This window comes from Sceloporus occidentalis, unplaced genomic scaffold, assembly GCF_023333645.1.
Source record: "Sceloporus occidentalis isolate IW3139 unplaced genomic scaffold, rSceOcc1.0.p SCAF_155, whole genome shotgun sequence".
In the NCBI taxonomy this organism is placed as follows: Eukaryota; Metazoa; Chordata; class Lepidosauria; order Squamata; family Phrynosomatidae; genus Sceloporus; species Sceloporus occidentalis.
The window spans coordinates 475,404-717,500 of record NW_028317135.1 but is presented as its reverse complement, the minus strand read 5'-3'; the positions used below and the strand labels follow the sequence as shown (position 1 = coordinate 717,500).

Here is a 242,097-nt window from a genome sequence, read left to right as displayed (position 1 = left end):
AATGGATCTTGTGGTCTGGCTCAACACACAAAATACGCTGTACTGTTATTGTGGCGTACCATGCTTTAGAGATGTGCTCAGCTGCATGCGTTAATGTAAAGAAAATAGACAGAAAGCGTTAACATTGGAAGGAGTTATAACAGGGAGGTGTTCACGGGGGCTTTGATGGGGCAAATAAAAACTTCATTAACACGGTAAAGCAGAGAGGGTGGATGCTGGGGGGGACAATGAAGTTTCTCAGGCTGGGCAGATCCCGGCAGGCTTTGGAGCGTCACGAATGGGGTTATGGGAGAGGGTGGGAGAGTGACGGATCCCTTAAATCTCCTGTGATCTGCTTTCCTGGAGCTCAGTGTGACCCTGGCACCGTCAGAGCGCAGCAGCTGACCGCAGACACACAGATGCCAGCTGGGGCGGCCCTCGGCTGCGTAAGTGATGCCATCTCTATGGGTCTTTACTTTGTATTCGGCTTCTTTGTGTGTTTAGAGCTCCTTAAACCTCAAAGGTTTCTAATTCATGCGTATAGAGCTCCCCAAACCTCACAAGTCCCATCGTTGTATGTACAGAGCTCCCTAAACCTCAAAGGTTTCTTCTTCTTCATGCGTATAGAGCTCCCTAAACCTCACAGGTCTCTTCTTTGTGTGTTTAGAGCTCCTTAAACCTCAAAGGTTTCTAATTCATGCGTATAGAGCTCCCCAAATGTAACAGGTCTCTTAGTTGTGCGTACAGAACTCCCGAAGCCCCAGAGGTGTCCTGTCCACTTTCGTTTGTGTGCTCCATAGCGTTCCAATGCGTTTAAGCAGCAGTGGGGAACACAGATCATTAAACGCTTACTGTTCTGGAGGGACCGTGCCCCCCTAGTTGGAGCAACCCAACAAAATAGGGAGTTTAGTGGGACTGGAGCAGTCTAGGAGGCAGAGGGTTAAGCATAGCAGGGGCTGCTGGGCACGGGAGGAGTTGGTAAAGCAGCGGAGGCTGGGCCGGGATGGTATTAAGAGTGGGAGGGAGGGGGTTTATCATGGCAGGAGCTGCCTGGCAGGGAGGGGGTTAAGTGTGGCAGAAATGGACATTGTCCTCCTTGGCCTGTTAAGTATCCGGGAGGAATGCGGGGAATGAAAGTTTAAAGGATTTCCTAATAGACTCAGGAAGCTTTTTTTCTCACGGAGCTTTAGTGCCACAAACTGTACATGCGTGCAAGTGGCTGCCGAATGCCGAGTATCACTGTAAATGTAGATTTACACCGCGTTCAGGATACTCCATACTGCCTCCACTTTACGACTGCTGGGAGATAGCACAAGTGATCCACTACTCATTCACTGGGGTAATATTACCAGGCTTCGTAAAGTCAGGTTCACGGCGGGCCCAGTCCTAAAGGAAGGAGTCCTCGAGAGCCGAGGATCAGGAAGGAGATGAAATTAGTGAGGATGTTGGGACTACGGAAGCTCAAATCTAAAGACTATTGGTTTGTAGTCTCCTGTGTGAATTGAGGAGTTTGGATCTGAGAGGAAGGGGTAGCAGGCAGACAATCTGCCCAAGCCTAGAGCTGGCGTCTCAACCAGCTTTTCCTCCGTTGCGCAGGGTCCTGCATGCCTGCGTATTAACAGGCGTCCCTGCTTGAGCTAGCACGGCTTCAGTGTTAACACGAGACCCTGTGTAAGCTATAGCAATAGGCCTGCATGTTAACAGGAGTCCCTGCGTGAGCTAGTACGTCCTCCGTGTTAACAGGAGTCCCTGTGTAAGCTATAGCAATAGGCCTGCACGTTAACAGGAGTCCCTGCGTGAGCAAGCGGGGCCTGTGTGTGCTACAGCAGTTTTTGCAAGCCGGGTGGACAGGGCTGATAGGAGCCCAGGTGCAGGGGATACAAGGGGCTCCGTCTGTACCCCACGATGCATGATGGCTTGGGGTTGTTCCAGACAGGCGCAGGAAATAAACCACAGACAGAATATGCAGTTAATATCTGTATTGCAGACAATGGTAAAACACATTATATATATATATATGGAAAGTCTCTTGGCTGGAAGCCCGCTGGCGGGGCGCACAGATAGTAGCCCTCTGGATGGGGCGCACACGACAGGTAGCCCTCTGGATGGGGCGCACACGACAGGTAAGCCCACTTGCAGGGCACTCAGCTTTGGAGTCCACTTACTGGGCACTCAGCTTTGGAGTCCACTCGTGGGGTGCTAGCCACAACTCAGGAACAGATCAGGAACCAAAACAGGAACAAGAACAGATCGGGAACCAAAACTGGCAGTCCTATAACGTTAATGTCAAAGACCAGAATGAATGGCTGGGCAGGTTTATAAAGGCTGGCAATCCAGGAAATAAGGTGCAGCTGGACATGTCAATCAGGTCTGAGTGCTTGAGTGGCAAGGGCGGCCACTAGTGGTTGATAATGAAAATGAGCAGCAAACAATTCCAGACAGCAAAGGGTGGAACGTTACAGCAGTAGACCTGTGTGTTAACAGAAGTCCCTGCGTGAGCTAGAGCAGTAGGCCTGCGTGTTAACAGGAGTCTCTGCTTCAGCTAGCGCTGCCTGCGTGTTAACAGGAGTCCCTGCGTGAGCTAGCGCAGTCTGCGTGTTAACAGGAGACCCCGCGTCAGATAGCGCGACCTGCGTGTTAACAGGCCTCCCTGCGTGAGCCACCCCGGCATGCGTGTTAACGGGAGTCCCTGTGTGAGCTACAGCAGTAGGCGTGCGTGTTAACAGGAGTCCCTGCGTCAGCTAGCGCTGCCTGCGTGTTAACAGGAGTGAGCTAGTGTGGCGTGTGTGTTAACAGGAGCCCCTGCGCGAGCTAGTGTGGCGTGTGTGTTAACAGGAGCCCCTGCGCGAGCTAGTGTGGCGTGTGTGTTAACAGGAGCCCCTGCGCGAGCTAGCGCGATCTCTGCAGGGAGTCCCTGCGCACGCTGCACAGGCTGCATGTTAGTAAGAGCTGAGAGGCGCAGCGCATGTGTGTATCCTGGAGGAAGGGGCTGTGACAGATGTCATCGCTGTGTTTTCCACATGATCTTCACACACAATAGCTGGATGAGTCTCGTCCTCCTCCTCTCCGCCTAAGTCTGGGAAAGCCTTTTATCGAAACATCTGGCGTCTCCCCCCGCCCCCCCACAGCAGGGATTAAATGGTGCGAGGTAGCCATGGCAACCCCTGGATGTAGCAGCCTCCGTTAATGTGGAGTCCACCGGCTGACAATAGCAGGGTAGGAGCACCCCCACCCACCTCGCTGACGGCCAAGGGAGGCTCCCGGAGTCTGCGGGGAGAGACCCGTCAGCCAGGTGAGAGTCTTCTGCCCCCCGTGAGGTTAGTGATGGGGTATCCTCTGGGTGAAAGGGTCTGAGGGTCACACCCAATCCCAGTCTGTCCGTCCACGGCTAGGAGGAGACGGATTCCAGCTCCACTACTCCTTTACAATGTGAGTGCGTTAACATTGGCTGTTTTCACATATTTTATCGGGGGATTTGGATGAAGTGTACATTTTTGCATGAAATCGATTGTGTTGGTTTAACTGGCGGCACACGACGGTTTAATGCATGCGCAGCGCAAACTGAGAGCGTTAGGTGTGTTTTATGTGGATCCTTTATAATGACATCATCTCTTTAACCCCTCGTCTGCTGGTCATAGAGTAACCGCGCGATGATGTCAAATACCTGCAGGTTTAGTAAGACGGGTGGTCCGGTACCGAGTGAAGTACTCTTGAGTATTAGGGTAAAATCTGGAGCAAAGCACAGATATTGGAGCAATCGCCATGGAAACCATTGGAGCCATATACCGGCAGTGCATTAGTTGGGGTCTCACGAAAGAGCTGGGTTGTTGAAAGCTTTCTGTGGTGAGATGATTGACCTCGGCTGCTGTTTGGATGAATGGGATTGCCGGGAGGGGGCATCTTCCGGCCTCGGACGCCACTCACTTCACATTAACCACCTTGCGCTGAGCACTGCCCAGGGCCACTAACACCGCGCGCTGAAAGCATCGTATGGCACTGCCCAGTACCAACATCCCTGTCTGAGCCACGCAGAGGAAAACCGCGCTGACAGGATGGCCATTAACGCAGAATCCCCCGGGGGATGTGCAGGAAAAGGAAACATCATGTCATATAAGGAATTGTGTACCACAGCTGCTGGGTGTTTGAGCCAGGAATCCACTACCCACCACGTTATGGGAGATATGTATCACAGATTGTTTTGCCTGCGCCAAAATGGGGCAGTTTCCTAGCACACGCTTGTGGCCAGGATGTGTGGCTTCCTGGAGCGCCCCGTCTGAAGCCGTGTTTCATTACTGACTCTATTACTGGGTTTAATGGGTTAATTCCACGGGCAGAGACTGGGGCTCTATAAAGCAGATGTTCAGGGGTTTAAACGGCTTAATCCCCTCCACCCCCAGACCCCGGGGTATTAACCCTGCCCAAGGAGGGGGGTATCAGGGCAGCTTTGCATGTGGCTGCCACAGGGCAAGTAACGTTACCTGGGGGTCTGAAAAGGCTTTGGTGGGCAAACCCATCCAGAGTGACAGCCAGGCTGGGGCAACCACTGGCCGTTAGTGGGCTACAACTTTGATCAGTGTGACGCAGCTGTGTTTGTTCCACGTCATAGCATTTACACCGCCGGTGGCAGCTGCCAGTCACCGAGGTCACGGGGGAGGGGTGAAGGCTTTACTCCCCTCGCAGTCGCTGGCCTGGTATGCGGGGGATCAGTGAAATCTGCTTTTTAAGGCTTTTCATGAGTCCAGATTCTGCTCAGCGGTATGGGGGGGGGGGATCTGCCTCTCATCACACGCCGTGGACCGGGCGGGATCTGCCTCTCGTCACACGCCATGGACCGGGCGGGATCTGCCTCTCATCACACGCCGTGGACCGGGCGGGATCTGCCTCTCATCACACGCCGTGGACCGGGTGGGATCTGCCTCTCATCACACGCCGTGGACCGGGCGGGATCTGCCTCTCATCACACGCCGTTGACCGGGCGGGATCTGCCTCTCATCACACGGCGTGGACCGGGCAGGATCTGCCTCTCTTCACACGCCGTGGACCGGGCGGGATCTGCTTCTCGTCACACGCCGTGGACCGGGCGGGATCTGCCTCTCATCACACGCCGTGGACCGGGCGGGATCTGCCTCTCATCACACGCCGTGGACCGGGCAGGATCTGCCTCTCATCACACGCCGTGGACCGGGCGGGATCTGCCTCTCGTCACACGCCGTGGACCGGGCGGGATCTGCCTCTCGTCACACGCCGTGGACCGGGCGGGATCTGCCTCTCGTCACACGCCGTGGACCGGGCGGGATCTGCCTCTCGTCACACGCCGTGGACCGGGCGGGATCTGCCTCTCGTCACACGCCGTGGACCGGGCGGGATCTGCCTCTCGTCACACGCCGTGGACCGGGCGGGATCTGCCTCTCATCACACGCCGTGGACCGGGCGGGATCTGCCTCTCATCACACGCCGTGGACCGGGCGGGATCTGCCTCTCGTCACACGCCGTGGACCGGGCGGGATCTGCCTCTCGTCACACGCCGTGGACCGGGCGGGATCTGCCTCTCGTCACACGCCGTGGACCGGGCGGGATCTGCCTCTCGTCACACGCCGTGGACCGGGCGGGATCTGCCTCTCGTCACACGCCGTGGACCGGGCGGGATCTGCCTCTCGTCACACGCCGTGGACCGGGCGGGATCTGCCTCTCGTCACACGCCGTGGACCGGGCGGGATCTGCCTCTCGTCACACGCCGTGGACCGGGCGGGATCTGCCTCTCGTCACACGCCGTGGACCGGGCGGTATCTGCCTCTCGTCACACGCCGTGGACCGGGCGGGATCTGCCTCTCGTCACACGCCGTGGACCGGGCGGGATCTGCCTCTCGTCACACGCCGTGGACCGGGCGGGATCTGCCTCTCGTCACACGCCGTGGACCGGGCGGGATCTGCCTCTCGTCACACGCCGTAGACCGGGCGTGATCTGCCTCTCGTCACACGCCGTGGACCGGGCGGGATCTGCCTCTCGTCACACGCCGTGGACCGGGCGGGATCTGCCTCTCGTCACACGCCGTGGACCGGGCGGGATCTGCCTCTCGTCACACGCCGTGGACCGGGCGGGATCTGCCTCTCATCACACGCCGTGGACCGGGCGGTATCTGCCTCTCGTCACACGCCGTGGACCGGGCGGGATCTGCCTCTCGTCACACGCCGTGGACCGGGCGGGATCTGCCTCTCGTCACACGCCGTGGACCGGGCGGGATCTGCCTCTCGTCACACGCCGTGGACCGGGCGGGATCTGCCTCTCGTCACACGCCGTGGACCGGGCGGGATCTGCCTCTCGTCACACGCCGTGGACCGGGCGGGATCTGCCTCTCGTCACACGCCGTGGACCGGGCGGGATCTGCCTCTCGTCACACGCCGTGGACCGGGCGGGATCTGCCTCTCGTCACACGCCGTAGACCGGGCGTGATCTGCCTCTCGTCACACGCCGTGGACCGGGCGGGATCTGCCTCTCGTCACACGCCGTGGACCGGGCGGGATCTGCCTCTCGTCACACGCCGTGGACCGGGCGGGATCTGCCTCTCGTCACACGCCGTGGACCGGGCGGGATCTGCCTCTCATCACACGCCGTGGACCGGGCGGTATCTGCCTCTCGTCACACGCCGTGGACCGGGCGGGATCTGCCTCTCGTCACACGCCGTGGACCGGGCGGGATCTGCCTCTCGTCACACGCCGTGGACCGGGCGGGATCTGCCTCTCGTCACACGCCGTGGACCGGGCGGGATCTGCCTCTCGTCACACGCCGTGGACCGGGCGGGATCTGCCTCTCGTCACACGCCGTGGACCGGGCGGGATCTGCCTCTCGTCACACGCCGTGGACGGGCCGTGTCAGTGTGATAGAAGACAGCATTCCCGGCGTGAAGAGCAGATTTCTGGCAAATCTATGGAGTTGTTTCCTCTCTGCTTACAGAAGTTGTGCGCACGTGGCCCTTTATCACAAGTCACTGTGCGCACGTGGCACTTTATCACAAGTCACTGTGCGCACGTGGCACTTTATCACAAGTCACTGTGCGCACGTGGCCCTTTATCACAAGTGGTTGTGTGCCTGCGCAGAGGGCCGGCTGCCGGGGTTTCTTCTCACGCAGTAGCAGGATGGTAAATTACATTAAGTTCCTCCACTTCCTGTCGCAGACCTTTTATCCGTCACCCTGAGGTCACGGACTGCCCCGCGTGGTCTCCACTTATCTGGGCTGATGGCTGATAATCCATACTCTTTATGGAATGTCAGCTCTTGGGGTTGTGATGCTTTGTGATTAATGGGCTGGTTTTGTCGGTGGGAGAACATTCTGTGCCGTGGACGTTCTCGAGATAATACAAGCTCCCTTTCTTTGGTCCGTGGCTCGGTCCCAGAGCAGAACAATACTGGTCTGTAATCCTCCAAGCGCGGCGCTTCTCATGCAAGATGCCGGCCATCAGCTAGTCTGACGGTCTCACACAAACGCGCTTTCACTGCGCTCACTGAATCAGTCTGAAGTTACGGAATGGCCTCCCAGCAGAGGAGGTAGAAGAATCGCAGATCACATCCCAGGTGTCGGTCTGCCATCCTGCAGGTAGTGAACAGGTTAATTCTCTGAGCTCGGAGGAATGGCTTGCCATATAAATTATTGTCATGCGTGACCGAGTGCCCTCCCTGGGACCGGTTCAGTGACTAGTGACCTCCTGAGTCACACTCACCCGGGGAGTAACACGTGTTAATGTCTGTTGTGTCCATATGTGCTAGCAAACCTTAACTCTTCTGGTGGGAGGTTATCCCATGGATCCACTACACTTCAGGTAAGGGAGCACACTGACTCTGCTTCCCATATTTACCCCGTGCTGGGTAACTATAGGGCAGGCTTCTGACACAAAGTAGCCCCAGCGGCCTGTGACTGTGCCAATGGCCCCAGCCTCCTGCACTGGCAGTAACTCACAGGTCACAATACACAGAGGCCATGTGGAGTTCATTCCCATCACTCCTAGGCCGCCAGCCCAGGTGACAGATTGGGAGTTATTTTAGGGACGGGTGTAAGCGTGGGGTCTCTGGAGGCAGGTAGTGGTCCCAGTCAAGGGATTCTCTCTGGGTGCTTCTGGTGTTTGGAATGCTTTGGATACCCCCGGGGTGGGGTGGGGTGGGCTGAGTTTCTCACCCCCTGGTTATAGTCACCCCCCCCCCCCGTTACATTCCTGTCGTGCTTTTCACTGTACTCGTTACTACTAATTACAGCGTTCCTTTAAGTGGTTTCACTCCCGTCACAGGTAGAGGTCAGATCCGCCAACCAGCGTCAGAGGAATGTGTGAGCAGCAGGTTAGTCGCTCGGACAGGTATCCTGTGCATGCGGGGGAAGTGAGTCACGCAGAGCAGTCTCATTCCTCCCCGGGCAGCGGGTCACGCAGAACAGTCTCGTTCATCACCGGGCAGCGCGTGAGAATGCTGCTGTCGGCTTTCTCTGCTGTTGGGTGTGATGGGAGTTATCTGCTCTGCCAGTCCGGTCAGGAGCCTGCATCTCCAAACACCTACCACCACTGCCTGGAGCACTAGCCTTGCACACACCTCCCTCAGTACAGTGGAATGCGAGTCCGGACGTCCGGGCGCTGTCTCTTTAATGGTGTTCCTCCTCTGTATTATCGCCGAGAGGCTGGGCTTGTTAAAACTCGCTGAAGGATGATTGAGTGCCAGCCTTCTGTGGCTTCCTCATTCCACGAACCCACCCTAGAGCCCTGCAGTTCCACGAATGTGGCTATCCTGAGAGTAGCCAGGGAATTAACCCTTCAACACCCGGACTGCGCCAGTACCCAGGAGAATACCCTACAGCACCCGGACCGCGCCAGTACCCAGGAGAATACCCTACAGCACCCGGACCGCGCCAGTACCCAGGAGAATACCCTACAGCACCCGGACTGCGCCAGTACCCAGGAGAATACCCTACAGCACCCGGACTGCGCCAGTACCCAGGAGAATACCCTACAGCACCCGGACCGCGCCAGTACCCAGGAGAATACCCTACAGCACCCGGACCGCGCCAGTACCCAGGAGAATACCCTACAGCACCCGGACCGCGCCAGCTCTGTGGACCCAGGAGTTTAACCCTTAAACTTCAGGACAGTCATCTTGCTGTGCCCAGGAGTTTGTTTTTAAACCCATAAGCACCCAGACTTTGGCAGCCCTCTGTGCCCAGGAGTCGGGGTGTATAGGAGAGTAAAGCGCATACGCCGTGGTTGTGCTGCCCGTGGAAGGGGTAAGTGTCCGTCTTTATCACATCTGCCATCTGATGGTTCCAGTCTGAGCATGTGAGAGCTGAGATACTCGGTACTACTCTGTGTCTTGTGGTGACTGCTTGGGACCCAGCGTCAGGCTCACATTAACACCGAGAGAACACTCATCTGCTGAGCACTGGAAGACTCCTGCCGTGGCTCACACTGATGGGAGTTGTAGTGAGGAGGAGCATTACTATATTCACTGTTATTATTCAGTCCGAATGCATACATTGTAAAGGTAACTCAGCAGCCTGGAGTTTATTAGTACAGGGTCACAACACACAAACACGTATCTATACATATATACACCCGGGACCTGAAGAAACCTGCCTACCCCGGGGGCAAACACAATCACTATGGCTAAGAGGCACTTCTCCTCCGTATTTCCATGTGTTTATACATGCACCGGGGCTGCACCGGGCACTGTGCATTCACCCGCTCCGCCGCCTCCTGGTGACTTGGCACAGGTATGTGATATGTATGTGTTTTGATGTATATATTGTTTTAGAGTAGGGGCGTATATATAAGTATATGTGAGTCAGGAGAAAGCAGGGTCATATATCCACGGCGAGAAAGCACGATCGGCTGCTCGGTGGCGTGAAGGTATAGTTGCCTGCCTGACATACAATGGATCGCTGGTTCGAATCCTCATGGTGACTTCGACACGTAAGTGCGCAGTGTGGCTCTGCTTGTGTGTGCCGGTGGATGGTGTTAAAGTGGCTCTGTGGCACTCTAACATCGGACGCTTACGTACACATCCACAGCCTCACCTGCATACACATAGCCGGTTGCGGACAAGGTTGCCGATAACACCTGAAGGTTGCGGTAAGTCGTGTGTCCTCGCACACAGTGACCGAAAACACTGGTTTCGGAATGTGTGCACATCCGCTTGACCCGTTCCTGTGCGTGCACAGTAGCCCACACAGCGACTTACATGGAGAGTCATCATGGCGGATACAAAACCGGAGATCCGGAGTATGATTGGGCATCACTGAGCAGCCACCCCTAAAGTAACATGAATAGAGTATAAAGAAAAACACTTAATTAACTAATTAAAACACTTAACTAATTAAAACACTTAATTAAACTAACAGTGTTTTAATTAGTTAATTAAGTGTTTTTCTTTATACTCCATTCATGTTATACTTTATGGATGGTGGAGTAAAACCCCCTCAGGGGGTCTTTGTCTCCCAATATACAAAGAGTATATTGCGTTTGTTTCTGTACCGAAGGAAGCAGAGAGAAGGAAAGGGGTGGCTGCTCAGTGATGCCCCATCATACTCCGGATCTCCGGTATCGTATCCGCCATGATGATTCTCCATGTAAGTCGCTGTGTGGGCTACTGTGCACGCACAGGAACGGGTCAAGCGGACGCGCACACATTCCGAAACCTTTTCCGCAACCAGTGTTTTCGGTCACTGCGTGCGAGGACACACGGCTTACCGCAACCTTCAGGTGTTATCAGCAACCTTGTCCGCAACCGGCTATGTGTATGCAGGTGAGGCTGTAGATGTGTACGTAAGCGTCTGATGTTAGAGTGCTACAGAGCCACTTTAACACCATCCACCGGCACACACAAGCAGAGCCACACTGCGCACTTACGTGTCGAAGTCATCATGAGGATTCGAACCAGCGATCCATTGTATGTCAGGCAGGCAACTATACCTTCACGCCACCGAGCAGCCGATCGTGCTTTCTCGCCGTGGATATATGACCCTGTTTTCTCCTGACTCACATATACTTATATATACGCCCCTACTCTAAAACAATATATACATCAGGATTCGAACCAGCGATCCTTGGCACGGTAGGCAGGTTACTTTACCTTTACACCACCAGGCAGTTGGGGTTGTGCTCTCGGCGTGGATATATGTCCCTGCTTTGCCCTGACTCACATGTACTTATATATACGCCCCTACTCTAAAACAATATATACACTTTATACGGTTTAACTCCACAGTGGAGACTTTGGGAATCGAGCCAGCAATCTATTAGTACATCAGGCAGGTTACTTTACCTTTACGCCACTGAGCAGCCGGTTGAGCTCTCGAGCCGTGGATATATGTCCCTGCTTTCTCCCGACTCACATATACATATATGCATCCACTCTAAAACATTAGCTACAACCACTGTGACACCATAGATATATATACACATATATATACACCAACTATAAAAATATTTACTTTCATTTCAACACCCTACAGGATCTAGCAGGATTTGAACCAACACAACCCATACGATATACAGGTAGGACAGCTAACCTTTACACCACAAGAGAGGTAGGCTCTGTTACTTGCCACAAATATATGATGCGTGCCTGCCTCCTCCTCACATATACACACGCGCTCTAAAACATTATAAACATATATACAGCAAACTACAACAAAATATACTTACTCTTGAACATTATACAGCCCTCACCGACATGTGAACCAGCCCCGCTTACAGCACACAGGTAGGACGTCTTAACTTTACACCACCAGGGAGATGCACCCGGTGTCTGCCCATGGATATATGATGCCTGCCTTCTCCTGACTCACGTATAGGCACCCACTCAATGCTGTATTTCCCCCAATGCCCCTTCCTGCTGCTTTTACCGAGGCTGGGATTACTGCCCCTGCTACGTGAGTGCAAGTCGCGGCACAGTGCCCATTATCCTGCATGCCGGCAACACCCAGACGCGTTGGGAATCTACGGAGGCGCCGTGTGCAGACTCCAGGGCACGGGTTCACTAAATGCCGCTAACGCTGCACTTTCTTATCGCTCTGTGTCCTCGAAGGAAAATAATAAATAGATTTCCTGCCCGCGCGGGGCTCCTCGCGGATATCCACACACAGCATGGGAGGAGGGCCGCAGATTACACGGCAGGATGTTTTGAAATGTGAGCTGCGCAGGCGATCAGACAGCGAGTCAGAGTTATTACAGTGTCCTTCAGTGTAGGCAAGGACCTGCCTGTCTGGGGAGGTGGTAGCAACAACCACCAAAAGTACTGTACTTAACATCACACAAACCTTTGCTGCGGCTGGCGGGGGCTGCAAACAGGACCCCCAAGCTGAGTCACAAATCCGCTCTCAATTCCTCCAGCTAACCACACACCTTAAAATAAGACCTATTTGCCACTTACACTCAGCACTGAGGCTGCCCTTACTGTGTCTTTAGTGGCAAAGGAGTGAGGTTAGACTAATAACAAAACGTGGATTCCCGAGAGATTCAGCGCTGCAGCCCAATGCCAGTCTGCAGTAGGAAAGCAGTTCTTGGTATCAATGAGGAGGCAAACATATTTTCCATCGGCTCTTGTGTTATTGGCATCGTTTGGACTTTACCTAAGAGGGGTGATATAGCACCGTACCCCCATGCTAGGCAGACACAGATTAGCCGCATATTGCCTGAGCACGATAGAGGAAGTTGGCAGCAGGAAGGCACACTTCCTCTCTTTCACACCCCAGCCTCAGACTGTAACTGACAATGTTCAGAGCCACAAGAGACTACCCCTTCATCTTAAAGGTTCTGTTCCACTTAGACAAGACAATAAACTGAGAAGATCTGTAAGATCAGTGGCAGCTTTTGTGTCACATGACAAGTGTTTTACGTGATTTATAAAAATATTTCTGGGAAGGGTTTGTGCTTTCAGCCGGGATGCGAGTGATGTTTCTACTACATCATTTAGTTACAAACCCACACTACTGATTTTAACATAACGCACGCAGATCCGTGATTTTCACCTTTTCTCTGCTTTAGTATGAAAATGCAGTCTTACAACAAGAATACATTGCGTGCTGGTTTCGCTTCCACTCACCTTGTATATATGAACAGTGAGGGGTAGGAAGAGTTGTGGATCAGAGCGCAATATGAGTGTCTCAGAACCCGGCGATACGTGTCAGCCTGTAAACGTGAACATTTAGGGGCAAATTACAACCTTCAGTGCTGCCTCTCCCTGATGGAAATGACACGTTACAGCTCTGCATGTATGTATCACGTGAGGACACAGTCTTTTGCTTTAAAGAGGACTGTCCTAGTAGTCGTAAAATCAAATGGCTGATAGGGAATTTAATCCTTTAAATGCCGGTACTCAAGGGGTTAATCAGCTCCCCCCCATTTAGGTGTAATGAAATCGATTCCGCTGACTCCCTTCTGAATACACAACACGACGTTGAGATTTACTAATCAAATACGAGCCGTGCAAATAGCGCGGGTGGTGAGGAGGTCGGCGTCCCGGGATTATCCCCTAACAACCCGCAGCCTCAGCCTCAAAATCTACCTTTAACTTTCCTTGCAAAGGACCCCAAAGTGACCCCTCCCAGAGCCCAACTGGGAATGAAGTCCTGGAAGTAACGGAATAGCGGCCCCCTTTTTTCCTGGTGCCATTTTGGCCACACTGCACACGGCGGGTTCTGGCCACGATCATTTCTGTATTTAAAAAACATATCCGTTATAAATGAAATAAATATGAAAATACATGGTTCATAATATTGTAGGCCATGACATCATGTAGTGGATTAGGAGCAGCTGAGAGAGGTTTACTTTACATAACGTGGAAAAGCATTTTAAGTATGAAAGTAACTATTTTCCACATGAAATAAGTAACGTGATACGCTGTGAAAGCTATTTCTTTGTTTAAAAAAACTTTGCTTTCCGTTGGAGTGGATGTATGTAAGTGTGAGTGCATAGTGTCATAGTTACTGTGTGTATACATCTATGGTGTTAGCATGGCTGTATGTATGTTTTAGAGTAGGTATGTATAAGTATTTGTGAGTCAGGAGGAAGCAGGGTCTTATATCCACGTCAGAAGCCACGCCCTGTTCCCTGCTGGCATGGCGGTAAGGAAACCTGCCTGGTGTTTAAAGGATGGTTGGTTCAACTCCCGCTGGGTACATTATGGTGTTAAATTGTAAGTATATGTAGTTATAGTGTTTCTATGTGTATATGTCTTTGGTGTCAGAACGGCTATATATAGCTTTAGCGTAGGTAGGGAGAAAGCAGGCATCATATTTCCATGGCAAGGAGACAGCAGCAGTTGCCTGGCGGCGTAAGGGTAAAGTACTCCTACTATGCTCCGAAGAATGGCTGGTTCAACTCCAACCAGCTCTTTTATGGTGTTAAAGGGTAAGTATATACTGTTATAGTTGTTCTGTGTTTGTATATATCTCTTTAGTGTTAGAGTGGCTGTATGTAACGTTTTAGAGTGCGTAGAGAAAAAACAGGCATCATATTCCCATGACAAAGTGTCCAGCTGGCTGCCTGGTGGTGTAAAGGTAAGTTGACCAACCTGCTGTACCAAGGATCGCTGGTTCAAATCCCATCATTTCCTCTATGTTTTTAATGCATATAGAGTGTAAATATTGTTTTAAGTATGTTTCTGTGTTTGTATATATACCAAACCAACTGCCTGGTGGTGTGAAGGTAAAGTAACCTGGATACCATACCAAGGATCGCTGGTTCGAATCCTGATGTATATATTGTTTTAGAGTAGGGGCGTATATATAAGTATATGTGAGTCGGGAGAAAGCAGGGTCATATATCCACAGCGCTAAAGCAAAGCCAACTGCTTGGTGGTGTAAAGGTAAAGTAACCTGCCTACCGTGCCAAGGATCGCTGGTTCGAATCCTGATGTATATATTGTTTTAGAGTAGGGGCGTATATATAAGTATATGTGAGTCGGGAGAAAGCAGGGTCATGTATCCACGGCGAGAAAGCGTGATCGGCTGCTCGGTGGCGTGAAGGTATAGTTGCCTGCCTGACATACAATGGATCGCTGGTTCGAATCCTCATGATGACTTCGACACGTAAGTGCGCAGTGTGGCTCTGCTTGTGTGTGCCAGTGGATGGTGTTAAAGTGGCTCTGTGGCACTCTAACATCGGACGCTTATGTACACATCCACAGCCTCACCTGCATACACATAGCCGGTTGCGGACAAGGTTGCCGATAACACCTGAAGGTTGCGGTAAGCCGTGTGTCCTCACACGCAGTGACCGAAAACACTGGTTGCGGAAAAGGTTTCGGAATGTGTGCGCATCCGCTTGACCCGTTCCTGTGCGTGCACAGTAGCCCACACAGCGACTTACATGGAGAATCATCATGGCGGATACAAAACCGCGGATACGAAACCGGAGATCCGGAGTATGATGGGGCATCACTGAGCAGCCACCCCTTTCCTTCTCTCTGCTTCCTTCGGTACAGAAACAAACGCAATATACTCTTTGTATATTGGGAGACAAAGACCCCCTGAGGGGGTTTTACTCCACCATCCATAAAGTATAACATGTATAAAGTATAACATGTATAAAGTATAACATGTATAAAGTATAACATGTATAAAGTATAACATGTATAAAGTATGACTAAAGTAACATGAATAGAGTATAAGTAACATGAATAGAGTATAAAGAAAAACACTTAACTAATTAAAACACTTAACTAATTAAAACACTTAACTAATTAAAACACTAAACTAACTAATAGTGTTTTAATTAGTTAAGTGTTTTAATTAGTTAAGTGTTTTAATTAGTTAAGTGTTTTAATTAGTTAATTAAGTGTTTTAATTAGTTAATTAAGTGTTTTAATTAGTTAAGTGTTTTAATTAGTTAATTAAGTGTTTTTCTTTATACTCTATTCATGTTACTTTAGTCATACTTTATACATGTTATACATGTTATACTTTATGGATGGTGGAGTAAAACCCCCTCAGGGGGTCTTTGTCTCCCAATATACAAAGAGTATATTGCGTTTGTTTCTGTACCGAAGGAAGCAGAGAGAAGGAAAGGGGTGGCTGCTCAGTGATGCCCCATCATATTCCGGATCTCCGGTATCGTATCCGCGGTTTTGTATCCGCCATGATGATTCTCCATGTAAGTCGCTGTGTGGGCTACTGTGCACGCACAGGAACGGGTCAAGCGGATGCGCACACATTCCGAAACCTTTTCCGCAACCAGTGTTTTCGGTCACTGCGTGTGAGGACACACGGCTTACCGCAACCTTCAGGTGTTATCGGCAACCTTGTCCGCAACCGGCTATGTGTATGCAGGTGAGGCTGTAGATGTGTACGTAAGCGTCCGATGTTAGAGTGCCACAGAGCCACTTTAACACCATCCACTGGCACACACAAGCAGAGCCACACTGCGCACTTACGTGTCGAAGTCATCATGAGGATTCGAACCAGCGATCCATTGTATGTCAGGCAGGCAACTATACCTTCACGCCACCGAGCAGCCGATCGTGCTTTCTCGCCGTGGATATATGACCCTGCTTTCTCCCGACTCACATATACTTATATATACGCCCCTACTCTAAAACAATATATACATCAGGATTCGAACCAGCGATCCTTGGCATGGTAGGCAGGTTACTTTACCTTTACACCACCAGGCAGCTGGTTTTGATTTAGCGCTGTGGATATATGACCCTGCTTTCTCCCGACTCACATATACTTATATATACGCCCCTATTCTAAAACAATATATACATCAGGATTCGAACCAGCGAACCTTGGTATGGTATCCAGGTTACTTTACCTTCACACCACCAGGCAGTTGGTTTGGGTTCCTCTACACTATATATACAAACACAGAAACATACTTAAAACAATATTTACACTCTATATGCATTAAAACCATAGAAGAAATGATGGGATTTGAACCAGCGATCCTTGGTACAGCAGGTTGGTTAATTTACCTTTACACCACCAGGCAGCCAGCTAGATTCTTTGTCATGGGAATATGATGCCTGTTTTTTCTCTACGCACTCTAAAACGTTACATACAGCCACTCTAACACTAAAGAGATATATACAAACACAGAACAACTATAACAGTATATACTTACCCTTTAACACCATAAAACAGCCGGTTGGAGTTGAACCAGCCATTCTTCAGAGCATAGTAGGAGTACTTTACCCTTACGCCGCCAGGCAACCACTGCTGTCTCCTTGCCGTGGAAATATGATGCCTGCTTTCTCCCTACGCTAAAACTATATATAGCCATTCTGACACCAAAGACATATACACACTATAACTACATATACTTACAATTTAACACCATAATGTACCCAGCGGGAGTTGAACCAACCATCCTTTAAACACCAGGCAGGTTTCCTTACCGCCATGCCAGCAGGGAACAGGGCGTGGCTTCTGACGTGGATATAAGACCCTGCTTCCTCCTGACTCACAAATACTTATACATACCTACTCTAAAACATACATACAGCCATGCTAACACCATAGATGTATACACACAGTAACTATGACACTATGCACTCACACTTACATACATCCACTCCAACGGAAAGCAAAGTTTTTTTAAACAAAGAAATAGCTTTCACAGCGTATCACGTTACTTATTTCATGTGGAAAATAATTACTTTCATACTTAAAATGCTTTTCCACGTTATGTAAAGTAAACCTCTCTCAGCTGCTCCTAATCCACTACATGATGTCATGGCCCACAATATTATGAACTATGTATTTTCATATGTATTTCATTTATAACGGATATGTTTTTTAAATACAGAAATGATCGTGGCCAGAACCCGCCGTGTGCAGTGTGGCCAAAATGGCACCAGGAAAAAAGGGGGCCGCTATTCCGTTACTTCCAGGACTTCATTCCCAGTTGGGCTCTGGGAGGGGTCACTTTGGGGTCCTTTGCAAGGAAAGTTAAAGGTAGATTTTGAGGCTGAGGCTGCGGGTTGTTAGGGGATAATCCCGGGACGCCGACCTCCTCACCACCCGCGCTATTTGCACGGCTCGTATTTGATTAGTAAATCTCAACGTCGTGTTGTGTATTCAGAAGGGAGTCAGCGGATTCCATTTCATTACACCTAAATGGGGGGGAGCTGATTAACCCCTTGAGTACCGGCATTTAAAGGATTAAATTCCCTATCAGCCATTTGATTTTACGACTACTAGGACAGTCCTCTTTAAAGCAAAAGACTGTGTCCTCACGTGATACATACATGCAGAGCTGTAACGTGTCATTTCCATCAGGGAGAGGCAGCACTGAAGGTTGTAATTTGCCCCCAAATGTTCACGTTTTACAGGCTGACACGTATCCCCGGGTTCTGAGACACTCATATTGCGCTCTGATCCGCACCTCTTCCTACCCCTCACTGTTCATATATACAAGGTGAGTGGAAGCGAAACCAGCACGCAATGTATTCTTGTTGTAAGACTGCATTTTCATACTAAAGCAGAGAAAAGGTGAAAATCACGGATCTGCGTGCGTTATGTTAAAATCAGTAGTGTGGGTTTGTAACTAAATGATGTAGTAGAAACATCACTCGCATCCCGGCTGAAAGCACAAACCCTTCCCAGAAATATTTTTATAAATCACGTAAAACACTTGTCATGTGACACAAAAGCTGCCACTGATCTTACAGATCTTCTCAGTTTATTGTCTTGTCTAAGTGGAACAGAACCTTTAAGATGAAGGGGTAGTCTCTTGTGGCTCTGAACATTGTCAGTTACAGTCTGAGGCTGGGGTGTGAAAGAGAGGAAGTGTGCCTTCCTGCTGCCAACTTCCTCTATCGTGCTCAGGCAATATGCGGCTAATCTGTGTCTGCCTAGCATGGGGGTACGGTGCTATATCACCCCTCTTGGGTAAAGTCCAAACGATGCCAATAACACAAGAGCCGATGGAAAATATGTTTGCCTCCTCATTGATACCAAGAACTGCTTTCCTACTGCAGACTGGCATTGGGCTGCAGCGCTGAATCTCTCGGGAATCCACGTTTTGTTATTAGTCTAACCTCACTCCTTTGCCACTAAAGACACAGTAAGGGCAGCCTCAGTGCTGAGTGTAAGTGGCAAATAGGTCGTATTTTAAGGTGTGTGGTTAGCTGGAGGAATTGAGAGCGGATTTGTGACTCAGCTTGGGGGTCCTGTTTGCAGCCCCCGCCAGCCGCAGCAGAGGTTTCTGTAATTCCGGACACTGCTGGCGTCATATTGAGACCGAGCCTTCTGCATTTAACAGGTTTCCTGTGGGTTTGGTGACGGGTGCAACAGCTACATCTGTCATTACAGCTCAGCTGGCTTAACCACGCAGGTCCCACGATCAGCACCCAGGTAATTTGCCGGTTAGGGGGGACAGGCCACGTACCCAGGTAATGGCCAGTTAGCAGCAGGTAAAGCCACGCACCCAGGTAATAGCTGAGGGAGAGTCTGCGCACCCAGGTAATAGCTGCGGGGAGAGGCCCAGCACCCAGGTAATAGCCGGGGCAGGGTATAGGCTGTGCACCCAGGTAACAGCTGGGGGGGGGGGTAGGCTGCGCACCCCGGTAATAGCCAGGGCAGGGAGAGGCAGTACAGGGCCGGGTAAGTGCAGGGACTGCGAGTGGCCTCTGTGTGTAAATTCACCTCCCTAGGGCTCAGTGTGAGGTGGGCAGCACGTGGCAGACTTTTGAGTGTTAATGATTACAGGGTGTAAGACATCTTCAGACTCCACTCTTTCCCGTGATGCTGTTACAGATATGTCACAGTAAACGTGTTACATGGAACACACAGATCAATGCACTTAAGGAAATGTGCCGGTACCACGCTGTTGTTTTTTTGTTTTAGGCTTGTACAAAGTCAGTGGCTGCATTTAGCACATGGGGTTAAAAAGACCTTTGTATATTTGCTTATGCGTAACACTATTTTACATACAGTCTGTGTCAGACCGTCACACCGACTCACCATGTCACTGAGCATTTGGACACGGATTCGGCTGTTTGGGGGGTGAGCAGGCGAGCTCCGGTCATGTAACATGATGTTTTGAAGCGTGATCTCTGTAACATGTTCCGCTCCTTGTCTCTGCAGTGCTGGACGTGCAGCGTGTTTCGGGAGCTGTAAGTTCGGTCTCCTCACCATGGCCACCTGGCTCGTGGGCCTTTGGCTGCTATTGGCCAGGCTGAGCTGTGTCCCTGCCGAGCAGGTCCCTCGCATCACCTTCCAGCGAGGTAAGTGACAGCAGGGTGAGGGGTACGACCCCACAGGGGGCCGGGAGGCTCTAATCTCACAACACTGGCGTATTAACCTTTTAAGCGTATCCTTTCTCATCCGCTACCTAATTCAGCTCGCCCTGCGATGACATCACCACACAGTGTCTGACGGTGTGCTGGTAGAGTGATGTCACACATAACCCCCTAAATTTGTTAGCGTGGGGCAGTGGGGACAGCTATAAAGTAAAAGACTTTGTAGTAATTCTGGTAAAAACAACATTCCTACAAAACCAGCACATTTCAGGCAAATCAAGCGGGGTTAAACACACCATGTAACACGTCAAACAAGAAAATCCACTTGTACAACCGCAGGCTGGTAACAGGAAGTGAAGGCACAGACACTTGACTTCCTGTGTAACAAAACAGAGACAGACCGGTCCCCCTCCCCCCCCGTCATGGCTTCAGTTTTACATGCGTGTATCAGTTACATGTAACACATACATCAGATCCCCCACATTCATTTAGCTCCACACGTATATTCCTGTGCACACGTCACTGCCTTTAGGTAGAAAAGTTCCATATGGTATAGCTGTAGGTAGCTTCCTTTGGATTGTTAGCTCTTCTGGTCAGAGCGAGTCTCACTGTTCCAGCATGTGTAATATTTTGTCCACTCAACTTGTTATAGGTCCGAGCTGTGTGAATAATAATGATGTCACTGTAAATATAACGCCCTCTTGATTACCATTCATACGAGGACACGAAATATGCTGATTCTGGAACGATAATCTAGGAAGAAAAAAAATCATTGTGATAATTAACAGTGTGAATTTTAACCCACACCCACGCTCCTCACCACGTCTCTTGGCCTGGTAGATGTGAATTTGTGTCCATGGTGTTTCAGGAGACCCCGCCAGACCTGTGAGCACCTTCAGCCTGGAGAATGTGCGCAACTATAACCAGTTCCACCTCAGCAACGACCAGGAGAAGCTGTATGTGGGCGCCAGGGACAATGTCCTCTCCTTCAGCATCAAGGAGTCGGGGAGCATCCAGCTACTGAAGCAGGTGAGATCTCCGTGGACCAGCGATCTTACCTGTCGCTCCGGCAACCTTTTAAAATTCACAGGCTAGATGTGGTTTTAGCGTTTTCAGCAGGTTTGGGTAACTTTGGCTGTCATTTCTCTCTCAGATCCTCTGGCCGTCCAGCCCAGCACACATCTTTAACTGCGTACAAAAGGCAAAGAGCAACGAGGTAAGGGATTAATTAGCCTTTTCTAAAAATAATAATCAGGTATCTTATCCCAGGACTGTCCAGATTCAGCCGCCAGTCTAAAGACAGGGTAGACACTGGATACGAGCTCGCCCACTCCATGGCATGGAGTAGCGAGTGTGCAATGAAGACCCTCTAGGGATAAGCCCCCAATGGGGTGTTGTATGGGGGGGGGGGGGATCTTTTTAGGTTAGTCAGCTGATTGTCTGTTTTCCCGCAGACCGACTGCTTTAACTTTATCCGGATATTGCTTCCTGTGAACGACACTCACCTGTATACCTGCGGCACCAACTCCTTCAGCCCCATCTGCTCCTACATCGTAAGTGGGAACACTCCTGTGTCTAGTGCCTGGTCCATACACACACAGACAGACAGACAGACAGACCGGGGCAGACACTGCATGACATCTAGAAGATGTGGGGGAAGGGGTTTCATTGGCATAGGTATTCACGGCCAGGTCCCTGCTAATCACTGCCGATATGCCTGATGTGTGATTAAGGCGGGTAGTGTAAGTGTATATGTGTGTAAGGGCTGTGTATCTGTATAAGTGTGTGTGTGTGGGTAGGAGTGAGTAAGGACAGTGTATGTCAGGTGTATGTGTGTTATGTTTAAGGGTAGTGTATGTGTGTACGGGTAGTATGTACTGAGAACTGTATGTACAGTAGTATGTAAGGGTAGTGTATGTGTATATATACACCTAAGGGCAATGTGTGGTTAGGTGTAACAGCAGTGTTGCATTAGGAAGTGTGTATATTTATGGGAAGTAGTATGTAAAGGGTAGCGTATGTGTTTATGTATTGGCATGGGCAGTATGATGCAATGGAAGTGTATATGTACGTATGATAAGTATGTAAGGGCATTGTATGTATGTGTAGTAGTATGTAAGGGCATTGTGTGTATGGGCATCAGTATGCTAGGGCAGTGTGTATGTGTAGGGCGTGTATGTGTGTTTATAAGGTGTGTGTAAGGCCAGTGTATGTATGCGTGGACAATATTTGTGTAAGGGCAGTGTATTTGTATGGGTAGTAGTATATAAGAGTAGTGTATGTGTGTGTATGGGCAGTTGTATGCAAGGGCAGAATTATATAAGGGCAGTGTATGAGTGTGTATGGGCAGTAGTATGCAAGGGCAGAGTGTGTATATGGGCAGTATTATGTAAGGGCAGTGTATGTGTGTGTATGGGCAGCAGTAAGCAAGGGCAGTGTGTGTATATGGGCAGTATTATGTAAGGGCAGTGTATGTGTGTGTATGGGCAGTAGTATGCAAGGGCAGAGTGTGTATATGGGCAGTATTCTGTAAGGGCAGTGTATGTGTGTGTATGGGCAGTAGTATGCAAAGGCAGAGTGTGTATATGGGCAGTATTATGTAAGGGCAGTGTATGAGTGTGTATGGGCAGTAGTATGTAAGGGCAGTGTATGTGTGTGTGAATGGGCAGTAGTATGCAAAGGCAGAGTGTGTATATGGGCAGTATTATGTAAGGGCAGTGTATGTGTGTGTATGGGCAGTGTATGCAAGGGCAGAGTGTGTATATGGGCAGTATTATGTAAGGGCAGTGTATGAGTGTATATGGGCAGTATTATGTAAGGGCAGTGTATGTGTGTGTATGGGCAGTAGTATGCAAACGCAGAGTGTGTATATGGGCAGTATTATGTAAGGGCAGTGTATGAGTGTGTATAGGCAGTAGTATGTAAGGGCAGAGTGCGTATTTGGGTAGTATTATGTAAGGGCAGTATATGTGTATGTATGGGCAGTAGTATGTAAGGGCAGAGTGTGTATATGGGCAGTATTATGTAAGGGCAGTGTATGAGTGTGTATGGGCAGTAGTATGTAAGGGCAGTGTATGTGTGCGTGAATGGGCAGTAGTATGCAAAGGCAGAGTGTGTATATGGGCAGTATTATGTAAGGGCAGTGTATGTGTGTGTATGGGCAGTGTATGCAAGGGCAGAGTGTGTATATGGGCAGTATTATGTAAGGGCAGTGTATGTGTGTGTATGGGCAGTAGTATGTAAGGGCAGAGTGTGTATATGGGCAGTATTATGTAAGGGCAGTGTATGAGTGTGTATGGGCAGTAGTATGCAGAGTGTGTATATGGGCAGTATTATGTAAGGGCAGTGTATGAGTGTATATGGGCAGTATTATGTAAGGGCAGTGTATGTGTGTGTATGGGCAGTAGTATGCAAACGCAGAGTGTGTGTATAGGCAGTATTATGTAAGGGCAGTGTATGAGTGTGTATAGGCAGTAGTATGTAAGGGCAGAGTGCGTATTTGGGCAGTATTATGTAAGGGCAGTATATGTGTATGTATGGGCAGTAGTATGTAAGGGCAGAGTGTGTATATGGGCAGTATTATGTAAGGGTATTGTATGAGTGTGTATGGGCAGTAGTATGTAAGGGCAGTGTATGTGTGTGTGAATGGGCAGTAGTATGCAAAGGCAGAGTGTGTATATGGGCAGTATTATGTAAGGGCAGTGTATGTGTGTGTATGGGCAGTGTATGTATATGGGCAGTATTATGTAAGGGCAGTGTATGAGTGTATATGAGCAGTATTATGTAAGGGCAGTGTATGTGTGTGTATGGGCAGTAGTATGCAAACGCAGAATGTGTATATGGGCAGTATTATGTAAGGGCAGTGTATGAGTGTGTATAGGCAGTAGTATGTAAGGGCAGAGTGCGTATTTGGGCAGTATTATGTAAGGGCAGTATATGTGTATGTATGGGCAGAGTGTGTATATGGGCAGTATTATGTAAGGGCAGTGTATGTGTGTGTGTGAATGGGCAGTAGTATGCAAAGGCAGAGTGTGTATATGGGCAGTATTATGTAAGGGCAGTGTATGTGTGTGTATGGGCAGTGTATGCAAGGGCAGAGTGTGTATATGGGCAGTATTATGTAAGGGCAGTGTATGAGTGTATATGGGCAGTATTATGTAAGGGCAGTGTATGTGTGTGTATGGGCAGTAGTATGCAAAGGCAGAGTGTGTATATGGGCAGTATTATGTAAGGGCAGTGTATGAGTGTGTATAGGCAGTAGTATGTAAGGGCAGAGTGCGTATATGGGCAGTATTATGTAAGGCCAGTGTATGTGCATGTATGGGCAGTAGTATGTAAGGGCAGTGTATGTGTGTGTATGGACAGTATTATGTAAGGGCAGTGTATGTGTGTGTATGGGCAGTAGTATGCAAACGCAGAGTGTGTATATGGGCAGTATTATGTAAGGGCAGTGTATGAGTGTGTATAGGCAGTAGTATGTAAGGGCAGAGTGCGTATTTGGGCAGTATTATGTAAGGGCAGTATATGCGTATGTATGGGCAGTAGTATGTAAGGGCAGAGTGTGTATATGGGCAGTATTATGTAAGGGCAGTGTATGAGTGTGAATGGGCAGTAGTATGTAAGGGCAGTGTATGTGTGTGTGAATGGGCAGTAGTATGCAAAGGCAGAGTGTGTATATGGGCAGTATTATGTAAGGGCAGTGTATGCAAGGGCAGAGTGTGTATATGGGCAGTATTATGTAAGGGCAGTGTATGAGTGTGTATGGGCAGTAGTATGTAAGGGCAGTGTATGTGTGTGTGAATGGGCAGTAGTGTGTAAGGGCAGAGTGCGTATTTGGGCAGTATTATGTAAGGGCAGTATATGTGTATGTATGGGCAGTAGTATGTAAGGGCAGAGTGTGTATATGGGCAGTATTATGTAAGGGCAGTGTATGTGTGTGTATGGGCAGTGTATGCAAGGGCAGAGTGTGTATATGGGCAGTATTATGTAAGGGCAGTGTATGAGTGTATATGGGCAGTATTATGTAAGGGCAGTGTATGTGTGTGTATGGGCAGTGTATGCAAGGGCAGAGTGTGTATATGGGCAGTATTATGTAAGGGCAGTGTATGAGTGTATATGGGCAGTATTATGTAAGGGCAGTGTATGTGTGTGTATGGGCAGTAGTATGCAAAGGCAGAGTGTGTATATGGGCAGTATTATGTAAGGGCAGTGTATGAGTGTGTATAGGCAGTAGTATGTAAGGGCAGAGTGTGTATATGGGCAGTATTATGTAAGGGTATTGTATGAGTGTGTATGGGCAGTAGTATGTAAGGGCAGTGTATGTGTGTGTGAATGGGCAGTAGTATGCAAAGGCAGAGTGTGTATATGGGCAGTATTATGTAAGGGCAGTGTATGTGTGTGTGTATGGGCAGTGTATGTATTTGGGCAGTATTATGTAAGGGCAGTGTATGAGTGTATATGGGCAGTATTATGTAAGGGCAGTGTATGTGTGTGTATGGGCAGTAGTATGCAAACGCAGAATGTGTATATGGGCAGTATTATGTAAGGGCAGTGTATGAGTGTGTATAGGCAGTAGTATGTAAGGGCAGAGTGCGTATTTGGGCAGTATTATGTAAGGGCAGTATATGTGTATGTATGGGCAGAGTGTGTATATGGGCAGTATTATGTAAGGGCAGTGTATGTGTGTGTGTGAATGGGCAGTAGTATGCAAAGGCAGAGTGTGTATATGGGCAGTATTATGTAAGGGCAGTGTATGTGTGTGTATGGGCAGTGTATGCAAGGGCAGAGTGTGTATATGGGCAGTATTATGTAAGGGCAGTGTATGAGTGTATATGGGCAGTATTATGTAAGGGCAGTGTATGTGTGTGTATGGGCAGTAGTATGCAAAGGCAGAGTGTGTATATGGGCAGTATTATGTAAGGGCAGTGTATGAGTGTGTATAGGCAGTAGTATGTAAGGGCAGAGTGCGTATATGGGCAGTATTATGTAAGGGCAGTGTATGTGCATGTATGGGCAGTAGTATGTAAGGGCAGTGTATGTGTGTGTATGGATAGTATTATGTAAGGGCAGTGTATGTGTGTGTATGGGCAGTAGTATGCAAACGCAGAGTGTGTATATGGGCAGTATTATGTAAGGGCAGTGTATGAGTGTGTATAGGCAGTAGTATGTAAGGGCAGAGTGCGTATTTGGGCAGTATTATGTAAGGGCAGTATATGCGTATGTATGGGCAGTAGTATGTAAGGGCAGAGTGTGTATATGGGCAGTATTATGTAAGGGCAGTGTATGAGTGTGAATGGGCAGTAGTATGTAAGGGCAGTGTATGTGTGTGTGAATGGGCAGTAGTATGCAAAGGCAGAGTGTGTATATGGGCAGTATTATGTAAGGGCAGTGTATGCAAGGGCAGAGTGTGTATATGGGCAGTATTATGTAAGGGCAGTGTATGAGTGTGTATGGGCAGTAGTATGTAAGGGCAGTGTATGTGTGTGTGAATGGGCAGTAGTGTGTAAGGGCAGAGTGCGTATTTGGGCAGTATTATGTAAGGGCAGTATATGTGTATGTATGGGCAGTAGTATGTAAGGGCAGAGTGTGTATATGGGCAGTATTATGTAAGGGCAGTGTGTGTATGGGCAGTGTATGCAAGGGCAGAGTGTGTATATGGGCAGTATTATGTAAGGGCAGTGTATGAGTGTATATGGGCAGTATTATGTAAGGGCAGTGTATGTGTGTGTATGGGCAGTATTATGTAAGGGCAGAGTGTGTATATGGGCAGTATTATGTAAGGGCAGTGTATGTGTGTGTATGGGCAGTAGTATGCAAAGGCAGAGTGTGTATATGGGCAGTATTATGTAAGGGCAGTGTATGAGTGTGTATAGGCAGTAGTATGTAAGGGCAGAGTGTGTATATGGGCAGTATTATGTAAGGGTATTGTATGAGTGTGTATGGGCAGTAGTATGTAAGGGCAGTGTATGTGTGTGTGAATGGGCAGTAGTATGCAAAGGCAGAGTGTGTATATGGGCAGTATTATGTAAGGGCAGTGTATGTGTGTGTGTATGGGCAGTGTATGTATATGGGCAGTATTATGTAAGGGCAGTGTATGAGTGTATATGGGCAGTATTATGTAAGGGCAGTGTATGTGTGTGTATGGGCAGTAGTATGCAAACGCAGAATGTGTATATGGGCAGTATTATGTAAGGGCAGTGTATGAGTGTGTATAGGCAGTAGTATCTAAGGGCAGAGTGCGTATTTGGGCAGTATTATGTAAGGGCAGTATATGTGTATGTATGGGCAGAGTGTGTATATGGGCAGTATTATGTAAGGGCAGTGTATGTGTGTGTGTGAATGGGCAGTAGTATGCAAAGGCAGAGTGTGTATATGGGCAGTATTATGTAAGGGCAGTGTATGTGTGTGTATGGGCAGTGTATGCAAGGGCAGAGTGTGTATATGGGCAGTATTATGTAAGGGCAGTGTATGAGTGTATATGGGCAGTATTATGTAAGGGCAGTGTATGTGTGTGTATGGGCAGTAGTATGCAAAGGCAGAGTGTGTATATGGGCAGTATTATGTAAGGGCAGTGTATGAGTGTGTGTATAGGCAGTAGTATGTAAGGGCAGAGTGCGTATATGGGCAGTATTATGTAAGGGCAGTATATGTGTATGTATGGGCAGAGTGTGTATATGGGCAGTATTATGTAAGGGCAGTGTATGTGTGTGTGTGAATGGGCAGTAGTATGCAAAGGCAGAGTGTGTATATGGGCAGTATTATGTAAGGGCAGTGTATGTGTGTGTATGGGCAGTAGTATGTAAGGGCAGAGTGTGTATATGGGCAGTATTATGTAAGGGCAGTGTATGAGTGTGTATGGGCAGTAGTATGCAGAGTGTGTATATGGGCAGTATTATGTAAGGGCAGTGTATGTGTGTGTATGGGCAGTGTATGCAAGGGCAGAGTGTGTATATGGGCAGTATTATGTAAGGGCAGTGTATGAGTGTGTATGGGCAGTAGTATGTAAGGGCAGTGTATGTGTGTGTGAATGGGCAGTAGTGTGTAAGGGCAGAGTGCGTATTTGGGCAGTATTATGTAAGGGCAGTATATGTGTATGTATGGGCAGTAGTATGTAAGGGCAGAGTGTGTATATGGGCAGTATTATGTAAGGGCAGTGTATGAGTGTATATGGGCAGTATTATGTAAGGGCAGTGTATGTGTGTGTATGGGCAGTATTATGTAAGGGCAGTGTATGAGTGTATATGAGCAGTATTATGTAAGGGCAGTGTATGTGTGTGTATGGGCAGTAGTATGCAAAGGCAGAGTGTGTATATGGGCAGTATTATGTAAGGGCAGTGTATGAGTGTGTATAGGCAGTAGTATGTAAGGGCAGAGTGCGTATATGGGCAGTATTATGTAAGGGCAGTGTATGAGTGTGTATGGGCAGTAGTATGTAAGGGCAGTGTATGTGTGTGTGAAGGGGCAGTAGTATGCAAAGGCAGAGTGTGTATATGGGCAGTATTATGTAAGGGCAGTGTATGTGTGTGTATGGGCAGTGTATGCAAGGGCAGAGTGTGTATATGGGCAGTATTATGTAAGGGCAGTGTATGTGTGTGTATGGGCAGTAGTATGTAAGGGCAGAGTGTGTATATGGGCAGTATTATGTATGGGCAGTAGTATGTAAGGGCAGTGTATGTGTGTGTGAATGGGCAGTAGTATGCAAAGGCAGAGTGTGTATATGGGCAGTATTATGTAAGGGCAGTGTATGTGTGTGTATGGGCAGTGTATGCAAGGGCAGAGTGTGTATATGGGCAGTATTATGTAAGGGCAATGTATGTGTGTGTATGGGCAGTGTATGCAAGGGCAGAGTGTGTATATGGGCAGTATTATGTAAGGGCAGTGTATGAGTGTATATGGGCAGTATTATGTAAGGGCAGTGTATGTGTGTGTATGGGCAGTAGTATGCAAACGCAGAGTGTGTATATGGGCAGTATTATGTAAGGGCAGTGTATGAGTGTGTATAGGCAGTAGTATGTAAGGGCAGAGTGCGTATTTGAGCAGTATTATGTAAGGGCAGTATATGTGTATGTATGGGCAGTAGTATGTAAGGGCAGAGTGTGTATATGGGCAGTATTATGTAAGGGCAGTGTATGAGTGTGTATGGGCAGTAGTATGTAAGGGCAGTGTATGGGCAGTAGTATGTAAGGGCAGTGTATGTGTGTGTGAATGGGCAGTAGTGTGTAAGGGCAGAGTGCGTATTTGGGCAGTATTATGTAAGGGCAGTATATGTGTATGTATGGGCAGTAGTATGTAAGGGCAGAGTGTGTATATGGGCAGTATTATGTAAGGGCAGTGTATGTGTGTGTATGGGCAGTGTATGCAAGGGCAGAGTGTGTATATGGGCAGTATTATGTAAGGGCGGTGTATGAGTGTATATGGGCAGTATTATGTAAGGGCAGTGTATGTGTGTGTATGGGCAGTAGTATGTAAGGGCAGAGTGTGTATATGGGCAGTATTATGTAAGGGCAGTGTATGAGTGTATATGGGCAGTATTATGTAAGGGCAGTGTATGTGTGTGTATGGGCAGTAGTATGCAAAGGCAGAGTGTGTATATGGGCAGTATTATGTAAGGGCAGTGTATGAGTGTGTATAGGCAGTAGTATGTAAGGGCAGAGTGCGTATATGGGCAGTATTATGTAAGGCCAGTGTATGTGCATGTATGGGCAGTAGTATGTAAGGGCAGTGTATGTGTGTGTATGGACAGTATTATGTAAGGGCAGTGTATGTGTGTGTATGGGCAGTAGTATGCAAACGCAGAGTGTGTATATGGGCAGTATTATGTAAGGGCAGTGTATGAGTGTGTATAGGCAGTAGTATGTAAGGGCAGAGTGCGTATTTGGGCAGTATTATGTAAGGGCAGTATATGCGTATGTATGGGCAGTAGTATGTAAGGGCAGAGTGTGTATATGGGCAGTATTATGTAAGGGCAATGTATGAGTGTGAATGGGCAGTAGTATGTAAGGGCAGTGTATGTGTGTGTGAATGGGCAGTAGTATGCAAAGGCAGAGTGTGTATATGGGCAGTATTATGTAAGGGCAGTGTATGCAAGGGCAGAGTGTGTATATGGGCAGTATTATGTAAGGGCAGTGTATGAGTGTGTATGGGCAGTAGTATGTAAGGGCAGTGTATGTGTGTGTGAATGGGCAGTAGTGTGTAAGGGCAGAGTGCGTATTTGGGCAGTATTATGTAAGGGCAGTATATGTGTATGTATGGGCAGTAGTATGTAAGGGCAGAGTGTGTATATGGGCAGTATTATGTAAGGGCAGTGTATGTGTGTGTATGGGCAGTGTATGCAAGGGCAGAGTGTGTATATGGGCAGTATTATGTAAGGGCAGTGTATGAGTGTATATGGGCAGTATTATGTAAGGGCAGTGTATGTGTGTGTATGGGCAGTGTATGCAAGGGCAGAGTGTGTATATGGGCAGTATTATGTAAGGGCAGTGTATGAGTGTATATGGGCAGTATTATGTAAGGGCAGTGTATGTGTGTGTATGGGCAGTAGTATGCAAAGGCAGAGTGTGTATATGGGCAGTATTATGTAAGGGCAGTGTATGAGTGTGTATAGGCAGTAGTATGTAAGGGCAGAGTGTGTATATGGGCAGTATTATGTAAGGGTATTGTATGAGTGTGTATGGGCAGTAGTATGTAAGGGCAGTGTATGTGTGTGTGAATGGGCAGTAGTATGCAAAGGCAGAGTGTGTATATGGGCAGTATTATGTAAGGGCAGTGTATGTGTGTGTGTATGGGCAGTGTATGTATATGGGCAGTATTATGTAAGGGCAGTGTATGAGTGTATATGGGCAGTATTATGTAAGGGCAGTGTATGTGTGTGTATGGGCAGTAGTATGCAAACGCAGAATGTGTATATGGGCAGTATTATGTAAGGGCAGTGTATGAGTGTGTATAGGCAGTAGTATGTAAGGGCAGAGTGCGTATTTGGGCAGTATTATGTAAGGGCAGTATATGTGTATGTATGGGCAGAGTGTGTATATGGGCAGTATTATGTAAGGGCAGTGTATGTGTGTGTGTGAATGGGCAGTAGTATGCAAAGGCAGAGTGTGTATATGGGCAGTATTATGTAAGGGCAGTGTATGTGTGTGTATGGGCAGTGTATGCAAGGGCAGAGTGTGTATATGGGCAGTATTATGTAAGGGCAGTGTATGAGTGTATATGGGCAGTATTATGTAAGGGCAGTGTATGTGTGTGTATGGGCAGTAGTATGCAAAGGCAGAGTGTGTATATGGGCAGTATTATGTAAGGGCAGTGTATGAGTGTGTATAGGCAGTAGTATGTAAGGGCAGAGTGCGTATATGGGCAGTATTATGTAAGGGCAGTGTATGTGCATGTATGGGCAGTAGTATGTAAGGGCAGTGTATGTGTGTGTATGGATAGTATTATGTAAGGGCAGTGTATGTGTGTGTATGGGCAGTAGTATGCAAACGCAGAGTGTGTATATGGGCAGTATTATGTAAGGGCAATGTATGAGTGTGAATGGGCAGTAGTATGTAAGGGCAGTGTATGTGTGTGTGAATGGGCAGTAGTATGCAAAGGCAGAGTGTGTATATGGGCAGTATTATGTAAGGGCAGTGTATGCAAGGGCAGAGTGTGTATATGGGCAGTATTATGTAAGGGCAGTGTATGAGTGTGTATGGGCAGTAGTATGTAAGGGCAGTGTATGTGTGTGTGAATGGGCAGTAGTGTGTAAGGGCAGAGTGCGTATTTGGGCAGTATTATGTAAGGGCAGTATATGTGTATGTATGGGCAGTAGTATGTAAGGGCAGAGTGTGTATATGGGCAGTATTATGTAAGGGCAGTGTATGTGTGTGTATGGGCAGTGTATGCAAGGGCAGAGTGTGTATATGGGCAGTATTATGTAAGGGCAGTGTATGAGTGTATATGGGCAGTATTATGTAAGGGCAGTGTATGTGTGTGTATGGGCAGTGTATGCAAGGGCAGAGTGTGTATATGGGCAGTATTATGTAAGGGCAGTGTATGAGTGTATATGGGCAGTATTATGTAAGGGCAGTGTATGTGTGTGTATGGGCAGTAGTATGCAAAGGCAGAGTGTGTATATGGGCAGTATTATGTAAGGGCAGTGTATGAGTGTGTATAGGCAGTAGTATGTAAGGGCAGAGTGTGTATATGGGCAGTATTATGTAAGGGTATTGTATGAGTGTGTATGGGCAGTAGTATGTAAGGGCAGTGTATGTGTGTGTGAATGGGCAGTAGTATGCAAAGGCAGAGTGTGTATATGGGCAGTATTATGTAAGGGCAGTGTATGTGTGTGTGTATGGGCAGTGTATGTATATGGGCAGTATTATGTAAGGGCAGTGTATGAGTGTATATGGGCAGTATTATGTAAGGGCAGTGTATGTGTGTGTATGGGCAGTAGTATGCAAACGCAGAATGTGTATATGGGCAGTATTATGTAAGGGCAGTGTATGAGTGTGTATAGGCAGTAGTATGTAAGGGCAGAGTGCGTATTTGGGCAGTATTATGTAAGGGCAGTATATGTGTATGTATGGGCAGAGTGTGTATATGGGCAGTATTATGTAAGGGCAGTGTATGTGTGTGTGTGAATGGGCAGTAGTATGCAAAGGCAGAGTGTGTATATGGGCAGTATTATGTAAGGGCAGTGTATGTGTGTGTATGGGCAGTGTATGCAAGGGCAGAGTGTGTATATGGGCAGTATTATGTAAGGGCAGTGTATGAGTGTATATGGGCAGTATTATGTAAGGGCAGTGTATGTGTGTGTATGGGCAGTAGTATGCAAAGGCAGAGTGTGTATATGGGCAGTATTATGTAAGGGCAGTGTATGAGTGTGTATAGGCAGTAGTATGTAAGGGCAGAGTGCGTATATGGGCAGTATTATGTAAGGGCAGTGTATGTGCATGTATGGGCAGTAGTATGTAAGGGCAGTGTATGTGTGTGTATGGATAGTATTATGTAAGGGCAGTGTATGTGTGTGTATGGGCAGTAGTATGCAAACGCAGAGTGTGTATATGGGCAGTATTATGTAAGGGCAGTGTATGAGTGTGTATAGGCAGTAGTATGTAAGGGCAGAGTGCGTATTTGGGCAGTATTATGTAAGGGCAGTATATGCGTATGTATGGGCAGTAGTATGTAAGGGCAGAGTGTGTATATGGGCAGTATTATGTAAGGGCAGTGTATGAGTGTGAATGGGCAGTAGTATGTAAGGGCAGTGTATGTGTGTGTGAATGGGCAGTAGTATGCAAAGGCAGAGTGTGTATATGGGCAGTATTATGTAAGGGCAGTGTATGCAAGGGCAGAGTGTTATATGGGCAGTATTATGTAAGGGCAGTGTATGAGTGTGTATGGGCAGTAGTATGTAAGGGCAGTGTATGTGTGTGTGAATGGGCAGTAGTGTGTAAGGGCAGAGTGCGTATTTGGGCAGTATTATGTAAGGGCAGTATATGTGTATGTATGGGCAGTAGTATGTAAGGGCAGAGTGTGTATATGGGCAGTATTATGTAAGGGCAGTGTGTGTATGGGCAGTGTATGCAAGGGCAGAGTGTGTATATGGGCAGTATTATGTAAGGGCAGTGTATGAGTGTATATGGGCAGTATTATGTAAGGGCAGTGTATGTGTGTGTATGGGCAGTATTATGTAAGGGCAGAGTGTGTATATGGGCAGTATTATGTAAGGGCAGTGTATGTGTGTGTATGGGCAGTAGTATGCAAAGGCAGAGTGTGTATATGGGCAGTATTATGTAAGGGCAGTGTATGAGTGTGTATAGGCAGTAGTATGTAAGGGCAGAGTGTGTATATGGGCAGTATTATGTAAGGGTATTGTATGAGTGTGTATGGGCAGTAGTATGTAAGGGCAGTGTATGTGTGTGTGAATGGGCAGTAGTATGCAAAGGCAGAGTGTGTATATGGGCAGTATTATGTAAGGGCAGTGTATGTGTGTGTGTATGGGCAGTGTATGTATATGGGCAGTATTATGTAAGGGCAGTGTATGAGTGTATATGGGCAGTATTATGTAAGGGCAGTGTATGTGTGTGTATGGGCAGTAGTATGCAAACGCAGAATGTGTATATGGGCAGTATTATGTAAGGGCAGTGTATGAGTGTGTATAGGCAGTAGTATCTAAGGGCAGAGTGCGTATTTGGGCAGTATTATGTAAGGGCAGTATATGTGTATGTATGGGCAGAGTGTGTATATGGGCAGTATTATGTAAGGGCAGTGTATGTGTGTGTGTGAATGGGCAGTAGTATGCAAAGGCAGAGTGTGTATATGGGCAGTATTATGTAAGGGCAGTGTATGTGTGTGTATGGGCAGTGTATGCAAGGGCAGAGTGTGTATATGGGCAGTATTATGTAAGGGCAGTGTATGAGTGTATATGGGCAGTATTATGTAAGGGCAGTGTATGTGTGTGTATGGGCAGTAGTATGCAAAGGCAGAGTGTGTATATGGGCAGTATTATGTAAGGGCAGTGTATGAGTGTGTGTATAGGCAGTAGTATGTAAGGGCAGAGTGCGTATATGGGCAGTATTATGTAAGGGCAGTATATGTGTATGTATGGGCAGAGTGTGTATATGGGCAGTATTATGTAAGGGCAGTGTATGTGTGTGTGTGAATGGGCAGTAGTATGCAAAGGCAGAGTGTGTATATGGGCAGTATTATGTAAGGGCAGTGTATGTGTGTGTATGGGCAGTAGTATGTAAGGGCAGAGTGTGTATATGGGCAGTATTATGTAAGGGCAGTGTATGAGTGTGTATGGGCAGTAGTATGCAGAGTGTGTATATGGGCAGTATTATGTAAGGGCAGTGTATGTGTGTGTATGGGCAGTGTATGCAAGGGCAGAGTGTGTATATGGGCAGTATTATGTAAGGGCAGTGTATGAGTGTGTATGGGCAGTAGTATGTAAGGGCAGTGTATGTGTGTGTGAATGGGCAGTAGTGTGTAAGGGCAGAGTGCGTATTTGGGCAGTATTATGTAAGGGCAGTATATGTGTATGTATGGGCAGTAGTATGTAAGGGCAGAGTGTGTATATGGGCAGTATTATGTAAGGGCAGTGTATGAGTGTATATGGGCAGTATTATGTAAGGGCAGTGTATGTGTGTGTATGGGCAGTATTATGTAAGGGCAGTGTATGAGTGTATATGGGCAGTATTATGTAAGGGCAGTGTATGTGTGTGTATGGGCAGTAGTATGCAAAGGCAGAGTGTGTATATGGGCAGTATTATGTAAGGGCAGTGTATGAGTGTGTATAGGCAGTAGTATGTAAGGGCAGAGTGCGTATATGGGCAGTATTATGTAAGGGCAGTGTATGAGTGTGTATGGGCAGTAGTATGTAAGGGCAGTGTATGTGTGTGTGAATGGGCAGTAGTATGCAAAGGCAGAGTGTGTATATGGGCAGTATTATGTAAGGGCAGTGTATGTGTGTGTATGGGCAGTGTATGCAAGGGCAGAGTGTGTATATGGGCAGTATTATGTAAGGGCAGTGTATGTGTGTGTATGGGCAGTAGTATGTAAGGGCAGAGTGTGTATATGGGCAGTATTATGTATGGGCAGTAGTATGTAAGGGCAGTGTATGTGTGTGTGAATGGGCAGTAGTATGCAGAGTGTGTATATGGGCAGTATTATGTAAGGGCAATGTATGTGTGTGTATGGGCAGTGTATGCAAGGGCAGAGTGTGTATATGGGCAGTATTATGTAAGGGCAGTGTATGAGTGTATATGGGCAGTATTATGTAAGGGCAGTGTATGTGTGTGTATGGGCAGTAGTATGCAAAGGCAGAGTGTGTATATGGGCAGTATTATGTAAGGGCAGTGTATGAGTGTGTGTATAGGCAGTAGTATGTAAGGGCAGAGTGCGTATATGGGCAGTATTATGTAAGGGCAGTGTATGAGTGTGTATGGGCAGTAGTATGTAAGGGCAGTGTATGTGTGTGTGAATGGGCAGTAGTATGCAAAGGCAGAGTGTGTATATGGGCAGTATTATGTAAGGGCAGTGTATGTGTGTGTATGGGCAGTAGTATGTAAGGGCAGAGTGTGTATATGGGCAGTATTATGTAAGGGCAGTGTATGAGTGTGTATGGGCAGTAGTATGCAGAGTGTGTATATGGGCAGTATTATGTAAGGGCAGTGTATGTGTGTGTATGGGCAGTGTATGCAAGGGCAGAGTGTGTATATGGGCAGTATTATGTAAGGGCAGTGTATGAGTGTATATGGGCAGTATTATGTAAGGGCAGTGTATGTGTGTGTATGGGCAGTATTATGTAAGGGCAGAGTGTGTATATGGGCAGTATTATGTAAGGGCAGTGTATGTGTGTGTATGGGCAGTAGTATGCAAAGGCAGAGTGTGTATATGGGCAGTATTATGTAAGGGCAGTGTATGAGTGTGTATAGGCAGTAGTATGTAAGGGCAGAGTGTGTATATGGGCAGTATTATGTAAGGGTATTGTATGAGTGTGTATGGGCAGTAGTATGTAAGGGCAGTGTATGAGTGTGTGTATAGGCAGTAGTATGTAAGGGCAGAGTGCGTATATGGGCAGTATTATGTAAGGGCAGTATATGTGTATGTATGGGCAGAGTGTGTATATGGGCAGTATTATGTAAGGGCAGTGTATGTGTGTGTGTGAATGGGCAGTAGTATGCAAAGGCAGAGTGTGTATATGGGCAGTATTATGTAAGGGCAGTGTATGTGTGTGTATGGGCAGTAGTATGTAAGGGCAGAGTGTGTATATGGGCAGTATTATGTAAGGGCAGTGTATGAGTGTGTATGGGCAGTAGTATGCAGAGTGTGTATATGGGCAGTATTATGTAAGGGCAGTGTATGTGTGTGTATGGGCAGTGTATGCAAGGGCAGAGTGTGTATATGGGCAGTATTATGTAAGGGCAGTGTATGAGTGTGTATGGGCAGTAGTATGTAAGGGCAGTGTATGTGTGTGTGAATGGGCAGTAGTGTGTAAGGGCAGAGTGCGTATTTGGGCAGTATTATGTAAGGGCAGTATATGTGTATGTATGGGCAGTAGTATGTAAGGGCAGAGTGTGTATATGGGCAGTATTATGTAAGGGCAGTGTATGAGTGTATATGGGCAGTATTATGTAAGGGCAGTGTATGTGTGTGTATGGGCAGTATTATGTAAGGGCAGTGTATGAGTGTATATGGGCAGTATTATGTAAGGGCAGTGTATGTGTGTGTATGGGCAGTAGTATGCAAAGGCAGTGTGTATATGGGCAGTATTATGTAAGGGCAGTGTATGAGTGTGTATAGGCAGTAGTATGTAAGGGGAGAGTGCGTATATGGGCAGTATTATGTAAGGGCAGTGTATGAGTGTGTATGGGCAGTAGTATGTAAGGGCAGTGTATGTGTGTGTGAATGGGCAGTAGTATGCAAAGGCAGAGTGTGTATATGGGCAGTATTATGTAAGGGCAGTGTATGTGTGTGTATGGGCAGTGTATGCAAGGGCAGAGTGTGTATATGGGCAGTATTATGTAAGGGCAGTGTATGTGTGTGTATGGGCAGTAGTATGTAAGGGCAGAGTGTGTATATGGGCAGTATTATGTATGGGCAGTAGTATGTAAGGGCAGTGTATGTGTGTGTGAATGGGCAGTAGTATGCAGAGTGTGTATATGGGCAGTATTATGTAAGGGCAATGTATGTGTGTGTATGGGCAGTGTATGCAAGGGCAGAGTGTGTATATGGGCAGTATTATGTAAGGGCAGTGTATGAGTGTATATGGGCAGTATTATGTAAGGGCAGTGTATGTGTGTGTATGGGCAGTAGTATGCAAACGCAGAGTGTGTATATGGGCAGTATTATGTAAGGGCAGTGTATGAGTGTGTATAGGCAGTAGTATGTAAGGGCAGAGTGCGTATTTGAGCAGTATTATGTAAGGGCAGTATATGTGTATGTATGGGCAGTAGTATGTAAGGGCAGAGTGTGTATATGGGCAGTATTATGTAAGGGCAGTGTATGAGTGTGTATGGGCAGTAGTATGTAAGGGCAGTGTATGGGCAGTAGTATGTAAGGGCAGTGTATGTGTGTGTGAATGGGCAGTAGTGTGTAAGGGCAGAGTGCGTATTTGGGCAGTATTATGTAAGGGCAGTATATGTGTATGTATGGGCAGTAGTATGTAAGGGCAGAGTGTGTATATGGGCAGTATTATGTAAGGGCAGTGTATGTGTGTGTATGCAAGGGCAGAGTGTGTATATGGGCAGTATTATGTAAGGGCGGTGTATGAGTGTATATGGGCAGTATTATGTAAGGGCAGTGTATGTGTGTGTATGGGCAGTAGTATGCAAAGGCAGAGTGTGTATATGGGCAGTATTATGTAAGGGCAGTGTATGAGTGTGTATAGGCAGTAGTATGTAAGGGCAGTGTATGTGTGTGTATGGACAGTAGTGTGTAAGGGCAGTGTGTTTGTATGATTGCTAAGGGTGTATGTGTAAATGTGTCAGTGTATATGTGTGCATGGACAGGCGTGTGTATGGGCAATGCTCTTAAGAGGCCCGTCATTAAGGCTTTCATATAGGAGCTGACAGTCTGGTGGCAGAACATGGCATCCTGTGCCAAGGGGCTTACCGTGTAGTTTGTAAGCAGAGAGTTAGCTCTCTGTAGCAGTACGTTGTATCCGCTTTGACGGCGTTTCGTTTTTTCCCAGGATCTTCAATCCTTTTCGTTTGTCACGAACATCAAAGGAGAAATTGTCACTGTCGACGGCAAAGGCCAGTCACCCTTTGACCCCCAGCACAAACACACTGCTGTGGTAGTAGGTAAGCATAGAGCGGCCACCAGGCAGGAGAAATAAAGAGAAGGCTTGTGTGGGAACTGCCTTTCACACAGAGCTTACAGTCTAATGGCCAGCTTATTGTCAGTGACATCATCCATGAGATGATTGGAAAGACAGGGGTCACCAGCCTCTGCCGTGGGGTATCCATTGTTAACGCTTTAATTCCTGGGCATGTAGAGAGATGAACTTGTCCCTCTCCGTGCAGATGGGGAGCTCTACACCGGGACCACAAACAACTTCCAAGGGAACGAACCAATTATCTTCCGGAACCTGGGAAGCAGAACCTACCTGAAGACAGACGCGTCCCTCGGCTGGCTGCACTGTGAGTAACCTGTGCTTACCTCATAGCGCATCATGCATTTGGGCACTAGGTGGCCAAAGGGAGATGAGCCGGGAAGAGATGCCATTGGCTGGGTATACCTGTCAGTCTGTGCAGATTGTATTGTGATGCATTGACTTGTACATTAAACACTTACGCATACTGCCCCCCGCTGGCAGGAAATTTCCACAAAGTGTATAGTGTGTTCTGGGACATAGTAATGGGGAAGTGGGGAGATTGTTAGAAGGCAAATAACCTGTCAGTCAAGGTGGTGGGTACCTGGAGCAACCACCTGGCAGAAAATGTAAATTAGTTCTCTTTCTCTGCAGCCGATGCTTCGTTCGTGGGATCGTTTAATTTGCCCGGCCACGCAGTGGACAGTAAGGTGTATTTCTTCTTCGAAGAGACCGCCAGAGAGTTTGACTTCTTTGAAAAGCTAACGGTGTCGCGGGTCGCGCGGGTCTGCAAGGTGTGTAGAGCGGGGAGCGGTGTCTGGGTACGGGATCATCGGGGGGATTCTCAACACGGAGGGCGTTTGATGCCCCCTAGGAGGGGTAGTAGTTGAAGTCTAAAGCTGTCTGCTGTGATGGCCAACATTCGTTATAGGTCAGGAGAGTACTGACGTGGCTTTGAGCGCCGGGAAGATGGCTGCCCCCAGGAGCTGCAAGAGTGCTGAGTGCGGATGCAGCCCGCTCTGCATGTTCTGGGAGCAGCTCTAGAGCCCAAAGCCATGCAAGCCCTGTGGTTAGGGATCGCTTACACTTACCTCCGTCTTACAGAATGATGTTGGAGGGGACAAGGTTCTCCAGAAGAAGTGGACGACATTCCTCAAGGCCCAGCTGATCTGCTCCCATCCCGACGGCTTCCCTTTCAACGTCCTCCATCACGTGGCTGTACTGCGTCCGGACGATCCCGAGCTCAGCACGTTCTTTGGTGTGTTCAGTGCCCAATGGTGAGTCCTGGCCAAAGAGCGAGGAGACGGTTAGCAGCGGCCCGGAAGCCACCACATGCCCCCAGAGTAATGACGACAAACTAAACGGCAGCAAAAACTCCAGCTAGCATGCAACCTGAGGTGGGATTATTCAGGATCTTTTGGCGAGTGAAGATATTGATCTTGGAAGTCTGCAGGGGTTATGTACGTTATGTAAATGGAGAGCAAACAGGGGGAACATTCTATTGGTTGTTATGAGGATTGCTTCACATTTACATCTGCACAAGAAATTGCTTTTCCCAATAGCTATTCTATTAATATGGGCAGTATATAGATCTACAAAACCCTCTACAGAGCTATCAGGGGCCCCGTGTGGTGTTGGTGTGCCCCATCTACCACGACACTTGGTGGACAGGCCTCTCATCATCCTCTGGCTGCTCGCCCCGTTACTTGATCTTCTCTCTCGTCCTAACAGGCAAGTTGGAGGCTCCAGCAGCTCCGCGGTCTGCTCCTATAGGCTGAAGGACATAGAAAGAGTGTTCAATGGAAACTATAAGGAACAGAACAAGGAGAGCTCAAGGTGGACGACGTACACGGGAATTGTGTCAAACCCGCGTCCTGGCAGTGTGAGTACCCGTCAGGCCCCAAACGCTGCCACAGGAACACTTAAGGAGGAGGAAGGTGGCCGATAGTAGCACAAGGCAGAACCCTGAGTGGGGGTCCTGTCAAGGAGGCAAAGTGAATAAATAATAGGGAGCCCCTCCTACACGGGTGCAGAAATATCCGTAGGTGACATCAGAAGCAGCGAGGCATGAGGAGCCCCAATGACCCGTTCAACGCACACAAGAATCAGAGCCCCTTCCACGTTGTGGCTTTGCCCAACAGATAGAATCCATAATGGTGACCCCCAAATATTTCGGGAACCAGGCAGGCCACAGAAATACTAACGGTGAATAGCTGTAGGCAGACATTGGCCCAGGGAAGCCCCACAGAAACAGCTTCCTGACCCTCTTCTGTGTCCTCTCACCTGCAGTGCATCTCGGGGAAGTTCTCCGACACGGACCTGAACTTCATGAAAGACCATTTCCTGATGGACGAAAAGGTCTCTCCGCCTGGACGGGTCCCTCTGCTCATCAAACAGAGCGTGCAATACACGCAGATCGCCATCGATTCGGTGCAGGGCATCTCCAGACACAACTACACCGTCATGTTCCTGGGCACAGGTACCGTCCTGAACACACGCACACACACACATCACCCGAGCCGCCGCTTTGTGCTACGTGGGATTTACCCTATATAAACAAAAACACAGTTAGTCAAGTAATAACATGAAATTCACCATCCTGCCCCAAGTATACCAAAAAGCGACCCCCCCCCCCCCCCCGGGTGGTGATCGGGGTGAATTATCTAACTAATTTATCTAATTATACACTAATATCTGTCTCTATTTATCCCCTAATATCTATCTAATTATCTCCAAATATATATAATTCTGCCAACCCGTCCTGGGGCACTTTGTGTTACCCCAGTGCAGACAAACCTTTATTAAGGACTCAATCAGGAGGGGGTCCAGCAGCACCAAGAGGGTGAGAGATACAGCCGGGGGGTGACGGATCAAAGGCACGTGCGATACTAATACAGTGGGAACAATGCGTATGGATCGTATGTACATTCTTCATACATGTACGTGTTCTGGATGATGATGGTACCGCCACACGTTTAGTTACACCCGTCTCTGTGTTTGCCCTTGTCACACTTTGATAAATCATCCCAATTTATATGAAATACAACAGGAGACACGCTGGGCACTAGATTCAGAAACAGTCCTGCTGATTGGACCCATTCTCTGGTTGCCATGGCGATAAGAGCAATTTGCAACCAAATTTCTTTTGACACAACGCACAATGTGTAATAATATACAGAACACGCCTTCGGCCCACCCACCCCATAGTGCGTCCCCTATAAGCTGGAACTGCAGCTGCTCCTGGCTGTACGATGGTGCGACAGCAATACACAATCAGTACGTTGCCGTGGTAACCCAAAGCTGATAGAGCTACACTGCATGCAGCCGTATGTGCATTCGACGTAAGGTGGGTTCCTCACAATGGAACCCCGTTGTAAGTGGAGAGAGAGCTTATGTAATGATTCGCGGCTGTGAGTAGTCGACAGATATCGAGCCTGGCTGAGCCTGTTAAAGCTGCTGTTCCACTTAGCGAAAGCATTAACTGTATGTTACCCAAATAAGTTCCTCAAAGCTCTCTGTTGTTCCTCACACAATGCGCACACTGTATCACGTCTCTTCCAGATAAAGGCTTCTTGCACAAGGTTGTCCTGGTGAACGGCAGAGAGTCGCATATCATTGAGGAACTGGAGGTACTCGCCAACCAGGAGCCCGTCCAGAGCCTCCTCCTGGTCCCCGGCAAGGTAACCAAACCACAAACACACTGATAGCGCATCGGCCCAGAGCCATTACGCTATACGACGACTTTTAGGAAGCCAAAACTATTCCATGGTGCAGGAGGGTTTCAAAATAAATGTCTGCCGAGATACACCACGCCTTGTACGAGCGACAGCTTCTTCCCAGCAGTCACCTGGCAGACGGGACCATGGGCAGTAGCCGTCTTCTCCCACTGCTCCTGCAACAACAAAGCACCAGTTACCAACCAAAATCATGCTTCCTGTCGGTCATGTGACCAGTCCAGCAGTAACAGGCTCCTCTTCTATGTTTGTGACAGAGGGTCCTGTACATCGGTTACTCCTCCGGCATCGCCCAGGTGCCCCTCGCCAACTGCAGTGTGTACACCAGCTGTTTTGACTGTATTTTGGCCAGAGACCCTTACTGCGCATGGGACGGAGAGAGCCACAAGTGCCGAGGGGTCCAGAATAAGCCCAGCACAAAGTAAGTAATAAACGTGAAGAGCAGCGGAGAATGCAGATTTCCCGGTTATTAACCCCAGAAACGTCCTTATCCCAGCAGCGAGCAATGGTTACAGGACGTGGAGTCCGGAAACCCCAACAGCACCTGCCTGAGCCCTGAGCCAAAAGGCAGAGCTTCCAGACCGGCGCAGGACTCGGACACCAAACTGGTGCGAGGTAAGACACAGGCCTTTCGACAGAGACATCCTGCTGAGATGTACGATGTTTCATGGCGGTGAGACGGTCCATCCAGTCTTCTCCACCAGTAGGTCCTGTCCATACCACCGCGCAGAGATACCGGGACAAAAATGGCGATCCACCAAACTAATCACTTAACGGCATCGCATCCCAATAATTGGATTTATGATATATATATGAAACCCAGGAATCTGCTTTTATATAAAGTGGCTATCGACCATCAGTGTGTGAGTCTCTACTGACTTCTTTCCTTTCTGTCCCCTCAGTTGCAAGCTACACAGTCTCCTATAACACCATACTGAAGCTGCACTGCCCCCAACTGTCTGCCCTGGCCACCTACAGCTGGAGGCATCCAATGCTCAAACCCTCCAACAAGCAGATGATCACTTCCAAGGACACGCTGGTGATCATCGTTAAGAGCGACACCTTGGGGCTGTACGAGTGCTGGGCATCGGAGAACGGATTCACCTACCTGGTGGCCAAGTATTGGGTCAAAGACCCCAGCGGGGTGGACGTGAGACATAAGAATTCCCCCAACATGGATGACAGCAACAAGGCCCTACAGGACAATGACGTGGAGATGTCACCGAGCAGCGACAACCGCAGTTACTACACCCAGTTTGTGGTGGTCACCGTCTTGCTGGTTTCGACCATCTGCGTGATCTTAGGCTTTGCCCTGTATGGCTGGCGAGACAAGCTAAAGGCCAAGACTAAAATTCAGGGGTGCAGCACCCCGGAGACAGAAAAACTGTCTGCCGCCAAAGCCCAGGGGAACCCAGGACAAAATGGGGTCTACCAGAGCGACAGGGACGTTGCCAAGGTGTGCTGCGTGCCTCTGAGTGGGGCAGACGGCAAGATGGACCTGGATAACAACAGCGTGAAACTCCGGTCGTCCCATGGCGGGGCCGCGGCCGAGGATGCGTCGGATGTCTAAGTGTCGTTGGTCGCCATCGCTTGTGTCTTCGGTTTGTTGATGTCTCTTGTTACATTCCACGTGGCAGGAGTTTGAGGTCACCCTGCCCTTCCTTTGCTGATCGCAACCAACGCGGGATCTCCAAAGGGATCTACGATTCAGACGTCAACATGCGCGCAGCACCCCGGAGCAGCGCGCTCTGCCACGGACTTCTGCTTTTATTCTGTACGGTGTTTTATAATGTGAACAGCAGCACAAGTTCCGCCAGACCCAAGATGTTTAGTAAATGCCCAAGACTGCGCAAAAAAAAACCCCCTCGGCCTGGACTGTTCCCAGGACTGGTGGGGTGGACTGGGGCCAGCGTCATTCTGTATGAGATAACCGGTGCTTTGGGTGATAGGAGTTGTACTGTAAAGGCTGGCTTCTGTTTGGGTCCCTCACTTACATAAATGTGAAGCGCCGGTGAAGAGCAGGTACCGGACTCCGTATCAGGGCATCCTGTATGATTAACCCTGTCTTCTCCTGTCACAGAGTAGCCTGCATCTATGGCAGGGGTCATCGTTTTTCGGGGGATACCCTGAATTCCACACCCTATCAGTATTATGGGGGGGGCCATGTCCAATTCCATGTGCCGCCACCCATGCTTTGTGTATATTTTGGTTTTATTTATGTACAATTAAAATGACATTTTTAATGTTTCTCTGTAAACAGGTACGTGTGTCAGTGTATTCAGGGCCTATACGGAAACAGACGGGCAGGAGGAACACGCGTGTAGCAGACGCGACACAGTATGCACACGCAGTAGAGGATGGCATACGTATATATACACAGTACATGCACAGTATGCGCGACAGGGAGAACGGAGTATGAGCGACAGGGAGAACGGAGTATGCGCGGCAGGGAGAACGGAGTATGCGCGGCAGGGAGAACGGAGTATGCGCGGCAGGGAGAACAGAGTATGCGAGGCAGGGAGAACGGAGTATGCGAGGCAGGGAGAACGGAGTATGCGCGGCAGGGAGAACGGAGTATGCGAGGCAGGGAGAACGGAGTATGCGAGGCAGGGAGAACGGAGTATGCGCGGCAGGGAGAACGGAGTATGCGCGGCAGGGAGAACGGAGTATGCGCGAGAGGGAGAACGGAGTATGCGCGGCAGGGAGAACGGAGTATGCGAGGCAGGGAGAACGGAGTATGCGAGGCAGGGAGAACGGAGTATGCGCGGCAGGGAGAACGGAGTATGCGCGGCAGGGAGAACGGAGTATGCGCGAGAGGGAGAACGGAGTATGCGCGAGAGCGAGAACGGAGTATGAGCGAGAGGGAGAACGGAGTATGAGCGAGAGGGAGAACGGAGTGTTTGCATGCATGTGTGTGAGAGGGGAGCGAGAGAGTGTAGGAGAGGGAGGGAAACGTGTAGGAGAGGGAGGGAAACGTGTAGGAGAGGGAGGGAAACGTGTAGGAGAGGGAGGGAAACGTGTGCGAGAGGGAGGGAAACGTGTAGGAGAGGGAGGGAAACGTGTAGGAGAGGGAGGGAAACGTGTGCGAGAGGGAGGGAAACGTGTGCGAGAGGGAGGGAAACGTGTGCGAGAGGGAGGGAAACGTGTGCGAGAGGGAGGGAAACGTGTGCGAGAGGAGAGGGCATGAGGAAGGTGCAGACCAGCTTTGTGTGTGTGAGAGGAGAGAGTGTATGGGAGAATATGTGTCTAGAACCCATACTGGAGGGCAGATCCACGAATCCACCTCCCTCTGTCCCCACACGGGAGACATATTGGCCGCTGGAGCCCGGCTGAGCAGGCCACTTAACACAAACAACTAATGAAGCAATCTGAAAAAACACTTGTAGTCACCATAGCAACATCTCCAGGAATGCCCCTGTATTAAAGCCATTACTGCATCCTAAAGCTAAGCGAGCCGCAGCCCCGTGGAGGGGCCTTAGGCCTGTCTGCGTGTGACTCCACTCACTCGGGGCTCATACTAACCCTGCTCTGCGCATGTTGTGTAACCTGCATGAACACGTCTCGGCTCTTTGCCTCAACATTTTGTAAAGTAAACAAGGAAATTGTACAAGAATGGTGATGTCATCATCTGCGGTGATGTCAGTATGAAACAGAACGACTGAAACATACAGTAACGAGCAGGCGTCAGGGTGTTAGCGCAAACTAAAAGCAGAGTCTATAAACAGCTCCTGCGCGGCGTGGCGGTTCACGGCTCCCTTTGCACCTCGCGGCTGCTAATTTATGTGAAATGAAAGCTTCCTCCCCGCGTACTTCCTGCGATACCTCGGCGCTCACCATCATCTCCAGGGAATCCGCCGGGTGCCCATTAGACGGGGAGCTCCAGTGAAACTCGTATCCCGGGACCTGGCGGGCCGAGCAGCAGCCTCCGTCCTTTCGCTGGATGAGGGCTATTCACTAAACTGGTCGCAGGAAGAAAGCACCGTCTGTCTCCGCGACCGGCCGCGCTCACACCGATAAACACCAAAAGCAAGGGGTATGCACTGCCCCCTTAGTGAACCCTCTGGATGCCTGAGATACAGCTAATACATCCCTGGCATTTGAAAGGTTAAACAGTCCTTCCTATATCACGTACGTTAGCTGCGCCTGTGGTCGGGGCCGTAGGGTGGTAACTGGGTAAGCTCCCAGGAACGTCATATCGCCGTCTACGATGCAAGCTGGTAAGATAGGAAGAGCCTGCCGAGGTCTCAATAATTTCCTCGAAGACATCCAAGCCCAGTCTGTCGGGGGGGGGGGGGCTGGTTGTTGCATTACTGTGTGTACATGTCTTAGTGTGTTACTGTGTGTATGTTTTATGACCCCCCCCCCCCCCGTTCCACCACTACAGACATTTACCCCGGCCAAACCCTCTGTTTCTCTGAGTTGGGGCTCATTGTGTTATTAATCCCTTTACTGTCAATGGGAGCCCAAATGAACCAGAAGAGAACCGCGCTGCGTGACCCCTACGGCGCGACGGAACAAGGCCTCGAACCCCGAAGCGCACAACCGCCCCACGTTGTCCTATGCTGCCTTTAAATGGTTCGTCGTGACGGAGAAGGACATCGCACGATACCTACAAGACTTCGAGCGGCAATGTTTGTTACTGCAAGTGGGGACTGAGAACAGAGGGGCAATTTTAGCCGGCAAACTCACCGGCAGAGCGGCTGAAGCCTGCACCAGCTACTAAAAACGTATTATGTGTATGTGCGTGTCTGTGTTACTGTGTGCATGCGTGTAAGTATGTTATAGCGTGTATGTATGTTACTGTGGGTGTTATATAAATATGCTACTGTGTGTATGTATAATGCAGCGTGTATGCATGTATTTTAGTATGTTACTGTGGGTATATAAGTATGCGACTGTGTGTAAGTATGTTGGTGTGTGTAAATATAGCACTGTGCATGTGCAGGGGGGCTGGATTTTTTAATGCCACTGTACAAAACTCATCACTACAGCCAGTCAACTACAGTGGCAGAAAATCTCCAGTTGTGAATGGCACATCATCTGTACTAATTTAACCCGCCCAGTCCAAAGGGCACAGTTTTGGGCCATTTAAACAAGATCTGTCTTTGATGAATGACCCAACCGGTCACGTATCACGGTCCATGGAGGGGTAATAACAGGCACCGCAGTGTATGGGGAGGACTAATATTTGCAGCACATACCGGCCGAGCTCCGGCCCCTGCTGTTCCCGGTCATCCTTCATCCAAGGACTTTCACTAGCCACATCTGCTTGGGAGCCCGACCTTGAAAAGGGATCAGCTCCACAATCCTCCCTGCGCAGCCCTGGCCTGCTGTTCCACAAAATTCATAGGAATGGAAGGGGAATCAGCTTATGGAGCCGCGCCACTGGGGGAGATCTGCTCCTCAAGCTGCCCAGTCACCACAGGGTTAACTTCTTGGAAAGAACTCTTGGGACGCGTGAGAATCGTGTTGAGCGCCATCTGTCTGCTGAGCATCTGGCTCATTGGACCAAACATTGGACCCTGCTGGACCCTAAGTAAGGAGGCTTATTGAGGCTACACATAATTAGATTGAAAGCTCTTGGGATCAATGATTTGTACATACATTTCCTCAGCTCTGAAACTCCTTTCCGGTAATTGCCACGTGCTCCCTCAAGCTAAGAAGCAAACGCATAGGGGTTTTCATATACACCTCGGGCAAAGAGCTAGCACTTATTAAATGAGGGATGCCCCAATTACAAAGACTGTTAGAAGCCCCGAAGCTTACATAACACATCCAGTTTGTGAATGCATGGGGTGGCCTTCCAGCAGAGTTGATGGGGGCTGAGACAGATGTGATTTGGGAGGATGAGCAGCCATAAGGGCTCATCTGCCTTACAATCTACAACAATGAGCCATTTTCTGCCACTCAAAAGCTCTAAACCCTACAGCCTCTGCCACTCCAGCCAGCGAGCCACCACTCCCAAGATGCTCAGCAGGCGAGAGTCCAAACCGGTGGCAGTGGGAATGCTGGACAGCGCCTCTCCCCTCACCCAGTCCTGTGCCCGGCATTTAGCCTGATTACTCTGCCAAGTGGCCACTCCATGTACCCACTGCCGTTCGCTCCATCCCCTTTAACCTGCAGATTTGCAGGGTCCGTTTGCGTGAGCGCTTTACACTTTTACTTGTGGCTGCGCATCGTTCGGTTTATGTAAGAAAACTCAAATTTTTGCTTCTATAAATAAAAGCTCGGCTAGAAGCCTTCCCTGGAATATCACCCGGAACAAACGGCGCGAACGCGGCAGACGGCGCTTTAAATGGAGCCCGAGAGCGCGTGCGGGGGGGGGGCTCCTCGTGTGGTTGCACCTCTGCTATTCTTCTCACCTCTCGGTACGCGTGCGATGTGTGACACGGGGGTCACCGGCAAGCTATGACACCTTGCGGGAGAATCCCCCCTCGGGTGACAGCTCCATTAACGGCTGAACTACCACTCCCATGATCCTCAGAAAACTCTGTCTTGCCAAAGGGCAGCTTGGAATTAGAGGCGCTGAGCGGATTGGATACCGGTGGCCCTGGGGCGGGATGGTGCATTTGTTTCTTTAATGTATTTAAAGGTGCAGTTCCACTTTCCCTTCTTGTTGAAACACAAATCCCTTCCCAAAAATCATTTCAGATTCATGCTAATTTAATTATTTTTGCCGGGAACCCATAACTGTCATGTGACACAAAAGCACGCACTGAATGCGGCCCCAGCGGTTTTCACCCTGACCCCCCCATCTGGTGCAAGCGATTAAAATCTGTAATAATTTATGTTTTTAACCCTTCAAAGAGTGCAGTGCTTTAAATAAAGTGTGCGGGATGCCCAAGATGACTAATTAGCCAAAGTGACACGGCACGGCCACCTATTATAACAGCTGCCAAAGACAGACGTGTGACTCCCCTCCCCACAAATAACATCTCGGGGAGAAAAAAAAGAAATTAAAAAAACAGCTGTGTCCATGGCAACCCTTCCCGGCAGAGACACGGAGGACATGCAACGCAAACTTTAGATTTCCATCTGTGGAATTGGGGTGTCGCTCGTCAGATTGTGAGGTTCAGGCGACATCGGCAGCTAAATAAGTGAAAGCAGCGCTCAGCCATGCGCCGCCCTGCATTCGGGCGCTCCGGTCTGCCCCACTTCTAACCACAAAGCATGGCTTAGCTGTCTGGAAGCGCAAGGGTTAAGGAGTGTTTACTGTGATTTCATGTCGTTCCCAGACGTCTGTCCCATCAGCCTGCAAAGTAATGCGAGCTCCCGCCGGCCGGTCCCTTTAACTCTTACGGGGGCATTTAGTAAAGCGTGAGCTCTTATGGTTAACGTCCTCTCTTTCTGTCACCCGTCCTGCGCACACTGGCAAATAACAGGTTAACATCTCCCGACTTTGGGGTGAAAAGTATGAATAATAAGAATGCTTTCCTTTTTACGGGGTTTAGCGTGCGGGCGACACGTGGACGAAGGACATTAATGAATAAACTTCTCCGGCACCCAATCCATTACTGGATTTCCAATCAATAGCCCCTTAACACTTTCAGTGCCAGCGCCGTAACGGCGCATTCCCTGATGCCTCTGCTTGTGGAGTGTTTGAATGAACCCTTTCAGTGCCAGGGCACAAAATCCAAGCTACATAAAACAGACACGGCCAAGGGCTCCGCTTCTTATTAATGTACGGCTCTGAGCTCTCCTGTGTAGTCGGTTTTAGTAGCCGCCCAACATGCCTTCACATTCTTGGTGTAAGAGACGGCTGGGTGAAGCCGCTTGGGAGATACTCACGAGGGTTTCGTGCTCACCAGGAACCTTCCCCAGGGGCAGTTATTGCCACAGTCCCCAGGGGTGGCAGACATGCACATGTCACGGTTACCTGGGGGGGGGGGGCGCGTTTACCTCTGTAGATGTGGAAAGGTTAAAGCGACGGTGCTGGGCCGGGCTGTCACAATCGCCAGCTGAGCCAATGAGAGGCGGCTGCTGAGTGGTGGGCTTGGCTTGGTAACCGGGAGGCGAGAGGGCTGTTGAAGGAAGAGGCAGACACTCTCACATCTCCCTCCTAGTCACAGGCACCTTGTCTCATAATGATGTCCGGGAGCTGCCTCTAGGAGACGGCAGGGGGTCCGACAGCACTCTGGAGACCCTCATTATCCTTTTTCCTTCTCAATTTGGATCCCCATTCAGAACGCCAGGATTGGGGGGCTGAAGGTACCCAGTCATCTCCACACCATGGACACGTCTGGTCACTTCCATGATTCGGGAGTCGGGGATATGGAAGAGGACCCCAAGTGTCAGTGTCCCGTACCCGGGGACGAGGGCCAGCACCCCGCTCTGAACCAGCTCCACGGCCAGACTTATAACCACAGCCTGTTGCACTCCTCACCAACTGTTTTTAGGGCTCCTCCTTCCACCAACACCACGGCTCTCCACCCTTCCTCCAGGCAGGGCAGCCAGCACAATTTAAATGACCACTTGGTTGGACACTCTCCAACTTCAGCATCTACAAGTGGAGCTGGCGGAGGATGCAAGCACAGACAAGCCAGCCCTCTCGTGCACAGAAGGGACAGCAACCCATTCACCGAGATAGCCATGAGCTCCTGTAAGTACACGGGGGGAGTGATGAAGCCCCTCAGCCGACTAAGTGCCTCCAGAAGGAATCTGATAGAGTCGGAGCCGGAAAGCCAACCTCTACAGATCTTCAACTCCAGCGTCCCACCGGAGATCGTCATCTCGTCCAAGGATGAACACCGCTCCAACCAGACTTTGCACCATCACCCCAACGCCACTCACAACCACCAAAACTCAGGCAATAACAGCGCCAACAACTACCCGAAAGCCAACAAGAGGAAAAATCAAAATATCGGATACAAGCTGGGGCACAGGAGGGCGCTTTTCGAGAAGAGGAAGCGGCTCAGTGACTACGCTCTGATTTTCGGGATGTTTGGAATAGTTATAATGGTCATTGAGACCGAACTGTCGTGGGGTTTGTACGAAAAGGTAGGGTTTTTCTCTCCGCGCTACGGGGGATGTGCGACGAGAGGGGGTGACATTAACGTCTGAGCGTGCCAGATGCGATCTTACAGTTAAAGAAATAAAATGGCTTCTATGCTTGCTTAGCCCGTCTGCTCCGAAGAGCGGGTGCAAGTGAATGCCGGCAGTGTCGCGCCATCGCATCTGCCTTGGGCGCCGACTAACTCTTTCCGTGCCAATCTCCGTGTACCGACAAGAGTTAAATGCCAGCACGGATACATAATCAGTGCTTCCTACCCAGCACGGTGTCAGGGAAATGAATGACATTCCCAAGGCACCATGTGTGATGTGTGTTTGTGTGATGTGGTATGTGTGATGTGTGGTGTGTTATGTGTGATGTGTGTTTGTGTGATGTGTTATGTGTGTTTGTGTGTATGTGTTGCGTGTGTTGTGTGTGCGCGCTCGAATGCCGGGAGTAAAATGGCTACAGGTGTCAGGGAATGGCAGGCAGGAGGTGTGCGTCTGAGAGCCCCCTCATCGCAGTGATCAGCGAGGGCTCTCGTATCTGCCCCGCTCCGGGGAGGCAGCCGGCCGGGCTCTCCAATCTGTTTTGTTTTCCTCCTTTGGTGGTGACTGAGAATCTGCTTTGATTTTTAAGCACCTTCCGTGGGGAGCGAGCAGAATGAGCAATAAGATGCATTCCTCGGCGTGCAGCGGGGTCCGTGCCTTCCTGTGCTCTGCCCAGACCCATCCTGCTCCTTGCCGTTGCTGAGGAACGTTCAGTCTTTCCCTGTAATTTATGTGATGAGGTTATTGCCGGCTCTCGGCAACCACCAGGGGCAGCCAACAGGTAGATCTCCACCTGGTGTGGAGACATAACTCCCATTATGCTTGGTCAGCGATAGGAAACACTTTCTTTGACTGGCTGCCCATTATTGACTGTTGCTGGATTTAAGGCTGGCCTAAGCATATCTCAGTGGCTGGGGGGGGGGTGAGAGTGACCCATAAGTGGCATCTTGTGGCGATCACGTAAGGAGACTTTCCAAGCTGGCTTTTAGAGATGATTCTCCACCGGAAGCGGGTGCATAAAGTGAATTACTGTATATCCAACCACTGGTAGCCGGATTGTGCGGCACATTGTGTATGAGAGTCCTGAGCAGGTTGGGCTCGGGGGCTGATGGCCACCAGCTGGCTGCTCAGCACGGGGACCACCGTGGCCTCTCCGGGTTGGGAAGTCATGTTTCTCCAGAGAAAGGGGACGTTCGCCTAATAAGAGACACCTGCAGCTGTCACATTACGGTGTACATTCCTCCTATGGCTAGCAGGGGGACGCAGAGTCTTCTCCGAGGGTCTTCACCCGCCTGGGCTACTACCCTTACAGAGTAACTAAATCGCAGATACAGCCCCCGAACTGTGAAGCCAGATAACGTGGCCCTAAGCGTGGCAGCGGATTCTATGAGTGGTCCGTTTCCTTCCCACATCTTTGGCGTCTTCCTTAAGATTTAAGGTCATGTTTCTGCTACATGGTTTGGGGCCGTATCCGAGCGGGGGGGCATTTACAGGCCTCTGGTAATAGATTGCTGTTTTCCCTGCTTCATGGCTTAATTGTACCTAATTCCAGGAAATGTGAAATGCTAATCTGATTTGCTGCACATCAGCGCATCTTTCCGCTTGGGCCAGCCAGCCGAGGGTTAAAGGTGCTGCCGGGGATGTGGGACTCACGGGTATCCTCCCATATTTCCCATTCTAATGACGTTGCTAATGGGTTAAAAACCCCCAACCTGTCTTTAGTCCCTGTATAGAAAGAGAACTTGGCAGACTAAGGGTTAATATCCCAACGCTTGCCATTAGTACGAAGAGGAAGACGCACTAAGGGTTAATGACGCTAGTATTTCACTACTCCCGGCACATAGAAAGGATACAGTACACTAAGGGTTAAAGGCTATTAACCCATGAACAGTTATCTATCCCATCACTGTAACAAGACACCTGCAGTGTAAAGAAGTACTGAGTACCGCTGTGGTCTGTATTCAGCAGCGCAACATACAGGAGTACCAAGTATCCCCTGTCTATACACACGGGAAACCCTCACACACACCAGCCCTCGGCCGCAGCACGGACCCGGGTGCAGTGGGCTCGGCGCGGCCCCTCCATGCGGTCCCAGAGTCCGAGCTGTTACTAGCCGGGGAAGGGCCGGAGCTGTTCCTACTCAGATAAATCCCTTCCATCCCTGAGAATTCCCGGGGTCCGAGCCACACTCCCCGGGGCCCGAGCCACACTCCCCGGGGTCCGAGCCACACTCCCCGGGGTCCGAGCCACACTACCCGGGGTCCGAGCCACACTACCCGGGGTCCGAGCCACACTACCCGGGGTCCGAGCCACACTACCCGGGGTCCGAGCCACACTACCCGGGGTCCGAGCCACACTATCCGGGGTCCGAGCCACACTACCCGGGGTCCGAGCCACACTACCCGGGGTCCGAGCCACACTACCCGGGGTCCGAGCCACACTACCCGGGGTCCGAGCCACACTATCCGGGGTCCGAGCCACACTACCCGGGGTCCGAGTCACACTACCCAGGGGGTTTTGCATTTGTTTTGGCCGGAGGCTGACCCTGGGCACAGCCTCCTCCGAATTGCCCTGAATCACCAGTCAGATTTCAGTTTTTCCTCCCCCTTCCTCTGGGGCATTAGATATGGGGATCTCCTGTTTCTTCCTGGGACGATGGTGTGTGAGATTAGTGCGGGGGGCCCGGGGGGCCGAGACCGATCCATACTGGGGTGTACTGGACGAGACACTGACGTCAGTGTGACTTGAGATGGGAACGCGATGGACTGCAGGTCATCTCACCGCGAGGGTGGCTGCTTCTGGAGGAACATCAGACGCCGGAGTAATGGCCGTTACTTTATTCTGTATTCAGGCCGACATGATCTCCTCCCAAGCTTCCTGGAATTCCCTTTCCCTGCTTATTACTCCGGGACAGGTGAGGGAACGCTCCCAAGATCACCTGTATTTTCTGCCGCCTGACTATTGCCGGACCGTAGAACAGTAGAACCTATGGCTATTTTGTGCAGGCCCCGGACCATGTATAGGGGGCAAAGCGCAGCCCCTTTGCGCACAGCCTGTTCTGGAACCAGACTCAGGCGATCGCGTTGTTAGCGTGTGCTTCTGTTCAGTGCAACTATAAATATCTTCCCCTCCATCAGCACTGTAATTATTTCTGTTTTTCTGTATCGCGAGGTTCATGGAGAACTCATTCATGCAAAGAGTATGACGCATTTTACCCACAATGCCACACTGTAATTATAATGCACCTTTCATACCCCAGAGACAATCCATCGCATCCTTTATGCTTCACGAACAAAGAATTTCATACAGATTCCAGTAATGAGTGAAAGGGTGGTAGATATGCGGAACAGTCTCCCAGCAGAGGTGGTAGAATTTAAACACAAACTGGATAGGCACACGGCTCCTGAACCTAAGACGAGGGCTTTGTGAACGCAGAACTTTGTTTTTGATACAGGTCACAGCAGGTGCACGGTCTCTGCCTGGCAAAGCATCATGGGAGATGCAGTCCTCAGTTTGTGAGATCCGGAACGTACCTCTCTCTGAACTGGGCATTTCTGAGGAAAGGAAGGGGGGCACAGGGTGGGTGGCAGAAGCGAGATGCCCAACAGCCCCCCTGGGGCAAATAAAACAGACACACTGGCTGGTGAGACCATGCGCATCCGAGGGGAAGCCTCGCCGGGGCCGTGTTGAAGTATTTAAAAATCTTCGTGTCCATAACAGTGAAAGACGTCCACAAAACCCCAAAGCCACGTTACTGGCCCCCGCTGGGGCGTCATCACATCGCCGGCCCGATGACTCCTTCTGCCTACAGTCAGAGGAGAGCTCGGGGGGTACCTGCGCTTCCAGCCACGAGCGCCCCCGTGAGTCCGGGGTATACCAGAGCGCCGCACACCAAAGGGCATCAACACGAGGAAGGTGCTCTCCACACCCTGTCTGGAGCGTCAGCGTTTGTCCCAGTCCAGAGAGAAGCCGGAGGTCCTGGCCACAGAGCCGGGGAGAGTCCCACCGATCACCCTCAGCCAGCCAGACAAGGAAGCCACGGCGAAGCAGCAGCTCGTTGCTTATTGGCAGATGGAGCGATCCCTGGATACGTATGTACGGGAACACGGCGGATCAATCTGCTACGCAAACATAAAAGCATCACTCCCAGCCACCTCCCGCGCGCTCCCATGTTCTGTTAGCTGCGGCCGCATGGTAGCGTTTGGAGCGCGTGCTGCTCGGGCTTTTCCCGGCGCGCATTTATCAGCTCGGAAACTCGTTTATATGTAATTAACGGAACAAAGCCTCGGGGCTTATCCGACAGCGAGAGAGAGAAGGAGCCGGAGCCGCGCAGGACCGAGATAACAAATCAAATGCCAAATCGATTCTAAATAATCAGCTTCTCTGCACGGCGGCAGCGAGGGGATTCATCAAAAGCTGCCGGCCGACGGGGACCTGATAAGGGCCAGAAAAACTGGAAGTGCCACTCCTGCCACCCCGCCTGCGGGTTCAAGGGCAGTCTGATAGAGGAGGGCGGTCAAGAAGACTTCTGACATCACTCAACTGGGAAAGGGGGCCAGCAAGGAGTAGACTGGGCGTGCTGGGAGTTGTAATGTTATCAGCAGCACGCTGTCCAGCCCTGCCCTATGCATTAAGGGTTCTGCATTTAATTATACAACGAGCAATTCACTACGTGCGGCAACAAATCTCACAACCCTCAGCCAGCCTTTGCAGTTGAAGAATACTTGGAGCCCGAGGTGTTTACTATCGCGAACAGGCTGACGGGGTGCGGTGACCGGTTTCATTTTAGGCTCTCCCCGTAAACACCCGGTAAACCTTCCTGCCCCGGCCTGTCAATGGAAGAAAAACACGGCGCTGAGTAATGGGGCCCCCGGCCGTCTGCAGATATTATTAGCCTTTGGATAATGGGGGCATCTGAGGCAAATATCCAGAAACAGAGGAAGCGCGTGCGATCACTGGGCTCATCTCCATGTATAGACTACGGAACAAGAAACGAGCGGGGGGTCCCTGGCCGGAGAAGTCACTGAGGAGACCCCGTCCTGGCATAGCTGCTCTTACGATAACCTAGTGAGCTTTCACTCAGCCAAAGTAATGACTCCCAACTCCTTTTTCCTCTGTCCTCAACGACATGTAACGGCCTGCATTCAGGAAGGAGGAGGAAAAACACTTTTGTTTTAAGGGCTTTTAGAAGAATAGATTTTACCTACGCAGATTCATTTATAAAGACATTTTCTAGCGTTCCGCGAAATAGAAACACAAGAGATTCAAATATGACAAGTTTACCCATACCTGGGCCGCGAAGCGTTAACTCGCTGAGGATCCTAAATAACGAGCGGGGTAATTGGGATTAATTATTGCCATTTTTTCTGCCTTGACACTCAGACAGAGAGTGCCGGCTCCTAATGGCTGTGTTGGCAGAGCCCCACGGCAGCGGGCACCGGAAAACATTCTGCTCCTCTGAATGACAATAAGGGCATTCAAACGAAACGCACGATCCCAGAGACACCCCCATCCCACCCAAACCCGATGCCCAGAGGTACCCCCATCCCACCCAAACCCGATGCCCAGAGGTACCCCCATCCCACCCAAACCCGATGCCCAGAGGTACCCCCATCCCACCCAACCCCAACCCCCAGAGGTACCCCCATCCCACCCAAACCCGATGCCCAGAGGTACCCCCATCCCACCCAAACCCGATGCCCAGAGGTACCCCCATCCCACCCAAACCCGATGCCCAGAGGTACCCCCATCCCACCCAAACCCAACCCCCAGAGGTACCCCCATCCCACCCAAACCCGATGCCCAGAGGTACCCCCATCCCACCCAAACCCGATGCCCAGAGGTACCCCCATCCCACCCAAACCCGATGCCCAGAGGTACCCCCATCCCACCCAAACCCAACCCCCAGAGGTACCCCCATCCCACCCAAACCCGATGCCCAGAGGTACCCCCATCCACCCAAACCCAACCCCCAGAGGTACCCCATCCCACCCAAACCCGATGCCCAGAGGTACCCCCATCCAACCCAAACCCAACCCCCAGAGGTACCCCCATCCCACCCAAACCCGATGCCCAGAGGTACCCCCATCCACCCAAACCCAACCCCCAGAGGTACCCCATCCCACCCAAACCCAACCCCCAGAGGTACCCCCATCCACCCAAACCCGATGCCCAGAGGTACCCCATCCACCCAAACCCAACCCCCAGAGGTACCCCATCCACCCAAACCCAACCCCCAGAGGTACCCCATCCCACCCAAACCCAAACCCCAGAGGTACCCCCATCCACCCAAACCCGATGCCCAGAGGTACCCCATCCACCCAAACCCAACCCCCAGAGGTACCCCATCCACCCAAACCCAACCCCCAGAGGTACCCCATCCCACCCAAACCCAACCCCCAGAGGTACCCCATCCCACCCAAACCCAACCCCCAGAGGTACCCCATCCACCCAAACCCAACCCCCAGAGGTACCCCATCCACCCAAACCCAACCCCCAGAGGTACCCCATCCACCCAAACCCAACCCCCAGAGGTACCCCATCCACCCAAACCCAACCCCCAGAGGTACCCCCATCCCACCCAAACCCAACCCCCAGAGGTACCCCATCCCACCCAAACCCAACCCCCAGAGGTACCCCCATCCACCCAAACCCGATGCCCAGAGGTACCCCATCCACCCAAACCCGATGCCCAGAGGTACCCCATCCACCCAAACCCAACCCCCAGAGGTACCCCATCCCACCCAAACCCAACCCCCAGAGGTACCCCATCCCACCCAAACCCAACCCCCAGAGGTACCCCCATCCACCCAAACCCGATGCCCAGAGGTACCCCATCCACCCAAACCCAACCCCCAGAGGTACCCCATCCACCCAAACCCAACCCCCAGAGGTACCCCATCCACCCAAACCCGATGCCCAGAGGTACCCCATCCACCCAAACCCAACCCCCAGAGGTACCCCATCCACCCAAACCCGATGCCCAGAGGTACCCCATCCACCCAAACCCAACCCCCAGAGGTACCCCATCCACCCAAACCCAACCCCCAGAGGTACCCCCATCCACCCAAACCCAACCCCCAGAGGTACCCCCATCCCACCCAAACCCAACCCCCAGAGGTACCCCCATCCCACCCAAACCCAACCCCCAGAGGTACCCCCATCCCACCCAAACCCGATGCCCAGAGGTACCCCCATCCACCCAAACCCGATGCCCAGAGGTACCCCCATCCACCCAAACCCAACCCCCAGAGGTACCCCATCCACCCAAACCCTGAGGTGCACTCATCTCACCAAAACACCTGATGCCCCCGGGTACCCCTTTTCGACCCAAGGAGCTCAGAATGTTTGCTGGGTATGAAGGTACCACAGGGTAGTGCACACGTGTGTTCTGTGTACAGCACCATGCCGTGTGAGTGCCATTTTTAGGTCTAATAAATCATGGCTAACTTAGTTTGGCGTGTCTGATCCATGCACACGTGTCAGTGTACATATAAATAAAAAAGTATGTGTGTAAAAATCATGTATCTGTATGAATTAGTGCCTTAGTAAAGAAGCATTACTATATATATAACACATATACATACACATGTTTTTTCCACCCCACATTATACAGGGTCAGCAGGAGAAACGCGCGGGAGCTCCTCATAACGCTCAGGGAGATCAGGGAGTGAAATGCCCCGCTCTCCTTCTATCACGTGGTTTAGCGGATTCATCTATCAGAAAGAAATACTTTAGTAAAACGGTTATGGGTTCAGGGAACAGCAGCCCGGCAGGGTTGGCAGAGCCGGCAGGGCCTGGGATTTTGCACTGTATACCCCCTCCTGACACTCTGTTCTTCTCTTGCAGGACTCCATGTTTTCCTTGGCCCTGAAATGCCTTATAAGTTTCTCCTCCATTATCCTCTTGGGTCTGATCATTGCCTATCATGCGCGGGAGGTACAGGTAGGTGACGGCTTACAGGGGTGGGTCAGATTCTGATACAACTACCCCGTGCACGCTCCCCTGCCTAATGTCCTGTAACGGGATAACAGAGCCCCCCGCCATAACACGCCCTTACCACTCACCCTCAAGTAATCACACCCGACGTATCGGATTCTGTGCGTTAACAGGAATCCCCCCGCGCAGGTGCTTCTCGTGACGCCCGGCGCATGAGTAATCTCACACAGCGGCGACCTGTACCAAAACCGGGCCTGTCACGTCCGTCTACTGCCAACCAGCTCAGCGCGACCACCCGTCTCCTCGCGCCAACCAGCGGGACCCTGAGCCGAGTCTCCTGCCTACCGCTGTACAATGATGTCACCATTCACGACATGGAGGAGGACGGCTCAGTCACTTGGGCCCAGTGCTTCGGGCCCCTGTGTTCCGGTGCCATAAGCGATGAAGCTGCCCCTCTCTCTCTGGGGGTTAAAGAAAGCAGCGAGAAGACGCTGGAAGCCCCAGTGACTCCTACCGAGCACTGAACTTGGCGGGGTCCAAGCCGCCGAGGGATCCCACCCAGCTGCTCAGAGTTTGCTACATTGAACCCCCTGCGTCATACGAGAGCCGGAGTCAGCCGGAGTCAGCCTGACACGCAATCACCCGATCGGCTGCCCCCCCCCCCACGGATCTTATTGCTTTCCCAAAACACCGGGTCTGCCACAAAGTGAAGCTTTGGGTGATGCATAAATCACCTCGCCGCGCAGAACTTTCCTCCGGCCAAGAACATCTGAACACAAAATGATACAAATAAAAAAAAATAACGCCTTTCAGAAGATGGAGACGCAGTAGAGGACGTTTGGGGAATTTGGCAAGGCGTCAGAGAGTACACTGCAATCTGACACAATCGTAAAACATCAGCCGCTTAACTCCGCGCGCGCCGGCGCTCAGACGGGTAACGCACCCCCACCGCCGGCACATGACCCGGCAAACGACAGCCTTACGGGTTAGACCCCCAGAGTGTCCTCCCAAGCAGCCCCCTGCAAATCCCACCGTTCTAAGAATAGCGCGGGCGGCGGGCCATCACATCTCCGGCGCGGCTGGCCGGCAACAGCTGACGAATCAAGGCTTTATCCGGCGTACCCCAAACCGCTGCGGCGTGGAGAGGACCTCATCCCCCCACCACCTGCTCCGTAACAACTTTTGTTTTGCACCCAAATTCTAGGCCATACCTTAAAAAAAAAAAATAATTTAACAAATCCATACGCAGAAAACTACATCGCAGCGGGCAGGCGGGGAACCGGTTTGGATTTTATCTGCACAGCCTCCGTGTCCCCCGGCTGTTTCTGCCGCCCCGCGGTTCTCCCTTTTTATAAAAAGCGGCGGCGTGAACCGCGCTCGCCCACCTTCCCGCACAGAGCCAGCGATATATAAAAGGCTTCCGAACAAACGCCTCTGCCTAATTCCGCTATTAGATTGTTCTGAAAGAGAGCCTGCGGCCCCAATACCGTACAGCCGGGGAACGGGTTTCTTGGGACCCCCCCACCGGCACCCTCTGTACCGGCGCGTAGGAGAGGAATCACTAACGATCCGCGTTTCTGCGGCTCGAAGGCAAACGTTCCGGAGTCAGAAGCCGGGAGAATCCCCCCTTCCGGAGACGTTTAATGCATGGGGGGGCCCTCGCCAAGTTATGGAAAGAGACCACAGGGTGTCGACCCGTTCAATCCGAAACTATCCACAATCATCCGCAAACTCCTTTCTAGATGCCATATTCCATGAGCATAGAGTATCACTGAGCTTCATACCGTATACTGTCCGTCAGGGGCCAGAATCCAACCGTCTCTGAAGCGCTATCCGTATAAAGAGGTGCGCAGGTATCGCTCACGGGGGTGACACCCAAAACCCCTCCTAATGCAATTACAAGTGAAACATAACCTGGAGGGTCCAAGACGGCCATCATGTGTTGTCCGGCAGCCAACCTGAACACGTTTGGGCCTCACAGGCACCCAGACTGTCCACGGCAAGGGTTTTCTAGCCCTGCGTTTCCCAAATAACCAGAGAAGGGGGGATCCATGGCAGACATCTCCGGCAAAACCATATGATACAAACTCTGACCACGATGGGTCTCGATGCTCCTGTCTCTGAAAGCGGCTTCCTGCTATCAGCGAGTACAGAAGGAACATCTCGGAAAGGATTTAATAAAATGTCACGGCCTCTTCCTAAGCCACTGGAAGTCACCGATCCCGTCAAGCTCCTTTTCCGCTGTGATCGCGCGGGTAAGAGTGCGGTTAAAGCGATGCTTCAGGCTCCCAGAGATAAGCCCATTTAATGCTCTGATAATGTTACCTGCACCACTCGGGCGGCGATTCCATGTTCTGCCCCAAACACTCTAAAATCATGATGAAAGCCTCAAAAAGCATCAACAAGAACGTTATTAATACATTTTTAAAGGTGCCGGCCCACGCGGAATTTAATAACTAAATGTGGAGTTAAAAACATAATTTCTGACCCAAAATAATCATGTAAAATTTTGCTCCTTTCATCATTTTTGCCGGGGACACTTGATAGGTCATTGCCAGAGAAGCGGAGATGAAATCTTTAGAAAAGAATTAAAAGACAGATTCCCGGGAAAAGGTTTGTTTGGATGTTAGAACCCCGGTGGATGGGGCAGTGATACCCCACGTCCCACAGCACTTACACCTTCTGTCCACATGTTACAGTTTTTCCTCCCACTAAAGATGAGACTCCACGTTTCATTTGCCTTCAGATAATTCGGCAGAAATTATTTTACAGCCTTTTTTTGTCTTTGAAAAGTTGACTAAGCTGGGAAAAGGAAAAAAAACATAAATAATAATAAGCCGCGCAAGCAGCTGGGTACAAGCAATTTCTTAAATGGTTTGTTTAATGGTTAGAGAGCAGAACAGCTTCTCCCCGTCAGGGCTTCAGGCCAAGCGTACAGATCACAGCCTACACCAGGCTTCATGTACTGGAAACCAACACCCACTGGTTTGTACGCACCAGTGCCAACTGGGATTGTGTCCAACTGGGACCAGTTAAGGGAGGGTGATATCTCCAGTTAGGATCAGTCAAGAAAGGATATCTCAATTTAGGACCAGTCATGAAGCAAAGGTATTTCCAGCTAGAATCAGTCAGGAGTGGGCAGTATCTCTGGTTAGGACAAGTCAGGAGTGGGCAGTATCTCTGGTTAGGACAAGTCAGGAGTGGGCAGTATCTCTGGTTAGGACAAGTCAGGAGTGGGCAGTATCTCTGGTTAGGACAAGTCAGGAGTGGGCAGTATCTCTGGTTAGGACAAGTCAGGAGTGGGCAGTATCTCTGGTTAGAGCAAGTCAGGAGTGGGCAGTTTCTCTGGTTAGGACGAGTCAGGAGTGGGCAGTATCTCTGGTTAGGACGAGTCAGGAGTGGGCAGTATCTATGGTTAGAGCGAGTCAGTAGAGGGCAGTATCTGTGGTTAGAGTGAGTCAGGAGGGGCAGTAACTCTGGTTAGAGCGAGTCAGTAGAGGGCAGTATCTGTAGTTAGAGTGAGTCAGGAGGTGCAGTATCTCTGGTTAGGATGAGTCAGTAGGGGGCAGTGTCTCTGGTTAGGATGAATCAGTAGGGGGCAGTATATCTGGTTAGAGCGAGTCAGGAGTGGGCAGTATCTCTGGTTAGAGCGAGTCAGGAGTGGGCAGTATCTCTGGTTAGGACGAGTCAGGAGGGGCAGTATCTCTGGTTAGGATGAGTCAGTAGGGGGCAGTGTCTCTGGTTAGGATGAGTCAGTAGGGGGCAGTGTCTCTGGTTAAGATGAATCAGTAGGGGGCAGTATATCTGGTTAGAGCGAGTCAGGAGTGGGCAGTATCTCTGGTAAGAGCGAGTCAGGAGTGGGCAGTATCTCTGGTTAGAGCGAGTCAGGAGTAGGCAGTATCTCTGGTTAGAGCGAGTCAGGAGTAGGCAGTATCTCTGGTTAGAGCGAGTCAGGAGTGGCCAGTATCTCTGGTAAGGACATCAGAACAAAGTGTGGAAAAGTTGAAATAGTTTAACTAAACCAATAAATTACAACGCTGCCGGTATAGGATGCTGCCTATGGAGCCAGACCACAATCCAGCAGGAACCAAGACGCAGATGTCCACCTGCAAATACATAGATTTAAATATATACACAAGTGTAGGCACGCTACATCGGTGGCTGTAAACTACCTGACCGTACCATGAGCCGTGTCTGATCCCTTCTCTGGGGAATCCTAATTAGATAAATCTTAGACTTTGATGCAGTTCCCATGGTTACCCAAATAGCCGATTCTGCCTCCCCAAGGAGCCTGTTCACGTTGCGGTCATTTAATCCCAAACCTGCCTGCTCTTTGGAACTATCTCCTCTGTCACAGCCATGACCATTCCAACCCCGACGCGGAAACAGAAGCTTGGCAAAACCAGGCAGCCGTCAGGTAGCTGCTTTCTAACTGAAACCCCCATAACACTTAGTCATGTTTTGACAGCTCAGTGGTTAGCCGGGATTACAGACTACAGGTTTCCATTTCCTATAGTCCCCCAACTACAACTAATCCCTAAAGGACCTATAGAATTTCACATCATTACAGAGCTTGTCCTTCTCCTTCAATAAACCTGCCTGAGTGGAACCCTTGAGTGCCTGGAGCCTTTTTCTATTATCATTACAGAGCTGGCAGCATGCACGGCCAAGCATTAAGATCCTACCCCCTTCAGTGTCTCATAGATCCCCTGCTCAGGACTTTATTTCCAGTGCACTGGAAAACTGCTTCCCCCACTACCTTCCGCAAAGCCCTGTCCCCTTTCTATACCCTGTTGGCACCAAAGATACAGGTGGTACTCTTGTGCCTGTGCCCTACCTATAGATTAAGGTGGCGCGCGTTATCTGTGCAAGGGCAAGTATGTTTATGTCTTCAGTCTCCTTTACATCATTATATTCTGCAATTCATCTTTCCCGCCCCTGGCCATGAAAGCTGTTAATAGATTTATCCAGAGTGCTAGGAAATCCCAAATTAGCCTTACAGGCGGAGGAGGACCCCAGCATTAGAAAATCGATAGATCTATGTGCTCTGTAGGGGTCGGCGGAGCTATATTCCGAGGGCGTTTTCATTTGCCATAAAGGTAGACTCCAATTCCCATCATCCTAAGGCAGCTACAAAGTCACACAGCCCAGGACCTGGGAGCCTGGCCAGAGATCTGTAAATCCCGGAAGCCAAGCCAAGAGGGGAGAGCCTGCCAGGACTGCGGTACATTGTAAATGGTGCACTGGAGAAGCGGCCGGTGCTCCTGTCACTCTGATACAGTTTAATATCAGGCCTGGAAAATTCTAACAGGGGCACGCCTGCCCGTCCCTGCAGGTCTGACCTTTTCATTTCCCAGCACGCGGCCTCTTACAGCATCCCCAGATTAACCAAAACCCCCAACAATTCAGGGGTCATACACTCCTCTAAATCAAGCCCCTTCCCCATCCTTCGCATTGTGCATCCAGTAAAAAACCAAGTTGCCATATCCACATTTAAAATGGGCAATCAGGAAGAGGTGGTTAGATGCATACTGGGAATCGTTGGCCCTTTCATTTCTCATGACGACTCTTTCTTGCAGCTCTTCATCATAGACAATGGTGCAGACGACTGGAGGATAGCCATGACCTACGAGAGGATCTTCTACATCAGCCTTGAGCTGCTGATCTGTGCCATCCACCCCATCCCCGGGGAGTACAAGTTCTTCTGGAACGCCCGCCTGGCCTTCTCCTACACGCCGTCCCAGGCAGAGGCAGACGTGGACATTATCCTGTCCATCCCCATGTTCCTGAGGCTCTATCTTATCGCTCGGGTCATGCTCTTGCACAGTAAGCTTTTCACAGATGCTTCTTCTCGAAGTATCGGGGCACTCAACAAGATTAACTTCAACACTCGATTTGTGATGAAGACCTTGATGACCATCTGCCCGGGGACAGTCCTACTGGTCTTCAGCATCTCCCTGTGGATCATAGCAGCCTGGACCGTCCGCGTGTGCGAGAGGTGAGGCGATCTTGCGAGTCAGGGGATACAATGATGGCCTCTGAAGTGGGACAACCACGACGGGCTCTTTCTGACTCTGTGCACCTACTGTCTCACTACTTGTAAGGGCATTTCTGATAATGACACACCATAGAGGTTCGATAAGTAAATTATTGCAACCACATGTAAAGTTACAACATAAAGCGCATGCAAATAAAAGGACTGCATCATGGGCCAGACTAATAAACTTTAGGGTTTAGGGAGCACGAGTATGTGAAAGAACAATCAGAACGGAAGACTTGGCCTTCAGAGAGCCCAAGGTCTTATTTCAGGGATTTGAGGCATCCGGAGGTAACGGGGCTCCCGCCGTGTTGTCCCACCGTAGAGGTCAGTGTCCCAAGGCTGTGGACTCCATACGCACTCGTGTTTAACGTGTGGATATGAAGCCAGCCTCGCAAGGCCTACAATGCAGACGGCTTTCTTTAATTAACTGTGATCCATCAGCCAAGGCAGAGTAACATTATTACTTGACATATTTGATTTGCGGCATGTTAATTAAGGAAACCTTAACAGTCGGTGAGACGGGGCAGGCCTTGTGGTTTGGACAGCTCTGCTATGGGAACGCTCTATCAAACAAGCGCTTTATTAACCCCTTTCCTTGCGGGAAATGTCCTGGACCTTTTGTTTTTGTTTTTTGTCCTTTTTGATTTTTGTCTGTGCCCCAAGAGACGGACTAATCCCTCGCTGACGTATTTCTTCCCAGATACCATGACCAGCAGGACGTGACCAGTAACTTCCTGGGGGCTATGTGGCTCATATCGATCACTTTTCTGTCCATCGGCTACGGGGATATGGTGCCGAACACTTACTGCGGGAAGGGAGTCTGTCTGCTCACCGGAATTATGGTAAGAGAGGCAGCCTTCACTATAACAAAATAATAGCCCGGGATGCGGGAAGATTTGGACCTCATCACAGCGCACATACTCTTTTTGTTTCTAGGTTGGTGGGCATCCAGAAATACCTTCTGCTCTTCTTGATTTCATTTTTATTCCGGACGGAGGGGCTTTCTCTCACGGCCGTCTTGCCTCGCTTTAATTAGATGTTATTGTTTTGTCGGAGGATTGTTCTCGAGGTGGGAAGACGAGCGGCAGAGGCTGGGGAGGGCGCGGAGCAGCTGAACGCTGTTCCCATACAATATGTGTGAGCGTCTGCTTCTAAACGTACAATGTGGCTCTGAATGCAGTACCCCCCCCTCCACACCGTCACCGCCGCGACTATTTGCGATCTCAGCAGAGCTCGCCGCGTATAATCAGCCTCCCGGTGATTAAAAATATCTCGTTCTAATTCAGGGCTCCCAATTATCTTCTCTCTGGATTCCAGCAGTAATTATTCTGCAAGCTTTTCTTTTTTGGAATTCATATGCTCCCTGTCACCCTACCCCAGCGCCCCCCACCCCTGCCACTGCCAATCGCGGGCAAAGAAATGCCCCACGTCTTTTCACCCCTCCCCGCCTTTCCCTTTTTATTGTATAATTAATGCCATTTTTGTAGCTGAGTCATTTCATGCGAGGGCTTTCCCTTCATTTAAACCAGCTTGTCTCTGGTGGCCCACTCCCCCCATTTAATATTACCGTTAGGACGGTAATGAGCTCTTAGCGGTAGGCATTACAGCTGTGTTTCCACGGCAACGGGGTAGGCCGCAGCTCTGCCGGCGATATGCAACAGAAAAAAGGTATTTTTCGAGGTGTTTTTTTTTTTTTATTGTAAATAGGTTTAATCACTGTTTACTTTCCAGATTCTCACGAGCGATGCCATTAGCTTCGCCGGATTACCCGGACGCCCACCGCGCCGCTTGCTACCCGCGGGGTAACTCTTACAAGAACCAACACGAGATTCGCAATCTGAGTAGTTCCCCGATAAATGAAAGGCTTTAAGCTGGGAGTTTTAGGAGGAGCTGAAAGCAGCTCGAGCGTGAATCACAATGGTTTGTGTAAACATGCGCAACCCGCGTCACAACCCCGCCAAATTGTGATATGCACAATATATTTAGTCATTCCACAGATCATGAATAACATACAATTGAGTTAGCGTCAGACGTGCCAGGAAGACGGGCAGCTGGGGGCCAAGACTGCATTGCGTTACGTCACATTGGCCAATTTTACGACGGTCGCAGTACAGGCCGCTGGGGCCGGGAACTAGCACAGCTCTCGTACACGAACGGCCCAGTGGCAAGAAGTGGCATTACAGTCTGCCGCACGCTTCCCACGCGGCCTACAGCTTTGGGTCCTGACCCCGGAGCCCTTGCGCAGCTCCGCTCCCGCGCGGCTCTTTCTTGCGTTCTGCTCCGGCCGTGGATCTCACTGATTGCAGATCACATGAATGATGAATGAATTGTCACCTAAATGATTCTTGACCTACTTAGAAGTCACTTCAAGAAATTTCCAGCAGAAGGAAGCGTAAGAAGGGAACGGTATTCTGCAGAGAAGGGTATACAGAGACAGCAGTCGGGGGGGTACAGCATATGCAGCGACAGCAGTCAGGGGGTACGGTACACACGGTGACGGCAGTCAGGGGGTACGGTACACACAGTGACGGCAGTCAGGGGGTACGGTACACACGGTGACGGCAGTCAGGGGGTACGGTACATACGGTGACGGCAGTCAGGGGGTACGGACACACAGTGACGGCAGTCAGGGGGTAACGTACACACGGTGACGGCAGTCGGGGTAACGTACACACGGTGACAGCAGTCAGGGGGTAACGTACACACGGTGACAGCTGTCAGGGGGTAACGTACACACGGTGACAGCAGTCAGGGGGTTACGTACATACGGTGACAGCAGTCAGGGGGTAACGTACACACGGTGACAGCAGTCGGGGGTAATGTACACACAGTGACAGCAGTCAGGGGGTAATGTACACACGGTGACAGCAGTCAGGTGGTAATGTACACACGGTGACAGCAGTCAGGGGGTAACGTACACACAGTGACAGCAGTCAGGGGGTAACGTACACACAGCGACAGCAGTCAGGGGGTAACGTACACACGGCGACGGCAGTCAGAAGGGTAACGTACACACGGTGACAGCAGTCAGGGGGTACGGTACACACGGTGACGGCAGTCAGGGGGTAATGTACACACGGTGACAGCAGTCAGGGGGTACGGTACACACGGTGACGGCAGTCAGGGGGTAACGTACACACGGTGACAGCAGTCAGGGGGTACGGTACACACGGTGACGGCAGTCGGGGTAACGTACACACGGTGACGGCAGTCGGGGTAATGTACACACGGTGACGGTAGTCAGGGGGTAATGTACACACGGTGACAGCAGTCAGGGGGTAATGTACACACGGTGACAGTAGTCAGGGGGTAATGTACACACGGCGACAGCAGTCAGGGGGTAACGTACACACGGTGACAGTAGTCAGGGGGTAACGTACACACGGCGACAGCAGTCGGGGTAATGTACACAAGGTGACAGTAGTCAGGGGGTAACGTACACACGGTGACAGCTGTCAGGGGGTAACGTACACACGGTGACAGCAGTCAGGGGGTTACGTACACACACTGACAGCAGTCAGGGGGTAACGTACACACGGTGACAGCAGTCGGGGGTAATGTACACACAGTGACAGCAGTCAGGGGGTAATGTACACACGGTGACAGCAGTCAGGTGGTAATGTACACACGGTGACAGCAGTCAGGGGGTAACGTACACACAGTGACAGCAGTCAGGGGGTAACGTACACACAGTGACAGCAGTCAGGGGGTAACGTACACACGGCGACGGCAGTCAGAAGGGTAACGTACACACGGTGACAGCAGTCAGGGGGTACGGTACACACGGTGACGGCAGTCAGGGGGTAATGTACACACGGTGACAGCAGTCAGGGGGTACGGTACACACGGTGACGGCAGTCAGGGGGTAACGTACACACGGTGACAGCAGTCAGGGGGTACGGTACACACGGTGACGGCAGTCGGGGTAACGTACACACGGTGACGGCAGTCGGGGTAATGTACACACGGTGACGGTAGTCAGGGGGTAATGTACACACGGTGACAGCAGTCAGGGGGTAATGTACACACGGTGACAGTAGTCAGGGGGTAATGTACACACGGCGACAGCAGTCAGGGGGTAACGTACACACGGTGACAGTAGTCAGGGGGTAACGTACACACGGCGACAGCAGTCGGGGTAATGTACACAAGGTGACAGTAGTCAGGGGGTAACGTACACACGGTGACAGCTGTCAGGGGGTAACGTACACACGGTGACAGCAGTCAGGGGGTTACGTACACACACTGACAGCAGTCAGGGGGTAACGTACACACGGTGACAGCAGTCGGGGGTAATGTACACACAGTGACAGCAGTCAGGGGGTAATGTACACACGGTGACAGCAGTCAGGTGGTAATGTACACACGGTGACAGCAGTCAGGGGGTAACGTACACACAGTGACAGCAGTCAGGGGGTAACGTACACACGGTGACGGCAGTCGGGGTAACGTACACACAGTGACGGCAGTCGGGGTAATGTACACACGGTGACAGCAGTCAGGGGGTAATGTACACACGGTGACAGCAGTCAGGGGGTAACGTACACACGGTGACAGCAGTCAGGGGGTAATGTACACACGGTGACAGCAGTCAGGGGGTAATGTACACATGGTGACAGCAGTCAGGGGGTAATGTACACACGGTGACAGCAGTCAGGGGGTAATGTACACACGGTGACAGCAGTCAGGGGGTAATGTACACACGGTGACAGCAGTCAGGTGGTAATGTACACACGGTGACAGCAGTCAGGGGGCACAGTACACACGGTGACAGCAGTCAGGGGGCACAGTACACACGGTGACAGCAGTCAGGGGGTAATGTACACACGGTGACAGCAGTCAGGGGGTAATGTACACACGGTGACAGCAGTCAGGGGGTAATGTACACACGGTGACAGCAGTCAGGGGGCACAGTACACACGGTGACAGCAGTCAGGGGGTAATGTACACACGGTGACAGCAGTCAGGGGGTAATGTACACACAGTGACAGCAGTCAGGGGGCACAGTACACACGGTGACAGCAGTCAGGGGGTAACGTACACATGGTGACAGCAGTCAGGGGGTAATGTACACACGGTGACAGCAGTCAGGGGGTAATGTACACACGGTGACAGCAGTCAGGTGGTAATGTACACACGGTGACAGCAGTCAGGGGGCACAGTACACACGGTGACAGCAGTCAGGGGGCACAGTACACACGGTGACAGCAGTCAGGGGGTAATGTACACACGGTGACAGCAGTCAGGGGGTAATGTACACACGGTGACAGCAGTCAGGGGGCACAGTACACACGGTGACAGCAATCAGGGGGTAATGTACACACGGCGACAGCAGTCAGGGGGTACAGTACACACGGCGACAGCAGTCAGGGGGTACAGTACACACGGCGACAGCAGTCAGGGGGTACAGTACACACGGTGACAGCAGTCAGGGGGTAACGTACACACGGTGACAGCAGTCAGGGGGTAACGTACACACGGTGACAGCAGTCAGGGGGTAATGTACACACGGTGACAGCAGTCAGGGGGTAATGTACACACGGTGACAGCAGTCAGGGGGCACAGTACACACGGTGACAGCAGTCAGGGGGTAATGTACACACGGCGACAGCAGTCAGGGGGTAATGTACACACGGCGACAGCAGTCAGGGGGTACAGTACACACGGTGACAGCAGTCAGGGGGTAACGTACACACGGTGACAGCAGTCAGGGGGTAACGTACACACGGTGACAGCAGTCAGGGGGTAACGTACACACGGTGACAGCAGTCAGGGGGTAACATACACACGGTGACAGCAGTCAGGGGGTAACGTACACACGGTGACAGCAGTCAGGGGGTAACGTACACACGGTGACAGCAGTCAGGGGGTAACGTACACACGGTGACAGCAGTCAGGGGGTACGGTAAACACGGTGACGGCAGTCAGGGGGTAACGTACACACAGTGACAGCAGTCAAGGGGTACGGTACACATGGTGACGGCAGTCAGGGGGTAATGTACACACGGTGACGGCAGTCAGCGGGTTCGGTACACACGGTGACCGCAGTCAGGGGGTAATGTACACACGGTGACAGTAGTCAGGGGGTAATGTACACACGGTGACAGCAGTCAGGTGGTAATGTACACACGGTGACAGCTGTCAGGGGGTAACGTACACACGGTGACAGCAGTCAGGTGGTAATGTACACACGGTGACAGCAGTCAGGTGGTAATGTACACACGGTGACAGCAGTCGGGGGTAACGTACACACGGCGACAGCAGTCAGGGGGTACAGTACACACGGTGACAGCAGTCAGGGGGTAACGTACACACGGCGACAGCAGTCAGGGGGTAACGTACACACGGTGACAGCAGTCAGGGGGTAACGTACATACGGTGACAGCATTTCTTTAATTAGGATAAGAGAGAAGAAACCGAGCTTAATTACTGGAAATGTGGAAATGGCAGAAAACCAAGAAGATAACTTGGCAACCGCAGAAAAAAGCCAGAGTCGAGCGATCGGACTGAATGGATTTATTTCGGGGAAGACATAATGAGCTGCTTTCAGGCTAGAATGCTTTCTATTGAGTCAACCAGCCAAGATCTTCCATAAGCGTCTTTTCGCCAATCATTTCAGATTATCTTCCTCCCTCTTCCTCCATCTAGTGCAGTCTGGGCAGTTTAAGGGGCTCTCCATTCACAGATTACCACGAGGATTTTGCCCCAACAGACAAAATTTCCAATGGAAAAAGGATTAAAGCACAGAAGGGAAGTTTACCGCGGCCAGAATAGTAAACTGGCTGCATCACGTGGCCCATGTTGCCAGTCCCAGGTGAAACAACCCCGAGCGCTTCATTATCCGAAATGATTGCTGATAATCCGGAAGACGTGTGCCATGTACAGTCTCAAACGTATCCAGAAACAGATACCCCTCTCCCATACTATGTCTTCCTGGGAGTGCTTTATAATGTATAGAGTATAGTTGATATTCCTTGTGTTCTTATTTGGGAAGGCTGGTTGCCAGGCAGCATACCCCAAAACCGCGACAGCAAGCGCTATTTACTTACAAACCTATGTGGCTGCAGTAAATACGAACAGATGAAGTTCGGAACAACTAGATACAGCTGGTAGAAATTTACGGGGTTTGGAGTATCAAATGAAAATCAGCTCAAAATGTCCAAGTTTCCCACAGTCTTGTTTTTTCCTCCCCTTGAAGGGTGCCGGGTGCACAGCCTTGGTTGTAGCTGTGGTCGCCAGGAAACTCGAGCTCACAAAAGCAGAAAAACATGTCCACAATTTCATGATGGATACGCAACTGACCAAACGGGTAAGCAAAACGTTCACAATCCAAAGGACAGACACGCAGCTGCTGCGACCGTCTCTATAGAGCTATAAGGGGTACAGTGGTATAGAGCTATAAGGGCTACAGTGGTATAGAGCTATAAGGGGTACAGTGGTATAGAGCTATAAGGGGTACAGTGGTATAGAGCTATAAGGGGTACAGTGGTGTAGAGCTATAAGGGGTACAGTGGTATAGAGCTATAAGGGGTACAGTGGTGTAGAGCTATAAGGGGTACACAGTGCATGGATGTTGACGATTAAACATTTCAATCCAAGTTGCAGGGTTGTGTTGTTTTACAGCCTTATAACAGCACCGTTACTAGTCTTATACATGACCTAGAACAGTGAGATCACCAGCCAGATGTATATGGTCTACAGGCTGTCACCATCTTGGCCATTCTTCTGTGACTCCAGCGTTACTCTCCTGCTGGATCTCTGCGTATTGCCACCTATTTCTCGTGTTCTCTCCCAACGGCTGACTCTCTGTCGCCCTCTAGCTCCCCGAGACGCCATTACAGCTACACCAAGAAAGTGAATAAGAGAGACAGCTGCAAGGGTCATGATGAGAAAGCACTCGTCATTATTCTTAATTTGAGATTTAAATGATTAACTGCAAAACTCTTTGAATCAGGACTGGCTGCCTATTCTCTGACTACCAGGCCTGAGAGTGATAATTCAGAGGCCAGGCCAGCTGGAACAGAAACACACGTACCCCTTCATATGACTTGTGTTATAACACCCGTGATTTGGTTCCAGGCAATGCTGATCTTTAAAACCTTCAAAATACATTGCAGATAAAGAACGCGGCAGCCAACGTCCTACGAGAAACATGGCTGATATACAAGCACACCAAGCTTCTGAAGAAAGTAGACCACGCCAAAGTCCGCAAGCACCAGAGGAAGTTTCTTCAGGCAATTCACCAGTAAGTCCACAAGCCCCCCATGCTGCAGCGCATTCCACCTCCACCCCTGCTCTCTGAAACCCTCCGCCGCCATCCTCCCACGGCCGGGCAATGAGCCATCGCTGATCAGCTTCTCTTCTTCTTGCAGACTAAGGAACGTGAAGATGGAGCAGAGGAAGCTGAGTGACCAAGCTAACTCCCTGGTGGATCTCTCCAAAGTAAGAGATGTTGTCCTCATTTTGTCATCAACAACAAGGTCCATCCAAACGATGTTATAGACACGCACACGTTATAGAGTGGGTACGCTGACAGATTGTCTCCCCCAGATGCAGAGCGTCATGTATGACCTCATCACGGAGCTCAACGATCGGAGTGAGGATTTGGAGAAGCAGATTGGCAGCTTGGAAACCAAGTTGGATCAGATCACCTCCACGTTTAACACCCTTCCGGCTCTGATTGTGGACGCGCTCAGACAGCAGCAGCAGCATATCCTCTCTGTGGTCCTGGAGTCTCAGGGTCTCGGAGTTGCTGTGGGGACTCCCCAGACCCCTCTTTCGGACAGCCCCATGGGGATCAGTTCAGCCTCCTTCCCGACGCCCCACACCAGTTCTAGCAGCTGTTGAGCGGGCAGAGGAAGCCGCCAGTCGTTAGCCTTCCAAACGTGAGATTTAACAACTTAAAATTAGGAGGGATTTAGCTCCGTAATCAGTTCGCTGGCCTCCAGACCATCGTGTAATCTCAGCTAACCAGAGGAGCCCCTCGCCGCGGGAAGCCTGTCAAGCTGTCGCCAGGTGGGGCGCAAAACAAACGCATCCTAAATGATGGAAACATGGCCACCCATTCACTGCCAAGTAGCCTGCTAAGTAAGACAAGGCATCCCTCAAACCTCCTGTCTGAATGCTCACTGTTCTTCCCTAGACGCCTTGTTCAGGCGCAGACCTCCGACGTGCAGGCAAATTATTGGGCGTAGAAAACCCCCCCCCACCAAAAAAAGCTTTATTGGTGAAGTCTGATGCCTGCACGCCAAAGGTCATTGATCTCTGAGACAGGCAAGAGCGCTCGTAGCGGGGGGCTCCACCTTACAGAAGAACATCAATGGGGTCTGTGTGGGTTTTATTCTTCATTTTTTAAGTTTGGCAACAACCTTTTTGGCATTATACCGATGCAAAGACCACATTCTCCGTGCATGTGCCATTTTTTGCAACCGCGTTCGTAAAAAAGAGCGCGTGGTCACAGAAGTCTTTTATTCAGCACAGGTTTGCGCTCTGACTAAACATGCACCACGAACCATAAACGATGAACCTGATGGCGTTCGACTGTCAGGAAGCACCCGCTCCATATTCTGCTCGCCTCTGTCCTGCGCTCCATGTTATACTCTGCCTTAGTATATTATGAACACTTTTACTTTTTTTTTTACTTGCTTGGGGCAAATAGTTTTGCACCAAAAACCTAGCCAAAAGCGCTCTTCCTCCGGTGCGTGGAGAGCTGTACAAATCACTGTGTATCCGAGGCAATGTCCGGGCTGCAAGTACCAACCCTCAAAATACTACTCGGCTGCTTCGATGACCCCGTCAAGAAGGACCACTGCGATCTTCTAACGACCCCCCCCCCGACGACAATCCTACCCCTACCTGGGTTATAAAAAAACAAAAAAAAAACACCTTCCAATTAATGCTTCATACAATCACATATTTAGCCGTCTGCGCTGGTGCAGAGTAACGTCCCTGAACTAAAGATCCGGGCAGGAGTGAGTGTGACAAGTAACCGGAACGTGTGCTGCAGGGGTAAACCGGGATGAACTGGATGTGAAGAACTACAACTCCCATCATGCTCTGCCGGTACATACTTGGCAGAAGATCACAGCTGTAATTCAATCGCCGCAGGAGAAATAGAAAGACAGCAAGGTTGAAACGGAGCAGCATGCGAATACTCAGTACTGCTCTACAATTCCACTTGGCTTATTATCAGGGATTTAAAAAGGAAAACTCTGCCCCGGAACAGGTGCCAGGAGAGGACCGTTACCGTGTGGCGGAGATTAGTGGGAGTCTGCAGCCCCCAGGCGAAAATATATCGTTAAACATCAACAGCGAACCCTCCAGTCTAACAACGAAGAGCGTCCCGTTACCCCCGAGGCCCCAGTTTTACAGACCGCCGGCATCCTGAATATCTACGTCCAGGGTCTTCTGGTGGTTACGATCGTAGCCATTATTCAAAGCCTTTTTAGCACATTTAAAGACATCAAGTTAGATTTATATTAAAAAAAAAAATATATATATATATGTAGAAATTTCAAAGAAAAAAAGCATTTTGCGCACTTTTAAATATACTCTCCTGGTCGGAGCGACGGGCTCCAGGGTAAGCGCTAGTATACAGTACTGTTTTCTATGTAACCGCCAGCGCTCTGTGGGTCAGACCCTGCCGCTATGCTAAATCTGACAAAACTGCCCCTCGTCCTGAACCAGGCAGCGAGACAATAAGGGTAACGATGGAAAAGTAACCAAAAAAAATGAGATAATAGGACACAAATGGCCAATGGGCGCCATCAGATGGCATCGGAATGTCAATTTTCCATGAAAATGTAGAAGACTAGCTTTGGTGTGCATATTAATTAGGGTTTACTGTCACGTGTCTTACCGTATAGGTCACAGGGAAGAAAAACGCTAGATTTAGTAGATGAGAATCGTACCCATGTCGTGACCAATAGTGACAAAGGTGTAAGCGACGGACATGTGGCGGGTGCGTGTCATGTGGCGGGTGCGTGTCATGTGCCTGGGAGAATGGATTTAAACCCAACGTCCTCCTCTCTCCAGAGGTGGGTATATAGACGTGTCAGCGAGTCGGACGCAGGCCTGCATTATCAGACGTCAGCTTGTTGTACCTTGTTAAAGGGACCAGGGCACCCAAACAGTAATTGTCTATAATATCATCAGACATCCCAGTATGTTAATATGATTTGCACATGAGGTCTTATGCCGAGACGCAGTCATACACTTTATAAGGAACGGCCATATTTGTTTCAAAGAATGAAGCCTCCCTGTGCCCTACAGAGGGTTTCCACGTGAAATATTCCGCGAGCGGCCCCATGTTCTCCCGAGTCCCCACCATTCACAATCTTGCCTGGTGGGGTAACTTGCCAAAGGCACAATGCCTCGACGCTGTCTAAAGCACCTCGAGCCCATAACAGCACCTAGTACGCATGCGCGCCTTCAACAATGACCTCAATTTAAGCGCTGCGTAAACTGTTGGCGCTATATAAATAAAAGATAATAATAAATAATAATAATTTACATTCCTGGAACGGCTAGGTACGGATGGTCAGTTATACCTAATGGCAAAACCCAGCCCTGAAAAGCTGCCACCAGACTACAGCCACCAAAATGTCAATTGCTTCCATTCTGGGAGTTGTAGTCCAGCTGTCGCTGTAACCCTGATCCCCCTCTAGAATGTGAACTTGATGCATAAACGCAGTAGAGGTGTTTTATTTACCAAAGTGTGAGTTCTCCGGGTCAGACCCCGGTACGTCATTTACCAGTGCAACCGTTAACATGACACGTAACAGGTCACATGACTGCGGATAAAACCCGTCCTGTCTGTTGCTCATCTGACGACATCCTGGCGTGACGACGTTGTGTGTGATTCACAGTAATATATAATAACCATGTAGCGTGCTCAGAGCTGTCTCCGTTGTCGATGGCAACCTGCTCATCTCTTATTACCTTATGAAATATGTATCTTCCGATGACGTATTTTTTTATATTTTATAAAAGATATAGTTAACCACGCAAGCTATTTTTTACTCTTTCTATATAGACAGAATGCTAGTGTTGTATCCTGCCTCAGCCAGGTATGGTAAAGAAATATTGTAATAAATTTGCAATTTAACATAGCCGTCTAAGGTCTTTTTATTGGCGATGAAACAAGAATGCATAATGCGTTCCTTTACCTGGGGGTGTCTTCGGCCCGATCAGAAGAGAGGCCTTCCTTACATATGAGATTTCAGACTGAGCTGCAATAGAAACCCATAAACATAACTCAATACCTTACTCAAACCGGTTTCGCTGTTTGTGAGGTAATTACGGTAAGCGGTTTGGACCTACCTGACACGTTCCGCATTATGTTACCCCACTCGGGGGGGGGGGGATTCGCTCCATCGCTTACGGTACGATCACCTGGGATTTAAAAAGCAGCAATTAGTACCGTAGGTTTTTTCCCCCCGGGCTCTACGGGCTTATTTTCAGACCCCTGTCATTTTTTTTATTATCGGTGCCCTTTATGGCGCATGATGTGTATTTGCGGCCGTATAGCGCTGCGTTTAATGCGTGCACACGGGTCGCCCCGTGCTCTCCTGGGGGATACACGCGCCTGCAAGCTGCAAGGGGGTCTCACGTAACTGGGAATTTAATGAAGGAGCGGACCCCAAGAACCGAATTATTAAGCCTTTAATAAAAGATTCTATATGTGTGGCTGTAATACCAGTCGTCATGGAACTGACTTATCATTAAACATTTGAGTCACCTGTATTCAAGCAGGGATACCAATAGGTATCGGCCACAGACTGTGAGACCCTGAGAAACTCTGAGGCCTCCCAGGTAGAGATTCGAAGACCATACAATGAGAAATTCCGACGTAAATTACACTGAAATGTAAAGTAAAGAACCGCCCTGGAGCACTACAATATATACTTAGGTGTCATTGGTACAGCACTACCGAATATGTTGTCGCTATATAAACCAATAAGTAATAAAAGTGTAAGGAAATTAATATTAGAAGGAAGTGAGACATTTAGTAATGAGGTATTAAAATTCTGTCAAAGGACCCGACCACCCCCGGGACCCATGAGGTGTGAGTCATAAGGAGACAGATGGAATGTTACGTTTGGTAGAGTGCAAGCTCCGTGGGCCAGAGTTTGTGCAAGTCGTTCACACACCAATGCCAGACCGTGGGACACGGAGTGCAGCACACCGCACTCACACACCCGCACCTACCCGGCTGCCGCCCGCCTCACAAGACTCAGGAGACTGCTCTGGCAAAGGCGCGAAGCAGTTCCCTAGTCTATTGCGCGTGGCATTCTGGGGCTTGTAGTTCAGCGGCGTTAACCTGATACGGTGAAATCCGCAGACTGGACTACAAGTCCCAACTCTCCTCGGAAAGCAGAGGTCGCGTGACGCTAACAGGCCAAACCGCACCCAGGAGGTGCCTCATTTGTCCTCTTACTGCCCAATAATCTCTCCCAAATGCCCCACGACACCCCTCAGCGATCTCTACAGGTCTCTGTGCCCACCCATTCAGTTTAGGGCCCATAGTTTCTATTATTATTATTTTTATTTATACTAGTTTGTACACTGTGTTTGTGACACATGAAGTGTGTGTATGTGTGTATTGTATGTGTGAGTGTGTACCCATGTGTATGTGTGTGTACCTGTATCCTTGTGCGTGTGTACCCGGGCATGCGTGTACCATTGTGTGTGTACCCATGCGTGTATACGTGTGTACACGTGCTGTGTACGTGTGTACCTATACACGTGTATGTGTGTGTACACGTGTGTGTACCTGTGCATGTGTACCCGTGCGTGTGTGTACCCGTGTGTGTATGTATACACACACAAGTCATACTGACAGCTAATGATAGTGCCCAGTTTCACCAAAGAGAAAAGGATTGCTACCGAAAACTTAATTATTAACTTAATATAGCAGCCATGGCAAGAACAATGCCATAAATGAAGCACATACAGGATCCAGCTGAGGGTGTAACTGCTGACTAAACACAGATGTCTGTATGATGCATTACAAATAAAACAGGAAAAAGAGGCATGCATGCGCTGACAGCTGCCTGAACACTGTCATCGGGGCAGCCCCATGCATAATGCCCTTCTGCCCCCCTTGCCAGTCTCCATGCAGTAAGCAGTCTCTGTCGCTAGGTGTCCTCGGAGCCCCTCCGCTCGCTGCGCATGCGTGTTTGGGAGCGCTCCCTCCGCTCCGACGTCCAATGTGTTTGACGTCAATAGGCACAAACCGAGAGTTCGCCGGGGGGGGTAGCTTGGGTTCCCCCGGAAGCGGAAGCCCACCGACCGGAAGTAACATCCTGTCGGGACAAAGGGAGAGGAGCAGCCAGTCGCCGCCACCACGGGGTCGGTAAGAGACGGGGAGTGAGTCTGCGGAGGGCATCTCATTCATCAGTACCGGGAGGCTCTGTTTGGTGGGTGGGGGAGCAGCCTGCCCCGGTGGGAAGGGGCAAATGAGGGCTATTGGGAAAAGCCATGTACTTGTCACCAAGAGGCGGCCCCTTAGCCTTGTGCAGCGGCCTGTAAGCCAGCCTGCCCGGGTTTGGAGGAGGGGGGGTGCACCTGCTCTTTGCCCCCGGAGGGGGGTGTTCTCTAAATGTGTTTCCAAACTGCTGTTAGTTGTTTGCTAGTGGAGTGTCGGGGCAATGATCGTGCTAATGCTTTGCTAATACCCCGTGCAGTGGCAGTGGGGCAGGTTCAAGCGTGGATCGGATGGTCTCCCTGGGGTATCTCGGGGGGCGTAAACTTTACTGAATAAATACGGTATTAAAAACATTAAATGGTATAAAGCCCACAAAATCGTCGGGAGAATACAGTCTGCCTACTGTGTGTGTGTGTGGCGGTCCCGTGTTCGTACTGTCCGCTTGATGTGTGTGGTGGTCCCGTGTTCGTACTGTCCGCTTGATGTGTGTGGCGGTCCCGTGTTCGTACTGTCCGCTTGATGTGTGTGGCGGTCCCGTGTTCGTACCATCCGCCTGAGAGATGGTTCTGTAATTAACCCCGCGTTACCCTAATACAGCTGTCTCACTATGATAATATAGACAATTAAAATGACTGACGGCGAACCTTTACTATCCGTAGAGAAGTCGTCAGAGTAGCCAGGAGTCTGCGGCCGTCTCCTCGCGACCTCCACGCGTCTCTGATCGCCTTGTAATGAAAGCGTGAGCGGGGCGCTGAGAGGCCGCTGTAGGCGTCCAGCAGAACCTTTAGATTTATTGTCTCTGAGAATAAGGCTTCATCGGGGAAAGCAGGAGCAGAAACGTTTGCACCGCGCAATGCCTTAACATACCCCGCCAGCAGCTGACTTACCGCCTTCTTGCCCCAGATGTGGGGGGGGCTCCCCTTCGAGGAGTTCTCCATGCTGTTATCTGGTGCTTTGAATCAGAATCAGAGTTTCCAAGCTGCCGCCGCGTTTCACAGTCGTGTTTCCTTGAGTGTCTCGCCTGCTGGGAAAGAAACACGTAATTTGCCGGCAGATCGGCCCCATTCGGCCCCCGTTTCTCCTGCTGTAAAGACTCAAACCTTAATCGGTGGTTGTTGTCGATTAAAGCGCATGTCCGGTTATTTGTACGTTTAACGGGTGGTATCTGGGTCCGTTATACTTGGTTAAGAGCTTGAGGTTTATACCCTAGGAGCCCCGTCCAATGAAAGTATAAATAGGGGAGTGCCGGGATTTATCGCTGCCAGCGGGGTTACGGCAGAGCTGGCCGGTAAACGCTATCCCGATGTTACCGGTGTATTCCGGTTCTGTTTGATCCGTACAGGACCTTTTTCCGTATGTAGTTAAGCTTTTCATAACCTGAGGCGCGGTGTTATTAGTCACAAACCACGCCGCTATTATTTTGGGGCAGGTCACCCGTCTTGTATGAATTTAGTTATGAAAGAAATAGGCAAATCATGCCATGAAGATGCATTTTTATTTGTTGCTGAATGGAATAGTCTTCCAGCAGAGGTGGTAGCAGGAGAGTTAGGGACTGTCTGGACTAGACAGGTTGGCTTTGGATGCTGTAAGTCATGTACTGGCAGCAGGAGCGTGACTGAGGTCCGATCTACTTAATGCTGAGTCCTCGTGTGTGGCTGATGTCCGTGGGCCGAGGTCTGGCTCTGTCGGCTGCTGTGAGTACATCGCTTGTGGCATTTCATCAGAGTGCCTGCCATTCATACATTCCTCCGTTCGGTTTGTTTATGGTGCGGCTCAGCCCTCTGGGCCGTCTGATTGGCTGTTGCGTAATCTGAAACTAACCGAGGCCAGAGGGAGGGAGCTTGGCGAGGAATGGAAAGCGAAACCTAGCAGAGCTCTTCCCCAGGAGACGGTCTGCGATCAGCACTAATCCCCCGCGGCCCTGAATGCCGCCCCCTCTCCCCGGCCTTTAAATCCTTTCCGTGCTCAGCCGCTGCATGGTGCGTCTCGTGCCCTCCCGTAGCCCCCCTGACCGCCCCCGAGATTGCTTTCCATGCCGTACGGTGCAGATCCGGCAGTCCTTTTTAACAAGGTAAGGGCCGCTCCGGCGAAACGTTTACTTTTCATTACGTGTAAAAGTTTCGTTCTGCCCCGGGGTGGATGCGGGGGTCGGGATACACGCAGGGAGACGCATCGCGGGGTTCCTGCTGTAAACAGAGAAAAGATTCAGCGGCTCCTTTAACGCTGTTTACAAGGTTTTACTAAAATCCTGAAAGTCAACTATTTTGAGGAACCGCCATTTAACCCTAAAGGTGCCAGTGCCAGCACGGACTTCCTCATTGGTTGCTTTTTTTCTATTAAAATTATAAAAAAAAATTTAATATCTGGATTAACTTGGCATTCGTTTTTCTCTCTTCTGGCCGCAGCGTTCGTTTTAACGCTTTTCCTCCCGTTTTAACGCTTTTCCTCCCGTTTTAACGCTTTTCCTCCCGTTTTAACGCTTTTCCTCCCGTTTTAACGCTTTTCCTCCCGTTTTAACGCTTTTCCTCCCGTTTTAACGCTTTTCCTCCCGTTGTAACTGATCGAGGTATTTTTTGGTTATTGCATTAAGTATGTTTTCTGTGATTATCTTCATTTTCTTCTCTCTAAATTGCAGTAAGGTATTTAATAACGAGGGTCTGGCCATCCACATCCCACACGGCGTTACTTCTGGCACTCTGCGGCCCCTGCATTTTACCACCAGAGTAAGGGCCAACTACCCCCTGCGAAAGGAGCCCTGTATCGGGTTAAACGTGTGTATATATATATATATATGTATATATATATATATGGGCTCCCTCTTTTCTCTGCTTACAGCAAAGCGCGTCTGTGTTCTGAGCCGCTTGACGTGGCTCGGTGCCTTTGTTGTGGGTCGGTTTCGCGGGGCGAGCTGTCGTTGTCCCGCGGCTGTTGTGCTTGTGAGCTGTGTGGTTATTGTGTATTCTCCTTTTGGCAGGGACCATCGGTGGAGAGCGTCCCGCAGCTCCCTCCTTATTTCTTGCCGTGCGTTAAGGTTTACGGGCTTGCACTTGGTGTCAAGTAATGAACAGAAGAGCATATGAAGGGCAGGGGCGCTTTCCCAAGTACAAATCCTATCACTCCAGCCACAATCCTAATACTGCTTCTTTCATTAACCCTTTGCCTATACAGGAATATCAGCCAGACACCCTACGAGCCCAGCAAAGAGAGTTTCTCCAAGGAAGGACTGCCGGATTTAATGCGAACCCTCAGAGTTTTAACGCATACCGAGCGCCGCAAAAACATTACCCACCCCAAAAGAACGTACCGCGCCCCCCACGGTATCCATACTACCCTCAGCCAAGCACCCGGGGACCCCCCGAAAGAAACGTTACCAATCTGTCACAAGGTTTCCAAGCCCTACATGTGTCTTCTAACCCGCTCGAGGAAGACATAGTTTGTTTCTTCGGAGAGCTAAATGACGGAGAGACCCGCATCGCGAAAGATTTATCCAGATATTTCCGCGTAGAGAAGAAAGTTGTCAATCGTATCCTCTACAAATTACTAAAAAAAGGTTTTCTGCAGAAGGACTGGGAAACGCCGCCACGCTGGAGGATTCGTTCCGCCTGCACGCCTCCCGTGGCCTCTTCGGTCGGTGAAAGTCAAGAGGAAGGCGATTCGGAAGAGGGGGACGACTCTACATCTTCGCTGTCCCGCTCCTTCTCCGCCACGTGGTGTCCGCAAATTATGGCCGAGAACAAGGAAAAGGTCTTTAAGTATTTGTTCCACAACCCGCTATCGACGTCGCTCAGCGTACGGAAGAATGTGGGAATAGCTAAACCCCACGAAATCAGTCAACTTTTGAATGCTTTGGAGAAACAAGGAGATGTCTGCAGGAATGGATCGAACCCAATAAAATGGTCGCTCAGCGCGAAGAAACATGAAAGAATGCTGCTCAAAGAGCGAGCAAGTGAAATCCAGGAGTCTTTGATCCAGGAAGAACCAGTGCAGATGGATGATGGTGAGCAGGTAGCCTCCAACGTAGAGCAGGTAGCCTCCAACGTAGAGCAGGTAGCCTCCAACGTAGAGCAGGTAGCCTCCAACGTAGAGCAGGTAGTCTCCAACGTTGAGAATGGGCAACAGGCCTTGGCAAAAGACAACACGGGTGGAGAACCGGTATCCACAGTACCTAGCCCCGTGGTTCCTTCGGAGGAGCCACCCAAGAAGCGTTCCAGGCGCAGGGCGTTCGACGACTATGAAAATGGAAAGTGGGCTCTTGACGACCTACCCGAAAGCCTCAACGTAATGAACAGGGCATCCGATATCTTCTCGGGTGATGCAGCAGGGGACACTATGGCGATCACGCAATATTACGAACACACCAGGGAATGCTCGCGTCTGGAGAAGCTGCAGGCCTGCCAGGAGAAGAATCCGGTCAGTGGCCTCTTGGAGTTCGCACACTTCTGCTCGGAGCAATGTGACTTTGTCCTTCTCGAGCAGAGCGGGCCTTCGCACGACCCCAGGTAGGAATCAGACGGCAGACTGCTTGCTGAGTAAACCCCCTCAGATTGTACTTAAAAAGTGTCGCATAGCCGTGTTTGGCGCATAGCCGTGTTTGCGACATCACATAATAAGCCTTCATACTGAATCTTGATGTCATTTTCAATGATCCGATCATTACTTTAAATAGCCTAATAAATCCTTTCTATGGCAATGTCCCATTTTATCTGTGAAGACGCACCGTTTAGAAGAATTTCCGCACAGACGGCAAGCTGGGAATCGTCAAACTCCTGCGACGCTTGTATGCCGACCCTTAATAACGCCTCTCGCTTGCTCCCATAGGTTTAAAATCCAAGCTGTGATTAATGGCCGTCGTTTCCCACCAGCTGAGGCTAGTAGCAAGAAGAACGCCAAGAAGGAAGCTGCTTCTCTCACCCTTCGCATCCTCCTGCGCGAGGAGCAGGGTGGAACGGAAGAGCAGGTTCTGGCGGAGAAGATGGAGGTCCAGCCGGTACAGGAGGAGGTGGTAGGTTCTTCTTGGTAGATCCAGCTTTCGCTGTTTGAGCCGCTTGACCACTTCTGTTCCTTGAATATGCCCCTGTCTGACCTGACCTTTAAAGTGGGGGTCCTCTTCTGCTCTGCTTTCGTTGAAATCCGCATTATCTTTTGTCTTGTAGAAGCCTGTACTGCAGTCGTTCCCCTCAAGCGGTAAAAATCCGATTAGTGTCCTCATGGAGCACGGACAGAAGTCCGGGAACATGTGCGAGTTTGTGCTGGTATCCCAGGAGGGACCCCCTCACGACCCAAGGTGAGTCACGTGATCCTCCAGCAGGACTGGGCATCGTGTTCTAAGTTTTTTGGAGTGTTTCTTTTTGATTATTAATAGCCCAAGAAAAAACATTTTGTGTTAAATCTTTCACTACCGTGCATCCAGATTAAATACTGCGTAGTAAAGTAAGCTTGTGTCGAAAGACGTTTTCGGACCTTAGCGTGATTTAAAAATAGATACAGAGTTCCATCCAAAATAAATTATTTGCGTAATGATGCTATTAGGTCGGGTTAGTGAGAGAGGGATCTGCTCTGCTGCCTGCCACATATGAACAACAATATTGCAGGTTCACGTACATGGTGAAGATCGGCAAGCAGACATTCCCGTCGGTGGTAGCGAACAACAAGAAGATGGCCAAGCAACTAGCCGCCGAAGCTGCCGTCAGACTCCTCCTGGGGGAATCGGTCTTACAGACAGAGAAGGTAATGGTCGGGCGTTTGCACTCGGTGTGTAGTCTTAAACCTTAATCCACTCGAGCTCTGCTATACGGTTCATCGGAAGTGAGTAAGGCTTGGATCAAATTGTTCCGGCTAAGCCCTTGAGCCAGTCATCGATGGATGGATTGCTCATAGAATGTGCCATTTCTGAAGTTCGTTCCCAAGAGAATTGGAGAAACCAGACGTCAACAAGTTCGAGAAGCTGCTCTTTATACTGTTAGATGACATAGGATCTGTTTGGGGGCTTTTTTTGCTTGTTTTTGCTTACCGTGTGGCAACTAAATCCCTCGTCTCAGTTTGAACCAGTCTCCGATACCAACACTTCAGAATTTCCTGCGGTCCCAGAGCTTTCGGCGGACGACCTAAAGATGGCTCAGGGTTCCGGAGTGCGAGATTTCATCAAGTATCTGAACGCCAACCCAGTGAGCGGCCTTCTGGAGTACTCCCGGGCCAAGGGCTTCGCGGCTGAGTTCAGGATGGTCAACCAAACCGGGCCTCCTCACGATCCCAAGTACGTGTGCATCTTCCTAATGTCCTCGTGCTGTACGCCTTCTATGTCATCTACGCCGTGTTAGGTTCTGTTAAAAGCGGTGACAGGTCTTGATCTTGGCAGCGCCGCGGTGTGCAGGATGAAATAACGTCATCATGGGCCCTTGAATCACCCCTGTCTCTCAACCCCCCAGGTTTGTTTTCCAAGCAAAGGTCGGGGGCCGATGGTTCCCAGCAGTCACGGCATCCAGTAAGAAACAGGCCAAGGCGGAAGCCGCAGACGCTGCCCTGCGGGTGCTGATTGGGGAGAGCGAGAAAGCAGTTCGCGAAGGTGACATTGTCTCCGAGGTGAGAGAACCGATCCAAATTGGGTCTGTTACATTATGGCTTTCTGCGCACGCACCCACATGTCGGCTCCTTAATGCCGGTAAATATTGCCGCCTCCGGCTGAGTGATTCCCGAAAACCCTCTGGGAGCAACCGTTTCTTAATGCAACTTGTAGAGGTCTCTTTGATGACCGCCTTACTTCTGCGGCTGTCACTCCCATCGATATCCCGCTGATCTTACCGATTTCACAGCTCCCGGTGGGTGGCAGCACTATCCACGACCAAATCGCCATGCTCAGCCACCAGAAATTCAACAGCCTGACGGCGCGCATCCAGAACAGCCTCCTCGGCCGCAAGATCCTGGCCGCCATTATCATGAAGAAAAGCAGCGACGACCTGGGGACCGTAGTCAGCATTGGAACGGGTAATTGTGAGCTGTCTTCCTCCGTGTCGTTACATGTCGTGGCCCCCAGAGTGTAATCAGAGTGTAATCACTGAGTATGTCTTGTAAGGAAACCGCTGCGTGAAGGGCGAGGAGCTCAGTTTAAGCGGAGAGACCGTCAACGACTGCCATGCGGAGGTTATTTCTCGGAGAGGGTTTATAAGGTGAGTGTTTGGGGTCGCCTGCCTGTATATATATTTTCTTAACAGAACTAGTCGACCTATGGAAATTAAACACACTTCTAACCCATCAGCCTGATTCCTGCACCAGTTATTGGGCGGCACACGTAATAGAAACCCCCAAAAATAAAAATCAGATCACGTAATAGAAACCCCCAAAAATAAAAATCAGATAGGGGGAGATCACGGCGTGTCTGCTGAGAGAGATGATACAATCGTATGTCTCGTGCCCAGGAATGTAATTACTATTTAAAGTCCAATCTTTGCCACGCTTTTTAAATGAGTCAGGGCATGTGCGTGGATTAACAAATTCTTCTCAGATAAGGCTTATTTGTTAAAAGGCTTTACTGCAGCTTAAACCTGCAGCTTCTCAGACCCGGTAAATCTTCCTGTCATCTTAGATTGCCCATGGAACAAATTTGCGTCTTAAAATCTGCTCCTCCCTTGCGTTCTTGTGCCAGATGCGTGGGATCCGCACCCTGTCCGCAGAGAATAATTTAGTTAATTCATTTAATTCTCTCTCTCTCCAGGTTTCTGTACAGCCAGCTCATGAAATACAACCCAGAGTTTCCAGAAGACACCATCTTCGAGGAGGCGGAAGGGGATCTGCTGAGGGTCAAGCCTAACGTGACCTTTCACTTGTACATCAGGTGAGTGTGCGCTCACAAGATCATTGGCGAACCCATCCGGGTACGGTATTAGCGGAAGCAATCTCTAACGCACGTTGGCCGATGTGTTGCAGTACCGCTCCCTGTGGAGATGGGGCGCTCTTTGACAAGTCGTGCAGCGAGCAACCCAGCGCCAACGGAGACAACAAGCACTACCCGCTTTTTGAGAACCCTAAACAGGGCAAGTTACGGACCAAGGTGGAAAATGGTTAGTGGCGTCTGCGTTATGAATGACTGCTGTAGCCTCCGGTTCGTCCCGTCGTTGGGCCCGGGCACAATGCTGCACGTGTTCCCTGCGCGACTGGGATTCAGGTGCCGCGTTCTCCCTAATCTATTTCATGTTCTTTCCAGGAGAAGGCACGATACCGGTGGAGTCGAGCGATATTGTTCCCACCTGGGACGGGATCCAGCACGGCGAGCGGCTGCGCACCATGTCCTGCAGCGACAAGATCTTACGCTGGAATGTGCTGGGCCTGCAGGGCGCCATCCTCACTCACTTCCTCGAGCCAGTGTACCTCAGCTCACTCACACTCGGTACGCTTGCATATAACTCCCCGACATTACAAAGCTGGAAGCACATGTTCCCGGGCTCAGTCTTTACTGCCCGCCGGGCATTTGAAGGACACACGATCACCCCTTTAGGTGCACTTACCCCAGTTGCTGTTGCTGTGCGTGTCACTTGTTTATCTTCTGCGTTTTCCTCAGGCTACCTGTTCAGCCAGGGCCACCTGACTCGAGCCATCTGCTGCCGGATGACTCGGGACGGCGATTCTTTCCAGCAGCAGCTGCCCGACATGTTCATTGTCAATCATCCAGAGGTACGCAAGCGTCATTTGTGTGCAGCTTGTCCTGCTCCTTGCATTACGTTCTACTATTTTACGAAGAAGTCCTAAAGACCTGAAACTCGACAAAGCATTTATTAGTGTAGTATCCGGTTAGCTCCGGGACGGTTGTAGTATTTTGTGTTCCCAGGGATGTTTTAGGGATGGGCGCACACTAGAGTTTTAACACGGATCAAAGCAATAGAGCCTTTACCTAAAACGTACGCCACTACGTAGAGGTTCCTGACACAATGCAGAATTGCCTCTCTCATCAAGGCAGTCCAGGGTCGTCGTCCATGAGCTTATAGAATGTGAGATCCTGCACCTGGGGGGCTCAGTATGGAGAAGCCATCCTTGGAACGTAAGGTTTGTATCCACGTGTAACTCCCTTGTGTGCTTCAGGTCGGGCGCGTCAGCGTGTATGACTCTCACCGGCAGACTGGGAAGACAAAGGAGTCCAGCGTGAACTGGTGCATGGCGGACGAAGAAGTAGAAGTACTGGATGGAACAAAGGGGAAAGTGGAGGGGTAAGCCAGAGCGGGAAACTCACCCCAAAAGTAAAGGGACATCAGCTTATCTAAAGCTTTTCTTTAGAGTGCCGCGGCTCTTACTTAACGGCCCCCTAAAATGTTGAGAAAACGGCTTGTCCTTTAGACATTGCAGGCTGCTTTCTCCAGCAGAGCGCCTCACTTTCCTTCTGCTGTAAAAAGATCCTGGACGATTTTTCCAGCTCCTTTAGTCATGCGTGTCGGACGACGGGCACGCTTTTAATAAAAGTTCCTTTAATATATATCTTCCTGCCGTTGTTTCGCCACCACACGCTCCCCGGCGGATCGCTTGGCTGGTTTTGGCTGCGACGTGAAATTGGTTCTCTCTCTCCTTTTTATCCAACAGATCCAAGCTGGAAGTGTCCCGCGTAACGAAGCTCCGGATGTTCTCCATGTTCCAAGAACTTTGCCGACAGCACAAGCGCGAAGACCTTTTACATTTCAGCACCTACGGTGACATCAAAGCAGCGGCCACCTCGTATCAGAAGGCCAAAGGACTTTTCTTCAAAGCTCTGGAGAGCATGGGTTACGGGAACTGGATAGGCAAGCCACAGGAAGAAAAGAGCTTTACCGTGGCCAGCAAATAAAAAAAAAAAAATAAGTCCCCGTGAATTTTTGTACGAGAAAGTTACCAGGTTTGCACTGAGTGTCAGTTCATGGTTGTTGCCCGCAAATCCCGTGTTCTGCTTGTTGCTGGGACATCCCTCTGTTCTGTCCAAACGACGCTTTAATTTACACTCTCCGGTCACGAACTTGGGGGTAATAGATTACTCTGTATGGGTGGAACTTCCGGCCTGCCCCGGATTTTATTTTATTTTATTTTTACTGGCGGTCCAAATTTTCCTTTTACTCCTGTTAACCCCCCCTCTCCCTTCTGCAGCAATACTTTGAGAATTAATAGATATATATATAGAGATATATATATATAGAGTGGAGGGGTTGACACGGCCACAAGACAAATTTAGAATTTGTTTTTAATTTTAGACTTTTACATAATTCAATGAATCTTAGCAATAGACCGGACCTTTATTTTTTTAGCTCCTCTCCTGTTTTGTGTCCGGAATGAAAAAATATTGTGTAAGTAGAAAGCACGCCAAAGGCTGTCATTCGTTTGCTGTTCTAAAATTATCCCCAAATCCCCCATTTTTACAGCATTTGAATGGCGGAGAACTGCGAGCCAGATGCCCGTTGTGTTTAAAGAGGATTCTCCAGCTTGGTTTTAGGAGTAAAAATCCCTTTTTCTGTGCAGTTGCACAGGCGTTACGCATCCTAAGGTTTACACGCAGCGTTTAGACGGGACCCAGCGTGCCTTACGTCACGGGGATCAGCTTCTCTCTCATCGCCGACATCCAGTGACTTTTTAGAGACGGCACCTTCGAGACCATTTCTTGGTTGTGTGAATTTTGCGATGTCTTTAATTTAATGCCTTTCATTTTTCGGGGGCTGTAGCTGTGTTGTAGCCGACACGGCGCGCTGGCGCATGTCTCATGGTTACTATAGCTGTAAACGATTACTTTGTTTAGAAGTTTGTTTAGAACTATCCAGTAATTGAAACTTTGAGCTAGACGCGGTTTTCCATAACATTCCATATTAAAACCCGAGTCCTTTCCGATTATGGGGGGGAAAACTATATATATATTTTTATTTTATTTTTTCCACATTGCTTGGGGTTGCCAATCACCTGTGCCGCTTATTTAAAATACTGTTCTATAGGCATTGGGCGCGCATGTTTTTTTTGTTGTTTTTTTTTGTGAACAGCGATCTAATAGGACAGCTGTCAACAAAAAAACGGCAGTCTTTGCGTTCAAAGTTTCCTTGTCCTGACGCACTGGAAATACACCCTGTGTATGTTAAATAAACAATTTAAGATGCGTTATAATAAACCTTTTACGCTTTAAGTTGTTTTTTGTTTTTTTCCTCGTTGGACACTGTACACCTTAATCAGGACACCGCCGAACGTTCAGCGATTTTATAACGTATCATTGAGGTGATACACAGCGAGCACCCAGAGCATGAATTATATATAATATATATAGTATATATATTTCTGGCACAATACATGGCCTGTTTTCTGCTCGGTTGATTAATGAAGGTTTCTTTTTATTTTGGGCGGTGAGTCTGTTTTATATGTTTTAAATATAAGCCTAAGATGGGGCGAGCTGCGAAGAATAACCGTTCAAACAGAGCAGTTTAATATAAATCTGTTTTAAGAGAACCTGCAGGGAGCGGAGTACATCTGAACCCCCGTGCGGTCACACGCGAGGAAGGCGCAGATAACTAAGGAGTGGAGAGGGCCGTTAGCGCACAGGTCGTGTTTCCCAGTTGTGTTGGGAACGTTTTAAAAACCATCGGGGAGTCCTCGGTTTCCACCTCGCGTCTGTCATTCCCGGGTTAGAGCGAAACATGCCGACATGAAAACGAAGCGTTTGCACGGGGTGCTGGAGAAGACCGTTCTTTGGTCCGGTATAGAAAACTTGCACCTACCTTTAACCAAGTACTTTCTCTAACATGCAAGGCAGGTTCCTGAACTTCTCTAACTCTTATCCACGAGACTCTCTCCCTAACGTCGCACCTGCAAAGGAACTGAACAAGAACATCAGAGGACGACGCGGAAGATCTGTCCCGAGGTGATCTGTCCCAGGGCCTCGTGTGCGTGAAAGGTGGCCGGTCATACAGAATGAGGCTCGATGCCACCGGCCCCCTTTTAAATATGAATTCCTTTAGGGGATTAAAAGCTACATGGCCCTAGGGCCAGCTGTTCTTTGTAACTTTATTGCTTGAACTGAAAGCGGGTCGTACATTCAAATGTAATCCCCTCCTACCAAAATCTCAAAAAAGTGCACAGGGATTTCTGCGGTGAACCCTAAAGCCGCCGACCGCGTCGGAAGAAACCGAACGCGGAAGATTCTGTTCTTGGCATCTTGGCGTTAGACTAATTCTTTAAGTGAAGGGGAGAAGGGCCCAGTTCCCTAAGCATGACTTAGCTGGAGAGTCCGGGGTATTTCCTACTGGTACCAAACTTTTGCCGAGCGCACGTTTCCGTCCCGTGACCGCGCCGCCCCAGCAGTCAATTGGGAGCCGCGTGGTTCAGCTGAAGCAGGGTATTTGTCGTGTAATTCTGGAAAAGTGGCTGCAGAAACATGCCGACTGTCCCAAACACGCAGACGAACACAAAGATCCATAAGAAGAGTCGATCGATCACCATGGCAACATATTTCCAGTCCTCGCTCACCTGCAAATAGAGGAGGCGAAAACATTAAGCCCTCTGTGAGTGATCCCGATGCTCAGTGAAGGAAGGCGACCGTTCTGCCGAGCGTCCTTCAACGTTTGCTTCGCTTCAATAAAGGTTCTAAAAGGAATCGGCCGCCGGCAGCCGGCATAAAACTACCCTGAACCCTTCATGTGTTTAAGTTTACTTTTTAGATACAATGTTTACCCAATAAAAAAAACTAAACAATCGTTTTTTTGTTTTTTTTATCCACGCCGCCGTGGTCTGAATCTAAGAAATAGGAAACAGCAGAGGGGGTGCGCCTCTCGCGAAAGGAAACTCCAAAGACTAACGTGATCATGTATCGTGTGACTGTATGTACGGGGACCAGACTCTCGCAAGTAGGGAATAAAACCTTTTTACTCACGCTCTGGTCGTCGTCTTCGCTTTTCATGTGATCGGCTATGAAGCGGACCCCCTCCACAGCTTCCTCTAAGCCACACAGACACTGGCGGACTTTGCCCTGCCGGTCCCGGAATCCGTTCACCCCCTCCGGTAGTTCGGGAAGCTGCCCCCCGTACTTTGTCACCGTGGCCTGGTTGACGTAGCAGGTGCAGGATTTGGCGCTGTCTCGTAGGAAAAAGCTGCCGCTCGCCCGCTCCTGATTCTGTCTCTGTTGCCGAAGCCGCTGGCGGGCGCAATTCTGCCTCGGCTGCTTCATAAAAAGGAAAGTTGGCAGCTTTTCCAGGAAGACCACTTTGACCCACGGGGGCATGGTGTGTGTGGTGGGGGATCGGTGGTGCACGTTTAACACGCAGACACTGGTCACGATGGAAAAAGTCACCAGAACCATGGTGAACATCAGGTATTTGCCCACCAGCGGGACGTCGAGAGAAGTCGGAGGTACGATCTTGGATATGAGCAGCAGGAAGACGGTCAGCGCAAGCAGCACCGAGATGCAGAGCGTCATCTTCTCTCCGCAGTCGGAAGGCAGGTAAAAGACCAAGATGGCCAACGACGTGATGAGAATACAGGGTATAATTAGGTTGATGGTGTAGAACAGAGGTTTACGTCGAATGATGAAGTCATAGGTTATGTCTACGTAGGTCGAGTCCTCCGGGTTCTCGTTTCTCCTGCCTGGTAAAGCGATGATGTCCCACTCGCCGCTGGGCGTGAAGTCATCGAGGCTGGCCACGTCGCTCTTCAGAACAAGATCGATCTCGGTGCGATCATAAGTCCAAGAGCGGAATTTCATGGTACAGTTCTGCTGGTCGAAAGGGAAATGCTTAACCTCAATTTTGCAGGCGCTCTTGTATATGGCAGGAGGCAGCCAGAAGATACTTCCATCGTAGGAGACCACAGCGTTGGAGTAAAATGACACCTCATACATGCCATCGGCACTAGCGGGAAAAACAGAGAGGGCAGATAAATCACGAAGGCCACAAACAAAAACTTAGGTAGATTCCCTACCCGAGAACCCTCCGTGACATTGACTGTGCTAAGTTTGGAGGGACTGACCAGGGCGTTACGGTATTCTTATCACTTGACAAATAATTTGCCCTGGTTTTGTCTCTCCCCTTCACTTCCTCTGCCAGGAGATCCTGAAAGCCCGCCGCCGCTTGGTGATGCCAAAGATCGTAAAAGGGGGTCTCGGATCTTACGTAAGGTTCAGTGCGTTGAGATACGTTGACGCGTCTCCATGTTTCTAATGTCCGCACTTACTTGTTGTAGAGCACCACGTCAGGAAGCCAGATGTGTTTGGAGGGAAGTCTCACTTTCTTCATGTTGTCAAACTCTGCTGGGTTCCAAGTCAGCCTATAATCCTCCCATTCCTGCGAGGAGCAATCAATCCAAGGTTAACACGGAGACAGCCAGGCTACGAAGTCAGGCTTTATTCTTAGGGTGTTTCAGATTTGGTCCCTTTAACAACCTGTGTCTTTCTAGGTGCCGGGCCAAACTCGATTGAAACAATAACGCATTGTAACGATCTAGTAATCAGAAAATACCGGTGACCAGCGACATGCCGCGGAGGGCCACGTCTTGCGGGTTAGAAAATCAGCTGCAGGGCTCTGATGTGGAAGGGTATACAGAAATCATTACATACCCGGAACACCCGTATAGAGGGAAAGCATTGATTTGGTTCTTGAACTGAAAGGAAGGGGATTTAGGAAACATTCCCTTGAGTCTAGATAAGGAGAGGTGATGAGGTCACAGTCACCTTGAAAGGGCGATGATGCAGGGACTGAACAACACACTCTGGATTAATACAAAAACATAGAATTTGCCGGCAGAGCGGCCCCCTACGGCCCGTCTAGTCTCCCCGTTTTTCCTGCTGTAACATTAACGTCGTTGGCCTTGTCTTAGATTCGGGGTGTCTTATGGGGGGGGACTGGTAGAGATATCTGCAGAAACCTGGGACAATATAACAACGCAACATAAACAGTTATATGATTATATCTCAGATAGACCATATACACGGACACTATAAAGTTGCTATAAAGCCTTTACCTGAGTCAGCCACACATTGGTCGTCATTATCTGCTCCCGCTCATGCTGCAATTAAAACATTGGGAAGTCAGACTATATCCACGTGATAACATATATCTCGTGTACATCACCCAGATCCCGCTCTGAGAACCTCTATGAATGTTCCATTCCATTTAGGTTACACTATAACAGATCAAGTTCACAAAAAGTGTCTGCGTCCACAAAGCTAAACCACTCTGAGTGATAATAATATAACAATCATATAATAATACTAATATAATAATAACAATCATATAATAATACTAATATAATAATAACAATCATATAATAATACTAATATAATAATAACAATCATATAATAATACTAATATAATAATAACAATCAATCATATAATAATACTAATATAATAATAACAATCATATAATAATACTAATATAATAATAGCAATATTATAATAATACTAATATAATAATAACAATCATATAATAATACTAATAATAATAATAATAATCATAATCATATAATAATACTAATATAATAATAACAATCATATAATAATACTAATATAATAATAGCAATATTATAATAATACTAATATAATAATAACAATCATATAATAATACTAATATAATAATAGCAATATTATAATAATACTAATATAATAATAACAATCATATAATAATACTAATAATAATAATAATAATCATATAATAATACTAATATAATAATAACAATCATATAATAATACTAATATAATAATAATAATAATCATATAATAACAATCATATAATAATACTAATATAATAATAATAATCATATAATAATACTAATATAATAATAACAATCATATAATAATCCAAATATAATATTATAATAACAATGTGATAAAGCATGAAAGTATTGTGTAAGTGCGGCTGGACTTACGACGCTGATGAGCTGTGCCAAGGACACCATCAACTGCACGGTGACCTGCTCGGAGCCGTTGGTTGCTGGACGGATGAGTTTGTTGTATCGAGAAGGATCTAAAAGGTATTCCACCAGCCGTTCCTCTGTGTCTGTGCCCACGCTCCCTGCAAAAGGACGATACAAAGTGATCCACGGCCACCGAAAACTAAATACGCCTTAGGAGGAAGAGAAAAGGAAGATACGTTCAGCCAAGACCGGATATCCCAAATAAAAAAAGTGACCATGGCTGGTGTGCCGGAGGCTGCCAACATGACGATGGGTTTTACAAATGAGGAATGCAAGCTGGAAGTGGATAAGTGGACCAGCCATCCAGAAGTGGTAGAGGTTAACGCAATAAGCATAAGGTTATCCCTGGCCAAGGACCAAGTACAGTTCCAGCATTGAGATCAATGGGCAGCACAGATGGAAGGAAAGATTTATCTGCCGGCAGGTTCTAGGTTCCTACAAGTTCTAGGTTCCTACATCCAAAAGCCATTGTAAATACAGGCATTTCCTGCTCGCTGCCCCCGTTAGTATAATAAAGGGAAATACGGCCTTGACAGACATGGATGAAAGGGGCATGAACACCTAAATTGGCTACCAAGAGGCACCAATGGGAAAAGTACGGCTAATCCAGACACTCGCTTCCCGTTACTCCCAGGCATAGCACGACAGACCTTGTGTATTGACGTCCTCATTAGTAACACCCAGGAAGAACGGTTAACGAGCCTCAGATCTCCTAAACGCTGATCCCCAATTCTGTGAGCGGTCGAGTGAAAAGACTCGCGGACAGGTGGGGAGAAAAAAATGGAAAAGCGTGTATTCAGGTTCTGAAAGCATTTGCATTTCTAAAGCAAGGTTCTTCGGCTCGTCCCGGTAGCCGAAGGGTTACTTCTGATGGCCAATCGCTGGTCCCCCGGGGACTCACAGATTACGCCTTATGGATGAACACTTTACAGCTTTAAGCGCTGACACGGCACCCGTAATGGTGTCTTCTCCCCTGTGAGTAGCGGGGCCTGCAATCAGCCCTCTGTGTAAAGAGTATTGGGAACGCACACGGGCGATATATATATATATATATATGTACAAATCCTCCCAAAGTCATCACGCGACACTTTGACACGCGTGACGTCACGCAGTAACACGCTACTGCCAGAGCGAGTAGGAGAACTATCATACGAGGAGATAATGCACACGATACAGAGAGTCTATGAATTATACAGAGCGCCCTGCTCCTCCGCGCGCATGGCTGAGCTGAGCCGCCCTGACAGTCCGACACAATCTCGGGTTTAGAGTGATTCAGGAAAGCAGAAAAATTGCCAGAAAACATCTCCTTCGCGGTCCTTCCCCATCCCTGCTCTAGAACCGGCCCTCATTCCTGACGCCGTTCCCTGCCTTCCAACCCACGCAATGATATCATCACCCATCAATGACATCATTGCCCGCCTCCTTTTACCCCTGCTTCACCGTAGTGGTCAGAATGCCACCTTTTCGAGAAGCACGAAGGCTTGGTTCGTCTAGAGGAATCGTAACATTGTTACAGGTTAACAGATCTTATAACAAGCAGTTTCAGCGAGTTTCAGCATGCGCAAGCATTTACATTCTGCTGGGGTCATCAATGTACCACTAATCGTAAATGTAATATGTAAATGTGCTGTATAAAAGATTAAACAGGCCTCGGCTTAAAGGCACAGTGATTTTAATACATAAAGCTTGTATTTATAGTAGTAACGGGAGCCCGAGTCTAAACCACAGCTGGAAAAGTAAAGTTTAACATTTATAAATATAAGGCTGCGCATTTATTTAATGACATCACTATCAGGTGCTAGGCCCAAGGTTTTAGAGGATAAAAAACGAGCTCTATGTCATAGAGTTGCCTGAATTATACCAATTAGGTAGTCGCAAGTTTCTCTAGACATTACGAGGCCTGGCCATGGGGCCGCAGGATCAAAGAAAGAGAGATGATTAAAGTGACAGGAGAAGACCTACCCCGTCTACAGCAGTCTGGCTGACCTAATGGTAAAGTTAATAGAAAAAGTGAATTTCTACGGATTGTAGTGGCTTTAGGGGTCAAAATGTGAACCATAAAGCCGCCAACCCCTGACCGGGGATAAGATACACTGTGACCCTCTCTGCCTGTACCTTACAAGTGTAATGTTACCCCATCACCTACCCCCTGCCCATGGAATATACCCAGAACTAATACAGCCCCCCGGCCAACAATACAGAAAATATACACACAGTACGGAAATAATGTGACCCCCCAGAACTATACACAGAATATATGATGTGACGACACCTCCTGCCTGTAACCAGAACGCACCCGCAGCACACAGATATAATGGATCTACCCCCCCCCCCCCCCCTATGAAGATCCCCTTTCCGTGTTCTGCCGTACGGAGAGGTGTCGGAGGCTGTGCTGCCATCTGACCACACATGAGATGCGGCCCGGCGCTGCGTTTAGGCCCTGCCTTCTCCCCCGGGCAGTACTTACGTCTCAGGAACCCAAGCAGGCAGAGCTGCATGAAGAGAAGGCCCATCATCCTGCCTCATAACCTCATGTCCTCCAGTATGGCCGCTGTCCCGGGTGCTGAACCCAAGTACTGTGCTCCGCAGCCGCTATCCGTGGTCCTGAACCCAAGTACTGTGCTCCGCAGCTGCTGTCCGTTGTCTTGAGCCCAAGTACTGTGCTCCGCAGCCGCTGTCCGTGGCCCTGAACCCAAGCACTGTGCTCCGCAGCCGCTGTCCGTGGCCCTGAACCCAAGTACTGTGCTCCGCAGCCGCTGTCCGTGGCCCTGAACCCAAGTACTGTGCTCCGCAGCCGCTGTCCGTGGTGCTGAACCCCTAGAGTTGGGCTCCACAGTTACTGTCCTTGGTCCTGACCCGCTGGCCGGGTTCACAGTTGCTGTTTGTAGTGCGGGACCCTCGTACAGAGCTCTGCAGTTTTTCCGGCAGAATTGGTGGTTTACGCTCTGCAGATGGTTTTCTTAGTGCTGGACCCCGCACAGTGCATGGAGATCCTTCTGTGATGCTCAAGACTCTGGCCCCAGGTCTCAGGCAGGACTCCCCAGTAACAAAGCACGGCTCCCCAGTAATCAGGCAGGGCTCCTCAGTAATCAGGCAGGGCTCCCCAGTATTCAGGCAGGGCTCCCCAGTATTCAGGCAGGACTCCCCAGTAATCAGGCAGGACTCCCCAGTAATCAGGCAGGGCTCCTCAGTAATCAGGCAGGGCTCCCCAGTATTCAGGCAGGGCTCCCCAGTAATCAGACAGGGCTCCCCAGTAATCAGGCAGGGCTCCTCAGTAATCAGGCAGGGCTCCCCAGTATTCAGGCAGGGCTCCCCAGTAATTAGGCAGGGCTCCCCAGTATTCAGGCAGGGCTCCCCAGTAATCAGGCAGGGCTCCCCAGTATTCAGGCAGGGCTCCCCAGTATTCAGGCAGGGCTCCCCAGTAATCAGGCAGGGCTCCCCAGTATTCAGGCAGGGCTCCCCAGTAATCAGGCAGGGCTCCCCAGTATTCAGGCAGGGCTCCCCAGTAATCAGGCAGGGCTCCCCAGTATTCAGGCAGGGCTCCCCAGTAATCAGGCAGGGCTCCCCAGTAATCAGGCAGGGCTCCCCAGTAATCAGGCAGAGTGCCGAGTGTTTCCCTCCGCGATGCTCTCTGGGGGCAGCTTTGCGGCTAGATATGCAGGGACTCGGTGCTGCCGCCGAGATACGCAGTGCTGCTCTCCCTGCTCGGTGTCATACTCGGCGCTGCTGTACGGCAAGGCTTCCCTGCGAACTACTCCCCCCGGCTGTCAGTGCGCAGGCGCAAGGAGCGGGAGAGGCGGGTCTGTCCCAGGACTGCCCCCACAGCAATTACAGGCGAGGAACAGCCACCCTCCAGGGGGCAAAGCCCGGCTGTAAGTAAACGTAGCACAATCCGTAAAGAAACATTCTGTCTACATCAAAGGTAAACATTCCATGTAAACATTCCATTAACACTCCTTATAAACATTCCATGTAAACATTCCATTAACACTCCTCATAAACATTCCATCAACACCCCGTGTAAACATTCCATGTAAACAGTCCATTAACACTCCTTATAAACATTCCATGTAAACATTCCATCAACACCTCGTGTAAACATTCCATGTATACATTCTACCAACACCCCGTGTAAACATTCCATGTAAACATTCCATTAAGACTCCTTATAAACATTCCATCAACACCTCGTGTAAACATTCCATGTATACATTTTACCAACACCCCGTGTAAACATTCCATGTATACATTCTATGGACAACCCGTGTACACATTCCATCAACTTTTCATGTAATCAATAACCCCCCCGTAAACATTCCATCCACCTTCCATTTATTATACCATCAACACCCAGTGTAAAGGGGGTCCTTTAATGTGAATATTACATTTCCAGCAACACATCTGCCCCAGTTGCAAATACCAGATCAATACATAATCCTACAAATGCATTTAACCCCTTAAACCACCCCCCTAGTTTCTATCTCTACTTGAATTATCATCCTTAACCCATATTTGGCTTTAAATGCATTTTTCATTTTAAAATCTTTGAAACCCCTCAGCTGCCCCCAACCTCCCTCCCCATTGAGTTCAGCCAAACCTTAGATTTTTATTTTCCCCACATATCCCCAAAATCTCCTACTTTTCAGCAAAAACCTGAAGCCACAAAAATAGGTTTGAAACCCCATGTTTTATAGATGCATTTTCCCTGCCCCAATAGGAAATTGAATATCAGCTCTCATATTACCCACCCTATGTTCAAAGCCCTGTATAAAGCAGGTGGTTTAGGAGCAGATAGATGTGGATATAATTCAGAGGCAGACAAGCCCCCCCCCAAGAAAATAAATCAGGATCCGCTTGGTCGAGTTTACCAATAATCCTTTAAATTTACGGCGCTAGAACGCGGTGTGGAAAGGATGCGATTCGCACTCCAGTTCCCCGTCAAACAAAACATTAATGTCAGCAGAACACGGCGGGTATTCCTGAAACTCCACGACGCCATACAATGCAGTCAGTATACCCCGCACCCGGTCCTATCGCTTCCAAAATCGGATCCACTTTTACGTAAATCAACCCCAGCCATTGCCAACTGGCGGAGAAACGGGATTCCTCCTGACAAAGAGACCTCTGAGGTCCCGGACCCTTCTGTGATTTGACATCCTTTTCCGCAGCGACATATCCGCGAATAGAAGGCAGTGCCGCTTCACGTTAATAAAATGCCTCACCTGTTTACTTTTGCACTGGTTTATTGCTGCCCAACACCAGCATAAAAACAAAAATCCATAAAAATCAAAGCAGGCATATCGGGCTTTTATCAAATTTCTGCGTTTAATTAAGCGGATTTTTAGCGCGAGGGCATCCGGCGGTCCGGCTGTTCCCCGCGTGTGGATCTTGTAACAGATTGCGCGTCTGGTGTGAACTTCCTCTTAGATAATAGGGTACGGTTGGCGGCCATGCGTGCCGAGGGCACTGATCATTAAACAGCGGTTATAACTCATGTACTGGAATGTCTGGGTAACAAGCGCCAGGAGGTCTTCCCCTCGTTAATCAGTCCCGGTCTAGGGGGGATGGCTTGATCGCTAAAGGCATATCTCCCCCCCCCCAACTTCCAAACCTCATTCTTTATGCCTCGGATATGAAGGGACAGACTGGAGAGAGAGCATGTATTGTGACTGTACTAGTCCAAATTGGCTTCCCATTCCATTATCTGCCCCGCCGTTCGGAACTCTAATGGTATTAAAAGATGTGAGCGACGGTGCTGAGATATAATGAGAATATAAATAGGTTCCTTAGATCCGCCGTCTCTGTAAATCATTTTAAAGCGTTATCATAATTGGCATGAATCGCTCTCGCCGTATCAGCTTCCACCAAGAAGAGATTTGCCGTCCTTTCAAGTTGTATGTAATTTAATCTCCCCCCCCCCCCCCGGTATATTAATTGTATCTACAATCTTAACATCAACAGTCGTGTTTGCTTGTGCTGTCAGAGCGCTGGACACGGCACAGGCTCTCAGATTTGGACTGTACACAAGGGAAAAGCAATGGCGGACAGCCTCCAAAAACAGGGTAGGCTGGTGGCCATTGGACATCATCCTGTGCCAGATTAGGGTGCACAGGATAGGGTCCTATCATTTATAATGGTGGGCTAGACATATGTAAAGACACACAAAGGTAAAGAGTCTACAGGCTGGACAGACACAGTAGCCTGGAGTTCGTCTATTAAGCATATCCACAATATAATATAAATATAAATATATAGTATAAATGTTTAATTGTTCTGAACGCAGCCTGTTTAAAGGAAGTCATTGGTCGGTCAGGTCCTGTTGGATGCACGTATGGTAACCGTCTGGCTTTGGAGACAAAAGGGCACGGTGAGTAAACCCATAGGCTCCAAAACCACGGGTAACAAAAAGTCAAGTATAACAAACTGATAACGGGTCGGCCTCGCAGAATCCTCCACCGGTCCCGTCTAACATCCAACATTATTTATTTCCGTTCAGCTTCTGAGAATCACAGAGAAACCGATGGATCGGACGTCCCTGCACAGCTCATCGGGATGTGAGGCCGTGAATCAGTACAGAACATTAAAGGGTTACTGTATTCCAGTTTTGTAAATACATAATTCTTGGAGAAATTCTTAACACAGTATACAGACAGAGCGATAGACAAACGGGGCGCAGAGCTCACAATTCTTTATATATATTCAGTTCATCTCTTAAGAACGAGAGTAAAAGGAGCCCAAAAGATATAGTTTTTCATAAAAAAAAAATCAATGGTCAATATCATCAGGTCCAGCCCCAAAATGTATCAGCTCGTTTAGTGACGGCAGCTGGGGGTAGGATGCAGTGGGCTCGCTATGGTTCTAAATATCATTATTATTACATATGATAATGTTCCTTATCCCGCGTGCCAGCGGTCGCCAAGTGGCGCTAAGCTGCCGTAAACCCGCGGCTTCATGGTGTCCCTGGCGTGACGTTTGTCAGCTCTGCATATAACCCGCCGGATAATACTAAATTTATAGCAAGAAATGGCACCTGCCTGGGGTTTCGTTATCATTGCCGAGACTCATGTGTCCTCGGAGCCACAGCTGTCCTCTTCACACAGTCCTTTCGCAGCCTCCTTCGAGGGCCAGGGTATCCCTAGGGGCCCCGGCTGAAGAGCTGCGAGTGGCAGATGCTCTGATTGCGTTAGACTATCCTTCCAACGTTTGCCGTCCTCGGGAAGCTGCTAATGGCCGGACGCGGCTTAGCGGAGGATCAGAGGCTGACACCGGTCACCTTGACACAAAGTGTTGGAGGTCAGACATCCGCGACACCAAAACACACGAAAAGAATTATTTTCACCCCAAAGAACTGCGTAGGTAAGGCAAAAATCCAGAATATTTTATTTCCATGCCAGTCACAAAGAATAAGATGGGCAGAAACCAACGTGGCGCCTTTCACACAAACTTCTGAATGTTAAATGCCATATATATATATATATCTATCTATATTTATAATTTACAAACGCACGGGGTTAAGGTCCGAGTCTTTATAGCCTATGAAATATCACGCGTGTGAAAGTCATCAATACGGTGACAGAAACCCGGCCGATTTGGTTTATAATACCCTGAACAACGCTAATTAAACTCATATTCCACGCCTGGTCCGCGGGGCTCGTGAACGCGTTTGAGTGACTCTTCTGAAACACGAACGAGTTGGCCAGAGAGGGGAGAAGGAGGGCTAGCTTTCTTTACACATAAAAGCGATGAAGCAAACAACGCGACGTAAAATGCAAGTTTTGAATCCGTGTTTTTGTCGCGGGATTAGGCGGCGCGGTCCTTCTTTAGTAGGGGATACGGGGATACGGTCCAGATCTGCCGTCTGCGGAGAGAAGCGTTGGATATGCAGGGTCTTTAACGACACACTAGACCAAGGTAGGTGACCCGTTCTACGCACAAGAGAAAGAGGTATCCGGCCGAAAACAGCCAAGGGACGTCCTCCGAGACCCTTCCCCCGCTCCCTAAAAGAGGCCAATGGTGCCATGTCGGCCGTTGCTAGGTAACTGTGCCTGCATCTCCGGATCATTCACAGCCATTGACTTTCATAGTTAAATCGTTAAGACGCTTTCTAGAAAATACAATTAGGGCATCTATTCGCAAAGTACTCGCCGCTTTTCTTTGTTGGCCACAAAGGCTCGCCGGGTCCCGGCCGGCGACGGACTCTTTAAGCCTAAAACCACTCGATTACAAAGAGTAATTAGTAGCGTCCCGCTCGCCGCCGATCAGCGCGTAACCCACGGCTGACACTCGCCGGATGAAAATCACCGTGATTAACGTCCTGCCGGTCGCTCGGCCGCCCCTCGGCTGTAAATCAAATTTAAACACCTGCGCGGTCTGGTGTTTGCCGAGTCCCCGCTCGCTAACGAGACAAAGACGACGGGTCCGGCGCGCGGCGGTTCAACCAGATGATAAACGATAACAGAGCACAGGGCCGACGGCGGCCAGCCTGTTAGCATTCACATAAACGAGCGCGATCTGCAACGGCGGTAAAGTTTGGTGAACGGTAACAATGTGACGGCAACCTGACCACGAAGCCCTCGTTATTCGATCGGTAAAGACGCATACGTTCCGTGCCAGAACTCTGGCTCCATGGGGACAAGACGGTGCGAAAAGCACGGAAAGGACCTCCCGCGGCCAATACGCTCCTGTCGCCTCCCGATCGATGTCGAAACGCTTCACGGGCGGCACGAGCAGCTTTCCCACGAAGCGCTAGATCCTTCCGGGAATCGCGCCAGCGGTACACAAGGGGGCTTTAGAAGTTTGCACAGAACCAGCACCCCTTTAAGGACACTCCAGTCCCCTAAAATGCACGTTGGCGTTTATTTTGCATGGACGCTCACGTATTTTGCCGTCGTAGGCTCCTCCTCCCTCGCGTCTTTGCTGAAAGCAGGAAGCATACTGGAGTTCACTTCCTGCCTGCCCTGTGACACGCCCACTTAAATTAAAGGGACCATCATCAGCCCATTGCGCATACACTAATGCTGACGTGGCAGCCGCTGTGTAAGACACAAAATTACTTATTAAAATATGATGGGAATGCTCCTTTAAGACGGTTTCCAGATCTTTCCGTGGTAGACGAGGCTTCTGTTGATATGACTCACGCCTGACAGATCGCTGAACCTGCACAAGCATCTCCAGAGTACGGGGCTAAGAGGCTTCTCTCGTCGGCAGAGCCTTAGCCAGTCACTCGTACAACTCGCGTGAGAAGTCATTGTTCGTACAACGGATACAAAGATCTCTCCGATGCCTCGTCCACATAGCCGGCTATTATCGGCTAGAAGAACGTCCCAGAAAAGATTTTTGGGTCAGATTGTGGACTCTCGTTATAAAGTAAATGTGATGCCAGAAAGTAGCGGGCTTGTCTTTGGACATACATCTAAACCTGTGTTACGTATGTAAGAAATGTTTACGGGGAGGAGTGGATGCATGGGACAGCATCCCAGCAGAAGTTAATGCAGTGTGGGAATATAAAAGCAGCATTGAACAGGTATTCACCACTCCTTGGTAATTGTCAGCTGTGTTGCCAATGCTAATATGAAGGGACAGTGTTTGTGTGGCATGTGTGATATGTGCTGGCCATACACTGTGTAAGAAGGTAAAAGGCACAGGCTGCGACACACCGCACATCAACACTTTAATTTCAACAACGGAAACCATACAATATTCACGTTCCTGCGCAAACCAGCACCCTCCAGTTTGCTCTATATATCTTTTGAAAGGTTTGCTTAATCATTAATAGCAACACCTATACGAAAAAAACATGAACAACTACAAACACAAACATTTCTCAACACAACTTAACAAATCTGTAACACAGATCTGAAGGCGAAACTATTGGTCTGGAATACAGGCCCGACCTTCAAAGTCCACGGGGGGCAAAAATCGGACGCTGAATTCCAGGGGGGGGGGGCACAAAATTCAGATACCACAATCACAGTCATTTACGAGAAAACAGAAACATGAAGAAAAAACAAGAAAATGTAAATAAACTCATCCAGTGTCCTGGACATGGGGGCTTCCACGGTTATTCCTTGTGGGCATGTTTAGTGAACATCAGGACGTGACGCTGGGTGGAGAAGGATAAAGAAAAGGGGATAGAGGCTTATAATCGATAAGATATTTTATATATTATATATATATATATATACACACACACACACACACAAATATGTTTTTGGTTATCCCTCTCGCGTATCTCATTAGACTCCATTTCATTTTTGGTGAAGAATAATTACCTCATTCAGGCAAGATCCGCTGATTTCTCCGTCAATGAACGTCCCCAGAAAGTCAATGCATTTGAAGCCTTTAAAATAAAATACAAGAAAAATAAATAAACCGTACAATCACCGTTCTAAATGGAACTATTAAAAAATTAGAAAAACGATCGCCTTACCGTCCCGTGAAAAGAACGGCTGAGCCAGCGGAGGGGTCATCCAGAAAGTGTCGCTATCCAGCGGACGCAGGCACTGAATGGGGACGGTGGCAGTGATGCCGTAGTCCAGCATGTAGACTATAGCATAATTAACAACGACATCAACCACCCAGCACCTGCGAATGGAGCGGAGACATTGGTCAGACACACCCTACATATATATACAGTACGTACAGTATATAATATAAATATATACACACACACTGTTTTTAACTTATGGAAGCTTAGGCAGAACCAGGAAACGTATTTTCTAACCTGTTCCAGGTCATATCTTCTCCGTGGAAAAGGATACACTGTGCTAGGCATCTCAACCCCCTGTGAACCTCCCTTTTTGAGAGGTAAGGCAGATGGTCCACCACCTTTGATAAGGCAATAAATAAGTTGGTCATACTGGCATAAACGTCCTGTAAGAAATCGAAGGATATGTTACCAGGCGGCACGCGGTTATGGAAGCCATGGTTCCGGTATCTCGGCCTCACCTCTTGCACGAGAACTGCCCAGAAGTAGGGTGAATTCGGGAAGACGTTGGTCACCAGAAGAGAAACCTCTCCGCTCATGTTCATGATGGCTGGGAGCCAGGTCAGGTCCTTGGTGCAATCTCTCAGCACGCAGCAGAGGAACCCCCCCCTGCCAGTGAAACGGGACAACGTGAGCGTCCTACACCGAAAAAACCCTCTGCAAACAGTCAGGATTCACTGCAGAGGGTTTCACTGGGAAGCGACATTTATTTCCCTGTCCCCATAGAAGAAGCCTCTTCAGAGACTAGATGAAACGTCACCCTTAGGCTATAATCTTCTGCTGGACGCTCAATTCTCACAGTCTAGGCCATCAAACCCATCAAGAGGAAGCAGATCCTAGAAGCCGCAGTTAAAAAGTCGACTCCATTTTTACAGTCGGGGTAAAGACTTTTTTCCAGTAGGAAGGGCAACGTAAACACTGCCGTAAATACCGCATTCGCTATCTTTAATATTCCTAGAAAATGCGTTTTACGTAAGAATATAGAAAAAGAATATATAGTAACGGTAATAATGGTTTATTGGAGGAGACGATACAAACGAGATGCTTAAGTATGCTTTTGGGGAAACTCAGTACACAATTTGTATCTCCTCACTTCATTTCACCATTAAAATACCCCCCCCCCCCCCCAGTACCTCATCTCCATAGGCATGATATAGATGGCCTCCTTAAAGAAAGGCACCAGGGGGCTCAGACATTTGCCAAAATAAGCTGTAGGAGGAAAAGATAAATCTAAATAATGGAAAATTGCCATTATCACGTTAAATCACGCCGGTCCGGCTGATTGAAACCAATACTCAACACAAGGGCAGGTATTTTCACTTTAGCCTAAACACCCTTTGATCTTATGGATGCCTACGCTGGCGGCTGGATACACTGTGTAAATTAGTAACTAAACAAATGGTTAAATTAAAAATAAATTAAAAAACACACACTAAAAACCCGTACTCACTTTTAAAGACTTCTTTGAAACCGGGAGGAGATATGTACTCAAGCTCCTGTAAAGAGATTGGTTTAAACAGTGATCCAACATGGTGCGTTCGGTACCAGAAAGCGCCGGGTTACAATAGACGGCGAAGCACTGGAAGCGGCGACACAAGTGTTTACCGGCATCTGCGAGTCCGGCTGCTCGCTGCGGTCGTCGGAGCTCACGGAGCGCACGCTCAGCCGCTGTCCCCTGAACATTGTACCATTGAGCTGCTGCACGGCTTCTTCCTGGCAAGAAATAAAACAAACACCAGTGTTAAGAGAGCTCATAGATAATTATCGTTAAAATCCCGGAGTCCCAGTAACTTTCCCTTGGCATTAAGAACCCCACAGCGAATGTCGCTCTCTACTGATGAGGCCAGGTCTACCCGGGATTCACCTCAGGGAACGAGTTACCTCAGTTACTGTATCCGGCAAGTTAGCCACATAAACGGCTTTCTCGGCTGAAGCTGTGGGAGAAGAAAATAAAACTTTATAATAACTTTATAATGGGACATAAAGAGCGAGTCAGGCCTGACGCAGCTTCTCTTATAATTACATCCGTGCGCTCACCTTGTGTAAGAACTTCTGTGTCAATATTTTCAAGGTCCTACAAGACAAGACAAAGCGATACAGGAAAGCTACAGGGAATATCGAGCACATTCTCTCCAAGGATTTATAGAATTAAACATGTCGCTAACGAAACAAAAACTCATTCCAGTGCGTTTTTTCGGACCGATAGACGTCTAATGTTCAGCCGTTTCTCACGCAGGGCTCTGCCTTGCAATTTTGAACCAGTTTGTCGGTCGCTTAACATGTGTCAGTCACACACGTTTGCTGCTTAACATAAGAAAATCTGCTTACCAGCAACGACCCATTTGTCAAATCAACCAATGTTCTTTATAAAAACACATCCATTGATCTCACTTACGGCTGACCGGGTGTCCTCGGCAGATCGCAACGCGACGTGCGTAAAGCTTAAAAGCAAAGAAAAGCTCTTTAAAGTCACATCCGTGGGATTGAAGCATAGAGGTAGTCGTATATTTCGAAGAATATCTTACTATTTTCTGTAATGCTGGAACTTTATTACATGCTCAGGCTCATGGTCTTTAACAGGATTGTGTAAATCCACCTGACAAAAAAACAAAAAGACATACAAATGCGCCGGACAATAAAAAGGTGCGACTACAGGATCGCTATAATTAAAATAAAAATAACAAGGGTTACCTTAGACGATCCACATGGGGTATTTCCAATCAAAATGCGTTTGCCACTTGTACAGCCTGTAACAAAACCACAATCCCAGTACAGCCACTATATAAATAATCAGTTACTGGAGACTAACAGACAATTATATACGCATAAACTGCTTCTAGTAATCCAGAACCCCGCTAATCTAGAATCACGTTGTGCATTAACAGGAGGAACGTAACAGATCTCTCGGGAAATATACTTCTGGAAAACTTGGCAGCAGATTTACATGCTTAAAATGCTGCTCCTATATTATACTAAGATATATCGAGAGCAGACCCTCCAGTATGAGAAAGCACTCGATTTCCAGCGATAGTCTGTATCCTGTGTGCGTTATTAACGCAGGCACAGGAGAGGATTCTCTGACTGGATAGACACATCTGATCTCTGAATACCAGCTTTAAAACATCATTATTCTTTTTACAAGGACGACACATCGCAATATACCACGAAAGGAGATTTATATCTCATACCATCGCTGTCAGGACTCTGTGTGTGTTCTGTAGCTTGCTTATCCTGTAACGAGATACAAAGTTTCTTGACTATATATTTTTTAAATAAATATTTACATATAGATATTAATTAGTGATGTCATGCAGGAATTATACAGATGCATCACATGTTACCATTTCACATTCTCCAAGAAACCAATGATGTTTGATTCCACCGTTTATAATCACTTTACCCAAGGACAGGCTAATCGTACCATCTCTTTAATTGGGGCTTATTAGAAAAATATTTCACAGCAGCCCCCGGGAAGTACTTAGTTATGATTTATCGAGATACGATTGTCTAAAAAAAATGTAATTACCTCGGCTACAAGGTCTGGAAGGTTTGCCTGGCAAACACCTTTGTCCATTAAATCTGCAGAAGAAAAGGACAGGGTCAGAAACCTCACAGGGCATGAGCGTTACCATGGCAAAAGGAGAGCGTATTACAGGGCTATGTTACAAAAACTCACTTTTAAATAACCTACCAGCTGCCTAAATAGGATGTCGATATGTTAACTTTCAGCGGATTTTACAATAATGATGCGAAGAATGAATCCGTTTGGAATTGATCTGCAGAGCAGTTCACACCTTAAGGTCACCCCTCCAGTTTGAGGTCAGGCGAGTCCAAACGTAACATTTTTAATTCATTTAACAATTTTAAGAAAATATTTTTAAAAAGAGCCTCCACTAATCCTTTCTTACCGGCTGTGTTGCAGCGGACCCCATTTTTATCTTTCTCAAGAATATTTTCCATCTCCTGCAAGAAAAAAAAATTATATATGGTATAGAAAATACATAAAGTCTTTAAAGTGTGACAAAAACACCCGAGATCCTGTTTAAAAGGAGAAAGCGAGTTACCTCCAGCGGGATCTCGTCCTGAACATGTGGCTTTTTGGCGCCCGTATTGACTTTACATATTAACCGGCGTCCTTTGTAAACCATTCCGTTGATGGCGTCGATGGCGGATTGGCCCTTCTCAGGGGAGCGCAACGTCACAAACGCGAAACTTAAAATCACAAAGAAATGGTTTAAACGATCGACCCGAGACGTAACGTCTGAAGAGTACGTATTTGGTAAGAAAAGTAAAAAACGCTACCACTTAATATCACGCTGGAATCTTCTTATATTCACAGGTTCGTAATCTTTAAAAAGATTGTACAGATCCAGCTAACAAAAACACACACAAATCGGGTTAAATATTATTAGTTCTTTTTGACGGAAAGGTACAAGGACTTTACGCATGGCAAAGCTAAACAAATACCTCAGTCATTCCGCACGGGAAATTTCCAATAAATAAGTGCGTGTCCGCTGCGTCTGCAAGAAAAAAAAACCTATGAAAACTTACAGCTGTAAGTGCCACCTCCTGTGAGTTTAGTATTCCTTTCAAAAAGGTCTAAATCTCCATAAAATGCAACAATTCTTCCCTCCAGCATAGCCAGGAGGTATTTGGGGTGTCCTTGTAGATCTTGCATCACCGTTTAACTTTTGGTCCAAATAACGTATATATTTTAGAGCGCAGTATTCTCGAGGGCATCCAGACAGTTCATTGACGTTAGTTGTGATGAGATTTAAACAGCTATCCTGTTAATGATGAATTACACAAGGCCGGCCCTTCATAGAGTATAGTGAAGACAGTTTACAGCGATTGTTTAGTGAATAAATGCCATGGTTTACACCCTAGTGCCCCCTACAAAGGCGCATTAAGGCTACGTTCTGGACATGGCCCTTTTACCTTTACTGCCGTCACTCTCTGTGCTTTCCGGAGCCTGTTAACAAGGAAACATTCAATAAAAGACAATTCCGTAGCCGTTTGTGGAGAGATTATACTCTACACTCTGTATATTCTGGTTACCCGGAACTCCGGGAGCTTCGCTGCAGACGTTAGAGGCTTCTGGGGATTCTTTAGAACGGTGTGGACTCTGCAGATCAATTTCCGCCCTCTGTAGAAACTTCCGCTGATCTTGCTGAAGGCGAAGGCGACGTTATACGAGGTTCTCAACGTCACAAGCGCCGCGCTTTAAACACAGAAAGAGAAATGTGATGCAGGGACAGTGCCAGGGGGGACAAAAGTGACCAAAAATGTCAACTGGTTTACGTTGTGTACCATTTGCTGCCACTCTGGTGTATTCTTATGTCCCCCGGGTCACAGCCTTCTAGCAGATATTGCAGATCCTCCTAAAGGAATGAAGGAATAAAGCGCTTATGTGACGCGTCTCATTAACACTTTAAATACACTTTCTTTGGTTTTAGACGTACGCAAAGCTAATACCTCGGTTACATTGAGCGGAAGGTTTGTAATGTAAATAGCTCCTTCACTCATGGAATCTAAAACGGGGAGGAAGAAAAATGTGTAACCTTTGAGAAAACATTTATAGTATTTTTGCGCCGACGTAACATCCCAATAATCATATTTTATATCTTTAATTCTTCCAGGGAGATGCATGCGTTGGCGGGTCACGGTTTGTCTTACCTTATAACGCGGCAGACCTTATTGGAGCAAGACACATTACTAAAATGCATTCATGTTCTTACATCCGGCATAAGGGTTACGATCTTTCCCTTTAACCCAATACAGGGATATCTTTGGGGTCTTTTCACCGATTAAATATTATTCTACGTTCACCACATACCGTACCTTCATCGCCAACCGTTTCGCCAGTCTCTGTGGCAGGTACGATGTCCTTTAAGTAAATAGAAAATGAACAGGAATGTAATAATTTAAACTTTTCTACCCCCACTGTCCGGAGGGCATGTATGTTATGCAGGCGTGTTAATCACTGTACAATGCGTCTTGTGATTTTTGATATACCGGTACTAAAAAACGAGCATTAGGGGTCAGTAATGGCTTAAGTAAAAAGGTTGGGTTTAAGGGAATGGGGTTCTCGGCTCACCTGCCTGGCTCCTTGTGTTTGGGGAACATCTGGTATTTTTTGGGCACCTTCTTTCTCACAATACGGTCTGAGGATTAACCTGCGTCCGTTGAACACAGTCTGATCGAGTTTGCCAATCGCTTGCAACGCATCTTCGGGAGAAGAGAGCTGAACGAAGGCAAAGCTAAAGCAAAACAAAAGGAACACATCTGAGTGGGATGTGGGGGACATGGCACCCATCGCCCTACCCTACATGCACACAAACAACAGGAGGAGAGCCTCAGTGCCTGGCATCTGCAGCTACGCAGCGCAGCCACTGGGGGGCAGCACACAGCACGCCTCTGCAAAACAAAAACGCAAAATAAAGTTTAGATGTCGCTAATTTACTCTATTATCGGGTGCTTTGTGCAGAGCTACTCTCGTGCAAAGTGGTAGAAGAAGAGCAGTCGCCGACGCAACCAGCAGAATGTTCCTGCCGAAAACCTTTCATACACTCGCACAGTAACTTCTCCTTACAGATAACCCCCGAAGTGTCACGACGTGACGTATACACATCTCACATATCTCAATCCCATGAGCAAAGGAACAAAAACCTCTACGGTAAGGGAGCGGGAAGGAATAAATCCATACAGATATATACAGGGAGAAGAGATATACGTGCAGCGAGCGCTACACGTAAGGCTGGAAAAGACACGCTACCATCTGAGGTCACGCTGATGCTTCTTGACATATTCAGGATTAAATTCTTTGAAAACAGAGATGATTTCTTCCTAAAGAAGAAAAAAAAAATATTACACAGGTGAAAAATCTCCATACAATCCAAAAAGGCCACAAACGCCACACCCTGCGGCTTTTATACCACATAAAGTTATTTTCCAGGCTAAATCCCTCACATTCCTAACTTCCTTCCCCTAGCAAATTCATCAATCATCTAAAGCATAAAATACCCCAAATACATGGCTATCCTTACTGTAAGGACCCTGAAACATGCCTATCCACCACAGCCAGGGCTCTCAGATATCCCTGCTTAGCCTCAGGTTAGAGGGATCGGCGCCGGACACTCAACCAGGTTCTAGGTACAGGCCATTTAAATGAATACAGGAACAAAAGACTCTGACGTATTATTATTATTATTACGTTACTAAATAACATTGTTATTCCTGACAGAATGCTCAGTCACTTTACTGTAACGGAATATTAAAGCCCAAAATGCGCATTTAACGTCTACATTTATTTTGGGGGCAGAGCCGTTATCACCCGACACGGGGGCGCAAGTACGCGGCGCCTCAATAATCTTTTTATTCATCGCCTGGAACGCCCGCCATCCCCAGTACGGCATTTTACATACATGATTACCTCCGTGACACTGCTTTCCAGATTCCCAACATACAGCGTCTTTTTATACCTCGCCGTAACTGCAGAATAACGTACCAAACAATTAGATTGTATTCATACTTTTTATACATAGAAGGGGTAACAGGGCATCCGATGTCTGCGTATATATATATATATATATATATATATATATATATATATATATATATCACACGTATCACGTCCTCACTAACGTCTCTGACACTCAGCGGAAGTATTAATTATTAGTATGAAAGTCGTTAATTAGCCTCCTATTAAGAATCTGCGAAAAGTCGTTGCTCTCGTCTTAGATTCAGGAGCCGTATGCCTATCCCACGCATGTTTAATACCCTCACTGTATTACCCTCTACCCCTTCTGCTGGGAGGCGGTTCCACTTATCCACTACCTTCCCACAGGCTGGACAAATTCTCCCACCTCTCTATACTACAACTTTCTTTCCGGCAACGTCTTTACCTCTGTTCGTATTCTCGGTCATCTTGCGATTTCGTTTTCCGCTTTAGCAACGTCCGGTCCCGCTGCCCGCTCTGAAATTTTAGAAGAAAAAAAGCATCAAAATCACGATTCCTCAGTTGTTATTTTTTTGTCTCCAGAAAAAACGATTATGAAAAAATGTTTGGAAAATCGGTGATTGGGGCAAAAAATCACCAATTTTTCATGATTCTTAAATTAGCGACGTTCCCGCAGCCTGTATCGATCTGGATTAGTACAATCTTACTTTTATGAAATAAATAAGCAATAAAGACTGTGGAAAAAATACCTAAGGGCTTTCCGAGGACAGAGATGGGAAAATCAGTACTTTAAAGGCGTATAATGAGTGCGTAAATTGGATCGGGATCCGCCCTGCAAATCCAAATACAGGGCGCAGGAAGGAACAAATCTACACAGATTTATACGGAATGAAAGTATTGCCGGCCGGGGTTAACCCCGGGGCCAGCATTGGCCGTTGTGCTATAATGCCCAAAGATACTATAAAGCTATTAGCGGGCCATAGACAGACTCTGTGAGGATGCTGGCCGAGGATCATGGGAGTTGCTGACTTAACCCATTCACGGAGACACCAAGCTGCAGAATTTCTTGGATATTGTACAATCTGGGCAAAAACAGCAATAATGCAATTACTTCCAATTATAAGTGAACTTCAAGGAATTATTGGTGAGGCATAGCTCCCAAGTGTCTCAGTTCGATATAAATCAGTCCCTCATCCCTCTCTATCCTCCCCTGATGCCCCTCTTTTCTAGGAGGTCAGAATGTTTGCTGGGTATGAGGGGATCGCAGGGTTCTACAGCCCTAAAAACCCTGATAATGTGTATAGAAACAGCAGGAAACGGCTTTATAAATTAAACGGGGTAAATAAACCCCATTGTTCTAATAAATGTCCCACCAGTTACACAAATACCCAGTGACAGGGCATAAAGGCAGAGTCTGCGTCTCCCCCGCGTTACACAATATAATATTAATATACAGATAATATAAAATGGAAATAGCGCCATATTAATATTGGGGGATAATGCATTCCCCTCATAGTTTAGTGAGGGTCCCAATAAATTAGATATTTCCCTAGAAATGCTTTAATTTTACCAATATTTCATGAGTTTGTCACAGGAGCCCCAGTAAAATTGGCTGCCCGCTGCCCTGTTCCCTCATGAGGTAATAAATAGTACTTTGGGGTAAATTGGCTCACATGAGGGTGAGGCAGCAGCCAGTCGCTGGTCACCGCGCACCTGTCTCTTCCCGCCCAACCTGCGCGACGTCAGCCGGGAGAACAGCGCAGCCGTCAGTGGCCGGAGTGCCATTCGCAACATGGCGGCGCCCTCCCGGCACACGTGACCCGGTGAGGGAGCCGCGTGTTTGCACTGCAGCCCGGAGCTGCGGAACGCTGGACGGGGAGACTTCTGTGTCCTGTAGGAGCAGAGGGACCGGACAGGCACTGGGCACAACTGGACACTAGGAGTAGTCTGGTGAGTGGCATAGGGGGCATCATTAACTAGTGGCTGGCAAGTTCTTAAGGCTGGAGGAGTTGCCACATCAGATGACTTACTGGTGCTGGCAATGGGGGCAGATACTACTTTATAGACGATCCTGCCATGTAGAGTGAGGCTGAAGTGGAGAGATCTGCCCCAGGAGCTGGCTGAGAGTGATACTGTGAGTGCCCTTCGGTCTGGGAGAGGATCAGGCAGTGGGGGTGACATTGTCTTATAGTCTAGCCTCAGGGGAGTGTGAGTGACACAAAAGGGTATAAGAGTGCACTCACTGACCAGTGACACAGCAGCAGCTCCCCACTGGTTACTTTTGGAGTGTGTTAAAACATTTACATCATATGAGGGTCCCGCGTCCTTTGGTTTGAGCGCGCGGTTAAGGGTCCCGCGTCCTTTGGTTTGAGCGCGCGGTTAAGAGTCCCGCATCCTTTGGTTTGAGCGCGCGGTTAGGGGTCCCGCGTCCTTTGGTTTGAGCGCGCGGTTAGGGGTCCCGTGTCCTTTGGTTTGAGCGCGCGGTTAAGGGTCCCGCGTCCTTTGGTTTGAGCGCGCGGTTAGGGGTCCCGCGTCCTTTGGTTTGAGCGCGCGGTTAGGGGTCCCGTGTCCTTTGGTTTGAGCGCGCGGTTAAGGGTCCCGCGTCCTTTGGTTTGAGCGCGCGGTTAGGGGTCCCGCGTCCTTTGGTTTGAGCGCGCGGTTAGGGGTCCCGCGTCCTTTGGTTTGAGCGCGCGGTTAAGGGTCCCGCGTCCTTTGGTTTGAGCGCGCGGTTAAGGGTCCCGCGTCCTTTGGTTTGCGCGCGGTTAAGGGTCCCGCGTCCTTTGGTTTGAGCGCGCGGTTAAGGGTCCCGCATCCTTTGAGCGTGCGCGGTTAAGGGTCCCGCGTCCTTTGGTTTGAGCGCGCGGTTAAGGGTCCCGCGTCCTTTGGTTTGAGCGCGCGGTTAAGGGTCCCGCGTCCTTTGGTTTGAGCGCGCGGTTAATGGTCTCGCGTCCTTTGGTTTGAGCGCGGTTAAGGGTCCCGCGTCCTTTGGTTTGAGCGTGCGCGGTTAAGGGTCCCGCGTCCTTTGAGCGTGCGCGGTTAAGGGTCCCGCGTCCTTTGAGCGTGCGCGGTTAAGGGTCCCGCGTCCTTTGAGCGTGCGCGGTTAAGGCTCCCTGTGTATCGGGTTCAGACGGGAGCCGCGTTCTATTGTATGTTAAACGGGGGGGGGTTGTGATTGCCTTTCATTGTACAATCAGCGCAGACTTCCTTCCTGAGGGGGAGACGCGTTGTCCGCCGGACCTCCTCTTATTACTGGGAACCGGTCTGTTTGTTTTGCAGAGCTGCCGTGACGTTGTGCCGGATACTGCTGGATACTCCTGGAAAACCCCGCAGATATCCAGTCCCTGCGCGCTGCCTCGTCTCCCGGCCCCTACACGTCTCATTGAGACACCCCGGAGCGCCGTGCGGAGCAGAGACCGCGCCGACCCGGAGACTGCTGGATGTCCCGGGGTCTCTGGCTTTAGGAAAACCGTACCTTCCGGGCGAGCAGCCATCGGATTAGATTTACGGGTCGGACACCCCTCAGCTTGCGCAGGTGGCAGCGGTGACCCTAAAGCGGGTGAGCGGTCAGGGCAGGACGCAAGCGACAAGCAAAATATTCCGCAATAGAAACAACCTGTTTTCAGATATACAGCGCGGGGCCAGGCTGGGACGGCCGCGCACCAAGAAAGGACCTGACCCCTTCTCCAAAATAAATCTAGAGACCCTGGCAGCGGTGGGGACCAGAAAGGCGGCTATCAGTCATTGGATACTGGGGACCCCTGGATAGTGTTGGCCGAGGACTTGGGGCCCCCGTGGCCCTTGGCCTTTAAAAACCCCTTAATTCTTGCTGGCGCCCCCCACCCTCGGTCATGGCTAAATGGTTCAAAGACCTGCCGCTGACTCTGAAAAATGTTTCGGACAGAGCCAAGCCTGGGCTCCCGGGGACCAAAACCCTGCCCAAAGTGGGAGCCTCTCGCAAAAACTCGTGCGACCCAGCGGGCCCCACGACGAAGAACCGGAAGAATTCCTCCTCCGACGGCCACGCCAAGGGCCTCAAGGACAGCCGGTTATCCCGGGAGAGTCTGCAAAGCCTCCTGCCTGGTAAGAGTCGGAAAAACTCCAAGGATGAAACTGGTGGGCTCCGGGCCCCTAAGGGCCACAGCGTGTACATAAACCGCCTTATCAGAGTGGACCCGAGCCTACTGGAGAAGAATGGGCGCAACTTCCAAGGGGCGGAAGAGCAGCAGGTGGGACACGGTCAGGACCAGGAGCGGAGCCCCAAGGAGGAGACCGTGAGTAAACCCTGGGGGGGGGCGATAGGGGTAAATTCACTCACCTTATAAGAGGGGTCCCGGCTATGGTGGGGGCTTAACTCGCACATGTCTCCAGGGGGTAACTCTGTGGGTGCCATTAGCCCCAGCCCTTTTCATATATATATATATATATATATATATATATATATATATATATATTACAGTATAAGTGATGCCCCGTGGTGGGGCTGTTGTGGGGTAAGTCGTCCTCCATTGTCTGTCTGAACTCCGTGCAGATCATTATCCTGGATGATTACGCCGACCCTTTCGATGCCAAGCGCACCAAGGGACAGCGTGACGCCGAGCGCGTTGGCGAGAATGATGGCTACATGGAACCGTACGATGCCCAGCAGATTATAACGGGTGAGTGTCAGCACACGTGTACCGGCGCGTGTACAGCAGGCTTGGATGCCCTTTCTCTGACCCACTGAGGCTTCTGCCGCTACTACCTCTGCTGGAAGCCTGTGCCATGGATAGCCTACTCTTTAGGTAAACGCATTTCCCTAGCTGCCTGAACTTATCGCTCTCATCACGATATTAACCCCTTGGTAGCTGTGGCGTCCCATGCATAGTGCCATATGCCCAGTGATTTTAGTACTTAAAAGGTTAAGGTGAAATCCTGTCCCCTGGGGTCAGAGTTCATGACCCTTTAATTTGCTGCTGCTATATACCCCCCTGTGCCTTATCTTTACCCCCCAGCAGGAAACACTGCCTCCCGGTTTCCTGCACATTGCCCCCCGGAGGGCAGCTCTGTGACTTCTCATGCATTTTGGGAAAGATGATACCTTTAACGGCAAACTAAAGTGTAATAGATTGTAAGCTTTAGAGACCACGTAGGTCTCTTCTCCATGTATTGTATTTGTAATATGCCTGCAGAAGGGACCTGCATAGTCTTAAAAGCTTGCAATCTATTCAGTCAGCCAATAAAAGGATCACTTTTACCAAATGTGCCCTTTTTTTCTCTACAGCCAACAGGGCAGATCTCTATACTAAAAGCCCAGAGTGGTCCGCACCCTGTCTGGCCACCAGGTATAGGGGGTCGGTACCACCTTTCCACGAGCCCAGCCTGGGGACTGTATAAATGTCCGGCAGAGGTCTCACGAGTCTCTTATTGATATGTAAATGGGAGGTATTGGCTTTGAGTTATATATACTTTGGACGTTGCGCGTTATTATTGGGAATTACATGTTTGCGGGCCCTTTTCTCTGTTTTTGGACCCGTTTCTCTGTTTTTGGACCCGTTTCTGTGCCTGGGTGTGACTTCCTCTGTCTGCATCCTGACTCTCGGGCCGGCTTCCTTTTCGTGGACGGCTCGTTGGATCGGCAGGAAGGATGCAGTGGGGGGCTTACCGGATAGGCCTTGTTGCCATGGCGCCAGGAGAATGGGGTAGCCAGGTGTCCTGGCTCCACTAGTGGCATGAGATGGGGGGGGGGGTCTGCGGGGGGGGGGGGATTCCTGGAAGTATTAAAGGGATTTAAATCCCCGCAATCAGCAACGTCTTGGGTTCCAGCCCTACGGCTTCCCGGCCAAATCTCCAAGTCCTTTCTTATTATATAGGGTGTCAGCAGCTCCTGTCCCACCCAGTACACCCAGTACACCCAGTACACCCAGTACATTAATTGATACGCGGTCTGATTTGCTCAACTTATCTCCTTTTTTCGTGTTATCCGCAGAGATTCGCCGCCGAGGGTCCAAGGATCAGCTGACCGCAGACCTTCACCTACTCGAGTTGAGCTCCTTAGGCGAGGTCAAGGCCGACCCCAAAAAGTCAGGGTCCCAAGAAACTCAGGCGAAGCCTCCGCAGCTGTACGACACGCCGTACGAGCCCCCGGAGGCAGGAGAGGGGGAAGAGCAGGAGAAGAAACAGAGGGCGGTGGAAGGAGCGCGTCCCGAGAACGACGAGAGGCCGGCCGGGGAGTACGAGCAGCCCTGGGAATGGAAGAAGGAACACATCGTCAGGGCGCTGTCAGGTGAGAGGTCCAGGAGGAGCGAGACGAGAATCGCAAGAGCTGGTTGGGGAGAGTGTAAAAACTGTCGGGGAGGAAAAAGGTGAACGGAGATGGGGCGGAGAGCTCAGGCAAGGGTTCGTTGTGTGGAGACAATGTTTTTTTCTGATGTCTTCCGTTGGCCGACAGTTCAGTTTGAGAGCAGCGAGAGGTCGTCCAGTAAGGAGGACGTGGTCCGAATCCACCAGCGACAGAAGAGCTGGACGCCAAAGGTTCTGAAGCAGCAGGAGCAATGTGACAAGGTGGACCCCGCGCTGCCGCTGGAGAAGCAGAGGTCTGTGGGCAAAATCTCACTGGCTAAGGAGGGAGGGAGGGTGTGAAACGTGGGGTAGATTCTGTGTCCTCCGTGTGAAGCTTGGGGCAGTTGCGTGCCCTCCGTGTGAAGCTTGGGGCAGTTGCGTGTCTTCCGTGTGAAGCTTGGGGCAGTTGCGTGTCTTCCGTGTGAAGCTTGGGGCAGTTGCGGGTCTTTCTGGTCACGCCGGTACCTGTTTCTCCGTGGGTTTTTGTGCCACCGTTTGTGTGACTTTAGCTCCCTCTCTTGGCCGCAGCTGGTACCACGGATCGGTGACGCGCGCCGAGGCAGAGAGCCGGCTGCAGTCCTGTCGAGAAGCCAGTTACTTGCTGCGCAACAGCGAGTCCGGGAACAGCAAGTACTCCATCGCCCTCAAGTGAGTGAAACGGGGGCATGCCGTCCGTCTCGCTAACACCAAATACCCCACAGCGGGCGGGGGACGGATCACCGTGCTGCATGACTAGAGGGATCCGGTGTCTCTGTGTCCAAATTAGACAAGCAGGGCAGAGATTTAGTTTCCTATTGGCCGGAGACAGCTTTGCTGTACGCACACACGTGTTATATGCGCATGAATGTAAGATATGAAATGTTTATGCTTGATCGGTGACTAGACGGTAGGGTAGATGTGGCGTCACGTCACGCGTCTTATAACGGCCTCTCTGTGCTCCAGGACCAGCCAGGGCTGCGTTCACATCATCGTCGCCCAAACCAAGGACAACAAGTTCACGCTGAATCAGACGGGCGGCGTGTTCGGCAGCATCCCGGAGCTCGTTCACCACTACTCCAGCCAACAGCTTCCCTTCAAAGACGCCGAACACATGAGTCTCCTGTACCCGGTGCACAGCAGGCTGCACTGAGTCGCTCGGGGCCAGGACGACTCGGATCTAATGGTCCCGTCGCCAACACGGAGTCCGCCTCCCTCTGGCTCCGGCTTGCCCAGTACGGGTTTGCCAAGCAGCATATAATAGTTTGTCTTATTGCCTCGCGACCTCCCGGATGCCCTTTTATTGTCGTGCTTTTCAGACGTAAATTCCATTTTTTTTGTGTTTGTTTTTTTTTACTTAGAAGGCCGGTGACTATCCACGCCACCCTTCAGCCGACCAATAGAATGTTTCCGTGTCATTAGCACAATATGGCCACCCCAAGCGACGCTACCATATTTGGTAAGAGAAAAAAAAATGGCTGCCGGGCTGAACGGCGAAGAAGCATGGAGAAAGGAATGAGACCGCCAGAGCCTGTTGTGGTTGAAACGGGGTCAGGTTAAACGGCTCGGTGGGTTAAGTTAAGCGAATGACGCGAAACCCGGGGAAGCCATGAGACTGAATCCATTCTGTATAGACACTACTGGGGCGGACATCGTCATCGTTACCAGATGGGATGCATTGACCGCCATACTGGTGGATGACATCATCAGTATGACACAGTATCAGCGACCGTTACATGGTTCTGTATAGTGGTGACATCCCTGGTGAGACTGAATACATTCTGCATAGACATTATAAGACAGAACTCATTGATGTGGATGACATCATAAGTATGAGTAGGGACTGACCTATCGATGACATAATTTGAATAATGCAAAGAAAAAACTATTGTATACTTGCTTGAATAAATACCCCCCCCCCCACCGATACCACTTTTCAGCACTACAGCCAGCAGGGGGCAGCGTGGTGCTGGTGCAGTGTCTTAAAACCCGTCTATATTCGCTTGTATTATAAATGTATACACGCCAATAAAGGGTTTGTAAATCTGGACAGACCACCTCGTGCTTTTACTCCGCAGCTTGGACCGTACCCCCGAAAATCTCACATTTCACACAAAACAGTTATACCACCCTTCCTTCCACAAGAAACAGGACCTCAGATGGTAACGTTACTGATTTTATGAGTAGTGGATACATGGCGCAGACACTTGCAAAGGTTTAACATACACCAACTTTAAAACCTTCAGAAATACAGATTGCTATACATTTGACACTAACCTGTGTTAAAGCAGGAGAGCCTCAGGCTTACACTGTGCAGAGGGGTGATTATTGCCTTAGCGGGTGTAAATTGTGCTCCCGGGTATATCTTGGACCCTGGTCCCTATGTGGGTGGCAATTAATGGGGGTCCAGCTGATCTGCCCCGCAGCCTGTGTGGATTTGCCCCGGTGCCATTTTCACTTCTCCTTTTATCGGTATACGTTTTCGGGTCATATGGAGATTCTGGAACATGTTTTTTTTCTGTCGCTATAAATATATTTAGAAGATCAGTTCCTCTTCGTGACTTCTGCTTGCGCAGGCGGGGTGTGAGGGGAAGCGGGGGGGGACGGAGCCGAATACACGGCTTTATTCAAAAGGAACCCGGCGGACTCCGGAATTCCCCCCGCTGCCGAGGGCATCGTGAACTAAATACGGGGTTTAAATGATAACGCGTTATTGTGTTTGGTGAAAGGGGAACCATCGGGAATTCCTTTAACCCCGTAGGGAGCCTGCGTGGGCGACCGTGGGGCCGCTTCCAGCCAATGGGACCCTTTCTGCACCGGCCACTGCTCTCAGTAAAGAACAGAAGATATCGGAGGCCGCGCGGTTTTCCGATATGAGTATATCACCAGCAAAAGGTACCGCCTTTCCATACATATTATTCACACATGTTCCCGGTGTGGGACACGGACTCCAGGTGGCTCTGTTTGATCTGATTATAAAGTGTTCTTGGTAACAGAATCTGAGATCACTAACTCTCTGCTCTATGGAACGGATCACAATACTCTAAGGGAGATCTTACCAGGGATCTATAAAGTGGGATCACTAGATCTCCGTGTCCTGGAGATCTGCTCTTTAGAACCGATCACAGTACTCTCGGGGAGATCTTTCCGGGGATCTATTAAGTGGGATCACTAGATCTCTGTGTCCTGGAGATCTGCTCTATAGAACCGATCACAGTACTCTCGGGGAGATCTTTCCGGGGATCTATTAAGTGGGATCACTAGATCTCTGTGTCCTGGAGATCTGCTCTATAGAACCGATCACAGTACTCTCGGGGATCTATAAAGTGACTTCTTCCTCGGGGTTCCTCTTGTTGCAGCCTGTAAAGTATTGAGGGTTTGAGGAGGACGGCACAGGAGACGCGCGGGGGGGCGACGCTGACCTAAATCCACGTCCCCCAAACACAGGCCAACCTAAACATACAATTTACAGATGGAACAGACACGCAACACGTGACGGGAGCGCGCGGGAGAGCACCTGCATCCTGCATGGCCTGTGGTTTTCTGTTAGTAAACGTCGAGGGAGTAAAAATACGGAATCATGGAACACACTAACCGCCTTTGGTTGTCTTTACTTATTTTTCTTTCTCCATGTTGTCTTCACCAACAAAACCACGCTAGTCATTACCACCTCTGCTGTATGTCAAAGCCATGCACCCTGCGTTCAACAAAGGACTTCTTTGCTGTTCTCATGAATATCTAACAAAAACAGCATCCTTTACACCGCGTGTTACAGGATTTACATGATCTGGCCATCATTTGTGAAGTGGTCAGGGCTACCACGGGACTCTTTCCGGCCCGTTAATATATTTCCCAGCTGTGCGGCAGCACTAACAAGGAGCGCCCGGGCTGAGTTCATATGTTTGTACGGGGTCTGTGCAGTCCAAAATACTGGAGAGTCAATTCTCCCACGTGTACTCCGCACGTGATCCACGTATGGGCCAAGGTTTTTGTTCATCCATTAGTGGCGTCTACAAACGTACTGGTTTTATCTGCGGTTGTCGACCCAGAAGCTTTCATAAGAAGGGAGTCAACGGGCACCGGATCGGTTCTGGACCCATCAAGAAACGGTAGGAACAGATCCTTCAACCTGCCCCCGTTTAGTTTCCATTGCATCCTAAAAATCACCACAGAGCCGGTTAGAACAGACGGCGTCCCTCCCCAACTCCCCACCTTCCTACAGAACCCAGAGAGCATCAAAATAGCACCTGGCACTCTTTAGCTGGACGGGGGAAGCCGTTTGCAGTCGCACACCGTACTTCCTGTTGTCTCATGTCAGCCTTCCAATATGCTGGTAACAAAGTGCGCTGGGAAATGACTTCCCCCGCCCGCTGAAAATTACCATCCTAGAAATAACGCGTTGGATTCTCACCTCAGTATTATTCCAAGGAACAGCAGAGTAAATAATCCCAAATTCACTCCGACCACAAGGAGTGTGTACCGCCGGACGGCAGACGGAGGGTCTTCAGTATCTGCGGGCACACAGGCAGGCCGGGGTTAATGTTTAGCAGCTCCGACATGCATATTAACATGTATATTGGGGTATCTTACCCTCCTCGAGCTCCTCGGAAGTCCATTCTTCAGATGAAGTGTAGAAAGTCATTTCCGATTGACTGGGATCCTGTCGCAGATATATATATAGGGTTATGGATTTTTCTGCCCCCGGCTATCATTTTTTGTTTATTGCCCCCCAGCCCCCCATTATCTTACCTGTGTTGAAAAAGACATCACAGAACCTGCATAAATAACAGAGAGCCGGGGGTTAAGAAACATTTGGGGCAATTTATCAGTAAGGACGACGGGGTTATTACACCGCACGGGGGTCACAAGCTTGCCCTAGAGAAATTGAGGACAGATCAGGACATATTGGCTCATTTACTGTAACTGATATAAAAAACATTTTTTTCCCCCATTTTTATGTAAAGGTCGGCCATGTGCCTGTCTTGGGCATTCTGAAAAGTCTGTGCCATCTCTGCTGAGAGACATTTCCCCGCGGGCACAACAGCAATTATAAAACCCAAACTGGAAGATATGGAATTATAGTTGAGAAAGCAGGTGGTTTTCAGCCCCGCGGGAGACAAACTTCTCCCCCACGCAGGAAGTGGCCCCGGGAACCTGAGGCGATGCAAGATTCTCGAGGGAAATTCTGTCTTTCAGTTCAAAAGGAAGAAAGTCTGCGCATGAAACCTCATTATAGGAAGTTAGAACGCCATCCGCAGATTCCTTTTTCTTTCAAAAGACAAAAAATATTACATAAATATTGGAAAGAAAAAATCCCCTCAAAAAAATACCGGTAATAATTTAAATATTTGTCAGATTTGGGAAAACGAGATGGCGTCCGTCCGCCTCCTCCCAGAAGAAAGAAGAGCCCACAGTGAGGGCCCCAGGGGCCGCTGTACCTGTCCACGGGGTGCCCGTCGCCTCCTCGCTCCACACGCTCCACACGTCGCGCCCAAACTGCTCCTGGGCCCGCACCTTCACACCGTGCTTCCTCCCCGCCATGGCGTCCTCGATCAAAAAGTGGGTTTGGGAGGTCGTCACCTGCGGGAGGCAGAGTGTGAGTCAGTGAGGCGGATAATCACCGATAGTTACCCCCGCGTGAACAAGTTACCTGCACCCCAACGCGCTTCTTCATACTGCACCCCAACGCGCTTCTTCATACTGCACCCCAACGCGCTTCTTCATACACCCCTATACACCCCAATGCGCTTCTTCATACTGCACCCCAACGCGCTTCATACTGCACCCCAACGCGCTTCATACTGCACCCCAACGCGCTTCATAATGCACCCCAACGCGCTTCTTCATACTGCACCCCAATGGGCTTCTTCATACTGCACCCCAACGCGCTTCTTCATACTGCACCCCAATGAGCTTCTTCATACTGCACCCCAACGCGCTTCTTCATACTGCACCCCAACGCGCTTCATAATACACCCCTATACACCCCAATGCGGTTCTTCATACTGTACCCCAACACGCTTCATAATACACCCCTATACACCCCAACGCGCTTCTTCATACTGCACCCCAACGCGCTTCTTCATACTGCACCCCAATGCGCTTCTTCATACTGCACCCCAACGCGCTTCATAATACACCCCTATACACCCCAACGCGCTTCTTCATATTGTACCCCAACGCGCTTCTTCATACTGCACCCCAACGTGCTTCTTCATACTGCACCCCAATGCGGTTCTTCATACTGCACCCCAACACGCTTCATACTGCACCCCAACACGCTTCTTCATAATGCACCCCCAACGCGCCTCTTCATACTGCACCCCAATGCGCTTCTTCATACTGCACCCCAACGCGCTTCTTCATACTGCACCACAACGCGCTTCTTCATACTGCACCCCAACGCGCTTCTTCATACTGCACCCCCATGCAACGCTCTGCAACACACTGCGCTTTCTCATACTGCCCCGTAACGCAGCCCAGTTCATCGCAATGCCCCGCTGGCTGCCCCCAAAAGCAGTAAAGCAGATCACGTGCTTTTGATCTATACATTCAGCCAACACATTGTGTTTAAATGCGTCCCGAAGCCGCCATCTTCTGATGACCATGTTTGTTTGAGTGACGTCGCCGTCACCTCTCCGTGTCCCCACGGCACACACAGCTTCCAATTTCAGCTTATATGCAAAAAAACCCAAAACAGCGAGCAGAGGCGGCGATGAACGCGAAACGCGCGGGGCGAGTCGCTTACACATCAAAGCCGTTTCCGGGCGACGGGGATTTTTATTATTGTAAAAACAGAAAGTGGTGGAGTTTTGTGAATGAGTGTGGCGTGGGCGCCCCGACTCACACTCACGTTGGAGGGGTAGTGGGAGTTCTCCAGCCGGTACTGCACCTCAAAGCGTAAGAGGTAGAACCCGGATTCCCAGGGCCTCGGCAATGCCCAGGACACGTTCAGCTTTCGGGGGGCGCCTTCCACGGGGGACACGGTCACGTTGGGCGGGGGGTCCGGCTGCACTAAAAGAAAATAAGAGCCGTCAACCGTCTCCGAAGCCGACAGACGGCATCCAGGCGATGACATCACACGGACATACGCAGCTTCTTGGAGGTGGTGACGAGGAACTTGCTGCCCGCGCTGGTGGTCCGGCTCGTCGCACACATGGACAGGAAGAGCTTGGTGGTGAGAAGCTCCTCTCCGTGGCTCACGCGGCACGTCACCTTCATGGCGGAGTCCGTGTACCCGCAGGGCCACCTCTCGGGGGGGTTGTTTAATCTGCGGGGGGGGAAGGAGAGACCCCTTAACTCCAAATCCCCCGTGAGCTGCACTGACCTCTTCACACTGCGCCGCGGAATATGTTGGTGCTATGGGGTGATGATTCGTTATCTCCCTGTACATGCGCGCACAGCTCCCATCCCCAACTTACCCCTGCTGGATGATGAGCACGGTGTGAGTGGACGGGGGATGCCTCTTCCTCAGTGCCCACTCACAGATGATGTCTCGGGTGGGGTGCCGGCGGTAACACTGAAATTCTGGGGTCTCCAGATCCTCTGAGGAGACACATTACAGGTTTGAGTGCCCACTCCTGTCTCCACTCGATGCTAAAGGGACTAAACTAATCTAAGGGTGACCATCTTACTCACGGAGGCCGGCCTCATTCACACTCAAACTCATTTGAGGCCAGACTCCCTCACTTAGACATCACACTTATTCACTGAAGGCCAGCTTCTCACACAGACCCATACTCACTGGAGAGCAGACTCATACTCACTGGAGGCCAGTTTGGAGAAGCTTTACTTGGCCCCTATGAGGATTCATACTCGGCGTTGGCCAGTCCTCGCTATGTCCGAGTGCCCCTCAGATCTCACCTGTCACCAGCAGTTGCACGGAGCAGAGCGGCTGCCCATGCGCGAAGCAGGTGTAATTGTCCTCATCCTCGTAGCGGAGTAGTCTCAGCGCGTCAGGCTGTAGGGTGCTATTACCCCTCCTCCAGGACACGGAGCCCTCGCAGCCGGGGCAGCTCAGAGAGGCATTAGAGAGTAAAGGGACCACCAGGCTGTTCGGTGAGACCCCTGAGAACGGGAAGAGACGGGGGGGAGAGACGTTACAACAAGAGGCTCAGGGGGCAGAGATGGAATGGAAGTGGGTTTTACTGTACTAAGAGGGTAGTAGATACGTGGAACAGCCTCCCAGCAGCAGTGAGGGGTATTAAACATGCATGGGATAGGAATATGGCTCCTGAATCTAAGACGAGACCAGTGACTGATTAAGGTCTGATTTTGAAGCTAAGAATGCAGGAATATGAGAAACACGACATTAGACACCAACAAACGCATCAGCGAAGCGCAGTGTGACATCACGCGGCCCGGATGAGACCCAGCTGCATGGATCTGCAGATCAGTACCTGGTGGTTTCACCGCAGGACGGTCTGATGCCCCGGGGCAGGCGCAGGAAGCACCTCAAGAAAGCACTCGCTATGCAAATGATTTACATGCTAGGAACCTGACACATCTGCTCGGGGAGGAAAAAGGGCCGCTGCACGCATCGCCTTTCGTTTCTGTGCCCTGAACACTCATTTCTGTAGTAAGGAAGCCGAGACAAATGATAAAGGGCCGACCCCGCGGGAAGGGCTGAGCCAGCCCTGTATAATGTATAGTTATATAACTGAGCCAGCCCTGTATAATGTATGGTTATATAAATGAGATGCCACGTATAATGTATAGATAAATCAGTGAGCCGGTCCCCTTTATAATGTATAGTTAAATCAGTGAGCCGGTCCCTGTATAATGTATAGTTAAATCAGTGAGCCCGCCCCTGTATAATGTATAGTTAAATCAGTGAGCCGGCCCCCTGTATAATGTATAGTTAAATCAGTGAGCCGGCCCCCTGTATAATGTATAATGTATAGTTAAATCAGCGAGCTGGCCCCCTATAATGTGTGGTTAAATCAGCGAGACATTAGGTATGCATTATATGGGGTCGGCTCTTCATAATGCAAAGTAAAGACAGCCATACTTTATAACTCGCCTGCAAACTCCCAGGTTAGTGAATAGACCTAACATTGGTGGTAGATTCATGGCACAGCCTTCCAGAGGCAGTGGTCTGATATTGAAACATTTACTTGCAGAAGGAGTAGTAGATTAAGAGCAATGATACAGGAGGAGACGGTATAGTCTAAACAGCCCAGGCAGAGCCCCGGCCACTAAAAGGCAGGAGGACCTGCGCGGCTCGTGGAAGCCCAGGGGCTCGGTGACATGTGATAGGTTAACAGTACCTGCCGTGTTGTGATTGCCCCGGATTTGCTGACCTTTGGAACATTGTACCGAGTACAGAGTGTCCTCTCCGCAGACAAACAACCCCTTCTCCGTTACTACGCTGCCATCCCTGCCCCCTCACTGCGCATGTCCCGGGGGCAAAACACAAACCCTCCACTAACTCCCAGCTGCACCACAGGGGTCCGGCGTCTTGAAATGGCCAGTCGGGAAACCTCTCATTGATGTCTATATCAGTAGATTGCAAGCTCCTAGGGACAGGAAAACCTTCCGTGTAACGGAATATCCGAGGTACTTATCACATTAGCAAGAGGGCAGCGAATGGGCGAGAAGGGGTAAAATCACTACATTTACCAACAAGATGGGGCAGAAGCAGGCACTTGTCCAAAGAGCTTACAATCTAATCAGCGCTACGGGAAGTGCGGTGCGTTCCAGGAATGGGTTGGGGTAGGTGCCAGGTGTTAGAGGTTGGGGAAGGAGTCAGGGAAGGAGGGGTGGGGTAGGTGTCAGGGGTTAGAGGTTGGGGAAGGAGTCAGGGAAGGAGGGGTGGGGTAGGTGTCAGGGGTTAGAGGTTGGGGAAGGAGTCAGGGAAGGAGGGGTGGGGTAGGTGTCAGGGGTTAGAGGTTGGGGAAGGAGTCAGGGAAGGAGGGGTGGGGTAGGTGTCAGGGGTTAGAGGTTGGGGAAGGAGTCAGGGAAGGAGGGGTGGGTGTCAGGGGTTAGAGGTTGGGGAAGGAGTCAGGGAAGGAGGGGTGGGGTAGGTGTCAGGGGTTAGAGGTTGGGGAAGGAGTCAGGGAAGGAGGGGTGGGTGTCAGGGGTTAGAGATTGGGGAAGGAGTCAGGGAAGGAGGGGTGGGGTAGGTGTCAGGGGTTAGAGGTTGGGGAAGGAGTCAGGGAAGGAGGGGTGGGGTAGGTGTCAGGGGTTAGAGGTTGGGGAAGGAGTCAGGGGAGAAGGGGTGGGGTAGGTGTCAGGGGTTAGAGGTTGGGGAAGGAGTCAGGGAAGGAGGGGTGGGGTAGGTGTCAGGGGTTAGAGGTTGGGGAAGGAGTCAGGGAAGGAGGGGTGGGGTAGGTGTCAGGGGTTAGAGGTTGGGGAAGGAGTAAGGGGAGGAGGGGTGGGGTAGGTGTCAGGGGGTAAAGGTTGGGGCATTTACCTGGCTTGGGACACAGGGATTCCTCGGTGTTAACCAATGACAGGAGCCCAGCGCAGAGGAGCACCAGGTGGGGGTAACTGCAGCTTGTTGCCCCCGGCATCCTAACGCGGTGCTGCTGGGACTGACCCCTCCGCCTCCAGCCGTCTCCCTCGCTCTCGCTGCAGTATGTCTAATTCACTGTGCTCTCTGGAGCTGTCTCCGGACGCTCGGCGCTCTCTTTCATGCTCCTCGTCGCCACCTTTTCTCGCCTTAGAGTTTATTCTCTCGTGCTGTCTCTGTGGTCTGTCTCGCTCTATCTCTCCTCTTCACCGTATCTTTCTAAAGCTGTCTCTTTATTTGTCTTGTCCTCGTGAGATGTCTCTTTTGGTAGCACCCCATCCCCTTTCGTCTGTCTCGGGCTCCTCGCTTGGCACTGTCTGCCTGTCTCTGTCATACGCACTTTATGCCTGTCTCTCGGCTCAAGCACAGCCCACACTCTCTGATTAAACATCAGGCTGACAGGAAAACATTTGAGGAACAAAATACAAGTTAAACTAAAGCTTCTGCTCTGTTTACTCAGAGATCACAGGGGTTCGTTACCAGAGCGCACAGCGGATCAGGCATTAGAGCAGCACAAGATCCCTTCACAGATCCCTGTGAGATCTCCTCTAGAGTACTGTGATCAGTTCTAGAGCAGATCTCCAGGAGAATACAGAGATCTAGTGATCCCACTTTATAAATCCCTGGTAAGATCCCCCCCCTAGAGTATTGTGATCGGTTCTATAGAGCGGATCTCCAGGAGAACACAGAGATCTAGTGATCCCACTTTATAAATCCCTGGTAAAATCCCCCCCTAGAGTATTGTGATCGGTTCTATAGAGCGGATCTCCAGGAGAACACAGAGATCTAGTGATCCCACTTTATAAATCCCTGGTAAGATCCCCCCCCTAGAGTATTGTGATCGGTTCTATAGAGCGGATCTCCAGGAGAACACAGAGATCTAGTGATCCCACTTTATAAATCCCTGGTAAGATCCCCCCCCCTAGAGTATTGTGATCGGTTCTATAGAGCGGATCTCCAGGAGAACACAGAGATCTAGTGATCCCACGTTATAAATCCCTGGTAAGATCCCCCCCCTAGAGTATTGTGATCGGTTCTATTGAGCTTTGTACATAAAATCATTTTTTGCTAAATAAATATTGTGAAATCATAATGTTTTTAACATCAATTTGTTTTAGGAAGACAATAAATAACGCCGGATTATTTGGGCCGGGGGGTGCAGAGAAGGATGCGGTTTGGTTACAATATATCTCTCCGGGTGTCACCGGGCTTCGTGACGTCAGCTTGACCTGGTGATCAGGCCAAAGATCACCAAAGGAATGGCTTCCTGCTTATGGCTACCCATTCATTTATTAAACGCCCTTCATTTCCCGGGATCTGGAGTGTGTGACGGACGGCTCCAAACAAGGACGTTCAGAGGTCCACGGAAACTCTGAGAGCGTCTCCAAGATGTGATGGACGTCGTGCAAACTGCTGGAGGAGTCACGGCTTAGATTTTACGTCTGGAAGGAGAGAGGGGTCATAGAGACACTTACAGAAGGCGAGCGAGACACAGGGAGACGCTACTACACAGCCGCCAAGTGCGGGAAGCTGCCCGCTGAGAGACATGATCCCGGTCAACAGATTCAGGGAATGGCCCCTGGGGGGGAGGATTTCCGAGGCCAGTTTAATAGGGAAACGCATAATTTCCTGTTATTGACATAAAATTGGAACTAAAGTACAAATACACAGCAGGTGGAGGCAGGTTGCCCCACACAAGACCTGTGTGTGGTCTGGGATGAGGTCCACTGCATGGTTTTTAGTGCCTCCTCAGTGGTCCAGGCATGTTTTATCCTACAAGGGTGACGGTCCTTAGTCCTTGGCTCACAGGCGATGGGAAAGTGAGTTATCCAAGTTTATGGTGAACACTGGGATCTCCTTCTTGTTCTCTGGAAGATCATCCTTCCTTGAGGGCTCTTCTTCACTCTCAGGCCCCAGATGGTGGAATTCCACAAATATCTGGTATAAAAAAGACCCTAAAAGACCTCCAACGCATGGCGCCACCACTGGAACCCACCACCAGCAGTTACCAGCTCTAAGGAGAGATAGAGTAAGAAGGTCACCCTTTAAGCCGTATCCCTTCTGTCCAGGTCTCTCCTCGACAGATACGGGAAAAGGTTGAAGATGTTCATGAGACTAAGCAATCCACTCCCCCAAAAAAATGACCCCACCCCACCAGTTTCATACTGATGTAAGAAAGCAATCATTTGTCTCAACACATGGTCATAAGGGTTGACGTTGGGACGTCACTGACCTGAACACCTCTGGACCCCATCCGGCTACATAGGTGAATAGTCTTGGTCCCAGGTCACGGGTAGGGTTGATGGGGTACCCACAGTTGGATCCCATCGATAACCCAATGGAAAACACCAGCATTCCAACAACCACCGGTTCTAGTCCCTGCGGGACGGGCTTATTCCGTGAATCCACGATGGCCAGAATTCCCATCATGAGCATGGACGTCCCCATTACCTGCCAAACACAATGGACATTTCCATCTGGCCTGGTGAACTACAAATAGCATCAGCCTCCCACAGCCTTTGGCTTGATATGGGTACAGTCAACCTGATATTGACCTAAGAACGTGCAGTTTTTCTTACCTGGTCTAAAAATCCATTGGCAACGCTTAGATACGGAGCTGGATACGAGCAAAAAATGGACGCAGTCTCTCTAGGTCCGTACACAGTTAGGTTTCCGTTGGTGTAATTCTGTATGGCATCTAAAATGGAGATAGGGGAGTTATGGTTATAGGGAAGAAGGGAACAGGGGTTATAAAATAGAAAGGGCGATAATGTGATATGCAGGAGTGTTACTCGGGTTTTATCTCACCGTGATAAAGTGCAAACGCCGCTGCCGCCCCGGTGAATGAGCCCACCAGCTGGATGAGAAAGTAGAGGGGCAGCTTTCTCCAGGGGAAACGACCCAGGGCACACAGGCTAAGGGAGTAGGCTGGGTTCAGGTGGCCTCCTACACAAGAGAAATCCAGGCGGCAGGCGTGAAGACACCATAAAACAGCCCCTTCCATTAAACATGTGGCAGAGAAGGCCACAGGAGAACCAACATTTCTGATTCATAGGGAGGTAAGAATTTGCCTAGGTGGTTCTCACACACACATTAACCAGGTACCTGATACTCCCCCCGACACATAAATTGCCATTACGACTGCGATTGCCCCCGCTAGGTACATGCAGAAGAAGTTTCCTTTAGTGCTCTGGCTGGTGACTCCTTGAGCGGTGGCTCCGACGGTGATCAGCTGGGGACATGGAGCAGAAGACCATGAGATATTAGACGATGGTGGTGACGCAGAAGATCTCAGGGAGCAGACCTGGTGGAAGTGTCAGGAACTGGGCAAGGAATAAGGATTTAGAAGAACCCGTTCTCATGCCTCAGTCTGAATGTTTGGACCTCTGACCACCGTGAGGGTCATCAAAACACCAACAGTGTGAGGGCCAGAAGGGTTCAGAAACCTAGGAACCTGGCCAAACCTTCCTGAGTCTTCTACGAAATACATTACATTTATTTTCTGCTTTCTTTAAAAAAAAACTATGAGGTTTTGGGCGATACCTTGAAATGATATTTCAACTTCTGGGTTGTTTTGGGAAATGAAGATTAAACAAACTCTCCAAAAACAGGATCTGAAAGCAGGAGTTTCTTCAAAACACCCGAAAGCGGCTCTCAGCTCGTTTCGGGAAGCAGAGATTTGTGTTTTTAAGAACAAGGTTCATCTCAAATAATTTCCAATTACGTAACGCTCCGTACGTAGAAGATCACTGCACTTGCCCCTTTATGCTGCCCCACAGACCCTGGTTCTGCTATTCCTGTGCTGACCCCACATACAGCTCTGTTACTGCCCCTCCATCCTGCCCCTCTGCTATTCCCATGCCCCTGTTCTTGTCAATGCCACATATGTAAGAAGCAGTAACTTACAAGCAGCACAAATACCCCAAGGAATTCAGCCAGACACTCCCGGGCCACGGAATTCCTCACCCTCAGCCAGATCCGCACCGTCTTCAGGAAATGCCCCCGTGCCATGCCAGAGACGAGCCCGTCGCGGGAGACAGAAAGGAGTAAAGGAGCGCTGGGTCCTCATATATACCCTGCAGCTCCCTATCACTCAGAGATAAACGGCACTCATTATATCAGCCACTGATAATAATATCATTAATTGGCACAAACACGGAAAACACGTTACAGAATCAGAGCCCACGCAGGGACACGGGGTCATCGCACACGCACCATATACCCCCAGCACCAACCTGCAATGGAACTCAGGACCCGTCAAAGACCACCATGGAAAACTTTGTTTACTGTGTCCCCTGACCCCAGTTGACTCTATGGGATCACATTGAACTTAGTCTTACCCCAGTCCTATGATTTAGGGGGTTATTCCATTGCTCTGCCCCCCTTCATGCCCCGCAGCCCTCTCTGCTATTCCTATACTAACCCCGCACACACAGAGCTCTGTCACTGCCCCTCCATCCTGCCCCGCAGCCCTCTCTGCTATTCCTATAGTAACCCTGCACACACAGCTCTGTCACTGCCCCTCCATCCTGCCCCGCAGCCCTCTCTGCTATTCCTATAGTAACCCTGCACACACAGCTCTGTCACTGCCCCTCCATCCTGCCCCGCAGCCCTCTCTGCTATTCCTATAGTAACCCTGCACACACAGCTCTGTCACTGCCCCTCCATCCTGCCCCGCAGCCCTCTCTGCTATTCCTATACTAACCCTGCACACACAGCTCTGTCACTGCCCCTCCATCCTGCCCCGCAGCCCTCTCTGCTATTCCTATACTAACCCTGCACACACAGCTCTGTCACTGCCCCTCCATCCTGCCCCGCAGCCCTCTCTGCTATTCCTGCACTGACCCCACACACAGCTCTGTTGCTGCCCCTCCATCTTTCACGGAATGGGGTAAATATTCGTAGCAGGTAAATAACATTGATTTGTTTACCACCTGGGACCTCATTTTTCCCATCTGATCTATGACCTCTTGTATAAGCTGTTCCGAGTTACTTTCCACCCACTGATATAACGTGTGCATTATCTCGGGCACATTACTAACAAAACTTAATAATTATTGACCTCTGAAATCTAATGAAAATAACCAAGGAACTTATCAGATGAGCTGTCTCCGCCGTGTCTGGAACTTCACAGCATCGAACAACGAAATTAAGATGACAAAGAATCTGAGGCTATTCTGGATCCGGTTCCAATTTCAGGGCCACGAGATCCAAGAACGTGCATCCGAACCACGGAGATCCATCTTCACGGAACCAGCATGGAAAGCTCAGAGCCATCACCTAACCCTAGGAAGAACTGGGATATCCGTGTCGGTCTTCTACGGCGTGGAATTGTCTTCTCCCGTGACAAGTCTTCACCCTTAAAGCCATGTCCATGGACCGCGTGTGATCCACAGAACTGGTTACTTTTCACGTCTTCGGTCTCCTTAAGTCCCCGGGTCAAACGTCTGTCCTCAGGGTCAACTCTCTCTGCTTGGTCGGGGAACGATTCTAATTCCTGGGGACGAGGGAAGGTGAGAGGTCCTCCTCGGGGAAGTTATCATATTCTGCAATGGCCGAAACCAAAGATTTCTCCCAAATTCCACTTTGGGAGATAAAACTCTACAAGCCAACTCAACCTGGAGAGCTTTGGTGGAGGACAGGAGATGGTGTGTCCAGTTGAGTCCTCGTCGACGACGATTGGATTTTTGTGGCCAGTAATTCTCGATACAAAGTACCAACCCAGCCGGCCGGCAATCCAGGAAAAAGCCATTGAACGTTGCAGAGTGAGCTCCCAGCACATCGGTATCTGGAGGGTAACACGCCAAGCATCACGTGATGTCACAATATCTTCAGAGGTGACGGTTCTTGGAGACACGATGCAAAGTTTGCAGAATCTGTCCAAAAACACTCCAGATTTTTAGTAAGTCACATCGTTTAAAGATGTTGCTGCTGTGAAAGAATTTGCGGATCCTGGAGAGCGGCTCATTATTTTTTGTTGTTTCAATGATTCTGCCCGGGGGAATTAGAGGGAAAATGAAAAGGGGAGGAATAACGGAGCGAAACCAGTAAACCAGTATGAAAGAAGCCACACACCAGTGTCCTGAAATTGGAGATCTATTATGGGTCTCGATATCGAACCACCAAATAATTAATAGAATAAAGAGTTTAATGAATGTGTTTCCGCCCGGATCTCGCAGGAACAAAAGGTTTTACCAACCACGCCACTGTCGTGGAAGCGCCATGATTTAAAAGGTTACAATTCCCCACCAATAGCCTCTCTACTGACAGATAAGAACGCTACCACTTCTGCTTGAAGGCTATTCCTGGCATATACAACTTCTTAAAGAGCAACTCTGAGCTGCATACAGAGTGAACAAAAATAGCGAATTGCCTTTTTTTTTAAATAAAACAAAAAGCCCCGAGCCGGGCAAGGCGCCCCAGCGTGAGAGCGCGTTCCTGAAATCCGGAACGTGGATCGGGTCCATCTGCGCTGCCCCGAAAGCGGACCCATGAAACCAAAACGATCGTTCAGCAGAAACCGCGTGCCAAGTTTTATGTGGAACGCTGTTTAATTAGCTGGGAGAAAGCAATTAGAAACCCATTAAGCGTTTTATTGGTGTGCGGTTATCGCGGACGTGGAGCCTTAACGTGTGCTCAGGAGATGCTACCAGCAGACAGTGGTGTGTTTTTTATGGGTTATCGAGTCATATAAAGTCAGGTTCATTCCGGCTCCTGGGACAGGGTCGTACTTAGGCACTGATTTTCAGAGAGCTTACCGGAGGGGTCTTCCATACCCCGTGTATTAGGGTCCGTCTGCACGGCCCCCTGAAAGCCTCAAGGAACAGCAGCGTGAGAAGCCTGATGCAAAGCAATAGGAATATCGTGAGAACTTGGCTATGTGTGGATAACGTGACAAAGAGTTGCGCAATACTGTTAAGTGTCACATGGGCTCCAGGGAGGGACTGACCATATTAAATAGGGACCCTTTGTAGGTATGCCATTAAAATGTCGGCTTCCTCCATGCTGACACTGCAGCTTACATCTCACTCTAGAGCAAACGTTCCTATAATGGCCTCAAAGATTACAATTTGGGCAAATAAATCGATATTCAGACAGTAACATGTTTCACAACAGCGTCCGCTCAAAATTATGTATTTATTTCAGATTTTACAAGAACTGGGACATATATTTATACTGGTAACAGCAGAGTCCGGCTCCCAGTAACTGGGACATATATATATATATACTGGAAACAGCAGAGTCCGGCTCCCAGTAACTGGGACATATATATATATATACACTGGAAACAGCAGAGTCCGGCTCCCAGTAACTGGGACATATATATATATATATACTGGTAACAGCAGAGTCCGGCTCCCAGTAACTGGGACATATATATATATACTGGTAACAGCAGAGTCCGGCTCCCAGTAACTGGGACATATATATATATATATATATATATATACTGGAAACAGCAGAGTCCGGCTCCCAGTAACTGGGACATATATATATATTGGAAACAGCAGAGTCCGGCTCCCAGTAACTGGGACATATATATATATATATATATACTGGAAACAGCAGAGTCCGGCTCCCAGTAACTGGGACATATATATATATATATATACTGGTAAAGGCAGAGTCCGGCTCCCAGTAACTGGGACATATATATATATATATATATATATATATATATATATATACTGGTAAAGGCAGAGTCCGGCTCCCAGTAACTGGGACATATATACTGGTAAAGGCACATTCTGGTTCCCAGTAACTGGGACATATATATACTCGCAAAGGCAGAGAAACTGGGACACATATACTGGGACATATATAAATATATACATGTGTCAATAGAAAGGATCCACTCACATTAAATCTAAGGCTACTTTTACCCTTTAAGGCCCACGGGGGGCATTAAAGAGGGTAAACCCCCTGTCTCCGGCCAAGTCATTGAGTCTGAGCCAGTTTCCGGGTGGAAGTGAGAATTTATTTCATTGTATCCGTTAAACAGAGCGCCAGGTCCACTGAGGAGGAGGAATCGGGAAAAGGCTGGGAGGGCGCGTTATCACGATCACTGGGAGAACCACCTCTGCAGAATCCTGCGCAGGATCGTCTGGGAATCGGACAGATCTAAGGGATCTTGCGTTGGGCCCCGGCTGGCATCTGGCTGGACTCCTTGGCACATAGCGAAACAAATGTGCAAAGGTCAGAGGCAACCCTACGTCAATCATGAAGACACAAATATCGATAGTATGATGTATTTCTAACACTTTATTTAAGGACACGTCCATTAAAAATCTCTTTCCATGGGAAGGTGTCTCGTGGCAGGAGGCTCTGTATCTCTTTTCATACTAAGGTTTGATGGCCCAGCGTGGCCGTGTACACGTGCGACTGGAACACGTGCGGATTCAAATAAAAATACTTTTCATGTTTAACTCGTTAAACTGTTTTTATGTTAAAGACCCCCGTTGCCCCGGGGTCACGTACCAGTGATAGTTCCATGCGTAGGATCCTCTGTAGAGCTACTGATGATCTGGTCCCCTCTCCGGACCGCCACTGTGGTGGTTGCGTTACCGCGGCCGTCCCTCACCGTCCTTCTCTCTTCTATGGTCTGTGACGGTATAAAAACAGGCGAGTTGCAGTTTCGTAAGCCAGGTAGATAATACTATTGTGTGCGGTGCCCGCTAGTGATACACACAGCCATGCGGTGACAAGGGACCTGGGGCACTCCGGCTGTGTGAACGTGCAACACGGGACCCGCATTGTCCGAGTAGCACACAGCCACACGATGGTCTCCATCACATACTCACCTACCATAGAGGCAACAAACACTGTTACCAAGACATCTGAACCCACTTAGGACCCGCACGGAGGATTAACACCTAGGATTGGGGTAGTAAGACTGAAAAATGTATGCTCACCAGCCAAATGCCCAGGGGGTGGTGGGATAAACCCTAGACAGACTCCAACTTACCCCATCTGGCCTTGTCACTCTGGAGACAGACACACTCTGGAAGAAGGAGGAAACCCTTGGTTCTGCTGGGGTAAGGATGGCATCGAGGCCCTTGGAGGACACTTCTGAATCCAGATCTAAATAGATGGAAGTGACGTGAGACGTGGGCCAGGAGTATCAATACCTGATACAGTATCAGTTACAGTGGATACCGTAAGTGGCGGGCGGGCGCATGTGCACCTCAATAAATAAATGGGGTCACAATTATCCTCCCTCACAGCATGGTGAAATGAATAGGCTATCCGTTATTGTCTGTGGCGTGTGAAATGAATAGGCTATATGTTATTGTCTGGCGTGTGAAATGAATAGGCTATATGTTATTGTCTGGCGTGTGAAATGAATAGGCTATATGTTATTGTCTGTGGCTGGTGAAATGAATAGGCTATATGTTATTGTCTGGCGTGTGAAATGAACAGGCTATATGTCATTGTCTGGCGTGTGAAATGAATAGGCTATATGTTATTGTCTGTGGCGTGTGAAATGAACAGGCTATATGTTATTGTCTGTGGCGTGTGAAATGAACAGGCTATATGTTGAGCAATTATCTGATTATATATTGTGACGGCATGGTGAAACAAATAGGTAATTGATTACTTACGGCCTGATAGGTAATTGATTACATATATATGTGTCTAGGTACATACCTCTGTCTTGTCTGGGGTCACCTTGCGGGATTCTAATGGCCTCATCTTGCTGCTGTTAACATGAGAGGAGACTCAGTCTTCACAGAGTATCTGCATGATGACTAACGCTAACCCCACACCAGAAACACATAAAGCCTGCCCATAGTGCCCGGCAGCCTCAGGACGAATCTCTCCAGTGTCTGGATCCCAATACCCAGCTGGCGTCACTGCCATTGTAAATCATCCCAGGGCGAAAACTGAAACTGGGCCCCTACCCCTAAAACACCTGAGCGTCCCCACACAAAGCTGTGCATGCGCACCGTACTGCGCGGGTTCTCACTGCATGACTGCAGAGCGTCCCGTAGGCTGACCACACGAGAGAAGGTGCTATTTATCCATACCCACGGTATCCTTGGCTGCCTGGGGCTTTCTGGAGAAGTCGGGTCCCAAGAGTACAGATGCCGGCCTCTCGGCAGGTGAGAGTCGGGGGATTTCAGCATGAAGTCCCTTAGTGTACTTGCCCCCCTCGGAGGCGGCGGATCAATGCCAGGTAGCTCTGGGGGGGTAAAAAGGCAATAGTGGTTTATTTTCTTATTGTACGGTCAACTTTAACTCCTATTCGTTTATCAGGAAATAGAACAAAATGGCCAATAATATGTGGCCCGGTGGCCCCCTCGTGCGGCCCCAGAACAACCCCCCCAAAAATAAAAACATACCGGGAATTTGTCGGTTTATTGAGCCAAAATCTGCAAAGAGTTCGTCGAAATCCCTGAAAAATTCATCCAAACCAAACATGCGCTGGAAGGGGCTCTGACCAAAAGAGAAGACGAAATCAAATGCAGGGGGCCGGCCAAAGGGGTACCCCGAGTTCTCTTCATCATCATCATCGTCGTCCTCGTCAAGAGTCATTCCCCCCAAAAATGGGTCCCTGGAATAGTTGATAATAGTTAATAAGACGCTAATGGATAAGAGCGAGCAGGTACAGTAAGTGTGCAAACAGCCGCACAATGGGGAATGAGCGTGCAAACAGCCGCACGATGGGGAATGAGCGTGCAAACAGCCGCACGATGGGGAATGAGCGTGCAAACAGCCGCACGATGGGGAATGAGCGTGCAAACAGCCGCACGATAACGGAATGAACGTGCAAACAGCCGCACGATGACGGAATGAACGTGCAAACAGCCGCACGATGGGGAATGAGCGTGCAAACAGCCACACGATGGGGAATGAGCGTGCAAACAGCCGCACGATAACGGAATGAACGTGCAAACAGCCGCACGATGACGGAATGAACGTGCAAACAGCCGCACGATGTGTTATGGGTGTACTGCGCAGTAAAATGCAGTCTAATATTTATATATATACATACATATATATATTATGCTCCATTGTACTGCGCTGCAGAATATGATGGCGTTATATATATATATATATTAGGCTCCATTGTACTGCGCTGCGGAATATGACGGCGTTATATATATTTTAGGCTCAATTGTACTGCACTGCGGAATATGACGGCGTTATATATACAGCAGGTAATATGTTCTTTAATTACACATTTGGTTTAGTCACCGATTGTGTACACATCATATACTGTGTACTGAACACACAACTACTGGAGTTACTGCACACGTTGTGTATATACACAGTTATTCTTCAGTGATGCTGACACACACATGTTGTGTAGAGGTTATATTGTTGTTGTGCTGACACACACACACATGTTGTGTAGAGGTTATATTGTTGTTGTGCTGACACACACACATGTTGTGTAGAGGTTATATTGTTGTTGTGCTGCCACGCACATGTTGTGTAGAGGTTATATTGTTGTTGTGCTGACACACATGTTGTGTAGAGGTTATATCGTTGTTGTGCTGACAAACACGCTGTGTAGGGGTTATTTTGTTGTTGTGCTGCCACACACACGTTGTGTACAGATTATACTGTTGTTGTGCTGACACACAAGCAGTGCTGTTGTCACACTATTGTGCTGAGAGACACACACACCCCTCACCTCCTGCCCCCGGGTTCAAAGAACCTCCTGAACAAGTCGAACAGACTCATGTCCCCGCGCGCCGCAGTCTGACTGACACAGCAGCTGGTCCACACAGCAACCACTTCCGCCGGCCACGACGTCATCTCCGCCAACCGCACCGAACGTCTCTTCGCGCTTCCGCCAAGCGCACCGAACTTCCGTTCAGCACTTCCGCCAACCACATATAACTGTAGGTCCTCATGAAGGCACCTGGGTTCTTATGTATCGGCCTAGTATGTGAGCCGCTTTTAACTGGGTGCAAATGCCACCTCGGACCGGGTGTGGGTGTGGGTGTGGGTGTGGGTGTGGGTGGGTGTGTGTGTGTGTGTGTGTGTGTGTGTGTGTGTGTGTGTGTGTGTGTGTGTGTGTGTGTGTGTGTGTGTGTGTGTGTGTGTGTGTGTGTGTGTGTGTGTGTGTGTTCATTCCACTAGTCTACACTGCAACTTGCACATAAACCAGAGTCAGCTCTACCTGTAATGACTTAAGGACAGAAAGAAGCTCCCAAGTCTCCCGTATTTACATACAAATCCTGCTAATTTTTTTAAATTATAACGTATTATGCCAAAATTGCCGCCATCAAAATTTGTCTACGGCCACCTGTTTTTACTTTGGTTTTGTCTGTCCACAAAAAGTCCTGAAAACGCGATAAATTATGTTAAAATATGCTCTAAAGTCACCAACGCTATGATAACCCCCTAGCGTTCTTAACGAGCGTTGGCGTCTTGGCCTGGATAAAAGGAGAGCGGCGAAGACTCCACGCAAGAAGAAATGTGAGAATGTTCAGAAATTCAGCTGTGTTTTCCGTTTATATACAAGACACGTTTATCCATTAAATTTAGAACACAGTACAAAAAGAAACACATCAACTAATCATAGAATGCAGGTTTCATAGCGATCCATCCTACGTATACAGAAACTGCGCACAGGATGGGGCCTCTTCCTCCCCCCTTTTGGTTACCTCCACAAAAAAGGTAAAAAAGGGGGAGAAAAATAAAACAAAAACAGAGGAAAATAAAACAAAAAGGCCAACCCTCCCCTAAAATAGCCAACATTTCAGAACCTGACTGCAGAAAACAGGGAGAAAAAATACAAACTCTATATTACATATAACGAGAAGAATGGAGAGGGTGAAGAGGGCCCTGTATGGGGGGGCAAGGGAGAGGGGGTTTCTCTATCATTTTGCTGCTCCGGTCAACACTTCGCCGTCACGCAATTTTCTTTGGGGCCTGGAGGGGGAGCTGTTCCTCAGGCTAGTTGGTCCCCCAGCTGTAACTGCTGTACGCAGACTTGTTGGCCTGAGATTTCTGTGCCATAGACGCTCCCTGGGTCCGTTGTCCAGCGCCACCCTGTGGAAGGACCAAGGCAGTGCGATCAGTAATTATATGGTGGCCATACAGTCAAAGGGTCTCGCAAAAGTAGAACTTGAAAAGACAGACATCAGGTAAAGAGGGTCCGGCTCGCAAGCTTACAATTATTGAATATAATGTTAATTCTGTAGTTCAAAGAACGTTCATTTTTTTAAACTACCAAAAACTGCACCAATGCTCAGATCCGTTTTGCCAGGGGGCAACTCCACAGCGTGGGACAGGAAAACCTTACACCCAGCTCAACATCACCGAGTACATGTGATATAAGGGTGCTCTGTATATCGTGATAGGTGACACCCAAGTTACATATGCCATTCACCAAGCTGCGGCACAGGAGGGAGGGTGTGAAGGTGATGTTGGGGCATCTGTGAGGGGAACATCGTGTGGCCTCTCCCCAGGTGGCGGGGTGCAGCGTGAGGTTTTACCTGCTCGCCCTGCAGCAAATGCCAGCACAAGATCTGCAAGGCAACCGGACAAGCAAAATAAAGGGACAGATGTATAGCCCCACAAAGACCTGGGTCATGCCAGGGTGGATGGGGCACAACATGAACTGGGCAAAAGTAGCCTAGAACAGTGTGAACTTTTACTGTCTAGAGGCAGGCAAATAAAAGCCATGCTGAATAAACTTAGCACTACTGGTTAAATGGAAAAGTTTGTATCTGTGCTTTTTATAGCAATAATCAGTTTTTAAGTTATTTTTGGCCAGGCTGGCAAACTAATGCACTTCTAACAGTTCTGGAGCTCGTAACTTCTGGGGCCACGCATGGCCCCGGGCATTCACTGACGGCGGGGTCGGCAGTTACCTGAGCTTCCTGTTGGAGGTGATGGTGGAGGATCTGGGAGTGAGGCTGCTGATGAGGAGGAGCTAGGATGTGCATGAACGGAGCTGGGGGGTAGGCGGCTGCCGTAGCTGGGTTGATAGGGCCACCGCTTCCTAGGGCCGAGGGCAGGTTGAAAGATGTGGCTGGGGTGAATCCCTGCTTCTCGAAAGATTGCTGAGGAATTAAATGGGAAAATAAAAAAAAAATTAGTTTAGCAAATCGAAAGCGCACGCATATCACACGAAGCCACAAAGTAGTTTCCCGTATCCCGGGGTGCGCGGCTTTGCTCTGTAATGGTGCTAGTGACGTGTACCCACTCAGACCCTACACAATGTTCAGCCACTGGCTGGGCGTCCTGAAAGGCCCCACATGCGGAATGGCGTGCTAAAATAACCAATGGCACTGACACGGCATCCTCGATTCACACAAGCAGCCGTATACTCCCCCCGCAAACATACCTGTGTCTTAGAATAAACAGAGCCAGAGATGTCAGGCACTCCCGTGTTGCTAGAGGTGACCGACACACCTGCAGGGAAAGGTGACAGCGAGGGGCTTAATAGCGTAAATCGGGGTCCATATACTCGAGGAGCTGAGGTTGAGAACCCTTTACTGCTGGGAGACTACACCGGTCCATACCCCACGTACAGAGAGTATAGGGGGGCTGAGCTTGCACGAAAAAGTCTCGATGACCTCGTGGTGCTTTAAGATTGATGGACTTTAGCGGTCACCACAACAGCCATCTTTACACCGTTCACGCTATCCGCGGTCCTTTATACATATACACTAACCTGCCCCTGATCAGCACTTAGACCCCCTCGCCTGCAGACATTCAACTACCGCGAACATGCGATTAAGTCACATACGTGATGGGTTCTGGCGAAAATCTCTTCTAAACAGGGCTGAAGGAATGTGTAGGGTTTGAGCAGGTGATACGGGGGGGCAAGAGGTGCCGGGAAGCAGAGCATTTTGTTAGGGAGGCCAACAAACCAAATGCAAGCTGAAAGCAGAGCGAGCGAGACAGAGCGTGAGAGAGCGAGACAGACAGAGAGCACTTACCAGCGCCTGGTCCATTGGTGGAAGCAGCAGCAGGTTTAGTCTGAGCAGCAGAAGCCCCAATAAATGCACCCTTACAGAAATCCCCCACGCTGGACACCTGGCACAAGTCATCAAAGCCTGTGAACAGACACAGCCCTAAACATCTGAAGCGACACTCGCAGAACCAGGGGGGCCACGGACTCCTGCCTGGCCGACCGACTGCCGCCTCTCCCCACAGCCATACGCACGCCCTAAACGTGGTCACTGCCGCACGCAAAACGCACGCGGAGCTCCGTTACTACTACCCTTGGGGCAGACTAGGGCTGAGACACCCCCAAGGTTTTAACAGCCAGGGCTCCCGGTTCATCAGCTTCTGCTCTAAACGACAGAGCGAGACCCACCCCAAAGGGGAACAGGATGGGGACACACAGAGGACCCCCACCTGCTGCTGCTCAGACCACCATTAGGGACAGACGCTTTGCTGTGGGGAGACTTTAGAAAAGAGGCAAAAAAATAAATAAAAGGGGGTGCGGGAGAAGAGAAACCAAAGTGTTCAGCCACAAGGAAGATACACAGGGATCTTTGCACTGGCAGGAGACACGGGGAAGACCACACAGCGGCCCTTTAAAGGAAGCACGTGAGTAGCACCAAGCCATCAGAGCTCATCAGCATCAAGCTAAAAGGCGGCATGTCCCGCGTGCGACCCTCACACCTTGTTAAGGCTGTCCTAGCCGTCCATACCGAGCCAAAGGCGTCCGCGGCGTTTGCCTTACCTGTGCTGTATCCGTGGGACCCGTAGCTCGGGGCTTGCTGGAACGCCGCCGCTGATGTGTTCACCCCGACATTCACCCCGTGCTGCTTGGAAGAGGTAGGAGCCACCTAGGGGGAGAAAGGAAAACCCGTTGGGGTGAAGCCCACAAAGGCAAGAGCGTGCCGGATCTCGCCAGAATACCCCAGGAGCGAGGGCACAAAATAAAACATCAGCGGACGCACAAAAAAAAATATTCCACGTAGATACGACTCCTCGAACTAGAGATACATACAGGGCCAGCATCAACAGGCGACCCGTTAAACAGTTTCCAGCTTAAAGGAATCCCTCCAAACCGAGCAGTGAACACGATAGCCACGCTTCGCGACACATTGCGGCTTCCAGGACATGGGTACTGTAAAGCACCCCTAACCTTCCTCATTTTACATCCATGATCTCCAGCGGAGGCCGCGGTTTCTCTCTATTACTGGACCCAAATAGCGGTTTGTGAGACGAGACGCGGGGACGTTGCAGAGAAGGATTGCGATGGTCACAATACAATGCGTGGGGTAAAAACATCAGCCCCCCGACCCCAAACCGAAGGCAGACGAGTAATCTCACCTCACGGGGGAGAACGCGCCTCGCTAAACACATCCGTAGAGGGTGCCGCCGCTGGGACAGCGAGGACCAAAGAGGGCTAACCGCGCCGACATTAAACGAGGGTCCCGAGCGACCACAATCCTCACCATTTACCACCAAACTCAAGCCAACCTTGTGGCCAACACCCTGCCTCAAAAAAAACTTTGAAATAATTCTGATATAAAACCAGACTCTTCTGACAGCCGAGGGGAACAGCTCGAGAAGAGGACATCAGGCAACTGTTATCAAAAAACGCTTTTATTTAAGAAGTTTTTTTACAATCCGGCAAAAAAGATATTTATAAAGGAACGTTACAAAAACAGGAGACGGAACAAAAGGGATTCCCGGGTTATCCCGAACACGCGGGCATATCAAAAGGCGGCTCTTTATCGACCCCAGGTAGCCGGTGAGCAGCGCTTCAGGGCCCACTGGCTATTTATGGAAATTGACACTCACTGGGAATACGGCAGGCGTGTACTGGAAAGTGCTGGGCAGACCCGGTACCCCGGTGTAGTAGGGCAGGCTGGTGTAGCTGTAACCGGGTGGCAGGGCCGGATTGAGGAATGTTTGCTGCGTCGTATGATGGCCTTGCGTCTGGCTCTGCTGCGGTTGCGCTAGGGTTGTGGCCGGAGCCGGGGAAGACGCGTCTCCGCGGCTGAACTTGGCTAGGTCACCTGTAGAAGAAGAGATGGCGGCGGTGTTAGCATCAGACCAGAAGAAACACACAGGTTACACACACCTTATTCAGAACCCCTTACACGTGGCCGACGGCCGACGCTACCTGAATAAGGGTTACTCGTCAGGCTGGCATCTCTCCCGGTTAGTGGAGTGTTGGGCGTCGGGAACGGGATGCTATAATAATCCTGGAGGGAGAAGATTCCATACATTAACCAGGATTTACACTAAACGCCGGATGAACACAGTGTCTCGCAACAGCAGCAAGGGTGCGCGCGCATGATCAACACTTACTAAAGGAAACCTAGTCTGCAGCATTTGGAGGTCGTCGTAACCATAAACCTGTGGCTGGGAAAAGAGTGAATGTTAGAAAATACTGTAATGTTAAGGTAGAAACAATTACATTCAGGGGTCAGATTTAAAAATGGCGTGGATGCACGGCACCACGCTGGAGCAGATAAGAGTAAAATGAAACATGGGGGAGACAGGCATAAGAATATTTTGTATCAAGAGCCGAGTAAGGTTTGAAGGAATCAGTAGTCGGCTCAAATCACAGGTAACCCAAGCCCCCTAATGTTCTAGCCTAGGCTGCGCCGTGGTAGCCATGGGAAGGAGCCAGGAAGGGTTGGCTGGCATGCACACCATTAAAAATGCACCATCGCTACAGGCACTTACGGGATAGGCGTGTAACAGACCAGGAGCCATGATGTATGGGTTTGGTAACAGTGGGGGAACACCAGGAGGCAGGTTCGGGGGAGCTTTACCTGTAGGACATGAACAAAGTGAGGACATAAGCAGCGGTTTAAGTCTAAACGAGTCGCATACGGTAATAAAGCGACGCGCGTGAATCCAGAGTAAGGTGCGTTACCAGACGTGGAAGCGATAGAGTTCCTCGTGGATGGGGCGATGGTGGAACTGCCGCCCACCTCCAGCCGCAAACCGCCGACATTCAAGCTGGAGGAGGCAGGTGGGGCGGAAGAGACGCTGCCGGAGGCGGTCGAGAAGGTGGCGACGGTCGGGTGCAAGCCGGTATCGCTCTCCACGCTGGTGTGCTGCAAGCCAGAACACAAACGGTTAACGGACGAGAATCCCTCATTTATACAACGCCAGGCCGAATAAAGGACGCCTCAGAGATCCTTATGGATGGCAATTATGTGTAACGCTTAACGACCGACGAGAATCCGACAGCATGAAGTGCCGCAACATCCTCTGCTATTGGGATTATTCAGAAACCGCCTTTATACAAAGCAGGGAACATGGAAACCATCAGTTGTACGGACGCCGCACCACATTCAGCCAGTAGACGGGTGAAAAGCATGCAGGCAAATCCATGTTGCTGTAGCATGCGCTGTCCCCCCTTCATGGCCACGTTAAGAGCCAAGAAGGGTCTACTGACATGCACAAGGAGACACGATATAAGACGCCGAACGAGGCCTCCGCGGCACGGACTTACCAGGGGTGTAGACACCGATGTCCTCACCGTCGATGGCACAGAAGCCTGATGCTGAGACGATAACGTACTGCGGGAGAAAGGACACGGTTACAATATTTACCCCATAAGCGGAGGGTGATCAGCACCAGATTCCCGCAGAACCCGCTAAACGATTTCATCTGAGCGTGAAGGTAAAGGTCCAAGTGTGATTGGAATTCACCAGCCGATGAATATTATATATATCTATATATATATATATATATATATATATATATCTATATATATATATATATCTATATCTATATATATATATATATATATATATATCTATATCTATATATATATATATATATATATATATATATATATCTCTTAAAATACTCCAAAAATCCCAAAACAGTCCCAAATACCTGCTGAGCTGCGAGGGGGTAGGGGTGGTTTGCAGATCCTCTGCGTGGCCCGAGCTGCTCATTTGTGAAGCGTGCGGGGCGGCTGGGGCCGGCACAGACGGTGCAGACACGGAGTCAGCGAAGAGAAAGATGCTGCCAGCAGACGGCGAATCCGCTTTTATGGAGGCTGCAGAGGGAGCTGGAAAGAAAGAGAACCACGTTGGATATCTCACTCTCTCCAGGACTGGCTCCAAGTTCAGTTAAATAGCCAGAGTGAATTTTAAAATGCGACTGTGTGGGTTGTGCGAGATCATCCGGCAACAGACAGCCGTCTTTTCCAGGCAAACCCCGGTTGCTGTGGCACGCGCTGTCCCCCCTTTAAGTCTACATGAAGTCAGAAAGGGTCTACTGGCGTGCACGGTCCCTGGCAGCCAATGCAGAAAGCCAACAGTCCACCAACCGTGTCCCAGACTGCCGTATCCCTTGTAATAGACACCGTATGACACAAGCGTACGGGACCTTACATCACAATCCATTGCTTTTGGAATATCGTCTGGGGTGCGCTTACCTTCCGCTGATACAGGAGCCTGCAAGGCCGGAGCCGGCACCGAACCGAAGCCATTCTGCAGGGAGAGGCAACGAATGTCAACTCGCAGAATAACATTTTTTTTTTTTATATATAACGAAGACAGATTGTATTCTGCCAGGACGTAGACAGCAAAGTCTGCCATCTGCACACCTAGCCAACCGGGTCACCAGGGGTAAATAAATGCGCAGTGCGTGCACCCACCTTGGCCTGGCTGACATCCTTCTGTGGAGAGGATGAGATGGGGTTAGGGTAGCGCCGGGTCTGCGTGGCCCGCTGCTCATATAGAGGGCCCTGGGTGCTGCTCTGCGAGGTAAACGTTCCCGTCTGTATACCGCTGCTCTGATACGCAGACTCCGGGGTCTGGCTGCTCACCACAGAGCTGGCCGTCTCACTGTGGAAGTAAATGAAGCTTAAACGGCGCCAGCGCGAAGGTTAATTTTTACAGAGAGAAGACACAACGTCCATGTCTGCACAGCTGACAATCCAAAAGACCGAGGCAGTTCTGATGGGTCTTTCAGCACAAGCCATTGCTGTCGCACAAGCTGTCCCCCCTTAATGGCTACGGAGAGAGCTAGAAAGGGTCTACTGTCGTGCGCAGAGAATCTGTGACCTTGTCGGGAGAATGCGAGGACCAGCTGTCACTTAGAAAACGGAAGAGCTTACAGGTTACGTACAGTGCCCCGGCAGCCTAAGGGTTACGGGGAGCAGGTGTCCGGAAGGGGAACGTGGATCACATATACATGGAAAAGGTATTTATAGTAATAGTCACATAATGTTGGACTGCATTAGACGACACATCCCCAGTGCCATTCATTATTCTTAAACAGTAACATTTCAAGTGCATCATTCAAAAGGATCAAATATGACAATATTAAGGGAAAGCAGGCAATTCTAACACGTCTGGTTACATGTTGGAATCGCTACCTCGTGGGGCTGGTGTACAAGCTATCCTGCGTCTGGCTCACGGTCACGTTCGTAGTGGGGGACTCATACTCTGGTAAGACCGGCTCGGAGCCAAATTGCAGGGCCCCAAACTGCAGGTTGAGCCCAGAGATGTCAGCTGTCCCAGGCATTTCCACAGCGAGAGCTGGAATCTGCAAACAAGAAATCCATTGCTAATTATACCAATATATAACCCCAAAATCAATGAGATTCTGGAATGGTGAGCACAGTGTAGGAACAGTGCCTGCAGCACCCCAAAGAAATACCCCAAAAGCCCCCGTGTGTACCTTGGATGTAAGCGAAGCCTTCTTCTTCTGCGGTTTCATCTTGTGGTGCGCAGGCTGGGGGCTGCTGGACTGGTTGTCTGAGGATCCCGGGGACATTTGGGGAGCAGTGTTGGGTTTTGTAGGCAGAGGAGAGGATGGGCACACCGGCACCGCTGACGGAGCACCGACAGCGGGCGTCTTCTCCTGCAGGTACACGTCCATCATGGCAGACGCCGGGGGGAAGCTCTGGCGCTTGCTGAACGGATCCGACGAATTTTTCAGATCTGTGCAGACACGAAAACAACGATAACCTAATTTCTTGAATTTTGTTGGTACCTGCGATCACCCATAAGTTCTAGTAACAGGAGCCACCTTACCAAACTGCCCCAGCGACGGGGGTTGTGCTGCTGACCCGAGGTCCCATGAAGTGGCGCTGCTACCGTCAGACTGTGAATGCTGGGCTGCCAGCTGCGCCAGGGCCTGCGCCGTCTTAAACTGCTCCAGGAACTGCGAGCCGGTGCTGCTGCCGCCTTTGGGCTCGCCTTCGCCGAAGCTCTTACTGAGCATGCTGACCTGCAAGCGTGGGGAGGCACATGCGTTAAGCACCATCATTGCAGCCATCGCACCCAAGTCCTCCATCATCAGGATGGCGGACAACCTGTAGTTTCCACAATGACCCATCAGCCAAGTAGATGCGCTGACCGTTACTGCAGGAAACCTTTTCGTTACTATGGCATGCATTGTCCCCCCTTAATGTCTACGGAGAAGCCAGAAAGGGTCTACTAGCATGCTTTTAGAAACTCAGCAGTCCAACGGTGAGACCTTAACACCGAGATCTCGCTCATGGGATTCTTGAGACAGACTCAATGATACAACATGACGCTGTAAGTGTGGGGTGCAGGACTCACAGGTCTTCTTACCATGCTGTGATGCGAGAAGCCACCCCCAGGGCTAGCCTGGGAGATGGGGTTCTGCTTGGAGCTGCTGAATACGAGGGGCTGAGACAAGGCTGCGTTTTGAGAAGACTCCAGACCCGATGGCTCGTTTTCTGCGGATGAAGGACTCTTTCCCAGCAGCACGGCCAGGTCGATCCTAGAGCAGATCACACGGTTTTAAGATGACGGCGTACGCAGAGGCGGCTAAGACGTGAAATGCACCGACAAATCGCTTACCTCTGCCCAGCGGTGATTGTGACACTTTCAGACGGAATGGGCGCAGATGACACGCTGGAAGCTGTGAATATCTTGGTCTCAGAAAGCTGAAGGAACAAAAACACACAATTAAAGCTTTACAGCCTTCAGCGACCGATACAAGGGGTGAGGAGAAACTGTTAAGGGCTACATCCTGATCCAGTCCTAACAAATCCCACTAGCAACTGCGGCATAAGAAAACGGAAAGGAGTGCAGCGAATTTGGACTAGGATCTTTAACCCAGCGGACACAGCTATTATCTGGATCGGAGACGCCAAAAAACAGGTTTTCCACCTGCGTGGTGCAAATCGAGCTTACTCATCACAGGAAAGGCTTTGTATTATTCAGAAATGCTGAATGAAGGCTATACTCACATCTTCATTCCAATCGTCTGTCCCCCACTCCTCGCTAGCTGTCCTCCAAGCGCCTAATAGGGACACAGAGCGCAAGGGGTTAACACCAGCTCGGCCAAGTGACACGAGCTCCTATTTTACACCATTACCAGCGACAGCCGAGTGTGGTAACACCCACCCGGCACAAAGCGCCCACCGGCTTCGTTGGAAACGCACATTAACCGTCAGCCCCCCAGCTGATGAAAAGCATGTCGGGTTTGTGGTTTAACCCCTTGAAAAGCCTCGAGCTGAGCAAGGCTTATCCGATCTGGGTCTGGATGAGGTTTAAAGCAAACTCATTGCCATTTCTACAAATTTTACAATCGGTGATCGTTTCAGGACGTGGGGGCCGCTGCAGTGTATATCGTGAAATGTATGTAGCGCACCCGGTATAGAGGTTTTAGGGGCTGGGAGACGCTTAACTATAGAGAGCAAATCATACATGAAGCAGCAGAGAACTGATTTGCTTCCCTTTGTGTAACGGGATACAAAGCCCCTCTCCGTCAGTGCCGCTTTAAAACACACAAGAGTTTGGGACTCCGCAGACCAGTCCTAGAGGCTTATTCACTTAGCAGGACTAAAGCCAGAGGCGAGCTGCGTACCGCGCAGCCTGGACTTCGGGCTTAACTCTGCTACTGATTGAAACACAGCAGACACCAGCAAAACCCTGAATATTCATTTCCAAATAAACATTGTAATAAAAAAATATTAACTTCAAACATCGCCAGATAATTTTGCCATTCATATTTTTTTTTTCCCTTTTCCACCTCTGACAAGGAAGTGAAAATACAAGCTTCAGTTTCCCGATAAGATTAAAGTTCAGTTCTTTATGAGCGACAAGTCCCCCTTTACCTTACTTACACCGCTATATAGATGTACAATCTATATACCCCCAAAGGCCGGGGGTCTACAAGTTGGAGAAGGCTGAAGGAACGGGTCACTGGTTGCTATGGTTATTACTCAACATGCAAACCGCACCAGAAGAGCTTTATACAGTTTAAAGTCTGAATGTATATACGGTGTTTAAGCCTGGGGGGATCCTCCTGCATATTATCACTTTTAAGTTACTGCCACTCGTCAGCGGACCAAAATATTCCCAAGTAAACTGTTCTCGTCTACCACCTTGGCTGGCAGTCCATGGCATGCTTCTACAAGTAGGTAGACAGGACTTCCTCCTCTGTTACATTTCCTGAACAGCGCAGGAAGAGTGCTACACGATACACACGATAGAAATTAATTCAGGAGAAATCAAATAAAAATGGTTAATCAAGGGGCAGTTTGGGCACCTGGATTTTTCATACCAGGAGCAGTGGAAAATTTTCGGGGATAAGCTGACCCCTCACCCCCAATGTAATCAAGTCCTGAAACAAAAAGGGAAAAAAAAAACACAATCAGATTGAGGTGAACTGCTGGGGGTCTTCCCATACCTTCCTCTCATATATACCCCGGGGACACCGGTCAAAGAACTGCCCCCATAAACACCGAAGAATAAAGGGCAACTTACAGAGCGCACACAGATGGCGCGAACAAAAAGGTAACGTGACTGGCGGCTGCACGCTTAAAACAAGCCAGGATCTAATATACTGGCAGAAAAAGAGACCACCATTAACTCACTGGTCACCAGTTACAGGCAAATCCCATTAAGTAAAACCCCAGGATGCGGATGGTGGCCAAGAACGCAAGGGTCACTCTGTCCCATTTAGTAAGGAAAGCCCTAAATGTATTACGAAAGCCAATTCTTTTTAACAATTAGCTTCTCGTGGGGTCTGCCCAACAGACAATCTGGGCTCGAACTACGTCATGCAGCAGCCAGTCAGCTCTAACCTAGTGTGTTTCTAGCTACAGGGAACACGGTTTGTACGTGCAAAGGAGCAGAAACATTAAGACGCATGGCGCAGCTCGGTGGGGAAGAAAGTAACCTACTTGTCCCATCATCCGGTTCAAAGGCGTTGTTCCATGTGTTGCTGTTCCCATAACTGTCCTCGGCACTGGAGGGCTCTGCATAGTCTGCAGGGTTAAAGGTCCTGAAAAAAAAAAAAGCTGTCTGAGAAAAGCACATCATATTTCCTTGGTTACATTAATCGGAAGCTGGGACGGTACCGGCCACTTACCCCATACCCTGCGCAGAAAAACGGCCGCCTCTCCTTCCAGATCCTCCTGTGCAGGAAAATAAAACTAGACTGTAAGCTCCTTGGGACAGGGTCTGCCATTATACCGCTAGACTGTAAGCTCCTTGGGACAGGGTCTGCCCTTATACCGCTAGACTGTAAGCTCCTTGGGACAGGCTCTGCCATTATACCGCTAGACTGTAAGCTCCTTGGGACAGGGTCTCCCATTATACCGCTAGACTGTAGGCTCCTTGGGACAGGGTCTCCCATTATACCGCTAGGCTGTAAGCTCCTTGGGACAGGGTCTGCCATTATACCGCTAGACTGTAAGCTTCTTGGGACAGGGTCTGCCATTATACCGCTAGACTGTAAGCTCCTTGGGACAGGGTCTCCCATTATACCGCTAGACTGTAAGCTCCTTGGGACAGGGTCTCCCATTATACCGCTAGACTGTAAGCTCCTTGGCACAGGGTCTGCCATTATACCGCTAGACTGTAAGCTCCTTGGGACAGGGTCTCCCATTATACCGCTAGACTGTAAGCTCCTTGGGACAGGGTCTGCCATTATACCGCTAGACTGTAAGCTCCTTGGGACAGGGTCTGCCATTATACCGCTAGACTGTAAGCTCCTTGGGACAGGGTCTCCCATTATACCGCTAGACTAAGCTCTTTGGGACAGCGTCTGCCATTATACCGCTAGACTGTAAGCTCCTTGGGACAGGGTCTCCCATTATACCGCTAGACTGTAAGCTCCTTGGGACAGGGTCTGCCATTATACCGCTAGACTGTAAGCTCCTTGGGACAGGGTCTGCCATTATACCGCTAGACTGTAAGCTCCTTGGGACAGGGTCTGCCATTATACCGCTAGACTGTAAGCTCCTTGGGACAGGCTCTGCCATTATACCGCTAGACTGTAAGCTCCTTGGGACAGGGTCTCCCATTATACCGCTAGACTGTAAGCTCCTTGGCACAGGGTCTGCCATTATACCGCTAGACTGTAAGCTCCTTGGGACAGGGTCTCCCATTATACCGCTAGACTGTAAGCTCCTTGGGACAGGGTCTGCCATTATACCGCTAGACTGTAAGCTCCTTGGGACAGGGTCTGCCATTATACCGCTAGACTGTAAGCTCCTTGGGACAGGGTCTCCCATTATACCGCTAGACTAAGCTCTTTGGGACAGCGTCTGCCATTATACCGCTAGACTGTAAGCTCCTTGGGACAGGGTCTCCCATTATACCGCTAGACTGTAAGCTCCTTGGGACAGGGTCTGCCATTATACCGCTAGACTGTAAGCTCCTTGGGACAGGGTCTGCCATTATACCGCTAGACTGTAAGCTCCTTGGGACAGGGTCTGCCATTATACCGCTAGACTGTAAGCTCCTTGGGACAGGCTCTGCCATTATACCGCTAGACTGTAAGCTCCTTGGGACAGGGTCTCCCATTATACCGCTAGACTGTAAGCTCCTTGGGACAGGGTCTCCCATTATACCGCTAGACTGTAAGCTCCTTGGGACAGGCTCTGCCATTATACCACTAAGTCACTTGGGATGGGGTCTCCCATTATACTTTGAAACTTTTGTTGGCTCTTTTTGTATACTCTGTTCCATTTAAGCAGCAGTACCTCTGCCTCTTCCGCGTCCTCGACGCCCCCTATCTGTGCCTCTGCCAGATGAGCCCCCAGTTTTGCCGCCTTCCAATCCATTCTCCTGCGCCCGAACTGAAAGACAGAACATGCGTTTCATACATACTGTCACAGGTAGATCCCATCGCAAGCGTGTCATGCTCGTAACATGGAAAGAATCACAAATAATATCAAGGCTCTGAAAGCAGGGACTACAGTTAAAAATCAACCTCAACTCTGAATTTACTCATTCATCAGACAGCAGGCGTGTTTTATACATTGAAAATAAAGGTGACTTCAAAGGTGAACCGAGTCAGAGATAACGCAGAAGTGCGAGACGAGTGTGTGGGTTTACTAATTGTGTTCATATTTGGGCCCCAGTGAGACAGCGACTTACACTCTCTGCCACGGCTGCTTCCCCGGCCTCTCCTAGGTGCTCCTCCGCGCCTCCGGCTGGCATCCCGCTCTCTGTCTCTGTTCTCCCTGCCCTCCTCGTTGGATTCTGTCTGACCCGTCTCTTTCTGGACAGAAACCCCCTTCTTCTTTCCCACCATTTCCCACGAATCCTATGGAAAAATGTTGCACAGAAACAATCGTTCAGCATCCTGGTGAAACCTACCCATGAACACAACTTAACGTGAAACAATCACACTTTAAATGTGCTTCCTGCGGCTAAATGGCACGTGGCTCATGGTAGAAAGGACACGGGCTAACACAGTAAGTACATACAAGCTTTGTACTGCAGATCAGGCCCAACATTATAGCGGGCACACAGGTCTCCAAGTCACAAAGACCTCTGGGATGACACGATGTAAAACTACAACTCCCATGATGCTCTGAGAATCATAAGAGCTGGGGGGCTACCTATGAGCAGCCTCAGTGGTCTCATTTTTGGTGTATTAGGAAGAACATTTATTTTAAATAAAGTATCATAATTACAGTGTCTGGGTTGCCTTCCAGCAAAACATTGATGGCTCGGGTGACGTCCCCATTGCAGTCGTGCAGCGCGATCACACACTCGTCCTGATTCTTCCCTGTGATGTCGATTAACTGCAAGGAGAAAAAAAATATACCCTTTTAATCCAAGATCCACTAATCTGACATAAATGACTAACGCGCAGCGCTCTCCAGACTGCAGAAACTTATTAAGAGCCACGATAACATCCAACAGGCAAGTTGGCATACTTCAGACGAGGATCGAGAGAAAAGGGCACGATTCGCCGGTGACGCTAACTGTCCCGGAGCAGCCTTACCTTTCTGACATTTTCCTCGAAATCTGCATCGCTCTGGTCTGAAATCATCTGTGCGAGTCTGATCTGCTCAGCGGTGGCCTTAAAACAAATGGCAGATAGCTAAGCAGGCATTCGGCGGGTAATAAAGACGCTGGCGGCCCGGCGCTCGTCACTTCTTACCTGTGGCCTTGGCTTGTGCTGCGTCTGATTCTGTGTCTGTTCCCAGTTGCCCCGGGTGCGGTTTGTGGCCACCGAGGTCATCATTTACAGTATATACAAATAACAGTATTTACAAGTTACTCTGCAACGACAGAACGGAGGATTAAAGGCCGAGCAGAAGAGGCATTCTGTTCGCTGTCGGTATACGCTGTGATGCAATAGCCAAGAATCCCATTCCCAATTTCTACCACCCATTCACCTTCATTCCAACACAGTCCGATTGGCCAAGAACCCCTCCCACAGAGAAGGATCCGGCCCAACCCATCACCAGACCAGCGGACCTGAGCAATGGCTAATATACGGGTCAGTGGGGCTGCCATAGATGCCAAGAGCCTCGTAGATCCCAGAAACAGGATTCTTAAAAGGCACAGCTGGGGTTTCTTAAAATAGCCCCGAGCCGCACACGGCTTAAGGAGCAGAGAGGCTCCATGTAAAAAGCAAATCCCCCACTCCCATCACTGCAAGGAAGCTGCATCTGCGCAGTGAAAGGGCACAAGACCCCCGCTCGTCACCCCCCACACTGCTGGAAATGGGGTCACCTCACGGGTCCATTTAGTGCAGTGGCCACCAAAACACAGCACCCACGACATCATGTTTAATGCCACTTTCTCTCCCGAGGCATCAGTAAAGCCGCTCAGCAACCCAGAACCTGCCGGCAGATCAGATCCGTACGGACCGCCTAGGCTGTAAAGACTCTCCTATGCTGATCTTGCGCATGTTAATGTTCCCTCACTGTATTAGCCAATACCACTTCAGCTGGGAGGCCGTTCCACTTACCTACCTCCCTGTCAGTAAAGTAAAATGTCCCTGCACTACATGTAAGAAAGATACGTTAACGTTCTCGTGCGTTAGGCACGAGTGATCGCCTGAAAATATTGCAGGAGAGATTTAAACACGGAATATATATAAAGTACAGAGAGGGAGCGAGACAACGCGCCTACCGATACCTTCAACCCGGCGTGAGGACGGTACGGAGACAGACTGCCCTAATTAACTCCCTTCTAGACAGTCTTGGGCTCCCACTGATATAGTGTAAGTGTGGTGTAAAATAATCCTCACCCCGTTCTATAGAGCACCGGGCATTGAGCGCATTATTATGACGGCAGGCAAAGCCCGCACTGATACACCCATGAAGAGGAATCACTGCCTTGCCTTCCACCAGATTTAAAAAAAAAAAAAATGGTTTTCGTATCGGTGTCTGGAATACAGACCGGGGACTGGCGGAGTCGATATCCGCAATGAGGCCACCTTGTGCGGCAATCCCTCTCACTGCAACCCGCGGCTCAAACCCGGCCTAGTAGGCCGCATGGTGGTCAGAGAACGCGCGACTGCGGGGAATCTTCACTTCTCTCCCAGGGGTCACTCTCACCCCAAGAGCCCGGTATAGTCTTTTTCCCTCTCCCCGGTTCCGGTCTCTCAGCCGAACAAGAACAGAGCCCCGTCCTTACCTGCGGCTCCTCCGCTCTGACACCACGTGACCTCTTTACGCGCCACCCCGCTCACGTTCTGCCGCTGGCTGACGTCACCCCGCGCGCCTGCTTTCCACGGCTCTTGCGCTTCAAAACTCCTTTGACTGCTGGTTGGTTGATCTGAATGATCACGTGCTTGAAGGGAAATCTATGCTTAGGCACTAGGCAGTGTCACGTGACGTTGACTAACGCGGAAGTGTTTCGGACTCGCAGCGGCGACGGGGAGAAATGGCGTCTAACAGTAACTGGCTGTCTGGGGTGAACGTGGTGCTGGTTATGGCTTACGGGAGTCTGGTGAGAGGGGCATTTGGTTTAGAATGGGGGGTTCTTGGGGTGACAGCTCCTTTTTTGGGTTAGGGTGGAATTGTCTTCTCCGTGAATGATCGTCTTAACACAGGGGGCTTGGGTTGATTGGTCCTCTAAGTGTGGGGTTCTGATCCCCTAATGTAGTTTGGGGGGCATCTTTTAAGGGAAGTGGGGGCATTTTGTAAGTGTAAATCTCCTCGTAGGGTCATTTCTCCTGTGATCCGTCTTTTTGCTTCAGGAGAGGCAGGTTTTGTATAGTTGTTTGAAACATACACTTGATCTTTTGTTTTTTCACCCCGGTACAGGTATTCGTCCTGCTCTTCATCTTCGTGAAGCGGCAAATAATGCGGTTCGCCATGAAGTCTCGCAGGGGGCCTCATGTGCCGGTCGGACACAACGCACCGAAGGTAGTTATCCGAGTCCCGGTTGCCAGGCTGCAGGCAGGGTGTTCGCCCGAGTAACGTACCTTCTGCCTTCCAGGAACTCAGGGAGGAAATCGACATTCGCCTCTCCAAAGTGCAGGACATCCGGTTCGAACCCCGACTCCTGGCAGAGGACGACGCTCGCTTGCTACAGCTGGATAAGCCGGAGCAGGAAGGTACCGGCACGCGCTCTTACGTTTTTGCTTGCACGCTTTGGGTATTGCGACCGCGCGCCAACGGCTTCCTCTGTCTTCTAGGCTGTTACAATTACCTGTATCGGATGAAGACATTGGATGCGGTGAAAGATTCCGGTGAGTTTCTGTTTAAGAGCAGTGTCAGCGGATCAGGGGGTCTTTGCGGTGAACGGCAGGCACCGTCCCCTGTGATGTATAACGTGCTGTTATTGTTTTTTTTTTTTCCCGCAGACATCCCCTTCCGGGACAACGTAAAGTACCCCCGGACCCTCGTGGGAAAGAACTTCCGTTGCTTCCTCCTAGAGCTGCAAAACTCCAGCTCGCCGTACAAAGGGATCCGCAAGAGTTTATTAGATGCGCTGATGGCAGGCTATGACAGTGCGCGATACGGCACTGGGGTAAGGGGGGGATTTTGGGGGTCGCCCAAGCATTGCTCCCTCATCTCACTGTCCACGAGTTCTCATCAGCAAAGCCTTGGCTTAGTCCTTGTGTAATATCCCTGGATCACGTGACTGTACGTTACTAAAGCACACGGTCTGGAGGTTTCAAGGCAATACTCTTACGTGGTCGGGGTATATAAGGGATGAGAAGGGGGTGGACGGTGGCAACTACCTACAACATATACATGTTTTGTGTTATAGTGATTCTGCACGGTAGATTATTTCTCCGCGCTGTCGGCGTCGTTAACCCTCTGGATTACCCCGCAGTCCCGTAAACGCAGATCCGTTGGTATTCCCCTGCCTGACACCTTAGAGCGATTATTAATTACCTGTGTGATTATACTGAGATTCTGCTGCCACATCATTAAGGAGGATAATCATTTTTCTTTTGCAGTCGTATGGAAAAAACCAACACCTGAAGTTCATGGATTCCCTCAGGGAGCTTTCGACAATGTAAGAACAGAGGAAAGATTTTGTTAGATTGCTGTAATTAGTAACCCGAGGTGGGCAATGTCTGTAACTGATGGTGGGCAGCGTCGGTTATGGTAACACTGCAGTCTGGCACCCAAACCTTCAGAACTCTCAGCCTCCTTTATTTTGTGTTTTTACGCAGTGTGCAAGCCAGAGAGGCTGGCAGTCAGAGGCAGCGCCAGTCTGCGGCCCGGGACCTCAGCGCTTCCCTAGAGCCCTCCGGGACGCCCACCATCCAGGTGACCTACCTGCCCTCGAACCAGAAGAGCAAGCGGCCAAAACACTTCCTTGAGCTCAAGAGCTTTAAGGACAATTACAACACCCTTGAAAGCACCCTGTGAGCCGAGATGCCGGGAAGAGGAATTCTGCCGTGAGCCACCAGCATCCAATCGGCGACCCGAGCCTTAACGCTTCGCTGGCTTTCATAACGGAATCCGGAAGAGTATTATTGCCGGTGTCTCTGTGACTTCAGAGCCGTTCGTCCGATTCCGTTAATCCGCCAGCCGGAAGGAGAGGGATGCTGACTTCTTGTAACTACCAGCTTCTCGAATCTCCCTGGAGTTACCGTTATGAACGTGCGCCACCGACCGAACATTGCGCTCTTCTGCGGAGCAAAGACTTAATTCAGAAAGTCGATTGATCTGCGGGGCCGAGGAGCCAGGAAGCCTGTTTTTGTTTACAGTTTGTGATTTTTCTGAATGTCTGGGAGTTTTTTGTAAGATAAGCGCTGTTTGGTGCAGCCCGTTGGAAGCGTATGTGTCGTGCCCGATCGTACGTAGGCTCGCTTCTTGTTACATGGCTGCTGCGTTTGCGTTGATGGGGTCTGGAAGAGGGTCGTCTGCGCCTTGTTGTTGTTTTTGTAACGTGCGGTGTTACATAGGACCAGGAACGTGTCCCGAATCGGCACCCTCGCGTATCGCTTTCTTTCATTGTATAAACCGCCGGGTCGGACACAGTGCCCGGCCCTTGCGCTCGTTGCCAGAATGGCTTTTGGGCACAATATGAAACTGTTTAGAAAGCAAAGTTAAAACTTACAGACAAAAAGTAAACGTGTTTTTTGTTACCTTTAAAAAATAAACTTGTATGAAGAGCCATTAGCCTCTGTTTAACGGCGTCCATCCGCCTGTCTTCCATCTGCCACGCTGTCTGTAAGTCTGTAATATTCACTTATTTCTTTTTTTTTTTTTTATATATTATTTGGGTTATTTCTAGAAGCTCAGATTTCACTCTTAGTTGTCCCTTGCGGATTACAGGCTGATATGATGACACGGATCACCCTATACAAAGTGCACATACACGGTTATAGATTCATTTTAAGCGGATGTACTTTTATCATTTGCTATTTTCCATACGTGCCTATGTTTAATTCATGGGTCGAGTGGTTTGACTCATAGACCACAGACCATGAGGATCTTATTGACAAACACACCGTCCTCACCGTCGCGTCTAAGCCTTCCTCTTACTCTACCGATACTTTAGGCCTGTAATGACATCCAGATATCCTCCTTGTCTGCCCTCTCCCCTGCTGCGGAGGGACTCCATAACACCGACACAAAGCAAATAAAAGAGAAATAATCTTCATCTTCTCAACTGCTAAATGGTTTTGTGTATATCCTTGGTTTAAATAAAGTTGTGTTAAGAAGAAAACAGACAGGGCAGGTGTTGACAGTTTCCATGGTAACAGGTGCAGTGGAGGCACATGTAGGTTATTCCCGGTTCCTTGTATTCTTTTTAGTCCGCCGGAAGCAGCTGCCCTGTCTCAGCTGACGGCGGCCCCCCTCGGCCCGTGTCTTCATAACGGGTTTCTAGATTCTGGAGATGCTGCCCTCACGAATACGGCAAGCGCTCGACCGAACTCGCCAGGTGAGTATGCTGGCAGCATGAGACCCCTAACGAGGGGTGGCCCCCGGGGGGCTCTCTCACCCCGCCGGCCCGGGGGGCTCTCTCATCCCGTCTTTCTTTCCGTTTCAGGAGGATGAACGTCTCCAGAGGTTAGAGAAGGAGCGATCCAGGTAGGGCCATTTCTCTTCCGGTCCGATACGTTTCCAATGCATTAATTGGCATAATGACTAAACCTACCTTCCCCTTTCTCTCAATCCACCTCTCCCTCCCCGTCCATTACCCTCCCTGTCCCCTCTCCTACCTCCATATGGACCCGTGTCCTGCGTGGGATAACCGGCACCCGCGTCTTACTATAAAACCTGACCTATGTAGCTACTTCTCAATTAATGGGTTACTAGTAAGCGGACGTGAATAATTCCGCTTATGGATAAAATACGTTCCGGTCCCATAATGCATTGCGTCAGAGACCCCAGCTCCCGCTACGCACAAAGAACGGGAGAGCAAAACACCCCTCAGAGGGCAGCTACAGGGCACGGGGGGTTCCTTTCGGGGCACTTGGTGTATTGCTTAGTGTTAGTATGCGGTGTTCGTGTGAGTGTTAGTATGCGGTGTTAGTGTGAGTATGTGGTGTTAGTGTTAATATGCGGTGAGATTTACACGGAGCGGCCTCACCTTACCTCTCGTGGCAGGGAGCAGACAGATGCCTTACGGTGCGAGTGGATGGAGGGCCACGGAGCGGCAAACGCGGCCAGGACCCAGAAACGGCAATGGGGGCAGATGGCACAGGAGTTACAGATGGCGAACAGGCAGCTGGTGATGGTAAGTGGGGCAGAACCTATTAAGCGCGCACACACACTTGTTTACTGGAGAGCTGTAAAGCGTAAGCTCTTTGGAACAGGGCCCTCCTCGCCCCCAGACTGCTATGCGATGCACTGCTTGCTACATACACCACCGCAGTGTATAACGGAGCTATATTAGTCAATAATAAAGCGCTCCTGCTGTTTTAGGACATCACTCCACCCCGCCTGGGCATTTTTAATAATAAAATGGATTATATAACGTTTGCCTCTTCTATAGGTGCGTCGAGCGGCTTTACAGCATCTCCTACAGCGGGAGAAATGTCGGCACCAAGAGGAGCTTCTCCGGCTGGGAAAGAGCCTCCAGACCCAAAGGCTGTGAGAGCCCGAGACCCCCGCATCAACGAGTACCCCCGCATAAGCGAGTACCACCGTCTCACCCCGCACAAACCTGCCAAAGTAAGCAGCGGGACCAGAAATATTGGATCCACACAGTAACCTCTTCTCCGGCCATTAAACACTCCTGTTCTTCAATCATATTATTAAATAAAAACAATAAAATGTATTCGAAAAAAACACCAGCGGCGGCCTCACTTTTGGTGCCTACCCCATGCATGTTTAATACCCTCACTGGATTAGCCTCTACCAGTTCTGCTGGGAGGCTGTTCAACTTATCCACCACCCTCTCTGTATATCGCATATATATAAATAACCTGACCATAAATGGCTCCTTTATGGTCTACTCAACACGGCTATTAGTGGGTTAACGCAGACGGGGGCTTTTGAGTAAATCAATGCTGTGTTATTGGGTTGGGACAAAGGAGCCGCTGTCTGGGACTGGATTTCTAAGCGCAGAGAGCAGCCTGAGACAGCAGGGGGCAGCGTATCTCACTAACAGCCCATACCTTCAAATATTAACCCCTTCAGTATAGTCCCCATTCTTGCATACTGCGCTATTTACCCCAAATGCACATCATCCTGGGGGGCAACAGGACATGACAGACATAGAGCTAAACAATTAATAGTTAGAAGCAGGCTGGGGGATCGGCCCCTGGATTTAATCCGTGAGCAGCTGCTAAACCTTCTCTAGAGCCCCCCGCGGGGACTCAACGAGCGAGGCTTAGAGGGGATCCGGCTTCCAAATCCCCGCTGCCTGGGATTCCTGCTCGGAGGCGGCCGGGAAATGATGACAGCTTCGGTGGCATGCCGCTGACACCCCGTGACACTCGGGAGCCTTTATTTTACATCATAAAGACGTTACTAGGTCTTCAGCTTCCTATCGGTTTTACCATCCTGTACGAGCCACTGTGTGGTGTCTTTACCACCCCTACTGGAAGTCCATTCCATGGGCCTACTCACTGGGAGTTAAACAGAATTCTGTTGGTTGCTATGGTGATAAGACCACGTCTTTATGGGAACTCAGATTTCAGCTGAAACTTTTTTCCTCTTGTTTGAGCTGAAATCTAGAATTTGATCTCCGGAAACTCTCCGCGGATCTCTTCCTGCTGCCGTGTTTTACCGCATTCCGGGAGAGCGAGACATGGGGGCAAAGTTAAAGCGTGTCTTCTAACGTGGAGAAGCTGAATTCCTGGGGAGGGTGCAGTGCGCGCTCCCCCTCCATCTACGCCCTAAACAGCACACTTATTCAGCCTATTGTTCCACTTCGCTGTTAACTCTCCCCGTCTCGACTACTCCTTAACACACAGGAGACCGGTGACGTCCCCCGCCATGCCCACCTCTCACCTTGAACTCTTTTACGTGATGTAATCCTGTCTCTCTGACATACATCATATGACCTGCAGGAGTGACGCAGACACGAGCCCACCTCTGGGGTATTTGGGGTAACAGCGCTGACCCACTGGGCAGTAGTGGCCGCTTGGGCTTATACTAACTGGCTTTGGCTGTGACGGTGGCAAGGAGGGAGATCGTGGGGGGGCTCATAAGTGAGAAATGTAACTGCCCTCAGGCGCTTACTCATGGGTTACAGCCCTATATTTATATACATATGTGTGTGTGGATTACAGTCCCTATATATATATATATGTGAGTTACAGTCGCTATATATATATATGTGAGTTACAGTCCCTATATGTATATATATATATGTGAGTTACAGTCCCTATATATATATATATATGTGAGTTACAGTCCCTATATATATATATATGTGAGTTACAGTCCCTATATATATATATATGTGAGTTACAGTCCCTATATATATATATATATGTGAGTTACAGTCCCTATATATATATATATATATATGTGAGTTACAGTCCCTATATGTATATATATATGTGAATTACAGTCCCTATATATATATATATATATATGTGAGTTACAGTCCCTATATATATATATATATGTGAGTTACAGTCCCTATATGTATATATATATGTGAATTACAGTCCCTATATATATATATATATATGTGAGTTACAGTCCCTATATATATATATATATATGTGAGTTACAGTCCCTATATGTATATATATATGTGAATTACAGTCCCTATATATATATATATATGTGAGTTACAGTCCCTATATATATATATATATATATGTGAGTTACAGTCCCTATATGTATATATATATGTGAATTACAGTCCCTATATATATATATATATATGTGAGTTACAGTCCCTATATATATATATATGTGAGTTACAGTCCCTATATATATATATATGTGAATTACAGTCCCTATATATATATATATATGTGAGTTACAGTCCCTATATATATATATATATATGTGAGTTACAGTCCCTATATATATATATATATATATGTGAGTTACAGTCAGGGCCGGCCTTTGGGGTGTGCGACCTGTGCGACCGCACAGGGCGCCACACCTCAGGGGGCGCCGCCGTCCCGATGATCCACCGCCGCCTCAATGTCCGCCGCCGCGGTGTACGCCGCCGCGGCGATCCACAGAAGCTGCGGCGATCCACCGCTGCCGCGCAGGGCGCCACACCTCAGGGGGCGCCGACGCCTCGTTGATCCACCGCCGCCGCTGCGGTGTACGCCGCCGCGGCAATCCATCCCCTCCGCGGTGTACGCCGGTGTATGGCGGCGCTGCGGCGATGATGTACGCAGATCAGAGTACGCCACCACCGCCGCGGTGTCAGACGCCGCCCCCTCTGCAGCTGACAATCGTGCGCGCACAGAAATTGACATACAGCGTGGATGGTCATGTGACCTTCCGCAATTTAGCATTGGCAGGTGTCAGGAGCGTTAGACAGCCAGAGTAAGAGGATCCAGGGTACCCTGCTTGGAAAACAGAAAAAATTAATTAAAGATTAAAGAAAACATTAAGTAAGTGCAAGTTTGTTGTATAGTGTATGTCATCTAATGAAAGGTCAAAAAAGATTCACCCCTTGTCACCCCTTACATATGGAAAAATAGTGCTCAGTTTAACTGTTACTCCATAACACGTTTTTATTCAAGGATACGCCATTTTATGCCAGTAAAAATACCAAATAAATACAAAAAAACGTAATTAGTGCTGCTGCATATTAAAAAAACCTTAGCAGTCATTAAAAAAAGACAATGGACATAGGTCTCCTTTTAGGAGTATTGACTTTTGAAAAGCCTGATTTAATCAAGTTAACAGTATCTTAGATAAAAAAGAGCATTAGCTGCTATACATGCTCAGTATTGTGGAATGTTTGATTATAATGTGCTGATTATTGCTCCTGTTTTTAAACTGGCTTATGGTTGTCAAATTCACATTTTTAAGTCAATACACAAATGTGATTTTGACTACCAAATGCCAGTTTATGTATGCCTGCCATTATCTCGTCAATTAGAGTATGGAGCTTACTTGTTATTGCCAGTGTTCAGTTGGTTTTTGCAAAGATACCTATTTATAGATTTTGTTTTTATATTAAAGGGTTTTTACCTCCTAAAAGTGCAGTAACTGGTTTAATTATTTTCTTAATTAACTAATATATATTTTAAGAAGTGATAGGGGTTGTTTGTTGTGGTTGTTCAAACATACATGCGACCTGTGATCTATGCCTGTTATTTAAGGTTTCCATGCATTATTTATTTGATCTGTAACGTCACTGCTGAGTTTGCATGTGATTTGTATGTTATTCAGTTGCTCTATTCCTGAAATGCAATGTGTTGTTTATTTGATTTTTACCTGAACTAGAGGGTTTCTGTGGATTATGCAGTTGATCTACATTGCTATACCGGTTTTCTTTATTTAATCTATACCTGCAAATAAAAGGCTTGTATGTCTTATTCAGTGGATCACTATGTTATCATGTGGTATTTAGTTAAGCAGCTTAACCTTCAATGCCAGAAGGTGTACATTTCTATTACCAGTCTTCCCAGTTATTATTGCACTTGCACATAAATTATCTTTAATTAAAAATTATTTGTTACAAAGATCTTTTTTCCTCTCTTCTTGTGTCAATGTTTAGGGGGGGGGGCATGATGGGGGGGGGCATGATGGGGGGGGGGGGCGCCATGACAGTTGCCCGCACAGGGCGCCTGAACACCTAAGGCCGGCTCTGGTTACAGTCCCTATATATATATATATATATATATATATATATATGGATTACACGTGGGTTACAGTCCCAGTATATATAATTATATGTGTGTGTGTGTGTGGATTACATGCGTGTCCTTCACACTCCCCGGGCACGAAGCTCCGACCTTGCTGTGTACAGCCCCCGGGACACAACCCAGGCAGCTGAAGCAAGACTGTCTATTACAATCCCATCACACGGGGTAATTACTGGGGCAGAACAGGGGCAAAGCCTGCGCATGGTCACGTCTTTTAACGTACAGGGAGTCTGCGAGATCCCGAAAACTGCACACGTTAAGAGGAGACCCCTATTGGGGTCCGGGGATGACAGTCTCTTAACTTAAGAGTTTATGACCTGCGCCGCTGTAACTCTCCCTGATTGGATGTTTCATCTTCTTAAAAGTGCTTTTATAACTGGCGCAGGACTCAGCGTGGCATTAACTATGATTAGCACATGATAAAACAGATTTAAAACGGGCATTATCTGAGGGTGAGATCAGCGCGCAGGCAGCTGCCGCTCGCAGGGAGGGGGCACGGCTCCCAGGCTTCGGAGATTTCGCGCTGGGCACATGTGCTCCATTCCCAAGGTCGTCCGACCCCTGGGGGCAAACGTCCGGAGATCAATAAGAGATAGTGATAATGTCACATCGGCTCCCATCACCGGGGCGCATTAACCCTTATCAACCCACTGCCATCCATGCCATCAGGCGTCTCCCATACTGAACGTCTCAGGGTTGCGCCTGCGCTTGGGGTTACCCTGGCACATACCGCACGCCTTAGTGAACCAGGGCCATTTAGTTAATGCGATCTTATCCAAGCAGTTCAGATGTCTAGAGATGTGTAACTCGCCCAAACAACACAGACGTGTCCCAGCGATGTATATAGCGCCCGCAGATTCCGTAGCGCTGACACAAACACCGTGCTCCCGGCAGAGAGGGTTACACAGCCCACCGGGAAGTTACGGGGGGTATTCGTCTTTTAAAACCTCCCCAAAGTGAGTCACTGTGCGAGCGCTCAGGTCCTCTCCTTGTCCCTGGATATTGATTTAAAGAGCAAACACAGATACGAGGCCTTGAGACTGACTCCATTCCCCAGGGCTCCGAGAAAGCTGGCAGCTATGCACCTACCCACGCAAGACCGTGAAACACTTTCCACCCCCGGACACAGAGCCGGCGGGGCCGGTCAGCATTTTTAGGACGCGTGGAACGAGGCCGATTAATAAGCATTATTAATTGAAGCTCAAGCCCTCGGGGGCCGCTGACAAGCCCACGCGGCACGGTGCAGAGAGGGCATTATTGATCGGATAATTGGCGGTGAGGAGGGTGTCAGATCGATGGCTTGTAATTAATGGGATAAAGGGGAACGGGCCGCGGAACGGCGGATGGAAGAGGGTGGGGTTTGTACCCCAGAGCGGGGCAGTTATAAGCCTTGGCTCCCTCTCAGCCCTACAGTGACCGATCCAGGCGGCCAGCTGGGCTACTTGCAGGTAGGTGGCACATAGAGGGGGCAGAGAGCAATCGGGAGGTCTGCAGTCTGATAGATGGGGGGAAGCGCTTTGCTATATACCTACAAGAAAGTACAGAGAGGCTCAATGCAGAATGACGAGACGGGGCAGGAAGTATCACTTTCAAGGGAGGGTAGTGGGTTTAAGGCACAGCTTCCCTGCAGAGGTGGGATGAACCTGTAGAGTAAATGAACGTGTGAGTTCAGACAAGGGTAAGCCGGCCGAGGGAGGTGGCAGGAGGGCAGACGAGTGATTACAAGTCATGGAGATCCTCACCGTAACCGGGCTGCGCAGGATCAGACCGACTGGTCACTTGCATCGGCCACCTCTCCTAATCATTACTCCAAACTGTCTCAAACGGCGTGACTGCTGTACGTGTGCGCCTGCTCTGTCTCTGTCTGTGTGTGAGCCGTCTCTCTCTGTCACTCTGTAAATGTCTCCCCCCCCCCCCCCCCCGTTGTCTTCCTGCACCTCCCTGTCTCCTCTTTAATTACTTTCTCCTCCAACCCTTAATCCCCCCCCCAGCTGCCTCTGTCTTCTTGCCCCGTCTGTCCATGCCCTCCTTGCCTCTCCCGTCAGTCTCGGAGTAACCCCTTGTCGCCCGTGGAATCACGCCGAGGGACACGGGAAGGGTGGCGGAGGAGTCCCCCGGGGGTCTGCGCCCTGCACTCACTCTCACGCCTTTCCCAACATTACAAAACCCACACTGTACCCCTACATGCTAATGACCCCCGAAGCCGGGTGTGTGCTGAACTTAAAGAGTTAACTTTAGGGTCACTGCTCTATGATGTCCTCTCCGCACACAATGAAGGCTAAAGAGCTTACACTCTACATGCGGTAACATGCCAAATGAAAGCCCATGGGCGTGTAAAGTATGTTAAAGGCTGTGTCTCAGGGTGGGGAGATTGTACAGACGTGTGCGCCGCATGGCTGAGTGCTTCCTCTTGCCTCGGTTCTGTCTGATATGTTTGATATTAGGTTGTTTCACTAAAATCAACTAAATATCATACATATTGCTACGGTGCCCGGGCCACTCCACGCAAAGCACTGCCATGGCATCTTAGTATATATAATGTATATCGCGGGGGGATTTACTGGTCATCGCGGTATACGGAGAGGGCCAAGCGTGTCTCATTCTGTATGTTACATGTCATAGATTGCAGGCACGCCGACACAAACATGCACATGCGTGTGTCTACTATGGATATCGAGATACAGACCTTCCTATACTGAGCTTACATCATGTATGTGTATTTGTATATATGTGTGTGTGTATATATAAATACTGTATATATATGTAACCGCAGGCATCTCCTCCCCCCGTCCATCTGTAACAACAGCAGAGCATGTATATGTGTGAGTATATGTATGTATGTGTGTATATGTATGTATGTGTGTATATATGTGTGTATATGTATGTATGTGTGTATATATGTGTGTATATGTATATATGTATGTGTGTATATATATGTGTGTGTGTATATGTATGTGTATATATATGTATATATATATGTGTGTGTATATGTATGTGTGTATATATATGTATGTGTGTATATATATGTATGTGTGTATATGTATATATATATATGTGTGTGTATATGTATGTGTGTATATATATGTATGTGTGTATATATATGTGTATGTGCATATGTGTATATATATATGTGTGTGTATATGTATATATATGTGTATGTGTATATGTATATATATATATGTGTGTGTGTATATATGTGTGTATATGTATATATATGTGTGTGTGTATATGTATGTGTGTATATGTATGTATATGTATATATATGTGTGTGTGTATATGTATGTGTGTATATGTATGTATGTGTGTATATGTATATATATGTGTATGTGTATATGTATATATATATATATATATGTGTGTGTGTATATGTATGTATATGTATATATATGTGTGTGTGTATATGTATGTGTGTATATGTATGTATGTGTGTATATGTATATATATGTGTATGTGTATATATATATATATATATGTGTGTGTGTATATGTATGTATATGTATATATATGTGTGTGTGTATATGTATGTGTGTATATGTATGTATGTGTGTATATGTATATATATGTGTATGTGTATATGTATATATATATATATATGTGTGTGTGTATATGTATATATATGTGTATGTGTATCTATATATACTGCAGATGGCCTCCCCCCCGTCCATCTGTAACAATAGCAGAGACAACAAGGGGACGCTTTGGGACATGATAATCCCTTTCTTAAAACCAACAGCCAGCAGGTGCGGGGTGACCCCAGAACCATCCCAAATATTCCGGCCCCAGGGACACCAGAATCCAGCGGCTGATCCGGGAAGCGATATCACACCAGCTGCGGGGCAGCAGAAAGAAGAGCCCCCCGCTCAGTATAATGGGTGAGGAGAGACACGTATTGGGGTGTAACAAGGTTCATGGGGGCTCCGGCAACGAGGTCCACCTTCAGTACATACAATAATAATAAATAAATAATAATAAATATGTCTTTTGTGCGGGATCCCCAAAAACAATCTATTGGCCTACAAGGTGACTTTATGCAGCCTATTGCGACGTGGGGATCACGGAAAGAGAGAGCGTGGTCCAGAACGTACGGATTCCAGAACGTACGGATTCCAGTTAAATCCAAAAGAGGGACATTTCTGGATCAGTGATCCAAGAGATTTCAAGAGCCACAGGCAAGAAGTAATCTAATTTAAAGCTGCAGTTCCAGCTATTCTGAATTTCTGCATTAGTAGTACAGGCTTTTCTAGAAATAAACATTGAATTACGTAGAATTTTGCCACGTTTATCATTTTTGCCGGGAACACTTTATTGCCATGTGACACAAACGTCGTACAATGTTTTTTTGCTTTATTTGTATTTTATTAAACTTTCGGAGGAATAAATATGACGGCGGGTCTGGTAACAGAGAAAATATCGCACATAAATAATGCTTTTAAAGCTTTGATATATTTAGTAGGGCCGTACAAATGTTCTGCTCGGGCTTTTCGGGGGCAGCGGGTTGTATTTAGTTCAAGGTCGTCTGCCAGGCATATTTATTCATTTTCTTCTAGTTAATTAATTAAGTAGATCACTGGATCACTGGTGGGAAATCTCTCTATGTGTTAACTCGCAAAGTACGGGACAGAAGATTTTTAACCACTACAGTACCCAAGGACAACTTTCCAGCAACTATTTCTCCGTTAAATCCGTACAAAACGAATACTGTGCTTGACAGTGCCTTGTCTGAGAGTCAGTTCCATGCATCAACTGCCATCGCCAAGAAGCAAGATTGACCGGCGGCTGAAGATTTATCTTTGTTACGGGAAATGGATGTGTTTCCTTTGTATTGACTGCCCCACCTGGAAAAGAAAATAGGATCTCAAGAGCTGATCTCAAACTTTAACCTGTAAAAATGTATCTGCTGATATTTATTGCCCTAATCCCACCCAAACCGTCAAACTACTGCCTCGTACACCCAACACTGCATTGACCGGCTGTCGGGGCGACGCACAACTGTCTGACGCTCACTCCCGGGCCTTAAAACAGACATCATCATCTATATCCTTATCGCACAATACCAATGGTATCTACTAAGGTCTGAATCTGCCCTCCAAAGACCCCCCTACTGCACGTATAGGGTCAATGCGTAGAACACATCATTGCACCCAGATAGCACGCTAGCTCCTTACTTCTACCCAGAACTGGCGTTATTTAATGGCACGTTATGAGCCAGACTCCTGGTGAAGCCATCGGAGGGCCAGCACGCTCCTCTAATGTCTGTATTTCATTACAGGGACACCCTGTTTTTTCCTAATGAAATGATTTGCATATAAGTAAAGTTATTTGCATACAGGGGCTGCATTCTAAACGTATATCTGTTTATGCATTAAACCGTATTCGGTTTTTACTCCAATTTTACCAAATAAACAACTCCGTCGGAATGGATGTCTCCGGTCCGTATCTCGGTGGCTCGTTTGAAGTCCAGAGAACAATGGCCATTCTTTTTATATTCCATGTGACATTAAGGCAAACATAGGTATTACCAGATGGGGATATATTTAGGGAGAGGAGGGGTCTCTCAAACACTCGATGACAATGACCCAACTGGTTGTAACTAAATAATCACCAACCTCATACCAGCCTTTTATATTCAGGAGCCAGTTGTCCGTAGGATTCCAAATATGGATTCTTCTCCACTATTCCAAGCCTCCTCTGACCAGCATAACAATGCAGCGAGCACGGGCTTGGAGAGATAAGAGGGAGGGCCACCGCATCGTCCAAGGACAGGCGCCCGCACCCTCGCACAGGGCAGGAGGCAGAGAACCGAGCACCAGGACACGAGGAGAAGAGCCGACGTCTCTCAAGCAGCTGTACGCACCACCTATACAACATGGAGGCAATCAAGAAGAAGATGCAGATGCTGAAATTGGACAAGGAGAACGCCCTGGACCGTGCCGAGCAGGCCGAGGCAGAGCAGAAACAAGTGGAAGAGAAGTGCAAGCAGGTATTGGGGGGACGGGTCTCTTGGAGGTCCCGGGAGCTCTAGAGAAGCTCGCCAAATACCTACCTCCGAGTGTTAGCCAACTAGAATCTTCAGGAGCCAACGGCCAAGGCTGTGGGAAAGGTGAAAAAAGATTAGAACACGTTGGTATTTAAGTGGATCATACCAACCGTTAGACCAAGCACATGCTTATTTTAAATAGGTTGACACAGGGGCCACTTGGCCAACAAAATCAGAATCTGTTTCTTGTTACTATACTCTCATTCGGAACGCCAGCCCTCATCGTTTATTAACCCAGCACTACGAGTACAGCTATAATGGGGCTAACGGCATACCCCGATACAAAGTGTGTGTCCAGGAACATTCTACAGCCAATGTACACAGAACTGCCACACCTTATAATACATTCCACAGACCTGAGAGCGACGCGGCAGGATAATACCCTGAACACAAATACATTGTTAGAGCAAGCTTCTCAAAATCTATTTACATTCCCCCGACACCTCATCCCTTCTCCTCCCCACCATCCCTCCTGAGACCTTCTCCTCCCCACCATCCCTCCTGAGACCTTCTCCTCCCCCCATCCCTCCTGAGACCTTCTCCTCCCCACCATCCCTCCTGAGACCTTCTCCTCCCCCCATCCCTCCTGAGACCTTCTCCTCCCCACCATCCCTCCTGAGACCTTCTCCAGATGAACCCTGGCTGCCCTCTGCAAGTCCATCACACCTCCCTCCAAAGACCCACCATGCCTCTCCCCATTTGCCCACCACTCCTCTCTATCTGCCTAACCCATGACCTTGATTGTCATTCCATCATAACTCAATGTTCCTTCTGACCTGCAAATGAGCCTCATTCTGACTTCTGCCCCTACCTCTCTCTCATTCAATGTTGCCCCTGACCCATCCATCACCCTGACCTGACAATCATACACTGCTTTATTCTGTAGAGGACAATGTCTTACCACGTGCTCCATACCTGGGTACCTCTTCACCTATCTTTTTCTTGGATGTCCCGTAGCTGGAGGATGAGCTGGTCTCCATGCAGAAGAAGCTGAAGGGGACAGAGGATGAGCTGGATAAATACTCAGAAGCCTTAAAGGATGCCCAGGAGAAGCTAGAAGTGGCAGAGAAGAAAGCTGCTGATGTAAGTAACACCAAGGAGACTGGTGTCGATACATGGATAGATAAATGGATGGACAGAAGGATACATAGATAGATGATAGATGGATAGACAGAGAGATAGAAAGAGAGATAGATAGATAGATTTGTCGATGGATGATACATACATAGATAGATGGATAGATAGATGGGTGGATGGATAGAGGGGTGGATGGATAGATGGGTGGATGGATGGATGGATGGCTAGATAGATGGGTGGATGGATGGATGGCTAGATAGATGGGTGGATGGATAGATGGGTGGATGGATGGATGGCTAGATAGATGGGTGGATGGATAGATGGGTGGATAGATGGGTGGATGGATGGGTGGATGGATGGATGGATGGATGGGTGGATAGATGGGTGGATGGATAGAGGGGTGGATAGATGGATGGCTAGATAGATGGGTGGATAGAGGGGTGGATAGATGGGTGGATGGATAGATGGGTGGATAGATGGGTAGATGGATGGATGGCTAGATAGATGGGTGGATGGATAGAGGGGTGGATAGATGGGTGGATGGATAGAGGGGTGGATAGATGGATGGATAGATGGGTGGATGGATGGATGATAGATAGATGGATGGCTAGATAGAAGGGTGGATAGATAAATGGATGCATCGATACATAGGCCATTCAGGTAATCCCTGCTTCCTGGCTTCCATCCTCAAATTACTAAAATTACCTCAACCCAGAGAGAATGGATCCGATAATCCTCAAATCACATAACCAGCCCCCAAATGAACAAGGAGATCGTTAAATAGAGAGACCCCCTATTAGATTGCGTTTTGTCCACCACGCTAATCAGCCCCCAATTATTGGAGGGCATGACCACCACATTACGGAGTATCTCTCTCATGACACAAGATGCCCCAGGGTAAAGATGGTTGCCTCAACGTCACATGAAATTACCCACAGATTAAATAGGGGCAAATATCACACAAAATGACTCTGGGGTATTTAGAGGACCCCCAAATCCCAATGCATAGCCCTCAACACATAAACTCACTCAGTTACTGAGGGGAAACCCAGGCTGCAGTAAATACCCCCATCATGCATGAAGGATACCCCACATGCCAGAAAATGACCCCTCTGATCACTGATACCCCTCCACACCTTGTCAGTGGGATGAAAAGCCCCGCCCCCTGTCCGGCTGATTGGTTGCAGTACCGCGCGCTGTCCATGGGTGGCAGTCGTTTGCGGGCGCTCCCCGCTTCCTGAATGTAAGGGAGTGGTCAGCGGAAGTGAGGGGCGCGCGCGGACCGGAAGAGAGGTTCAGTCAGGCAGTCACACACAGAGAGAGAGAGGGAGAGAGAGATGTCCTGCGGGGGAATGACCAGCATCGAGGCCGTCAAGAGAAAGATCCAAGTCCTGCAGCAGCAGGCGGACGATGCAGAGGAGAGAGCCGAGAGACTCGGCCGGGAGGTGGAGGGAGAGAAGAGGGCGAGAGAACAGGTGAGAAACCGGCGGGGCAGGAGCGAGCGAGCGAAGGAGAGAGAGAGAAGGAGAGAGACTGGGCAGAGGGGGGGGGCGAGAGAGAGACTGGGCAGAGGGGGGGGGGCGAGAGAGAGAGACTGGGCAGAGGGGGGGGGGCGAGAGAGAGACTGGGCAGAGGGGGGGGGCGAGAGAGAGACTGGGCAGAGGGGGGGGGGGCGAGAGAGAGAGACTGGGCAGAGGGGGGGGGGGGCGAGAGAGAGACTGGGCAGAGGGGGGGGGGGCGAGAGAGAGAGACTGGGCAGAGGGGGGGGCGAGAGAGAGACTGGGCAGAGGGGGGGGGCGAGAGAGAGACTGGGCAGAGGGGGGGGCGAGAGAGAGACTGGGCAGAGGGGGGGGCGAGAGAGAGACTTGGCAGAGGGGGGGCGAGAGAGAGACTGGGCAGAGGGGGGGGCGCGAGAGAGACTGGGCAGAGGGGGGCGAGAGAGACTGGGCAGAGGGGGGGCGCGAGAGAGACTGGGCAGAGGGGGGGGGCGCGAGAGAGACTGGGCAGAGGGGGGGCGCGAGAGAGACTGGGCAGAGGGGGGGCGAGAGAGAGAGACTGGGCAGAGGGGGGGGCGAGAGAGAGAGTCTGGGCAAAGGGGGGGGCGAGAGAGAGAGAGACTGGGCAAAGGGGGGGCGAGAGAGAGAGAGACTGGGCACAGGGGGGCGAGAGAGAGACTGGGCACAGGGGGGGGCGAGAGAGAGACTGGGCACAGGGGGGGCGAGAGAGAGAGACTGGGCAGAGGGGGGGCGAGAGAGAGAGACTGGGCAGAGGGGGGGGAGAGAGACTAGGCAGAGGAGGCTGAAAGAGAGAGAGAGACTGGGCAGAGGAGGCTGAAAGAGAGAGAGAGAGAATGGGCAGAGGAGGGTGAGAGAGAGAGAATGGGCAGAGGAGGGTGAGGGAGAGAGAATGGGCAGAGGAGGGTGAGGGAGAGAGAATGGGCAGAGGAGGGTGAGGGAGAGAGAATGGGCAGAGGAGGGTGAGGGAGAGAGACAATGGGCAGAGGAGGGTGAGGGAGAGAGAGAATGGGCAGAGGAGGGTGAGGGAGAGAGAGAATGGGCAGAGGAGGGTGAGGGAGAGAGAATGGGCAGAGGAGGGTGAGAGAGAGAATGGGCAGAGGAGGGTGAGGGAGAGAGAATGGGCAGAGGAGGGTGAGAGAGAGAATGGGCAGAGGAGGGTGAGGGAGCAGGTAAGAAGGGGCTGGAGGGTGGGTTAGAGATCTGGGAATACTGGGGGACGGGAACAGAAGGGTAGGCGAGAAAGCGGGGAGGGGAGTGCTAGAGAGCAGATAGAGAAGTGAGGGAGAGGAGGGCTGGGGAGAGCAAAGCAACGTGTCTCAATGTAGCTATTGAAAAAACTGTTCGAAAATCTAATTGCAATTTTGTGAAACCCAACAAATCTCATTCATCAAACATCCCCAACGCAGGATGAGCAGGGAGGGGGGAAGCTGGGCGGGCGAGGGGGGTCTACAGTCAGCCGACCAACGGTGGCCCCTTTAACATGTCTCTGGTGTAAGTCAAGATGTCATTCTTTGTTCTCTGGCCAAAGTTCCTCCACCTGCAGCGTTGGGGGCAAAGCATTCACGTCTGGGAGACCTTCCACGCCTAGACGTCCTGCTCTGAAGTACCAGGGATCCTGGCTCGGCCAATTGGACAAGGTTTTGGGGTGAAAAAATAACCTGGAAGCAGAGTTGGCTGTGCTGTGATTGGGTGTACAGCGGCATTAAGCGTGGGTTAATCTGATAATGTATTGTAGGGAGAGGCCGATCCCGCGTCTTCACACACCCCTTGTGTAATCTTCTCTAAGCGCTGATCTGGCAGGACCTTCTCCCGAGATTCCTGTAGTCTGTAAAGTGAGCAGTTAAAGCGTTTCAGCCGTCTGGGACTTGGTTACTATGGATACGTAGATTAAAGGTGCAGTTCCGCCCTTCCTAGAAAAGAAGCGTTACTCATGGCACACTTTACCTTTAAATTTACTTTTTTGGAGAGTCAAAAGCAGGCACTGATTGTCGTCATAGAAAAGGAACAAACTTTGAAAGATCCGCTAAGGTTTATTGGCTTTGCGCTCCGGAGCCGTTTGTGGCCGGCCGTGTGCTTCCCAGGCAGCGTTTAGTCTCGAGGTGTGTGGGGATTACGTTGTGTGCACTCTGGGCGTCTGCTGCTCCCGCGCTGGGTTGGGTCGTTGTGTCATCGCTCCCTGCCAAGATTGTGGCTCGCCCCGGCATCCTCACGCCGCTGTCGGCTGTCACAGACACAATGGATTCAGTGACGGCTTCTCAGACGTCGGCCGCGGGCTGTCGCCTCTGGCTTGGCTTCTGACACGCTCTAAAAATGATTTAATAGGCTTTTTTTCTGCGTGAAAGGGGTTTAACCCTTTTGAGTGCGTTAATTAGAGCCCGGAGGGTTACATTTGCATTTGAGGGGCAGTGCCAGTTATTACTTCCTTTGCTTACATGATTGATTGGTCTGGGGAGTTTAGCAGTGAGGGGGTTAATAGGATCAAGCAAGTGTCTGTCGGGACCCGAAGTTCCTCGCCAGATACTTTAAATTGGGGATTCCGGTAGCTTTAGGCCTCCCTGCTCGTCCGCAGCATGAAACATCCCTCTGTGCCAACCAAACCACCCTCCCGGCTGCCACGTGCACCCCTTCTACAGAAGCCAACGCGCCTCACCCCTTCCCAGCTTCACTGACCAAAAAATAACTGCTGTAAGAGCGGCGCCAGCCAGTAACCGCGTATAGCTATATCTCTGTGCGCCTCGTTACAGGTCTCGGGTATCCAGGTTCGATGTAATACTAAACAGAGCGCCGTGATATTTTCCCAGGGCTGGTTAATGGTTCTGCGCTATAATTTTTACGGCGTAAATGTCGCGTGGGGTGTCTTTCCTCCATCTGTCTCCTTCCTTCATTCCGAAGATAATCCACAAACACCATGGCAACCGGCATACGGCTCCCCGTGCTGTAACAAGCCGGCGGATGGATCGCTGCCTTATGACTGAATAATTTTAATGTATAGCGCCTGTCCTCGGGATTTATTTTCCGAACCTCAAAACACATCTTAAGTCGTCCGTAATGGGATTTCCTTGGAAAAGACTCAGTGATTTTACGGCCCCTGTGTTACTCCGGCAGACGTTGCCCCCCTTCCCCGACGCAGCTTCCCTTTGGTTTCCATAGAGATAATTAGAGGGTATGTGGGGGGGTGACTTGGGCTTGACATGATCATTTTGCGTTGTGGTTTTTGGGTTAATTATGGAGTTAATGGTGTGCGATGTGTTCCTCCTCAGGCCGAGGCAGAAGTGGCCTCTCTGAACCGCCGAATCCAGCTGGTGGAGGAAGAGCTCGACCGCGCGCAGGAGCGCCTCGCCACGGCCTTACAGAAACTGGAAGAGGCCGAGAAAGCAGCGGACGAGAGCGAGCGGTGAGTGGGTCGGGAAGCCCCCGACCATACCCTGAACGGGCGTTACTTCGCTGCGACCCTTAAACCTGTCGCTGGCGGTAATGTCTCGTGGCCCTGGGCGCGGCCGGCTGTTTAAATGGCGCTGTTCGTTTATGGAGCCTCGGTAGTTCTGAAGCGAAGCGCGTCGCTGGCGTTGGCTCTCTTTGGCCCTTTATGGAACGGCTCCTCGCACGTTGCCCGCTTCTAGTTCCGTTGCGTCCTGTATCTGCAGGATGTAACCCGTTTAGTGTTTTCCTGTTTTTCAGGAAGCGTTTTGGGGTGGTCGGGATGCTGTGTTTATTCTGTGTTATCAGCTTCTGTTTGATCCCAGAGCCCGTTACCAGCCGGCTGTGTAAACGTCAGCTTATTGACAAATTCACACCCAACAGCCATTTTCAAGCCTCTTAATCGAATTGGTTTTCAAAATAGTTCCAGATCCTCCCGCTTTACGACTGAGAACATCCCGGGGATTGGTGCGGGGAGAGATCCGGTACTGTGTGTGGGGTTATTGCGCATGTTTAAGGAATTCAGGACTGGTTCTTAATTGAGAAGAATATCCAAAGTAAACTTAGTGGGGTGGGGGGGGATTTTCGGGGTGGTCCTCGTTTGTTTCTTTTTTAAGTTTATTATACATACATTGCACCCACCATACATGGGCTGCAAGAGTTGGTAACATCTGTATCAAAATAGACGTAACACAAGTAACATTGTTTATCAATAAAGTTATATTAAGTGTTTTTTTTGTACACGGTTGATGGTGGCCTCAGACTTTTGGGCTATCAATCAGGAAGAGCGGCCCTTTCTCCCGAATGCCTGAAGATATGATGTAAATGTTGCGTTCCTTGTTGCCTCTCGCAGGGGGATGAAGGTTATAGAGAACAGAGCTTTGAAAGACGAGGAGAAGATGGAGCTGCAGGAAATCCAGTTGAAGGAAGCCAAACACATAGCAGAAGAGGCCGACCGGAAGTACGAGGAGGTGAGAGGCCAACGCGAGCCGCCATCACTACCGGCTTCCCGGGGTTAGAGATCTGCCCCAGCAGGGCTTCTCTCTGGTTTCACATCTGTTTGAACGATAGGGTTGTTAGCGTTCTGCCTTTGGTCGTAAGAACCGGGTGTGACGTTTATTGCTTTCACATAGTACAGGGGGGTGATCACAAGTATTGATTTAAATGCACACGATTTCCAGTGTTAACTTTCTCGCGTTCCCTGCCCGGTACGTCATTTTTTACGCGTTCTGTCTCCTCAGGTGGCCCGCAAACTGGTCATCATTGAGGGTGACCTGGAACGTACGGAGGAGAGAGCAGAGCTGGCTGAATCGTGAGTGTCCCCTTCTAGCTACACCTGCCCGTAATGTTACACAAGGCCTGAAAGCAAAGCAACGGGGGGTACTTTAACTGCCCTGCTGGATAGGGGACTGCCTATTGATTGTGAGCGCTGGTTAGGGACACATGGATCGGGCATGCTGATCGCTTCTGCTCCTTTAGATAGCACCTAGTGGTGCTGACGCAGTTATTGGTGGATGCTGTCCTTGTGTGTTTCAGGCCTTGTTTAACCTCCCTCTTTCCAGTGCATGACTTGATTTTGATGGTTTTTTTGCCCTCCCCACCCTTTCCTGTTTGCCCTGGTTGTGTTGTGTTACCGGCTCCTTCCTCCATTTCGACTCCCCTACCCTCCGTCTGCCACCGTCTTGTCGCCATTAACTCAGCCGAGCCCGCGAGCTGGAGGAGCAGATCCGACATTTGGACCAGAACCTGAAGTGTTTAAATGCCTCTGACGAGAAGGTACTGTTTCCTCGGTGTCGAGCTCCCACGTCCCCTCTGTTCTAGCCGTATGCTTTCCTGCTCGCTCCTTCTCCTGCTCCAGATGATCTCACCGCTGCGACTGTCGCCTCTCTCCGAGGAACCTCGCTTGTGGCGGCTTCCTTAGCAGTTCTTAGCGGAGACAGATATGTACGCCTGCTTTCTGTATTACATAGCAGCAGCCGGTGCGTTTCAGAATAACTAAATGTACTCCGAAGGGATAAAGTCCATTTTAAAAGTGTAGCTGTAGGATGGACAGCGCAGGAGGTCAGATCACCTGGAGCGACCCCGGGCACTCGGTGTGTCCTGTCTCTATGGGGTTAGAGATCTCACTTTTCTGCTCTGCTCTCTTTCTTTTTATCTCCTTTCCAACTCATCTCTCCTCCACTTTGGCCTCCGTCCCTCTTCAGCAAATGTGCTGAGCTGGAGGAGGAACTGAAAAATGTCACCAACAACTTGAAATCCCTGGAAGCCCAGGCAGAGAAGGTAAGGCTGCCAGGCCCACGGGGGCCTCCTGTTCTGTCTCTCTCTGTCTTTCTCTCTCTCTCTCTCTCTTTCTCGCTGAGTGTTGGTACAGCGGGAGACATAGTATTTGATAAGAACCGGTCGGCCCATCTATTGTGTGACACGGGATATAATATGTTGGCAGAACGCCTGTAATCCAGGGCCCTGCAGACAGATCGTGGGGTGATATTCCCTTCGCTAGTCCCTGCTGTTTTGCATCTTCTGACGTTCCTCCCTCGCTTTGTGTCCTGCAGTACTCTCAGAAAGAAGATAAGTATGAGGAGGAGATCAAGATCCTGACAGATAAGCTAAAGGAGGTGAGTGGGTGGTCTCTGGGGTAACATCCATGCCGGGTGGGTTAGTATCACACTGACTATTTAATACTTTTCAGAAAGGCTGTTGTGTTTGGTGAGGTGCAGTAGGTCACCCCTAAAAATAAGTATATATATGTGTATGTATATATAATATATCACACACACACACATACGTTCTGGGGAGGAAGCATGGTTTCTGAATGTTCCTTTCCTGTTTTCTAGGCTGAAACTCGGGCAGAGTTTTCTGAACGGTCAGTGGCCAAACTGGAAAAGACCATCGATGATTTGGAAGGTAAGGTCTGGACTGCACCAGATGGACCCATTGAGTCTGACTGCCCTGGTAACCACATGGTTAGGTCACCTGCATCCCCCCTATTAAGTACCCTCCAAGTACCCACATAAATAGGGAGAGGCTTTCTACATAACGTGAGCTGGGGGCTTTCAGGTCTGCAGCAGGGCAAAGGCTTTTACGATGTAGGGTAGCGGGTAGTATTATTTACCCCTCTGCTTCCTTCATTAGCTTGCAAGCCCCTGTAAGGGGAAGGGAGAAACCTCTATTAGACATTTTAAGGGACTCTGCTAACATGTAGAACTCCATGATGCCTGTGATATTCAGACTGCCTGTGAGGGACAAACTTGTTTAAATCTCTCTTACTTTCCTCTGCGTTTAATGTAGCTCTATTAAAATAGTGAATTTGCGAGTAGCGCAGAGAGGTTGTTGGGACGGCCATTGCCCCAGTTTTCGGCCTATTTATTGTATGATAACTCAATGCCCTGGCTGTGAGTGTATGAAGGGCCAGGTACTTAGAGCCCGGCGTCAAGCTGTCTTCTCACCCGCTCCCCTCTCCCTACCCAGACGAGCTCTACGCACAGAAGCTCAAGTACAAGGCTATTAGCGAGGAGCTGGACCACGCTCTCAATGATATGACTTCCATGTAAATACCGCGTGTGTTTGCAGGGGTGGGGGTGGCTGCCTGGGGTTTGCTGTGTCCAGATACAGCCTTCTACTAACTGCACTGAGTGTGAGTCTGTCCGTCGGGGTGACTTCCCCAGCCACTGGGAGTGATGATCCAAAAGGCCAGGTCCTGCCTGCTTCCCACTGCTTGCTTGCAGTAAACATACCCCTGGGGTTATTGGGTGGGCGCAGGGCACGATTCCCCCACCTTTTGTTGGGTGAGTGTGATACTGATGTCTTGTTACCCAGCTTGTGTCTGCACATTTTATGTGGCCGTATAACTGGAAATAGTTGTGCGGTTTGTCTTTTGGGAGGGCCGCTGTTCCCTGGGGTCATTGGAACTTCTTGCTAACCCGCGTGCGCCCCTTCCCGTTGTGTTCTTTTGTTGCATGGATTGTTCCTTTACCAGGCAGTCACGCTCTGTACCAACTTCTTTCTTTTCCATTCTGTTTCATACAGATAAGTCCTGCAACTCTCAGCCGACACATCTCCTGCTGCCATCTCCTCGCTCCATCTCTCTCTCTCTCTCTCTCTCTCTCGTTTTATACCAACATCAAAGACAGCGCTCTGAACTTTATAAACCAAAAAAAGTGTCTCTCTATTTGTCTAGATTGTTGTGGTTTCACACGTGACATGCGCCGCTCTGTCTCTTGCACCTCACAAGCTGCCATCTGTCATTCACTAAACCTTGAGCTGAAGGATTGATCTCTCTCCAGCCTCTCCATGCATTATTAGTGGCCAAACCTAGCAAGTCCCGCTTGTGTTAAGAAACTCTGTAACGTATACCCCTTAAATATTATTTGAGTCTCCGATCTCCCCCCGGCCCCCCCCCCCCCGGAAGACTAAGCAGAAACAAAGATTCCTCCCCACGCTAAGGGTGCCCATGCGGCCCAAACTTGTTCACGTGTTAAGCCGTTCCATGTGTCTACTGTCTCTTTAAAGCAGCTTGTGCGTTATTGCTCCTAAGTGGCAGCGACGGTTTAGTAGTTATTGACCTTTTTGATGCGTGACCTTCCCTTTTTTTTTTTTCTCTTCTCATCGTCTTATTTGCCTTTTACTGTCTTCAATATCGGCTCAAAAGAAAGCTTTGCCAGGACAGGGTGCCCTCCATGTCTACCACTCGCTCTCTACATCTGCCTTTAAAGTCTCCTGTTAGGAGGGTCTCTATACCCGTAGCAGAGGCATCATTCTAAACAGATTTTAGATTTGTTCCTTTACCGCAGGGGTTCTCAAACTGCGGCCCTCCAGCTGCTGCAGGACTACATCTCCCATAATGCTCCTTCAGCTAAGGGGCTGGCTGAGGAGTATGGGAGATGTAGTCCTGCAGCAGCTGGAGGGCCGCAGTTTGAGAACCCCTGCTTTACCGGTATTTCAGGTTTTATAAGTCTCCTCTAATCACAGACGCCAATCGTGTGACACTAGAGCTGCTCGCGACGTAAATCTACTGCTCGAGATTACCCCGATGTTTCGGTTTATGTCGGGTGGGGCGGGTATCACTGGAATTGGTATGCAATGTAAACTGGTACAAAATAAGCCTATTAATCTATAATAATATTTATTTGTGTGAAGCTAATGGCAGCGCTGATGATCTCAGTGGCAGGGGGTACTGTGGGGTCACTACATGCCCCACTTCCTGGGAATAGTCCTGTGGTTTGGGTTGTGGGGGTCCCTGTGCAGTACATGGTTAGTATACTGATGGATTCCTCCATGATGGTACAAAATATAACAATAAATAATAATGCATAAGGGGGTTTGCAGATGCTGTTGGACCCCCTCATTGCTGCATTTGCTAAATACTTTGTGGTCCCGCTTGGGCTGCTGAATAAACTCTGAGCCGCCAGGAAGCTCGTGGCGAGATGCCGCCTGTGTTATATGGCCTTTCTATTTGGCGGCTTATGGCTGGCATAATGTGGAAATGCTTGGAGCCACATAGTGATCTTCTCCACCCCGCGTGCCGCTCCTATACCTCCAGTGAAAAGCAGAAATGGGACCGTGAGGCTGGTGGGCGTGTCTTAAAGAGACAAAATGGCTCCTTACACATTCTAACTCGGCTTCACTTTTAACAAGAAAAATAATCTCCTTTATCTGTTAACTACAAGGCAGAAACCCGCTCCCAGATTGGACAAAGATATTCCATGGCGAGTTCTGTTTACACGCATATTTGACTTTTTTTTGTCCCCTTAGAACATTTGTTTAAAATGTGCCGGGTTTTGTGATGCCCCATCAAAAAGTTTTGGTTGTGGCAGACTCACTATGTATCCGCATCTCCTAAACGCAGCGTGTGCGATGCCGCAGGGCAGGGTAGCGTGTAGGCCCCGTCTCCCTTTCTGTATGGTCTTATCCTCTGATATCCTCTTATTCCCACGCGGTAGCCTCAGGGGGCAATAACCCACCTCCTTGTCATTCACGCTGTAACGTCCCCTTTCATTAACACGTTCTTCCTTTTCCTCCGCTTGTAATCTAATCTGTCGTTCTTTCTCTCTTTCTTCCTCTCCTCCTTTCCTCTGTCCCGATCCCTTTCACCCTCACCCCGCAGAGCGCCTCTACTGCCAAATGGAGAAAAACCGGCTTCTTTCTTGCGAGTTGAAGGTCACCCTTCACGACCTCTGCGACTGAGGTCCTGCAATACATTGACACCTCGCCCCCCCCATACACCCATCAGGGTCTAAAGAGAGCATTCCTGGGGGGAGGAAGGGTTTTTTTTGTTAGTCTTGGCTTTGCTTCTTATTCCCAAATAGTGTAAAATGTCCCTGCACGGTCAGAAGCCCCCAATAAAACTAGAAGGATCCCTTTGTGTGCTCGGCAACCGGATTGCAATGCCCCCCTCCCCCTTCTGTGCTGCGTCTGGTTTGGGGGGGAACTGTAGACGTCCAAGAGCAGCCAATGACGTGAGCGAGAACCAACCCCAAATATGGCGGAAGCCAGAAGGTTCCGGCACTCTGGTGTGCGCTAGTATTCACGTAACCTGATTCTCGCCTCTCCGGAGGACCATCGGTGGTAAGGAGGAGACATACAGGACGTATAAAATTGGTGCAGTTTTGCCCTCCGTGTATGGAAAGAGTTATAACTCTATATATAGATTAGGGCTTATAGAAAAGTTATATTTATAGTCATGTGATGAAGATTCCATTACCAATGGCACTAAAGGAACGGATGGGCACTTACCATGTTCTGTTACATACGTGTAAATGGAGGGTATGTTACTGCTGCTCCTGGTCATCCAAGGCCGCAGGTGGAGAGAGCGTGTAAGTTATCTCCCCGTCAAATGTATAGACCCGGAAGGTCTAGCTCCTCCCCCTTTGAAGGTATTACCCTCCCTCATATGCAAATTGTCAGCGTGGAGCACTTGATTTGCATATGAGGTTAGTCGCATGGCATCGGTCCAGTTTAATGAATTAGGGATCTGTATGTAAGCTCTCCTCACCTCTGGCTGAATGGGTTAGTCGGCAGATCCCCACACACACCCCACCGTCGCTCGCCCTCACCCCCGGGTAGGTGGAGCATATTGCACGTTACGGCGGCTCGGTTTCACGGTGTAGTCTGAACCCCTGTTTCCGATTCGTCGCTGAATGGCGTGACTGTAGTCTGTAACCTGAAATAAAGTGCCGTCCTGTGAAGCTGTGTGAGCTGCTGCTTTTATTTTACTGCCTGGGTATTAATCTCCGGGGGGCTCTCTATGGACGGGTGGAGGAGGATGGGTGCTGCGGCGGTCCGTGCTGAGAACCGCTAACATGACGTATTTTGTTTACCTCGACGTCTTGTGGCTCCACTGCCACCGCAGAAGCACATTGTATAGTGCTGTATACTCCACGCCCCAGCTCAGTGCTTGTACATCATTTCGTGTTTTAAAAGGGGGTAGGATGAGTCTTCAGGGGTCTAAACAAAAAAAAATATATATTTTATATACATGGGAATTTCCCCAAAACAACATAATCTCAACAGCGTTTTCTCTTGTGATTGCGAGGCTCTCCGTGACATACAGGGATGGGTGCGTGGCAGCACGTGTTCTGGGGTATTCGATACTGTATGCGTGGGTTTCGCTGAACGTGGGCTACACATGTTTGCTTGCGTGTGTCTGAGCTTACACGGCTCCTGGCCAGCCCCTCCGCTCACGGCTCCTGGCCGGCCCCTGGCATTGCTATCCCCTCCGTGTTCCTCACCCAGCCGTCCTTCAACCTTGTCCCTCTTTTGTTTGCTTCCCGTCAGATAAGCTACGAAGCACCAAGGAAGAGAACGCCAAGATGCACAAGATGTTGGACGACACTATGCAGGAACTCCACTGCTTGTAGACGGTGGTGGGGGGTACGACGCCGCCAGCTGCCTCCACCGCTCCCGCGCCTCCACCGCACCCCTTTCCACCGACCGGCCGAGTCTCACGTGCCACCATTTCTGCCGTTCGATTGTCCAAGCCAGCCGTTGGCGCTGTCCGCGCAAGTGTCATTATTATTATTTTTACCGTTTAAGTCTGTAACCGACCTGTATCGCCCTCCTCGCCCCAGCGAGCCACCCCTCTCGGGAACCTTTAGGACATTATTTTTGATCTTTGGACACGGCCCAGTCGGCACGCCTGCCGCAACGCAGCCAAAAACCTCATTTTATGGACCAAATTATGTTGCTGCTCCGCTCCTGGCATCTTAAGGTGCTGCGTGGTGCCATACCGGACTCTGATTGGATGACCTATTTGTGCGATAATAGTTTCTATTGGGTATTACTGGGATCGCCGGGGTGGGGAGGGTTGTGGCTGCTGTTAATGGGGGGTATCTTTCCCAGCATTCCTCAGTAGAACGAGGAGGCCGGTTACACGCGCATGTCATGCTCCCAGATCTTACGGCCGTGTGCCCCCCCCTGATGACGGATAGCAAGCTTTTTACTGTATGTGAACCCCTTATTGCCGTTCAGCGATCTGGGGGGGCGCTCTCCCCAAATCCGTGTCTCGAAATAAACTGTTCCTTCAGCAAACTGCACTTGATTTATTTTTTTTGCAGATAAATCCTGTGCGGTTTGAGCGTCACGGCGGCCCCCGCCTCGCTAAGACCACTGCCTATGCTTTGTCCCACGTGCGCGCCACAATGCCCACTTACAGGATGTGAGGGAGGAAGGAGGGTGCCGGTGGCCGCGCGGCATCCGCTTCCGTGCAGTTCCAGCAAATAAATATTTTTTGTGCCACTTTTCAACAGAAATTGAGAACTGTCTCTGTGTCCTATCTGTGAAGCCAAGGGCCGGGGGGGAGACACGGGGCGAGAGAGCACATGGTGTCCTATTATTACTACTGCAATGCAATTGCCCCAACTCTCCCTTTTTAATGTCGAGGGGGCAGGTGACAGGATGGCGTTGGGGGGGTGGGGGGAGTCTTTCCCTCCAACTGTTTTTTTAAAAAAAATTTAAGGCTTCCATTTACACCAATAAAGTAAGGCTGCTATGTGAATACAGAGTCCGGGGTTTTTATTTTTGTAAGAACGGTGTGTTTTTTATGTTTACCACCCCCTCATTGAGTCGGAGGGGCCGTGAGGGTAAGGAGCTATGTAGGGGTATATCAGGTTAACGGTGCATAGCGTTCTAGAACCTCGCTTCTTGGACCAAGCTGGTACTGGGACTCTGCAGCCTTGTTCGAACCCCGGGTCTAAACCTTGCTGGCCTTTTCGTGTTCTTTCTAGCTGATGGGTGGCCACCTTGAGACCCCAAATTACCGCCTGTTCCTTGGACCCACAGATCCTCGACTTATCCTTATTTTTTTGTGCCTAGCGTAGATTTAGCACAAAGCCCTGATTAGTCGTCTCCGTTCTGCAGAGCGTTACAAAAACATAAGAAAGGTGACGTTTTATTTGCATTCTTTGCTTCTGGACAGGAAGTTTCTGTAAATCTCAGGAAGTGAAGCATTTATAGAATAACAGCTACCGCCAAGTTACAAAAACGGACGGAAAAAAAACTCTGGGTTAAAAAGGGGGCTTTTTGTCTGGAGCCTGGAGTGGCTTGTAACGTCTGCTTGTCTAGAAGGGAATTCTAAGTTGTAGAAAGAAGCGGTTATAGGACGGAGCCAGCTGGACACAGGGCAGTTTAATCCGCTGTACCCCTCCTCGTACTTTGAGTGATAGTTGTGTTTAGCAGCATTGCCACTGGGGGCGCTAGAGTCCTGTTATCAGTTCAGTAATAGCGCGACTCTTCAAAGACTCAAACCGCCGTCAGTCATTGGTCTCAAATTCAAAAGCTGTATCCCTATTCCACACACGTTTATGTCTGTATTAGCCTCTACCACTTCTCCTGGAAGGCTTTTCTACATATCTACCACCCTCTCTTTTTGCACATTACCTCTGCGCATGGCCCAGCCTGTATTTAAATTTCTTTATTCCCTTTTGAAAAAAGATGAACCCCCTTCTCGTATTGGTTTATTCCAAAATTGGCAATACTTCCTATTATAAAAGAACTGTGCTGGAAAGATTTTGCTGCATAGGAGGCCATTTCTTTAGGTCCCTGCTTTAAAGAGCTCTTAGTAAAATGTAATTTTTCTCCAGCATCTAACACACCGATTTGTTCTAAATTTACTAGATTTAATTCAACCCCATGAAAACAGAGTGGCGTTTGTTTCTGTGCATTTTGTTACCATTCCTGCAAGGTTCATTTAGATGCTCAGTTTCTCAGTTCCGTCTCATAAATTTTTTTCAGGATATTAACAGCTTCCTTTAGATACCCCTTTTTCCCTAGTCTTGTTGCGTTAGGTGGGTATCCAAGTTACCCAATCCAGCCATATGGTTATAAAACTAGATACCCCAGGGTAAGGTACTTGGGGTGTTCAGAAGTGACTAGTACCAGAAGCTGTAAATTCACAACGGAATGTGTGAAAAACTGGAAAAAATAGGACGACCCCAAAGCTGACGAAAAATGTTTGATGGGGTAGAATGAATTGTCCAGCTGCAAAGGGGTCCCGAACAGGACATAGATGCAGGATGGCCAAATGTCAAAATTCCAACTTGGAAAACTGAAATCCCTCACACCCTGAGCCACCGCTGATAACTTGTGAAGCTCTTGCCCGATAGCGCTTATTGTTAAATCACCGACAACCAAAAAACAGTTATTCAAATTATATTTAATGCAAACAGTGAGGTTTTACATCAGCAACGCTTTACAAAATCCCAACTCAAAACGTTTTAAGCTCGGTGGAGAAGAGAATCTCCCCACACGAAAAAACATTTAACCAAACGAGCTTTTGTATCCAAAATGTGTCATCAGACATCCTTCGTGATGTTCAAGCTTGACCCCCCACATGCAGCGTTCTCTCCTCCAGTCCATGTCTGGGGCGTCTAATGCTGCTTCCGCCGGAAAGAGCATCCTGGGGACAAAAGAAATCAGATTCAGTAGGATGTCAAAAAACAAAACACGGCTCGATGTCTGTGGGGGTCTTAATGAGTAGCACACGTCTTGCTATAGACCCAACAGATTGAGACAAAGGGCACGCAGGGCTAGTAGTAATGCTATTTAAAACCCTTAGATACACTCGGTTTGTGGATATACCTGGGCTCGGCAAACATAAGATCTTAAGGCATGGCAGCATTATGCCGGCTAGGAGTACAACGGGACAAATACCCCAGACACCCATTGCACTCACCCTCTGTGAGCCGTGCCTTGCCACCGGTGGGTTGGCACAGGACGGTGGAGCAGCCCACACACAGGACCACAGTCTGAGCGTGGCTGAAAACCGTGGTGATCTTGTAACAACCTGGAGGCAAAACAGGAAAAGGAAGTTAGAGCGGGTGCGTCGAAAAGAGGCGCGCAAACGCGTTACCGGCCAGCCGGCTCACCTGGGCATTTCACGTCCATGAAGTAGGAGTTGGGACTCTGTACCAAGCGCTTCTTCTTGTGTCGGCGCTTTTCCTCTTCAGGAGTGGGGTGCAGGAGATCCTTAGCGAGCTGCCGGGGCAAAAGCATTGTTAATACCGGCATATGACAAATATAATGGCTGCCACAGCATTCAATAGCCCCATATAGCAGCAGGAGACCATCAGCCCCAGCTTACAGCAGAGATTATGCGGGCAGCCCGTATCCGGACCACAAAGAGTTAATTAGGGGGCTGACAGTCTCTCAGCTCCAGAGCACAGCAGGCCCGGGCACAGTCACTGCACGGCGACCCACTGGCAGCCTGACACCGGCCCCTATAGCAAACCCTGCGACCCCCCAAACACAAGGCCAGCCCGCTCGCCCACATATGTGACCGCCAGGACCATATCTGCCTCGCTGCCAGCACCGCCATCTTGCCCAGGCTGCGGCCTCTACCTCACGGGCTAGACCTCCCTTCCCGCCGGCCGCTCAGCTTTCCCTGCCCCGGTGCAGTTCTCTAGGCGGCCTCCCAGCCTATTTCTCCCGTCCCCTGCTGCCTCTCCAAGCCGCGGCCAGGCCCTACTCCCCGCTCTCCTCTCCACGCACTTACAGGCATGTTCACGGTGCGCGGCCGCTGCAGAAAAGGAGGGAGACCGGAAGCTGTAGGATGGATATAAGGGAGCTCGCAAAACAGCTCGGAAGTGACGACACGGCACTTCGTGACTGCCATATTGAGAAGGTCGGACCAAAATTTTAAGACCGCTTTAAATATGACTTAGTTCGAGGATCACAGGGGGGAGAGCAGCCAGGACATAGCAGGAGGGCCCCGCTAACCAACGAGACCATGCACGGCTGAGTGTGAGTTCTGTGGGCAATTATGCGCCTTTTTTAAGCTGGGCCAATGTAATGTGGAACAGCAGGCAAGTCCTGACATGTCCAGAGCATGAAATATATTTATATAAATACACAAAGAATACACCCAGTGACTCTCTGCTTTTCCACTGCACACACTTAGTAAGGACCCTGTCCCAAGAACTTACAGTCTAGCGGAATAATGGGAAGACCCTGTCCCAAGAACTTACAGTCTAGCGGAATAATGGGAAGACCCTGTCCCAAGAGCTTACAGTCTAGCGGTATAATGGGAGACCCTGTCCCAAGGAGCTTACAGTCTAGCGGTATAATGGGAGACCCTGTCCCAAGGAGCTTACAGTCTAGCGGTATAACGGCAGACCCTGTCCCAAGGAGCTTACAGTCTAGCGGTATAATGGGAGACCCTGTCCCAAGGAGCTTACAGTCTAGTTATAAAACGGCAGACCCTGTCCCAAGGAGCTTACGGTCTAGCGGTATAATGGGAGACCCTGACCCAAGGAGCTTACAGTCTAGCGGTATAATGAGAGACCCTGTCCCAAGGAGCTTACAGTCTAGCGGTATAATGGCAGACCCTGTCCCAGGAGCTTACAGTCTAGCGGTATAATGGCAGACCCTGTCCCAAGGAGCTTACAGTCTAGCGGTATAATGGCAGACCCTGTCCCAAGGAGCTTACAGTCTAGCTGTATAATGGCAGACCCTGTCCCAAGGAGCTTACAGTCTAGCGGTATAATGGGAGACCCTGTCCCAAAGAGCTTACAGTCTACTGGCATTTCCAGACACTGTCCCATGAAGCTTGCACTCTAGCTTTATGTTTGTGTTACAATAAATGTGTATTGACTGTCCCTGCTGAGAGCGCTGTGCACGGGCATCGCTGGCACCCCTCTTGTGTCAGTAATTGCCCCGGCTGCGGGAGTCGGAGTGATTTGTGCTTCCATCCCACTCTCTTTGCTTTTGTTCCCCACATCTTCCTCTCGCCTCTCTCTCCTTTATCCCAGGAAACTTCCCACCAATCCCATCCATCCCTGTCCCTCTCTGATTCATAGGAAGGCATTTCCCTCCTCCCAGACTCTCCTCCTCCCTCCCCCTTGTCCACCTTCTCTCATTCTGCCCTCTCTTTCCTCCCTCCTCTTCCCCTCTTTGTATTCTGCCTCTTCCCCCCTCCCTTTTTCCTCCTCACTCTCCCTCCCTACCCTCTATCTCAATATGGCGAAATCTTATGATCACCTCTTTAAACTTCTTCTCATCGGGGACAGCGGCGTGGGGAAGACCTGTCTGATCGTGAGGTTCTCCGAAGATAGTTTCAACAACACCTACATCTCCACCATAGGTGAGTGAGCCTCCAGAAAGTTTGGGATGATGTCACAACCCATCAGAGCTATACTTCCTCCCCTCTCCTCTCTATCCGATATGGGGTCCTCCTCTCTATCCGATAAGGGCTCTATCCTCCACTCATACGAATCATACGTTCCGGAATGTATATTGGAATTCCCTTCCTGCTTTACCTCTGCCGGGAGACTGTGCCATGTCCCCACCCTCCTATCACGAAGCTGCTCCAGCTTTCAGCGGGGTCCCTAATAGGGAAACTCCAAGGAATTACCAAAAGAAAATGTTTCATTAACCGCACGAGTCAGGACTCCGTCATTCTGTTGTCACTTAGATTGCTAGCTCTTTGGAACGGTTACAATTTAACGTGATGAAACCTGTGTACATAATATTTATTAGTTATTTCTGATGCGGCTGATGGATACATTTCTTTATTCCCGGAACACGATGTATCTTTCCTGCTGTTTTATATAGAATGTGTAACGAATCCGATCAATAAAGCTTTGAAAAAATGCCCCCAATATACGGTATTCTAAAGAAGCGGTCGGCTCTGTATAGCGTGAGGACAATGCCTGTGCTTCTGGGAGTCCGGGCCATGTATCCACCTCTGTTGTGTTACACATATCCTGATGACGCACGTCTTATTCTTCCTCCAGGGATTGACTTTAAAATCAGAACCACGGAGATCCAGGGGAAGAAAATAAAGCTCCAGGTCTGGTGAGTGATTGAGTAGATCGTGCCCAGCGGCGATAGAACGCTAGCCCAGCCGATCCACGACATTAATGAGTAACCAGGTAATAAGTCACGGATCGGCAGGAGCTGGGAGTCCGCTGGGACAGATGGTTAGCTCTTGCGTCAGTATGTCTGTGTACATAACATGTCCGTGTGCACCGCATGTTTATTTATCATTTCTCCATTCAGGGACACAGCAGGACAGGAGAGGTTCAAGACCATCACCACGGCCTACTACAGGGGAGCCATGGTACGTAAAAAACGGGAAAGCTGCACGCATCCTGAGCGATGTGGGGAGGAAAAAGCCTGTGTCTTATGCGTGTTGGGGGGGGGGGGGCGGTCTGCATATCCGCTAACGTAATCTAAGGGTTTTCTTTTTAGGGGATCATACTGGTTTATGACATCACAGATGAACGATCCTTTGAAAATATCCAGAACTGGATGAAAAGTATTAAAGAGGTAAGAGAAGATTCCGGAGCGACTGCTCAGACCCGGAGGGCGACTGCTTGGGGTCTGGACTTACTGGCAAGGCCCAAGGGGGTGTCTGGTATGGGTAAGGGGGTGCAGAGTTACTGGTCTTAGGGGTGTCTGGTATGGGTAAGGGGGTGCAGAGTTACTGGTATTACTTAGGGGTGTCTGGGTAAGGGGGTACAGAGTTACTGGTATTACTTAGGGGTGTCTGGGTAAGGGGGTGCAGAGTTACTTGTATTACTTAGGGGTGTCTGGGTAAGGGGGTACAGAGTTACTGGTATTACTTAGGGGTGTCTGGTATGGGTAAGGGGGTGCAGAGTTACTGGTATTACTTAGGGGTGTCTGGGTAAGGGGGTGCAGAGTTACTTGTATTACTTAGGGGTGTCTGGGTAAGGGGGTGCAGAGTTACTTGTATTACTTAGGGGTGTCTGGTATGGGTAAGGGGGTACAGAGTTACTGGTATTACTTAGGGGTGTCTGGGTAAGGGGGGTACAGAGTTACTGGTATTACTTAGGGGTGTCTGGCGTGAGTCTGGAGTCACTGGGGGTCTCACTCATGCTTTTGGGGTATCTTGCAGAATGCATCAGCGGGTGTCGAGAGGATGCTTCTGGGTAATAAATGTGACATGGAACATAAACGGAAAGTGCCGAAGGAGCGAGGGGAGAAGGTCGGTTTCACGCACAAGTTGCGGCTCTCATGTCTGAGATTAATGGGAGTTGGTACCCCAGCCTATGACCCGGTCTAACAGACCTGTTAAGCGTCCCTCTTCTTTCTCTCCAGCTCGCCAAGGAGCACAATATCCGATTCTTTGAGACGAGTGCCAAATCCAGCCAGAATGTGGACGAGGTGAGTGGCCCCGCCACCTGTATTTATTAATCGGTATACATGTGATGTCACCAAGCTGGCACCCGTCTGTTACTTTATATCTTTCTAAATAACTGGAATGCTGAAGACTGGTGCAAGACTCTTAAGACGGCCGACGGGCAGGGAAGTCTTCGTATGATCTCTTATGTTACGACTCTGCTGGGAAGTTGATGCATGTGGCCACCACTCCTGTACAAAAACTTTTTTTTTTCTTTCTTTGCAGGCTTTTAATACACTGGCGAGCGACATCTTAATGAAAATCTCTAAGAAATCGGTACGTGGTTGGGGGGGGGCTCTTGTCCTAAATCTTCCCTCTGTATCAGTTCGCCGGCTCGGTTTCTAATGCCGAGTCCTTGTGTCTCTCACAGGGTCCGGGGAGGAAAGAGGTTGACTTGAAAAGCTCCTCCAAAAAGACCAGCAACAAATGTTCGGTGGTTTAACAGTTTTGGTGCGACTGCGCGGACCACCCTTCATCCAGCCTCATGCGTTAGATGGGAAGGAGTTGGGGTGAGGGTCACCGCCGCACCACCCAGAAGGTCCAACCCTTCCAAGAACTTAATTACGAGATATTAGTCCATGTGTCATTCCCTTCTTCCTAAAGTCCAACTGGAGCCTTATCTGGACCCACCCAGCAGTTAGAAGTCCCGAACATTGTAAAGCATGTAGAAGTGTCATTGATACACAGGAATTCATTAGCCGTCCATTGGATGAGGGAGTCATGGGCCAGGTGGAAAGACACATGGACAAACGAGGACCCTCGGGACACAAAACATATAAAATCGGAAACTGGCTTTGGTCCCTTTGATGGTATTTTGAAGACGCATGAGATCTAGTAAAGGTCATGTATGTTATGGTGTAAGACCACAGAAGTGTCCGAGACTCTAGAAGTTCTTGAGATGTTAGCGTCTTGTGTGGAAGACCGTCCTGTCCTCGCCCCCCTGAAATATCGAGGCGTGTGTAATTGGCGGCATTCTCCTGGGGGGGGGGGTTCTGTCGGTGAGGCAGCCGCCATGTGGTTAGAAGGAGCTGTAGGAGAGCTCATTGAAAGATGAAGAGGTGTCATGGAAGTCGGCGTACAATGTGTCTCTTTTGGCTTCATACGTGTTCGTGAGAGAGCAGGCAGTCTGCACACCTGAGTATTATTACACGGAAAAGACACGGGATGTTTTAGGAAAATTATATGTTACACGCGGGGGGGGCTATTGACGGAAGGAAGGGAATCTCTTCAATACATTAAAAAAAAGGAAACTAACCCCATAACCCCGACATTCAGTGGGGGGGAATTATAAAAACACTAAGCACACCGCTAATTGCCCCTTGCTGGGGCAAACCTCACTGGACCTTGTCCGTCCACACGGCCATTGGGCAAAACCAGCCGGGTGGGATTATTGGATCTGCCGCCGGCCCCTTGTCTCGGCGTAGCCTCGCTGCTTGTATTAGATCGAACACTGGGACGTTACAAGGTTCCGGAAATGCCTTTTTTTCAGGGAATTTTGTATTCCGCAGGTGGAAAGAGAGTCTGTGATCTCTGTCTGAGCCAATCCAGATACTTCTTACGAAGAAAAAAAAAAGAGGTGTCAAACTCTGCAATATGCATCTTTCTGGTTGGTCGACGGCAGACCAATGGTATGGGTGCGCGCCTGTATCGGTTATAGCGCTAATAATGTGCCTTGTTCTATTAAATAATGTTTTCTAACATTTCTACGCTCCATTTTCTTCATTTATGTCTCGTACTAATAACTGAAAGTGAATGTCGCGCTGATCACATGTATTAGAGAATAATGGGGCTTGGGGATTCATTTAACACGCTCCATTGGCCATTTCCCATTGGCTACTGGGAGACTGCCAATCAATGGCTTCCTATATATATATTTTTTTATTTTTTTTTTATTTTTAATTGTTAAAAGTAAATGTAATTCCACAATAAATCCACAGGATGGCGCCATCAGTTGCCTAAATGCCATTTAATGATTAGAAGTAAATGTAATTCCACAATAAATCCACAGGAGGGCGCCATCAGTTGCCTAAATGCCATTTAATGATAGGAAGTAAATGTAATTCCACAATATTTCCACAGGATGGCGCCATCAGCTATGTAAATATAGATGAAAGGAATTTTTGTAATTACACGAGATGTCAGATATCTCGAGGCCGTTGAGTGTCTTCGTGAAATTTTATTATATATTAAATTTACATTAAATGGCGAGTCGGGCTGCAGCTTGTCATGCTGTTGGTGTGGATTGTGGACAGTTAGCAGCTGCAGCGTGACATTGCTCCCGCGAGGGGGCGCTCACACTGCCATAGATGCACAAGCTGGTAGTGGAGGCCAGAGCGGCCGGAAGTAGATCACCAGACCGGATGAAGGATAAATTACCTCAGACTGAAACTTCCTATCCGGACCAGAGGTTTTTCTTCAGTGTGTGAGGGACTGAGGAGGGAATGGAGCCGGCACTGTGGGTCGTGGGAGTGCTGGTAGTGCTGAGCGGCCCCCGGTCAGTGAATTCAAAGGCTGGGAGCAATTACTGACTATATTATATATTTATAGATATATATATATATATATATGTACACACTATGTAGTTATATACCTACCGTCTGTATAACCTGTCGCAGGCTGTCTCGCCTCTCGGGATACACTGCCTGAGGGTACTGGGTAATGTGTAAAAATGTGTTTAAAGAGAAAACAAATAAAGATTATATTATATTATTCGGCTTCCTCCAAAGCTGCGTGTAAGAAGTCGTGTATGTGCTCGTTGTGTAAGCAGATGGTGGCTCTGCCAGTACCCACATATACATATATACACATATATAATCTTTATATACACACACGCATACATACACTATATATAACATAAACAGTATGTTCTGGCTGGATTACTCGCGGCTGGAGAGCGAAACTCCTCAGTGCAGTGATTTAATGACAAAAGGAGGTGGTTATAATACGCATAGGGGACACCTCCATGCACATAAGTATTCCACAGCAGAACACAGTGTTTAAGATGCGCTTTAAACGTCTGCAATAGAGAGACGTATATCCTATGATGCCTGTCAACTAAGCCATCTGCAGCGTGATTTTGAGACTTTGGTTATGTTACCAGATTGCATTTAACCCCCCCGATCCTAATTCGGTTTCTATGTTCTCATTCCAGGTTGTCCGAGTCTGCATTGCCTCAGGAGCAGAAGACCCCAGGTATTTTCCATCTTCCCACAAACAGTCTCACGGCTTAACAGGGAGATCACAAACTTTCCTGGTCCCCGCTGTCACTGTATAGCAGCTGTAGAATATTTAATCGCTTGTGTCTGCACCAGGCATTATATATTTCTACTGGGGTCACGCATATAAGTTACAAATTAACACAGGAGGTAGGCGGATGTTCTTACCAAAGGAAACGCACAGAGAATATTCATTTCTTCAAAAATACATCCCTTGATCAGTAGAACGTTTCTAAGGAGATATCCCCCAAAGAAGAAATACAAAATTGGAGGGGGGGTTGAAAAGCCAGACGTGTTTCGCACTCAACAGTGCTTAATGATTGGATCGTATCTCACTCATATAGGGGGGCTCTGTCTATTTAGCTTCATTTGGTGTGAATAAAGTCTCTGTTTTGCCTGTTACAGATAACGTTGCAGGCAGCTCCATGTGCTGGATGACAGAAGAATTTGGAATATCCAAACAATGCTCCATCTGTAACGAGTTTGAGGCAGTAAGTTTTATATATCCTAAGAATGGTATCCTCCTTACATGTAAACACTAAATATACAACCACATGCTCGCAAGACAACTGAAAATGACATGGTAGGACTGGGTTCGCCCACCTCAAAGCACGATGATTAGAGGGAGTGATGCAATAAAAATATTCATTGCAGAAAGAGAGAGTAGAGTTTCGCTCATCGCTAGGATGTTGGTTTGAATCTTTCAGAATACTGTCTGTGGGGTGGTTCCTGTAGAAAGTGGTGGGATAAGGAGGTATTTACTTCTCTACAGAAAGTGCAGGGCGTGAAGTAATGGTAAAGCTTGTGAAAATGATATGAAGTTGCTCTCAGTCTTACAGTTATTAATCTCTTCTCTGCAGAAAAGGATTGCTGAATGCAGCGTCACTGGGTTTATAGAACAAGTGCAGTGCACTTCATCAAGGAAGGCAGAATACAAGAGGTGAGCAGCCCGTGGATCTCTATTAAACCTGCCCCCTTGGGAGGTAACATGCGCAGGAAAGGATGTATATAAGTGTGAGACATGCGGTGTCTTTACTTATACGTGAAATGGGTACCACCAGAATACAGCACCCATGGATGTGAATTAAGTAGAAAATAATCTTAAAATTCACCTCTACTTCCAACCTGCTGTAATCTGTAATGTGTGCACGAGAGGTTATATATATATATATATATATATATATATATATATATATATAGCCTGTTCAGACGGCTACAGCAAGGGATCATGCTTTGGGTTACAAATAACACCATTAATTTTAAATCACGCAGAGGCTTTCAGAAAACTGAAGTGCACCACAACACAAACGGGGTTTTGGGGAGATCACGCAGTCACTTTGTAACGCGTTCAAATAGATTTATATCAACCATAATAACCCTTTTATTTTGGGACATCCTGAGGGTGTGTAACGAGATGCTTTCTCCTCCACCAGCTGTCGTTCTGTTATGATGGAGAAGCAGGTCTTCTGGCAGTTTGTGGCTGGCATGGTGGCTGCCGCTGTAGCCCTGTCCCTCCTTGTTGTGTTCCGCCAGCGGACCTTGGACAGGCGGGCGCTAGAAAAGGTGCGCAAGCAAATAGAGTCCATTTAATCGACAGCTTCCCCGCGACAAGGACATCAGAGGATACGCAGGCGAATCCGTTGGCTGCGAGAGGAGACTTCTCTCTGTGGACGGGGTATTGGGCAGGAAGATGTAAAAACACATATTGTCCCTCAGACTGCAAATTCACACGGGGCTGCGGTCCAATGCAATGACCAGTGCTTGTTATACATTATACAGACCTCTGCCTACCAACAGGAAGCTACATTCCTCCCCTAGAGACTATAGATCATGTACCCTGGTATCCAAGGACCTGCCTCTGCGTGGATTATACCTTCCCTATTTATTATGCAGCCTTTTGCTGTCTTATTTTGTGTGAAACGTGATTTAAAATGTACAGTGTCCTGGTTTATAAAATAAATATAAATGATGTTTACGTTACATTAATGTTGCTTTATCCGCAGGACATTATGGGTAATTATTTGATAAAGTGGTGCCGCCACCTGCTTCCGGACAATACTGGGCTGATTTAGAGAGGAGAGTTAAAATGACTTAAATGACTGGGCAAGCATTAGCCCTGAACATGGAAGCCTGCAAATGGGCAATGGGGCAGAGTAGAAGTGAGGCCACAGAATGTGGTGTTTCTCATTAAAGCAATATACTTTGGTGCTGGAACGACTATGGGGCGGGGGGGCTTCAGTTTTTCCTGTTTAATAATAAATATTTGACTGTTTCTTTAATAGCGTTTGTTTCATTCTTTCTCCAGAGAATCACCTCATTTATCACCTGGTTAGATGGAGACTAGAGACACAAGCAGTTAATGTACCACAGCGTAGCAAGATACTGGTAGGTTTATTATGTATCGAATAGTACTATGAATACTGTCAAAAAATGATTTTATAAAAGAAAAGATTCAGGTAGATTTTAGAAAGAGCAAAAAAATTATAAAGGGCCAGCAAGATTTTAATGGAAAGGTAGTATTTGGCAGGACTGGTGCTCCAGCAGGGTTTTTAAGGTACAAGAGCTGAAAATTATTTGAAACATTGCAACACAAAGCTATTTCATGGGTTAAAGAATAAAGATTTTTATATAGATTGTATGCCGACATGATGATCCCTCTACATCTGCCCCCAGGTAAGGAAACCAGACAGAATATAATATATTTTATTTGTAAAAAAATTTGTGATCCAGATATTGCTATTTCCACTTATCGGTTTCATCAGTGGCTTTGACTGTGTGGGCTGCTCCGAGTCTAGGGATTCAGAAAGTAAACAAGGTGATCCGCGGGTTAATCCCGTAGAGCCGGAGATTGCTTCACAGCCTGAGGGCTCGCACTGATGCTAATCCGCGCCGGGCCAGTCAGGTGTATTTCCAGTAAGCCTCTGACTCGAAGCACTTATGTGGCTTGTTCTGACTTTGGGCTGAAAGTGCAATTCCTTAAGGTCCGATATGTTAGCTGCCCCTGCTCTCTGTGCCGCGATATATTATATTGTTTGTTATATACAAAGGATAACTGTCTTAGCTATAAAACATATAATTGTTTATAATGAAACATGGGATCAGAGATGCAGAGGTAGGGAGGTGAGAATGGGAGGGCACAATATATTATAAGCATTTCAGGTGTATCGGCAGCTGGTACTTCTGGGGCAGTCACACAGCTTGCCAATACGAGCCCCTCGCCTCACCGCGCATGGATCCCCAATGGTGCACTGTGGAATAAGAAGAAGAAAATTAAGCCTCTGCCATTACTCACTAAACGCAGATCTCTAGCATTAGTCTCCCTTCCCATCCCACATCGCTTACTTTGAGGACTTGGTTGAGTTTGGACTCCCACGTGGAGATCTTTTTACTCTGGAGTTTTTCTAGAACATCTTGAAGCTCTAACAACTTTTTAAAGAAGAGAACACATCCATTACTTAGGTAAAATCGTATTTAATAACTAAAACTGTACAATTTTTCCATGGCCTCCTTGAGATCTGCCCCAGAGAACTGAACACAATACTCTGGGGGGATTTCACCTGGGATCACTAGATCTCTGTGTCCTCCTGGAGACCCGCTCTATAGGACGGATCACAACACTCGGGGAGATCTCACCAGGGATCTATAAAGTGGTATAGCTATCTCTATCTGTCCTAGAGATCTGCTGTAGATAGAGCATAGCCCAGTTCCCTGAGGTAGCTGCACCTCTCCTAATATGCAGATTAATCAACGAAGAGTAAAAACTCTTTTACGCTTTGGTTCTCAGGGAATATAACGTCCCTGGATTCCGCTTCCAGAAATGCAGAGATTGCCAGGAAATACATAATAAGAGACATGCAGGAGGTGGTGACGGCTCGTGTAAGGCTCATCCTAAGGGTAGTAGCCATAACCTTCATTAAGGAAGCCGTCCCAATTCAAACGACTTGTCTGATGTACGGGCTCCGGAAGACTGATGCTTATAACTGGAACCTTATTGTCTTTGGGGCGTGGATCGGGCGCCAAACCAGGGGAGAGTTTATTCTGCTTTCCCTGAATAGCCGTTATCTGTCTTTCCCTGTCAGGACTAATTTGATAATGAGAGTAGAGGTTTAAAAGATCTGTTTGATTTTGGTGACAATCCTGCACTGACTACTCTTCGTTTGTCGATAATGGAACAGTTTTTGGGGGGGACCCCGTGTTCGACCATTTCTGTAACCACCCGTTGACTAACACTCATTAACCTCTGATGTACAGGGGAGCTCTTGTCAAATCACAGCTGCACACTCTGTAACCATTATTGGCTAACCAACTGTTCAACCAACATCAAAATAATGTTACGCACTTTACAATCGAGAGGCAGAGTGTTTTCCACATAATTACCAAAATCACCAACACCCTCCAAATTGAAATGGAGATTATCAGCGCCTTTTCCAATGCTTACCGGAGGAATACCCGGGATCTCTTCTGAAGACGAGACCTCTGAGATCCTCAAAGCTTAGGTAACTTTACATCTTTGTCTATGTCGGCCCAATAAGAGTCTCCAGAATATCTCTATAATAATGGGAAACTGCATGATTATTTCTGGCCCTGGTCTGCAGAGTGACAGCTTGGCAATCTGTGCCCCGGCGGCCGGCTCATCATTCACCATCACCGCTGACGGGCGGATGGCGTGCGCTCTGGATCAGGACTTAGTTAATGTATTATCTTTTAGTTCAGCTATCATTGTCCTCACTTCTCATTTCCCTCAACTTCTCATCCACGAGCACAAGATTAGATCTCCAGAAGATATGGCCCTTACACAAACCCTTACGACTGCCGGATAAGAGTATAATAGAATTGTGTCTCTCCGCTTGCGCAACCTGAGGAGTGATTACTCCCCGAAATGGATTGGTGGAGGGAGGAATACATCCTGATTAGTGTCCCTTTGCCTGGCAGCAGCGGGCTCCGAGTGATGAGTTCTCAGAAAATCTTTCAAATGAGCTCTTGAAAAGTTATTTGTACAGATGCAAGAAACCGAGTCTGACATCGGTACAATAAGAGACACAGAGGTTATTTACTGCTCTGGTGGAAGTAGCTCTTGTGCGACTGTATAGCAGGAGGACCTGTGCCAAGGAGCTAACAGTCTAATGGGGACCATGTATCATGGCGCTTACAACCTAGCGGTGTAATGGCAGACTCTGTCCCAAGGAGCTTACAGTCTAGCGGTATAATGGCAGACCCTGTCCCAAGGAGCTTACAGTCTAGCGGTATAATGGCAGACCCTGTCCCAAGGAGCTTATAGTCTAGCGGTATAATGGCAGACCCTGTCCCAAGGAGCTTACAGTCTAGCGGTATAATGGCAGACCCTGTCCCAAGGAGCTTACAGTCTAGCGGTATAATGGCAGACCCTGTCCCAAGGAGCTTACAGTCTAGCGGTATAATGGGAGACCCTGTCCCAAGGAGCTTACAGTCTAGCGGTATAATGGCAGACTCTGTCCCAAGGAGCTTACAGTCTAGTGGTATAATGGCAGACTCTGTCCCAAGGAGCTTACAGTCTAGTGGTATAATGGCAGACTCTGTCCCAAGGAGCTTGCAATCTGGTTAGCACACACTTGACAAGGGGACCTTTTTTGATTTTAACCATTTGAGTGTCGGAAGGGTGTAAACGATGCTGGTTAGCATTACTTTTTTGCGTGGCGTAGACTGACACGTGAAAGCGTTTTATATCTGCTGGATTTTTCCTGGATTTGCCAACGTTGTTATGTAAGCGGCTGTACAGGAGCAGCTCGTATCTGTGCCCGCTAATAATGCCTCCCCCTCGAAGTAGTCCTGAGATTGTTCCATTAACGAGGCATTAATTGTTGGCAGTGCTGCCCACGTGATCTCTGGGTTTATTATCTTATTCTGCAGCGTGAAAGGGGTGTCCTTGGTCCCTCATCTCGTAGAAGAGACAGACAGTGCTGGGACTTAGTGGGAGTCATTTGAGAAAGGGTGGTAGATTCCTGGACTAGCTGTCCAGCAGAGGTAGCGCGAGAGGCCGATAGAGAGAGGCTAGCCTCTCCGTTTACTTTGAAAAGATGGCAAGCCCGTCAAGGCAGAGTAAAGGGACAAGTTCCCGTATACTCCAATGCGGACGTCAGACTCTCGTGTAAGTGCCTAGTAGGGAGCAGCACTTACTGTTTGTCTCCCTTTTACACACAAATCCCGACACGCACACTCGTTCCAAAAATCAGACACTTTTTATTCAAAGAAAAAGCCACAACATACTTTACAAACTATTATAAAACATCTCAGACCATCTGATGAGCGGAGAATTGTGCCGGGTGGATGCGGAGCGGGAGAGGCTGTGGGCACGGCTTACTAAACGACAATCTGTTAAATGAACGGGAAACGGTGACCCTTCCTGTGGGCAGAAAGTATTTATGGAGTCTGAGGCCGGGGATCATGCGCAGAAGATCCGATTATACGGGTATAGAGCAGATCTAGGTCTGTGCACCGAGGCAGGGGGTAAATAGGGGTGGCAGAGTGTGCATCATGAGCTGTATAATAATATAATCGGGAAGCGGGGGGCACATTCAGACGGCAGGCCATGTGCGGGGTACAGATGGAGCTCTGCTGGACGATGGATCCTCCCTGCTAGTAGCAGCGCAGCAGGAAAGAATTACAGGACGTCCCGCGCAGGCAGTCACATAACTTCCCAATCCGGGGGCCGTGCTTGATGGCGCATCTCTCCCCTACATCACACTAGGGGGATACAGAGATGGGGTATCATTGGGGGGCAAACAACACATAATGCTTCACACATCACATGACAAGAGGATTTCTGCTGGTAATGCTGTCATATCATGGCCTCAGAGGAGTGAGGCTCAGGTCCCAGCTGGTCTGAGGTTTAGAGAACCAACTCTCTAGTGACTGAAGGCTTTTAACCTCCATATTTTGTTTCCTTAGTCTCTCACCCTTTACCCCCCCTTTGCCCCTGTTTCTCACCCGGGGCACCTGGCTGGCTTTCTTCTGCAGACTGAGTCCCTTATCCCGGTTATATTTCAGCATCTCTTCAAGTGCCATCGCCTGAAACAAGATTATGAGACGGGGTATTTGATCATCACACTTGGCGATTACTCAATAAAAGAGGAAAACGAGCAAATTGGGAAACATTTAATAAACACTTAATGAATAGTTAATATTTACTAATATATATTTATTAATATAAATACAATGATCGCCTGGGCTAACGGTCATAGAGGTCTTACGAGAACACCGGCAACTTAATACAATTTTACTTACCAAAGGCTGTCAAGAGTAAAAAGCACAATAAGGATATAGGATGAATTTATTATGCGGACGTCCCGTTAAGCCACAAAAATTCTATACGTCTAAATACCCGGGCATTTACATGGTTTGTGAATGAAATACATATATAAATGGTCGCGATATAGACGGACGGGGGTAAGCTCACCAGGCTGTCAGATGGGTAGCCGTTGTCCTCCTGGTCTTGTACCTGCGCTGAGTCCTCTCCGTTGCTGGTCAGTATCAGGGTAGAAAGGCAGAGAGCCAGAAGCAGAACACAATGTCTGGGGGGTAACCGACCCCCAGGGGGGCTTCTCCGCACCTTATCCATGGCTGTATAACTGGAATCACTCGGTTACTGTCTGTCTGGGCTGCTGCTTCTCTCCAAATACTTGGGGAACCTCCTTATATTGTGGAGGGAAGGACTCCACCTCTGAGCACAGCACCCCCCTCGTACGCCATAACCCACCCCACACTCCCCGCTTATTCTCTGTATATAATTATTCCCAACCCATAGGTCATTTCAATAGCTATTTGCCCCAGGCATGCTCCGACAGTGCAGTATTGGAATAAATGACGTAGTGGGCGAAGCACCCACCAGAAGGGCGTACGTCCCCGTTTAACCCCCCGCATTATATATTTGTGATTATTTTTTGGGTCTGTGTATCTGAGGCCAGCCCAACACAGTTGACTTTGTTCTTCAAGTCAACCCAACAGCATTTCATGTCGACTCCACTCATAATAAGTCGTGTTGGTAACTGAGCCGTTCATAGTAGAACTTGGTCGACAAAATCAACCCAGACCCTCAGTTACCAAATTGGTTGAGTTTGGTTTGTGGATGTCAGTTGCGTTCGATCGGGTGACCTGCAGTGCTTGGAGCCCCCGATAACAGATAAATGGAGGGTGGGTCTCTATTCTTTTACCCTGCTGTGGGGCATATGGAGCCTTTTATCTGCATAAGATGCTGAATAAGGAGAGACGGAAGGATTCACGCTGTGCTCTTGTTTGTTGGGAGTGAAAGTTTAACACTTGCAAGGCCAACGCACCTGGGCAGCAGGTTAAAGTCCATAGAGCCGGCCGAACTCGCCTACCTCGTAACACAATGGAGGGTGTGTGAAATCCAGGCGCACCCGTGTTTCCTTAAACCCGACACTGCTCCAGGAAACAGTAAGATAAGAAATTCTCCAGGGGCCGGGGGAATGTGACACCCGGCTCAGCCTTACTACAGACCACGGGGCCCGAAAGGGTTAAGAGTCAGCGGCTGCTCCTCGGGCGCCCTCTGTCTTTATCATGAGTTATGAGTTATGTTAAGCTTCACCCCAAGTAGACGTCCTCTGTCTGTAACAGCTTGAGACTAACCCACGAAGGAGCAAAACTAAATGCATTTTTTATTTAAACATCGTACAAATCTGCTTGTTTCTTACGAGATATAACCCCCCCAAAAAAAATAAACAAGAAGAAAATCATTATTTCTATAAATATTATAAAATATTTCTCTGAATATCAGGGAATATCAGTAAGGGTAGTTACAGAGAGTGGTGGGAGTGGGTGATATGTGTGGCCTTTCTACACGGCGGGGTGGCCTATTTAAATGTATTGATCACAAATAGGGGGTTAATGGCTGCCTTGGAACAAAAACTCCAAAGATGCCTACCTTAGCATGTCATATGTGCTGTCGGACACGGCGTGTTGTGTACCCTTCAGTGTATTTGCTCATTCTATGTGTGTTCATGTCATACGGCTGGTGTTTGTACCCTGGGTAAGGTGTGCGTGTGTACAGGTGTGCGGCGGTGTTATGGTGTTTTTATTGCCTATCTGTGTGTGTTTTTAGGGTGTACAGGAGACACCTGTGACCTGGCCGTTTGTTGATTTAGTAGCCTCCTCCTCCCCATCAGTTCTTCTGGTGCGTCAGCGTTACATCATTTGGAAAACTCTTTGCGTTGGGCGATTCCTGTGTCTAGAAGCTTGAAAGTCACTTCTTCCCCAGTCCTTTGAGTCCTTTGGTCTCTCTAGACGTTTAAGACTCACATCTCGTCTCCTCGCGCAGTCTTTGAGAGCTCCTTACTGTCTGCATTTTCTGGCACTTCCACTTTCTTTGATGGGACCCCGGCTGTGGACTCGGGTGGCACCTTCTCCTCCCAGGCTTGCCGCTCCCGAAACAGTCCCTTTATTTCAGGACCTGTCTCTTCCTGGCCAAGGTTAGACTTAGGAAGAAAGCGCCGGTCTTGTATCTTCTGCTCAGGCTGAGGTTCTGGGAGGACGCTGTCCACTCCGGGAGCCTCGGGGACCTCGGAGAACCCCACTTTGTTCAGGATATTCCGAGAGATGACTGCAGTAAACAGAGAACGGGCGTCAGCTTTGATATTACAGGGAACCCCAAAAAGAGCACATGGTTTCCCGCAGCTTTCACATCGAGCTTGGTCGGTGTTATAGAGGGAATGGTTTCTACAATGGAGAAAATGCCTAGAAGAATGGCGATATCAGCAGTTTATTATGTACAATAAAGGTTAATGTGTCTAAATGTAATACATGCTTATATGCGGTGGTAGGGAACCACGTTATAAAGTATTTAATGGCCAGTTTATACGTTGGGGGGCGATGTTACCTCCCGTGGGTCTGTAACTGGTCACATCGTTCGGAGAGGCTCTAGAGCGCAGCGGGCTGTAGCTGGGGAAGATGAGCAGCGCCAGAGAGAAGAGCAGGATCTGCAGTGCGACAGGGATATATGTCGGCTGTATGTTATGTACACTTGGTCACGGATATCACATGAGACATACCATGACACAGGTGCCGGTCTGTGCTGCTTTATTGGAAGTTTGTTTGATGAGGGTCTGAAGTTTGCGGAGCTGAGTGATCAGGGATCTGTAGAGACCAGGAGGCAGATGTTATCATGTGCTGAGGATGCCTAGTGTCCTCTCGGTTTGCCACTTGTTTGCTCCTAGACATGGCATGTAGCTTCTACCTCCACTGCCCGCGTCCTGCATTAACACGTAACCATGGTGTGCAGCTTCTACTTCACTCCACTTGCGTACGTTAGCAACTAAACATGGCATGCGGTTTCTGCGGCCACTCGCCCAGAAACCTACTTAGTCTGTGCTCATTAGCCCCCTAGACACGGCTTGCAGCCCCTGTTTCCGTTCCTGATACTCCCATCACACAGCCCTCTCCCAGACCCATCTGCCGGCTTCCCGGCTGCACGTTCCACTTACATGTTGTGTTTTTCCAGCTCGACAACTTTTTTGTGCAGTTCCTGATTCTGAGCAGAACAGGCAGCAACTCTAAAATAGACAGAGAGAGACGGTGTGAGTTATTCAAGAGTATGTGTTCCCGATAGATAGAGCGCTGGCCCTGTACCCTATACCATAGAGCGCTAGCCCTGTGTGCCATACCATAGAGTGCTATCTCTGTACCAACAGTGCACCCTGCCATAGAGTACCGAGCAGTAGTAATAAAAAAAGTTGGCACTGTAGTGTATATATATATATGTATACATGTCCAACCCTAATGTAGATAACACTATACTGTCCAGGGGGATTTATCAGGTACCTTTACTAATCACCAGATAGTACCCCAAGACCTGTTCTCGGTATTGATACTATTGTTTCTCAGACCTGCTTTCCAGTCCGTCGATATATTCTTTTTTGCGCCTGCGGCTGTCCTGCGCCGACTGCTTATTCCGGATCTTTCTCCGCACCCTCTTCAGGATGCGCTCCTCTGCCTGAGTGAGGATCACAGCGTTAGAGGATGGAGAGAGGAAGGAACACATCGTGGTGCTTAGCTCAGCGTTAAACCTGCGGAGCATTGTCGGCTGCAAATGGACGGGGGGGGGGGGGACTGAGAGTTCAGCTAAAAACACACAAGTCCTCCTAAAAATCTATGGGGATTCTGCCTTGATGGCAGCTCGACGTGGAATTAAACACAAAATCTTGATAGATGGTGGCTAAAATTTAAACACTTTGGGGAAAAAAGAAGAGAAAAAGAAGATAAACCCCATTCTTGGGAGGCCATACCTTGGTGAGCGGGAGGTTACTGGGCAGTGCCACCCCTTCCTGAGAAAGAAGCCTCTTCTCTTCATCGGTCAGATGGAGCTCTGGGTACTAAGGACAAAAACAATGGTCATTGAAAGACAGCCAGCGGTCGAATTCTATGTGGAGATTACTCTATCTCAGACTGTAGCTCGTACCAAGGCATCCACTGACAGCAGATCCGGTGTGGCGACCCGGATGGGTAATGCTGCCGGCTTGCAGAGCGCTGGCGTGTGAAGCGTTGGCAGTTCATTCACTATACAGCCGTCTGGAATTAGTACCGGAGAATGCCAGTCCTCTGTGCAGGGGAGAGACAAAAGTAATGGTCTGTTAAAGCTATTGACCGTCTTGAGGCAGATGGTACAGAGTTTTTGTTGGCGACTCGCACGTCAGCTTTGATAAGTATCTAATGTCTTATGACCACTCTGGAGACCGGTCTACCCTACGGCTCCCCAGACACATCCAAAACAATGTCAAATGAATTGGGTTGATATGTTCGTTACCCAGTTGTATTGATATGACTCTGTTCATTTCACGCTGACTGTTCCTCTCCTCCAAAGAAGAAACATCGTACACCAATTCATACACCGCCGCAGCCTTGGTTAACGGAGTACTGGGCTCGCACTGAACGGGGGTGTCCGGCTGAGGGTCGTCGGAGAACCCACTGTCGCTCTCTGGAGATTCAATGGCGATCGCTTCAGTGCTGTATACCTCGTTAGGGTCGATCATCATCTGCAGGAAATCATCAGGGTCTTCACGCTCCCTCATCCCCTGAAATCCAAAACCACCGGTCGCTGAATAACAAGCCAACATTACTCATACGGTAACAGATAAGAAGTGCGGAAGAACATGTCACGGACCCCATCTTCCCAAATAAAGTGATATTGGTGCTTGGTCTTACCGCCTGTCCGCTCACTGGCCATTCCTCATACAGCCTCTCGGCAGGGAACCCTTGGGAATCAGGCAGGCTGAAAGTGCCGGGTTCAGACCCTGAGAACCCCTCCGACGGAAACAAATCTTCTTGTTGCTCAAAGAGTGAACCCAGTAGCAGGTCCGATCTGGAGGGCTCCATGTTCCTGGGTGTGAGGAGATCAGACGGCACTGCAGGGGCAACAGAGGCATACGTATAACCATAGATGAAACATCCCTATGCAAGGGGCATCAGGCTTGCTTGTAAGGACCCTCATTTGCTACAGTGACAGTCTGGAATAGGAAGATTGAGGTGGAAATAGACCCCAAGCCCTTTGGGCACAACTAATATATTTAATGGATCCTGGATTCGGTTCCAAAGAGCTGGTTCCAAAATCAGTGATTTTCAATAGAAGGTTGGGCAGGGTCCTTTTGGTATTAAAGACAATCCTGTGTACAGTTTCGTCCTTTCTTTCTTCTAAAAACCATAGGAAGGAAGCAAATGTTTTGGACACGTACTGTGTACACACGAGGTCCTGTTGGATGGCCGTGGAACACACCCCACAGTTTTAATATCCCAATTGTAAACACAAAAGCACAGTAGGTGAGGACAGATGAGATCCGCTTCCCCCTCTGACTTCTCACCTGCTCTATAAGTTACTTTTATTGTAACGATACATTCTATTTTCGATTAGGATACCTTGCCCCAAACAGCTAACTGGGGGTTCCAGAAGCTCCTCTCCAAAGTGTCCCAGGCGGGCCACATGCCCCCCACATGTGCGTATTCTGGAAAATGAGGTTACTTGCTGGAGACATGCCCCCCTATCCTCTCCCTGTGGAATAGAGCTCAGAGCTAGAACTACCTCTTTGACTGCAAGCTCTTTTACTCTGACCTGCTAATTTCTAATGAGACTGAGCTTCAGGCGGCTATGATGTTCAGTAAACAAACTGTTTAATGGGCGAAATGCATCGGACGCGTTCTGGAATGTTAACAAGAAATGAAGAGGATATTTACAAACTCATATCTGGTCTGGAAAAAAAGTCCCAGCCATGCATATCGACCCCTAAATAACAGGGGATATAGCTGCGCCGTACCAAGGAAGCAATGTTTATGCATTGTACGCGTGAACCTCCAGTAATAAACATAGAATGTTTTCTTTGTCTTTCTTCGAGGTAATAGGGCGAATTGCATCAACACCCACAGTAACATAATTAAAACAACTTGTATACAGACATTGTGATTTGCTTGTAGTTTTTATCATGTTGTAATACTGGATGGACACCCCCCCTATCTCTCCCCGATCTCTCCTGTACTGATGTGTTTCTAAAATATTTACAGAACCCCCAATCTGCCAGCTTTTACCCTAAATTTATTTAGAAAAGTACCCAGGAAACGGTCAGAGTACTTACCCCCGGCCAGGCAGACAGGAGACCAGCGCACACCGGCAGCAGATAGGATCTCAGGTCTCCAGGATCTACATCCTGTATGGGAGAGGCAGTTGCCACCCTCTTCTTTTAGAAGGGGGACCGGGGCTGTTGTTTGGCTGGTTCCTCGGGCGTGAGCCTCCCCCTTTATTCCTTCACGGCTGCACCTGTCACGCAGGTTGGCTTCGGTTCTGTGCGAACGAGATTACAGAGGTGTGTCTGTTCCAGGGGAATGGCCGGGTGACACAGGAGGAGGAAGAAATATTGCTTTACTGAATGGGTGGCAGATACCGGGAACCGCTCCAACCCCTCCTGCGCTGCCCCTTGCTTTGCGATCATTTGCAACCCTAAAGGACTTTGGATGATGATACAAAAAAAGGGGTTATAAACAGAGTATGTAAGGGGTTTATTCACTAAATCATGAGCAGGCAGGTGGCGGTGTACTATACCCAAACTGGATGAGTTTCTACTGTATAACTCAATTTACCTGCAGGCTCATAGAATAGAGAATAAACCCCAAAGAGGAAACTGGCTGGGGAAGTGGCAGTCACGTCTGACCTGTGTCTGACACGGAACTGGGATCATGACAATGGCAGATCTCACCAGGAGGTCACAGTGATTGTCAAACTCTGCCCGGTCTCTGAATCAAAACTAACTTCTGAATTGTAGTGCCAAAGTAAATTCCTCATGTTCTCATCATTTGGTCACACACTCCCTGTGTAGATTGTAAGCTCTGCAGTACCTCAGGTTAATTTCTCTTGTCATATCACAGCTTGTTGAAGTTCTTCTAACCACACCTTGAATTACAGACTTTTGGTAATCTTTACAGCTCTCCTTCAGGGTTAGTATTCAGGGTAAAAGCGGGATTAGGATGTGGTTGATGGGCGTAAGGTCTCTCTTACGTATAAACCGCAAGATGGCCCGCATCTGGACCCACCCCTACACTTGATATGAAACCCAAGACGTCCCAGAAGGGACCAAATACACAACCAAAAGAGCAAGAGATCCTTACCAAGGACAGACAGCCACATCTCCAAAAATAACTTTCCTGTGCCATTACTAATAAAACATCGCTAACTGGATATCAGTCTGCTGTTGCTCAAAAAGGCATTTTTGAATAAGGAAACCAACCACAGACATACAAGGTTTGCCTTCATTAGCATCTTGAGTGAGTGTTTGAAATACCTCTTTGGTCAAAAGAGCAAGAAGGTCCACGTCTGGACTCACCTTTACATTTGTGGTGAATCCCACGTGATCTCCAAAAAGTGAAAAACCAAAGAAAAGAGTAAAAGATCTTCACCAAGAACTGACAGCAACTTCTTAGACTGTCCTATGGGGCATTCACACTTGAGAGCATCTCAAATTTTAGCTCTCATTTGCCATTATAGATGAAACATCTACATCTGCATATGAGATCCCACCCAAAACCAAATTTCCTCTGCACAATGGAAGCAACAACTTGTTTTTTTTAACCTATGTTTGCATGTTAGCCTCATCAAAAGAACAAAGTTGATGTCTCTCTTGACACAATAACAGGAAGAGATCCATATCAGGACACTACACTAAGAACAAACAATTGTTTCATTTTCTGTCCTATGGCATGTCTCCATCACAAAATTTATCTTTTATGTCACATGTGGGGTAAATCCCACATGACCCCCCCCAAAGGAAGAAATGTTAATAAAAAAGATTATAAGATAAGAATTGGTAGCAGCAACAAGCATTACACACAAAATCCATCCAGCTTGCAGGCACTTCAAATTTGCACTCACTTCAGCCTTTACTGACAAATCATCCACACTCTTGAGCTGTGAGAACACAGCCACACCCCACCAGAAGGCAAGGGCCCAGCGATCCCTTTTAAACTTGGAGAGCACAAGCACACAAGCCAGAGCCCAACAAGCACTCTTTGCACATGAATTCTTTATAACAAACCCATGCATAAAGGACAGCCAGTAAACTTTATTGCCCCAGAGAGCAAGGTGGTCTATGCCAGGTCTCACCTTTACACTTGGGGTGAACACCCAAACGATCACAGAAGGTGAAACGCCAAACAGAAATCGTATGACATGCTCTCGAAGAACATGCAGCAGCTTCATGGCCTGTGCTTCGACCCATCACGCTTGGGAGTGTCTCAAATTTTAGCTCTCTTCTGCCATTAGAGAAACATCTCTATCTACATATCAGTCTCATCCTGCCAAAAGGGGCAGTGCAGAACCCACATGAGGCAAATTTTCTTCTACACAAGAAAACCGACAACCCCAGACGTACGTTTCACCCTTTTTTGGCTTAGTCAGTAGGGTTCGGTCGGTGACTCTCTACGAACAAAACAGCAACGAGATCCCTTACCACAAAACCACTACTCCTCTGAAAATGTTAAATAAGTAATTACCAATGCTTTTCTGTATTTGAAATTATTGGCTACATCACTAAAAAAGTGATCTGTGAACAAAACACCAAAAAGAAAGAGATTATGTGACACACCTATAAATCTTTCCTATACTGCAATACACTTGGAAGCATCTCTTTTCCCACAACATAACAGGCAGACTACCCACAAAAAGAGTATAGCAAACCACACATAAACCTCAAACTTTCAAGAGAGCAAGAAGGTCCACATCTGGACTCACCTCTGCACTTGGGGTGAATCCCAAGAGATTACCCCAACGGTTAAAATGCCAAACAAAAGGAATATGAGATCCTTACCAATAACAGACAGTCGCTTCATAGCCTGTCCTACGTGGCATCCTGCTTGTTATCGTCTCAATTTTTTCTCAAATTTTAGCTCTCTTCTGCCTTGACAGATGAAACATCTTCATCTACATATCGCTCTGATCCCACCCAAAAGGGCAGTCCAGAACCAAAAATGCCAAGCGCATTTCCTCTGTCCAGGAAAACCAACAAACTGAGATCCTCGCCAAGAAGAGATTTTTATTTTTAATGGCAGGAAATATAAAATTTGAGATGCTCCCAAGCGTGACGCCCCGTAGGACAGTTTATGAAGCGGATGTCTGTCCTTGGAGAGCATCTCATACTCTATTTGTTTGGCTTTTAACTTTTTGGGGATCACTTGAGATTCACCCCAAGTGTGAAGGTGAGTCCAGATGTGGACCTCCTTGATCTTTTTACACTTTTAGTAATTGTGGTTGTGCTTTGTTGATGAAGTCAATGGAGACTATGCCTAGGGTTGTTGGTTCCTCTTGTGGAGGAGTTGTACCCTTTTGGGTAACAGCAGATTGAAAGGTTGAGTTTTTCATTTTGGATAATGAAAAGTTAGCTGTGTGTTTGTTCTGTGGTCTCCTGGAGAAAGATCGTAAGCCCTGTGTGCAAGGGGCCCCAGGGCAGTCATAAGTGATTATGTAGATGGGGTAGACACATTATACATTGAACAGGCACATCTTCTTCTTTAAGAAGATAGGTTGTGGACCTTATGTCATAAATAAGCTTTACTGTGGCTAGATAACTGTCATGTGAGTCATAGTGCTGCAAATGGTTGCGACCCATGAGCAGACCCACTGGGTCTGAGATAACACCACCACCATGTGCCAGGTTACCAGGGTATGTCTTACATCCCGGAAGCTGAATAATATGTAAGGCTTTCCCCGACCATAGAGTCTATAAAGCTGACAGTCATCTTATAAAGATCACCTATCATACCAGGCTCTGCGCCATTATCTCTGCTGCTAATCCCTAAATATTTGAAATTAAATCTGTTAGCAGTCAGTCTATTTTTTTAAGCAGATAAGAATCACCCCTTACCTGGCAAGTTTCGCTTTAGTTGTGGAGAGTCATATGGAATACCCCAGCCTCTTAGTAGCCCATGAGACTCCCCTCTAAACACCTCAAATCTAACCACCTCCACTGTGTGGGTACACTAGACGCTTTCACTACCGCCTGCTAACCCCTCGGGAGGGGATAATGGCAAGGGTCCTGGAGCATTCATGGAAATGCCTCTTGCATGAAATTTGCATAGACCATCCACTGTACTTCTGTTTGTCTTAAACACACCGAAAATAGCTCCCCTATGTAAAAACAAATAATTTCCATTAAAGGGAGCCAGAGACCTGCAGATGGCATAAACATTAAATTTAAAAACATTAAATTTAAAACTGCAGGTAAAATATCAGCTTCGGGGGCTTATCAGATCCCAAAATTATTTAAACAATATGTAAGTTACTTTTGACTCTGTAACAAGGACCTAATAGGATTTTTTATTTTTTGTTTTTAATATTTTGTTATATAGAAAAAAAATAAACAAGAAGTATATTTAACATTTACCATACACAGATACAGAGAGGAACGGTAACAGGGACCGAGAGGGGCGTTCATACAACAAAGTGTGCATCCCCCATGATATGAAGGCTACCTGGCAGGCTTTGTGCACAGACAGTTCCAGCCTGATGGTGGCCCCTGGTGCAGCCATACAAACTATTGGCAGGGTGACGCAAATATCTGCGGAACTGCATTAAAATCATTGATACCTTGAAATTTGTCACAGGCTTAAAGGGTAAGTTGGCCCCCCCCTTCATACATAGCTTCAACAAGTGACCTTCTAAGCTTGAAGGCCACACATGCAGATGGTTGTGTAGACTAGTTTTGGGCTAAGCCAGAACATTAATACGTTTCACTAGTTAGATCATTCAGATGAGCTTCATGGTGAACTTATTGTCTTCTGTGTTGGATGTTCCTCGGGATGTCCGTGGGACAAAGTCAATGTTCGCTGTGTGTTTGATGTTCCCTCGGCCGCGACTCCAGAGGAACATGAAGATGAAGCACAGTGCTACGGAGCTGATGAAAGGTAGGACACCACCAGCAGTGATGACGGCGAGGAGATGGCTGTGTAGCAGAGAGGGCTGCACCGCACTGCTGCCATTAAAAGCAGTCACCTCTAGGTGCACCCAGGCTGAGTCATTGCCCGCCACATTGCTGGCCAGGCAGAGGTATGCTCCAGCATCGTTCGCCTGTACTGGGTGGAACTGGAGATATCCTTCGGGGAGAATGGTTACCCTTTTCATCACTGGTGAAGCTGTTGTTATAGGCAGTCCAGAATTTGGTATCCCCTGAATCTCAAATGTATCTACTGGCCATTCTGTCTCTGATGGTTCCTTGGAACTCAGATGGTAATGGGACATCCTGGGTGTTGATCTGGATGTTCCCGATTTTGGAGATTCTGTACCACCAGAGTAAGGATTGTGTGGCAACACCCATTGAATGGAGGGTTCAGGGACACCCTGGCTGTGGCAGGTGATAGTCACCTGGTCACCTTCTTGCACGGTCATCTTCCATGGTCTTGATTCTGTTATTCTGGGAGGATGACAAGTAAAACGTTCTGGGCAAAGCAGCTCTGAGTGGTCAGGGATCACCATCCCATGTAGCTCATCAGGGGCTGCACAGACAGGAGGACTTTCCCCAAAATGGAAATTGTAACGAAGGAGCCAACAGAGGCGACAGTCGCTGCTATCCATTTCAGTGGGTTTTCTAATGGATCTAGTATTAGTAGATGGTCTAGACCGGAAAAGGAGCCTGATGGTATAGAGTTGAGCTTTCCTCCTGACAATCGAAGCTCCTCCAGCCTCCTCAGTGCCCATAGACCCCCAAATTTAGGGTCAGAGATTGGGTTTCTCGAAAGATCCAGTCTTCGTAGGTAAACCTGCATGCTCAAGGCTTCTGGAACCGAGCTCAGGTTACATCTGGTTATTGACAGGGAGGTGAGATTTAATCCAGACAGACTGAGTGGCTTGACAGTACCAAGAGAGGGCCAGTGGTCCATGTCCAGGACTCGCAATAATGGTAACCCAGAGAAAGACAGATCCTGCAGGAATGGACTGGTCACTCCTCCCAAACGAAGGTCAGAGAGACGAGGTAAGGCAGAGAGAGCCCGGGTAGGGACACTTCCTAGCTTGGTTTCCTCCAGACCCAATCTTTGCAACTGTGGCAATCCCAGGAAGGCACCAGGAGATATGAAGAGCAGAGGGTTATCCCCGGCCTCAAGGTGTCTGAGCTCCCGCAGTCCCTGGAAAGTCTGGTCCAGCAGTATGACTAGCTGATTCCCCCGGACATCCAGCCATGTTAGGTCTGGTATCCCTGAGAAGACTCCTGGAGGCAGAAGCTTGAGTTGATTATGGTGGACTAGGAGGATCCGAAGCTTGAGCAATCCGCTAAAGACCCCCGGCTCCATCCGAGATAGCTGATTGTGGCTCAGGTCTAGTTCCTCGAGACTGTGAAGGTGGGAGAAGAGCTTGGGCTGTACTGAACGGTTACGGTTATAACTCAGATCCAAGACATGAGAAGACAGAGGGATCTCTGGGGGAACTAAGTTCAGGAGACGGTGTCTGCAAAAAGTGGAATTGTCCTGAGCAGGGCATTCACAGGATGGTGGGCAGCAGAAGCACAATGAACTCATCAAAATTCCCACATACATGAAGAACATTGGAGAATGCAGGTGGAAATTCAACTTTGTTCTAAATTTTACCATCTTCACACAACAGAACAATTTTCTTCTACACAAGAAAACCGACAACCCCAGACCTATGTTTCACCCTTTTTTGGCTTAGTCAGTAGGGTTCGGTTGGTGACTCTCTACGAACAAAACAGCAACGAGATCCCTTGCCACAAAACCACTACCGCTACTCCTCTGAAAATGATAAATAAGTGATTACCAATGCTTTTCTGTATTTGAAATTCTTGGCTACACCACTGAAAAAGTAATCTGTGAATAAAACACCAAAAAGAAAGAGAATATGTGATACGCCTATTAGTCTCTCCTATACTGCAGTACACTTGGAACCATCTCTTTTACCACAACATAACAGACAGACTGCCCACAAAAAGAGTACAGCAAACCACACATAAACCTCAAACTTTCAAGAGAGCAAGAAGGTCCACATCTGGACTCACCTCTACACTTGGGGTGAATCCCAAGAGATTACCCCAACGGTTAAAATGCCAAACAAAAGGAGTATGAGATCCTTACCAATAACAGACAGTCGCTTCATAGCCTGTCCTACGTGGCATCCTGCTTGGGATCGTCTCAATGTTTTCTCAAATTTTAGCTCTCTTCTGCCTTGACAGATGAAACATCTTCATCTACATATCGCTCTGATCCCACCCAAAAGGGCAGTCCAGAACCAAAAATGCCAAGCGCATTTCCTCTGTCCAGGAAAACCAACAAACAGATCCTCGCCAAGAAGAGATTTTTATTTTTAATGGCAGGAAATATAAAATTTGAGATGCTCCCAAGCGTCACGCCCCGTAGGACAGTTTATGAAGCGGATGTCTGTCCTTGGAGAGCATCTCATACTCTATTTGTTTGGCTTTTAACTTTTTGGGGATCACTTGAGATTCACCCCAAGTGTGAAGGTGAGTCCAGATGTGGACCTCCTTGATCTTTTTTACACTTTTAGTAATTGTGGTTGTGCTTTGTTGATGAAGTCAATGGAGATTATGCCTAGGGTTGTTGGTTTCTCTTTTGGAGGAGTTGTACCCTTTTGGGTAACATCAGATTGAAAGGTTGAATTTTTCATTTTGCATAATCAAAAATTAGCTGTGTGTCTGTTCTTGTTATGGGGTCTCCTGGAGAAAGATTGTAAGCCCTGTGTGCAAGGGGCCCCAGGGCAGTCATAAGTGTTTATGTAACTGGGGTAGACACATTATACATTGAACAGGCACATCTTTTTGTTTAAGAAGAATAGGTTGTGGACCTTATGTCATAAATAAGCTTTACTTTGGCTAGATAAGTGTCATGTGAGTCATAGTGCTGCAAATGGTTGTGACCCATGAGCAGACCCACTGGGTCTGAGATAACCACCACCACCACCATGTGCCAGGTTACCAGGGTATGTCCTACATCCAGGAAGCTGAATAATACGTAAAGCTTTCCCCACCCATAGAGTCTATAAAGCTGACAGTCATCTTATAAAGATCACCTATCATACCAGGCTCTGCGCCACTATCTCTGCTGCTAATCCCTAAATATTTGAAATTAAATCTGTTAGCAGTCAGTCTGTTTTTTAAGCAGATAAGAATCACCCCTTACCTGGCAAGTTTCGCTTTAGTTGTGGAGAGTCATATGGAATACCCCAGCCTCTTAGTAGCCCATGAGACTCCCCTCTAAACACCTCAAATCTAACCACCTCCACTGTGTGGGTTCACTAGACGCTTTCACTACCGCCTGCTAACCCCTCGGGAGGGGATAATGGCAAGGGTCCTGGAGCATTCATGGAAATGCCTCTTGCATGAAATTTGCATAGACCATCCACTGTACTTCTGTTTGTCTTAAACACACCGAAAATAGCTCCCCTATGTAAAAACAAATAATTTCCATTAGAGGGAGCCAGAGACCTGCAGATGGCATAAACATTAAATTTAAAAACATTACATTTAAAACTGCAGGTAAAATATCAGCTTCGGGGGCTTATCAGATCCCAAAATTATTTAAACAATATGTAAGTTACTTTTGACTCTGTAACAAGGACCTAATAGGATTTTTTATTTTTTGTTTTTAATATTTTGTTATATAGAAAAAAAATAAACAAGAAGTATATTTAACATTTACCATACACAGATACAGAGAGGAACGGTAACAGGGACCGAGAGGGGCGTTCATATAACAAAGTGTGCATCCCCCATGATATGAAGGCTACCTGGCAGGCTTTGTGCACAGACAGTTCCAGCCTGATGGTGGCCCCTGGTGCAGCCATACAAGCTATTGGCAGGGTGACGCAAATATCTGCGGAACTGCATTAAAATCATTGATGCCTTGAAATTTGTCACAGGCTTAAAGGGTAAGTTGGTCCCCCCTTCATACATAGCTTCAACAAGTGACCTTCTAAGCTTGAAGGCCACACATGCAGATGGTTGTGTAGACTAGTTTTGGGCTAAGCCAGAACATTAATACGTTTCACTAGTTAGATCATTCAGATGAGTTTCATGGTGAACTTATTGTCTTCTGTGTTGGATGTTCCTCGGGATGTCCGTGGGACAAAGTCAATGTTCGCTGTGTGTTTGATGTTCCCTCGGCCGCGACTCCAGAGGAACATGAAGATGAAGCACAGTGCTACGGAGCTGATGAAAGGTAGGACACCACCAGCAGTGATGACGGCGAGGAGATGGCTGTGTAGCAGAGAGGGCTGCACCGCACTGCTGCCATTAAAAGCAGTCACCTCTAGGTGCACCCAGGCTGAGTCATTGCCCGCCACATTGCTGGCCAGGCAGAGGTATGCTCCAGCATCGTTCGCCTGTACTGGGTGGAACTGGAGATATCCTTCGGGGAGAATGGTTACCCTTTTCATCACTGGTGAAGCTGTTGTTATAGGCAGTCCAGAATTTGGTATCCCCTGAATCTCAAATTTATCTCCTGGCCATTCTGTCTCTGACGGTTCCTTGGAACTCAGATGGTAATGGGACATCCTGGGTGTTGATCTGGATGTTCCCGATTTTGGAGATTCTGTACCACCAGAGTAAGGATTGTGTGGCAACACCCATTGAATGGAGGGTTCAGGGACACCCTGGCTGTGGCAGGTGATAGTCACCTGGTCACCTTCTTGCACGGTCATCTTCCATGGTCTTGATTCTGTTATTCTGGGAGGATGACAAGTAAAACGTTCTGGGCAAAGCAGCTCTGAGTGGTCAGGGATCACCATCCCATGTAGCTCATCAGGGGCTGCACAGACAGGAGGACTTTCCCCAAAATGGAAATTGTAACGAAGGAGCCAACAGAGGCGACAGTCGCAGGACAGTTTGGTCCCAGAGAGCAGCATGGTCTCCAGAATAGCAGAAGAAGATGGTAGGGCATCCTCTGCTATCCATTTCAGTGGGTTTTCTGATAGATCTAGTATTAGTAGATGGTCTAGACCGGAAAAGGAGCCTGATGGTATAGAGTTGAGCTTTCCTCCTGACAATCGAAGCTCCTCCAGCCTCCTCAGTGCCCGTAGACCCCCAAATTTAGGGTCAGAGATTGGGTTTCTCGAAAGATCCAGTCTTCGTAGGTAAACCTGCATGCTCAAGGCTTCTGGAACCGAGCTCAGGTTACATCTGGTTATTGACAGGGAGGTGAGATTTAATCCAGACAGACTGAGTGGCTTGACAGTACCAAGAGAGGGCCAGTGGTCCATGTCCAGGACTCGCAATAATGGTAACCCAGAGAAAGACAGATCCTGCAGGAATGGACTGGTCACTCCTCCCAAACGAAGGTCAGAGAGACGAGGTAAGGCAGAGAGAGCCCGGGTAGGGACGCTTCCTAGCTTGGTTTCCTCCAGACCCAATCTTTGCAACTGTGGCAATCCCAGGAAGGCACCAGGAGATATGAAGAGCAGAGGGTTGTCCCCGGCCTCAAGGTGTCTGAGCTCCCGCAGTCCCTGGAAAGTCTGGTCCAGCAGTATGACTAGCTGATTCCCCCGGACATCCAGCCATGTTAGGTCTGGTATCCCTGAGAAGACTCCTGGAGGCAGAAGCTTGAGTTGATTATGGTGGACTAGGAGGATCCGAAGCTTGAGCAATCCGCTAAAGACCCCCGGCTCCATCCGAGATAGCTGATTGTGGCTCAGGTCTAGTTCCTCGAGACTGTGAAGGTGGGAGAAGAGCTTGGGCTGTACTGAACGGATACGGTTATAACTCAGATCCAAGACATGAGAAGACAGAGGGATCTCTGGGGGAACTAAGTTCAGGAGACGGTGTCTGCAAAAAGTGGAATTGTCCTGAGCAGGGCATTCACAGGACGGTGGGCAGCAGAAGCACAATGAACTCATCAAAATTCCCACACACATGAAGAACATTGGAGAATCCAGGTGGAAATTCAACTTTGTTCTAAACTTTACCATCTTCATACAACACACAGTGGGCCACATGCCAAACTAGTCATTTTGTTGCCACCGAGACATATACCAGGACTCCTTAGTGGTATGAAGCTCCTTTAGCCCATGGACCTGCAGAAGAACAGACACTTATAAATAACACAGACAGACTAGGACCTCTCTACAGAGCTAAGACTGTACATTGTATGTAAACATTCAGAGCTGAAGCACATACTTGTCATCAACTTGGTTATGACTTTTTGCACATGTGTGCAAGATACCCATGTATTGTAAAAGGGTTTGGAGCCTCCAAACCGCACCTATTCACACCTTGCACACAGTTCTACTAAACCACACACTGTAACTGTTAACCACACACTGTACAGGGACGTGTCCCACGCAGCGCACTCATATACCCCAAATCCTAAGATCTCTCAAGCATGGTGGTCGCCTAACCACAGAGGGCACAAAACATCTATTTTACAAGGTTCCATCAGTTGATGATCTCTTTGTACTGCATAGAACCACAATTAGAACCACGGAATTTCTTTAATGTATGTGAACGTTCCGACCCATTTCCTTTCCGCCTGTGAGTTCCGAGCTGCAGAAGGTTAAAGCCTGTGGTTTGGAGAAAGTCCACCACACTCTGAAGTTTCGGTTGCTGGACAAGTGAAATCTTAGCAGTGCTGGTGCTGAATTTTTAATCTGCTCATTTCCCCGTACGGCGTCCGCCGGGGGGGCCCTGGCGCTCGCACCATACAATCAGGGAAATATGCAAAGAGGAGATGGGGTTACGGGCTCGCCGGAGTGAGCTGTAAACACGGCTCAGCCACCTGGAGCACAGGGAGCCCTTAGATGGGAACGTAGCTGTGCGATTAAAGACATAGGAAGGGCAACCGGGGCGTTTTAGGCTATTTATAACTAGTCATAATGTAGCACTGCTTCAGACCACGTAGCTCAGCGGAAACACGCTAATCATTCACAGCCTGGATTCGGGAGTCTTCTGCTCGATACGCTTCATTTTTTAAATTCCGTCGTTTTCTTTAGTGTCGGAGTTGGGTGCGGGAGTCACGCGGCGAGCACCCTAGAAAGCAGAGTCCTCCCTCGAAAGGCTCTGCCGAGTCAGAAGGACGTCTGGTGTAGCATTTCATCAATCTGCTCACACGCCGACACCCGAGCTGTGTTGATTTCCTCCGATGCAACAGGTCAGCGCAGCCAAGAATGGCAGACCCTGCTTTACCGGGGCACGGAGCCGCATCCCGACGTACCTGTCCCAGGTATTCCCCCCTGTACTTGCCCATACCTTCTCACAGACCACCACTCACACCATTATCAGGCAGCCAGAGCGGCAGCACTTCCAATAAGGGGAATTATTTAAGTGAAATGTCTTTCATTTGGAGTCGTAGTGTGACCTCCAGAAGGATTACCCCTAACAACGACCAACGGACAATAGGGAAATGTGGTCCATCTTCTGTGAGCTGCGAGGGCATCTTCAGATCTCTGCCCCCCAGCCTGGTACTTACCTCCTGCCCTGGACCTTTAACGGCCCATTCCTGAGGGGTCTTCTCCAGCTCAGTAAATTAACTTAGCGTTAGTGCACAACGCAGGCGATCTCATCTTTAAGCGTTCCAAGAAAAGCTGAAGACTGAACATAAAGTCCAAGCCATGAGTTAACATGGGGAATAGTTTGCAGGATAAAAAATATGTCCGGCTTGGGGGAGAGAAGAGAGAGGGGATGGAAGAGAGACGGACGGGGGAGAGAGGAAGAGAGAAAAGAGAGGAGAAAGAGAGATAGGACGGGAGAGACTTTTAAATACATAAAGAGGTCAGGAAGGAAATTTATTTCAAAGGAGGAGAAAAGTTACAACAAGAGACCAGAATCTAACACTAGAGGGTCAGAGGCTGAGATGGAATAGAAGGAAATTTTACTTTACTGAGAGGGTGGTAGATAAGTGGAACAGCCTCCCAGCAGATAGGATGGGATAGGCATATGCTCCTGAATCTAAGATGAGACCAACAACTGATTAAGAGTCTTTATAGCAGGAAAAACTGGCAACTAGACGGGGGCCGATCTGCCGACGGTTTTTGATTCTGGTTTTATGGATAAACGTTCCTTCTCAGTACTCAGACCAGGATGCAGCCTTTGGAATTATGGACCTTGGATAGCAGGGCTTGATGAGTAAAACGGACAGAAGTATGGAGACAGACAGACAGACGCTCTACGTCTGAAGATTGTATGAAATCTATTTCCTAAAGTGAGCTTTTAGGGTGTTGTGTCAGTAAAAGCGACGACCTTCTGCCAACGGCACGGGGTAAAGCTGAATACATGGAACTGTCTTATAAATCAACTTGGCATTTTTACACAGAAATAAACTAGACTTAGGGGTCAAACAGAACAATTAGTCATTATAGTCAAGGATTGGGGCCATACTGTATATATACACATATGCACACACAGATACACATGTATATTCTGTATATTAATATTTCCGTTTCCCTACACACTCTTAGGGACTTACCTGCTCTGGGGGATCCTGACGCCGTCTCTGTCATCTCCCCAACTGAGGGTTGGCTTTTTATGCTTAGTGAATGGTGGCCGGTGCCAGAGAGACAGCTTAACAGACATCTGCAAAGCTGAGACAGTCACGCTACACCTATAATCATTTAATATTTAATGTACTGAAAGGAGGAGAAGTGCATAGGGACTGCGCTGAGATTCACTGAAGTGCAACCTCTCCGCTATACGAACCGATTATCTGCCCTCCTCCCTGACCTGGTCAGCCTATGCCGCCTCCGCTGGGAGCCTGCTCCATGCACCTTGATGCAAACAGTGCACCCAGGAGTGAAGCAGCTAGAACTAATATTAATATGGAAATACAGATTTAATAAGGTTTTTTTTGTTGAATGAGTGCTTTGGTCCGATCCGCCGTACCTGGGGGGGGGGGCGCAGTTAAAGGTAAATTTCTTTTCTTTCTCTACAGAGAACCGCAAGTAGTTGATCGTTTTTATCGATGTAGGGTCCATCAGCATACTCTCTCCTATGTTAGGAATCAAATGCACAGCGTGAATATTGACTACTCTCTGCGTCTGTGCTGATGATGGTAGACCTGATTATAATAATATATTAGACCCCCTACAGCTTCCTTTGTGAAAAGCACAACCTCTTGTTGCATGTCATTAAATACCCTCATCTCCCTCTGTCCAGTCTCCCCCATGGAGATGCACTGGTGTGACCGGTTCCCTGCCCAGTCCGATCCGTTCCCACTCTCCAGTTTATCGCCCTCCGCGTATCCAGAGCTCCTTATCAGATCCCAGACAGTCAGAGTTGAATGGGTTTCTGCACTTTTTTCCCGTGCGTGACCCCCCCAAAGCCGGCAGCTGAGCACATTAAACATTCATAGGGCCGGCAGCAGGATTGCGGGGCCCGCTCTATCACTGCATTAAACATTTCCTTAGATTCGGCTGAGTGGATAGATTACACGTAAAAAAAAAAATAAAAAAAATGCAAAACACGCCACAGGTGGCTTTTAGGATTTAAGGTAATCTGGGACACAGCAGTAATACAACTCCCATCACACACAGGTCTGTGAGCCTCCATACACCAAGCCTTTACGCTGCTTCTCTAAGCTATATGGGCAATGCTAAGTATCTGAAACAAATCGCCTTTATTTACAAAAAAATACTTTATTATTTTAAGAAAATAACAAAAGCCGGAGTATTTGCTCAAAAAGCTGCACCTGCGCGGCCTCCTTTGACAGAGAGGGTTTAAAACACAATGCCCAGCAACATGGATTCTGCAAGAAAATGCGAGGCAGCTCAGTGTTAATAAGATTGCAAGCTCTTCTGCACAGGGAAACAAGCCCTCACATCGCAGTGTTCAGCGCAAAGTGTACAGCGCTACAGTGTTTGTTGACGCAATAAATAAATCATTAGAATAATATTTCTGAGACTTTGTGAGTTGTTCCCCTCCGGTGCACTGCATGCTTCCTAGGGACAGGGCAATTTTCTGATATTCATTATCCCAGTACCCCTAAATTTAGGAAGGTTACTGCCCTAGGGCAGGGATAGTCTGGATTCTGGGGCGTCATTCATGAGGTTTCGGGCTCGGACAGGAACAGCTCTTTGTAGAGAGGGGGTAATCTCTCGCAGGCGGCTCCTGGGTACATCTGCAGGAAGATGTTTAATTTCTCCAGGTGCAGGTGGCAAATGCTGAGGATTTTTCCCTTCTGGGGGAGCTGAAACAAGAAAGATATATAAAAAACAAGCATTATCCTACGTGTGGAGAGCGATGGGGGTAACGTAACTGTCTGATATAAAGTCTGACGGTCCTTTACATAACCCATGACCTTCCGTCTGCTGTCGTCACATCACGTATCTCTGACCGGTTTGATTGTCTCATGCAGAGACTGTCTGACCTTGGGAATGATGCTCTCCCGTTGACTCCTGCGCAGCAGGTGCCAGAAGCACAGCTCTAGCCTCTTATGCATCGTCTCCACTTTCTGTCTGTCCTGCAGCCACTGCCGACCTGTAGACAGAAAGACGGATTAGGAGAAAGGAGGGACACATAGCATGTCGCGATATGTGTCACAACATGTCACACGCTCTAGAAGAAACCAGGACATGTCACAAACTCTATCCCATATCAAGTCACGTCACATCATATCACATTCTATGTCACGGCATGTCACACACCCTGTCTCGGATATCTATATGACATAATGATGCTGTCACACCTCCTACTGTGTCATATCACACAACCCAAAGCCTCCCTTGACCCTATGAGTCTCTCTACCTGGGTCGATGAGGATGATAGCACTGATGAGCGCCATTTCCTGCTCTGTCAGATTGAGGGCGCACAGGGAATGGCAAAGGTCAAACATTGAGCCAATCAAATCACTGCATCCTGCGGAGGAAAGATGGGTTAATGAAGGGCCGTATCTTGAGGCCATGTGAATGATGCCCTTGTGGATAATCCTATAGATTGTAATCCAGGATTACCCAGAGTCAGAGAGCCCTTGGAGAGCCCATTTCCTCTGTTTACACTTAACTGAGGACACTGTAGTCCTCAGTAACCCACATGTGCTCACCCAGGGACTGGAAGATCTCAGGCTTGGCGTACTTGCCCTCAAAAAAGATGGTGCTGTTGTAGCAGTTAAAGGCGCGGCTCATTCTGATTAAAAGGATCTCCATGACACCTACAAAAAAAAGAAACGTTTTGGGAGCTCTGGACACACAAAGAAGAGATGTGAGGTTTTGGAATCTCCGGAGAGACTATTGAGTTTTGGGAAAGACCATGATAGAGTAAAAGGAGGGCATACAAAGGGTAAGAGTTCACGTTACCAGCTTTCAGCAGGACAATCTGGTCATTGGGATTGAGCTCCATGAAACCGCTCAGCCGCTTGGCGAATTCCACAATGTACTGGATGGCATTGGTGATATGACAGACACATCGTTCCCACATCTGGTCCATGGGCTAAATATAGATACAAACACCAATGACCCCTGAGCTGTGCTGTGACTTTTGCAAACCCTTTTACCGTTTGACATCGCTACCTCTGTACAGAGCATTACCTGCAGCTGGAAGCCTTTCACTTCCTCTGTGGAGAATATCTCCCACCTGAGAACCTGTAGACTCTCCAGGTGAAACTGGCAGGTTTCTTGGTGGGCACATACCACGCTTTGCATCAGCATCTCTGGGGATGAGAGAGAGTCAACGGGTGAGACACAAAATGAGGAGAGAATTAGGATGATGGAACAGAGAACAAGAGAGTCAGGAGCTATGTACAGTTAGAATGAGAGAGTCAGGAGCTATGTACAGTTAGAACAAGAGAGTCAGGAGCTAGGAACAGTCAGTGAAGGAGAGTCAGGAGCTAGGAATAGTCAGAGAACAAGAGAGTCAGGAGCTAGGAACAGTCAGTGAAGAAGAGTCAGGAGCTAGGAATAGTCAGAGAACGATAGAGTCAGGAGCTATGTACAGTTAGAATGAGAGAGTCAAGGACTAGGAACAATGAGAGAACAAGAGAGTCAGGACCTAGAAATAGTCAGTGAAGGAGAGTCAGGAGCTAGGAATAGTCAGATAATAAGAGAGTCAAGAGCTAGAAACAGTCAGTGAAGGAGAGTCAGGAGCTAGAAACAGTCAGAGAACGATAGAGTCAGGAGCTATGTACAGTTAGAATGAGAGAGTCAGGAACTAGGAACAGTCAGTGAAGAAGAGTCGGGAGCTAGGAGCAGTCAGAGAACAAGAGTCAGGAGCTAGAAACAGTTAAAGAACAAGACAGTCAGGAGCTAGGAACAGACAGAGAATGAGAGAGTCAGGAGCTAGGAACAGTCAGAGAACAAGAGAGTCATAAGCTAGGAACATTCAGAGAAGGAGAGTCAGGAGCTAGGAACAGTCAGTAAACAAGAGAGTCAGGAGCTAGGAACAGACAGAGAACACGACAGACAAGCAAATCAGTGAAAGATTATAGATTCATTTTGTTGGTTAATTTTCAAATTTCTTTTTGTAGATGGCTCCAAGTGACATTAATTCTCCATGATCTATCTGTTAGTTGTTATGGGCCGACCCCAGGGGCTTCTATTGCAGAATGGGCTGAGCCGGATCTTTAATATGTGTAGTTAATGTTGGGAGATATTTTTTTTCACCTCAACTAATCTGCAAACCCAGATGCATTAAAGCCTAGCATCCCAGCCTTTTCTCTCGTGAGGAGAACTTACCCATGTCTGGAGCAGACATCATGCATTCAGGAGGCAGCAAGCTCCCCACGTTTAGGTTACAGTAAGGTTCTGGATTCTGAGTGGGAGGCAGTCTTTGGAACAAACTCGGTCGGAAGTTCTCCACAAGAAGCTGTGGGTCTCTGGAGTAGGACTTTCTAAGGGTGGACTCTGTCGAAGGCTTCTCAGCAGCCGGTGGATGGTGGTGCAGAGGATGGTTTCTTGTGACCAAGCACGGGGACTCCCATCTACCCTGGCTGCTCCATGTTGTTGGTGGGAACATCTGGGTTGGTTTTGTTGGGTTGTTTAGTGGCTCCAGATTCTGAGGATCTGAGGTGCATGATGGGGTTGGAGCTTCTGATCTCTGTTCCCTCAGACGCTGCTTCTGAACCTCGGCTTGTAAAATATCTCTCTGCTTCTTAGACATTCTGCCAAACTTCACAGCTGCAAGGAACAAACATGAGGCATTGTAGAGACGGACATGGTATTGGATCCCTGCCTCAGACTCCTTCCTCCATGTCAGCCTCGCTCCATCTCCTTCTATCCCAACCTCACACCTAGTATCCTCCAATTAGACCACCCCAGCCTCACTCTTTTAGTATATCCCTAGCCTCCCTCTGCCATACTCTCCCCAAAAACTCAGGCACTCCTTGAAACCCCAATAAATTAAGGACTTCTGATCATATCCTAGCAATCCCAGTTGACTAATCATCTGTAGATCGTATCATCCCCCTATGCCTCTATATCTCTACGGACTGTAAACTCATTTCAGCACGAACTGGATAACATGTATTTGATAGTTGTTAGAAGGAATGTTCTGCTTCTTCCAATCTAAGTAACTGTAAATTACTACATACAGTGGACTGTTCAAGAACTGACAATTTAACTAACAAACAAGGTCTGTCTCCTAGTGGATCTCCACAGTCTTCCAGCAATGCACCCAAGAGCGCTATGGGAATAAAATTATCATTGTGTCTGGTGGTCTGGTACCTTGTCTCTGTTCTCTGATACAACATGTTCCGTTATCACTTTCCTGTTTCTACATATCATGTGGTCAAATGGAGATGCTTAGGTGGGGCATGTGGTCTACACTTGGACAAGTGGGTCACCCACATCCCCGAGCACCCACCCACCCGAGAAAAATGACAGAAACCCAACACAACTTCTGATTCCTTGGTGGGGATAAATGAGAGGTGTGTGTTTGAAAAGAAAGGTAAGTGTCCGTGTATTAGGAGGGGATGAGGGGTCAGTGTCCTGATGTCAGTGTTTTAGGAGGGGGTGAGTGATCAGTGTCCCGGTGTCAGTGTTTTAGGAGGGGGTGAGTGATCAGTGTCCCGGTGTCAGTGTTTTAGGAGGGGGTGAGTGATCAGTGTCCCGGTGTCAGTGTTTTAGGAGGGGATGAGGGGTCAGTGTCCTGGTGTCAGTGTTATAGGAGGGGGTAAGGGGTCAGGTTCCCGGGCTTCAGTGTATTAGGATGGGATGAGGAGTCAGTGTCCCGGTGACAGTGTTATAGGAGGGGGTAAGGGGTCAGGTTCCCGGGCGTCAGTGTATTAGGAGGGGATGAGGGGTCAGTGTCCCGGTGACAGTGTTATAGGAGGGGGTAAGGGGTCAGGTTCCCGGGCGTCAGTGTATTAGGAGGGGATGAGGGGTCAGTGTCCCGGTGTCAGTGTTATAGGAGGGGGTAAGGGGTCAGGTTCCCGGGCGTCAGTGTATTAGGAGGGGATGAGGGGTCAGTGTCCCGGTGACAGTGTTATAGGAGGGGGTAAGGGGTCAGGTTCACGGGCGTCAGTGTATTAGGAGGGGATGAGGGGTCAGTGTCCCGGTGACAGTGTTATAGGAGGGGGTAAGGGGTCAGGTTCCCGGGCGTCAGTGTATTAGGAGGGGATGAGGGGTCAGTGTCCCGGTGACAGTGTTATAGGAGGGGGTAAGGGGTCAGGTTCCCGGGCGTCAGTGTATTAGGAGGGGATGAGGGGTCAGTGTCCCGGTGACAGTGTTATAGGAGGGGGTAAGGGGTCAGGTTCCCGGGCGTCAGTGTATTAGGAGGGGATGAGGGGTCAGTGTCCCGGTGACAGTGTTATAGGAGGGGGTAAGGGGTCAGGTTCCCGGGCGTCAGTGTATTAGGAGGGGGCGACAGCTGCAAGCCTGGTCTTCGTGGGCTGGCTTGCCGTGGCTCACCGTTGCGTGACATTCCCAGGGACAGGCATTTCTGCAGGCGGCAGTGCTGGCAGCGGTTCCTGCTGTTGCGGTCTATCTGACAGCTCTGCTGCTGACTGCACGAATAGATGGGCTTTCCCTGCTGGCTGCGGCGGAAAAATCCCTGCGAGAGAACCAGACAGATCAGTGAGAGCGGCATGTCCTACCCTCCCGTCCTCCCTCCTCCATATTATGCCCCTCACGTTAAGTATTCTGTGTCCACCCCCCATTTCATTAGAATAAGTGTACCCTGTAACGTTTCGACCCTCGGCTTCTCACCTTGCATCCTTCACACGTTATCACGCCATAGTGGATCCCTGAGGATTTGTCTCCGCAGATTTTACACGGTATCACTTCGATCTGGGCTTGGGGGGGACAGAGGATGAGAAAGAAAGAACTGAGTGAGATTTTCTCACGCCATAATGTTTTAGAAAGATTTCCACCGACGCCAGTGAAGACCTCCTACGGCTGACATAATCAACGCAAAATGTCTATGTTTCCCCGCAGCATTCACGTGACAGAAGTGGAACTGCTGCCCACTGAGTGTTTTTAGACAGAATGAACGATTATTTAGCTCATCTTGCTGAGTGTGCAGTTTTGGGAGTGGAAATGATATTTTCTGCTGTGGAAAGTAAAGAATCTTTGGTTTTTGAGGGAAGGAAGTGGAGGGCAATGCAGTCTTACTAACATCAAAAAGTCAAGAAGAAAATTTTCTTTTTTTCATAAAAGAAACATTAATTCTTGAAAATAACAAATACCTGAATTTTAAACAAGAACAGAGCGTCGGGAAAAGAGAACTCAATGCCGCATTACAAACTTCATTCCCAGCACTGCCGAAAGCAACAAACCCTTCCCAGAAATAAGTCTGCCGCGTTCATATTATCTCCCGGGAACACTTAAATGTCATGTGCTACAAACGCAGGCACTGATAGGTTGTTGACATAGAATACTTTTAATAACCTTTTTTGTTTGTTTCTGATATTTATTTCAGAATTCTATTTTCAAAGAGCTCCGCTTGCCTTTTGTGTGTTTTTACAGTAACGCATTTCGGGGGTTTCAAAGCAAACTATAAATATAATAACATATATAAATATATTACATATATAATCTATATAATATTTATAGTGTATCGTAATACTGAAGGCTGTGCGACTGTTGTGGTCTAGGGAAGGGCTGAGTATTCTGGTTACAGGTGTTAGAATATGAAAGAGAGACTTTTAGGGAAAGTGGGGAGATAAAAAAAAGGGTTAACCCTACTGGCGCCAGCCGATAGTCTGGTACATTTTGGCCAGTCGGCCCCTTATGGATTTAGAATGTTCTAATATTGTAGAAACTTATGCCACAATATATAAAAAATAGGGAAAAAATCTCTGCCACATTGTCCACGTGAGAATGTGGCACCGTGGCAATAAAACAATGTAAAGGTAAAGGCAGCTGTACTTTTTACATACCCCCCCAGTGCAATTAATTAGACTAATTTTGCTTGTAACATGGAAATGAAATAACCCCCATACACCACCAAGTCGTTAAATCCCAGCCGCTCGCAGCATGTTGTGTTTATTTAGAGCTCATTTGCATAAAGTTCTCTGCAAGCGCTGCCTTCTTGGAACTAACCGCTCGGCGTAAACCAGCAGTCACAGTGTGTGTCACCCCAGCCAACCACAATGACTTCTTTACCAGCCCTACTAGAAGGCCGTGCCAGACACCGCTCTATCACCGGGTCACATACTGACTGATCGGTCCCATTCCATGTCTCTTTTTCTTTGGATGAGATTCCCCAATTTTTTGAGATTTACCGTAACCCTTTTCGGCCAGGAATGCACAAATCAAGTCTAAGGATGTGAGGGAAGCCCAAAATTCCCAGAGGTTAATACAATGTTAATCATGGCCTATAATTGTATATTATTGATCTGGCAATTAATATGATACGATGTATTGGATAAAATCCAATCTGCGGAGTCGTGTGCACGATCTATTGGTGACACTCAAAGGTCTGCAGCATCTAATGAGGCTAATGGGTTTTGTGTTGTCTGCGATATATCGACGACATTTAAGGGTCTACGTGACGTGGCTGCTCATGGCGTCTTTATCGCTCGCGTCTGAGTATAAGCAAGGGTGGATCTAGACCCCCGCTTTGTGTGTAGATGTACGGGGGGCTGCATCTCTGTAAGAGCTCGTACCTGGACAGGATATCTCACAAGCCGCCCCCGGTAAGTCTAGTTTTTTTCTGTGGGCGTACAAGCCCCAGACTAACACGGGAGTGATCGCTGTCTGAGTCAGCGCTGCTAACCTGCGGCCAGATATTAGTCAGGGGAGGCTCTCAGCTACGGCTGACGGTAACTCTCCCTTTTATACACTTAATCCTGACGGGAACACAAACCCCATAAAAGGTCAGACCTTTAAAGGACCCACAGATCCACGAAATAGTCCGGGACAACCCCTGTGCCCGAAAGCAGTAAATTCATGGCCCCGTGTATTGGAAAGAGTCACAAAATGCGGGCATTTAACCCATTAAACATGACGCAATCCCTCCGTCACTGTGATTATGTTTACATTCTCCCCCCTCCTCCAGTTTCTTTAATAGACAACTCTTGGTAATACAGCCCCCCCCAAATATGTTCACCCTTTATCCTGTAAGTGGGGTTCACTGATGCCCCAGTGGGGCAATTCTTCGATGTTCTTCGATACATTTGAGGTACACCCCCCCCCCCCCTTGGAACATACAAGACGATCTAGGTGGCTACAGAAATGGCAACACATACACATGTTTATTTATAACACCCCCCCTTGCCAAACATAGGGTCTCCCCCAGCAGGTGCTGGGTTATAACCGTCTGCGATCCCTCGGTGAGATATCTCCCCACATTCCACATCACTAGACGCAGCTGGGAGCAGGTGATTCGATACAACGTGCAGAGAGCGTGATCGCCAGCGCCCTGACACGCTACACCTAGAACCCTAAAACATGTCTTTAAACGGTACGGAACGCTGTTAATAAACGTTCTGCCAGTCACTGGTCTTCTCCAATATTTTTCCATTTATTCGTTATTTAACGATTTATTTTAGTAAAACATATTTTTTTTTTATTCTCTTAAACCTACTGGGCTTTTTAATGTTTCTCTTTAGAATTCGTCTTCTTTAATTATACCCCCCCCAAAAAAAAAATAGTTACTTAAATTGCCTAATTAATATAAATATATCTTCACGGAAACAAATAAATAAACCAAGAACGGTAATTATATAATAATAGTATTATTAGTAATATCTTTTTTTCAAGTTTCAGTCTTTCAGAACTTCATTTGAACGTCCTGAGAATCTCTCATTACACCGAATTCTATTTACTTAGTATATATTATTAATATATATATATATATAATTAAATTGGACTAGAGAAGGGGATCTCTGATTTATAAATGGAATAATTTTGGAATAAACTTTAATAAAAAAAAAAAGAAAAGATTTAAAAAAAACACCACCGTGTATGATAGAAAAATGAAAACACAGATTTTTTTGTAAAAAATTCTGTGCTATAATGTAAATCATTCTCGCAAATTAATAACAGGTGTTACAACAATAATTAGCTGAAATATTTTTTCAGTAATACCCGTTCTGTAAAGTCAACAAAAAGGATCCGTAATAGCATTAAATAGAATTAAAAAAATCAGGTTACCCAATATGAGTTATCTTGCATCCCTGTGCAATAATATATATATATATATATATATATATATATAAATCCTTATGTTCCAATTAAATTTTATTTTGATTAAGACATTGTATATTTTATTTTTAAATATTATTCCTAATATTTTTAATAGTTTGCTTGAAATCACAACTATCTAATACATTTGTTGGTAGAGGGTAATACAGCGAGGGTATTAAATATGCACGGGATGGGCATATGGCTCCTGAATCTAAAATGAGACCAACGACTGATTAAGGTTTGGGCAGATTATATATATATATATATATATATATATAATAAATATATATCCCCTAAATGCAGTAATAGAGTCCATTCATTGAGTAATACCCCTCCTGAAATGCCCTGGGTGGTCATTGTTGTCCATGCTTTGCTATTACTATTAAAGGTACAGGACCGGCTTAAAAAAGTCTAAGAAGATGCCGCACACTATTAATGCAGCCATCAGATGAATATATTTTATGTAATATATATCACATTGTTTTATGTTGTTATAGTTTAGTATTTTTCTATTTTATTGCTAGTAAATGGAAGACGGTGTATATGGTTTTCAGAGAAAGTCCTGATTGATTTCATCCAGGAGTCTCTAACCTGACATTTAATTGGGGCGATTTGAAATGAATCAACATTTTTTACCTATGAAAATGTTTATAAAAAATGGCCATTTATATCATACATTTATATATATTACATACACAGGAGCCCTGCACACCCACCACCGGCCTCTCCACTCCACACGTACCCCAAAGCTGGACTGTCACCCTCTTATTAAGATAGACGGGGATTATATATAAGACCTTTAACCTGCCGTTGACGTTTTACAGAGCGGGAGTTAGTCGGCATGGGCACTGAGAGAGCGCAATATGTACGGCTTGGAGGAAATAAGAGAAAGAGGAGATGTGATAGAAACATTTAAATGCATAAAATTAAGTTTATTTCAAAGAATGAGAAATATTAGAACAAGAGGCCAGAATCTAACAGTAGCGGGTCAGAGGCTGAGATGGGATGAAGGAAGTTTTAGTTTACTTTCAGAGTGGTAGATAAGCGGAACAGCCTCCCAGCAGAAGTGGTAGAGGTTAATACAGTGCATGCATAGGCAGGGCCGGCCGAAGACTTAACGCCGCCTGGGGCGAAGTTTAAAACGCCGCCCCCCCCCCCCGCCGACGCCGGGGGGGGGGCGGCATTTTAAACTTCGCCGACGGCATAATCTACGACCCCCCCCCGGTACTTACCTTTAAACAGTCCTGCGGCGAGTCTCCCTGCTCTGCCACGGTGCCGGCTTGTAATGCTGAGCGCCGGAAATTGACGTCACTTCCGGCGCTCTGCATTACAAGCCGGCACCGGGACCGAACAGGGAGACTCGCCGCAGAGGAGAGAGAGAGAGGGGCGCCGAGCGGGTAAGCTAAAACCACTCGGTGCCCCTCTCTCTCTCCTCCGCTTCAAAAAAAAAAAAGCGCTTGGGGCGGCAAAGTGCCGCCCCTTCTAAAGTGCCGCCTGGGGCAATTGCCCCAGTCTGCCCCATTATAGGGCCGGCCCTGTGCATAGGATAGACATATGGCTTCTGAATGTAAGACGAGACCAAAGTCTGTACATTGCTTTATTTATATATATATATATATATCGACAGCTGTGTTAGTACATGGATAGAGGGATGGATACAGATTATTACATTAACACATACAAGCAGATATAAATGTGTAAATATATAAATATATATATTTATATAATATACTACGTTAATACATCAATAAATAGATATATTAATAGTTATGTTTATCATCACACTCATAGCAGCATAAACTAAAAGTATAACACGCGTGATAAATTCATAGAGAACGAGACATTACAATAGACAGAATAGCGTCTAGAATAATATACACGGACGGGGGGAGATTAGGCTGCCGTACCTCTCATGGCTGGGCTGCTCCTGTATCACCTGTACTCAGTACTCTGAACCCCGCAGCATCCACACACACACAATAACATCCTGCCTCAGCCAATGGGACACAGGGGGCAGGCTCTCCACAGCTCCAGCAGCCAATAGCGGCTCACGGTGGAAAGTAACCCAGCACGTAGCCTGCAGGCGTGGGGCCCCCTGCAGGAAGGGCTGGTAATTGCAGCCTCGTTCATCCTCTGTGTGTGTGGTGAGGGATGGAGGAGCCCAGGTGCGCAGGATCTACCAGAAAGCCCAATATAGCATGAAAGAAAGCAGCCGCCGCGTGGAGCAAGTGCAGCTGGGGGGCACACCTGGGGCTTTATACTTGGATATACCCCCGTACACATGGGGGTGTTCAGACACACAAACACATGCATACATGATCTAAACATATACAAAGGTAATTCTGGGTATAGCTTATGTGGCGTCAGTTCGTGGCTTCCCAGCCCTTGGGTGCACAGGTTAGACAGAGAGCGATGCTGAATGGCAACCTAAAGACAGCCTAAAGGCGAGGTAGAGGGTAATACAGCGAGGGTATTAAACATGCATGGGACAGGCATACCGCTCCTGAATCTAAGACCGGACCGACAACTGATTAAGGTCCGCCACACATTAACACTCCCAAGCTGGCATGCAAAGAGTTAATGGCAGCGGGGTACAGTCAGGGATGGATGGCCCCCACGGGCAGATGCCTCCCCCTGCAGGAGAGCTTCAGGTCACTTCCCTTGCGGTGGGAAGGGAGAGTGATTGAGGTCAGGAGATGGGGATGGCAGTTATTGTGGTCAGCCCTGATATGCTGTAGCCGGCGCCAGGAGGTTATACGTGCAGGCAGAGATGGGTGCCCCATTACATAGCCATGCGCGGCTCTGGCCTCCCCGAATCTGACCTCCACAAAACAGCTTCCTCTGCAGAAACCGCAGCCTCTGCTCTCCCTGCCTCCCCGCCATTGCATAAGGTGCAGTCAGTGCCGAGGGAGATCACATCCGCGTATCCTGTTAGAAGAATAGCAAACCACGCAAGCCAAGCAAGCCCCCGGCAGCAGTAACCCCGCTACAGCCGCTGAACCTGCCTCTGCTGCCGGCTTATCTCACGTTAACTAGTTAGATTGTTTGTGAGACGGGTGGTTGCGCTTTATAGGGGTCACTTCCCGGGTCACAACGATATAGTGACCACATGCCCCCCCTTCTCTGTGGACACTGGTGGGTTTCACGCAGTCCCAGTTCTTGGGGTATCACGTCAATAACTTTCTAATACTATTATGAACCAACACGATTTCTAAGCCTCCTACAATGCGACACACTTAGTAAGCTTACTATAGGGTGGCAAAGCCTGTCATCGAGCCAGGGCACTTTCTACGTCTACTACAGATTTAGCCAGAAAACCCCAGGGAGTCGGCAGACACCGCTCAGCATGGCAAGCGTTCACAGACCGAGTGCAGTTATTGGAGGTGTCTGGATGGGGCAAGTCTCATTAGAGGACCATTTAACTAATAAAGGACTTTGCCTTAAAGCAATCATGGGTGTGGAGAGTAGGGGGCGGCACCCAGGAACCACATGATCGCCTACATGCTCCCTGGTCTGGGGAGCTTGCAATCACATGATCACCCACAACCTGAAGCGGTTTAATGGTCGTTTATCTCAGTTGAGATTTACATCCAGAGGGTGCCGTGGTATGAACGTGCCCAGAGACCTGGTCTGGGAAGATTGCAGTTCCAGGGAGGCAAGAAAACGTTACCCGCACAATTGACCAATTAATTAAAAGTTCACTTGGATGCGCCCAGGTTTATCTCCTCCTGTTAATTGAGTTTCTTGTAATTGGTACGGATTATCAACCCATGTACAGAACCCGATACGCCTCATCACATTATCCCATACACGAGGAGCAGTAGTACTGAAATATAAGGGATTTCTGGAGTGGCTGGCCAGCCGAGCTGGTAACAGCAGAAAGCTACAATGCTGGAGGACCCCAAGGGATTCAGAGACAGACAGGGAGTGTATGAGACCTACTGAGACCTACTTATGGAAGCAGAAGAAGAAGAGACAGGAAGACCACGAACGATAACCGTAAAGCGAGAGAGAAGCGCGGATTATATGGCGGGGGGACCAGGCGATTCATCCTTCACAGCAAATCAAGGAATGGCGAATCCAAGATTCTCTTTTATTGGGGAAGTGTCACGTGTCAGATTATTCTATAACCTCATTTGCACTCATCAATATGAAAACCCCTTCGCCATCTTGCTGCCGCCTCGCCCTGAGACATTTGTGATAATAGCGTTACGGAGGGACCTAAGTAGCTGGAAACAATCACTAGGGCTAGAGGCTCATGCGCCGTCCGCTAAAACAACGTAGGGAGAGAACAAGAAGCGGCTTGGGGTGATTCCAATGCGAGAGATCATGGGAACTTGGTGCATGTCAGAGCTGGGCACCAGAAAACATTTTCCTACAGCATGATTTTTTTAAATTCATTAAATAGCGTTGCCATGGACATAACGGGACTTATACGTGTCTGCGGTGGGTTTTGCCCTTTCTCCTCTATCGGCATCGTGTTGGCTGCACGCGCTCATAGAGGGAGTTAGTAAATCATGGCCTATGTGCCAACTCCTGATTATATGAATCGTCAGCATGTGAAAGACGTGTGCCTGCCGGCAAACGGGACGTCCAAAGTTTCCATACCTAAATGTGCTTGCCGTGTGTAGTCCACCGGCAGACGGGAAGAAGGCAATCTAGTTGCTACCTGTTGAGCCTTTCTTTTTAATGTCCACCTCTTTTCTCCCCTTCTTTCGTTATGTACCCCTTATCACCTGATTGCACCTGATGGCTTCTCCACCTCTTCAGGTGAGGCATTACTTCTGTGGTTGATTTCGACAGGCGATGGCCAGCGTCTTACCCCCTGCCCGCTTTAAATTTAACTCACCAGAACGTCTTTCCTCGGCTAATTCCGCAAAGGCAATAACTGCAAGAAATCACAGCGCTAGTATTATGAGCCCAGCAAAAGGCTGATTATATATTTCTTAAATAAACCACATCCAGGTATTTGTCACACTTCAGATGCCCTACTCAGATAGGAACCCAACGATGCACCAAGTCATGAAAACCTTCTGGTTCCTTTCAACACGAAGGAAGAACGTCGGAAAGCGTTTGTAGTACTGTTTAATGGTTTAAGATCAAATGAACATTCAAGACAGGAGACAAAAGGATTTTCCTGCAGCTGACAGGACTTCTTGGTTGTCACCAATTGGGACTCATGGGTCTTTAGCTGCTTCTTAGAAGGAGGAGAATAACCAGGGCAGCCGCGAGCTCAGTATCTGCTGAACGCTCCCTTTCCCCTGGGTGGGCTACATAGCATCTTTATTGCGGATATTTACGTTTTATGTGACACTTTGTGTCTCTTTATTGCTCGGTCTACACTAAAGTGTTTCTTATTAATGAATTAATCGCCACCGTGGAAAAGGGAAGGGAGATATGATAGAAGCCTTCAGAGACATTTAATGATGAGGTAAGGAGCGGTAGTGCTGCTTAACGAGACAAGTTTTGAAGTTGTTCAGATTCCGTGGCCACTTAATGCCGAGGACGGCTGGTTTGTGCCCACTCG

At 48.8% G+C, this 242,097-nt stretch overlaps 15 protein-coding genes across 25 annotated transcripts; 8 read left to right on the top strand and 7 right to left on the bottom strand.

The window, feature by feature from the left end:
• The first annotated feature begins 9,611 nt into the window (after positions 1-9,611).
• On the top strand, positions 9,612-44,294 carry LOC149280461 (semaphorin-4A-like). Its single transcript, XM_089500465.1, has 17 exons — positions 9,612-9,722; positions 10,612-10,753; positions 16,139-16,280; positions 20,043-20,182; positions 21,066-21,226; positions 21,351-21,413; positions 21,652-21,750; positions 38,868-38,979; positions 39,202-39,318; positions 39,645-39,784; positions 40,095-40,267; positions 40,722-40,872; positions 41,280-41,469; positions 42,552-42,670; positions 42,982-43,145; positions 43,221-43,339; positions 43,627-44,294. Exons 1-17 carry the CDS (start codon positions 9,612-9,614, stop codon positions 44,292-44,294), a joined length of 2,811 nt encoding a protein of 936 aa, XP_089356591.1.
• A 6,659-nt stretch (positions 44,295-50,953) lies between these two features.
• LOC149280460 (small conductance calcium-activated potassium channel protein 3-like) lies at positions 50,954-74,588 on the top strand. Its single transcript, XM_089500440.1, has 8 exons — positions 50,954-51,721; positions 59,612-59,707; positions 65,281-65,699; positions 66,442-66,583; positions 72,940-73,050; positions 73,859-73,986; positions 74,114-74,183; positions 74,292-74,588. Exons 1-8 carry the CDS (start codon positions 50,954-50,956, stop codon positions 74,586-74,588), a joined length of 2,031 nt encoding a protein of 676 aa, XP_089356566.1.
• Positions 74,589-83,673: 9,085 nt separating this feature from the next.
• Positions 83,674-89,971, top strand: LOC149280459 (double-stranded RNA-specific adenosine deaminase-like). Its single transcript, XM_089500463.1, has 15 exons — positions 83,674-84,254; positions 84,339-84,668; positions 84,988-85,171; positions 85,326-85,453; positions 85,761-85,896; positions 86,208-86,422; positions 86,595-86,748; positions 86,979-87,150; positions 87,239-87,332; positions 87,878-87,997; positions 88,090-88,223; positions 88,367-88,549; positions 88,721-88,833; positions 89,239-89,363; positions 89,731-89,971. The coding sequence occupies exons 1-15, from the start codon at positions 83,893-83,895 to the stop codon at positions 89,969-89,971; spliced, it is 2,691 nt and encodes an 896-aa protein (XP_089356589.1). The 5' UTR covers positions 83,674-83,892.
• A 2,480-nt stretch (positions 89,972-92,451) lies between these two features.
• LOC149280458 (neuronal acetylcholine receptor subunit beta-2-like) lies at positions 92,452-98,565 on the bottom strand. Its single transcript, XM_089500426.1, has 6 exons — positions 98,520-98,565; positions 96,005-96,150; positions 95,101-95,145; positions 94,315-94,424; positions 93,020-93,992; positions 92,452-92,616 (listed from the first exon to the last, which is right to left on the bottom strand). The coding sequence occupies exons 1-6, from the start codon at positions 98,563-98,565 to the stop codon at positions 92,452-92,454; spliced, it is 1,485 nt and encodes a 494-aa protein (XP_089356552.1).
• Positions 98,566-117,845: 19,280 nt separating this feature from the next.
• LOC149280457 (SH2 domain-containing adapter protein E-like) lies at positions 117,846-121,444 on the top strand. Its single transcript, XM_089500545.1, has 6 exons — positions 117,846-118,268; positions 118,526-118,652; positions 119,963-120,259; positions 120,425-120,569; positions 120,844-120,963; positions 121,258-121,444. Exons 1-6 carry the CDS (start codon positions 117,846-117,848, stop codon positions 121,442-121,444), a joined length of 1,299 nt encoding a protein of 432 aa, XP_089356671.1.
• An 11,163-nt stretch (positions 121,445-132,607) lies between these two features.
• Positions 132,608-134,815, bottom strand: LOC149280456 (aquaporin-10-like). The gene is made up of 6 exons (XM_089500462.1): positions 134,711-134,815; positions 133,910-134,036; positions 133,613-133,750; positions 133,384-133,502; positions 133,038-133,255; positions 132,608-132,818 (listed from the first exon to the last, which is right to left on the bottom strand). The coding sequence occupies exons 1-6, from the start codon at positions 134,813-134,815 to the stop codon at positions 132,608-132,610; spliced, it is 918 nt and encodes a 305-aa protein (XP_089356588.1).
• Positions 134,816-138,866: 4,051 nt separating this feature from the next.
• LOC149280455 (HCLS1-associated protein X-1-like) lies at positions 138,867-142,495 on the bottom strand. Its single transcript, XM_089500461.1, has 5 exons — positions 142,446-142,495; positions 141,148-141,359; positions 139,770-139,885; positions 139,283-139,406; positions 138,867-138,970 (listed from the first exon to the last, which is right to left on the bottom strand). The coding sequence occupies exons 1-5, from the start codon at positions 142,493-142,495 to the stop codon at positions 138,867-138,869; spliced, it is 606 nt and encodes a 201-aa protein (XP_089356587.1).
• A 1,221-nt stretch (positions 142,496-143,716) lies between these two features.
• LOC149280454 (ubiquitin-associated protein 2-like) lies at positions 143,717-158,176 on the bottom strand. Its single transcript, XM_089500540.1, has 27 exons — positions 158,093-158,176; positions 157,934-158,011; positions 157,620-157,730; positions 157,078-157,246; positions 156,681-156,776; positions 155,063-155,108; positions 154,875-154,975; positions 154,238-154,312; positions 152,934-152,986; positions 152,542-152,627; positions 152,290-152,461; positions 151,747-151,942; positions 151,391-151,653; positions 151,086-151,255; positions 150,363-150,552; positions 150,141-150,195; positions 149,594-149,771; positions 149,205-149,271; positions 148,620-148,803; positions 148,427-148,515; positions 148,046-148,099; positions 147,858-147,939; positions 147,533-147,750; positions 146,463-146,568; positions 145,113-145,180; positions 144,637-144,828; positions 143,717-143,812 (listed from the first exon to the last, which is right to left on the bottom strand). Exons 1-27 carry the CDS (start codon positions 158,174-158,176, stop codon positions 143,717-143,719), a joined length of 3,279 nt encoding a protein of 1,092 aa, XP_089356666.1.
• On the top strand, positions 156,679-161,774 carry LOC149280453 (lipid transport auxiliary protein 1-like). 4 transcript variants are annotated; one of them, XM_089500544.1, is made up of 8 exons: positions 156,679-156,715; positions 159,827-159,894; positions 160,212-160,313; positions 160,387-160,504; positions 160,586-160,639; positions 160,754-160,920; positions 161,357-161,415; positions 161,576-161,774. In XM_089500544.1, exons 2-8 carry the CDS (start codon positions 159,829-159,831, stop codon positions 161,772-161,774), a joined length of 765 nt encoding a protein of 254 aa, XP_089356670.1. In that variant the 5' UTR covers positions 156,679-156,715; positions 159,827-159,828. The 4 variants fall into 4 exon arrangements, with proteins under 4 accessions (XP_089356670.1, XP_089356668.1, XP_089356667.1 ...); XM_089500542.1 differs by lacking the exons at positions 156,679-156,715; positions 160,212-160,313 and having other exon boundaries at positions 159,829-159,894; XM_089500541.1 differs by lacking the exons at positions 156,679-156,715; positions 160,586-160,639 and having other exon boundaries at positions 159,829-159,894.
• Positions 161,775-174,521: 12,747 nt separating this feature from the next.
• Positions 174,522-188,559, top strand: LOC149280452 (tropomyosin alpha-3 chain-like). 6 transcript variants are annotated; one of them, XM_089500507.1, is made up of 9 exons: positions 174,522-174,635; positions 175,650-175,775; positions 180,547-180,680; positions 181,557-181,674; positions 181,945-182,015; positions 182,908-182,983; positions 183,256-183,318; positions 183,538-183,607; positions 188,477-188,559. In XM_089500507.1, the coding sequence occupies exons 1-9, from the start codon at positions 174,522-174,524 to the stop codon at positions 188,557-188,559; spliced, it is 855 nt and encodes a 284-aa protein (XP_089356633.1). The 6 variants fall into 6 exon arrangements, with proteins under 6 accessions (XP_089356633.1, XP_089356634.1, XP_089356630.1 ...); XM_089500508.1 differs by lacking the exon at positions 182,908-182,983 and adding an exon at positions 182,404-182,479; XM_089500504.1 differs by having other exon boundaries at positions 174,522-174,755.
• Positions 188,560-191,473: 2,914 nt separating this feature from the next.
• On the bottom strand, positions 191,474-192,700 carry LOC149280451 (small ribosomal subunit protein eS27). Its single transcript, XM_089500449.1, has 4 exons — positions 192,690-192,700; positions 192,064-192,172; positions 191,871-191,981; positions 191,474-191,594 (listed from the first exon to the last, which is right to left on the bottom strand). The coding sequence occupies exons 1-4, from the start codon at positions 192,693-192,695 to the stop codon at positions 191,566-191,568; spliced, it is 255 nt and encodes an 84-aa protein (XP_089356575.1). The 5' UTR covers positions 192,696-192,700; the 3' UTR covers positions 191,474-191,565.
• A 1,452-nt stretch (positions 192,701-194,152) lies between these two features.
• Positions 194,153-196,779, top strand: LOC149280450 (ras-related protein Rab-13-like). Of its 3 annotated transcripts, none has more exons than XM_089500444.1 (8): positions 194,153-194,276; positions 194,929-194,989; positions 195,194-195,254; positions 195,386-195,463; positions 196,053-196,142; positions 196,256-196,321; positions 196,563-196,613; positions 196,708-196,779. In XM_089500444.1, the coding sequence occupies exons 1-8, from the start codon at positions 194,153-194,155 to the stop codon at positions 196,777-196,779; spliced, it is 603 nt and encodes a 200-aa protein (XP_089356570.1). The 3 variants fall into 3 exon arrangements, with proteins under 3 accessions (XP_089356570.1, XP_089356571.1, XP_089356569.1); XM_089500445.1 differs by having other exon boundaries at positions 196,563-196,620; positions 196,724-196,779; XM_089500443.1 differs by having other exon boundaries at positions 196,563-196,637; positions 196,726-196,779.
• A 1,999-nt stretch (positions 196,780-198,778) lies between these two features.
• LOC149280449 (protein JTB-like) lies at positions 198,779-201,142 on the top strand. The gene is made up of 5 exons (XM_089500460.1): positions 198,779-198,831; positions 199,489-199,529; positions 199,958-200,043; positions 200,413-200,492; positions 200,986-201,142. The coding sequence occupies exons 1-5, from the start codon at positions 198,779-198,781 to the stop codon at positions 201,140-201,142; spliced, it is 417 nt and encodes a 138-aa protein (XP_089356586.1).
• A 5,022-nt stretch (positions 201,143-206,164) lies between these two features.
• On the bottom strand, positions 206,165-211,912 carry LOC149280448 (cyclic AMP-responsive element-binding protein 3-like protein 4). The gene is made up of 13 exons (XM_089500459.1): positions 211,742-211,912; positions 211,344-211,611; positions 210,999-211,138; positions 210,826-210,912; positions 210,427-210,533; positions 210,025-210,093; positions 209,593-209,677; positions 209,421-209,520; positions 208,844-209,144; positions 206,985-207,048; positions 206,813-206,818; positions 206,516-206,596; positions 206,165-206,272 (listed from the first exon to the last, which is right to left on the bottom strand). The coding sequence occupies exons 1-13, from the start codon at positions 211,910-211,912 to the stop codon at positions 206,165-206,167; spliced, it is 1,587 nt and encodes a 528-aa protein (XP_089356585.1).
• A 16,140-nt stretch (positions 211,913-228,052) lies between these two features.
• LOC149280447 (nuclear receptor ROR-gamma-like) lies at positions 228,053-233,231 on the bottom strand. Its single transcript, XM_089500458.1, has 9 exons — positions 233,148-233,231; positions 232,851-232,992; positions 230,679-231,119; positions 229,536-229,657; positions 229,305-229,437; positions 229,052-229,159; positions 228,757-228,867; positions 228,380-228,489; positions 228,053-228,199 (listed from the first exon to the last, which is right to left on the bottom strand). Exons 2-9 carry the CDS (start codon positions 232,861-232,863, stop codon positions 228,053-228,055), a joined length of 1,185 nt encoding a protein of 394 aa, XP_089356584.1. The 5' UTR covers positions 232,864-232,992; positions 233,148-233,231.
• Between the last annotated feature and the right edge of the window lie 8,866 nt (positions 233,232-242,097).

Bases quoted from the DNA above. Each gene is read 5' to 3' on its own strand.
- LOC149280458 (XM_089500426.1), bottom strand. From the start codon at position 98,565: ATGGGCCTTCTCTTCATGCAGCTCTGCCTGCTTGGGTTCCTGAGAC. The intron at 96,151-98,519 runs GTAAGTACTGCC...GTCCTTTTGCAG, and splicing joins CCTGCTTGGGTTCCTGAGAC to GGAGCGTGGGCACAGACACA. The intron at 92,617-93,019 runs GTGAGTAAAAAG...CTCTATTTGCAG, and splicing joins GCGAAGACGACGACCAGAGC to GTGAGCGAGGACTGGAAATA.
- LOC149280453 (XM_089500544.1), top strand. From the start codon at position 159,829: ATGGCGTCTAACAGTAACTGGCTGTCTGGGGTGAACGTGGTGCTGGTT. The intron at 160,640-160,753 runs GTGAGTTTCTGT...TTTTTCCCGCAG, and splicing joins GGATGCGGTGAAAGATTCCG to ACATCCCCTTCCGGGACAAC. The intron at 160,921-161,356 runs GTAAGGGGGGGA...TTTCTTTTGCAG, and splicing joins GTGCGCGATACGGCACTGGG to TCGTATGGAAAAAACCAACA.
- LOC149280461 (XM_089500465.1), top strand. From the start codon at position 9,612: ATGGCTAAGAGGCACTTCTCCTCCGTATTTCCATGTGTTTATACATGC. The intron at 40,873-41,279 runs GTGAGTACCCGT...TCTCACCTGCAG, and splicing joins CAAACCCGCGTCCTGGCAGT to TGCATCTCGGGGAAGTTCTC. The intron at 43,340-43,626 runs GTAAGACACAGG...CTGTCCCCTCAG, and splicing joins GGACACCAAACTGGTGCGAG to TTGCAAGCTACACAGTCTCC.
- LOC149280460 (XM_089500440.1), top strand. From the start codon at position 50,954: ATGGACACGTCTGGTCACTTCCATGATTCGGGAGTCGGGGATATGGAA. The intron at 59,708-65,280 runs GTAGGTGACGGC...TCTTTCTTGCAG, and splicing joins ATCATGCGCGGGAGGTACAG to CTCTTCATCATAGACAATGG. The intron at 73,987-74,113 runs GTAAGTCCACAA...TTCTTCTTGCAG, and splicing joins TTTCTTCAGGCAATTCACCA to ACTAAGGAACGTGAAGATGG.
- LOC149280452 (XM_089500507.1), top strand. From the start codon at position 174,522: ATGGAGGCAATCAAGAAGAAGATGCAGATGCTGAAATTGGACAAGGAG. The intron at 180,681-181,556 runs GTGAGTGGGTCG...TGCCTCTCGCAG, and splicing joins GCAGCGGACGAGAGCGAGCG to GGGGATGAAGGTTATAGAGA. The intron at 182,984-183,255 runs GTAAGGCTGCCA...TGTGTCCTGCAG, and splicing joins TGGAAGCCCAGGCAGAGAAG to TACTCTCAGAAAGAAGATAA.
- LOC149280450 (XM_089500443.1), top strand. From the start codon at position 194,153: ATGGCGAAATCTTATGATCACCTCTTTAAACTTCTTCTCATCGGGGAC. The intron at 195,255-195,385 runs GTACGTAAAAAA...TTTTCTTTTTAG, and splicing joins CCTACTACAGGGGAGCCATG to GGGATCATACTGGTTTATGA. The intron at 196,638-196,725 runs GTCCTAAATCTT...GGGAGGAAAGAG, and splicing joins GTGGTTGGGGGGGGGCTCTT to GTTGACTTGAAAAGCTCCTC.
- LOC149280454 (XM_089500540.1), bottom strand. From the start codon at position 158,176: ATGATGACCTCGGTGGCCACAAACCGCACCCGGGGCAACTGGGAACAG. The intron at 150,553-151,085 runs GTAGCGATTCCA...TTACTTCCACAG, and splicing joins TTGTACACCAGCCCCACGAG to TGAGACGGCCAGCTCTGTGG. The intron at 148,516-148,619 runs GTAACGCACCTT...CATGTCCTACAG, and splicing joins CTCTATCGCTTCCACGTCTG to GTAAAGCTCCCCCGAACCTG.
- LOC149280449 (XM_089500460.1), top strand. From the start codon at position 198,779: ATGGAGCCGGCACTGTGGGTCGTGGGAGTGCTGGTAGTGCTGAGCGGC. The intron at 198,832-199,488 runs GTCAGTGAATTC...TTCTCATTCCAG, and splicing joins GTAGTGCTGAGCGGCCCCCG to GTTGTCCGAGTCTGCATTGC. The intron at 200,493-200,985 runs GTGAGCAGCCCG...CTCCTCCACCAG, and splicing joins AGGAAGGCAGAATACAAGAG to CTGTCGTTCTGTTATGATGG.
- LOC149280456 (XM_089500462.1), bottom strand. From the start codon at position 134,815: ATGGCACGGGGGCATTTCCTGAAGACGGTGCGGATCTGGCTGAGGGTG. The intron at 133,503-133,612 runs GTGAGATAAAAC...TCTCCATTTTAG, and splicing joins GGCGTTTGCACTTTATCACG to ATGCCATACAGAATTACACC. The intron at 132,819-133,037 runs GTCAGTGACGTC...ATCTCTCCTTAG, and splicing joins TGGGGTCCAGAGGTGTTCAG to AGCTGGTAACTGCTGGTGGT.
- LOC149280457 (XM_089500545.1), top strand. From the start codon at position 117,846: ATGGCTAAATGGTTCAAAGACCTGCCGCTGACTCTGAAAAATGTTTCG. The intron at 118,653-119,962 runs GTGAGTGTCAGC...TGTTATCCGCAG, and splicing joins TGCCCAGCAGATTATAACGG to AGATTCGCCGCCGAGGGTCC. The intron at 120,260-120,424 runs GTGAGAGGTCCA...GTTGGCCGACAG, and splicing joins CATCGTCAGGGCGCTGTCAG to TTCAGTTTGAGAGCAGCGAG.
- LOC149280448 (XM_089500459.1), bottom strand. From the start codon at position 211,912: ATGGAGCCCTCCAGATCGGACCTGCTACTGGGTTCACTCTTTGAGCAA. The intron at 210,913-210,998 runs GTACGAGCTACA...TTTTGTCCTTAG, and splicing joins TGCTGTCAGTGGATGCCTTG to TACCCAGAGCTCCATCTGAC. The intron at 210,094-210,426 runs GTCTGAGAAACA...TGTCTATTTTAG, and splicing joins ATCGACGGACTGGAAAGCAG to AGTTGCTGCCTGTTCTGCTC.
- LOC149280451 (XM_089500449.1), bottom strand. The intron at 191,982-192,063 runs GTGAGCCGGCTG...TTTTGCCTCCAG, and splicing joins CATGGACGTGAAATGCCCAG to GTTGTTACAAGATCACCACG. The intron at 191,595-191,870 runs GTGAGTGCAATG...TTTTGTCCCCAG, and splicing joins CAAGGCACGGCTCACAGAGG to GATGCTCTTTCCGGCGGAAG.
- LOC149280459 (XM_089500463.1), top strand. From the start codon at position 83,893: ATGGCCGAGAACAAGGAAAAGGTCTTTAAGTATTTGTTCCACAACCCG. The intron at 87,151-87,238 runs GTAATTGTGAGC...ATGTCTTGTAAG, and splicing joins CGTAGTCAGCATTGGAACGG to GAAACCGCTGCGTGAAGGGC. The intron at 87,333-87,877 runs GTGAGTGTTTGG...CTCTCTCTCCAG, and splicing joins TCTCGGAGAGGGTTTATAAG to GTTTCTGTACAGCCAGCTCA.
- LOC149280455 (XM_089500461.1), bottom strand. From the start codon at position 142,495: ATGAGTCTGTTCGACTTGTTCAGGAGGTTCTTTGAACCCGGGGGCAGG. The intron at 139,407-139,769 runs GTAAGTTGGAGT...ATACCGTCACAG, and splicing joins GAGTGACAAGGCCAGATGGG to ACCATAGAAGAGAGAAGGAC. The intron at 138,971-139,282 runs GTACGTGACCCC...CTATGTGCCAAG, and splicing joins TACGCATGGAACTATCACTG to GAGTCCAGCCAGATGCCAGC.
- LOC149280447 (XM_089500458.1), bottom strand. The intron at 228,490-228,756 runs GTAGAGAGACTC...TTCTGTCTACAG, and splicing joins TATCATCCTCATCGACCCAG to GTCGGCAGTGGCTGCAGGAC. The intron at 228,200-228,379 runs GTCAGACAGTCT...TTCTTGTTTCAG, and splicing joins GGGAGAGCATCATTCCCAAG to CTCCCCCAGAAGGGAAAAAT.